Source organism: Phyllostomus discolor, chromosome 12 (genome assembly GCF_004126475.2).
Source record: "Phyllostomus discolor isolate MPI-MPIP mPhyDis1 chromosome 12, mPhyDis1.pri.v3, whole genome shotgun sequence".
In the NCBI taxonomy this organism is placed as follows: Eukaryota; Metazoa; Chordata; class Mammalia; order Chiroptera; family Phyllostomidae; genus Phyllostomus; species Phyllostomus discolor.
The window spans coordinates 25,987,607-26,215,490 of NC_040914.2; the positions used below are offsets into that span (position 1 = coordinate 25,987,607).

At 53.9% G+C, this 227,884-nt stretch overlaps 17 protein-coding genes, 4 long non-coding RNA genes and 2 pseudogenes across 48 annotated transcripts; 8 read left to right on the forward strand and 15 right to left on the reverse strand.

The window, feature by feature from the left end:
• Positions 1–6,914: 6,914 nt before the first annotated feature.
• Positions 6,915–11,566, reverse strand: SBK2 (SH3 domain binding kinase family member 2). Of its 2 annotated transcripts, XM_036012720.1 has the most exons (4): positions 11,487–11,566; positions 10,419–10,673; positions 8,629–8,831; positions 6,915–8,234 (listed from the first exon to the last, which is right to left on the reverse strand). In XM_036012720.1, the coding sequence occupies exons 2-4, from the start codon at positions 10,669–10,671 to the stop codon at positions 7,644–7,646; spliced, it is 1,047 nt and encodes a 348-aa protein (XP_035868613.1). In that variant the 5' UTR covers positions 10,672–10,673; positions 11,487–11,566; the 3' UTR covers positions 6,915–7,643. The 2 variants fall into 2 exon arrangements, with proteins under 2 accessions (XP_035868613.1, XP_028385036.1); XM_028529235.2 differs by lacking the exon at positions 11,487–11,566 and having other exon boundaries at positions 10,419–11,137.
• A 674-nt stretch (positions 11,567–12,240) lies between these two features.
• On the reverse strand, positions 12,241–17,735 carry SBK3 (SH3 domain binding kinase family member 3). 2 transcript variants are annotated; one of them, XM_036012721.1, is made up of 4 exons: positions 17,602–17,735; positions 16,026–16,176; positions 15,573–15,775; positions 12,241–14,087 (listed from the first exon to the last, which is right to left on the reverse strand). In XM_036012721.1, the coding sequence occupies exons 1-4, from the start codon at positions 17,629–17,631 to the stop codon at positions 13,389–13,391; spliced, it is 1,083 nt and encodes a 360-aa protein (XP_035868614.1). In that variant the 5' UTR covers positions 17,632–17,735; the 3' UTR covers positions 12,241–13,388. The 2 variants fall into 2 exon arrangements, with proteins under 2 accessions (XP_035868614.1, XP_028385037.1); XM_028529236.2 differs by lacking the exon at positions 17,602–17,735 and adding an exon at positions 16,739–17,037.
• A 16,176-nt stretch (positions 17,736–33,911) lies between these two features.
• Positions 33,912–37,163, reverse strand: ZNF579 (zinc finger protein 579). Its single transcript, XM_028530523.2, has 2 exons — positions 37,032–37,163; positions 33,912–35,999 (listed from the first exon to the last, which is right to left on the reverse strand). Exon 2 carries the CDS (start codon positions 35,995–35,997, stop codon positions 34,318–34,320), a length of 1,680 nt encoding a protein of 559 aa, XP_028386324.1. The 5' UTR covers positions 35,998–35,999; positions 37,032–37,163; the 3' UTR covers positions 33,912–34,317.
• Positions 37,164–45,098: 7,935 nt separating this feature from the next.
• FIZ1 (FLT3 interacting zinc finger 1) lies at positions 45,099–51,813 on the reverse strand. 2 transcript variants are annotated; one of them, XM_036012723.1, is made up of 3 exons: positions 51,680–51,813; positions 49,407–49,757; positions 45,099–47,320 (listed from the first exon to the last, which is right to left on the reverse strand). In XM_036012723.1, exons 2-3 carry the CDS (start codon positions 49,716–49,718, stop codon positions 46,130–46,132), a joined length of 1,503 nt encoding a protein of 500 aa, XP_035868616.1. In that variant the 5' UTR covers positions 49,719–49,757; positions 51,680–51,813; the 3' UTR covers positions 45,099–46,129. The 2 variants fall into 2 exon arrangements, with proteins under 2 accessions (XP_035868616.1, XP_028385638.1); XM_028529837.2 differs by lacking the exon at positions 51,680–51,813 and adding an exon at positions 51,082–51,183.
• On the forward strand, positions 51,203–54,537 carry ZNF524 (zinc finger protein 524). Of its 5 annotated transcripts, none has more exons than XM_036012726.1 (3): positions 51,881–51,974; positions 52,561–53,357; positions 53,476–54,537. In XM_036012726.1, exon 3 carries the CDS (start codon positions 53,515–53,517, stop codon positions 54,304–54,306), a length of 792 nt encoding a protein of 263 aa, XP_035868619.1. In that variant the 5' UTR covers positions 51,881–51,974; positions 52,561–53,357; positions 53,476–53,514; the 3' UTR covers positions 54,307–54,537. The 5 variants fall into 5 exon arrangements, with proteins under 5 accessions (XP_028385640.1, XP_035868620.1, XP_028385639.1 ...); XM_036012725.1 differs by having other exon boundaries at positions 51,916–51,974; positions 52,465–53,357; XM_028529839.2 differs by lacking the exons at positions 51,881–51,974; positions 52,561–53,357 and adding an exon at positions 51,203–51,289.
• Positions 54,538–56,249: 1,712 nt separating this feature from the next.
• On the forward strand, positions 56,250–66,106 carry ZNF865 (zinc finger protein 865). 2 transcript variants are annotated; one of them, XM_036012722.1, is made up of 2 exons: positions 56,250–56,486; positions 62,445–66,106. In XM_036012722.1, exon 2 carries the CDS (start codon positions 62,466–62,468, stop codon positions 65,631–65,633), a length of 3,168 nt encoding a protein of 1,055 aa, XP_035868615.1. In that variant the 5' UTR covers positions 56,250–56,486; positions 62,445–62,465; the 3' UTR covers positions 65,634–66,106. The 2 variants fall into 2 exon arrangements, with proteins under 2 accessions (XP_035868615.1, XP_028386127.1); XM_028530326.2 differs by having other exon boundaries at positions 56,250–56,484; positions 62,442–66,106.
• A 2,011-nt stretch (positions 66,107–68,117) lies between these two features.
• On the reverse strand, positions 68,118–71,310 carry ZNF784 (zinc finger protein 784). 2 transcript variants are annotated; one of them, XM_028529747.2, is made up of 2 exons: positions 71,184–71,310; positions 68,118–69,971 (listed from the first exon to the last, which is right to left on the reverse strand). In XM_028529747.2, the coding sequence occupies exons 1-2, from the start codon at positions 71,259–71,261 to the stop codon at positions 69,078–69,080; spliced, it is 972 nt and encodes a 323-aa protein (XP_028385548.1). In that variant the 5' UTR covers positions 71,262–71,310; the 3' UTR covers positions 68,118–69,077. The 2 variants fall into 2 exon arrangements, with proteins under 2 accessions (XP_028385548.1, XP_035868617.1); XM_036012724.1 differs by lacking the exon at positions 71,184–71,310 and adding an exon at positions 70,280–70,926.
• A 2,002-nt stretch (positions 71,311–73,312) lies between these two features.
• On the reverse strand, positions 73,313–90,535 carry LOC118497781. The gene is made up of 3 exons (XR_004900314.1): positions 90,522–90,535; positions 76,238–76,239; positions 73,313–74,187 (listed from the first exon to the last, which is right to left on the reverse strand). It is a non-coding gene; the product is annotated as an uncharacterized LOC118497781 (long non-coding RNA).
• LOC118497783 lies at positions 75,560–78,431 on the forward strand. The gene is made up of 2 exons (XR_004900316.1): positions 75,560–77,533; positions 77,786–78,431. It is a non-coding gene; the product is annotated as an uncharacterized LOC118497783 (long non-coding RNA).
• On the forward strand, positions 83,336–85,483 carry ZNF580 (zinc finger protein 580). The gene is made up of 2 exons (XM_028529528.2): positions 83,336–83,487; positions 84,541–85,483. The coding sequence occupies exon 2, from the start codon at positions 84,553–84,555 to the stop codon at positions 85,072–85,074; it is 522 nt and encodes a 173-aa protein (XP_028385329.1). The 5' UTR covers positions 83,336–83,487; positions 84,541–84,552; the 3' UTR covers positions 85,075–85,483.
• ZNF581 (zinc finger protein 581) lies at positions 85,558–87,562 on the forward strand. 5 transcript variants are annotated; one of them, XM_036013359.1, is made up of 2 exons: positions 85,558–85,805; positions 86,478–87,562. In XM_036013359.1, exon 2 carries the CDS (start codon positions 86,496–86,498, stop codon positions 87,087–87,089), a length of 594 nt encoding a protein of 197 aa, XP_035869252.1. In that variant the 5' UTR covers positions 85,558–85,805; positions 86,478–86,495; the 3' UTR covers positions 87,090–87,562. The 5 variants fall into 5 exon arrangements, with proteins under 5 accessions (XP_035869252.1, XP_035869253.1, XP_035869254.1 ...); XM_036013360.1 differs by lacking the exon at positions 85,558–85,805 and adding an exon at positions 85,887–86,043; XM_036013361.1 differs by lacking the exon at positions 85,558–85,805 and adding an exon at positions 85,887–86,033.
• LOC118497782 lies at positions 87,824–88,702 on the reverse strand. The gene is made up of 2 exons (XR_004900315.1): positions 88,630–88,702; positions 87,824–87,984 (listed from the first exon to the last, which is right to left on the reverse strand). It is a non-coding gene; the product is annotated as an uncharacterized LOC118497782 (long non-coding RNA).
• CCDC106 (coiled-coil domain containing 106) lies at positions 88,558–92,271 on the forward strand. Of its 6 annotated transcripts, XM_036013355.1 has the most exons (7): positions 88,656–88,832; positions 89,172–89,236; positions 89,397–89,472; positions 89,592–89,699; positions 89,788–89,964; positions 90,739–90,951; positions 91,457–92,271. In XM_036013355.1, exons 3-7 carry the CDS (start codon positions 89,442–89,444, stop codon positions 91,771–91,773), a joined length of 846 nt encoding a protein of 281 aa, XP_035869248.1. In that variant the 5' UTR covers positions 88,656–88,832; positions 89,172–89,236; positions 89,397–89,441; the 3' UTR covers positions 91,774–92,271. The 6 variants fall into 6 exon arrangements, with proteins under 6 accessions (XP_028385350.1, XP_028385351.1, XP_035869249.1 ...); XM_028529549.2 differs by lacking the exon at positions 89,172–89,236 and having other exon boundaries at positions 88,558–88,836; XM_028529550.2 differs by lacking the exon at positions 89,172–89,236 and having other exon boundaries at positions 88,567–88,832.
• Positions 92,272–93,711: 1,440 nt separating this feature from the next.
• Positions 93,712–109,464, forward strand: U2AF2 (U2 small nuclear RNA auxiliary factor 2). Of its 5 annotated transcripts, XM_036013339.1 has the most exons (13): positions 93,712–93,926; positions 97,194–97,313; positions 97,549–97,684; positions 98,319–98,363; positions 98,625–98,728; positions 98,989–99,140; positions 100,309–100,425; positions 100,583–100,721; positions 106,110–106,213; positions 106,304–106,426; positions 106,686–106,784; positions 106,955–107,203; positions 108,754–109,464. In XM_036013339.1, the coding sequence occupies exons 5-13, from the start codon at positions 98,707–98,709 to the stop codon at positions 108,886–108,888; spliced, it is 1,140 nt and encodes a 379-aa protein (XP_035869232.1). In that variant the 5' UTR covers positions 93,712–93,926; positions 97,194–97,313; positions 97,549–97,684; positions 98,319–98,363; positions 98,625–98,706; the 3' UTR covers positions 108,889–109,464. The 5 variants fall into 5 exon arrangements, with proteins under 5 accessions (XP_035869232.1, XP_028385250.1, XP_035869230.1 ...); XM_028529449.2 differs by lacking the exon at positions 97,194–97,313 and having other exon boundaries at positions 93,770–93,926; positions 106,134–106,213; positions 106,686–106,772; positions 108,754–108,925; XM_036013337.1 differs by lacking the exon at positions 97,194–97,313 and having other exon boundaries at positions 93,878–93,926.
• Positions 109,465–109,840: 376 nt separating this feature from the next.
• On the forward strand, positions 109,841–123,042 carry EPN1 (epsin 1). Of its 2 annotated transcripts, XM_036013336.1 has the most exons (11): positions 109,842–110,094; positions 112,772–113,098; positions 116,380–116,629; positions 118,104–118,228; positions 118,609–118,683; positions 119,154–119,237; positions 120,041–120,344; positions 120,623–120,733; positions 120,866–120,952; positions 122,119–122,376; positions 122,487–123,042. In XM_036013336.1, the coding sequence occupies exons 2-11, from the start codon at positions 112,871–112,873 to the stop codon at positions 122,693–122,695; spliced, it is 1,731 nt and encodes a 576-aa protein (XP_035869229.1). In that variant the 5' UTR covers positions 109,842–110,094; positions 112,772–112,870; the 3' UTR covers positions 122,696–123,042. The 2 variants fall into 2 exon arrangements, with proteins under 2 accessions (XP_028385915.1, XP_035869229.1); XM_028530114.2 differs by lacking the exon at positions 118,609–118,683 and having other exon boundaries at positions 109,841–110,094.
• A 3,528-nt stretch (positions 123,043–126,570) lies between these two features.
• On the reverse strand, positions 126,571–143,385 carry LOC114510923 (patr class I histocompatibility antigen, A-2 alpha chain-like). Of its 4 annotated transcripts, none has more exons than XM_036013346.1 (7): positions 143,221–143,385; positions 142,677–142,955; positions 142,257–142,523; positions 141,446–141,721; positions 141,244–141,348; positions 138,912–138,944; positions 126,571–126,625 (listed from the first exon to the last, which is right to left on the reverse strand). In XM_036013346.1, the coding sequence occupies exons 1-7, from the start codon at positions 143,363–143,365 to the stop codon at positions 126,582–126,584; spliced, it is 1,149 nt and encodes a 382-aa protein (XP_035869239.1). In that variant the 5' UTR covers positions 143,366–143,385; the 3' UTR covers positions 126,571–126,581. The 4 variants fall into 4 exon arrangements, with proteins under 4 accessions (XP_035869239.1, XP_035869238.1, XP_035869236.1 ...); XM_036013344.1 differs by lacking the exon at positions 126,571–126,625 and adding an exon at positions 138,066–138,700 and having other exon boundaries at positions 143,221–143,382; XM_036013345.1 differs by lacking the exons at positions 126,571–126,625; positions 138,912–138,944; positions 141,244–141,348; ... (2 more) ...; positions 142,677–142,955; positions 143,221–143,385 and adding exons at positions 127,060–127,307; positions 127,405–127,680; positions 128,243–128,509; positions 128,649–128,993; positions 129,328–129,559.
• Positions 143,386–150,086: 6,701 nt separating this feature from the next.
• Positions 150,087–153,184, reverse strand: LOC114510722 (class I histocompatibility antigen, Gogo-B*0102 alpha chain-like). Its single transcript, XM_036013342.1, has 7 exons — positions 153,060–153,184; positions 152,526–152,849; positions 152,098–152,370; positions 151,257–151,532; positions 151,055–151,159; positions 150,437–150,627; positions 150,087–150,276 (listed from the first exon to the last, which is right to left on the reverse strand). The coding sequence occupies exons 1-6, from the start codon at positions 153,121–153,123 to the stop codon at positions 150,530–150,532; spliced, it is 1,140 nt and encodes a 379-aa protein (XP_035869235.1). The 5' UTR covers positions 153,124–153,184; the 3' UTR covers positions 150,087–150,276; positions 150,437–150,529.
• Positions 153,185–154,015: 831 nt separating this feature from the next.
• LOC114510723 lies at positions 154,016–156,752 on the reverse strand (annotated as a pseudogene).
• A 3,970-nt stretch (positions 156,753–160,722) lies between these two features.
• LOC114510724 (class I histocompatibility antigen, Gogo-C*0202 alpha chain-like) lies at positions 160,723–163,838 on the reverse strand. Its single transcript, XM_028529239.2, has 7 exons — positions 163,696–163,838; positions 163,191–163,475; positions 162,505–162,768; positions 161,672–161,947; positions 161,470–161,574; positions 160,998–161,030; positions 160,723–160,885 (listed from the first exon to the last, which is right to left on the reverse strand). Exons 1-7 carry the CDS (start codon positions 163,757–163,759, stop codon positions 160,752–160,754), a joined length of 1,161 nt encoding a protein of 386 aa, XP_028385040.1. The 5' UTR covers positions 163,760–163,838; the 3' UTR covers positions 160,723–160,751.
• Positions 163,839–167,859: 4,021 nt separating this feature from the next.
• LOC114510850 (patr class I histocompatibility antigen, A-2 alpha chain-like) lies at positions 167,860–194,471 on the reverse strand. 2 transcript variants are annotated; one of them, XM_036013351.1, is made up of 9 exons: positions 194,308–194,464; positions 193,786–194,070; positions 193,260–193,535; positions 177,032–177,046; positions 169,357–169,617; positions 169,155–169,259; positions 168,695–168,727; positions 168,543–168,590; positions 167,860–168,381 (listed from the first exon to the last, which is right to left on the reverse strand). In XM_036013351.1, the coding sequence occupies exons 1-9, from the start codon at positions 194,369–194,371 to the stop codon at positions 168,377–168,379; spliced, it is 1,092 nt and encodes a 363-aa protein (XP_035869244.1). In that variant the 5' UTR covers positions 194,372–194,464; the 3' UTR covers positions 167,860–168,376. The 2 variants fall into 2 exon arrangements, with proteins under 2 accessions (XP_035869244.1, XP_035869245.1); XM_036013352.1 differs by lacking the exons at positions 168,695–168,727; positions 169,155–169,259; positions 169,357–169,617; positions 177,032–177,046 and adding exons at positions 191,758–191,790; positions 192,221–192,325; positions 192,423–192,698 and having other exon boundaries at positions 194,308–194,471.
• Positions 194,472–202,028: 7,557 nt separating this feature from the next.
• LOC118497776 lies at positions 202,029–202,879 on the reverse strand. Its single transcript, XR_004900307.1, has 2 exons — positions 202,273–202,879; positions 202,029–202,112 (listed from the first exon to the last, which is right to left on the reverse strand). It is a non-coding gene; the product is annotated as an uncharacterized LOC118497776 (long non-coding RNA).
• A 164-nt stretch (positions 202,880–203,043) lies between these two features.
• LOC118497823 lies at positions 203,044–207,334 on the reverse strand (annotated as a pseudogene).
• Positions 207,335–221,366: 14,032 nt separating this feature from the next.
• Positions 221,367–224,654, reverse strand: LOC118497774 (ret finger protein-like 4A). The gene is made up of 2 exons (XM_036013353.1): positions 224,364–224,654; positions 221,367–222,148 (listed from the first exon to the last, which is right to left on the reverse strand). Exons 1-2 carry the CDS (start codon positions 224,647–224,649, stop codon positions 221,493–221,495), a joined length of 942 nt encoding a protein of 313 aa, XP_035869246.1. The 5' UTR covers positions 224,650–224,654; the 3' UTR covers positions 221,367–221,492.
• Positions 224,655–227,884: the final 3,230 nt, after the last annotated feature.

A 227,884-nucleotide genomic window follows, 5' to 3' on the forward strand; every position in this document is an offset into this window, starting at 1 on the left:
ATGATGGAGATGGTGATGAAGATCATGGTGGTGATGGTGACAATAATGGAGGTGATTGTGACAGTAATGGTAAAGATGAGGATGGTAATAGTGGTGATGACGAAGATAGTGACAATGGTGGAGGTGATGGTGATGATTAGTGATGAACATGGTGATGGTAGTGATGATGATGGCAATGGTGATGGAGATCATGGTGGTGATGATGGTAATGGTGATGATGGTGATGGTGGCAATGATGGATATGAAGATGATCATAGTGATGAAGGTCATGGTGGCAATGACAGAGATGGTGACAATGATGGAGGTGATTAGTGATGATGGTAGTGATGATGATGGAGATGGTGATGAAGATCATGGTGATGGTGGTGACAGTGATGGAGATGATTGCGGTGGAGATAGTGGTGATGGAGATGATCGTGGTGGCAATGACGGAGACGATGGTTGCGATAATTGGTGAGGAGGATGGTGATGGTGGCGATGATGGTGATGATGATGATCGTGGTGGTGATGGCTGTGATGGTAACAGTGACGCTGATGGACATGGTCAAGATGGCGGTGACAACAGAGGTGAGGAAAGCCCCAGGAGGGCAGGAATCTTCATCCCGTCCACAGATGTAAACGAGAAGAGCGCCTCACCCCGCAGGCATGCCCAGGGGATCCGTGGAACGCCTGAGTGCATAAGAATAACAGCCATGCCTGACCTTCCTTGGACACTTCCCACAGGTCCGGCTCTGCTTTCGGGGCCCTGCCCGTGTGAAGTCATCTTCTCTCCACAAACACCTGCTGAGGAGGGGACTGTTCCCGCAGCTCAGCTCCGCAGAGAGGTGTGAAGCCTGGGTGCCTGTGTTAGAGTCCTTGTGGGTGTGAACCTGAGCCAGTTACTTAACTTCTTGGTCTGAGTTTCCCCGACTCCAAAGGAGGATAACATGGGGTTTACTGGGATGAGGCACTGCTGGTGAATCAGTACGTGTGCGTGTGTGTGCGAGTGCCCAGCACGGCGCTGGCTCATACGGCGTGCCCATCGTGTGAGGGTGTTATTGTACCATCCCTGCCTGTCAGCTCAGGTTGCACCAGGAACGTTGATTCTCCAGCCGGTCTGACCCGTGGACCTTGCTCCTCAGAGACTTGATGCCCAAGTCCAACTCTCCCGGATTCAAGGCCATGTCCTGGCTGTGGGACTCTGGCAGCTCCTGTACTTTCTCTGAGACCTCTTCTCTTCTCTTCTTTCTCTTCTCTTCTCTTCTCTTCTCTTCTCTTCTCTTCTCTTCTCTTCTCTTCTCTCTCTCCTCTCCTCTCCTCTCCTCTCCTCTCCTCTCCTCTCCTCTCCTCTCCTCTCTCTTCTTCCTTCCTTTCTTTTCTTTCTTTTCTTTCTTTCTGTTTTTCCTCCCTGTACTAGTCCCAGCATCCTGAGGTGACGGGGTGGGTTGGAAGAGTGAGTGCGGGGAAGGACAGGGCTCAGCATGCGGTGTATGCTCGGTGAACCAGCATGACCGTGATCATGCCTGGCTGTGCCTCTCTGCACCTGATGCATCGTGGGTCCTTAAAAGCCATCCTCCCCACAGCCCTTCCGCAGAAGCAGGGACTTGGTCCCCACTTGGGAAGGAAACAGAGGGCCAGCTCCTTGCCTCAGGCCACACAGCAGAGTGGGAACTCTGCTCCAGAATAACACATGCAGATTCCCGCCTTCGACCTTGGCCTGGGACCCCAGGCCAAGGAGTTGGAGTTCTGTGACAATTTATCTCTGGGCGGGCCCCTTCCCCTCTCTGGACATCAGGGACTGCTTTGGGAGACCCCCTCACCCTGCTCCCGGCTCCCACGGCCTCAGGCAGGGCAGGGATCTGTTCCGTCTTTCTGCAGTCTCCAGTCCGCGCCTGGCTCACAGGTCTTGGAAGGTCAGGTTGCTGGCGCCCCCGCCGTCCTGTAAAGGCCAGCAGGGTCCAGTTACTCGCTGTGGGGGGGGGGGGATAATGACCGGGGGTCCTGATAGATGGACCATGGGCCCCGCCAACAGGCGTAGCAGCACGCAGAGGATTGCTGTTCCCTCGGCCTCATTAAGCCCTGAGACTGAAATAACTGCTGACTGGGAAGGCTGAGGGGACAGCCTCCGCCTGCATTCCCCTTGCCCTCCTGGGTCCTCGGGGCTTGGGGACGGCGCCTGGCCGGCAAGCAAAAGGTCTGCTTTACACAGCGGAGCAGGTGAACCCTGGCTCAGGGTCACCCTGGGGGGCCAGGTGAGGTGTCACTCTCCTGGCCCCTCTCCACAAGCCAAGGTTGGGGGGGCAGGGCACAGGGCACTATGGCCCAAGGTCCCTCCACCCCTTGCCAGCTCTGAAGAAGCGGGTGCTTAATTATCTGGTCACTCTATCCCTGTTTGGACAGGCAGCTAAGCCCAAACATCTGGCCCCTGGGCCCAAGGCCAGGATGGGCGGCCAGCCCCGACCTACTACTGGCCCTGACGCCGGACACCTCCCACGGGGCAGCTGAGCCAGGTGCTGTGCCCGCCAGCTCAAAACAAACTGAGAACAGTGCCTGCAGGGGCCTAGCGGGCTCGGCCAGGCAGGAGCCACGTTCCCAGGTGACAACCACACACACACACTCTCTCTCAGCAACATGAGAGCAGAGGGCGGCCCCTTCCTCAGAGACAGGGTGGAAAGGATGGCCCGGATGCGTCACTTCGCCTGGGTAGTATGGCTGTCCCTGCAGAAAACTCCAAAGAATCAGTGGCCCCTGGCCCGGCGGTTCGGCTAGGGAATAGGATCGGTGCCCTGGAAATGCGTCCTCCCAGCTCCCTGCACCTGCAATGCAAGCCATCACCGGAACCGGTCCAAACAGCAGATTTTGGGGCACCCCCCAGCCCCGCCCCCCGGATCAGGCGCTGCATGGGACCAGCCTAGGTGGGCAGTCCGTGGGCTGCCACTGATGTCCCTGTCAAGTCTGTGTGCCAGCACTGAGCACAAGTGAGCTGCCGAACCAGACAGTGTTTACAGAGGCCTCGAGAGGCCGGTGGTGCTCCAGGGTCTCTGGCAAATGCCGACCCGCAAGCAGGCCCTGGTGCGGTGCTCAAGGCTCCGCTCTCTGCTCTGTGGTCACGGCCCTGACGTCTTCCAGATTTTTGACTTTGTGGTTTGTGAGTGAGGTTGGTGGAACAATGCAGTGTGCTCTGGATGTCTGGAGCCTGGGCTTCTGCAAAGTCCCAGGTTCCTGGCCTTCCTTCTGCCCTCTGGCAGGTGCCTCGATCCCCCACCCCTCAAGGGTCTGCCAGAGAGAGCCATACTCAACAACAAATAGAGAGAGACAGACAGACAAGGATGGGGTAGAGAGAGAGGGGGGAGAAGGAAAAAGCTTTTTTTCCATTGTTCTTTGTTAAAATAAAAATCCCCTTCCCTGGCTGGTGTGGCTCAGTGGATTGAGTGCCGGCCTGCAAACCAAAGGGTCACTGGTTCAGTTCCTGGTCAGGGCACATGCCTGGGTTGTGCACCAGGTCCCCAGTAGGGGGTGCGTGAGAGGCAACCATGCATTGATGTTTCTCTCCCTCTTTCTCCCTCCCTTCTCCTCTAAAACTAAGTAAATAAGAGCTTTAAAATAAAAAAAAAAAAAAAAAAAACACCACATTTCCACTGGGCACTGGACACCCATGAGTGTAATAACTGGTCCTGTGTGCAAGTGTGGGTGGGGTTCCCCAAATGGGGGAACCCCAGCACTGCCTTGGCAATCACCAGCCCAGGTGCATTTTAGGGGTGACATGTAGGGAGGAGTGTTGGGGATCAGGCCAGAGCTGGGGTTGGACCCAGAATGACATCATTGTTTGGCTTTAGGATCTTTGGAGAGTAGGTTTCCTGTGGGGGTCTCTTCTGCAAGTAAGGAGGAGTTGGGTCTGCGGTTCACAGGGAATGAGAGAGCTTTTCTTTTTCTTTTTAAAGATTTTATTGATTTATTTATAGAGAGAGGGGAAGAGAGGGAAAGATCAATGTGTGGTTGCCTCTCACGTGCCCCCTACTGGGGACCTGGCCCACAACCAAGGCATGTGCCCTGACTGGGAATCGAACCATCAACCCTTTGGTTCCTAGGCCAGTGCACAATCTACTGAGCCACACCAGCCAGGGCAGGTTTTTCTTTTCAACAGCAATTACAAACTCAGTGAGGGGGAAAAGCAGCAGGAGAAGCTTAGAAATGCCTATTTATTTATTTTTCTGCTTTAAGAAGGCTCATTGAAGTAAAATTTACATGCCATAAAGTTCACCCTTTTTACATGTCCAATTCAGTGGTTTTTAACATTTTCTGAGAACTGCAGGACACTCACCATAATCTAATTTTATAACTTTTCCACCATCACCACCACCCACAAAGAGAAAACCTGTACCCATTAGCAGTCACCCCCATCTCCTCCCCAGCACCCCCACCCCTGACTAATCTTTGGATTTGCCTGTTCTGGACCTTTCATATAAATAGAATCCTGCATCAGATCGTCTCCTGCGATGGCTTCTTTCCCTTCAAGATGGTTCCAAGGTCCATCCCTGACTCAGCACATATCAGGGCTTTTTTATGGATGAGTAATATTCCATTGAGTGGATGGACCACATTTCATGTATCCATTCATTTGTTGATGGACCTCCAGGGTGTTTCCATTGTTGGCTACTGTGGAGAATGTTGCCATGAATCATGTTCCATTCACGGGGATGGATGTTTTCATTTCTGTGGGTGGAGGGCCGGGGGCGAAATTGCTGGGCCTCGAGGTAACTCTGTGTCTAACGTGAGGAGGAACTGCATGCCGTCTCCCTGCATGCATGGCTGCCCCCTTCACCCCACTCCACCGGCGCTGTGGAGGGTCCCCCTTGTCCTCATCCTCATCAGCATGCACCTTCGCCTGCCTTTTGATGAAGGCCTTCCCGTGGGTCCGAGGGCTTTTGCAGCCCCCACTTTCTGTCTTCCTTTGGGTGCCCCCACTCCAGTCTCCTGCAAGGGAGACATGGCCACCGCACCAACGCACAGATGCATGCTCACACCACCTCACACCGTCCCAGGTATGCAGTCTCACACATGTACTCGTATACCCACACACACTTCCATCCATCCAGTGCTCACACACTTACTCTAACATTCTTACACACAAATGTACACTCACTGTCTCACTCATGCTCACTCACACACTCCTTCACATGCACAATTGTACTCATATTCATACACGCTCACACTCATGTGCACACACGGTCACACATACACACTCTTACATTCTCAGCCACATTCATGCTTGTACACTCACTTTTACACTCTTACAGCAGACTCGCTGTCACACGCAGAGACACACACTCATGGTGATGCACACTCATACACTCGTGCGCACACCCTGAGCCCCCCACACAGGGCCCCTTCACCTGCTGGTGACAATGGGGATGACTCTGCCATTTAAGAGCTGAGCCCTGGACAGGAGCCGGCCTGGGCTCGAGTCCCACCTCTGCCCTGACCTGCTGGCACCTTGGCTGTGCTGGACTGTCACTGCTCACCTGTGACATGGGCAGCTCTGAGGGACCGAGCAAATGTGCCTGCCTGGAAGCTACTTGAGGAGGAGCTGCTTCATTAGTACTAAGTATTATAACTCGTATTAGGTATCCATTAACTAAGAGTTAATTAGTATTGCCCCACCCCCTCCAGGCCCTTCCTGGGAGTTTCTGTCCTCCCCTGCCCTGTCCTGGTCATTGTCACCTCCCAGTTAATCCTCAGCTGCTGTCACTAATTAACACCATCTGCAGCCACCCCCTGCCCTCTGCTCATCGCCACTCACTCTCCCCCAGCACCACCCTTTCCTGGCGCCTCCAGCTTTTTGGGGACACATTCTTGGCCTAATTGCCAGGACTATTTCAGATTCATGGATAAGGTGGCAGGAGGTCCTAATCGTGCTCTCCCACAATGCACCCCCCAACCCCTACTCCAGGAAGCTCACCTGGATTGCTCAGGACGGGCCTGTGTCCCTGGTTCTCTGAATTGAACCTCAATTCAAAGGGCCCTTGGGGTCACTCTGCACATGCTGTCACACACTACCCCCCAGGCAACACCTCGTGGCCACAGCAGGGGCGGGCAACGGTGTGTGTACGGAGGCCAGGCAGAGAGTGACACTTGATCCAGCTCTAGTTGTAGCGTTGTGCTGGGCTGGCGGCCAAGGAGGGCACGGAGAGGAAGACAGAGTGTTTGCAAACAGGGCAGCTGCCAGGAGGGGCCGGGAGAGAGGGGGAGGTGTGAAGGGGCAGGGGCCCAGCTGGTGACTGGCAGCGGCGCCAGCCCGGGTGCCTCTCCTCCCCCTGCCACACACGCACTCATGGCCTCATGTACACACAGGGGTGGATCTGGTGTCCGCACTCCAGCTTCCATTCTGTCCCCACTCACACATTCACGCCATGGCCACACACACACACACACATGCACGTGCGCGCACATACACGCAGGCTCAGACACCCGTGCACTTGCAGATACACAGAAATGCATGCTCCAGCCCAGCACTGGTGCCTGGCCACCCACCACTGGGCACCTTTGGGCTCCCTTTAATCCGTCTCCTCCTCCCACACTCGGATGTGCAGAAATAGACTCCGACCACCCCATGACCCCGACGACCCCAATGCAGCATCTTGCCCACACACACACACACAGCATACCCAGAGCCTCCTGCAGCAGCACACGGAGGAGGGGTGGTTCTGCCCTTCTTTTTGTCTCTGTCTCTCCTCCTGTCATTTTTCTCTTTCTGCCTCTGTCTCTCTCTGTCTCTGTCTCTGTCCATTTGTCTGTCTGGCTCTTTCTCTTGCTCCCTCTCCGTCTGCGTCTCTCTGGTCCCCCCCCTTTGCACACAATGCTCTCGCTGATACACACACACATACACAACGTCCTTCCTTTTCTCAAGCGGACAGACCAATACGTGTAAAGAGACCTGAGTGCAAGGTGGACTTTATTTGCAGGCAGTGGCTGGGCTGAGAGAATAAAATAGCTTGTCGAGAGGGCATTGCCCAGCCTGTGGGAGGAGGGGGACGTGCTGGGGAGCGAGGGAGGCCTGGGGAGAGGAGACAGGTGAGGGAGGACGGGGTGCTGCAAAGCCACCGGGGTCTGTCTATCCAACAAGCCTTCGCTGCCTGCCCACCATGGCCAGGACAGCCCAGGGTGCATGAGTCACATCAGAGGACAGGACAGGCTGGGCCCCCCGCTGCCCAGGAGCTCAGGCTCCACAGGACACAGGCTAACCTCACGAGGACATGCTGCAGTGCGAGGGGACTGGGTATCACAGAGGAGATTTGGTGGGAGCACCGAGTCGGGGGAGCGGCCCGGATGAGGGGTGTGGCCCCAGGAGAATGAAGGGACAAGCAATACAGGTTTGCAAGTGGTGAGGACGTGAGCCCCAGGCACAACAGGTAAAGGATGGAAGCAAGTACAAAGGCTCTGGGGCTGATGGAGACAGGTGGGCGCAGACAGGTGGGGACCTCAGAGACCCCGCAGGCCCAGGCAGGGAGATGGGGAGGAGGGAAAGGGGAAAGCAAGCAGACAGAGACAAAACCAGGCAGGAGAGAAGGCCACCACACGACCTCCCAGGACACCTCAGGACGTGGGACCTGGTTTCCCTTCCAAGCTTCCCCGGCAAGTGTGGGCCCCGGCCGCCCCGGCCCTTCTCATTCCCCATCCTTTCCGACCTGGTCTTCCACCTCTTCAGCTTCCCCCTCCCGCTGCCTCCAGGGTCGTCCCAGGTAGCCCTCGATGGAGCTCACAGGGCTCCTCTTGCGGGGGTGGGGATCCAGCAGCCCCCACAGGAGGGCGTCGGCCACAGGCGTCAGGCCGACCCAGGGCTGGGGCCGGTCCTCCGGCCGGCAGGAGGCCTGCCAGATGAGGAAGTCCTCATAGAAGGGGTCGGCCTCGGCCACGGGCTGGTCCCAGGGGAAGTAGCCGGTGAGAAGGCAGAACAGCAGCACCCCCAGTGCCCAAGCGTCCAGAGCAGGCTGGATGGGCAGGCCCTCGGGGAGGGGTGGGGGCGCGCAGAGCTCAGGGGCCGTGTAGGGGATGGGCGGCCCGGTCAGGCGCAGCAGGGTCCCGCGGGGCCGCGTGTGGCCGAAGTCTGAGAGCTTCACCCGCCGGCAGTCCGGGTCACACACCAGCACGTTCTCAGGCTTGATGTCGCGGTACACCAGGCCGTGGGAGTGAATGTACTCCAGGGCGGAGGCCAGCTGGGCCGCGCAGCGCTGGGCCGCGGGATGCGGGAGGCCCACCTGCAGGGCAGGTGCATCAGGGCCACTGTCCAGCCCACCCCGGATACAGCTTCTCCCCAGCCCCAGGAGCAGGCTCTGGAGCACAAAGTTCCTCTAATAGTGTCGGCCCGGTGAGGCCTGGTGTGGCCCCGTGAAGCCCGGCGAGGTGTGGTGGGCACTAGTGTGACCTCAGGAGGGCTGGTGGATCCAGGGGTCATAGTGTGGACTCTGTGGCATGAGCGAACCCCAGAGGGGACTGGCAAGACCTGGGGACCCAGTGAGGGGCGTGGGAGGCCGGAAGTCCTGCTAAGGCCCAATGCAGTGAGCGTGCTTCCTGAATCCAGGCAGTTCAGGGGCATTTCCAAGAGACCTAGGGAGACCCGTGGGGGACCCGCTGGGGCTCTGTGTACCGCACCTTGGGCTGGATGAGGGTGATGAGGTCCCCATGCAGGACGGGCTCCGTCAGGAAGCTGTAGGAGTCAGTGGACTCGATGGCAATGCCGTAGGCCGCCACCACGGCCGGGTGCGTGCCAAGCGAGAGGCCCACGCAGAACTCGTACAGGAAGCCGCGGAGGGAAGTGGAGGCCTTCGGGAGCTGCTTCAGCGCCAGGGGCGTGCCTGGGGCAGCAGGGACAGGGGTGGGGACAGCGGGAGCTGGGGGTCACCCTTGCTGGCTCCCCAGGAAGGGTCTTCTCCATCTCCCATCTCCACCTCCTCCAGTTCCTGCCTCCCTACCAAGCCGATCCTAAATACTAATAACAGCATTTAGTGAGTTTCTTCTTCTCTGCTCTCCTCAAGTTGTCTGACTTGGAGCTGATGAAGAAATAGTGTGGAAACTGAGCTTAGAACTTCCAGGGACCCACCTCAGCCCCTGGGTCCAGCACCCTCTGGCCGCAAAGCCGTGTCTGAGGCAATGGGGGGGAGGATGCCTAGCACTGGTATTAGATCCCCTTAAGGAATTTTTGGGGATTCCGTCACCTGTGGAAACAACTTTCTGGAATCTGAGCTCTCGAAGACAGGAACTCCGCTCTGCGTGCAATTTTACCGCCGCACCTGCCAGGGCGCAGCCCCGCCCACCCAGAGGCCGAGTGGGATGGGGGGAAGGTCACTTTCTCCCCTGAAATGTTGACCATCCCCCTCCCACTCTCTCCACAGCTGGACGCAGCAGCTGGAGGTGCCTGCCTCACCCGTGGCCCCTTCTGTTCTGCTGAGCTCTGCCCACCTGGGCTGCCTGCTGTCCAGGAGGGTGACACTCTCATCCTTAGCACGGCCCAGCCTGCAGGGCGGTGCCCGGATGAAGCCCCAGGGCATGAGGTGCCCTTTACACTCCTTTGTGCCCTGTCATTGCTCCCACCTCCGAGTTCTACGATGACCTGGGTTTGTGTCTGTTTTTCCCTTTGTTCTGGGCTGAATCATGTCCCCCCAAATTCCTATGTTGAAGGCCTCACCCCTGACACTGCAGAATGGGGCTGAAAGAGGTAAAATGAAGCCATAGGGTGGTCCCTAGTCCGATCTGAGGATGTTAGGGCACAGGCACACACAGAGAGACGACCACGTGAGGACCTGGGTAGGACACAGCCATCTACAAGCCAAGGGGAGAGGCCTCAGGAGGAACTGACCCTGCTCACACCTCGACCTCGGACTTGTAGCCTCTAGGACCAGGAGGAAATAGATTTCTGCTTTTCCGGCTGCCCTGGCTCTGGCCCTGTGGCAGCCCCAGGGGCTCCAGGCAGGCTTACAGACCCCCGTCTGGGTCCCCAGCACCACCCAGGGTGGGCTGAGCCCACATGGCAATGCAGAGGGTGAGGCTGGACTGACAGTGATTCCAGGTGCCACCCACAGGGTCTCAGTGTCATGGGGGGTGGGGGGATGGCATGGGAGATGTGTGCACGCCAGGCAGAAAGACCTCAGGTTAGGGCCAGGTGTCCAGCCTTGCTAGGTGCCCAACCCACAGCCTGGCTTGGGACCACCCTTCCAGTGACCGCTGAGCCAGCCACATGTGAGGTGCACCGGGTGGGGGACCTCTGCTCCCCATGGCCCCGGCAATGACAAGCATGTTTGTGTTTGGAGAGCGAGTCCTGAGACCGCACAGCTTGGAGGGCAGGGGCGAGATGGAGTGAGCTCTGCAGGCTCCACCGGGGCCCATGCTACCACCCCCCTGCAACACCACTGCCCTGGCCCCACCTCCATCCCCAGGCCCGGTACCTTTCTGACGGTGAGTGACCAGCAGGACCCGGCCGAAGCGACCCTGGCCCAGGGGACGCACTTGCTGGTAGAGCTCGTCCACCTCAGCCTGGACCAGGGTCTGGGCGCTCAGTGCCAGCATGTCCTCCAGGGCCAGTGCCGCCTCCTGGCCCTGCCGCAGCTCCTCCGCCGTGAGGCCCCCCAGGTCCTCTTCCGCTCCGTTCTCAGCAGCCCCCTCCTCCACCTGCTGCCCCTCGGGCTGTTTGCCCTGCATGTCTGCAGGGCAGAGTGCAGGGGGTGACCCAGGGCCCAGCCACTGGGGGCCTGGACTCCCGGGTCTGAGGGAGGAGGGGCTGGGGCTTCGGGAGTTGGACCCCAGGCCTCTCAGGGGCTTGGGGACCAGCTCTCAGATGCTTGCTGCTATCTGGGACCCAGGCGTCCCCCAGGCCCTGGTGTGTGCAGCCCTGCCCTCCGCAGCCCCTGGAGGCCAGAGAGCACCTGTTTGTGTGCTTAGGAGACAGAGGTTGCTCATCCACCCCCTGGGCCCAAGTCTGTTTGCTTTGGAAACAAGATGGGGGTGTCTCGAGTTATCTGGTTCATCTTTCAGCCTTGGGCCATCGGGTGGCTGTGGGGGCAGGGGCGAGGGACATCTGCAGTCTCAGGCTTGACCTCACCCCGACTCGCAACTGGTTTCCCGCCCCTCAGACACCTCCGATGAAGAGGGAGACTGAGTCTCAACAGAAAGTGACAAAGAACCCCAGGCCCTCCTCCCTCACACCCAGGAGTTCAGGTCCCTGGTTCCTCCTCCCTCAGACCCAGGAGCCCAGTCCCCCAGCCCCCACCCCCTCAGACCCCGGAGTCTGGGCACCTGGTCCCTTCTCTCCTGTAACCTATACAACTCACACATCTCGGGACCCCCAGACTCTGCGTCCCTCACGCTCAACCACGCCCCAACATCCAGCTCCTGCCCCCCTGAAGGACCCAGGACTCTGACCACCTGCCTTCCCGGCTTCACTCTCAGGTGCCGCCCACTTCAGCCCCGTTAACCCTTGCCCCCTCCTGACCTGGACTCGGACCTCCAGACCTCACCTTCTCCAAGGCTTGCCTGACCCTTCGGCTGCCCGCTGTGGTCAGTGTCCAGCACTTAGAGCCCATGCCAGCAGAGGCCTGCCCAGGAGCAAGACCCCGCCCCCACCTAGGGGTCTTAAGCCCGCCCCTGGCCCCGCCCCCTCCATCCCACTCGGGACAGAGCGACACCGTGTGTTGACTCCCAGAAATGGCTGTGGCTGGACGAATGTCCCAGACCTAGGAGCTCAGTGTCTCATCCATCAAACCCAGGGGATCTCCGGCCCCCTCCTCCCTCAGACCCAGGAGTCCAGGCCCTCTGCCCCTCCCCCACCTTGGACCCAGGAGGCAGGACCGACCACCTGTAGAGAATGAAGTCATTTCTCTGTGGAGCCCCTGCCTTGACCTCCCCCTCACCCCCAGCAGCCCATCAGTGCCCCAGTGACGGGTCAGACACAAGTGTTGCTGACGGATGTCCTGGGGACGGGACACTGGGGTCCCTTTGGGGAAAGGATGAGGCAACGGGATTCCAGAACGATGCAGTGAGAGATGACCTCAGACTTGGGGCCGAGGAGAAGCAGGTGCTGGACAACTGGGCAGAGAGGGGCCTGAGGGGAGGGCGACAGGAGGGTCCGAAGCTGAGCCCGCAGACCTCATGGTTGGCGGGGGGAAGCTGCACCCGGACCGGTGTCTGAGCGAGGAGGCTGCACACCTGCGCAGTTGCACCCACCACTCAGGTTTATAGCGAGATGACAGAGGCGAACTCAATTCTTTTAAAATCAGCTTTTACTTTGGAATAACTTTAGATTTTTAGAACAGTTGCAACCTTGGTGCTGCGCACTCCCGTGTCCCCTTGCCCACGCCACCGCTGGGCCAGGGACTGTCAGCCAAGGGCACGTTTGTCCAAGCTCAGAACTTCACGATCAAACACGTCTTATCTCCCTGGTGTTTCTGCCAACAGCCTCTTTCCGCCCCAGGGTTCAACCCAGGACACGGCATTGTGTTGAGTGAACCCACATTTTTTTTTTTTTTTTTTTTGCAAAAGCATGCAGGACAGCATTGCAGGAGGAAGCACAGTCCCTGCCAGGGTCCCTAGCATGGGGCAGGGCTGCTCCGTTGGGTGCTGCGGGTGTCTGGAGATCCATCCAAGCTAGGGTGGCCCTGAGCCGGGGCGGCCACCCACCATGTGCTCTGTGGGTGCGAGCAGGCGTGGGGCCCCTCTAGGGACAGGAGACCAAGGCCAGGCTGGAGCACCAGAGAGGAGCCGGGAGAACAGGGAGGCCGGACCCGCGCTCGGGTGCAGTTCCCGGCGGGGCCGGAGAGGGCGCAGGAGGGCGCTCCCGGAGGGAGGAACCGAGGACCCGCGAAGCTGAGCGTCTGCGTTCACGCGTGTGCGTGCAGGTTCGGGCCCACAAAGGATGCGGGGCTTCCCCAGGGTCATCCGGAGCCCAGGGACTCGGGACAGGCGGGCGGAGGCTGAAGTTTTCTCGGCGCCAGGTCCTGCAAGCCCAGATTTGGCGCTGCGCACAGTGGGAGTCATGCAAGGTCTTAGAGGTGAGGAGGGACTTCGTCAGAACTCTGACGTTCCCACATTCCACTCGTCCCCACAGCGCAGAAATGCGTCTACAGGGGAGACAGCGCCTTTGTTCAAGCAGACACATTCAGGACCGAAGGAAAAGGGAGGGTGCTTGAGGGAGGAGGGGCTGGGGGCCAGGACCCCTGGGTCTGAGGGAGGAGGGGACGAGGATCCTGGGCTCCCAGTTCCCTAGTGGGGAGGGTGCACCCAAGTCTGGCCTCCAGCAGAGAGAGAGAGAGAGAGAGATGCAATGTATTCCTGCTCTGTCCTCGCCCAAGCAGCTGTCTCTCCATCCAGGTGGTGGTGGAGGCTGGGGGAGGGGACTTTGGCTGGCGCTCTGGCCACCTGTCTCAGTCACCTGGTCCGGGAGTTCCCCCATCTGTCCCCATCCTCCCGCCACCTTGGTCACCCTCATCCTCCTCCTCTGTCCACTCCTCCAGGCTCGATCCCCCCTCCTCCTCCTCCCCATCCTCACCAGACACGCTCCCCAAGTCCCCAGGTGCCCCTCTGTTCCCCTGCAGCCCCCAGTCATCCCCCAGGAAGTTCAGGACAGCCAGTGGGGAGCTCCTGGTCTCCGGATCCAGGTCCAGGAGCCCCTGGAGCAGGGCCAGGGCCGGGGGCGCAAACTGGTCCCAGGGGGGTGGCGGTTGCGGTGGCTGGGGCCTGGTGGTCATCCAACCAGCAAAGGCCTCGAACTCGGGATCAGGGGCCAGGGCCACGTCCCAAGGGAAACAGGCCGTGGCAGCACAGAAGAGCAGCACCCCCAGACCCCAGGAGTCCAAGGATGGTCGGAGAGGCAGCGTATCGGGGGGCAGCAGGAGACAGAGTTCGGGTGGGGCGGAGGGCAGTGGCCCTGGTGGGGGAGGGGTGGGACTGCCCTCTGGCCGGGTCAGCCCTAGGTCTCCTAGGGCCACACGGCTGCAGTCGGGGTCAAAGACCAGCACGTTGTCTGGCTTCACATCCGCGTGGACCAGCCCCCGGCTGTGGAGGAAGTCCAGGGCTCCGGCTAGCTGGGCCATCACCCGCTTCACCAGCCGCTCCGGGAGACCCTGGGGTCGAGGAGAGAAGGTGGAGGTCAGGGCACCTCAGTTCCTTCCTTATTTTGCTTCTCGAGGTTCAAGAATCCAGAACCCCAGACCGCTGGCTACCTCATGTTCCTGTAACGTTCCCCCCAACACCTTCTCCAGATCATCCTCAAGTGCAATGGGACCCTCAACTGCACTGCCCTGGACCAAACTCCAGCTCTAACCAGAAGCTCTTTTAGCTTGCATCAAACTTGCTCCTGACCCTAACACTCAAAACCAATTCTTGCATTTCTTAGGCACTGCCTCTAAACTGACTACTCCGATCCTCTCCAATGAGAACACAACCCCCTACTTCATTTTTTATTGCATTTATCTTTTGGAGAGAGGGTGCAGGAGGAGAAAGAGAGAGAGAGAAACATGGATGTGTGAGAGAAGCATCTGGGTTGCCTCTCGTACATCCCCAATTGGGAGCCCCGCCCACATCCCAGGCATGTGCCCTGACTGGGAATCAAACCAGTGACCTTTCAGTTCACAGGCCAGCGCTCAATCCACTGAGCCACACCAGCCAGGGCAAACCCCATAGTTTCTACTTAACCCCATACTAATTTAGATCCCATCTCCAGCTCAGACCTTGCTCCAACTTCCATAGTTCACTCCATTGATTGATCAACAAATCGATCCACCCAGGCAGCCAGCCAGCGCCCCGTCCATCAAACCAGCTGTCCACCCAACAGTCTATTCTGCAGTGTTTCCACCCGACATCCATCCCACCGCCACTCAGCAATCCCATAATTTATTCAGTTATTTAATATCCAAAATCTATATCAATATCCATTCATCCTTCCCTACCTCCCTCCCTTCCTCCCTGGCTTTCTTCCATCCTCATCCATCCATCCTTCCTTCCTTTTTTCCTTCCTTCTTCCCTCCTTCCCTCCCTCCCTTCCATTTATTCCCAACCCTACCTCAAACCCAAAGCCTGTTCCCAAAGATGGTCCCACCCTAATCTTCATACTCAAGTGCTCCTAGAATCTCATGGATTTAGCTGACCTGGTCTCCTTCCTAGAGGAGACCTGGTTACAGCCCATCTCCAGCTCGATCTGTAGACATATCCTCAGCTCTCTCTTCCTCGCTCTACGCCCCATCCACACTCTTCTCCAGCCCATTCTCAGTCTGTCATTAACCCTAAACTCAGCCCATCTGCCCCCACTCCCACTCCCAGCACTAACGAGAACCCCAACTCCGTCTTCGTCCCCACCCCTTCATCAGACCTAATCCGCCCTCAATCCCGACCCCCAAACCCTGCCCCTCCAAGCTTGTGTTTGGATGAATTAGGGTTAGGGTCAGACACGAAAGTACACTGAGAATTACAAATAAGGAGGTCATTTGGGGGTATAGGGCGGAGCTAAGTGGGGCACTGATCTGAGGGTCAGGGTTGGGGATAGCAGTGGGGTTTGGGACAAAGCCACACTTGGGATGAGCGGTCCCAACTTTGTCCCCTGCCTGCCTCACCTGCTCCTGCAGCATCCCGCTGAGATCCCCGTAGGGCGCGTACTCCTGGGCAAAGGCGAAGTGCCGGGGGGTCTGCAGGGGCCCTGCCAGGGTCTGGAGCAGGCCCGGGTGTGAGGAGACGCAGCGGCCCACGCAGAACTCCCTCAGGAAAGTGGTTCTCAGGACGGAGTCCCGGCGTAGGAGCTTCAGAGCCACGGCCGGACCTGCATCAGGGAGACGGGGAAGGGTGGGGACTCAGGACGCGCTGACCTTGCTGTGTGATGTCAGGCGAGTCTCGTACCCTCTCTGGGCAGGGGCTCTGTTTCTCAGAAGATCCCAGGGCTCTTAACTTCCTGAGAGCTCCAATCGAGAAGGGCCCCCATCCGCTCTGCCCCGGATGCTCCATCCCTGGGCAGCTCCTGAGAGCCCTCCTATGGGGAGTCCTGGAGTCTGCCTTTTAGTGGCCAAACTCACCCCCCTGGCGAGGCTGGGCAAGGAGAACTCGGCCGTAGGAGCCCGAGCCGAGCTTTCGGATGAGGCGGTACCGGGCTCGCAGGTTCCTCTCTGTGATCACTCTGGGCGCTGTCAGCTCCACGAGCCGCTGGAGGGCCGTGTCTGTGTCCTCCTGAGGGGGCGGGACAGAGGTAGGGAAGGGCTGAGTCTGGGGCCCATTGAGAGCAGAGGAGCAGATTGGAGGCCAAAACTGCAGGCCTGATGTGGGGGGTCAGAGGGTGGGGTCACTGTCCCCAGAGAGGAGGATGAGTCACAGTGACTCACCCAGGCTTGGGCCACCTGCTATTGTGTCCTGGCAGGGTGAGGGGCGATTGCCTCAGGGACCCCACCCACTGCCATCTGGGGGGGCCCACAGACCCCCAGCTTCAGCTGCAACTGCCTCCTCCCTGACGCAGCCCCCCGCTCCACCCGCCTGCCTCCATCTTCCTCGCTCGCTTTGCTTCCCGCTCCCGGTTCCCGAGCCCATTTCCCAGGGGCCTCGGTCTTGCTGCGCGCCTTCGGGTTCGTCTGATTCTGGATCTCTGACGTTTCTCCGTTTCCCCGTCTCTTCTGTTTCTTTCCCGGTCCCCCTGTGTCTGCTCCCTGTCCCCGGATCCCTCTCTTTCTGTGTCTCCTTTTCTCTCTGAGCCTGTCTCTTCATCTCTCTGTCTCCTCCCTCATGTCCCATCTCTCACCTCCAGGTCTGGGTCCCCATCCTCGTGGTTCTCGGGGTCCCTGAGCTCCATCTCAGGGTTGCCTGGTGTTGGCCCTTGGGCTCCCCCTGGTCTGGGCTCCCCAGCAGGTGACTGGCCCACTCAAGCCTACTGCATCCCACAGGTCCACGGTCTGGGAGCTGCTCTGAACAGGTCTGCCTCGGTCTCCCTCCGGGTCTGTGGGAGTCTCCCTCACTCCCCTCTCCTCTCTTTCACCCTCTGGTGTCTGTGGGTCCAGCTCCGTATTACCCTGTGGATGTCTTTCACTCCCTCTCACCCCTTCTTCCTCCCCTGACTTCCCCCCGCCCCCCAGCCTCCCTGTCTTCGCCTGGCCCTGGCCCTAGCTCTCGGGTTTCTAGGGTGGGCCTCCCTGCTGTGTCTCCGTTGGCCCCTGGCTCCTCTCTCCTGTCACCACGTTGTCTTCACTGGTGTTGCTGCAGTCTGTGGTCCGGGATGTCCCCACTCTGTTGTCCCCTCCCCTCCTCTGCTTCTCTGTTTTCCCCTCACTCTGGCTTCTCTATGTCCTCCTCTCCCCAGCGTCTCTCTCTCTTTCTGTCTCTCCTCCTGTCTTTGTTCCCGACTCTCGCTCAGAGCCTTTTGTCCCTCCCTTTTTCTGGGTCTGGGACAGGGGTGTGTGTGACAGCTCAGAGACATCCCGTCCCCCCACACAGCCCTCCCTCACCCCCTCTGACCTGCTGCTCCCCTCCTCCCCCGTCCAAACTTAGACCGGCCTGGAGTCTGGGCTCTAGTCCCAGGACAGAGGGGACAAAACATATTGTGAACCCCCAGGGACCAGGCCTGAGTGCTGCGGGAAAAGGGGAGACAGGCCCCTTCGCCAGCCTTACCTGGAGTGGGTGACGTGCAGCTCTGCGCATGCTGGTTCTTCCTCGGGCAGGGAGTGCTGGGGCGAGGGGCCAGGGAGGCCATTCCCAAAGTGCCACACCGTAACACCAGGGGTGCAGGCCCTCAGCCCCTCCTCCCTCAGGCCCTGGAGTCCAAGCCCCCAGCCCCTCTTCCCCAGACCCAGGAGTCCAGACCCTCAGCCCCTCCTCCCCCAGACCCAGGGATCCAGACCCCCAGTCCCTCCTCCCCCAGACCCAGGGGTGCAGGCCCCCAGCACCTCCACCTTCAGACCCTGGAGTCCAGGCCCCTAGCCCCTCCTCCCTCAGACCCAGGGATCCAGACCCACAGCCCCTCCTCCCTCAGACCCAGGGATGCAGGCCCCTAGCCCCTCCCCTCAGACCCTGGAGTCCAGGCCCCTAGCCCCTCCTCCCTCAGACCCAGGGATCCAGACCCACAGCCCCTCCTCCCTCAGACCCAGGGATCCAGACCCCCAGCCCCCCCTCCCTCAGACCCAGGGGTCCAGACCCTCAGCCCCTCCTCCCTCAGACCCAGGGGTCCAGGCCCCCAGACCCAGGGATCCAGATCCCCAGTCCCTCCTCCCCCAGACCCAGGGGTGCAGGCCCCCAGCCCCTCCTCCCCAGACTCAGGGGTCCAGGCCCCCAGCACCTCCACCTTCAGACCCTGGAGTCCAGGCCCCTAGCCCCTCCACCCTCAGACCCAGGGGTCCAGGCCCACAGCCCCTCCTCCCTCAGACCCAGGAGCTCAGAAATGTGTGTGGAAAGTGCTTCTCCCATGTCCTCAGCACTAGCTCTGAGCCAGGCTTTGAAAGGGACTGTCCTTTTCACAGGACCCTCCCAGCCACCCAACAAAGATGGGGATTTGTCCCCAGTTTACAGAGCAGGAAACTGAGGTTCCGAGAGTCAGATCGCCTTACACGGGCTGGAGGTGTCGGCAGGACCTGGGCCAGGCTGAGTCAGGGCCCTGAGGTCGGGCCGGCTCAGCTTTCGCCACTACTACAGCCTGCTATTAATACAGACAGCAACGCCCGTCACTGACACTCTGGAAGGATCCCCGGAAACTGGCTTCAGTGTTGCCCCTGGGGCCCTGGGCAGCGGGTGGAATGGCGGGGAGGGGGGGGGGGCAGGTGACGGGGAGGACAGGGGAGCGGGCAGAGGGAAAATTTCCTCTGCTCTTTGAGGTTTGATTGTGCAAAACTGCCAATATACAGAAAAGCGAGAAGAGTCACAATGAACAGTCTTCAGCCACCCTCTGACCTCACCCCCGAGAACTGCATACCACCCTCGCCTTATCTATTTTCTTGGGAAGGGGGGGCACGGGTGGGGAGGAATCAACTATTTTAAAGCAAATTACAGCCAATGGAAAAACTTCAGGGTAAAACGACACGCTGCCTGATGTTTGCTTTCAAAGACTCCCGCCAAAGAAACGCAAGCTTGCACAGGCAGGCGGTGGGAGCAGTGACAGGCCCACCGGCTTGTTGATACTTGAGAACAAAGGGCTCCCTTTTCCTTTTTCTTTTCGGGTCTGCTGAACACGTTTCCCTCACCAGAAAGCTCAGAGTGATCCAAGAAGCTACAGGCATCGTGCTACATTGTTGCCCCAGCACTGAGGGTTTACGGTTCTGTAGAAAGTTAGGGTGTCCTGGCCGGGTGGCTCAGTTGGTGGGAGTGTCATCCTGTGCACCAAAAGTTTTCGGATTCTGCCCCTGCCCTCCCCCGTGGGGCCGTGGGGGGCATATGGGAGGCAACCAATTAGTGTTTCTCTTTCACCACAATGTTCCTCTCTCTCTGTCTCTCCCTTCCTCTGCTCTCTCTCAAATCAGTAAACATATCCTCGGATTAGGATTCAATCTGAAAAATGAGGGTAATTCTCAGTATCCAGCTCGACTTGGATACTGAGAATCTCAACGTGGAGCCTTAACTGTTCCTTAAAGTCAGCTGCTTCCTGGTCCGAATCCAATTTTCCTGAATTTTCCCGAACTGAGTGGAGTCAGTGATCACACACGGTGTCGGGGGACCTTTCATCACGCTGCCTTCTGGGTTACTCGAGTTTTCCTCCCAGCATCTGTTACCTGTTCAGACATAAAAGCAATGAAATAATGCAAAATATGACTAGTCCCTGCTGTCAGGTGCCAGGCCCTGGCGCTCGCTCTTTCTCTCTCTCTCAGTTCATTCATGACCTTGTGGAGTGCCCCTTGCAAGCTTTGCCCTGGGAGAACGGCGGTTTCCAGTTTACTGGTGGGGACAGTGAGGCGCGGACAGACAGAGGCGTTTGGGTGGCGGCCCCTGGGAGGCGGAGCCGGGATGCCAGGCCCCGGTGACCGGGACCTGCTGGGGTGGAGCGCCTCCCTCCGGACTCGCCGGGAGTCCGCACAGCAGTTGTGCCTCACCAGCCAGCGTGACCAAAAGGTCAGAATGCCGCGCGGCCACCTGGGACCCCAGGAGCCGGGGTGACCGCACGGGGCGCGGGCCTGGGCCCTCCTGAGCCCGCCCAGCACACACACACCCGCGGAGAGGCTCACCGATGATCCCCGGAGCTTTGCACCTCCCCATTTAGCAACGGCCACTCGGCGGGGTCACCCGGAGTGACCTGGAGAGGCAGGTGTGGGCGGGCGCGGCTCCAGTCCGGCCGCCGCACGCACACACCCCTCTCCGCAGCTGGGCCTTCTGCCACTAGCCCCCAGCCAAGGGCTCCTTCCGTTGACCCCTCCTGGCTGTCCGGCCCGCCCGGGGCCAAGCGTCCCCCCGCCCACCCCGCCCGCGGGCCTCAGTTTCCTCCCATTGCAATGCCTACCCAGAGTATTACTCTTAAAGGAACATCAGCACCTACAATGCATTATATACCTCGTTTCCTTGTGCGTCACACGTGTGGCATTTCTTACGAATCGAAGGCAAGACCTTCTGGCAGCAAAAAGTACAATTCCCTTTATTGCTGTGATCTGGATATATCCCAGTATCTCCGAGGTGTCCCTGTGTGTACGATATTGCATATAATGTGATAATATATGTGATCTGCATTACCCTGTATGTAATTATGCATTTTGTGTTATATATGGTACAGCATATGCAGGGTGGGACAAAAGTAGGTGTACAGTTGTTCCTATGGAAAATAATGTCATAATTAATAAATAATAACACAAGAATAAACTGTGTTCTGCATAATCACAACTGTAAACCTACTTTTGCCCCACCCGGTATTCTGTATGTTATTCATATATATTTCATATATTTTTTTCAAATAAATGTAATGAATAACATATATACTGGAAGATCACCTAAAAATTTAACTCACACATCAAGCCCTGGCTGGTGTTGCTCAGTGGATTGAGCATGGGCTGTGAACCAAAAGGTCACAGGTTCGATTCCCAGTCAGGGCACATGCCTGGGTTGTGGGCCAGGTCCGCAGTGGGGCCACATGAGAGGCAACCACACATTGATGTTTCTCTCCCTCTCTTTCTCACTCCCTTCCCCTCTTTCTAAAAATAAATAAAATATTTAAGATAAAATAAAAATTTAACTCACACATCAAGACTGTGCCCTTTTCAACTTAACCCACCAACTCACCCACACCATCCTTGGGCCAAAAAAGAGATTTGAAAAAAGAAAAAGAAACAGAAAAAAGCATGGGGATGTAAAGTACATCACAGGGAATATAGTCAATGAAGTTGTCATAAGTACGTACGTGTTAGGTGGGGACTTTACTGATGGGGGGACCACTTCACAAACTGTATACATACCTAGCCACTATGCTGTGTACCCGAAACTAATATAATATTGAATGTCGACTGTAATTGGAAACAATATTTTTGAACATTCGTGAAAAGGGGGGAAAAAGCAGTAACATTAAATTGATTTCTTTTGTCTGCAAAGACGAAGATTTTCGACGAGCTCACGAGACTGTAGGGTGAAGGGCGCCCTCCCTCCCACCTTTGCGGGTCCGATTCTTCTCTCTGTGTCACTCTGAGGTGTGCCTTGGTTCATTCATATTTACGTCGAATACGTGCTGTTAAATCGGGTCATCGAAGAAGGGTGTAAACCCAGCACCTGGAAGAGAGGGAGGGTGCTTCATGGCATTACTGTTATTAACGAATACTCCTCCGGCAGTGCCGACGGCGCAGGCGCACCTGGGCAGGAGGCACGTTTCATCCTCCCCATCTACCTGCGACGGGGGCGACTGTTATTTTCCAAGGCACAGACAGGCCACAGGTCCCGCCCCCCTCAGTGTCTCCGACCAGGTCACACAAAGCCTTGCTGTGGCTCCCCGCAGAGTGGACTACTCCAGGCACACACCCGCCCAAAATATCCCGCATAGTATAACGAGTCCCGACCTAGCTGCCACCATCCAGCAGAAAAAAGATAACTTTTTCCAATATAATCGGAACCCCCCTCTAAATCCCTTTCCCTTCCAGAAGTCACCACGGTCCTTAAGGAGGTGTCTGCATTTTTTTTAAGGTGCTCTTGCTACATATGCATAAACCCATAACCGCTATAGAGTATCGCCTTGCATGTTGTTAAATGTTGTATAAATAGTATCACGCCCGTGACCTTCTGCAGCTGCCTTTGTCCCCATTAGCGCAGCGCTGTGTTGGTGAGCGTCTTCCGCGTTGCGACAGGAAGCTCAGGTTCTCTCCTTTGCAAAGACGTGGACACGCTGTATTTCACAGGGTCCACCCTTCCGAGGACAGACAGTTTGTTTTTCTCCAACATGATGCTCCACCAAGCAGGGGTGTGAAGACTATTCTTACACGTGTTGACTTGCGCTAAGTGCACGCTATCTCCGGGGCGTTGGCCTCGCTTTGGAATTCCTGGGTCGGAAGAGAGAGAGTGCTCGCGCCTTCCTTGGCCACTGCCGCACAGCGCTCCACAGTGGTTCTCTCTGGCAGGGAAGTTTTAATTTTTGTTTTTGAAGTTCACAGGCCCCTTTGAGGATCTGAAGAAGGCTAGAGGCAGGCAGATGCAGAAGCCACTTGCCAGGCGTGGCGGCAGCCCTGTGGACATGTGGCTGGTTCTAATTGAGATGTGAGCATAAAATACACTGGGGGATTTCCACAACTTAGCACGAAAAACAGAATGCCAGCTGTCTCCCTGGCGGTTCTTATAGTAATCACGCGATGGCTCGATGCTTCGCAGACACAGTCTGTCTCCGCATTCACGGATTCCCTATTCGCAAACTCGTCTACCCACAAAAATTTACGGGGACCCCCAAATGCGCAGTCACAGCGCGTCTGAAAATTTGAGTCGCTGACACACATTCCCAGCCCAGCAGGAACAAGAGGGCACCCTGCCCTGTTTCCTCCATCACCCCCTGAACAACTGTCCCTACGCACTCTGGGCGGTGCGCCATGCTGTCATTTGCACTCTTGTGGTTTCCAACGGCCCCCGGGACTGAAGTGCCATGTACGTCCTGTTCCGTGCCCCGCGGAGAAAATCTGTGTGTTGGATGAGCTTCCTTCGGGCCTGAGTGACGGCGCCCTTGGCCCTGAGCTCCACATCAGGGAGCAACCACAGGTGCTAAGTAAGGGGTCTTTGAGCAGAGACACAGGACAAGGCTGTGCATTTACTGGTTAGTGAAAGTGGGGTGACCAAGAGCTTGAGAGCACCTGACCCTGTGTTGACCCCGGGGCGGCGGTTCAGTGTCAGTGATTCTGTGTTCTCTGGGACTCTGCCGACCAGAACTCCCGTGAGTGAGGAGACTCGACCGGACTGAGGGACACTGACAGTTCAGTGAGAAGAATGTGCTGTGCTGAGTGACATGAGACATGTTATCAAAATTATCTTCACCTTGTTACTGTTTTAAAATCCTCACCGGAGGATGGATACACACACACACACACACACACACACACACACATTGATTTGAGAGAGAGAGAGAGAGAGGGAAACATTGATGTGAAAGAGAAACACCGATCAACCAGTTGCCTCCTGAATTCGCCCCAACGGGGATCGAACCCACAACCTAGGCATGTATCCTGACCAGGAATTGAACCCACAACCTTTTGGTGTATGGGATGACGCTCCCACCAACTGAGCCACCTGGCCAGGGCCACCTTGTTACTTTGGGACATTTCAGAGTCACCTCTGGGCCCCACTTTGTCACCTTGTTTAGAACAGGTAACACCCAGCATTCTATTAAAATGGAAACATAGCCCTGCCTGGTGTGGCTCAATGGATTGAGTGCTGACCTGAGAACCAAAGGGTAGCCAGTTCAATTCCCGGTCAGGGCACATGCCTGGGTTGTGGGCCAGATCCCCAATAGGGGGAGCGTGAGAAGAAACCACACATTGATGTTTCTCTCCTTCTCTTTCTCCTCCCCTTCCCCTCTGTCTAAAAATAAGTAAATAAAATCTTTAAAAAATGGAAATATAACTTGACAGAGACAGCATCCCAGGATTACAGAGCAGACCCTGATGGATCTTTCTAGAAGTCTGGAGACCTGGGCTCAGAATCACTGCATTTTCCACATGCACCGGGCTGCAGGCCAAGGTGCCCGTCCCACCTTCCTGTAGGTGGATGGTCCAGACACCCAGCCTCCTCCCGGCCTGCAGCCCCCCTCTCCTGCAGTGCCTGCCCCCCAGCCCCAGTTCTAACACTCAGAAAGGCTGGTCCCTCGCCTTCTCAGGAGCCTCTCAGGCTACCCCCGCCCTGGGAAAGAGGCCAGGCTGCGGAGCTGACACCTGCACCGCCGCCTCACCCTGCTCTGAACGCTCGCGGAGGGACTCGCAGCTGGGGCACCCGCCGGCTGGCTCCCTGTCCTTCGGAGCTGCGTGCGCCACCGGGAACCTGACTGATGGCCCAGTGAAGCACATTTGTAACGGGCTCCTAAATCCGAGTGATTAGCAATCGTACTAGTGAGCATTTACTGAACTTGGTGTATTCCAGCGCTGGGCTATTCCTCACGGCAGCCCTATTATTAGCTCCATTTCATAGTTGAGGAAAGGGGCAGTCACGGAGATTACACCTCTTGCCCAGTTTCCAGTAGAGGTGGGACTCTTCGCTTCACACCCTCAGGGCCTCTCTGTGTAGATGTTTGCAGGACCTGGGACAAACAGGTCTGTCCAGTTGCGGATGGACCTGATATCTGGTCAAATTCAACACACAATTCCTGAGGCCTGGGCTGGGACAGAGATGAACAGAGAGATTCCGCCCCCACCCCCCACCCCCCGGGGTGGGGGATCTGGGCAGGGCCATGGACAAGAACAGGCCATCATTGCAGGGTGTTGCCTGTTCTAATGCAGGTGACAAAGTGGAGCCCAGAGGGGACTCTGGAACGTCCTGATGGGACAGTGGCCACGGAGGAAGAGGGAGGAACATCATCTTCTTCTTCCACTTTTTCCATGCTTTCAGTGGTTGTTTCTTGGATGTGCCCTGACTGGGGATTGAACCTGCGATGCTTTGGTTCGCAGCCCATGCTCAATCCACTGAGCTACACCAGCCAGGAGCACATTTCACTTTTTAGAGCAGTTTTAGGGTCACAGCAAGATTGAGTGGAAGGCAGAGAGATTTCCTATGCATCCCTTGCCCCCCTGCAACATGTACAATCCTCCTCGGTATCAACACCTCCCACCAGACACTGTGTTTGTTACCATGGATGAGCGCCCACAGGCATGTTACTGTGACCCAAAGTCCATAGTGGGCCTTCGGTTCACCCTCAGTGTGGGGACATTCACTGGGATGGGACAGATGTATAACGACATGTTTCTATCTTTACAGCATCACACAGAGTGTTTTCACTGTCCTAGGATTCTCTGTGCTCCACCTGCTCATCCCTGCCCCACCCCAACCCCTGGCAACCACCACCGTGGCAGCTGAAGATGGCTCCCCCCCTTCATTAGCTCATGGTTTCTGTGAGTCAGGAGCCCAGGAGGGCACAACCGGGGTCTCCACTTGGGAGAAACTGCGAGGCTCTGGTTTCCTTGCTGGCTGTCAGCCCCGATGTGCTCAGCATTCAGAGGTCGTCTGCATTTCTCACCCCCCCCGGGTGTCCCCCCCATCTGCCCTTGCCCCACTCCAAAGCCAACGAAGGATACTCTCCCTCCTCTTGACTCCTCCGCCCACTTCCAGGGTCTCTCCAGGAGTCTCTGGTTAAAGGAGTCGCCTGATTAGGCCAGGCCCACCCAAAGAGCACCTCCGTTTGCAAGAGCCAACTGATTGGGCACCTCCATTCCATCTGCAACATCCCCTTGGAGCAGTGCCTAGGCAACCATCAGTCGGGAGAACCTGGGGATGACCTGTGCGCGGGGCGGGGGGCAGAGGGGTCTTAGGACCAACTTGGAATTTGGCCTATCACAGGGGATGGATCGAGATAACATGGAAAGGAGACAGGGAGGGCCTCCTGAGAGGCTTCTAAGGGGAGGTCTGAAGGGAACCGTGGGGGCTCATTCCAGGGAAAGACAATTGTGCCCGTCCAAGGCCACCTGCCCTAGGGACCCACAGTTGCAGTGCAGATGGAACCACCTAATGCAGGTGACCGTGCCTTCCTTGCTCAGGAGAGTGGGTGTGAGATGAATAGTGGCCACAGGTATCGCCCTGTCAAAGGGGTCTGGAAACATCCCAGTGCTCTCTCTCTCTTTCTCTCTGCCCTCTCTCTCCCGGTGACCTTGGGTGGGTCACTTCCTTCTTTCTGGTTCCCTCAACACCCCCTTCCCCCAATTTCTCCTTGAGAAATCCCCTCTTCCCCTCTTTCTAAAAGCAAATAAGAGCTGATTGAGAGGTGGCACTGCTTGGGCCCAGGCCCGGAGAGGTGGGAAAGGGGGCGGAGCATGGGCAGCTGGCTGAGTGGCAGCAAATATTTATGGAGCTGGAATCGGTGCCAGGCGCAGTGCTGGGTGTGGTGAGATAGGGAGGCCTCTGAGGCTGAATTCTAAACCAGGAGGCTGGGAGAAGGGGTGGATAATGCTGTGGGGCCTGGACTGGGGGGCAGGGGTTGCAGCTCTGTATGGTAAGATGTCCGAGGGCAGTTGGCCATTCCCTGGGAGCCTCAGAGCCCCTCTCAAAAACTAGTCCAGCATGCTCTCCCTCTCAGGAGCCTGCTGCACCTTTCTCCCCCCACAGGTGTGCATCTCCTGAACTCCAAGCGTCCCCACCTGGCTTGCAACCAGTAGAGCAGTGGGGCAGTGGCAGCTTGTTCTGGGCTAAGCCCCTGATCCTGTCTCCAGGGCCCCCTTTTTCCTGGCTCCTCAGGGATTTAATAGCAGGCTCACTTCTGTCACTGTCATTTTTATTTCTCAGTGAGCTGACAGCGGGCCCACCCAGACTCCCTCTGGTTGCTTCTCCTGTGCTAAGCCCTTCCTTGTTAGACTGTCCCCGGATTTAATAAACACGTCCTCTAAAAAAGAAAAAAGGAGTCTGTCCCAGCTCCCAATTCGAGCTCAGCTCCCTAGCTCATTTGATTTGGGTCTCAAATTACTCCTCCTCCAGGAAGCCCTCCTTGGTGCTGGGCTGAAGTCCCATCTCCCATCACACAGCATCCAGAAGCTCCTGCTCCACCTTCAGTGACCAGGTGGGTGTTAAAAGCAGGCAGACTTCAAGCAAATAAATAACATTGAATCAGATGATAAGACATATTTGTATAAAATAAATAACATTTTATCAAGCAACAATATATTTATTTGAAATAAATAATGTCATATCAGGCTATCATAGATATTTATATAAAATTAATCACTTCAGCCCTGGCTGATGTGAATTAGAGGACTGAGCTCTGGCCTGTGAACTGAAGGGTTGCCAGTTCGATTCCCAGTCACAGTACATGCCTTAGTTGACGACAAGGTCCCCAGTTGGGGGCATGTGAGAGGCAATCAATCTGTGTTTCTCACATTGATGTTTCTCTTCCTTTCTTTCTCCCTGCCTTCCCCTCTTTCTAAAAGTAAATAAATAAAATCTTTTAAAAAATGTACATAGTTTTACATGATTAAAAAATAAAATTAATAAAATTAATAACATCATATTGCATTATAATATGCTTAGATGAAATTAATAATGCCATATTGGATTACATATTTATATAAAATAAATAATATATTGAACTAATGCATATTTATGTGAAATTAATAACCTTGCATTGAACTATAATATATAATTATGTGAAATAACATCATATTTGACTGTAACCTGAAGTATAAAATAAATACCCATGAGTCCATACAAATACAAATCAACAATTGAATAAACAAATAGACAGGCAGAAGGAAAAGGGACAGAAGAATTTTTAAAAACATATCTTCAGGAGACTTCCCCCCCAGGAGATGGAGCTCAGTCCCGCTCCCTGCCGCATGGGCGACATTTAGGGACTTATTTCCAGAGTGGAGCTTGGAAGGGGAGGGGCCCCTTTCCAGGGGAGAAACCTGCAAACCTCACGTCATTGTCCGCCAGGTGATTGAGGTTTAACCAGAGTGATGAGTCACGAGGATGCCGTGCACCCCTGGGGGCAGGTGCTGAGCAGTGTGCTTCTCCGCAGTTGTCTTACTCCCCAGGACTCCTCAAATGGCCAGGGTCCTCAAGAACCAAGGCAAGTCTGAGAAACGATCCCAGAGCTCACACTCTGGAGCTGTGTTGTAAAGACTTTATGGGATCCTGGGCAGGATCCGGGGGCAGAAAACAGACCGGGCAGTGGTGGGGGGGTGGGGGATGCATGAAATCCGAGTAGAGGGTAGCATTTGGCGGGTAGTTGTCTGCCTGTGTTTCTTGGTTTTGCCAGACGGACCACGTTTACGGGGGATGATAACGTTAGGGGGCCTGGGTGAGGGGTTCAGGGGAAGGCTGCATTATCATGGGAATTTCTCTGTAAATCCCAACGATTCTAAAAGGAAGAGGTTACTTAAGATAAAAAGCCAGGTGGCGCCCTGGCTGGTGTGCCTCAGTGGATTGAGCATGGGCTGGAGAACTAAAGAGTTGCTGGTTCAATTTCCAGTCAGGGCACATGCCTGGGTTGTAGGCCAGGTCTCCAGCAGGAGGCGCTCGAGAGGCAACCACACATCAATATTTCTCTCCCTTTCACTCTCCCTCCCCCTCTCTCTCAAAATAAATAAGTAAAACCTTAAAAAAAATCTCAAAAAAAGTCCTTAAGAGGACTTTTGCCCAGGAGAGAAATTCCTATGACTCAGGTGTAGGTCTTCTCAAAATGTGTCAGATGGTAACCTGTGAAACCTATGCATCTCAGTGTATTTAAATGTTACCAAGGACAAGAAGCCTAAATAAACACTTGACAGCTTGTGATATGCATGCTTAGTGTTTACAGGTGCCATGCACAGGGTGTTTGCAAATTGCTTCAAAATGAATTTTTAGGTGTATAGGTGTAAAAGATAGGTGTATAGGAGCCATCTGTAATTTCCACTCAGTTTTTCTGTGAACCCAAAATTGCTCTAACTCATAATATTTGTGATTAAAAATATTTTATTTATTTATATTTAGAGAGAAGGGGAGAGAGAGAAAAACACTGATGGTACCAAATCCCCAACCCAGGCACGTGCCCCAACCGGGAACCACACCAGCGACCCTTTGCCCTGTGGGGTGACACCCAACCAATGGAGTCATTACTGGTCAGGAACATTTATGAATTTTGAAAGAGAGAGATAGAAGGGTGGTTGGATGGACAGGCTCATTATGAAACAAACAGAGCCAAAAGCTAATTGTAGAGTCTAGGTGGGTGAGCATATAGGGAGTCACTCTACAATTCTTTCCATTTGTATATGTTTTTAAATTTTCATAATAAAATGGCTGTGGCTGGTGTGGCTCAGTGGATTGAGTGCTGGCCTGTGAACCAAAGGGTTGCTAGTTCAATTCCCAGTCAGGGCATATGCCTGGGTTGCAGGCCAGGTCACCAGTAGGGGACACATGAGAGGCAACCACACATTGATGCTTCTCTCCCTTCCTAGCTCCCTCCCTTCTTCTCTGTCTAAAAAATAAATAGAATCTTTTTAAAAATATATACTTTCATGATAAAATGTTAAAAGGAAAAAGGGAGGGGAAATTCTGTTGGCCTCAGCATGAGTCCCTCTGGAACTGTCTCCCCATCTCACTTGGAGCAGAAACCAGAGTCCTCATGAGTCTCTGCAGGTCAGGACCCCCATCCCCCTCCTCATCCCCTCCTCTTACTCCCTCCTTCCCTCTCACACGCCCTCCAGTCCCGCTGGCCTCTCTGATCCCCGACCACACCAGTCTCATTCCCACCCCAGGACCTTTGCAGCAGCGGTGTCCTCCCCTGAGACATATCCCGTTCATTTCTCTCCCTAGCACACATCCCCTCCAGAGCTGCGTGATCGATCACTGGCTACCTGTGCTTCCCTGTCTCCTCCTCCCTAGAACGGGAGGCGTCTATGTCTGTTTCATTCACACGCAGCTGTTCAGCACCTGGACAGCGCCCAGCACACAGTGGGGCCTGAATCTTTATTGGTCCAATCCATGTCCTGAATCTGCTTGTCCATCCGTGTCTCCCACTGGACTATAACCTCGTCTATTCATCCACTGAGGTTGCTCCCACCTCTAAGCAGAGCCCTTTGCACTTAGTAGGTCCTCAATAAAGAGTTTTAGGTTGGATGGATGAATGAATGAATGAATGTAAAAATGAATCTTAGTAAAAGGGTTTAACAGCACAGGTTTTGAATTGCACATCTGCATCACGTCCGGATGGGCTACTTCCTAACCATGTGACCTTGGGCAGGTCAGTTGTCATTGCAATACCTGAGTTTCCTTCCCAAGAAAACAGAGCCCCTTTGGTGATGTACGGGGGACTCCTCATCCATTGCTGGTGGGGCTGGAAGTGTCACACGCACCCTGGAAAGTTGGAAATTTCTTTAACAGTTCATTATGAACCTCCCACATAGCCTAGCAATTCTGCTCCTGGGAACTGCCCAAGAGAAATGGCATCATAGGCCCGCAGGAAGACGTAGATGTGCACGTTCATAGCAGTGCTACCTACCACAGCCGAAGGATGGGCACAACCCAAATGTCCATCGACGGATGGATGGATCAACAAGATCACATCCATCCACACAGTGGAATATTGTCCATCCATAAAAAAAGGAATGAAGTACCGATACAACTCACAACACAGATGGACCTTTAAGACATTATGCTCGGTGAAGGATGCCAGACACGAAAGGCCATATGGAGTGGGGACACATTTCTATGATGTCCAGAAAAGGGAAATCTAGAGAGACAGAAAGTAGCTCAGTGGTTGCCCAAACCCAGGGCTGGGAACAGGAAGTGAGTATGAATGTGCACAAGGTCTTTTAGGGGTGATGAAAATGTTCTAAAATTGGTCCTGGCTGGGGTGGCTCAGTGGATTGAGCGCTGGCCTGGGAACCAAAGGGTCGCTGGTTCGATTCCCAGTCAGGGCACAAGCCTGGATTACATGCTAGGTCCCCAGTAGGGGGCGCACAAGAGGCAACCACACATTGGTGCTTCTCTGCCTCTCTTTCTCCCTTCCTTCTCCTCTCTCTAAAAATAAATAAATAGAATCTTTAAAAAAATAAAGAAAAGAAAGTGTTCTAAAATTGGATTGTGGCGATAGTCCCACAATCCTGTAAATTGACTAAAAACCATTGAATGGCCATTGAATTAATTGCACACTTACAGCAAGTGAATTTTGTGGTGTGTAAATAAATACCTCGATGAAGGAGTTTAAGAAAAATAGGATCCCATAGTAGTCTCTATCTGATGGGGAAGGTTACATAAACTAATCCATGGAATCCCCTTAGAAAGAAACACAAGATAAATACTCAAACAGTCTGTTTGCTATTATCATTAACAAATGTGATTGAGATCACATATGTACGACTTTGTAATAATCATCACCGTTCGGTTACTTTAAGGATTCCTGAGTCTGTCCCACATCTCTGGGCCCTGGTTTTCTCATCTGAAGTTCTGTTTTGTTCTAGGGATGTTTCTCCCGGGAGGTAGCAGATCCTTAAGTAAGCATGGGGGTGGGGGATGGGAGTGGGCAAACCTGTGGTGGGGGTATGGTACCTTGGGTCTGGGAGACCAGAACGGGTGCAGGGAAGGGCCTGGAGAGGGGGGTTGTATGGCTGAGAGTGGATCACGAGAGTTATATCAGCCTGGTGAAGGGTTCAGGGCATGGAGCTGGTCCAGCCTGGGTTCAAATCCCACGTCCTCCATGTACTCACTACAAGACCCTGGACAAGGGACTCCCTCTCTGAGGCCATGATGAGGATGTGCCTTAGTTCCCAGCAGGGTGCTGAGGACCACCAGAGGTCCAGGCCATGCCATCCTGGGACCATCGCAAGAACAAAGCCATAATGTCCTCCCAGGGGTTTGCTGCTCTCTCCATGAAGTAATTCGTGGAGCACGGAGGGCTCAGTTCACAGCAGTGACTCCAGGGTGGGAAGAGTGACTTCTCCTGAATCCTCCATTTGCTCCTTGTTTAAATGGGGCTGTGATTGCATCCCCTCCCTCAATGGGTTCTGTCCTGCAGATTGGGTTAAACGGGTGTCTGGCCATGGGGGGGTGCTCACTAAATAGAGGCCCACATTCCAACGTGGCACTGGGGAGCCCCTGAGGGTTCCTGGGGAGGGAGGTGTGGCTTTGATGTAATGAAAGCATAGCCCAGTGTCCCATCTCCCCAGCACCCGAGGCTGTGGGGTCTCGTATGTGGGAGACCTGGTTTTGTTTGGCAACCCTCATTTCTTTGGGTCAGTACTTTATGATGTTCCAATCCCTCTGCCGGTCTATAATCCCAGTGAGGACAGGTGGCTAGCTGGTCTCACTATCATTCTGTCCCTAGCACCCATCCCCGGGTGGCAGGGAGCACAGAGACCATCACACAGGCTAACACAGATGGAGCGCTCACTACATGCCAGGCACCGTCCCAAGGGCTCAGCCACAATGAGGGTCGTCTTGGACACGGGGCTCTGTGGAGCTGTCCTCTCCCTGACTCCCAGCCACCACTGGCCCACTTCCCTCCCCTCTCCTGTAGCCTGCTGTTTTCATCACCCCAGGGAAAACCTGCTCCCTCCTAAGGCCTGCAAACCAGGGAAGATGCCACCCTTCTCTTGCCTAGCCTCACAGGTGTGGAGATACCCAAGTGGTCAGTGCAAGAGAGAGCCATCAGAAGCATTGGGGGGAGGCGGGGTGTCCATAGAAAAAATGAGAAGGGGTTTCGGGAAGATGGGCTTGGACACAACATTCTTCCCTCCAGTCCTGGGACCCAAACATTTGTATAAAAGACAAGCAGCCCTGGCTGGTGTGGCTTAGTGGATTGAGTGCTGGGCCTACAAACCAGGGAGTCACTGGTTCAATTCCCAGTCAGGGCACATGCCTGGGTTGCGGGCCAGATCCCCAGTAGGGGCACTTGAGAGACAACCACACATTGATGTTTCTCTCTGTCTCCTTCTCCTTCTAAATAAATAAAAGTCTATAAAAACAAAAAACACCCAGAGGATTTATAGAAAGTGACACTTCCCATCCCCAGGTCCTCCCTGTCTCTCTAGCGTCCAGAGCCCGCCCACTGCATGGCCTTCGCCAGACCTGTCCCCCCACCTGGTCCTCCCCTCTGGTCCAAAGTTACCTCACCACAGCCTCGCCCTCCCAGTCACAGCCGTCATTACAGTGCCCTGCAGCTTCCTCGGGAGCCCTTCTCAACGCCTCATGTTAATCCTTTATGATCTCAGGGGGTGCCGTCGGCCATGACAGAATGTTCTAGATCTACAGTGTCCAACACAGGAGGTCCCAGCCACAAGGGGGTCGCTGGGACTGGGGAACTGAACTTGGAATCTTGTTCAATGTAGTTTTAAATGTATTAAGTGTGAATGGTGGTAGCTGTGTGGGGCTCCTGGCTAAACCATCTTGGACCGAGATCTAGAATTCCAGCTCTCCCCTGGCTGGTGGAGCTCAGCTGGTTAGAACATCGTCCTGTACGCCCAGGTTGTGGTTCGATCCCCGGTCAGGGCACATATGGGAACCAACCAATGACTGCATCGATAAGTGGAACAACAGATTGATATTTCTCATTATCTCTCTCAAATCAATAAATAAAAATTTTAAGAGACTTCCAGTTCCTCTTAGGGGGAGACAGTAGCTTCACCTTCAGCATCCTCAGAGCTCAGGTATAGGTCTGGTGAGTGTTTGCTGACTGAGTGCACACTAAGGATTCCAGGGGGGTCTTGGGCTCCCCAAAGTCTCCCAGGCAGGTGGTGACCTGTCTTCTCCCACTCCCATGCACCTTGTGTGGCTGAGCTCCGCATCCCTCCTGCCCTGAACCCCAGCTCAGGGCCTGTCAGACAGAGCCCGGCTCACCTGGACCCCTCTGCCAGCTCCCGCCTCCACAGAGAGCCCCACTCTTGGGTCACGAACTCACATTTATTCACAGACAGACAAAGGGACCGGGACAGGTCTTTGCTCACTGGGGATCCCCCAGGGTCTGGCAGTTCCAGAGAGGTGACGGTGTCCAGTGTGTACCAAGAGGGCAGCCAGCAGGGGGTCCCCCAGTCTCCTTCTTTCTGGCCAGTGTCCTGCCCCTCCTTTCTCCAAGTGGTCCTGCCTCAGACATGGCTGGGTGAGCGGTTCTTAACCAGCATCAGGGGACCTGGGGGTGGGCAAAGGGAAGGGGGGCAGTCCAGGCCCCCCTCCTTAGTGTCAGGGCTCAGAGGGGTGGGGTGGGCAGGTGGAGGGGGGCCTCTCCTTCAGCTTCTTTCCTCCATATTGCAAACCGGGGGCCAACGGGAGGGGCGTGGGTGCGTGTGAGGGTCAGGAGGCCAGGCCGTCCAATCCTCGCAGGTGAGCTTTGCTGTCAATCTCGTCTTCCTCCATCTCGAAGGCTGAGTGGTCTTGGCTGTCAAAGCAGGAGGCGCTAAGGAAGACAGGGGGAGCCGGCGGTGACCGGGGTGGGGTCCCCGGGGAGGGCGGCTCTTCCTTGATGTGTGCGATGGGCAGGGGCAGCCCTTCCTCGTCTTGCCCCGAAGGAGGGGGCAGCGAGGGCGGCAGGGGCGACGGTGGGGCCTGCGCCTGCAGTGCCTGCAGCGCGGCCGCCCTCTCCAGCTCCGCGCGGTGGCAGCGTTGGTGGCGCAGGAGGCTGTAGGCACGCGAGAAGCGTCGCGGGCAGTGCGGACACGGGTGCGGGGCTGGGCCACCCGCGTGCACCTGCGCATGGCGCGCCAGGTCGGCCAGCCTCTTGAACTCCCGCTGACAGCGCACGCACTGGAAGGGGCGCGCCCCCGAGTGGGTCACCCCGTGCTGCCGCAGGTGCGCCCGGCGCCGGAATCCTTTGCCGCACTCCGGGCACCAGAAGCGGGGCTCCCCGGCAGGGGGGCGGGCCGGGGCAGCATCGTCTCCGTTCTGCCCACCTTCTGCCCCCTCCCCACACTCAGCCCCGTCGCCGCCCTCCGGCCCCTTCCCTGAGTTCCGTGCGCCCGAGGCCTTGTCGTCCTTCTTGCCCGTCGAGGGCAGCGGGGCCAGCAGGCTGAGCGCGCCGTGCACGCGGCGGTGCTGGCGGAGGTAGGAGGCGAGGCGGAAGGCCAGGCCGCAGTCCGGGCACACGAACGGGCGGTCGGTGGAGTGGACCAGCCGGTGGCGGGACAGCGACCAGGGCCTGGCGAAGGCCTTGAGGCAGATGGGGCACTGGTGGCGCTTGGGGCGCGGAGGAGGACCCCCCTCGCCCTCCTGCTCGCCCTCGGGGCGCAGGCACGGGTGTGCCTTCAGCTCGCCCTTGGTGGCAAAGGCCTCGCGGCAGCGGAGGCACAGCAGCGTCCAGTCGGCCTGGAGCAGGACCTGCTTCTCCTCCTGTCGACCGGCTGCCAGCGCCAGCTCAGCCCTCAGCTCCGCAGCCCCGGCCTCGGCCTCCTGGGTCTCCGACTCCTGGGGCTCAGCGCTTGTGGGGGCCACTGGTGCTGCAGGTTCCCCTGCGGGCCACGCCTCGGGCCACGCCGTCTCTTCCACGGCGCTCGCAGCGGCTGTGCTGGGCTGCTCGGCATCATCGTCGCCCTGCGGGCCCCAGCTGGGCTCGGCCACCTCCTTGGCCGCCCTGTCGATGGCCAGCTCGACCTCACCGCCCGCGTGTTCCTGGGCCAGGTGGCGGCGCAGCTGGGCGGGCTCCGGGAAGGTGCGAGGGCAGGCGGCGCAGCGCAGCGGGGGCTGGGGCCCGTGGCCGCGTAGGTGGCGAGACAGGTGGGCAGGCCGGCGGAAGGCTTTGGGGCACAGAGGGCAGGCGTGGGGCCGGAGGCCGGAGTGGCTCAGCCAGTGCCTTGAGAGGTAGTAGGGGAAGCGGAAGAGGCGGCCACAGGTGGGGCAGGGCAGGGGTGCCCGAGGGGCTCCAGCAGCCCCCCTGCCCCGGCCTCGGCCTCGACCTCGGCCACGGCCCCGGCCCCGGCCTCGGCCCCGGCCACGGTGAGGCGGGCTGCCCTGGGCAGGTGGAGGGGGCTGTGGATCCATGCCTGTGAGGGGGAAGGGAAGAGATAGAGAGATGATGGGGGGAGGAGGAGCACAGAGAGAAACGGAGACAGAGATAAAAGTGCAGAAGGTCAGATATTTGGCCAGAGGAGGGAGGGAGAGAGCCACAGAGACAGGAGACAGAGACAGAGAGACAGAGGGACAGGGCCACAGAGACAGGAGACAGGCAGAGGGACAGAGACAGAGAGACAGAGACCAGGAGAAACAGAAGGACAGGATGGTGAGCCCCGGAGAGCAGGACACCCGGCAGAGGCAGAGGTGAGGAGAAAACAAAGAGGTTTAGACAGAGACGGTGTGAACACGGAGTTCAGAGCCGTGGCAGGAGGGGTGGGGAGAGACAGGGAGACAGACGGACAGACGGACAGACAGCCAGGCAGAGATTCAGACATGAGGGGAAGCGGAGGGAGACAGAGTAAGCCACTGCTATGTGTCCAGGGACCCAGCTCAGGGAGGGGCTGGGGTCGCGCCCCCGTGCTGGAGAGGCGCGGGTGGGAGTCGGAGTCCTGAGGCCCTGGAAACAGGGTGTGGGTGCCCAGGCGCTGGGGCAGGGAGAGGCCAGGAGTAGGAGGGCTCAGACTTGGGTCTGAGCCCAGCGGGGGTTGGGGGCCAGGACTTGTGGGATCGAGGGAGGTGGGGGGCTGGGGACTGGGACCTGGGCTCCCGGAGATGATGGGGTGCGGAATCCAGACCCTCCTGTCTGTGAAGGGTGCGAGTCCCTGGGTCGCAGTGGTGGGAGGGCGAGGGGAGGGGGCTGGGCTCCTCTGACAAGGGACAGGAGGGCGCTGCAGACCCAGTTGCCCGAATTCTCCAGGGAGGAGAAGGCTGAGGACCAGGCCCCTGGACCCCCGAGGAAGGCTGCTGGGGGTCACTGGGTCCCCCGGGGGGCCCATCTCCCGGCTGGGCCCAGCCTGCTGGTCCCAGGCATGGTCTGCAGCTTTGGGGCCTGGGTGGAGGCCATGCAAGGCTCCTGAGCCCGGCCCGGACTGGGCCCCAATCGCTGGACTCCCGGTGCTTACCTCGGCCTCCTCTGCGCCTTTCTTCCTTCCCCGCGGCCGCCGAGTGGACGGTGGTGGCGGGGAGGGAGGGAGGGCCGAGCGTAGCGTGGTGGGAGGGGGGCTGGAGGAGGCTGGGCTCGGTGTCACTGCCTAAGCCTTCCCCCCGGAAACCCGCCTCTCCTCCCAGCCTGAGAGAGGAAAGACGGGCTGGGAAGCCGGAAGCAGGAGGGTGAGGGGACAGAGGCGGGGAGTGAGGCAGGAGGACAGCCGGGACTCTGGGGTCCTGTAATGGGAAGAGGAGCTGGGGGGCCTGCCCCCTGGGCTCCCAGAGGGAGGAGGGGTTTGGGGGCCTGGGAGCCTGGGTCCAGCTCCTCTCCCCTCAAAACAGACACACATATTCATCCCTTCCTCCAACAAACACACATTTATCAGGTCCTGTCTGTGCCAGGCACTGTGTTGGAGGAGTGGGTGGCCTGAGGGAAGGGGATGAATGAAGCAATGACAGAGGTTTCCGGGAAAATACCGACCCTTCGGGTTGGAACCTGACTCCAGCCTTCACTTGGCCATCTGGCTGAGTGCCTGCCTCTCCCTTCTCCCAGCCTCAGTCCCTCCCCACTCCACCCCCATGATAAGCTCTGTATGTGATCATTCGAGCCTTAATGATCAGTGTTAGCTGAGCATGTACTGTCAGCTGACTTGGCATATATTTTGTTACCTATATTCACGCGACCCTAAGCCACTAATATTTGCTAAGCACCTACTGTGGGCTGGATCTGTCCTCGGTGCTAGAGCGACAGAGGGAAGGACAGGGGCGCTCTGTCCCTGTCTGCAGGGAGTTCACGCAGATCCAGTCACCCACCTGGAGAGTGGACCCGAATGCAGCCAACAATGTCCATTGGGAATACAGAGAACAGGGAAAGCACTAAGCTGAGCTCCCATTTGGAGAGTGATCCCTGAGGGCTTCCTGGAGGCAACCATGATTCAGCTGAAATCTGCAGGATAAAAAAAGCCAAGGGTTAGCAATGGGAAAAGGAACAAATGGAAATGTGCCAACAAGGGCCACATCTCACACACCTAACATTGAGCAGAAAAGGCACGTGACACACCAAGCATGATGCCATTTGTTCAAGGTGAACCACACACGCAACGTGGCTGCAGGAGTGTGAGGGAAAAGGACTTGGGCAAATAAAATTTGGAACAGCCGTAACTAGTGTGCAACTGCAGGGACTTACCCATCAGGTAGGTGAACTCAGAAACAGGCAAATCGTTGCCTATGCCAGGATTTAGTCCATGCAGTATTGGGAATCACTGCAAAAGAACTGAAACTAGATACACGCCCATCAGTGGGGCTTTGGGCAAAAAAAGAAATGTGATTGATCCACTCAGTGGAATGCTATGTGTCCATTAAAAAAAGATGAGGAAGTCTTGGTCCCTGTGGCTCAGTTGGTTGGAGCGTCGTCCCACACACCAAAAGGTTGTGGGTTTGACCCTCAGGTGGGACTCTTACAGGAGGCAAACCGATCAATGTTTCTCTGTCTCTCTGTCTCTCTCTCTCTAAAAGAAAATCAATGAACATATCCTTGGTGAGGATTACAGAAAGAGGGTGAGGAAGCCCTTTGTGCAAACACAGGGAAAAGCTCCAAACGATAACTTGAAGGGAGAAAGAATGGAAGGTGCAGAACAGCCCACCGCCTGTTTGTTCTCTCTGTGCGTATCTGAGCGCTGGGTCTGCGAGACCTGGAGGGAGAGAGAGGGAACTGGCAACATTGTCTGAAGCCCAGGACCCAAACTTCCTACACTCTATCCTTTGGAGCTGCCCGAACTTGAAACCATGTGACTATGTTCCACATTCCACAGAGTGAAAGGAACAAGAAACTGAGGGTGATAAAAATAAGAGTCAAGTCACAGCTGACTCTGTCCGTGCCTGACAAAGACAAGCCCGTCTGTTCCTCCCTGTTTTATGTGAATGAAAAGGGGCCAAGCACTAAAACCCGACAAGCTCAGGGGAGGCTTGCGTGATGGCCTTACAAACACAGAGACCTAAAGTGACCGCATAGGATTGTCCGAAATGAAAAACTTTCTAGTTCAGGCCCATCCAAATGAGCAAGTTCAATGCCTCCAGCAGCCAGATTTTGGAAAGAGCATGGATGGCTCTCTTTCTTCTGGTGGCAATGGGCTGGATGCTGGGATAACATCCTGCCCAGGTACGCCCCCCAGCTCTAGACCTTGGCCTTTAGCTTAGTTGCCTGAAACAAGGATCAAGTGGAGGAAGACTCAGAAAGAGAGAGGCAACTATGGTGCGGTAAGGAGCATGGCTGCTGAGCCTGGAGCTGTGCTTCCTTCTCCCGCCTTCCCTCCCCATCTCCGGAACTCTGCCAGGGGCAGAGTCGAACCTCTCCATAGGGTAGGGGGTGGAGCAGAAGGGATGGCCAATAAATAGCAGGGATTCTAAAAAAACAAACAAAAAAAAAACTTTCTAACTAAAAGTAGGCTATGGAGGGCAGTCACATCCTAGGCTAGACTCTTCCTCTGACAGAAGCCCATCTCTACCTTCATGGAGCCCGTCTGCTGTCTTTTTGCTTTTACGGAGCATGCCTTTGGAATGTCCAATTTCCTTTCACTGGAAAGCACTGGCACCACATTGGGGGAAGACCTCAAATCCCCTTGTTGTTGCTGTTATCTCGCTAATTGTTGACTGTTGACTATCCCCCACCCACCAACGTAAAAGAAGTACGTGTCTATCATTTTACTTTTTACCCAATCCCAGAGATTCCCTCTGACCCGGCTTTGCTTTTGTCCTCCCTAATCTGTCACCAGTGGACTTCTTGTAACCCACCTATGCCTCCTTTTTTGGTTATAATGTATGAACTAAGGTACAAAATGGCCACTCTCTGGGACATTTTCTCAACCCATTGAGGTTTTTGCTTCCTGGCAAGTGTTGCCAGTTTGGCTCAAATAAACTCATAAAAATTCTCATAGGTTTGGATTCTCCTTCTTCTTTTTCTCCTCCTCCTTCTTCTTGGTATCCACACATGAGGACATGCATATTGATCTTAGAGAGAGGGGAAGGGAGGGAGAGACAGAGAGGAAGAGAAACATCAGTCAGTTGCCTGCATGCACCCTAATCAGGAGACTGACCTACAACCTAGGCAGGTCCCCTGACTGGGAATCGAACCCACTGCCCTTCGGTTTATAGGACAACGCTCCACCCAACTGAGCCACACCAGCCAGGGCTGGATGCTTCTTACATTGACACTTATGAGGTGGGTGCATGACTCTCCCATTTTAGAGACCAGTAAAGTGAGGTGCTAAAGTTCTCCAAGCAAGTGAGTCTCAGTCTTTGCATTTCCCAAAGAGATGGGAGAAAGGACAGTGGCCAGGAGGATGACATTTAAAAGCTTGCTAATGCAATTTTTGAAAACGGACACATATGTATGGAGTAAAATTCTAAACACATCTGTGGAAACAATAACTCCAAATTCAGAATAGGGCTTACCTTGGAGAAGGAAGCCATCGGATCTAGGAGCCATGAAAGTTGAGGCATATTTATAATGTTTTAAAGCTGCGAGCCAGCATTTGGGTACATGTAGTGTGTGTGTGTGTGTGTGTGTGTGTGTGTGTGTGTGTTTTATTGAGTAAAACACTTGCAGTATTAGATTTACTGCTTTAAAGTGTACAATTCAGTGGCGTCCAGTATATGTGTCATGTTGGGTAACAACACCCACTATCTAGTTGCAGAAATTTTTCATCACCCCCAAGCGGTCACTCTCCATTCCCTTCCTCCTTCCAGCACCTGGCAACCAACAATCCGCTTTCTGTCTCCACAGGTTTGCCAGCTGTGGACATGTCTTATCAGTGGAGTCAGAGATATGGGGTCTTTTACAGCTGGCTTTTCACTTAGCACAGCGGTTGTTGTCTGGTTGTTGTCGAGATTCACCCACCCTTGCAGCCTGTGTCACTCAGTCCTTTTTTTTAATCGGCTGAACAATATCCCATTGTTTGGACAGACTGCACTTTATCTCTCCATTGGTTGGTGGACATTTGGGTGGTTTCTACCCTTTGGCCTTTGTGAATAGTCCTGTCGTGACATCTGGGCTTAACGTCTTTTGTTTGGAAGGCCGTTTTCAATTCTCTTGAATATCTATATCTATATCTATATCTATATATCTGTATCTATATCTATATCTATCTCTGGGAGGTATGCGTGTTATTTTATCATCCAGATTTTAAAGGCTTGCTTTTTGTTTGTTTGTTTGCTTGTTTTGAAACAAATTCAGGAATGGACAGGAAAAGGTGTCAGAGAGAACAGCAAGGTGTGCACGTGTTGGGGGAAGCCAGAGGTTTTGGATTGGGGAGGCAAAGGCTGCGCCAGCGACTGTGTCCGGCCTCCCGGTACAGGCTGAAGGCTGGGCGCATTCCTGGTGGACTGAGAAGCCATTGAAAAGGTTTGAAGCAGGAGAGTCACATGATCCGATTAGTGTTCGAGAGAAATTCCTGTGGGACCCACGTGGAGGCCTGGCCGGATGCGGGGGAGATCGAGGCTGGAGCAGGGAGGGGGCGGGGCGCGCGTCCAGGTGAGAGGGAAGCCAGCCTGGGCTGGGAACCGGGCTCTCCACCAGGGGGCGAGACCTAGCGCTGATTGGCTCAGACCTGCACTGTTTGGATGCCTGTCTCACCGCAACTGCCTCCTCATTGGCTCTCCTTCCCTGGCAGTTCCATCACCTGGAGAACACATCGTGTCACTCTTGGATGGACACCCTCACCCGGCTCCCACTCTTCCCCCGCCCCCTCCTGGCTCGCTCCCTGGAAGGCTCTGCAGCTCCGGCCCCTGGGGCCTCCCTCACCTGATGTGCCTCTTTCTGCTTCACTCTGCTCCAGCCAGCACACCGCCCCGGGCAAACTTTCTGGATTCAGGGCGTTTGCACGGGCCATTCCCCCTGCCTGGGAATGTCCCTCTCCTATATTTCTCTTACTCCCATCTGGCTAAAATAGGCCCCCTGTCACAGGCTAGCTCGTACTCTGCTTTTATTTTCAACAGTGTACTTCTGGCCAAGAAGGATTAGGCTACTTGTCACTGTCCACTAACTGCCTATCTCCCCTCCTATTGAAGTATAAACTCCTGGGGGTGGGGGGAATGTCGCTGGGCCTCCTGACGCCATAGCATATCCATGACAACGCTGGCCCTCTTCCAGGGGCTCGATTCTCCAGGTTAAGCAGGTACCTGAGTGGGCGGGGCTTGTCCATGGGGCGGTGCCCGTATCTAAGAGGGCTGGTCTTGTTTCTCCAAGGCAGGTGGGTTTTTGTATTGTATTTTCTTTTTAACCCCAAGGGGATGAGTCTGAATCCTGGATCCTGGGTGTTGGTGGCAGAGTGGAGAGGACCTAGGGGCTTGACCTGGGTCCTTTTTAAATGGGTAGTTGCAAATTTCCATAAACTCTTCCTTGAAGACCAACTTAGTACTTGTTTTCTCCCCCCCCAAATACATACATATCCCCTCCTTTAAAATGTTTTTCCTTGTGAAATATATACACATAGATTAAAAGTTACCGTACAAATGCAGAATTGAACAAATAATTATAAAATGATCCCCAGGTTAAGAAATGGAATGTTGGCAGTCATTCTAGAGCCCATAGAAGGTTCCGGCATGTTCCATTCCCAGCTTAACCTGTGCACTCCCACTATGCTGAGTTTTGTGGGAGGAAAGTGTTTTCCTTGTTTTCTTGAATGGTTCAGTGCTCACAATGCATCTTAAGCAATATATACTACAGTTTAGTCTTGCTTGTTTTTTTTAAAGACTTTATTTATTTTTAGAGAGGGGAAGGGAAGTAGAAAGAGAGGGAGAGAAACATCAATGTGTGGTTGCCTCTCTCACACACCCCCTACTGGGGACCTGGCCCACAACCCAGGCATGTTCCCTGACTGGGAATCAGATTGGTGACCTTTTGGTTCACAAGCCTGCACTCACTCCACTGAGCTACACCAGCCAGGGCTAGTCTTGCTTGTTTTTAAATGTTACAGAAATGCATCTGGCTTCTTGTGTCCAACATCTTTGTGACTCTCATTTTTGCAGTTATGTTTATCTGTACATATTCAATACACCATCATTTATTTACCCACTGTATTGTTGCTGAATGTCTTAGTCTGCTTGGGCAGCTGTAACAAAATACTACCAACTGGGTGGCTTGTAAACAACAGAGGTGTATGGCTCACAGTTCTGGAGGCTGGAAGTACAGGATCAAGGCTCCACCAAGGTCACCTTCTGGTGAAGGCCCCCTTCCTGGTTCATGGCTGGTGTCTTCTGGCTGTGTCCTCACCTGGGGCAAGGGGTGAGGGCTCTCTCTGAAGCCACTTCTATAAGGGCACTAATCCCATTTACAGGGGCTCCACCCTGCTGACCTGAGCAACTCCCAGAGGCTCTACCTCCAAATCCCATCACATAGGCATTAAGATTTCAACTTATGAATCTGAGGGGATGCAAACATTCAGACCGTAGCAATGGGCTTTGCAGTTCAGAGTTTGGGGCTGACCATTTCACTGCTGTGGAGGTTGTGAGATGTGTCTCCTAGGGCTGGGGAACACGAGTTTCTCTAGAGTCCATGCCTAGCAGTGGGATTACTGCATCACAGGCTATACACACCTTCAGCCTTATGAGATTGTGCCAGCCTCCCAGGCATCTCACACCTGAGAAGCTCAGGATGGAACTTTCTTTAAAAAAAAGATTTCACTTATTTATTTTTAGAGAGAGCAGAAGGGAGAGAGAAAGAGAGAGAAACATCGATGTGCAAGAGAAATGTTGGTTGGTTGCCTCTTGTATGTGCCCCAACTGAGGACCAAACCAGAAACCTAGGCATGTGCCCTGACCGGGAATCAAACCTGGTGGCTTTTCACTTTGTAGGATGACACCCAACTGAGCCACATGGTCAGGGCAGAATGGAACTCTTGATCCCCATTGCCTCTGCCCAAGCTTGTCCTCCTCTAGTTTTCTGGTCTTAATACACGCCCCCCCCAACCAATTTCTCCCAATTCCCCCCTTCCCATCACACACGTTCTACCTCCAGAACTCATCTCGAATCCACCCATTTGTCTCTGTCACTCTGGTGCAGGCCCTCCTGCCTCTCTACTGGCAGACCAAGGTGGTCTTCTGCTGCCACTCCTCTGCCTCCCTCAAGTTCACCCTCCACTCAGCAGCCAGAGGGGTCTTTGTAAAGTCACGTTTAGCACCTTGCTCACCCAGGAAGTACAATCATGTGCCTACTTGGGCCCACCAGGTTCCATGGGACCTGACCCCGACTTCCCTCCCCACCTGTCTCACCCCTCCCTCCTCTAGGCCCATAGCCCTCCTGGGCCCAACCAGGCTCCACTTGGCCCCTCCTTCCTCACCCCCCCCCCCCGCAGTCTTGGGTCAAATGCCACCTCCACGGGAACCCAACCCAGACCACCCTGCCGAAGGTAGCGGAATTCAGCCACTCCCTTCCCTGACACCCTACCTCGTTCCCTTCAGAGTGCTCACCACTCTCTGAAACTGCCTTCTTCGTTTATTACTCTTTCCATACCTTGTGGTCCCCACACCAGGCTACCAGCAACTCCACAAGTGGCTTTGTTCACTGTTGGGTCCCCAGAGGGGTTACAATGCCTGGCATGCAATAGGCACTCAGTACAGGAATGTATTTTCACTCCCAGGAGGCGATCTGAAGGCCCGCCCATTCTCTGACCAGTGGACCCTAGTCTGGGGTTGGAGGTACCTTGAAGAAACTAACCCAGGAAGCAGAGTCTAAGGTAGGAACTTGTCTGAAAGGAGACAGTTGGGTTTTTAGAGGGCGTGGCCCACAGGACTGATGGTCTCAGAAGGACCCGTCTGGTTCTGGGGTGGGGGACACGTTCATCTTTGGAGGTGGGTCTTGTGTTTAAGGGGCAGGGTTCCACTTAGATGACATGTAAACTATTTCAGATTTTAGGGGGTGGGCACTCTCTCAAGGACTTGAAGTTCCTCGGAGGGCTCTGTCTCCATTTAGGGGGTGTGTCCTAAGTCAGGGAGGGAGAAGTCCCCACCCCCTGGAGCCCGAGTTCAGATGAGGAGGCAGCGCTGACTGACTGACAGGACGAGGTTTATTGGGAGCCCTGGAGACACTGGGGACTGGGAAGAGGGGGTGAGGTCGAGGCTCATGGGGAGGTCCCCCTAGCCAAACCCTCCTTTCCCTTGGTGTTGGGAGGAACACAGAGACAGACAAACTGACAGGAATGGAAAGACGGACACATTCTACAGCAGAGCAGGAGGGAGACTCCAGTGTCCGCCACCTCCTGCTCAGATGGGTTCACAGGACGGGGAATGCATCAGGAGAGGGGTGGTGTGTCTGCCCTACTCACTGCGGGGCGGGGGCGGGGCAGGCCACAGCCTGGGCCAGCCCTTGCCACTGGACAGGAGGGTGTATACCTGCATCAGTCCATCCTACTGGGTGCGGGGGTTTCCAACTGGCCTATTCTAGTGCTTGGGGATGGGGAAAGTCATTAGGGTTGATCCATTCTGCAGTAGGGGGGGCCTACTTGGGGAGTGGGTTGAGGGCAGGGGGCGTCTGCCCTGGTCCTCTCTCAGCATAGGGAATGAGACAGGGGAAGGCAGATTCCGGTGCTACCCGTTCCCTAAGGGCACCAGTGACAGGTGGGTAGCATTCGGAGGGGACCCGGGGAAACATAGGGACGTGGTTGCCCTACGTTCTCCAGATCAAGATCCTTGGGAATGATGGCTCTCAGGGAGAGGCAGACTCCCCTTGGGGGAGGGGTGCTCATCTTTCATGAGGGCCCTTAAGGTGAAAATTACCTGCGGAGACCCATTTCTCACCCCTGGGCCCCCCGGCCTAGAGGCCCTTTAATTAGGGGGCACCCAGCACAGGTTCCAGGGAGGCCTCAAGCTCCAGTCTTCATAGACCCCGGACCCCCAGCAGAGGGCCCCACCTCTCCAGCCAGGACTCCTGAACTCAGGGTGCATGTCTGGATTTGGACGGTCCCCTGGGGGCCCTGAGTCCCATCTCGCCAGCCCCAGGGCCCTTCAACTTAGGGCCCGTGTGGGGATTTGGGCAGTCTCCCGGGGGCCGTGAGTCCAGTCCCGGGCCAGCCAGCAGCAGTCAGTCCATGCCCCGGTGCAGCTTCAGGTGCCTGGAGAGGTTGCTGAGGGTGATGAAGCCCTTGCCGCAGATGTGGCAGGGGAAGGGCCGCTCGGTGCCGTGCAGCAGCCGGTGGCGCTTGAGGTAGCACTCGTGGCGGAAGAACTTGCCGCACTCGAGGCACGGGAACGGCTTCTCACCCGTGTGCACCAGCACGTGCCTCTCCAGGTCCCGCGGTGAGCGGAACAGCTTCTCGCACTCGGAGCAGCCAAAGATCTTCTTGCCGCGGCCGGAGGTGGACGCCGGCTCCCCTGATGCGGGCTCCCCCTCAGGGGCCACGGGGGACGCCTCCGCCCCGCCGCCTTCCCCGTGGCTGGCTCGCCTGTGCTCCTCCAGAGCCGCCAGGGCTGCGTACAGCGCTCCACAGTGGCCGCAGCCGTAGGTGGCCGGCCCCGAATGCGCCTCCAGGTGGCTGGCCAGTGCTGCCGCCGAAGCGAAGAAGGTCCCGCAATCGCACTGGTACAGTGTGTCTTCCGATGGCTCCGCTGCGGCCGCAGGAGCAGGGGCCTCCCCACCACCCTCGGGAAGCAGTGTCCCCAGCTCAGGCACACCACCCCCTACGCGGCCAAGGAGCAGCCCACCGTCCCAGGCTGGCCTGGCATCACCTGCTTCCGCAGCGCCACCCTCTGCAGGGGTCTCAGGCCCTGCAACAGCCCCGGCGGCCCAGGCCTGCGCTGGGGGTGCTCCCGGGCCCTGCAGGTCGTGGGTTAGCTTGTGCCGCTCCAGCAGCGCAGGCGCATTGAAGTCGCGCTCGCAGCGCGGGCACTTGAAGGGCTTTACGTCGGTGTGTGCGGCCCAATGGGCCGCCAGCTCACGGCCATGGTCAAAGCGCCGTGCGCAGGCACCACATGCGAATGGGGGCAGCGAAGCAGCGGCAGCAGCAGCGGCCTCTGCCAGCCCCCAGCTGCCAGGGCCCGCCCCCTCTGGGCCCTCTCCACTGCCAGCACCCGCGCCCCCGCACACGGAGCAGGGCCCCACGTTGCAGCAGACAGAGCAGGGCGCGCCCAGGGCTGGCAGCCCAGGGCCCGGCTGCAGGGGCGACGGGAGCACGCCGCGGTGCTGGCGCTTGAGGTGGCGGCCCAGACTGGAGCGCGAGGAAAAGCGGAGCTCGCAGACCAGGCAGCAGTAGGGCTTCTCGCCAGTGTGGACGACCTGGGGGACGGGAGGGAGAGGAGAGGATCAGGGCTGAGGGTCTAGCCGGCAAGACAGACTTCTGGACTCTTGGAGGGAGGTAGCCCAAGCTCCCTGCCAGGTCTACAAGGCCGTGATCCAGCCCCCATACCCTCCCTCTCTTCCTCTGCTTTGGGCTAGGCTGGCATGCCCTTAGTCCCTCCGGCCTCAGCACCTTGGCACGCACTATTCCTGAGGAAGAGAGGTACTCTTCCTCCCATTGCTCCTGACTAACTCTTACTCAAGTCCAACAAGCCTACCTAGGAGACTGGGACTTCCTGGGAGAGCGGCTAAGCACTGAGGATCTGAGCACTGGTGGGCCTGGATTCAAATTGCAGCTCTGCCTTCCACCTTCCACTTTCTGTGAAAACCTGGACAACTATTGGCCTCTCTCAACAAACTTTCCTATGTGCTACGTATCTCCCCCAACCCAGTGGAGGGGCTTTGGTAATCACCTGGGGTAGGAGGTGGGGTTCTCCCTGCAAATGCTGTGGCAACTTTGACAGCTGAACCATCGAATAGAAGCCTCTGCATTTTCCATTTGATGGGAACAGTCCATTTCTGTACTTGCTAATTGGTGACCACTAGCCACACATGTGTGGATCACCTGAAACATGGTCAGGTGGCAGAATGAGACCACCTGACCTTGCACAGGCCTCTACTGATGTTGGCCCAGACACGGCTTTTGAGTGTACAGTTCTGTTGATGGTAGTGTCTTCCCAGAGAGCTGTAGTGTCTCTCGTATTAGCCTCAGAATACGGTGACCCTCTGTCCCCCTGTCTCAATTTGACATTTATTAACCTGGCTGTTCAGTGACTATCGCCCCCACTAGACTCAGGGCTCTGGGAGGCCACGGAAGGAGTGGACTGTGTCTGTTTTGTCTCTGTCCTTCCCGCCCCAACCCCGCCCCCAGGACCCTGCAGACCTTAGATACCCATTAAATTCTCAGTTGAATTATAAACTACTACTGGCTTGCAGTGAGACCTCAGAGGGCTGTGAATGTCACATGAAGTTAAGGACCAGGGGTTTCAGTGGGAGGGAGAGGGTTCCAGGCCACAGAGGCTAGATATGATGACGAGAGACAAGAGGTAGTAAGACTGCTTAGAAAGTTGGGGGCCAACATCCAGGCTGTGAGGTCCTGAACCAAGGCAGATGCCATGAGACAGAAGAGGGGACAAGTATGAAAGGCCAGGAGGCATCTGGTTTTGCTTAACCTTGTCGCAGGAATGCCTGGCCCATGGAATAAGATCCCACTCCTCACAGCAGCAAGGAGGTGTACGTGACTCAGCCCCTGCCCGCCTTCTGCGTCAACTCCTTCTGCTCTTCCCCAGGCTCGCTGCACCCCAACCACAGGGCCTCCCACCCCCTTCTCATACACACCACACCCCTCCCATCTCAGGGCCTTTGCACTTACTGTTCCCTCTGCCGGAAATGCTGTTCCCGCAGCGGATGCCTGCTCCTACTTCAGGTCTCAGCTCAGATAGCACCCTGCCCTGGCCTTCCCCACCTTGTCTGGTGGCCCTTGGCTCTCCCAACTTCACTCCTGCACATCAGCTTGTTGTTGTTTAACTTCCTTCCTAACACTGCTCCCTTTCCAGAACATTCTTGCTTGCGTATTTGCTGTCTCGTTGATTGTCTACCTTTGGTGGAATGTAAGTTTCTCCAAACACTAGGACTTGACTGATTTCCCTTTGGAGACCCCAGTGTCAGGAGCAGGGAAAGCTCTCAACAGACCATCACTGAATAAAAGAATTAAGTATATACGTGGTAAATCTGTTTTTAAAAATGCACGGAAACAATGAACACGAAACTTCAGAGGCTGGTGTGCAGGGGCACGGGGTGTAGGGGTAGGGGGTGGGATAGGAGAGGAGCCTACAGGTGGGACACATGTACTGATCCCTATATAGTTGGAGACTGAGAGAGAAAGCCCCGGTGCTTTGACTGGTCAGGGCACTTGGGCTGGGAGTGAGGAAGAGGAAAAAAGTTTTCTCTGTTGCCCAGAGTGGGGCTGGGGCTCTAAGGGCACGTCCAGCCCAGGGGGGCAGCTGGATGGGCCTGCAGGACTCACCTGGTGGTGCAATAGGCCAGTGGAGTCTCGGAACCCCTTGGGGCAGGCGGAGCAGCGGTAGGGCCGCTCACCCGTGTGCGAGCGCAGGTGGTTGGCCAGGTTGAAGCTGTGCTTGAAACCCTTGCCACAGCGTGGACACGCGTGGGGCTTGAGAGCAGTGTGACGCGCGAAGTGGCGCCGCAGGTCCGAGCGGTAGCGGAAGCTCTTGCCACACTCACTGCAGTGAAACGGGACGCGGGGGGCGGCGGCGGGCGGTGCTGGGGCCGGGGCCGGGGCAGGGACAGGGGGTGCTGCCAGTGGGGCGTCATCCATGGTGGCGTGGCGTGAGGGCAGTTGTGAGTGGGGGGCTCTCTGGAGCAAGGGAGACAGTGAGGGAAGGTGAGGGAGTCACCTCCCCTTAGTCCTCCGAGGTCACACTCTAGGGACTCAGACCCCCCACCTATCCCCTTGAAGCCCTGACCACTAACCTTTAAGCCACTCCCACCAGGATCACGCCCACTGTCTTTAAGCCCATTCCCCTACAAACCCTTCCCCCACTCATCTGCTAATCTACCTAATCACACCCAGTCGCCTTTACCCCAATGATTTGTCTCACCCACTCTTTGAGATCAGATTCCTGCTCCCTAAGCCCCGCCCACTCTTGCTCGAGTCCTGCCTACTCTGTCCCAAGTCCCTCAACACAGTTCCAGGAGCCTCTTCTATTCCTTGACAAGCCCCTCCCATTCCACTGTAAGCTCTTTCCACTCTTTGAAGATTCAAGTCTTGGAACCTCGGATAAAACCCACTGAAACTCTTTTCACTTGCAAAATACGGATGATAAGAGGACCTAGCTCTCTAGTGGCGGTTATTACTACCTACTAAGTTCCTCCAAATATCCTCTTTAAGTCCTACGTCTTTTCCCCACTAAGACCTACAGCCAAACCCCACTCAAGTTGTCTTTAAACCCAGCCTTAAAGTCAGTCCTGTCCTTTCCAAGACCCGGACTACCCAACACTTCCCACTTTCTCAACCCTTCTGAGTCTCACCCCAGGCCTCCTAAGTCAATTCACCTGTATTATAAAGACTTGCTATTTCCACTAAGACTCCCCAAATTATACACCTAAACCGCACCCCCTCACTATGTCCACGTTTCTCTAAGCCACGCCTCGGTACAAACTCCACCCCTTCTACTCTAAGCTCCTCCTGCCTTTACACTAAGCCCCATTTCCCCCCACTCAGCTCTAATTAGGACCCTGCGGCCTCGAGTTCTTCTACCACATTGAGCCACGCCCCCTTATCAACCCCACCCCTTTGCTTAAGCTCCTCCCACTTCCACCCACGGACCTGCTCCCTCCAAGCCCCACCCATCCTACCCACAAACCACGCCCACCGACTCCTCCCAATCATTGCTCCGCCCCCAGCTTCCACTAGGCCCCGCCGTCTACTGGGTGGGGAGGAGGCGGGGCCTGCCCCCTCCCCAGTTCGCTCCAGGACCCAGGCGCTCAGAGCTGGCCTTTTGTGCCCCCCCCCCCCCCGTTCCTAAAAGGTGCGGCCCCGGGCGCCCGGTGTGGGGGCGGGCTAAGCGGGACCGCGGCCAGGCGAGTCCACCTCGCTCGTACTGCGCTGGGGTTCTGGAGCCCTAGGGCGGCCGCGGGAGGCCAGGAAAGTCAGTCGGCTTTCCTCTTTAATTACTTACACCTCCCTCTGGGCGCCGACATTTTGGGCAGCGGGGGTAGCGTCACTTCCACCCGGGGGGCCCCTCGACTTCCGCCTCAGCTACCTTTCCCCCGTACTCCCCCTTTCTCCCGCCTTCTTGGCCTCCCTCCTCCCAGCCACCCGCCCTTCTCCCTCTTTCCCGTCTCTTTCCCAGCACTGTGAGAGAAGCTAGATCAGCGCCATCTTAGGTAAGGGCAGGGAGAGGGGCGGGGCTCAGGGTGACCCTGGCGCCATATAGACTAAGGGCACCAAATTCAGTGTACCGCCTTCCCCCAGCGGTGTCGACGCTGGCGGGTGAGGGCAGATCTGAGTCCATTTTCGCAGCCTCAGGCTCCTTCTGAATAGGATGTTAGAGTTGCATCAGGAGAAAAGAGAAACCAAAGTCCTCCTATTGCGATAGAGATAGGAGGAAACAGCAGGCTCCATCTTGTCCTCAGCCCTCCAGGAGGCATTGAAGCTTATGAGGCGCCATGTTAACTACGGGAAGAAGCAGCCATTTTCCCATTTCTCATCCTTTAGGTACCTGTGTTTGATTGGGTCTCCGACTGGGTACTTTGTGGAAGGAAAGGCATTTCTACCTGGTTGGGATGTGTCGGTGGGTTACTTCCCGCTTGGGGCGAGCTAGTGCGCCGTGAGCGCAGGTGCTGATGTTAGTGGCCCTTAGGGCCCAGCGCGTCCCTTTGTTCCCAGCGGGCGCGGGTCCAACGGGGTGGGGTAATGGGTGGGGCCTCCGGCAGCCGCTCTGAGGGGCGGGGCTGTCCGTCGTGCGCGCCACCGCGGGGCTGGGCCCCTTCTCCCCCGCCCCTTCCCAAGCGTCGGCCCCGTAGCCCCCCGCGCGCGCACACTCTCGAGCCCTGGCGACATGCAAATGAGGTACCCGAGAGGAGGGGGTCCGGGCGGGGGAAGGGGAGCGGAGGGGGGGAAGGCTTGGAGCCGCGCGCTCCCGGAGCGCGCCCCCCAACACCTGCTCCTGCTCCCGCGCTCGCAGCGGCGTGCGCTCGCCGACCTCGCGCCCTGCGGAGCCGGCCCGGGCGCGCGCTCTCGCGCAGACCCCCTTCCTGGCGGCCCCCGCCGTCCGCGGCCCGGCGCCGCTCATTGGCCGCCACCCCCAAAGGGCCCGCCTTACGCGCTCGGGGGCCGCCGGGCGCGCGTCTGCTAGTGTTCGGGCAGAGGGCGAGGGTCGAGCACAGCTCCGGAGGCATTGGTTGTAGTCCAGGTACCCCCACCGGAGTGAACCTTGCAGTCCTGGAAAAGTGTCTTGTCCCGCCTCTGGGCTTCCGCTTGTGCGCCTGTTCCAAGGGGGCGCAGTGGCACCTGTGGCCTCTGCGCCTGGCTACACCTGTGCTAACTCCCTCTCCCCTAGTTCCTTGGTCGGAGCTCTGATGATGATGGCGGTGGTGGTAGTTTGTCGAGTACGTACTGTGAGCCAACGGTCAACTCTGGCATTTCCATTTCACAGAGCTGCATTCAAACACAGGACCAACGGACCCCATGATGTCCTCTTGTCCCGAGTCCCTTTCTCCTCATTCCCTGGGCTATTGTGTCTGCGTGAGATCTGGTTTGAATCTTAGCCCTGCCACTTCCTGACACAGGGAGCTTGGGCAACTGACTTGACTTTCTTGTACCTCAGTTTTCCTATTTGGAAAATGAGGGTGATTGCGATCTTACTCAGGGCTAATGTCTCCTAAGTGCTCTGTGTACTGAGCACTTTATGTGTATTGTCCTCATGGCATGTTCCTGCAAGTTGGTGGGACTATTCATCCAGTTTTACAGAAGGCTTAACTGAAGCTTAGGAAAGTGAGCACCTTACTCAAAGCCACAGAGAGAGTGACAGACTGAGGAATCGAACCCAGAACATCTGACTCTGGAGACCAGACTCCAATATATTTCCTCACCGACCCTGGATCAAACATCACCTGGGACCAGTCCCTTTCTTCTGGTCCTGAACCCCTCGCCCTCCCGCTTCTGCCAATCAAGAGAGCGGACAAAAACATTTCTCAGGCCTCTATGGCTCTGGGGTTTGATGGACTGTCTGCTTTAAGGATCACAATACTGGCCTGTACCCTCAGTTGGACTCTGTACTCCCTTCAGGATTTTTCTTTATTTTGGCTCAAATTGACCTTGAACTTCGAGATCCATGGCAGGGGTCTGGGAGGCCTGGGGAACACCTGTGAGGCTCAGGGCAGTATGTTAACCAACTGGCACAGAATTCTCTTGCTCTTTTCCTCACCAGCATCGCTATAATTGTGGATCCAGGTAAATGTCAGCCATGCCCAGCTTGTGAGACCCAGACAAAGGAATAGGTGAGGTCTTGGGGGACAATGGGTTCTCCAGACCCTCCCTGCGCTGACAGCTGCTCTTTCTCTCCTCTTAGCCCGGCTCTGGTGCCCAGACCCAAGGCCCCCACTGCTCAATGGACACCCCTAGCCCAGACCCGTTGCCTTCGTCTTTGCCTGAGGAAGAAGAGAAACCTCTGGCCTTACCTCCTTCTGTTTCCCGGAGCCGCCGAGGCGGACGTGCTGGGAGGGCCACCTCCTCCAATCAGACACTCAAGGCCTGCCTCCCTCGAAAGCGGGGCCGCCCCCCCAAGTCAGGGCAGGAGTCCCCACTGGTGCAAGGGGTGACGGTCCCTGTGGGCAGTGACAGTGGCAATGACCTCCTGCTGATCGATGATCAGGGAGTGCCCTATACGGTCTCTGAAGGGTCAGTAGCCGGTGGGCCTGAGGGGCCCGGCCCTAAGAAGGCTCCACACTTCTGCCCAGTGTGCCTGCGGGCCTTCCCCTACCTCTCGGACCTGGAGCGCCACAGCATCTCTCATTCTGAGCTGAAGCCACATGAGTGCAAGGACTGCGGCAAGACGTTCAAGCGGTCCAGCCACCTGCGGCGGCATTGCAACATCCACGCCGGCCTGCGGCCCTTCCGCTGCCCACTCTGTCCCCGCCGCTTCCGTGAGGCGGGTGAGCTGGCCCACCACCACCGTGTCCACTCCGGCGAGCGCCCGTATCAGTGCCCTATCTGCCGGCTACGCTTCACAGAGGCCAACTCGCTCCGGCGCCATGCCAAACGCAAGCACCCCGAGGCCGTGGGGGCACCCGTGTGTCCCCTGGACACAGAGTCTGAGCCACCATGGGATGATGAGGGCATCCCAGCCACAGCAGGGGCTGAGGAAGAGGAGGAGGAGCTGGAAGGGAAAGAGCCGGCCTGACCCACACCCCCAGCCACCCTTCCCCAGGTCAGGTTTAGAGCTGGGGGTTCAGCTGGTGCTGCACCTGGGCAGGGAGCCTGGGACACCCTCAGGTCTGGTGGTCTCCCTGTTGTGGGAGGGGGTTGCAGGTAAGGACCTAAACTTCTGGGCCCTGCTGCCTTCTGCCACCCACTCCTGGACTGACAGGCCCTTGGAGGCAAGAGCCATGGAAATAAATCACTGCCTTCTGGCTTCCTGTGTGGATTCAGTGATGGTACCAGGGCTGGCCCTTCTCTATTCCTTTCAGGTACCCTTCTGCCACTATACCACCCACGGGGGTGCATGGAGTTTGGGAGGGCCCCATGTCATGTGCCTCATTAACTTGGTGCTATAGAAGTGGCTTGTGGGGAGCCTTTGTCTCCTCTTCCACCTCTAGAAGACCCCAAAGCACTCTCCTAAATATCCACTCTAAGTAAAATATTGAGCGTTCTGTGTAGATGTAACTCGAGGCGTCCATCCCCACTCCAGCCAGATTCCTGGAAATTCTGCAGCCACCACTTTGCCCCATCTCTTTGTCCTGACCCTGTTTGGAAGGAAAAACTTAAGTTGGTAGTCCCTGGCAGAACTGACAACTTTGCCTTAGGTAGGTAGGGGGTGTGGACTGTAGGGACCTGCAAAGGAAGTAGGAAGTGGGGGCTGGGACTGAGGCTTATTGGGCAGGTAGGTGAGAACTGTGGGCGGGGCTTAGGGGAAGGGCTGTATGAGCTGGGGTGGCACTCAAATTGTTTTAGGGACTGGCAGCAGAAAGTGAACGATTTAGAGGAATGGATAGGGTTTATCTGAGGGGAGGGGCTTCAAGGGGAAACTAGGAGAGCAAGGTGTCAGGAGGGGTGGGAATGAACTGTTAAGATGCTGAGAGGTGGGCATGACTGCTATTCAGGCCAAAGGAAGGGGTACCTAAGAGAGGAGTGGCTAAGGGAATCCCTGAAAGAAGGGGAGCTTAGCAGGATGGGCTAAATAGAACTGGGCTTAGCTGCTTTGGGTGGGGCTGAGTTAGGGGCGAGGTTTGCAGAGATATACGAGAGGTGCAGTGACAAGTGTGTGGTGAAGCTGTGATTCTCACTTCATCCTGCATGAGAATCACCTGAAGGGTATTATTATTTATTTTTAGTGGACGTATTAGTCAGGGCTGCAACATAGTGACTTGGTATTTCTGTACACTACAAAATAATCACAGTCTAGTTACCATCTGTCACCATACAGTTATTACATTATTGAGTATATTCGCTATGCTGCACATGACGTCTCTGTGACTTCTACATTTTATAACTAAAGTTTGTACCTGAATCCAGGGTTTCTGATTCAGAACGTCTGGAACAGGGGACCTGAGAATTTCCATTTCTAACAGTTTCTGGGGTGATGCCTCTGCTGCTGGTGTTTGGACCATAGTGTGAAAACCACTGTTTTCAGAGAATGCTTTAGGAAGTTCACAGGTTCGAGACACAAAGATCACATTAAAATTGTGACAGGGGGAGTTTAAAAGCTGGGGGGGCGTGGGGCGGAGCTTAATTAAGGGGGCGTGGTTCGACCAAACCGCTTGAGGGGCGGAGTCTAGGGGAAAGGGGCGTGGGTGAGGTCGGGGCTTAGGTGGAAGAGGTCAGGTTCTAGAGTGAGGTCTTGTAGGTGGGAATATATACGAGAAAAGTTGTGGGCCCAAGGCGAGGAGGTCGTATTTTGAGACGTCGGGCGGGGTTTGTGATAAACCGAAATAAAAATGATTCAGGCCGGGGGCGGGGCTTAGGCGTGAGATTTGTGCGAGGGGCGTGGCCTAGCTGGACGAGCAGAGCGGTGCCCTAAGAAGCGGGTGCTCAGAGCGCAGGCGCAGTTGCTCAGCACGCCCACCGGAAGTCGCCTAGGCTTTCCTCGCCTGCTCCCTCCCCCCCCCAGCCAGCGCGCAGGCGCACTTCCTTCTCCCGGTCGCTGCCGCCGCCGCCGCCGTAGCCTCCTTTTTCCGCTTCTCCACGCCGGCGCCCCGGAGACGAGCGCAACTTCCGCTTCCGGGCAGGCGGGCAGGCGGGAGGTGCGGGGCGGCCGGGGAGGGGGAGGGGGCGGCACTTCCGGTCAGGCCCTCGGGTCTCCCCTGAGCGGCGGCGCCTCCTCCGCCTCCTCGGCCTCCTCCCGGCGGAGACCCCGGCGCCGGTGAGTGACGGGGCGCGTGGCCCGGGGGCCTGGGGGCGGTGGGGGCGGGGGGTCCCGCCCAGGCCCGCTCTGGTCCTCAGAGCGTCCTCATCAGTGCTATTCGCGCCGGGCCCTCGTCAGGGGCCCCCATCACTGTTCCCCCATAAAAGCACCCAGATGTCTGCCCCATTAACGCCCCCACGGAGGACGGCGGCCAAAGCGCTCTCTTTCGTGGAGCTTCTCTATACTGCTGCTTTCTGGTAGGCTCTCTTCTACGTAGCCCCCTGTTATTGCTTTCTACAGGACAGCCCCCCAAATGCCACCAGCATTGCCCATCCCCATGCAGAGCGGCTACTCCCGAACCCTCCCTTAGTTGCGCCGATAGGTTGCCACCAAAGAGTGTTGCATTTGTGCTTTACAGCGGAATGCCTCCCATTACCTCTGTCCACACACAGACACACAACCCCCAAAACTCCTAACCACTCCCTCCCCAACGCCCCCTTCCTTGGTGTAAAAATACTTACACTTCTGGTCAGCAGCGAAGAATACCTTTTCTTCCTTTTGCACCGCCCTCCTCCCTAGTAATTACCGTTGAAAATACCCCCTTTCCACCTCGCTGACCCTCCCCGCATAGAACAGCTCCCTCTAGAGGTGTGTTCTCACACACACATCCTCTCCCTTTTCAGGTAGGAGTAGCTGCCAGTGTAGCTTCGGCTCCCACCCCGTCCTCCTCTGGGTGGGGTCCTGTCCTTGGTCCTTGCCCCACAGGACAGCGCCCATCCATGAGGCCTTCACCCTCAGAATGCGCCTCTTCCCCGGGCACTAGGGACTCATCCGAGCCTGCCCCTGCTCGCCCAGTTCTCACTCCATCCTCCTGGACTCCCTGCAGAAGACCGCTAGCTTCACTGTGGCAGGAGCATTTTCTGCCGGGACATCCATTCCTGCGATCTTCACTGAACGGATATGCATTCTTCTAGGTCCAGGGCATATAGCTGTGAAGGAGAGATAGGCACACAGTCTTTCTTTCTGTGGCTTCAGCAGTCTACTTGAGCAGACAGATCAAAAACGAGTAATCAAATATGATCAGTGCTGTTTTCTGAGAGCCTGGTAGCTACTCCAGAGGTATAGCCTGAATTAGCAGAGCTTACTTAGCCACACAGAGATCTGGGGAGACTGCTGCAGGCAGAGGGAACAGCAGTGCAAATGTCCTGAGGTGAGCATGAGCGTGGGCGTGGTGAGGGCAGGAGCGACCTGGGAGGCCCAAGAGGTTGGAGTGAGGGGAGAGAAGTGTGATCTTAGAGTGCCCTGGAGGTTGGGACATCACGATCAGTTATTGGGCCTTTGTCCACTCTGCCAAGCCCAGGATGTACTTCCATTTGTTCATTCATTTGTTCAACAGCTGTCTAATGAGCCTCTACTACACACTGGGCGTGCGGCAGGGAACAAAATAGACAGAACCCCTGGTCTTTGCAGGGTGCATGTGCTAGCTTATGGGGTAGACAGTTAAAAAAGAAAATACGCGTGTGTGAAGAAAATACACCAGGATAAGGGTATAGTGTTACAAAGGCTGCAGTGTAAGAGGGTGGCAGGAAGCCTCTGTCAAGAATTTCCTGTTGTCATCTTGTCCTTCCAAAAAACCATGCACCAAAAAGTTACCCGCTCCTCAGGGACAGCTATGGCCCATTCAGGGGGTGGCTCTCAGCTCCCCTCCCCTGAGAATGAAATGGTTAAGAGGGTGAACCTCGGATGCCACTGGTGTTCATCTTGCCGAGCAAACCACTCCGTCTTTTCCTAGCCTCATTCTCACTCATTTAACAAGTATTTTTGGAGGCAGGCACCGTGCTGGGTCCCGGGGACAGGCAGTGGTCAAAACAAGTGAAGATGCTAGCATGCATGGAGCCCAGCTCCTAGAGGGAGAGGCCACCAGCAGCGAGACAGACAGGTGGAGTGTGTGTAGTTTATGAGGGGATGCTGACTGGCTAGGAGAGAAACGAAGCCATCTGGGGAGTGCCGGAGTGTTGGTCTGAGGGACAGGTTACAGGGGGCATGAGAGCCTTGCTGAGAAGAGGACTTGGAGCAAAGAAGTGAAGGAGGTTGGGGAATGAGGCAGAGCATTTGGGCAGAAGCAACAGCCAGTGCAAAGGCCCAGGGCTGGAATGCAGCTGGCACATTGGAGGGGCAGCCAGGGGGTGGCCGTGGGGACTGCGTGGGTCACCAAAAGGACTTTGAGTGAGGTGGGGTCACTGCATGGTTTGGTCTTAGTGTTCCTGCCTATAAGTTACCTCATGAGTCTTGTTTTGAGGTTTGATGGAGACGTGCCACGTAACAGACCTAGTACGGTGGTGGTTGCATTCAGTAAAGGCCCCTCCTAGCTAGGGGCGGCAGGGCAATGTGTGAGACCAAGTGTATTTGCAGTGTAGGGTGGGGTGGGGACCTTCCTTTATTTTGAAGAAATACTGAAAAGCAGCAAGGAGGGGGTCTGAGTGTGCACGCTGGAGCCCCACAGCCTGGCCTCAGCCCCTGGCCCTGCCGCTTGTGATGGTGTGACTTGCAGAGATTAATTTACCACTCTGGCCCTCAGGCTCTTCCTCTGTGAAACAGCTAACAGTTTTAACCATCTTCTAGGATTGTTAGGAAAGCTCACTGAGCGGACACTGTAAAGGAGGCAGACGTGTGCCTGGTCTGTAGATGTCATACCATCGTTCAGTGTTACATGCTATTAGATGTTACTGTTATTGGTATGAACAGGCTGGGATTTTACCACAAGGCAGCTTGATGCAGGAGAATGGCCCACAGGTCCTGGCATCAAAGAAACCTGGGATCTGCCCTGGTTGGTGTGGCTCAGTGGCTTGAGTGCCAGCCTGTGAACCAAAGGGTTGCTGGTTTGATTCCTGGTCAGGGCACATGCCTGGGTTCTGGGCCAGGTCCCCAGTAGGAGGCGCATGAGAGGCAACCACACATTGATGTTTCTCTCCCTCTTTCTCCTTACCTTCCCCTCTGTCTAAAATAGATAAGTAAAATCTTTAAAAAAAAGAGAGAGAGAGAGAGAGAGATCTGGAATCCAATACCTGCTTTCCCCTATATTGACTCTGTAACCTTGGGGAAACAATCCCCACCCCTCTCCTCAGTTTCCACGCTTACAATATAGGACCAATGACAGCACAGGCTCTTGTAAGGTATCAGGGTGATGAATCCTGTTGATCCGCTCCAACAATAAACAGGAGCTGCTCTGACTGGCTGTGGTTGCCGTGGCACTTCTGCCCCTGGAGACCATTCTGCTGTCCCACTCTGCAGGAAACCCTCCCGCGGCCATCTCCCCTTAGAGAGACACCAGTGGAAGGCTCATTCCCCTGAAAGTGGAAATGTCTCTGATTTCTCAGTGGAATAAGCATGAGCCTGAGCAGTCCTGACCCCCAGGAACACCCCCTGCTCCCAGCACGCAGCCCTGCAGCCTCTGTCCACCTGCCGTTGTAACATCAGCATCCCCTGATTCCTTCTGCCGGGCACCCCCCTCAGTGTCAGCTCAGACACTGCTCCATTTCCCCCTCCCTTCCCCCTGGGGTATTCCAGTCACCTGTCTTACCCTTTTACTCATTCGACGAGTATTTAACAGTATAGGCATTTACAGCTATAAATTTACCTCCGAGCACTGCTTTGGCTGCACCTCCCAACTAGGCTGCATTTGCATTTCCATGCCGCTGACTTCCCCGGTGCTTTCTTTGTGCACCCCCTGGTGATGGAGGAGGGTGCCACTGCATTCCCACGCAGCAGCAGGAATTTATAGAGCACGCACACTCTGCCAGGCCCTGTGTAGGGGCCAGGCACAGAGGCCAACAGGGCAGGTGAGCCCTTGCTGTGAGGTGTGGAGGCCAGACGGGAAACCCACAGCCAATGAAATGGAACTACCACAGTAAATTGGTGGCAGTGACCATGATGAAAAAAATGCAGCAGGACAAGGGGCTAGGAAGTAATGAGGTAAGGGGTGTCCCCTCTCTTGGAGGCGACGTCAGAGCAGAGGCCTGAAGGAGGCAGGAGAGAGCCTGGAGGTACAGGGAGGAATATGCCAGGCAGAGGGCGCAGCCTCACCACATTACTCTTTTGTCTGCTCAGGACACGGACCACCTTCCTCTTCCCCGGGCCCCTCAAAATCCAGGGAGCACCCCCAAGTAAGGGCCCAACTCCTCGGTTCTACCCCTACCTGCCCCCATCTCAGGAAACAAGCCTATGGGGAGAGGGTGTGGGTTGCGTCCAGACTGACTCTGTGACCTTGGACAAGTCGTTGACTGCTCTGTGCCTTCTTGTTCGTTTGTCAGGTGGGCACAACCATTGTCCCTCTGTCACAGTCTCGAGGAGTTGTGCTGGGGGCTCCATGAGTTACCAGACACGATGCACTCAGACTGGCAGCCCATAGGCCATGCCTGGTCGGGGCAGCTATCAGCCCTGCACACCGATGGCGGGGAGCCTGGCGGTGGCTTCTCCCTGAGACACCTGCCCGCCCCGCCTCCCCGCACCCCTCTGCCACCTGCGTCCTCCGTGCCCACCTGCCCCTCCAGCCCTGGCTCCTCACTGAGGCTCCATTCCAGCTTCTGCTCCCATGCCAGACACGCCTTTGCTCCTTCTGGAGACAAGATGAGCCAGAGGACACGAAGGACATGGGATGCTGGGTCTCCTCCAAGGACAGCCAGAGCGGGCAGCTAAAAATACCACCTCCGGGCAGGGGTGGAGGAGACACTCACCTTTCACCTGAGGGGAGGGAGCCAGCCAGATGATGGAGGGCTGATGGGCCCTGGCCTTGGTGTGCCCCCCGACTCCTGCTGTGTGTGGGGTGTAGATGCAGAGCCAGGCCCCCAGGGGCAGGAACAGTGCTGAGAAGCACGCCAGACCTTCGGGGGCTTTCTCCCTCTGTCACCCATGATGCAGTAGAAGCGTTTTCCAAGGCCCTGGGGTGGGTCCAAGGCCCAGGGGTCATATGCAGGAGTGGGCAGGGTGAGGTGGGCAGCTGCAGTCAGGAAGGAAAAGTCTTTTAAACAAGGCACCGGGAGAATGACCGCCATCTTGGAGGGGACAGGAAAAGGCTCCTGAGCAGCTGCCATCAGGCTCTTCCCAGGCAAGTGATGTCACTGACTGTCCAGAGAGCTCTGGGGACCTCATGAGCTCTGCCAGCCAGTGCGTCTCCTTACATCCTGTGCAGCCCCCTTAACCCCCTTGCTGTCTAGTGGTGACCGCCCCTTTAGAAACGGAGACTGGGAAGGAGGTGGGGCCCGAACCCAGGTGTGCCCTGGAGCTCCTGCGGCAGCCTGTTTGTCCCAGGCCAGCACTGCTCCCCACCCCTCCCTACACTGTCTCCACTCCGGTCCCTCTCTGTGCTGTCCCTCTGTTCCTGCCAGCAGTGACAGCGGTAACATTACACCTTCCAGTGACCGAGCGCTCGCAGAGTGCCAGGGACTAGCCTCCTCCGAGGGCCTTAGGGATCTGTTAGCTTGGACCCTGTCAGCCGTGAAGTAGGGATGTACTTTGTCACCTTTATTTGGGGACTAGGAAATCCAGGCACAGAGAGGTTCAGGAACTCACTGGTGGTCACACAGCTTAGATTCCCTTCTGGCATTCTGGCTCCAGAGGCCACCCTTTTAACCACTCTGATAGAAACAATTATTGTGATTGGACAGAACCAGAGGGGACAGAGGGCTGATGTGGGGGGCAGGGGTTGGGGGGGAGAGGCATGGAGCAGATGCCTGGGTGTTTGCCAAGGAGATTGAGATCAGAGGTCGGGGTGCTGGAAGAACTGGGGTCTGAGAGGGAGAGAGTATATAGAGGCCGGCAGGGACACAGTGTCGGGGGGTGGAGAGAGATGTGTAAGCACTGGAGAATATGGGTGGGGGACGGATGTGCATCTCTAGCGTACACATCCCCCTTTGTTCCCCAGGGAGATCCAGCGCCCCTCCTAGGGGCTTGCTCAGCTGCATCCTTTTCTCCGAAAGGTCTCACAACCCCACCTGGCTGAGATGGAGGCAAACGCAGCAGGTGGCGCGGGGGGCGGCGGGGGCGGCGGCCTCGGGGGCGAGGACGGGGTGCACTTCCAGAGCTACCCCTTCGACTTCCTGGAGTTCCTCAACCATCAGCGCTTCGAGCCCATGGAGCTGTACGGGGAGCATGCCAAGGCAGTGGCGGCCCTGCCCTGCACCCCCGGGCCCCCGCCGCAGCCGCCGCCGCAGCCCCCGCCACCGCAGTATGACTACCCGCCCCAGGCCACCTTCAAGCCTAAGGCCGAGACACCCTCCTCGTCATCCTCCTCCGCATCGTCCACCTCATCATCGTCGTCATCCTCGTCGTCCTCCCAAGCCAAGAAGCCCGACCCACCCCTGCCGCCCGCCTTCGGGGCGCCCCCGCCCCCCCTCTTTGATGCTGCCTTCCCTGCCCCACAGTGGGGCATTGTGGACCTCTCAGGACACCAGCACCTGTTTGGGAACCTGAAACGTGGAGGGCCCGCCTCCGGGCCAGGGGTGACCCCAGGGCTGGCCACTGCTGCTGGGACACCTGGGCCACTCCCTGCCCCCTCGCAGACCCCACCAGGACCCGCTGCAGGGGCGGCCTGTGACCCCACCAAGGACGACAAGGGCTACTTCCGTAGGCTGAAGTACCTGATGGAGCGGCGCTTCCCGTGTGGCGTATGCCAGAAATCCTTCAAGCAGTCCTCGCACCTGGTCCAGCACATGCTGGTGCACTCGGGGGAGAGGCCCTATGAGTGCGGTGTCTGTGGCCGCACCTACAACCACGTCTCCAGCCTCATCCGCCACCGCCGCTGCCACAAGGATGCTCCTCCTGCCACAGGGGTCCTACCGCAACCTGGTGCAACCCTCCCACCGTTGGGCCTGCCTGCTCTCCCCACCGCTGGTGCCCCCACCCCTGGTGTGCCCACGCCGGTCCCTGCTGGTCCACCATCCACGCCTGCCGCCCCTGCCGCCTCCGCAGAAGGGAACACGGCCCCGAGCACACCGGCAAGTGTGGGGGTGCCTCCTCCGGCAGCAGGCAGTGGTGGCGGTGAGGGCCCATTTGCTTGTCCACTCTGCTGGAAGGTCTTCAAGAAGCCCAGCCACCTGCATCAGCACCAGATCATCCACACAGGCGAGAAGCCCTTCTCATGCTCCGTGTGCAGCAAGAGCTTCAACCGCAGGGAGAGCCTCAAGCGCCACGTGAAGACTCACTCGGCCGACCTATTGCGCCTGCCGTGTGGGGTCTGCGGCAAGGCATTCCGCGACGCTGCCTACCTGCTCAAGCATCAAGCGGCGCACGCAGGCGCAGCGGGGCCCCGGCCCATGTACCCCTGCGATCTGTGCGGCAAGTCCTATTCAGCCCCTCAGAGCCTGCTCCGCCACAAGGCCGCGCACGCACCGCCCACCGCCCCTGATGCACCCAAGGATACGGTGGCCGCTGTTCCACAGCCCGCGCCAACCTTTCCTCCCGGTCCCTACTTGCTGCCACCCGACGCCCCTGCCACCGACAGTGAGAAGGCGGCGGCGGCTGCAGCGGCCGTGGTGTATGGGGCCATGCCTGTGCCGCTCCTGGGTGCACACCCTCTGTTGCTCGGTGCAGGGACTAGTGGGACAGGCAGCGTGGGTTCCAGCGGCCCTGGAAAGACATTCTGCTGTGGCATCTGTGGACGCGGCTTTGGGCGCCGTGAGACCCTGAAGCGCCACGAGCGCATCCACACAGGCGAGAAGCCACACCAGTGTCCGGTGTGTGGGAAGCGCTTTCGCGAGTCCTTCCACCTGAGCAAGCATCACGTGGTGCATACTCGAGAGCGCCCCTACAAGTGCGAGCTTTGTGGCAAGGTCTTCGGCTACCCACAGAGCCTGACGCGCCACCGCCAGGTGCACCGGCTGCAGCTACCCTGCGCCCTGGCCGGGGCTGCTGGCCTCCCCACCACCCAGGGCACGCCTGGAGCTTGTGGTTCAGGTACCTCAGCCACGGCTGCAGGGGCCACTGAGGGCCTGAGCTACCCCTGCTCCGACTGCGGTGAACACTTTCCGGATCTTTTCCACGTCATGAGCCACAAAGAGGCCCACATGTCGGAGAAGCCCTATGGTTGCGATGCCTGTGGCAAGACCTTTGGCTTCATCGAGAACCTCATGTGGCACAAGCTGGTCCACCAGGCTGCCCCTGAGCGCCTGCTCCCACCTGCACCCAGTGGACAGCAGCCCGCAGATGCCTCTGGCGGTGCCGAGGCAACCAGCGTGCTGGACAATGGGCTGGCAGGCGAGGTGGGGGCGGCCGTGGCAGCGCTGGCTGGGGTGTCTGGGGGTGACGATGCTGGCAGTGTTGCAGGGGCTGGGAGCGGTGGGGGCGCCAGTGCAGGCCCAGAGCGATTCAGCTGTGCCACTTGCGGCCAGAGCTTTAAGCACTTCCTGGGCCTGGTCACTCACAAGTATGTGCACCTGGTGCGGCGGACCATGGGCTGCGGCCTTTGCGGCCAGAGCTTCGCTGGCGCTTACGACCTGCTTCTGCACCGGCGCAGTCACCGGCAGAAGCGGGGCTTCCGCTGCCCGGTGTGCGGGAAGCGCTTCTGGGAGGCAGCCCTGCTGATGCGCCACCAGCGCTGCCACACGGAGCAGCGGCCCTACCGGTGTGGCGTGTGTGGCCGAGGCTTCCTGCGCTCCTGGTACTTGCGGCAGCACCGCGTGGTGCACACAGGCGAGCGCGCCTTCAAGTGTGGCGTGTGTGCCAAGCGCTTCGCACAGTCGTCCAGCCTGGCGGAGCACCGGCGGCTACACGCAGTGGCCCGGCCCCAGCGCTGCGGCGCCTGTGGTAAGACCTTCCGCTACCGCTCCAACCTGTTGGAGCACCAGCGGCTGCACCTGGGCGAGCGTGCGTACCGCTGCGAGCACTGCGGCAAGGGCTTCTTCTACCTGAGCTCTGTGCTGCGCCACCAGCGTGCCCACGAGCCGCCGCGGCCGGAGCTCCGCTGCCCAGCCTGCCTCAAGGCTTTCAAGGATCCCGGCTACTTCCGAAAGCACCTGGCGGCCCACCAGGGTGGGCGGCCCTTCCGCTGCTCCTCCTGCGGCGAGGGTTTTGCCAACACCTACGGCCTCAAGAAACACCGCCTGGCGCACAAGGCCGAGGGCCTGGGGGGCCCTGGGGCTGGGGCCAGCACGTTGGCTGGAAAGGAGGCCTGACGGGGGGTCTTCCCCTGCACTACTCCACTGAGCTGTCCCCTTCCAGACTCGCCCCTCCCCGGCTGCAGGTCAGGCTCCGCCCCTCCTCACCTACCGCCCCCTCCGCTCTTCGGAACTTCAGGCAGACTAGCCTCCTTTGAGGCCCACACTGTACAAAACGCAAGGCTGAGTCACTCCCAAACTGGACTTCTGTGGCCCTCCTCTCATCCCGTCTGACACTGAACTTGATCCTCCATTCAACCCTTTTTTGTAACCCCCGTCAGCCCCCCGCCCCAGCAGCATTCTTTCCCGACAAGCTTTGGTGGATATGGGCGTGAACTGCCCTTTCCCTGTGGGATCCGGCGGGACAGTGGGATGCGACTGGAGTTGGGAGGGCACAAGGGGGCCTGGGTGCTCTTTTGGATTGTGGGGGTGGGGGGGCGGGTGGCAGACGCGGCTTGTACAGAGCAGAGATAATAAACCTATCACCAGGGCAACGGGGTCCTTTCTCACATCCCAGGGGGAGGGGATTAAGTGCTGGCAATCGGAAGGATGAGAATACTTGTTTCCTTGGGATTTCAGTTTCTCCACATTCTCTGCCTTTCCTCATCCCCGCACCACTCAACCTGGGTTTTTACTGAGTAATCATTGCATCCGAGATCAGACAGGTAAGTCTCCTCTTGGGAGCAGACAACGTGCCCAGACTCCCCCCTTGGAGGTGCCACCTGCATCTGTTCACAGCCAACATTTCCCCCAGCTCCGTCTGCCAGCCCCTTTGCTGGGCTCTGGGAAATGTGAAGTGGACTCGCTCCTGGACCCTAAGTGAGATGCAAGAGGAGTCCTGGTCAGCCACTGTGCATTCTGGCTCCGTGCGGACTTGTGGTTCTGGTATAGATTGCTCATAGTGCCTGTTATTTTAGGATAACTCGGGGGCATTCCAGGAGCCCATCCACAGCCCTCGCTTGTGTTCTCAGAACAGTGAGATGCATGCCCTGTAACCTGTGGTATTATCCCATTTGTCGAAGCAGCGGCCGAGGTCCTGGAGGACACAGTCTCCAAGGCCCTCTGGAGGGTCCAGGCTAGAGCTGGGGCTGCATTCCCACGAGCCTGTGTGAAGCTTGAACACCAGCTAGGTCAGGGCACTGCCTGGGCGGGTCCAGTTTGACTCCCCACACGAAGGTGGCCCCCAGTGCAGCCCCCATGCTCTAATGCTGAAGACCTTGGGTGCCAGTGTCCTGGGGCTCGAAAGCCACATGGGTGTGGAGCACCACACTGCCAACAACACAGGCTGAGGGAGTACAGAGGAGTTGCCTTATTATCAGATGGGGGCCCCACCAACTTCCTGGAGGAGAAAGCGATTCCTGAGTGGTGACTAAGGCCAGGTGAAGTGGACACAGGGTTCCAGGTGGAGGGTTCAGTGTGTCTGGCTAAACCTAGCAACTCCAAAGAGTGTAGAGCTTGGGGTGTGGATGGCTGGATCTTTAGGGGCTTTAAATTGCAAGCAGTGGAGCCTGGATGACCCCAGAGGCTGGAAGCTGGATCCACACCCCTGACACAGTTGGAGTAGCCCCCCCCCTTTTTTTTTTTAAAGTTTGACACAGATGCCAACGTTTGGAAATTAAAACATTTCGCATAATACAAAACTATTGCAATTTCAATAATTTGGACACTTTAGCAACCCTGTCTCCTCCTGAGCTCAGTAGCCATTCAGATGGGGCACACATTCTCAGGTCTGTCCCAGTCCCCACAGCACCCCAAATCCCAACTCGGAGCCCAAGTGTCAGCCTCCATCTTTCACTGTGAATGTGCATTTCCCTTTCAACCTGCTACCTTCCTCATTTAGTTCACAATGTCACCCAGCTCCAACCTACAGGCATTCACATTTGTGATTCCTCAGAGCCACAGAGTGGTGGGTTGGCGTGAGGCTGGGACCTGTTTCTGACGGAGGATGCACGCAGCTGTGGGATGGGGCATGAAGGCAGGCCCTGGAGGCTGGGCTGCTGTATGGTTATCTTGGTGTGAGGCCCTGTGGGCTCAGTCTGCAAGTGGTTAGGCGTGTTCAGGTTCCAAAGACATTTCACTCAGTCTTGGGGAGTTGACAAGTGACTAGATTAAGTGGATGAGGATTCACTTAGCTCAGGTAACCAGGAGATAAGGAAGCAGGGTAATTTCTTTGGGGGAAGAGTTCTGTCCACAGTGTGACCTGCCTCTGGGCTATCTCCTGGGGAGTGTTGGGTGAGCACCCATGTGTGCATGTCTGGGTTCTCCCTCCCCAGTAAGCATGCTGACCACAGGAGTCCCTTCACTTTGCCAGCCATTCCTGGTCCCCACTCCCGCAACTGAGCCATGTGCCACCTGTGGACACCCAGCTGCTGCCCACCTCCATTCTAATGAGGTCCGGGGAAAGGTGTGCTGCAAGGCAGTGTTGGTGGCAACACTCTTGTGTGGACCCTCAGCCCCCGCCCCGCAGGGCAGACCACCCAAACACCAGGCTGACATAGAGACACCCTTCAGAAAGTCCTTTAATAGGAACGGAGCTGAAGGCTTCCCACCTCCAGCTCCCAAGTCCTCCCCTCGCCCCCACTCGCCAGGTACACTCCCCATATCTGGCCATCCACCGACCCTTCCTTGGGGCAATCTGGGGCCAGGCAGTAAACTGCTTGCTTTAGGTTGGGAGTGGAGGAGATTAGAGAAACCTGAGGCTATTTTTGTAGGTGTGGGGTGTGGGCTGTGAGACTAAACCTTGAGGACAGGATGTTAGGTGGCTATTTTCGGTCTGCATTTTCAGTTGCCTTGGAAAGAGGAGGCAGGTCTGGTGGGTTAAGGAGGAATCACTATGGGAGCAGGGGTAGCAGCTCTTGCAGTCACAATCCTTACGGCCAGTCAGGCTCACATGGCGGAGACCCAAGTGCTCTGGGCTGTGAGCTGGGGGATCTATGGCTTTGAGGTGGTGGGACTCCAGTCTCTGTGGAGGGCCTGGCTGGTGTCTTCTACCTGAGGGTGGGCGGCTAGGTCTCCCAAGTTCAGTGCAACCCAGTGAGGTAGGCAGAAGATGTCACCCCAGTCCACCCTAGGCCCCAAGACACTTCAGGGTTCAGCAGATAAAGAGCTGCCCAGGGACAATGTGGTGTACCCTGGATCTGCCCTGTGTGGGCCACCGGCTCTGTTGTTACAAGCTGTGTCTTGCACAAGGATGACCCAGGGCAGGCAGACAGGGAAAGGACACCCAGCCCATGTTCCTCCCATTTAGCTGGACATCCACTGGACTGTGTCCGTGCCTTTCTCCCAGTCCCTGAGCTGCCGTGTGAGGGTTTGTGGGAGCCATGACCCTGGCTGTCCGGCTGCTCTCCCACTAGCTGCTCACGATGTCACCTCTCACCCAGCCTTCCCTCTTGGGTCACCTGCCTCCTTGTCCCACCCAACCCCTCCCCTGAAACCTGCTGCTTACCACCCCTGTTAACCAGCCTACTGATCCACCTCCCCCTTCACAGTTGCTGCGTCCCCACACCCCTCTTCTCGAGTGTTTCCTGCCCCACACCTACTCCCTGGCCCCTCTGTCTCCGCCACCTGCTGGCTCCCAGAGTCCCTGAGCCCAGGCCCTGGGCCATGGAAGTGGGTGCGCTGGTGCTTGCGGAAGTTGGAGGAGTTGTTGAAAGTGCGGTCACAGAGCGCGCAGCGGAAGGGGCGCTCGCCGGTGTGGATGCGGGCGTGGCCGCTCAGCACCGAGGACTGCGTGAAGCCCTTGCCGCAGACGCCGCAGTGGTAGGGCCGCTCGCCCGTGTGCACTCGCTCGTGGTCGCGCATGTCCGAGGAGCGGCGGAATGGCTTGGCGCAGAACCTGCAGGCGAAGGGCTTCCCCACAGCCGCGCCCGCTGCCGCCGCTGCTATCACCACCTCTGACCGCTCGGGGGGCACCCCAGGCTCCTGTCCCCGAACCGCGGCCGCCACCTCTGAGGGCCTCTGAGAGGCCCCCGGCTCCTCCCCGTGCCGGTGCTGGTGCCGCAGCAGGGGCGCCAGAGCCTTGAAGGCCCGGGGGCAGAGGGGGCAGCGGTAGGGGCGCTCTCCAGTGTGCAGGCTGTAGTGGGCACGCAGGCTGGCAGGGCCCGGGCAGCTGTGGCCACACACGTGGCACCGGCTTGGGTCTGCACCCTGCCCACTGCCCTCGGCCCCCGCCAGGTGGCCATGTTCGTGGAACAGCAGCTCCGAGACCAGCCGGAAGGCAGCCGGGCACAAGGCACAATGAAAAGAACCTGGCTCCGGGGGCTCGGGCACCAGCGTGGTGTCTGTCACCTTCACCACCTGGATCTCAATGAGGTCGGTCGGGGGTGTGGCGGGGCTGCTGTCATCAGGCACCAGCACCTGGGGAAGGGGGCGGGGGAGAAAAGATGAACCTGTGGACCCTGCCTCAAGGCCTCCCCAACACACTCCCACTGATTTAAAACCTCCATCCTTTTGTAGCATCCCAGGCCCCCTCGATTCCAGGACCTGCTCTACCCCAATGAAGACTTCCCTTCAGGTGCAGAACACATCACGATCCAGCCCTATCTCCTCCATTCCAGTTAAAAGACAGTCATTTCTTGCCTTGACAACGGAAAAAGCCTCCTGAAAGGAGCCTCTGTTCTTAGCCCGGTCCTTATAACCCACCTCACCAAAGCAGCCCAAACGGCCTTTTGAAAATGGAAACCCGAGCAAGTCATTTTCCCACTCAAAACGCTTCTGTGGCTCCAACGGCACTTAAAAATCCAAAGCCGTCATAGTAATATCCCTCGTGACTGGCTCCTGCTTATCTCCCTGACCCCAGTGTAAATATAAGCCACTCCACAGCTGACCGCTCTCGTCTAAATTTAGGTCCCCCACCCCCACTCCAGCACTCCATCTTTATCTCCTTTCCAGAACACAACACAATAAATCTCTTTAATGCCTTTCTCCCCTGCTAGACGCAAGCGTCAGGGGAGCACAGTCCTTGTCTATCTGCCTAGTTCACCTACTCATCTACTTAGCACAGGCAAACAGGACTCGGTAAATGTTTGTTGAATGAATGAATGTCCTCACTCCCCAGTCCCGAGTTCCTGGGGAACCTGGGAGTGGTCCCAAAGTCACCTGGAGTAGTTGTTTCTCCCCCCAAAACCCTCCCTTGGGTATTCCAGACTCTTTGCTCTGACTCTTGCGGAATCATATCCCCCCCACCCCAACGTGGGTGCCTCATAACTCGCCCTAACTCTTTGTCTTTCAAGACCACCCTCCCATCCTTCCAGCCAATTTCACGAGCCCCAGCGTCTCTCGGAGGCTCCGCCCCCTAATTAGACAAACTCAGTCCAGGACCCAACCGTGGCCCAAGCGGTCCTCACAATCGCTTCTTACGCCCCGCCCCACTAAGCCCCGCCCTTCAACCCCGTAGGCTCCCTCTCAGAGCACGCCCCCCGTTCACCCTCCCCAGGAACCCCGCCTCCAGGCCGGAGCTCTAAGTGCCTCCCCCTCCCAAACTTCATAGGCCACGGCCCTGCCCCGCCACCTGCCCTGCAGCCCCCTCCCGCCTCAGGTCCCCGGCCTAGGCCCCTTCCTTGTTCGCACCAGGTCCGGCGGCTCTGGGGAGTGCGGCTCTGAGGCCGTTGAACTCGGACTCCGGGGCTCCAGGCGCTCAGCTGCCATCTTGTGCCCAGGCCCCGCCCCCAAGGCCCGCGGTTGCCTGGGAGAGGCGGGGCTAGAGCGCATCAGGACCACTGCGCAGGCGCACTGGTCAGTGGGCGGGGCTTCCAGGTAGCTCGAGCTGTCCCACCCCCGGAGTCAGTGCCTTTCGTTCCAAATCATCTGTCACCTAGCCTCCCTTCCAAGGAGACAGCCTGCATGGGGCGCTGGGGGGGCTGCGAACTAACTCGAATGTCTCTTTTTCACCCACATTAATAGGCTCTAGGTGTCAGTTGACACTCGCCAGAATTTAATAACCTTTGTTTTGTGTTCACACTGCATGTTTTTGTCGTCACCTGCTCTGTGTGGCTCTGGATAACGCAGTAAAGCAAAGTTTACGAACGGGAGGATTTTTAAATCTGATTACAGAAAGATGTTCTGCAAACAGCAACGCTGGCGGTGGTGGGATGTAGCTCAAATCCGCAGGGTGGTGTGACGTTTGGGAAAAGACAGGCGTTTTCGGCAGCACAAAGTACTGGGCTGGGTTCTTTCTAGTTATCCACCCATTCCTTCCATGGCCTGGCTGTGTGAAGTCACCACACTCCTCTGGGTGACGTATACATTTTTGCATGTGTAAAACTGTAGAGGTGCTGTGGAAACCCAGTGGGAAAAGAGGCTCGGAAGACCTTTGGAGGTCTAGTTTTGCTGGAAGGGCGGCATAGGGCATGGCCCCAAATTATGATCATTCCTAAATTCCCTGTTTCTCCTCCTGGGAACACGGAAAGATTGCACTTTCCTTTGCAGCCAGACATGGTCATTTGTTTTTTGCTTTCCAGTGCACAACCAGTGAAAGCGATGTGTGTTAACTACAGCCTGCAGTGAAAGCCAGGCTGAAGCAGTCGCCACGTTCTTTTCCTCCTACCACTGTATGCTTGGGTGGAGGAGGGGATCTGTTGGTTGAAGTTACGTTTCCACTCAGCCTGAGGTCCAGACTGTCTGCAGTGAACACAACCTGGTGGTGGTCTTCCTTGGAGAGGTAGCATTTAAAATACACATTTGTTCTGTCAAGCCTCTGAGTTTGGGGGCTTCTTGTTTGCAGCATAATCTATTCTATCCCAACTAATACTCGGAAAGATCTTTTATTTATATTTATCATATTATGAACTATTTTTGCATATGAAAAGGATTCAGAATAATATAAATGACTCCACCTACTCACTAAGAAACTTAGAATATACAGCATTGCTGATGCAATCTAAGTCCTCTGGGTACCTCCCCGCCCCATTCCCCTTCTTTCACCTGAGGCTGAGTTTGCATTTTCTGTTTCTCTTTCTCATGAATGTCTTTCTTTTTCCCTCTTTCTAAAATAAGATTTTATTTATTTATTTTTGGAGAGGGGAAGGGAGGGAAAGAGGGAAATATCAATGTGTGGTTGCCTCTTGCACGCCCCCTACTGGGGACCTGGCCTACAACCCAGGCATGTGCCCTGACTGGGAATTGAACCCCTGACCCTTTGGTTCACATCCGGCACTCAATCCACTGAGCTATGCCAGCCAGGGCACTTTTTTTCCCCTTTTTAAATCGAATTATTGCTGTGGCATTGGTTAGTACAATTATATAGGTTTCAGATGTACAATTTTATAATACATCATCTGTATATTGTCTTGTGTGTTCACCAACCCAAGTCAAGTCTCCCTCCTCCCCTGTATATCTTTATTTTGCTACATATATGAAATGATATAACATTGGCCACTGTCTCCACTGCTTTCACAGGCCCTGGCAGTTCTGCTTTCGTGGGCCTCTTATTTCCAAAAGATATTTTTAAAATAATATTTTAGCCCTGGCTGGCGTAGCTCAGTGTATTGAGCGTGGGCTGCGAACGAACCAAAGTGTCGCAGGATCGATTCCCAGTTAGGGCACATGCCTGGGTTGCAGGCCAGGGCCCGCAGCAACTGCACATTGATGTTTCTCTTTCTTTCTCCCTCCCTTCCTTCTCTAAAAATAAATAAAATCTTTTTAAAAATGTAAAAAAAAAAAGCACAGCCTAAAAAATTTAAAAAATAATATTTCATGGCTGAGTTGGTATAATGATGAACCTAAGCTAGGCTGGATTACATTCTTTTTTCCTTCTGAATTCAAAAATAATTTTTTTCGAGGACCCCTAAAAGTGTCATTGGCCCTGTATGTTTCTGATGTGGGCATTGCAATTTTGTGTGTGTGTGGAGCAACTGCTAACCTTAACTGCTCCGAATTGTCCACACTCATCACCCAGGGAATGACTTGTGCAAGTCAGGAACGTCAGAAGCTTAAGCTTCATTAGCTTCTTGGACCTCAGTTGAATTTGTGACACTAATAGGACCTTCTCCTTCGAAATCTAGTTTCGGTCAACACAACATCCTTTAGTGAGGCTAAAGGTGTTCTGCCTGCATCTAAATTTCAGTCTTGTAATTAAGTGTGTTATCCCTATCTTCTTCCCCCAGGTGCTCCAGCGGTTGAGGCATTTTCATACATATTTTGGTCTTTGTCGCCCTCACGGGGTCTAGGAGAGTTCTCCTTGCAACACGTATCCAATAAAAATACGACTTATCTGTCGCCTCTAAGGGGAAGGAAGGCAGGGACGACTTCAATCCCATTCGCTTCCCCTGTTGCAGCCCCGGAAGCTGGCATAGAGGAGACACTTAACGAGTATTTGTTAGGTTCAGAATGACTGAGATTCAGGTCAGAAGAACTAAATGCTCTTGGAACCGTTCCTTCGAGAGTGTGTTTCCGGCCGACCAGCTTTCACATGAACACCATCCATCGCCTTGGGGGATCGGAGTCCCACATCCCAGAAGGTGCGGTCTCAGCGCCTCGCGTCTTTTAAAATGAAGAGTCTGCGTAGTATAGTAATGACACTGGTCTTGTAAACCAGAAAAGGGAGAAAATTTCCCCATAGACTCAAGGAGAAGGCCTGAGGCGCACCGTCAACGCCCAAAGCTGAAATTCTGTTTAAACTACTCCTTGATTCGCCTCCTCGGCAGCAGAATCTGGGCGGCCGCCCCGCATTGCGCGCGGACGGAAAGGGTCGTGCCCGGGACAGGGGTCGCAGAGCGTGAGATGAAAGGTCTCCCGGAGAGTTTGGGGCATCCTGCGGGTGGGGCGGGAAAAGACTGGAGCCGACTGACCCGGCGGAGGGGGCGGGGGCCGTGGGGAGGACCGGGGAGGTTCGTGTCGGAGGAGCCCTCGGGAACACAGCACGGGCTAAACCGGGGAAGCCTTGGTGGGTCCTAGAGGGGCACGGTGGGAGGCAGGAGGTGTTGGAGTGCGTCGAATACAGGCTCTCCGAGGTGACTGACATCGGGAGGGCGAAAACACTTGGTTGGTGTCCCAGGACAAGCCTGAAAGGAAGAGATCTTGGTGTTGGGGAGATGAAGACACTCAGGGACTCTGGGGAGATCTTAGAAAAGAGGAGGGTCACCGTGATGGGATGGAACAGAGATGCAGGGAAGAGAAAACGCGCCAGGGGTCTGAAGGAGGAGATGGAGGGCAGTATAGTAAAAAAATGTATGTGTCTCACAGAGGCTGGGGGTGTGTAGGAAGACCCTCAGCTCACCCCATAAGAATTGGTTGATGGATGCAAGATGCCTGGGCAAATCCTTGGGAGCACGGGGCAGTAGTGAATGAGAAGGTCTAGAATCTGGGCACAGACAGGGCCAGAGGAAAATCCCCCAGCTGCTGGGAGGGATGAGGAGTTTGAGGAGTAGAGGGTTGAGGATGACATAGCTAAGCAAAGATGGGGCCGGCGTGGGGGGGGGGGCGCGGTGCAGGCAGGTCCTGTGGTCACCTCAACCCTTAGCTTTCCTCTTCCCACCTTCAGTCAGTGCAATCTTCCTTTCCTTAGTTCCTGCTCTGGTTTCAGGAATAACCATGAGTTCATCCTCAGGAACTGCAGATTTTCCTATTCCCAGCAACTACCCTCTCCTGAGTTAGCCTTTCCTCCTCCTCCTTCTAGGCCTTCGGCTCATCTCCTGCCCACAGGGAAGGCCAATACCTGCCCGTTGACCTCAAGAGCATATGGTATAGGTATGGCGTGGAGAGGGGGACCAGGATTTCAGTGGTGCTGGCTCCACCGGTTTATATTGCCCTGAGTGCTTGCAGGTCTTCCAGAATGCCTTTTAAAAAAAAAAAAGATTTTATTTATTTATTTTTAGACAGAGGATAGAGAGGGAGAGAAATGTCAATATGTGACTGCCTCTTGTGCACCCACCACTGGGGACCTGGCCTTCAACCCAGGCATGTGCCCTGACTGGGAATTGAACCCGCAGCCTTTTGGTTTGCAGGCCGGCGCTCAGTCCACTGAGCCACACCAGCCAGAACCCAGAAAGGGCCATTGTCTTAAAGCCCATGGCCCTTTCATGCAGACGTCTGGCACACCACCTGTGATAAGGCCTTCAAGCAGTTCAGCAGTTTTTTCCAGCACGGGTTCACTCACCGGGCTTCCTGTACCTGGTCCTCCGCCCTGGCATTCTGGGATTACAGGGGAGTCAGCTCAGCACGTCCTGGTGCTCAGGACAGTGGAGACTGAGTCTGTTGCTGAGATGGGCACAAAACGGATGGCTTTAGCCAGCGATCTGGGAATTTTCCCCAGGTCTTCACCGTCCAGCTAGGGAGATGTCAGTTGCAGAACTGGACTCTGGTTCTCTAATGGACAAGGCTGTTCTCATTTCTGGGCTGTGCTACCCAAGACGGAGTGATCTCCAATAATAGGGCGTGCTGGAAGTCTACAGGTGGCAGGGGAGCAGGAGAAAGATGGTCTCACTTCCTAGAATGATTAACCGTCTCCATATTCCCTTTAGTCTCACCCAAGAGGCAAGGGCCCCAGGTTTTAACTCTGCACTGGGTACCCTTTGAGACCAGGGTGTTCACTGTCTGGCCTCAGTGACCTGTCAGTGGACCAGGAATGGATGATCTCCCCGCTGTGAGCAGCCAGATGGTAGTGTGACTTGCCAAATTGTGATGACATCTATGTTCTTGCCTGCTCTTCCTTTCTCCCAGGTCACCCATTTTGTTCTCCCTGTGCCTCCAAGTTCAAGTGGTCACTTACATACTGACCACCATGAGGTGCTCTCCACAGATCCTGTGGCTGGAGAAGCAGTTCAGGATGGTGCAAGGGCAGGTGGACCAGCTTCCACCAGGCCTTCTTACAAATCTGCAAGAGCCTCACACAGTCAGCATTGCATCTCACACTCGGAACTCTGGACCTGAGTGTGTGGCTCCTATGGAAAGCCAGTAAGGTGCTGCAGCAATTACTGCCATCTCCACCCACTCCTGACCTTCCTAGGAGTTGGCCCACGTACCCGGGTATATCCATGGGGACGGAGGGGAGGATGCTTCCTGGCTGGCTATGGAGGCCCAGGCCAGAAGTTCTTGTGCACCCTTGACCTGATTATCATTTTCCTCTTGCACTCCAGCCCTGAGGATGGATCGGCATCATACTAGTTGGCCCTGACTAGCTGTGTGACCCAGGGCTGGTGAATACCCCTCTCTGGGCTTGGTGTATGGGAATGATACTTGATTCTTGTTTTCTTGTCCCGTAATGCATTACGTCTCAAGGTCTGGGTTTCCTCAGTTGTACCACGGACTTCATAATTCTAGCTCTATGTTTTTGCTCTGTGGCAACAAACAACTCACTAGCCCTTAATGGTTTTGGTTCCCACTTGAAGCTACCTTATTTTCTTTTTGTAAAAAGTCTTCCTTGTGCGTAGTCTTACTTATGATAGAAAGACTGGCTCTTAGAGCTCGGAAGAATAAAATGTCACTTTTCGGAGAAAAGCCAACCCTTTTGTCTTCTTTTCGGCGTCTATCACGTTGTCGGTGACTTTATAGACTGGGGTTGCTTTGGTTTTTCCCGTTGCAGCCCGGAACCACTGTTTTCTGTGTTTGTTTCCCGCCGGGGCGGATTTCCGGGACTCCCCATCTGGCCTCAATGGCGACGGGAGTGGGAGATGGGATTTGAGCTGTCCGGCTACATCACCAACGCGCGGGGCCGCCCCCTGAGTTGTTTCCCAGCGCGTTCGGACCTAAGAGGTCACCGCACCGCGAATCACTGCCGAGGGGTCGGGGTTGGGGTGAACCAGCGAGCGCTGTGCAATGTCGGGAGTGCTATGCTGAAACCATAGAGACGCGGGGTAGAGGAGCCGGTGCAGTAGAGACGTCTCTGGGCAGGTAGAGAAGCCCTAAGCCCTGGGCCGAGGTCCCAGGATTTGACAACTGGGGCGCACGTGTCTCCGGATGTGGGATGGAGAAGGCCTGAGCTGGTGAATTTGGGGAAGAATTTCACTTACCCCCTGCCGTCCTCCAGGCTCAGGGTCCCAGAGTTGACCTTGCCCCTGATTCTTTTGGAGGTCATGGCCCCCCCGCCCTCCTTGGGGTGTTTACTCCTGACGGGCTCCCACCTCTTCCTCCACCTCTGCCTACGGACCTGGTGTTCTCTGTCTGTGCACATGGAGGAGGCACCCCGGCCGGAGCCCGAGCCCCCCAGGGCCCTCACTTGTCCCCAGTGTCTGCAGGACTTCAAGAGCTTCCTGGCCCCGGGGAGCCCTGCATCTCCCACTCAGAACTGCGCACCGACTGCGCTCAAGCCTTTGAGCGCCCCAGCCGTCTACAGGTATCGCTTCCTACACCAGCCCGGCTGGAGCCGGCTCACGCCTGCCCACTGTGCCCTGGCGTTTGCTGAGGCACGGAGCTCGCCTCACACATCCCGGACCGCTAGGCTGGAAGGGCTTTTCTGGGTGTTGGGGGAGTCACAGGGCTCCACAGAATCTTGTTTCTTGCTCCGAGAGTAGAGGCCGGGGCCTCACTGCTTACTGGCTGTGGAATCTGAGCCAAGGGCCTGCCTCTCTGGGCCTCAGGTTCCTCATTCCCAAAATAGGGGATGTCTTGTTCCCAGCTATCTTGGCCAGGGTGAGAGGCAGGACAGACCCCTTTGACTGCCACAGCCCCTGTTTTTGGCCTGGGGTCAGTCACTGTACAATTGTGGCACACAGTTCCCCAGCCTGTCGGTGGGATGAGCTCCCATTACCCATGCACGAATGAATGGAGACATGGGTATTCCCGGTGAGCTACACATGTCTGACTCTGTATTGCTCCATCGCTTCCTTGTAGCAGCTCATGGTGCTTGCTGAGAAGGGCTCGAATAAACATTTGTTAGTCTTGGTTCTTTTTAAATTGCTGGGGTAGGGGCTGGAACCCAAACAACGTAGGACCCTCTATTTTGTGGGTGGGAGTTCTTGACCAAAGTGCTTTCCTAGGGGCACCTTCCTTTGCTCGGGAGGTCAGAGCCATCTGGAATCTCATCCCTGCAACCACTTCCAGACCAAAAAGTTGGCAGCATCCAGGTCTGCAGGTGGAGCCAGGGCTCAGGGGAATGGGTTGGTGCAGCACAGATGGCATTTTTAAAGAATTTTTAAAATTTGCCTGTCTGGTGTAGCTCAGTGGACTGAGCGTGGGCTATGAACCAAAATGCCACAGGTTCGATTCCCACTCAGGGCACATGCCTGGGTTGCAGGTCAAGGCCCCCAGCAACCACACATTGATGTTTCTTTGTCTCTTTCTTTTTCCCTCCCTTCCCTCTCTAAACATAAATAAATAAAATTTTTAAAAAATTTGCCCTGGTTGCTGTGGCGCAGTGGACTGAGTACTGGCCTTCGAACCAAAGGGTCGCTGGTTCGATTCCCAGTCAGTGCACATGCCTGGGTTGCAGGCCAGGTCCCCAATGGGGGGGGGGGCGTGCAAGGGGCAACCACACATTGATGTTTCTTTCCCTCTCTTTCTCCTTCCCTTCCCCTCTCTAAAAATAAATAAATAAAATCTTTTTTTAAAAAGAACTTTTAAAATTTATTTTTAGGCACTTAAAAAGATATTATTTGTTTATTTTTAGACAGAGGGCAAAGGAGAGAGACGGGGGAGAGAAGCATCAATGTATGGTTGCCCACTGGGGACCTGACCAACATCCCAGGCATGTGCTCTGACTGGGAATCAAACCGGTGACCCTTTGGTTCACAGGCCAGTACTCAATCCACTGAGCCACACCAGCCAGAGCAACAGGTGGCATTTTTAGGGTCTTGCCTAGCCGAGCAGTGAGGACTGGGTTTGAGGTGAGGGATGTACTGGTCTCAGGGGCAGTGGGCCTTGCAGACTGAGAAGCTCAGTGAGGGAGGGTTGAGGAGACCCGGGCTGGGTGTAGAGAGGAGGGTGGGAAGCCTGGCAGGTGGATTACTTGGACCCAAACTGACCCAAAGGCACAGGGATTATTGGATGGTAAGATGCGTTAGTGTGGGATGAACGGTGGTCATTGAGAAGAGGGTGGTCCAGGAAAGGTGCCCGAAGGGGGAAGGGCTCAGACTGCAGGCTGGGGAGGGCTGGGAAGTGAGGGGGCTGGAGTGGGGGGCACCAGGCTTGAGCACCATCCCTGCTGAACCTCTCTTGCTCCCTGAGGCTCATCACCGTGTCCACCCTCCTGGATGTGAACTCGCTGTCTGCACTGACTGACCTTCGGGGGACTTGATAACCATTCAGTCTCAGGGGAGTCTGGAAAGAGACTGCAGGAGGCCACGGCGTTTATTCAACAGTGAAGAAGTCCCCGGATGGGAGTCCTGAGAGCAAGCAGAGGCACTGTCCCCAAATCTGGGGCCTGAACCAAGAAGTCAGAATGGCTCACCGTGGCTGACTGGTCAGGGTGGGTGAGGCAAGGGGCAAGAAAGGTGGCTGGGACCGATGGGGAGAGGTCTCGGAGAGCTGTGGGCGTATCCTAAGCAGGGGAGGTGTTAGATCCTTCCTGAGCTGGTGGGTTGGTGTGGCAGAGAGGAGACGCCTAGCCAGTCTGGGCATCAGGACACACAGGCTTCCGGAAGGCTGAGGAGCCGCCTGTCCACAGAGCAAGGGGAAGGGGTTCCAGGCAGAGGAAAACACATGAGCCTTTGCACCTAAGAGCCCAAGTTCAAGGTCTAGTCCAGGCTTTGAGATTCTGGCTGTAGGTGGTGCACAGGAGTGAGAGGTAAGGTAAAGAGGCCGGGCCACCTCATCCCAGGTGAAAGAACTTCGGAACTTGGTCCCTGAGGGCACCAGGGGCTGTGACAAGGTTTCGAATGGTGCAGAAGGTCCATTTGACACAGCTGTGAGGAGGGTGTCGGGTCAGCGTGGGAGGGGAACTGGGGGCCAGAGGCCAGAGCTGGGGCTTGGGGCTGAAGCATACAGCTCAGAACATTTCAGGATGAGGAAGTGGACGGAACCTGGTGCCTGTTTGGCTGTGGGGAGGGGGAGTGTGTGTGCATGGGGTGTGTGAGGACATTTGAGATTCCAGACTTGTGTGGATGGTGGGGCCCCATCACGATCATGTCCTGGGGAAGAACATGTTTTTTTTTTCCTGTGGGGTGGTGGTTATAGATAATGCTATACTTTTGGAGGGAGTGGTTGCACTCATTCATTCATCATGCAGTCAGAGCCCCTCCCCTCTCCCTAGGCCTTTGTTGGGTCCTGAGGATACAATGTTAACTGGGACAGGGCCAGGCCCTCCCTTGGTGGAGAGCTCGGAACCCAGGCAGCGAAACTGCAAGTCCTTAAATGGGCAAGAGCACCATGGATGGCTACTTGGGATGCAGAGGAACTAAAACAATGTGGCAGAATGTCACCTCCTTGACCTCTGACATGACCTGTGAGGCTTCTGTGAGGAAGTGGCACTTGAGAATGAGTGGCCAGGAAGGACCTGTCCTTGTGAAGGGAACAGCACACACACAGGCTGTGGAGGTGGCAGAGGTTTTGGGGGTAGCAAGGTGGAGACAGGGAGGACCCAGCCCACACAGGGCCTGAGGGCTTCTGGGGTTTACTCTGAATGCAGGGAGGAGGGTTTTAAATCAGGAAACAACAGCTTAAAAAAAAAATGCTGGGACATTGCCATAGAGAAAGAGGTGGGAGGAGGCAGAGAGATGGGTAGGCGGCTGTTGCTGTAAATTGGGGTTTGCTCTGGGGTGACAGCAGCCGTGGCTTGGGGAGAAGTGTGGGGAAGCTTGGAAATAGTGGTCACATGACCTCTCCAAGCTTCCTGCTCACCTAGAAGCACCTACCTCATGGATCTGCTCTGAGGACATGGTGCATCCAACAATAGTCAGGGCTCAGTAAGTGGGTCATTGTCATGATCTCTGGGGATGGGGTGAGCAGGAGGCTAAGATTGGGTGGTGGTCTACACCTGTGCACTGGGAGCAAAGTGAAGCCCTGGGGCACATTTGACACCCTGTGTTGTGTTGTCACAAGGGGAAGGGGGTCTGGGAGGGTGCCCGCCAGGGATGCTGCTCAACCTCCTACATTGCACACGACATAAAGAATGTCAGTAGTGCCAAAGCTGAGAAGCCCAGGTGTGGACGGAAGGCAGTGTTGCCCCTTTAAATCAGACGTGTCCCCCTCAGTCTCCCCGTCCCCAGCTCTACCAGGCTGCTGTCCAGCAGAAATAGAAGGTGAGCCACACTAAAACCAGTGGAAAGGAACAGGTGACATTGATTTTGATAACATTCTGTACTTAATCCAATGTGTCCAAAATCCTATTGTTTTAAAGATTTTATTTATTTATTTTGAGGGAGAAGAGAAGGAAGGGAGGAGAGGGAAAGAAACATTGACATGAGAGAGATACATTGATCGGTTGGCTCTCGCATGCCCCTAACCAGGGACCTGGCCTGCAACCCTGGCGTGTAGCTGACTGGGAATCCAACTGGTGACCTTTCGGTTTTCAGGCCCGCACTCCATCCACTGAGCCACTGAGCCACCCCAGCCAGTGCCAAAGCCCTATTGTTTTAATAGTAAGTCAATATAAAAGTCATTCATGAAATTGGTCATTCACTACAAAGGCTTGGGAATCTTTTGGATGCCCTTTTTGGCCCTCAGAAGTGAATCGCTGCAGTCCCAAAAGGTAGGTAGTCATGAGCCACTTGTGTCTTTTTAGATTTAAATTAAGATAAATTTAAAATCCTTATCCTCAGCTTACTAGCCACCATGGAATGCCAAAAAAAACACCAAAAACAAAAAAACCCCATACCAACCCCCCTAAAAAACAACCCCAAAAACCCCCAAACAAAAAACAAAGCCACGTGGCTAGTGGCTGCCCCATTGGACAGCGTGCAGATCCCAGACCATTTCCATCATCGCATAAAGTATTTTGACAACTCTCCAGGATGCAGTTCTGGCCACGTTTTGGGGGTCCGGAACTGGATCTGACAATAAGGCTTCCATTCCCCTCGGCGTTCCTAGCCCCAGATACTACTGCAGCGCTGTCCCTCCCGCCCTGCCTTGGGACGGTGGTCCCCGGCGGTCTCCCTACCGTCTGCAGTGCGCTCCGGTTGGCGTCACTATCGGCTCCGGGATGTGTACTTCAAGTTCACGGCCCAGCTGGAGAATGAACTGGGGGCACCCCGAGTGCTCGCTTGCACCTACTGCGCCACCGGGATCGCATTCCACACTGAAGTCCTTCGCGGGCGCCGCTTCTCTGCCTCAATTTCCCCCTCAACCAACTGCGTTTTGGCCGGTACCAGCAAGACAAGGGCAGCTGCTGCTCCTTGGGCCTCAAGCTTCCTTGCCCAGTAGGATGTGCTACCCGTCCCCCTCCTGTCTACCCGGCTTTGTCTGACCTTCTCTGGGCCTTGGTTTCTCCATTTGCCTGGCTGGAGAATCCTGGCTGTGCCACATCAGAATCAACGGCCGGCCTCTGGACCTCGGTCTCGCCATTTGCCCCGCCGACAGACACATCCCTCCAGCCCTGGGCACTGTGGGGCAGCGAATGCAGGCGGGACCTCCAGTGGACACATAACAAGCTGGGCGTGCCTATTCCTTGGGGGACTTCGGGCAGACTTACCGCGCCTAACCCCAATTTATAAATTGGTCCCTCACTGTGACGGTACTGTTCCTGTCGGGCTGAGCGGGGGGCGGGCTCTGTGGTTCCCGCGCACTCCTACCCTCGGTGCTCAATGTAGGCCGGCAGTTAGAGCCGTTCGTCCAGGGACGGCGGAACCTTCGTGGCAGCGCGCGCGTTTCTGGCCGGCGCCCTTTCCCAGGGACGCAGCCGTCCTTCGCGCCCCCGCGCCCGCACCCCCCGCGCTCGCGTCCGGGGCGCCGCCGGCCCGGAGGTCCCGGAAGTCTCGTTCCTGCTGCTGCCGGCATTCGCGAGGGGAAACCCGGGCCGCCCGGGACCTCGGCCCGCTCCTCCGGACCCGAGAGGCCGCCGCACCGGGTAGGGGGCCGGCACAGAGGGAGGAGGGGGCCGCGGGGCCGGGCAGGGCGGGGGAGGGGTCGGCCCTCCTGGGTGGGGGTGGGGCTGGGAGGGGGTGAGGGGCAATGGGACCCCAGGGTGCAGCGGGGAAGGGGTTGGAAGGCCCTGCTGTGTATAGCGGGACGAGGAGCGGAGAAATAAAGATGTCAGCTGCACACAGAGGGGCGGGCCAAGGGGTCTTGGGAAAGATAGTTTGGGAAAGGGACTCCGGAGGCCCTGGTGTGTGCGACCGGGAGGGGGAGGGGAAAAGATGAAGATGGTAGTGGCTTATGTGTGAGGTACTCTTAAGTGGCGGATGGGAGATTCAGGAGCCGCAGGGTACTTAGAAAGCAGGCAGCTTTCTGAGGCTCCTGGGGACGTAGATATAAAGTGCAGACGGTGGGTGGGGGAGTGGGGTGAGGACGTGGGGACCACGAAGTGCTAAGGGTAGGAACAGGCTAGAGGAGCTGGACTGAAAAGTCGGGATTTGGGTTAGTGAGGCTCCGGGGATGTACCTAGAGAGGTAATTGAGAAGACTCGGATGTCCCTATGTATGGGGAGGACTTACAGCGCACCTGCTGGGGATATAGATCCAGGAGGGCCTGGGAAGCAGAGAAAGGGTCGCTGCGTGTCCTGGGGAAGGATGCAACCTGAAGTGGGGCTGGGAAGCAGAGGAAGCAAACGACCCTTCCCCAAACTTCCGAAGGGCCCGGGGCCTAGCTAAAAGCCTAAAAGATGTAAAGATGGGGAAATAGACGTGGATGTTGATTGGCTCTTGTGAGGAAGTGGCAGGATGATGCTGTCTGGTGGGGTCTGGGGCTGGGAGGAGGATGCAGCAGGAAAGGCAGGTTGAGGCCCAGGTATGCTCAGTTGGAGGTGACCCAAAGTCTCTTGGAACCTAAGCTATCTGTCCTGGAGTCAGAGGTTCTTTTTTGTAGGGAGATAGGTTAGTGGTGCAGAGGAGCAGCATTGAGAAGGGGCACACTTTCCCCAGTAGTGGCGATGTTAACTTCTTTCCCTCCTCGCCTCTCCCAGTTGCCGCTCCAGATGCTGCTGCTGCCCCCGCGGCCACCCCACCCTCCGTCCTCCTCTCCGGAGCCCATGGACCCACCGTCCCCCAAGGCTCCCCCTTTCCCCAAGACGGAAGGGCCTTCCTCCACTCCTTCCTCAGTGGCGGGGCCCCGACCCCCACTGCTGGACCGACACCTGCTCATCGACGCCAACGGGGTCCCTTACACATACACAGTGCCGCCGCCTGAGGAGGAGCCCCGGCCCCCGCCCCCGCGAGTGTCACCCCCACCAGAGCCCAGCCCTCGAAAGGGCTACAGTTGCCCGGAGTGCGCTCGTGTCTTTGCCAGCCCTCTGCGGCTGCAGAGCCACCGCGTGTCGCACTCGGACCTCAAGCCCTTCACTTGTGGTGCCTGCGGCAAGGCCTTCAAGCGCTCCAGCCACCTGTCCCGGCACCGCGCCACGCACCGTGCCCGGGCGGGCCCGCCGCACACCTGCCCACTCTGCCCACGCCGCTTCCAGGACGCGGCGGAGCTGGCGCAGCACATGCGCCTCCACTAAGTCCAGACCTGCCCTGGGCCTCGGCGTCCGACCCACACAGCGACACAACCACACACACTCCCCGGCCCTGCTGAGGCTACTGCCTTACCCCAGGCCTCAGTTTTCCTATCTAACCAAAGGGAGAACCGTCATTCCTTCATCCATTCCCTCCCTTTCTCCCTAGTTGTGTGATGTAGATCAAGTCGTTGACCCTCTCTGGGCCGGGGAACCAATCGCAGCTGGGTTCCAGCCCAGCTGTGCTGTGTGAGCATTTGCAAATGACTTAACCTCTGTGAGCCCCGGCTTTCTGCTCTGAAGTGGTGAAAGGTTGTCCGCATAGATTTGACAAAAGCACGGGCACAGCTCCTGTCTGTATCTTCCCCTTCCGCCCATGCCCCTCACCCTTTGCTCAATAAACATTCCACACTTCACTTCGGGGGCTTTTTTTCTTCCGACTGCAGCGGGAGGTAGCGGGGTTGAGGGTGGAACCCGGGCTTAAGCACCGGGGAACCTTTCTGTTGGTGTGTGTTTCTGGCCGGAGCCGTTTCCCAGAGGACCCAAGCGCCCCTCTCCTTTTCCTCCCCTGTACCCTCTTCAGTGTCTACCCTTCACCCCTGCTCCCATAGCCTCCTCAGCGGTGTCGCTGGCTTTGGGGGCACCAGCAGAGGCCCCCTACCCGACGCCGCCTGCCACTACAGGGTTAGCTCGGGGCCGGTCTGGAGTCGCCCGGACCTGAGAGGCTGCTGCACCAGGTACGGGGGCCGGGAGGCGGCAGGCGGGCTGGGATCGCGGAGGGACGGGATCCAACTAGCGGGGACCTGCGCGTGGGGCGGGTTGCTCCGCGGGCTCCGGGCGGGCGCTGCCCACAACTCGCGGAGAGGCCAGAGGCCGGGCGCGGGTGGACCTCGGGAGAGCTAGGACCTAGCAAGATCTGGGCTGGATGGGCGTGCACTGGAGAGCCTGGAGGTAGCCGTCCAGGGGTGGCCAGAGGTGTGCAGGGAGGTGGTCAGCGCGGCATGGGACGGGGTCCTGCGGTGGCAGCCCGCATGAGGCTGGGGTGTGTAGAGAGGGGTAGACAGGGTTTGTGGGTGGAGTGTGTAGGGTCAGTGGGCAGTAGAGAAGGGACAGAGAGGCTTGGAAGTATTTTGGATGGGGTAGCCAGAGTAGAGGGGGCAACCAGTGGCCTGCGGAGGGCAAGGGGGTGGGAAACAGAGCGCCCCAGGTTGGGCCTACAGTGGGCGGTGGGGCCAAGGACAGGAGGGGTTCTTAAGGAGGGAGACTGTAGGAGGCTTGCAGAGGGTCACAGACTGGAGGAGAGATGGAGAATGCAGTAGTGCTGGGCAGGCCCACAGAGAGGGGAGAATGGAGCCGTGGGTCTAAGCTTCCCTCCTCTGTGTAACCTGCCCCTCTCTCCCACCAACCAGGCCTCAGCCACCCTCCGGATGCTGGTGCTGCTGGGCCCCTGGCCCCAGTCCCCAGCGCTGCCCTCCGCTGAGGCCATGGAGGACCCTCCCCCTCGGACAGGCCGGTCCCCCGAACCTGGACCTTCCTCCTCCACAGGATCTACCCAGACCTCCTCCCCTCCGAGGCCCAACCACTACCTGCTCATTGACACCCAGGGCGTCCCGTACACGGTGCTGGTGGAGGAGGAGGCTCAGAGGCAGCCCGGGACCAATGGGGCTTCAGCTCAGAAAAAGTGCTACAGCTGCCCGGTGTGTTCCCGGGTCTTTGAGTACATGTCTTACCTGCAGCGACACAGTATCACCCACTCGGAGGTGAAGCCCTTTGAGTGCGACACCTGCGGGAAGGCATTCAAGCGGGCCAGCCATTTGGCACGGCACCACTCCATTCACCGGGCTGGTGGTGGGCGGCCCCACGGCTGCCCGCTCTGCCCTCGCCGATTCCGAGAGGCCGGGGAGCTGGCCCAGCACAGCCGGGTTCACTCCGGGGAGCGCCCCTTTCAGTGCCCTCACTGCCCACGCAGATTTATGGAGCAGAACACACTGCAGAAGCACACCCGGTGGAAGCATCCGTGAGCTGGGGGTGCGGGGGTACCCCTGGTACCATGGATCTAGGGGAGCTTGGACTCCTGTCGTTCTCAGACAGCCAGAGAGCACCCCAGGCTGAGGCTGGGTAGCTGGGTCCTGGACACAAACATAAACCCACCTATTCTGGGGACTGAGCCCTGTGCAAGGAAGAGCACAGGGGTAATCTTCAGGTCCGTGTTTTGGAGACAAGATGGGAACAAGACCTCACATTCACAGAGTGGAGTCTTCTAGCCTCAGTGGTATCAGAATTATTCCAGGCTGAGCCCTGGCCGGGAGGTGTTGGGGAGACTGCTGGGTGTGGAAATCCTCTGGCTTGGAAAGGGGGTTGGGGGCCATCAGGAGCCTGCACCATCTTCCTGAGGCCTCCTTGCTGATGTTGGGGGTCAGGGGCTCCAGACCTGCCTCCCAGCTCCAGCCAGGGGCCCAGAGTAGACACCCAATAAACCCGTTTTCCACTTCGAGCGCCTGAGGCATTTTTTGGGAACAAGGCTCAGCTCACCAGCTGGCTGCCCAGCAGGGAGACTCGGTAAGTGCCTGGCGGGCCTCTGCGTGCCCAGCTAGGGAAGGGGTTAGTCCTTGCTTGGTTCCTCAGGACCTGTGTCCTCTAGGTAGTGTGTTTCTAAACTTATTTTTTAAAAACATTCTCCACTGTAAGAAACACATTTTATATGGCAACCCAGTGTATGGATGTACCAAGTGTGTGTGGAATAACAAATCACCTCTTCCATGGGCAGGTCACTCTGATATATTTATCTATGATTTTCTTATATTGCTGATCCCAGTCTATTACATTGAATTCTCTGCCCATGAACCTGTAGTGTGAAAAACACCTATTTAGGGCTGGTGCCTCCCAGTGGGCGTTTTGACTGATGCTGCCGTTCATCTGTAACGGGAGCGGGTGGGAGTGTGGCCCCAGCTCTCAGCGTTGCAGACACCTAGGCCCTGGCACAGCAGGGTTCAAGATGTGCTTGCAGGAGCGCTGGCAAAAGTCCCAGAGCTTGCGGCTTCCCTGTCAGGCCTCCAATGACACGAACTTGAACTCTGACTATGGCCTGGCGCTGGGCTGGGCATTGGTGTGTGTCACGTCACTGCATCCTCCCCACTTTACAGGTGAGTATACAGAGGCCAGGGAGAAGCAGCGGCTAGGACCGGGGTCGAGGTCTGAACGTGGCAAAACCAGTCCTTAAACACCCACATAGGCTGATGGTGGGGGATGGGCCCCTATTTTCAGGGAGTGGGTAACTCACTCCCTCAAGATCCTGGGAACCGTAGATCATTTAAGGGGCCCCTCCTCGTGCTTTAACTTTCCTAGTTATCCTCTACATGTCCCCAAATCGCCCCGGCCTCTTCCAGGCCCGACTCGGTGCACACACAGCCACCCGGGGAAAACCCGGAGCCACCGGCTCCCCAGGAATTGGGAATTTCATGACGTTCCCTGCGAGGCCCGAGCCGGGCGGGGGAAGGGAGGGCTGCCAGGGGCCATCGCGCAAGTGCGGCCCCGGCCTCCGCCGCACACAACAGGCCTCACCAGGGGCCGGGGCTACGAAAGGAGGCGCGCCTACCGGAGGACCGGGAGAGCATCCCTGTCCGCTCCGAGAATCGCCGTCCCTGACGGCCTGCCCGCCGGTGGGTGGGCACTTCCCTCTGCTTCCCGCTACACTCTGCAGACACTCCCCGGAGCCGGGCATGGGCACCGCAGCAGTCGGTTCCCGGGCCGGATTCCGCTCGTCGGTGGGTGAGCACGGGATCCCGACTCGGAGCACCGGAGGGTGGCCGCGCCTACACTCACAGCCTGGCGCACACCCCGCTAGAAACCGTTGCCACCTTCACTCCCCCTCCCATCCCTGGGACAAAGGGCGGGGGCGGACCCCACGCGTGACCTTCCCCTGCATTGCGCACGCGCCTAGCCTCCCACCACGGGGAAGGGGCTATGCTTGCTTACGCGAGTGCGGGGGAGGCTCGTGGGTTCCCATGGGTGGGAGAGGCGCTGCGCTTGGGCTGGACCCCCACCCCATGCCTGGAAGTTAAGGGCAGGCTCCCCATGCACCTCTCGCACCTTTTGGCCCCGAGGTGACTCGTTCTGGCCAGGATATCCCATCTGTGGACCCCACAGGACTCCGCTTCTTCTTCCCTGGGTACTTGTGCAGCTGCCCAAGAGTTTGGGCCCCCAAGGTGTCCTCCTATCAGACCCAGAGGCCCTGGTACTCAGCACTTCCCCACCCTACCCCCCAGCCCTGAGAAGTGTGTCCCACCTCCTGAGATGTCCCTCCATCTGTGGCTGCTCTTTCTGTCCAGTGCTTCTGAGGCGCCCAGCTGCTGGGGTCCGTGGGAGGCTGCACCATGAGTGACCGAAACAGCCGGAGGAGGACACGTGAGGAAGCTGGGACCCTGCCCCACCCTTGGTCCCACCACCACTCTGCCATGCCTGCCCCCTCCTTCCCAGGGTTGAGGGGACTTCCCTGGGCTGACCCCTCTGCCTCTTCTCTCTAGTGAAGAAGGACGACGAGGCCTTCGAGGTCTCTATTCCCTTTGAGGAGACGCCCCACCTAGATCCACAGCTCTTTTACAGTCTGAGTCCCTCTCAGGGAAACTTCGATGGTGAGCTGGGGTTGGGGGGTGGGGGGGAGTGGGCAGGGCAGGGAGGCCCTGGAAGCCTGGGTACGACCACGGTCCTTGGCTGCCCTAGAGCCTCCGGAGGCTGCGTCCCCAACCATGGCCCTGATGAATGGTGTCAGGGCCCAGCTGCACATGGCCCTGGAGAGGAACTCATGGCTGCAGAAGCGCATCGAGGACCTGGAGGAGGAGAGGGACTTCCTGCGGTGCCAGCTGGACAAGTTCATCTCTGCTGCGCGCACGGATGCTGGTGAGGTGCCCCGTGAGCCAATCACCTCCATGACCCCTCCTGGGCCCCAGCACCATCCCTTCTCACGCGCATACTCCTGCTCTGGGGGCCCAGTGGGGGCCGGACAGCTGTGCCTTCTGCATAGTCCTCTGGCGTCTCCGGGACCCCAAACCCAGCTTCCCTCCTGCCTCTGCTGACCAGCAGGATCCTGTTCCCCATTCCTTTCCCAGTTAGTCAGGGCGTTCCTCTGACAGGTATTTAGCTGTGCTTTGGTGAACCCCACCCACACACTCCACCCCTCGGCGCTCAGCCCCCTGGCTGGCTCCCTTTCAAGGTCCCATGTTCCTCTCTGTGAATTCCACCAAAAGGCTGGGCAAGGATGTTGGGGACCCCTGTGCTCCAGAACCCCTTCTAGATGTCCAGAGTGCACTATCCTGCAGGTCCAACGAGGTCCCCAGGAAAATCCTCCTCCACTGTGGGAACCCCAGTTACAGGCTTCTCCAAGGTCCCCAGTCCAAGTGTAGGATGTGCCCCAGACCTCTTGCCACCAAACTTTGGTGTCAGATGAATGTCCTCACCCAAGCCCCACCCTTCTTCACTTTGACTCCCAAATCCCAGCTGACTGTGGTGTATTCAGCCATCTGTGCAGGGACCTCAGCATTATACAGCACTTCTGGTCCTTCACGGGGACCTGTGTAATGTCACAGCCATCCCCACTTTGTGGACAGGTCTCTTGCCTTCTCGCCCCTCATGTTCCCACAGTTCATGTGTATCTCTCCCCCCATCTCTCTCCAGAGGACCACTGCAGGGTGAAGCCTGGGCCCCGGCGAGCTGAGGGCGATGGCCGGGGTGGGGCTGCGGGTGAGGCCTCCGACCCTGAGTCCGCTGCCTCCTCACTCAGCGGGGTGTCTGAAGAAGGCAGCAACATGGACAGGAAGAGGCAGAAGCAAAAGGGAGGCGCTGGCAGAAGGCGTTTTGGGAAGCCCAAGGCCCGGGAGAGGCAGCGGGGTGAGGGGAAGGCTCGAGGAGAGGGGTCTGAGTGGGTACCTGCTGTGTCACCTCCCCTCCCCACCTGTAACTGATCGGACCTACCAGTGGCTCCCAGCCTCCATGTGTGGTCTCCATTTAGTATTCACACTTTGGTCCACCTTCCCTAGGCTGCCCTAACCTCAGTAACAGAGGGCGGTGGCTCAGGCCTGCTGGGAACCCATCCCTCTGAGCTGCTGTAGGGTTCCTTTTCCCTGCTCATTTTTCCTCTGGCCTTCCTACGATTTTCCCCCTCCTCCAAGTTCGCTCTCTTTCTCCCGCCCGAGCTCTTCTCACCTGCTTTTCCTTCTTTTTCCCATTTTGTTGGCTGTTCCTGTATCGGGCTCCTCACTTACATCTTTCCCTTCTCCATTCCTTTGCTCAGTGGGCCCTTGACCCCATATGTCTCTTGTCCCACTTATCCCCCATTTCTCTCTGCCTTCTGCTTCATGTCTGTCTCTCTATTCTCCCCTTCTTGGCCCTGCAGTGAAGGATGCTGACGGTGTCCTCTGCCGCTACAAGAAGATCCTGGGCACCTTCCAAAAGCTGAAGAGCATGTCGCGGGCCTTCGAGCACCACCGCGTGGACCGCAACACGGTGGCACTGACCACGCCCATCGCGGAGCTGCTCATCGTGGCCCCCGAGAAGCTGGCGGAGGTGGGCGAGTTCGACCCCTCCAAGGAGCGTCTGCTTGAGTACTCCCGCCGCTGCTTCCTGGCCCTGGACGACGAGACCCTCAAGAAGGTGCAAGCCCTCAAGAAGAGCAAGTTGCTGCTTCCCATCACCTACCGCTTCAAGCGGTGATACCGCTCCACCTGGCCCGGGCCATGCCCTCCAGCCCCAGCTCCACTTCCCTCCCATCCCCTGCCTGGCACACAGAGAGCGTGTGCATTAGTGGGGTGCCCCTCGCCAGGGCCTGACAGTGGGCAGCGTGCTTCTGTGTGTGCCTCTCTCCTCCCCCTCCTGCAGACGCCCACTCCCGCCCCAGGTCCCTTGTATATACAATAGATCTGCTCTCCTTTCACTCCACTTTCCCAGCATCCTTCCCATTCCCACGGTTGGGAAGGTCTCACTTAACCCAGTTCCCAGGGACCTGGTAAACACTGGCACCCCTCCTGCTCTCGCTGGGCCCTTCCTCCTGGGAAAAGGGCGGGACTCTGAGGGGCGGGGACACTGTACATACCCGGCCTCTGCCCACAGCCCCGAGGACCTGCATTCTGGACCTTCCCCAACTCCGCGTGAGACAGAGAATTATTCAGAGAATTTAAATTAAAAAAGATGATAAAATTTGGAATAACCTAGGCTTCGGCCTCTTCCTGGGAAGGGGGTGGCCGTTGCCACAGCGACGGTGGCGGGACCTTGAAGGGCTCCAGGGAGCTGGCGGTCAGGCGGGAAACGGGGAGGTTGGGGAGACAGGGTGTAATTAGCCCCCGGAGGCGGCGGAGGGAGGCAGAGAAGCAGCTGTATCTCGGGAGCTCGCAGGGGCAGAGCTCTGGAAGAGGCGTGAACACTACCCGCTGGGCCATTTGGACAAGAGGCGCGGTGGCAGCAGGGTGGATTCGGTGACCTACAGAGGCGGGGGCCACTGGGGAAACAGGCAGTAATGGGGAGGCTTCCGCCAGCCCGCCAGGAGGCGGTAATGCGAAATTCTCGGTCTCCTGGAAACGACCTGTACCTTGCCTGCTGCGCTTGCGCGGCGGGAGGAAAAGAGCGCTTATGCGGTTGCTACGGCAACCAGGAGACGGCGGCTTTGCTTAACCATCGGTAAATTCAGAACTTTGGCTGGAGGAAAGGAAAAAGGTCTCGCGCTAACGCACGCGCACTGGGGTCTCTAGAACCCGTCCCCTTCCCGGAGCAGTGAGAAACCTCGACACAAGACCGACCTCTACGCAGGCGCAAAAAGCTGTCTCGCGTCCCAACGCTTCCACCCTGCGCAGGCGCACGTAGCCGCGCTGCCAACCTCCGCAGCGGCCGCGCGCACCCTTCATCCCGCTGGCTGCTTTTGTCTCGCGCAACCTTTTTAGGCCTTCCACGAGATCGGTCCTTTTCCTACACTCTCCCCACCGGGAGAGCCAGGTGTGAACCGGGACCCCCGCCCCTCCCTGTATCCCTTCCTTTGACCCACCTCGTCTCTGTCCTCCCTCCCTTTTCGGTTCCGGACGCCGGAAGGAGCCGAAGCCCCGACGGAAAAAGCCGAAGCCTTCTCCGTGACCGAGGCCTGCCCGAAGCGGTGGCGGAAGGAGCCGAAGTTGCGAGAGGGGAGGAGAGAGCGAGGGGAATCTCCGGAAATAACCGAAGCTTGGAATCGAGCTTAATCTTTGGCTGATTTCGAGGGCGAGCTCCAGAAACCTTCGGGAAGTGCTTGAATCCCGGGACGGTTAGCCTTGTCGGAAGTAGCGGATTTTTCGGACAGGGCCGGCGGAGTACAGTGGGGAACCCCGGAGGAGCGGCCCAAGAGGGACCATTTGAATCGTCGGAAGAAGCCGAACCTTTGGCGGGGTTGCCGCTGGACGCAGTGGAAGGCGAGGATCTACGGGAACACCCGAACGTTGAAGAGCTCATTTTCGAAAAGTTACAACAACCTGGGAACCTGGCAAAACCCTCCCTTCGGGTGTTTTCGGAATAAGCCAAAGCCGCCGCGCCCAACTCCATACTCTACTGTCCGGAAATTGCTGACGGGCTTCGGGACCAGGCTCTGGGAAAGGGGCACCTCGCGGGAGGGCGGGCGGGGAGAGGGGCGGAACCGGGGCGGGGCGGGCGGCCCGTGCTCTATTAGACAGGGGGCGGTGGCGCGCCGGAGGCGGCCGGAAGTAGCCGAAGCAAGCGGCGGAAGTAGCCGAAGCGGCCGGAGCGGGCGGGCGGCAAGGCGAGGTGAGAGCTGCACAGGGCCCTACGCGGCCGCTTCAGCATGTCGGACTTCGACGAGTTCGAGCGGCAGCTCAACGAGAACAAACAAGGTGAGGACGCCGGGGGCTCGGGGCGGCGAGCAGGGCGGCTCCTGGCTTTCCTCCGTGGCCCCCCGCCATTTTCCCCCTCGCTTCCCCTCCTGTCGGGGCCGCGCGGCCGCCCTCCCCCACCGTCTCGCGGCGCGCGCCTCGCTCACGTGACTGCCCGGCGTGCCTCCGCGCGCGGGAGGGGAGGGGGCGGCAGGCGCGGGCCGGCACGCATGCGCGCCGCGCTTCGTTCTGTTCACCCACCAGTTTGTCCCTGGCGGAGGTGGCGCTACAATAAAGGCCCGGGAGCGCCTGCCGCGTGTCACCTCGCGCATTCTAATTTTTACTAACCGAAGGAGAATATATACATATATTTATGTATAGGCATATATCCGATCCGGCCATTCCCCCCTTTTTTCCCGCTGCCTTGGTACTTCCGTTTCCGGCCGTGTCGGCCGCCCGGGTCTCCACGCCCCCTTTGTTCCAAAATGGCGGTTGCGAGCTCCCCCCCCCCCTTCACGTGGGCAAGGCTGTGGCTTGGCCCGACTATCCCCGCGCGGCCGCCACGTGCATCGTGTCCTGCGGCCTCGCCGCGTGTGACGTGGGGTCATTCATGAAAGCGGGGCGCGCTGTGCGTTCTTTGCATGAACCTAGCTCTAGGCCTACGTTATGCGTATTAGAGGCGGTGGCGGGAGCGGCGGTGATGGCAGTGGGTAGTCTTTGCCCCCCAGCTGCCCCCTGCTAGAGACAAACCTCACGTCTTCTCCGGTCCCAAAGTTGGGGCTCCTTGACTCGTAAATCACCTCGGCGTAGAGATGGGGAGACTGAGGTCCTGAAAGACTAGGGGCTTTGGTCCAGCCAGGTACCCCAGAGAAGGGTAGGCAGTGAGGGCTTTCCGCAGGGGCTATGCGGGTGCCCATCAATTTAGAGAGTCCAAGAATTTTGGAAATGGGGGAACCGATAGACGTTTAAAAAGTTCTTTTTTCTCGCTATTTCGGTTTGGATGTGGAGAAATTTGGAAGTAGGGAAGGTGGGGGACTTGAGGCCTCCATTGACCCTGTGTTTGAAGGGCTGAATGAGGGGCGCCCGAGTTCTCCTTTGAACACAGCTCGGAGTTGAGGATGGGGTGGCTGCGTGAGGAGACAGTGCGTGGGGAAGAAGGCCTGTTGCTCAGTGCCCAAGGCTGTCTTTTTTGCGCATGAAATAGAGATACCTGAGTTCAGAGAGCTGCTTTGTTGCTTACCTGTGCTAATTCAATATCTTCGTGCCTGTTTGTTTTCATGCGGGGAATTGGCCATTCTGGTCGGCGGAGGAGGGGGGGATTCTGGAATTAATAAGGCTGGTACTAACGACAGTTATATTAGACTGAATGCCTGCCCGTGCTAGGCACCGTGCCAATAAGCTCGTTGCACAACTTTTCTAAGTGGACCCTTAAAACTGACCTGTGGGGCTGAGATGACTTTCTTCTCTTTGTAGAGGAGGAAACAGGCTCAGAAAGTTTAAAATTTTTCCCAGGCCTGATCAGAGGCAGAGCTGAGATTAGAATGGGGTAATGTAGGCAAAGTGTGTGGCTTGTGAGTTGGCACACATTAAGTACCCAGTAAGTGGTATTTTTTACTGTGAAATTGCCCTCATCCTAATGTCATGCTGAAGGGAATAGAGGTAGGTCTTTAGCTCACTCACTCGGAGGTGGTGTCACAGTCAGGGAAGGTGCTTTATGAACATCCTCCTGCCAAGTTCTCGAACCCTACACTGTGGGTGGGGCTGGAAGTGGCCCTCATTTGGAGGAGAGAATACCGAGTTTTTAAGGTTTAGTTTTTCATGCTGGTTTCATGTGGTTGGTAAGCAGGAGAGGTGACACCACCCAGCTCTGGCTGGCTGCAAGGCCCACTCCACTGTGCTGACCGCCTGCAGAGCTGGGTGAGCCCTTCCTGGAGGCTCTTGTCCACGAACTGCCTTGATTTGCGGCCTTCAATTCCCCCGCGTCCCCTGGAGTTGGTGCTCTTCCCACAGTGTGCCTGGCCACAACATTTTGAACACCCGAAGCTCCCTCTGTGCCCAGGATGGGTGTGGGGGGGGGCGTGGAGAGGACTCTCCAATAGGGGAAGCCGCCCACGTGTTGTGTTGCCTGTCAGACAGCCTGTGGGTCTTTGTCTCCGAGCCAGCCTCTTCCCGACTTCACCCCTGCTGGGTCCGCCTGTGTCTCCAGAGAACTGAGTTCCTGGTGTGCGTCCCAGACACCCAGCGGGCACCGCCACTTCCTCTGTGTGTTTGAGAGCCTCAGTGGCAGGAAACACCCGAGGAGCGCTCACACTCCTGCAGACTTACCTGGCTGACCCTCTGATACTCCCCTGGCAGTTTCCTGTCTCTTTTATTCTCTTGCCTTAAAGGGCATAATCCCCTTGCCGTTAGAGGCTCCACCCAGACGCTGGAGTGGGGGGTGTGGGCCGCTGTTTAACTGAGCCTGCGGACACCACAGGGTTCACATTCAGGAGTTGTCACTTCATGCTTTTTAGGCCTTTGGGCCAGACATGTGAGTGCTCAGTTTCTCTGTTATTTGGGCTCCCAGCAGGGTTTCCCCGAAGCAGTAGTAAGGATTAAGTGCACGTGAGATACATACATAGCACAGATTCCGGATTTAGGAGGCATCCTGCTGTTTGCTGCTGTGTCTTTTCCCTGTCTCAGGGGCACATTTTTCTGAGTTTTGGTGACTCTGGGGTTCAGGTGTGTTTATAGTTACCGTGATTATGCCAGAAAAAATAAAGACAGAACAATGTGGATGAGGCTAATGTCCACTTTGAGGTCCTCTCCTTACTGCCTCTTCTGCTCTCCTGCCCCCAGGAGCATGGTGAAGCTCACCCATACACCGACAGGGGCCTGATGGGTAGTTGAGGAATCGGGGTCTTGGAGCCCAGGAACTCAGCTGGAGTGCTGTGCTCACGCTCCCCGTGCTCCCAGCTCAGCCTGCACCTTCTCCAAGGCAGTGAGGCCTGCAGGGAGCGGCTTCTGTGGCTTTGCTGGGAGGGCAGAGCTTTGTGCCATCTCCGGGGTCTTCAGAGAAAGTGGCCCAGCCCCTCGAGCGCTGTGGACTTGGCTTTGAGGCAGGATGGGGTGGTCTGGGATTCAGGTCTGCGTGGGGCAGAAGGAGGGGCCTCGGGGAGGGCGTCCTGGTTGGGGCCTCACCCTGGGCCCGATGGTGGGGCTGTGGGTGCATCTGGTGATTGAGGACGTCTTTCCTGAGGGGCCGCAGGTCCCTTCAGGAAAACATCATTGGGTCTCTTGGTTCCCCAGCCTCTAGCCCTGCCCCTCTCAGGGACGACCCTGGGGTCAGGCCCCTCAGCCCTGGAGGGGGACCAGGAGCCAGCCTCCTCTGTCTTCTCTGGCTCCCCAGCTCCTCCTGAGCAGCCTCAGGTATCTTACACCCCGGGGGCATCTCCAGGCCCTCTCCCCTCAGGTAACCAGCTCCCGTCCCCAGGGTCCCCCAGGGTCCCTGGACTGGCTTGTGGACCCAGGCAGCCTGCTATCTCCCCTCCTCCATCGGATCCTGTCCCCTTGGGGGTGGCCTTCCTGGGGCTGGGGCATGGCCCCCAGTGTGTGGGTGGGATGGGCCGTCCTACCTCAGCTCATCCTCCCTCACCTTGCCCAGAGCGAGACAAGGAGAACCGTCACAGGAAGCGCAGCCACAGCCGCTCTCGCAGCCGGGACCGCAAGCGCCGGAGCCGGAGCCGGGACAGGCGCAACCGGGACCAGCGGAGTGCCTCGAGAGACAGGCGGCGAAGAAGGTACCAGCCTGGGGACCCCCCCCGCTGGGTGATGGGGTGGGCCGGCCTCTGGCTCCTCTCTGTTGGGGCAGGATCTGTGGTGTGTGTGTCTGGAATTCAGTTTTTCTTGTTTGGGGGTTTCCTATAGTTCCTGGGGGGTTGTAGGGGCAGCAGGGTCTTAATCTCAGAGGCAAGGGTGGAGACAAGCTCTGACTTTCCTTTGTGAGGGGCCGCCCCCGTGTCTTCCCTGACTCGAGGGCCCATCTCTCGTCCACTCTCTTTTTGACCTCCTGGCGGGCAGTCGGGGGCGGGGCTGTGCTCTGCCTCCTGGGGAGGGGGAGATCTCAGGTCCTACACCTCATGGGCCATCTTCTGGGTTGGGACTTGTTTGTTGGCTTTCTCATGCCTCTTCCCTCCCCAGGTGCACTTGTGTTCTCTCTGCTCCCTTAGGTGAGGGGGAGCGGGGTAGGTGAAGTCCAGCCTTCTGTCCTCATTTTCTATTTCCTGGTGTGGGGGTTGGGGGGCATGGCAGGGCCGAGGGGGCCTGCTTGTGCTTGTTCACCTCGGCCCGGCTCCGTGCCCTGGGGCGGTGTGATGTATGGGGGAGACAAGGGTCCCCAGTCACCCCTCCCCATACCTTTCCCTCCGCCCCCAGCAAACCTTTGACCAGAGGCGCTAAAGAGGAGCACGGTGGATTGATGTGAGCTTCTCTTCCTGCCCCTTCCACCCCGGTGTCCGCCCCTTCCCCTCCTACCCTGTGCACCTGCCTGGTCCTGTCCAGCCCTGGCCCAAGCCACCTGCCTGGAAACCAGCCCGTCCCTGGGCGCAGCCCAACCCAGATCCTCTCCCTACCGGAGAGAGTGGAGCTACTGGGGGAGGGGACCAGGGGAGCCTGGGGGGTGGGCAGGCCTGCCTAGGGCTGCACTGAGACGGCCCCGCCCGCTCTCCCCTCCGCCCCCAGCCGCTCCCCCCGCCACGAGAAGAAGAAGAAGGTCCGCAAATACTGGGACGTGCCACCGCCTGGCTTTGAGCACATCACCCCCATGCAGTACAAGGCCATGCAAGGTGGGCCCTGGGGCTCGAGGGCTGGGTGCGCAGGAGATGGACCCCCGTTTTCAGGGAGGGGGGTAAGGTCTGTGCCCTGGGAGTTCTGGCTTCCGCCCTTCGGCAGCCCCGTGGTGGAGCGGGGACAAGGCCTCCGGAGGGCCACCGTCAGCAGCAGGTCCGTCAGTCCTCCCCAGGACGGGGGCTGGGGGGCAGGCGGTTGAGGAGCAGAGGTCCAGGGGTGTCCTGACACCTGCTGACCCTTTCTGCGTTTCTTGAAGCTGCGGGTCAGATTCCAGCCACCGCCCTCCTTCCCACCATGACCCCGGATGGTCTGGCTGTGACCCCCACGCCGGTGCCCGTGGTCGGGAGCCAGATGACTAGACAGGCCCGGCGCCTCTACGTGGGCAACATCCCTTTTGGCATCACTGAGGTACTGCCCTCCCCCTTGCCCTGCCCCTCCCCTCCCCCTGTTCCTCCCCTTCCCTTCGTTCCCTCCCCCACCTGCACGGGTCAGACTCTGCTCCTGCAAGACCCCCCGGCCCCCTCCCAGACGGACGATGGAGTTGAGCCAGCCAGGGGCCGGGCTGGGGGTGGCCCTCCCTCCCTCCTCTATCCTCTCCCATCTCCCCTCCCCAACCTCCTCCAAACCCAGGGATCGAGCACACACACCACTTACCTACGAAGCACGAGTGCACGCATCCGAATCCATGTGGAGAGAGACAGAGAGGGAGACTCGACATACACACACACAGACGCACGCCCCGCGGCCTCTGACATGCCTCTGCTCTCTGCCGCCTGTCCCCATCCTCTCCCGCAGCCTCCCGTTGCTGCTCTGTTGTTTTGATGGCCCCGACCTGCCCCTTCCCCACGCTCCTCTCCCCCCTCCCCACCCCTTCCCGTGCCACCCCTGAGAATCCCGAGATCAAAGAGTTGTTTCCATTTCTCTTTAAAGTGAAATATTGTGGGGCTGAGATCCCTCGTAGCAACAAAAAGTTTGCTACCGTCGGCGAAGGCAAGTAAGGTCCATTCTGACTTTCTCAACCTGCACTTTGCTACATTTGATGAACCAGCCCCCGACTCCAGGGCCAGATCCCTCCACATCACTCTTCTCTCCTCCCCTCCCCTGCCCTCCCCCTCCCCCTCCATCCCTCCGCTCCTCTCTGTCCACTCTCTCCCCACTCCGTCCCTCTGTCCTGTGTGCTGCTGCTCTCCCGCCCTCCCTCGGTCCCCCTGGGCCCGCCGGCTGCTGCCTTTTCCCGCGTGGCCTGTCTCCGCGCGCTCTCTGTCCCCTGCTCTTTCTCCTGTCCCCGTGCTCGTCCTCTCCTGCATCTCTCCTGGAACTGTCTTCTCCCCCTGGGTCCCTGGGGCTTGCCCCACAATCCTGTGGCTGTCTTTGCTGCCCCCTCCCCATTCTCTCACTTTCCTTCTGCTTTTTCTGCTATTGATCTCCACCCCCACCCTATTCCACTACTCCCTCCCCCACTTCCTCCCTCCCTGACCCTCCCCCTCGCCCCCAAACCCTCCGTGTCTCCCTCTCTCACCCTTCCCCTCCTCTCTCCACCCCTCCCCGCCCTCCCCGTCTCCTGTTCCCTCTGCAGGAGGCCATGATGGACTTCTTCAATGCCCAGATGCGCCTCGGGGGGCTGACGCAGGCCCCTGGCAACCCCGTCCTGGCTGTGCAGATTAACCAGGACAAGAACTTTGCCTTCTTGGAGGTGCGCGGGCACTTGGTGGGTCGGGTGGTGTGTGGCTCTGGCTTTAGCAGCCTGGCAGCAGCCTTGTTGCCATGGGGCCCTACTGCCATCCCAGAGTCCCCTGGGGCTGGACTGGCCGTGCACCTGTGCCCCTCATCGCCTGTCCTCTTTCTTTTAGTTCCGCTCAGTGGACGAGACCACCCAGGCCATGGCCTTCGATGGCATCATCTTCCAGGGCCAGTCACTGAAGATCCGCAGGCCCCACGACTACCAGCCCCTGCCTGGCATGTCAGAGAACCCGTCAGTCTACGTGCCTGGTGAGTGGGGTCCTGTCCTGCCTGGGGGGGCAGTGTGAGTGCTGTGGACTTGTCTCCTGTTCTGGTTTCCCAAAGCTTGCTTCACAAGAGGTGGCATCTGGGCCATGGAGGGTGAACAGCCTGTAAGTGGCAGAGCCAGGACCAGAGCACAGGTGTTGTGGGAAGTCGGGGGCCAGGGGACCATGTGAGTGTGTGTGTGGGTCAGCAGTCTGCCTTTGGGTGCAGGGGCTCACTGCCCGCGTGCACAGTTCCATGGCCCTGGCTTTTGAGAGAAGAACAGGACTTACCACGAGGTCCACCGGCTCCAGGACAGGAGTGGAGGCTCAGACCCACCTCCCTGTGAGGGTGCGGGTGGGTCAAGTGGCGAGGCAGGAGGGCGGGCTGTGGTGGGAGGGCCTCTGCGCCTGGCCTCGTGCAGACCCTGTGCTTTGGAGAGGGTTTGTGGTGACTAAGTTCTTTCGTATCCTGTCCCTGGTTCCGGGTGTCATGGAGGTCAGAGTTCTCTCTGCATGGGCTTTGGCTGTGTGACGGAAAAAACCGGGTGCCTTGTTATAAACAAGATCAGGCTAGTTTGAGCTGGTTCCTCGCTTTCAGGTGAAGCTCCTGGGGGTGGGTCCTGGGGCCCAGTACCCAGCGTTCCCTCATTTTTGTCTCTGTGGCCTCAGGTGTGCTGACCCTGTTGTCCCCCAGGGTGTCCTGTCACCTGCCCCTGGCTGGTAAAGAACAGCAGGCTGGGGGTCAGCACCCTGTTGTTTGCTAGGTAGTAAATGTGGGCTCTGCTGGCCACACGGCCTCTGTGGAAACGGCCCTGCGGCTGCCGTGAGAAAGCAGCCGCCAGCGCCACCTCGGTGAGCGGCCGTGGCTGTGTCCTGTCTGTTTAACATTCATGCACGTGGACATTTGGGTTTCTGTGCAGTGTTTACGTGTCATAAGGGACCTTTTGGAGACGTTTATGTGTTGTGAGTGACCTTCAGAGAGAGTGCAGGCTGTGTGGAGCCAGGCAGTGGGCTGGACTTGAGCCTGTGGGAGGCCCTGTGCAGGGAGCCCGGGTGGGAGAGCATGAGTGTGCTCCAGGTGTGGGGCAGCCGGGCCCTGAGGCTGTGGGGGCGCGGGGTTCTGCGGGCTCAGGCTGCACCTTGGGGGACGCTTTTTGGAAGCCGAGTCAGCTCTTCACTCTATGAAGCAGTGGGGACGAAGGGGTCCAGAGAGGGCGGCGATCAGGACCGGGCCTGGCACCAGCTCGTCTCTGGTGCTGTCCCCACAGCAATGTGGGCAAATCTGTGCCCCTCTTGGCTTTGTGAGAAACCAGGTGTCGTGCACTCTGACCTTCTCTGAGTGTGCAGCCCCAGGAGTTGCTACGTGCTGCATGTCTGTGGTGCCAGCTCCTTAGGTCAAGGGTCAAACTGCTGCAAGGATCCTCTCTGCTCTTCTCAGGAAGTCCCGTCTTCACTTGTTTTCAATTACTACAGAGTCCCCCTCTCCCTAGGCTGCTGTGTCAGGCAGGCACTGCCATAGGTGTGCTTGGGGCCCTTTGTGTTTGTTTTCTTTTTAAGGTTTTATTTATTTATTTTTAGAGGGAAGGGAAGGGAGGGAGAAAGGGAGAGAGAGAATCATCAATGTGTGGTTGACTCTCACGTGGCCCCCACTGGGGACCTGACTTGCAACCCAGGCATGTGCTCTGACTGGGAATCGAACCTGCGATGCTTTGGTTCACAGCCTGTGCTCAATCCACTAAGCCACACCAGCCAGGGCGCTTGGGGTCCTTTGTTGATCTTTGTGGCAAGGGTTGGTGAGTGAGAACCTTGTGCCAGATTGAACCCCACTTGCTTTTTAAATCTTTTTTCAAGATTTTATTTATTTTTATTTTATTTTTCTAAATTTAATTTTTTTCTATAATTTCTTTTTTTCCTTCTCTCCCTTCTTTCTGCCTTTATTTCTTTTATCACTGTTTGGTTGCCTCTCACACGCCCCCTACTGGGGACCTGGCCTGCAACTCAGGCATGTGCACTGACTGGGAAATGAACTGGCGACCCTTTGGTTCACAGGCTGGCACCCAATCCACTGAGCCACACCAGCCAGGGTTATTTTATTTTATTTTTAAAAGACTTTATTTTTAGAGGGGGGGGGAGAGAAACATCAGCGTGTTGTTGCCTCTCTCATGCCCACCTCCACTGGGGACCTGGCCCACAACCCAGGCATGTGACCTGACTGGGAATCAAGCCAGTGGCCTTTTGGTTCACAGGCCGGCGCTCAATCCACTGAGCCACTAGCCAAGGCTAAATTTCTTTTTTTTTTTTTTTTTAATCCTTATCTGAGGACATGCTGGGAGAGGGGGAGAGAAACATCAGTGTGAGAGAGAAACGTTGATTGGTTGCCTTGCATATGGGAGATCATAATGTTCTCGACCAGGGATGGAACCTGCAACCCGGGAGTTGAACCTATGGCCTTTTGGTTCACGGGATGACACACCAACTGATTGAGCCACACTAGCCAGAGCAAGATCTCTGCCTGATTCTTGACTGTTTACTGACACCCAGCTGGGCCCACTCATCGCCCATGGTGTATGTTGCCCTGCTGCAGCGGCCAAGCTGAGCAGTGGCAGGGCCCTGGGCCCACAAACTGGAAACACTTACCACCTGGCTCTCACGGTGGGTGTGCCAGGGTCCCATGTCACGGGGAAAGCAAGGCTTGGGCGCTACTGACTTGCTCTAGGGCAAGGCCCCGCGGGTTCCCTGCACCACTGTCCCTGCCCGTGCAGGGACGGAAACATCGTGGTGTGGGACGGCTGGCGTAGTTTGTCTTCCCTTAGCCCCAAGCCCTTGCCGAGAAGGGGCTGTCACCAAGCTTGAGCAGTGCAATCGATGCTCATCGTTGATCCTCTCTGTCTGGGCAGCTTGGGCATTCACGCCACGGTCCCTTCCATTCTGGGAACTGCTGGGGGGCAGCAAGAATCAGGGTTCCATCTGCAGGTCAAGCATCTTCTGTAATGATCCAAGCACTTAGAAAGTCAGTCAATTTTCTCACTAAAGGGAGAAAGTGTTCCATTAAACTTAGCAGTTCTTTTTTTTTTTTAACATTGTGCCAATTTATGTTTTTGTTTTTTTTAAAGATTTTATTTATTTTTAGAGAAGGGAGGGAGGGGGAGAGAGAGACACACACACACAGAGAAACTTCAATGTGCGGTTGCTGGGGATCGAACCTGGAACACTTTGGTTCCCAGCCCGTGCTCAATCCACTGAGCTACACCAGCCAGGCGCCAACTTAGCAGTTCTTGATTGGAACGAATTCAGGAACCTGGGAGTTGGCTTCTTTAACCTGGGCAAAGGGTACAGACCTGAACCTAGAAGCACCTGGAAGTCCTTGGGGTAGTGATGCCGTGACGGGTCCCCACTGAGGCCGGCTCCCCTGTCCAGTGCTGCTGTGGGTCCGCGTGGGGTCCATGAGACAAGATGGAGACCGGGGGCAGGGAGAGCCAGAGCTGGGTGTGGGCGCCGGGAGCCACGGTGACCTTTGAGCTGGCGAATGTAGCTCAGCAGTTGGTACATTCACCCGCCTGCTGCCAGGCTCTCCCCGAGGTTCAGGGCTGAGCCTGACGCTGCCTCCAGGAGTCTCCGGCCTGCAGGCTCCAGCCAGTCCGCCCCTCGACAGGGTTTTCTGTGCCAGGGGGTCCAGCGGTGCACAGAGGTTACACTGCGGGCACAGACGACAAGGTTGCTTGGTTGCCAGGGCCCAGGCCGGTCTTCGGGTGGGGGCGGTGGTTAGCAGCAGACGTCTGGAACAGGGAGCCAGCCCCCAGCCAGCACAGTTGGGGCCTGTCCCTCGTGTTGGTGTCGGAGACTCCAGGGCCCAGTGTCCACGAAGGGCGTGTGGTGGCTGCAGTACCACTTGCTCCCAGGGCCAGTCCCCTGGGCCTGCCTTCAGGCCCTATGTGAAGGACACACTTTGTGCAAACGGTCTCACCTATGAGTCCTCTGTGGTTGGCGCCAGCATGCTCTCCACAGGGCGTGGTGAACCCTCTTGTGGGGCCGTACCCATGACCTGAACCCAGGGAGCCTGTCTCGGGCACCCTCAGCCTCCGGGCTTCCCTGAGGTGTGTGGTACAGCGGGTCCCAGTCTGAGCCTGGCAGCTGGGGTTCACCTGGCCCTGTTTCTCACCTGCCGGAGTGACCTCACCTCTGCCCTTGTCTGCTATTGGGAAGGTGATGGTCCCCTGGAGAGCCCCTAGTTTGCTGTGGGTTCTGATGAGTGGGTCCTGGAGACTCCGTCCTGCTTGTATGACCTCAGGCTAGCACTGCCTCTGGGTGCCTCTGTGTAGCCCTGTGACTGCAGGTAGGGCTTTGGAGGGCATTGAGTGTAGACTGAGTGTGACCCAGGGGCCTGCCCTGTGGGGACTGTCCAGTCCGAGGCCCTTGTTCCCAGGGTGCTTCTGCTCCTCCCCTCGGATCGCTGGGCCTCATGGTTGGTGGGGCTCGGTTGTGGTGCTCACAGTGGCAAGGTTGGCACCAGCCCTTCTGCAGGGCGATGTGCGTGTGCCAGGGGACTGGGTGGGAGGAGCACACCCTCCCAGGGGTGCGGTGACCTTGTGTCCGGGCAAGGTCCCACCTGAGGCTCGTCTCCCTGGGGTCAGCAGGAGGTAGAGTGGCCGGTTGGTGCGGGACTACGGAAGAGGGCAAGGGTAGGAGCAGCAGGTCAGGAGGGGTAGGTGGTGGGTCTGTCCAGACAGAGTGTGGGGGCTGCTTGTGCTTCACAGGAGCAGAGTGGCACGCTGGCAGAGAAGCCTGTGGAACGTGGGGCCAGCCGCCTGCTGGTGCTTGTCTTTGAGCCCAGAGTTCTGTGCACAGGGCAGGATTGGGGCAGGCACACAGTGGTCACCACACCCATTCAGCCAACATGACCTTGCTGTGTCAGCCCTTATTGCGCGCCAGGGACGCTGCTGAGCGAGCCAGCCACCTCAGGGACGTGGCAGACCCCTCCAGTGTCACACTTGTTTGACGCCAGAGAGTGACGGGAGGTGGTGTGGCAGTATGGGGTGGAGCCCTGAGAACAGGCTGTGGGGTCACCAGCCTGGAGGTCCCATTAAGCAGCGGGTGACCAGGAAGGGGCTGAAGGACGAGGAAGGGGTTGTGTGTCCTTGAAGCCCCTCCCCAGCAGGCTGAGGTTGCACAGCTGCAGGCAGCGGGTTGGGGTGTGGGTGTGGATCCTGTGGCCCTGGGCAGGGCTGTGCTTCGCAGGTGTCTGCCACTGTGAGGCCCAGGCAACTTCGGAGGCTGGGCAGATGGGGGAGACGTGGTGTTTCCTCTGTCAGTCGTCACCGGACCGGGAGGAACGCGGGCCTCTCCCTGCACACTCCCCCAGGGTTCGGTGACAACCTCTTGGTGGGCATCCAAGTCCGTCCCTTTCTTCTCCCTTCAGGAGTCGTGTCCACTGTGGTCCCAGACTCTGCCCACAAGCTGTTCATTGGGGGTTTGCCCAACTACCTGAACGATGACCAGGTAGGCCCCTTGCCACCCCACCCTGCACCCACCACCTCATCCCTGCCTTTGACTGAGTAAACCTTGATAGCATGGTGGCTGGCCCTGCAGGTAAAAGAGCTGCTGACATCATTTGGGCCTCTCAAGGCCTTCAACCTGGTCAAGGACAGTGCCACCGGGCTCTCCAAGGGCTACGCCTTCTGTGAGTACGTGGACATCAACGTCACGGATCAGGTGAGCCCCGGGCCCCTGCTGAACCTACCCTTGCTCTCACCCCCTGCTCTGTTCTCGCTGAGGTCCCCCCCTTCTTGGGATGGGCGGGAGGAGGCTGGCCTGCCTCAGGGGCCCTGCCTGGGGCTTTCCAAGTTCTCAGCCCTTTGCTGTCCCTTCCCACCAATGCCTGGCTCTGTGGTATTGGGGGGAGGTGGTGGGCTCCTGGCACCTGACCCTGCACCTCTTCCGTGCACCCCCACCCCTCGTCCTCCAAACACAGGCCATTGCGGGGCTGAATGGGATGCAGCTGGGGGACAAGAAACTGCTGGTGCAGAGGGCGAGTGTGGGAGCCAAGAATGCCACGCTGGTGAGCCCCCCGGCACGTCATCTTCCATTGGCTAGGGGGGCTTGGGGGTGGGAGAGGGTGGGGTGGGGCAGGCCCTCCTCAGCTCCGTCTGCAGAGGTGGGGCGTCCAGGGCAGGGCGCGGTGCTCCTGGGACGGTATCCAGGGAGGGCGGCCCTGTGACGGCCCTGCCGCTTGCCCTACAGAGCACCATAAACCAGACCCCTGTGACCCTGCAAGTGCCGGGCCTGATGAGCTCCCAGGTGCAAATGGGCGGCCACCCGACGGAGGTCCTGTGTCTTATGAACATGGTGCTGCCCGAGGAGCTGCTGGACGACGAGGAGTACGAGGAGATCGTGGAGGATGTGCGGGACGAGTGCAGCAAGTATGGGCTAGTGAAGTCCATCGAGATCCCCCGGCCCGTGGACGGCGTCGAGGTGCCTGGCTGTGGAAAGGTGTGTATGCGGGTGTCTCTCCCTTGCCCTCCCCCGCCTCTCCTATACACATCACACCCACTACTACAGCCCCCCCCAGGGACCCAGGCCTGCGGTGAGGCCGCAGGCCCAGAACTTTTGTTCAGGAATTGGCTGTTCTGTGTCCAAGTGGTTTGGCCTTGTCTTTGGAGTGGGGAAGTTCTAAAAATAGTTAAAACCACAAACCCACTTAACCTTTCCAGTACCAGGTGCCCTGCTAAACATCCCTGCTAAAGCTCACCTGTGTCACTCCTGAACTGTCCAAGCAGCTTCTTAGGCCTCTTTTCAGAGGACATGGGCCACGTGGTCAGGTTTCAGGTTCTTGGCAGCCTAACTTCCAAGCCACTGAGTCACGCTGCATCTGGCACTGTGCCTCACAAGGCAGGGTGCTCCGTGACTTGGTTCATCGTTCCACGCAGCATGGTGGCAGCCTGTATGGGGAACGGAGTGGGCCCTGGGCACTGTTTTCAGATGGGAGGGTCAAGGTCAAGGGGTGGCAGTAAGCACCCAGCAGGCAGTGGAGTCCTGGGTTTGGGGCAGTGAGGAGATGAGTGGTTTTGTTCAATGTTTGGTTTTTAAACCTGATTTCCATTCTTTTCAAACAACACAGAAGTAGAGAGGACTGTCAGTGGTATAGAGTGGCATGTTACTGAGGCGTGGTACACCACACAAGCAGTACTCGAGAGCTTAGCTTCACACTGCCAATACTTGTCACTGGTAAATTCTGTATTCAGCTTCCCATCCCAACCCCCTTTTCTGCTGAAATAATTTAAAGCAGGTGTGTTTCACCTGAGACACTTCGGTGTGTTTGTCTGCAGTAGTATCTGAGCTACTGCTGTTTTGGGTCTGGTAGCTCTTGTTTTGGGGTCTGTGCTGTACATAGATGGTTAGCCCCGTCCCCAGCCCCACTCAGTATAAACGCCCACAGCAGTACACCCCCCTTTGTGACAGCCCAAACTGTCTGTAGACACTGTCATGTGTAACCTGGGGGTGCACTTGACTTGGTTGAGAACTGCTTGAAACATAACTTTTAAAAAATTTTATTTTAACAAAACTACCATGCCACTTAAAATTATCCTTAGTACTTACCCAGTCCGAATTTCGGTTTCCTTTATTGTCTCAAAAATGACTTCTACAGTTGGTTGGTCTAAGGGCCCAAACCAGGAATCATGCAGCTTGGTTTTAAACTAGCTTACGGACTTACTGGTTCTACATCAGCCCTGCCACACTTTCTTGCAGGCTGTTGTAGTTGTTGAAGCAATAGCGGCATTCTGGGGTTGCCACGTATGTGCCCCCTCCCCAGGAGAGCTGCTTTTCTGCTCTTCTGTTCTTTGGTCCTGGGGCTCTGGAGGACATTGGGTAGATGTCTGCAGACCTGCAGTGACCGCACCTCCCTCCCCCTCACTCCTGGGAGTTCAGGGGGTGGGTGCATGCTGGCTGGCAGCTGTGAACGAGCAGACGGCTCCTCTGGGGGCAGAGGGGCCGCTCGGCCTTAACAGCCTCCTCTCGTCTCGTCTCGTCCCGCCCCACAGATCTTCGTGGAGTTCACCTCTGTGTTTGACTGCCAGAAAGCCATGCAAGGCCTGACAGGTCGCAAGTTCGCCAACAGAGTGGTTGTCACAAAGTACTGTGACCCCGACTCTTACCACCGCCGGGACTTCTGGTAGAGGTGGCGGGGGCAGGCGGGGGCTGGGCTGGGGTCTTCTCCCCCTCCCACCCCCCTCTATTCCCCCTCCGAAGACGATGGGCAGAGGAGTGACAGCCGAATGACAGCCGGCAGCAACTGGAATGGCAGCAATTAAGGGGTGGGGTGGGGTTGGGCGGGAAGGGGATTGGGGAAGTGTGCACACAGCCCACACAAACACACCCGCAGACACAGAGGGAAGGGGTTGGGGTGGGAGGGGTGCACAGCAGGGTGGGGTGGGACCCGACCCCACAGCCCCTCTCCCAAAACAGCCTCTCCTTCCTGATACCCATTTCTCTTCCCTACCGTAGAAACATAGCGTGTTTATATTTTATGGCCAAACTATTTTGAATTTTGTTGTCCGGCCCTTTGCCCTGCCCTTTCCCTTTCCAGGACCGCAGCTCCTGCCCTTTGACCTCTAGCCCTTGGTTTCTTAACGTAGTTGGTTCTCCTCTCTAGTCGCCCCCCCGGACCCCATGGCCCCTGCCCTTTTCCTCCTCTGTGGCGGTTTCATATTTGCTAAGACGAATTTGCTCATTAAACATTTTGTTGTATTATACTTGATGGAGCTGCTTCTGTCTGGTGTGTGAGAAGCCCGACTGGTCTCGGCAATGCCCTTTAGCCGCTTCAGGGGCGCGTCCCGCCTTCTCAGCGTGAAAACTGAGGGGCGTGGCCGTGGGGAGGAGGGGTCGACAGCTCGACTCCGACTGGGGCTCCACGCCCGCGCGGGGACTGCGTGGGGAGAACGTGGCGGGTCTTCCGCCTCGGGGCACATCCTCCGTACCTGGAGGCAGTGGGAGGAAGTGAGGCAGCAGACACCGGTGGGTCGGGTCTCGCGCGCCGGAAGTGACGCTCGCCCGGAGGCCACGGAAGCGGCTGCTGCGCAGGCTCCTCGCGGTTGGGGTTGGGCGGGGCGCGCGCAGCTACTTCCGGTTCCGGTCCGTCGCCTCTTTCGGTTGTTTCCCGTCCGCTCGGCGGCTCCCCTTCCCCGCCCGGCTCTCTGCGCCCCTCCCGGGCGCCGGGGCGGCGGGGCCGTCGTCGTGCTGCCCTCCGTGCGTCCGCGCCTGCGCCCGAGAGCGTCTCCACGTCCGCCGCCCGCGGCTCGGCGCGCGACCCGCGACTCCGAGGCCGAGCGGGGACAGGGGGCTGCCCGCCATGACCCCCCGGAGCCCGGCGTAAGGGGGCTGAGGTGAGCGCGGGCCGGGGTTCCGGCGTCTGTCGGCTCCCCGGCCGCTTTCTCGGCTTTCGGATCTCCGCGCCGGGTGGGCCTGCATCACCCGCGTCTCCGTCTCCAGCGTCTCTGTCAGTGCCTCTCTCTGTCAGCGCTTCGGCCTTGCTCATGCCATGTCGCTGTTTTTACAAAGCACTGTCCCCGTGCGTCTCTTTTTGCCTGGTGGTCACGATTCACGTTTGCGTCTCGCTCTGGGCGTGCGTGTCCTCAGTTCGCCAGGTGTCTCCCTACCTGTGCCCTCTTTCGCACCGCGGGCCTGTGGCTGGGGCTCAGAGGCGCCCCTCCCCCAGACTCCTGAGTCTGGGGCTGAAGATCCGGGCTCTGGAATCAGGCCCGCTGCCTGCTCGCTTGGGATGTCTGCGGTGATTCCTCTTATCTCCAAGTCGCGGTGTCCGAGCCTGTTACACGGGGGCGTCGTCGTTGCTCCGCGTAGGGCCGCTGTGCGTTTTGACGGGAGGGGATGCTGGTGATGGAGGGGGTGCTGTCCGTTTGGGGGACAGCATGTGATTTACCGCCGGTAGCCTTCGTTTCCCACTGTTACAGATTCTCTCTCCCGTGGTGTTTGATGTCGGTCATTTGAGTGCCCCCTGAAGAACTTTGCATTGCCTTCTGGCTGCTGTGTAATCTTATTTATTTTGAAAACTTCATTCTTACGCTACGCGTCGTCTGTGGGATTTCAGCCACCGTGATGAGCTAGTTGTGTATTTTTGTAACGCACTTCGATGTAAACACACCGGGATCGAGGTGGTGTGTCTTCTGGTGCCACTCTTGTGGAAGTGTTGGGGGTGTTCTCTGATAACAGCAGCAGCCAACGATACCGAGTGCCTACTATCTGTGGGGCCTGGTGTCCAACACTCTGTGTGCCTGTTTCATTTCATCAGCAAGCCTGCCAGGTAGGGGGATTCTCCTCCTTCGTTTCCCAGCAGGTTGCTGGGAGCAGATGGCCAGGATAGGGACCCAGATTCTCCCTTCTTGCTGTTAAATCCCATTTTCTTCATCTCGAGCTTCTCAGCCCCAGACTACTGCCTCTGTTTGTGTTTTTTTTTTTTTTTTTTTTTAGCTTTTCTGCCCCTGCCTCCCTGTTTCTCTCTCCACGGCTTTGTACTGGTGTCTGGTGGTGTCACCGCATCTCTTAGTCTCTGTCTGCTTCCTCTGTGCCTCTCTCTCCCTGTCTCTCCCCTTCCCTTTCCTCTCAGTCCTTTCACATCATCTCTTGTCCGAGTGTGACTGGCCGTGGTGCTGGGGCCACCTCTCTCCAACTGTTCCCATCTGTCCCTAAGTACCTGGGACCTGACTCAGGTCTCGGGGGCCCTTGCAGGTAGCGGGTTGGTGAGGCTGTGGACCACAGTGGTCAGAGCCTGCTCTGGGGTCAGGCCGCTCCTGGCTGAGGCCTGTGTCCCTCTCTGTGCCTTAGTTTCCTCTCCGGTGAGGTGCCTGGGAATCATGGACTTTTGAGGATTAGATGAATTACAGTGTGCCCAGCACACAGGAGCCCCGAGCGTAGGGGTCAGGGCTTGGGAGTGCTTGCCGGGATAGTCACTGTTTGCCTGATTCTCACCCTCTGGTTGACACCTCCTCCCATGTCACCCTCATCTCAACGTAAAAGTACAAGTTTCGGAGCCCAGGCTGGCTTGGGGTCAAGTCTGTGCTGCCAAGCCTAGCTGGTGACCTTCGCTGAAGTATTTAACCTCCGTGGGCCCCAGGCATTTGTGAGAACACGGAGGCCCAGAGGCCCAGCGGTGTTAAATGAGATAATGGGTGCCTGGCACAGAGGGAGGACACAGCCCGGGGCTGTGCTGTTCCTTATCTCTCCTCCCCGCGCCTCCCTGCCCCCATCTCTTCACTCCCTCCTTGCCTGCTCTGTGTGTGTGTCCTTGCTTCTGCCTGGATTCAGCCCCTCCACCCTGCCCCCAGGTGTTTCCTGCTCCCCCGCCCCTTCCCTTCCTTCCGGTTCATTGAATGGCTTTTCCGGGTCAGCTCTCCGATGGGGAAAAGCCATGTCCAGACTGATGTGCTCTCAGCCACCACGGGGTTGGTGGGTCGGCCTTAGCCACAGGATCAGACAAATGAGTAGAGAACCACCTGACTGAAGGTACACCCAGGAGGCCTCCACCCCCAAAGGAAATCTTGGTGCTTGGCTGTTTTGGATCTGGAAAGCTTAAGTGACTCCCTTGGGGCGAGTGGGAGTAACCTGGTGACTGGGGAGAGGGAGAGCAGGGTGACCAGCTTGTGACACCACCCACATGGGTAGCCTGCTTCCTGCTCCCCGCCCCCTGGGTTGCGCAGTGGAGTCCCATCTTACAGAGGAGAAAACTGAGGTGCAGGGGCTGTTGGCCCACTCAAGTGACTAGGCCAGGAAGTGCTGAGCTGGGCTGTGTCCCCTGGGGCCACAATGTCACTGCTTGCTCTGCCTGGCTGAGCAGGGGCCTTGAGCAGGAAGGAGCTGGGCATATTTGAGGAACTGAAATGGGCAGGGTGACTAAGATGGAGAGTGACAGGAGTCAGAGCCTCCTAGGTCACTGTTAGGGCCATGTCCTTTACCTGACTGATGGGGGGGTGGCACCCACAAGGGCAGGGGTTCAGGCTGGCAGCCCCAGGTCCTTCTTGTGTTTCCAAGGTCCTTTCTTCTCCTCAGATGCGTTGACCTGCTAGCCCCTGCCCCGGCCTCCCTCCTTGAGTCACTCCCTCCGTCCACGCCCTGGGGGACCCATCCCCCGCACCACCACCAGCCACCATGTCGACCTCGTCGCTCCGGCGCCAGATGAAGAACATCGTCCACAACTACTCGGAGGCTGAGATCAAGGTCCGGGAGGCCACAAGCAACGACCCCTGGGGCCCGTCCAGCTCGCTCATGTCCGAGATCGCCGACCTCACCTACAACGTCGTGGCCTTCTCGGAGATCATGAGCATGATCTGGAAGCGGCTCAATGACCACGGCAAGAACTGGCGGCACGTCTACAAGGTTGGTTGGTGCCTGTGGGCAGGCCGTTGCACGCAGGGCCCTGCGGGTGGGAGTGGGGCCCAGGGCGGGCACTGCAGACGGGCCGTGGCAGGCCTCCCTGGGTTGCCAGCAGAGCCAGGGTTTTGCATCTTTGCGCAGCATCTCTCGATTGGTGGAGGCAGCAAGCGCACATTGCAGGGTTTGACCCAGACACTGGTGCTCCCTTTGGAGGGGCAGCACATTAGCAGGTGTCCGTGCTGGACAGCCTGCAAGTAGGTGTACAGTGTCCGTCCCTCTGTGCAGAGGTCAGTCCCTGCCACTGGGGGTTGCTGTGTCTGCTGCCTCTGGCTTCCGTCGGGGCCATTGGTCTGCAGATGTCCAGGTGGACGGGTGGCAGGGTGGCTCCGTGGTCCTGTGCCGCTGTCGGAGCCCAGAGCTGGGTGTTTGGCAGAGGGGATTTCTCTGCTGCACGGGCTGGTCGTAATTATTATGACTGGCTGTCACAAATGTGACTATCACGCATATCCTTGTGTTTGCCATTTTGGAATTGGGATTCTGGGTCCAAGGACATGTGCGAGTGTCATTTTGATGAATGTGGCCAAAGTGCTGCCGGCAGAAGGGCCCGTTTATTCGCCCTGGTGGTACTCGCACGCACGCTCACCCAGTGGCCAGACAGACAGTGCAGGCTTCGGGTTCAGGGAGCCCGTCTGCAGGCAGCGCTCAGTGGCCGGGCTTCCGTCTGACTGCTGCTCTGGGGGTCTGGTGTACCCCCACTTCCCACCCTGGTAAAGAAGCGGCCAAGGGCCAGGGTGGGTGGCCAGGCCTCACTCCCAGTAGAGTGGTTTCAGGCCAGTCCTGGGACCTCCCTCTAAGTGAAGGTCTTACCCTGGACCCAGGGCCATGGCCAGCGAGTCTGGCCCAGGACTGTTGGTAGGGCCTGCTGTCACTGTTTCTTCAGTGACCATCACTTGCAGTCCTGCCCCACAGGTGGCGGTGGGTAGGATGGGGGAGCCCTGGCCTTGCAGACATGGCCGGGGGCGTGGGCTGGCTGGCCTCCATGTCCTGTGGAGGCAGGGCTGGCCCCTTGTTTCTGAGAAGAGAGTGAGGCCTGAGGGGTCACACGGCTCACAGTCAGAGCAGGGACCTGAGTCTTGTGCTGTGACCCCATTCCTTGCCCATCTTGAAAAACCAAGATTGGGCTAACAGTCTGATCGAGTCACTGTTGAGTCAGTTGTTCGGTCATTGGCAGGCGAGCTTTTGCATGCAGGTGACGGAAAGGGACAGGGCCTGGGCGTCTGGAGGGGCGGGGGTGTGCAGGGCGGGGTGTCCTGAGGAACCCTGGTCAGCAGGTTCTTCCTGACCAGCGTCTGGGGAGATGGTGACGTGGGTGGGGGAGTGGAGGCATGTTTCCCATCTCCGTTTCCCATCTCTGTTTCCTGGGTGAGGACACGCAGGCACAGAGTCTCGGGGCCCCTGGGCCGCCGTGGCGCTGTACAGGGAACCCCAGAGCCAGAGCCCTCTCGGCTGGGCAGCAAACTGTGGCCCAAAGGCCAAGTCCAGCCCCCTGCTGCCTCTGAGAATAGAGCTTTGTGGGTGGCACCTGTGGGCGTCAGGTCTGTGGGGCAGAGCTGAGGGGTTGGGACAGGTCGCATGGCCTGGGAGGCAGGCTTGTTTAGTGCCTGGCCCTCACAGAAGATGCTTCAAACTCACCGTCACATTCTGGGGACCTGGGCGCCCTTGACAGGGCGTGTTCAGAGTGGACAGGGACTGTTGGGCTTTCTAACTGCCCACTTTCAAAACACGTTTTTCATTTGTTGTTTGATTCTGCAGGTGTGTGCACCTGTGGTGGCCTCCGCCACCACCCCTGAGGCGCTCCCCACCCCAGAGGCACCAGGCCCTGCCTTCTGTGTGCTGAGATTGTCCTAGAACTTCCTTAGAGGGGACTCATGTAGCCTGGGGTCCCTTGCGTTGCCCCGGTGCCCCTGTCCTGTCTGGGGGGTTGGATATGCAGCCACTCCTGTGACCACGCGGAGTGGTCTCTCTCACCCTCAGTGGGCGTGTGGCTCATTTCCGGGTTCACCATCTTCGTTATCGCGGTTCCAAAGTCTACAAGCTCTGAACGTGAAGTTTTTCGGGATTTGTCTGGCACAAGGCCCGATATGAGCCAAGGCGAGGCTGCTTATCTGGCGTTTGTGCCCCGTGATGTGGTGGGCACGCCCTCCCCCCAGGAGCAGTGTTGCATGGCGTGGGGCAGGGCTGGCTGGGGGGTCTGCAGCCGGCCTCCCTGTGGGTGTGGCTATTCCCCTCCTTTCTCCTTGAACGTGCAAACACTTTGAGGGCCAGTTACAGGCTAATCTCCAGTCACAGAGGTAAATACTGTGGACACACCTTTGGGAAGCTGTGCCAGGTCCAGGTCTGGCTGCCTGAAGGCTGGGGACATGGCAGAGGCCCAGAGCAGGACTCTCTGGCAGATGTCCCAGCGGTCCAGAGGGCTTGCCCCATGTGCTGGCCCCTCCCTCTACTGTTACCTGGCAGGTTTTGGGGGGCCTCCAGGAAGTCCCTGGAATCACCTGTGAATTCTAAGGCATGCCCTTTCCAAGACTAGAGGCCCTGGCCTCTTGGTCCGAAAGGGGCTGCCACCCGGGCCTTGCTCCCCAGACCTGCAGGCCTCAGGATCAGGGACTACAAAGGCCTTGTCCACCCCCTGCCCCCTAAATTTTAACTTGTTGTAGACAGTCTGTTGTTAAGTCACGAGACGCAGAAGGCACTGGAGGCTCTCCTCCTCCCTGTCCTTTCGCTCCCTCTCCCTGTGCCCAGCTCGTCAGCGTGCAGGTGTGCAGTGCGCTCCACGCACCAGGAGAGAACGCGGAGCCCGCACCACGGAGTGGGCAGTCTGGTATGGGCTGGGCCGAGGTCTGTTACGCTGGCTCCTTTAGGTTTGCATCGTGCAGAAGCAGCTGGGTCCGAGCTGTTGCCCGGGGTTGGGTGACTGCAGCTGCCCGGCCCCCTCAGATCCTGCTGGGGAGATGCACGGGGGTCATGGGCCACGCCATTGACCCTTTTGAAGTCTGCGGTTTGGGGCATTAAGCTCTTCGGCTGTCCCCACTGACTAGTTGTGGAAAGTTTTCATCTCCCCAAGCGGAAGCCCCATGTCCATGGAGTCACCCTCAAGACCCCAGGTGCTGGCCACCACAGCTGCTGCTCTGCGAAGCTGCCTGTCCTGCGCTGTGCTGCTCGCCACCGCTCTCCCTGGGCCAGTGCTGCGTGGGTGGGTGGGAGTGACTGCTGCGCTCCTCCCCCAGGCCATGACGCTGATGGAGTACCTCATCAAGACGGGCTCAGAGCGCGTGTCGCAGCAGTGCAAGGAGAACATGTACGCCGTGCAGACGCTGAAGGACTTCCAGTACGTGGACCGAGACGGCAAGGACCAGGGCGTGAATGTGCGTGAGAAGGCCAAGCAGCTGGTGGCCCTACTGCGGGACGAGGACCGGCTGCGGGAGGAGCGTGCCCACGCGCTCAAGACCAAGGAGAAGCTGGCGCAGACTGCTACCGGTGAGGCCCCGGGGCTGCGTGTCCCCTCCTCCCACTGCCTCCCTGCCCTCCTCACCTGGACGTAGGCTCCTCCGGCTTACCCGCAAAGGCTTCTGAGTGTCCCCAGAGGCCCAGGGTGCCCTGCCCTTGGCCTGAGCCTGGAGTGGCTGGATGGGGGGCTGGAGGTCCTGTTCGAGAGCCATCAGTGTCCAGGAGAGAACAGATGCCACCAGAGGGCGCTCCCTGAGCCCCAGGGTTAGGGAGGGAGAAGGCCCCAGGGGGCTGCTGCACGAGGTTCACAGGGGCCCTGGTGGGTGGGGGAGTGGCTGGAGTCTGCGGAGCCTGCGTGAAGTGTCCAGAGCTCAGATGGGGGTGGCGACCAGCATTTGGAACGGGCTCTAGGAAGTCCTCGTGCGTCACCCATCGCAGGGCCACTGGCTGTCTTGGGACCAGGGGCTGCAGGGCCTGTTGGAGTGCTGGGCGCTCTGCTCAGATCTGCCCCCTGTCTGGCATGCCCTGGCCCAGGCAACGGTGGTCCAGGCAGAGGGGCAGGGTGTGGAGAGACATGTGTGAGGCGTCCTCTCCGGGGCAGGACAGACGGGGCAGAGTTTCCGCTCCGTCCTCAGGGGCCGCTCCTCCTGCCGCCACAGGCCCTGGTGTGAGGTAGGCTCTGTGTCCTCAGGCCTTCGCCTTTGGTCCTGAAGTTTCAGTTTTGTGTTTTGTTCTCACGTCTCAAGATATTCAAACATCTTTTGATTTTTTTTCCCTAACCACTTAAAAAGTTGAATGCTTTTCTTGGCTCGTGGGCTGAGCGGGGTCTAGTGAGTGTGGCTGCTGCCTGGTGTGCTGGCCCCAGCCCTGGGGTGCTGTGTGGGGAGGCTGGGGGTGGTCTCTGACCCCGGCTGACAGATGCGGAGCTCTGAGGTGGGGCGCTCCTGCCTGGTGCGTCTGCTCCTCCACGGGCAGAGGCTCGGCCTTGGGCTCGGCTGGGGAGGAGCAGGTTGGGTCCAGTCAGGTCAGCCCCTTCTGCCCCCAACTCTCCATCCTTCCTTTGTTCACGACCCAGGCTGGTCACCCAGGACGGGTTTGGGGCACCCCAGGAAGGGGTGCCTCCCCTAATGCCCACAGTCCTGCCAGAGCTGCAGGTGTCGACCAGCCCCGGACACTGGCCTCCCCACGGCCACCGCCCCCAGGGGCGTGCTGGGAGCTGTCCCTGCCGAGGCCTGGGAGGAAACCCTGCGACAGGCCCCACGTGGTTTGGGATCCCCCACCGAGGCTCAGAGGCTCCCCAAGTGCCCTCCCTTGTCTGCAAGGCTGTCCTTCCCTGACCTGTCCCTCCCAGTAGGGCTGGACAGGCTCGGGCACAGTCCCCTCCCCCACACCTTCGGAACCTGGTGTCTGGATCCCAGACACAGGGGTCTTGCTGGAAGCAGGCAGGTCAGGCTCCGAGCTCCGCTGTCTTCTCTGCATCTCACTGCCCCTCCCTCCCTCCCAGCCTCTTCGGCAGCGGTGGGCTCGGGGGCCCCCCCTGAGGCTGAACAGGCGTGGCCGCAGAGCAGCGGGGAGGAGGAGCTGCAGCTCCAGCTGGCCTTGGCCATGAGCAAGGAGGAGGCCGACCAGGTACTAGGGCCTGGCAGGTTGGGGCGGGTGCAGCAGGGTTCAACTTTCGTTCTGCCATCCCATCTCCATGCCTCGTCCTCTGCCCAGCGCCTGCCGCCTCTCTCAGAGGCCTGCCCGTCCCCCGGTCTGTCTCTGCTTGCTCCCGGCCCTGTCGTCTGCCTCTGTGCTGCGCTGTCCTGGGATTCCACCCCCACCCGCCCCCCATGCTGGTCCTGTCTGTCTCTGTCCACCCCTCTCCAGTCTGGGGACCGTTCCTCTGTCTTTGCCCCTGTCTGACCCTGGCTGTCTGTCTGTCTGTTTTTCTGTGTCTCTGCCCACCTCTTTCTCTCCCCTTTGGCCTGCCACCCCTACCCTGTCCCCTCACATGCTCTCTCCCCCAGCCCCCGTCCTGTGGCCCTGAGGACGACGTCCAGCTCCAGCTGGCCCTTAGTTTGAGCCGCGAGGAGCATGACAAGGTCAGAGCAGACTCCCCACCCTGCAGGCTCCCCGGGACTTTTCCCCAGGTCCCGCCTCCTTGAATCTTCAGAAGGGCCCCCACCCCACTGTCCCTGTCCCAGTTGATACGTTTACCCCGCAGTGTTTGCACCTGCAGACCTTGTGTCAGCCAGATGCTGGACCCCAGGAGACAGCCGTGGCATGAAGCAGCTGCCCGCCGGCTGCTCCTGCAGGAGCAAGGGACTCCCATCCCCCTACCGCAGCCTGGGCTTCCTTAGTTCCCCCAGTGCAGACCTGTGCTTCCCGGCCTGTTCCAGCAGTGTCCTCGTGCCCCAGCCTATGACCCTGTGTCCCACCCCACCCCACACATTGTCTGCATCCCATTTTAATTTTCAGCCGCCTTTGTTGGTGGGGGGTGGGGGTGGTCTCGGGCTGTCCTCTCGCTTCTACTCTGACGCCCCTCCACTGCCTGTCTTTGTGGCCCAAACAGGAGGAGCGGATCCGCCGCGGGGATGACCTGAGGTTGCAGATGGCCATAGAGGAGAGCAAGCGGGAGACTGCTGGCCAGGAGGAGGTGAGTGTGGGGGAGGAGGTGAGTGTGGGGGCAGGTGAGCGTGGGCTCCCTCTGAGCTCCTGTCCTAGGGGCAGGCGTCCAAGCTGGCCTTGCCCTCCAGCCTCCCTCCCTGCAGCCTTGCACTGGTCACTGTTGGGGTCCGAAGTGTCTCCACAGCAGGGCCGTCCCCCCGCACGCAGCTGCAGGTCACAAGGCCGGGCCACATGCCCAGGGTGGGGACTGGACCCCATCTCAGTGGGCAGTAACACGTAGCTCATAGCCGGTGTGGCCAAACGGTGCCGCATGTGGCTCAGCAGGACCCCGGGGGAAGATGGCCCCTGGTCCCCCCACTGCTCTCCTTTATCCTAAGGAGGACGGGGGGCTCACTTCCACATGCACAGAGATAGGGTTCTGATCAGCTGGGTTCATCCAGGATGCAGGGAAGTGGTGTGCCTGGGTGTGCCTGGGTGCGCGTGCAGCACTGGGGAGCCTGGGGTGTGCAGCTATGTGGGCCATGTGCTGAGCTCCGGGCCAGGCATACTCAGGGTGACCTGGGCCCCCAAGCCGACTTGGGTGCCCCTCAGTGGGGCTTCCTGGAGGGCGTGGGGATGGCCCTGCATGGGCGTCTTTGGCCCTCCTCCTCTGTTCAGGGGCTGTGGTGGGCATGGAGGATGGTGGAGGGGTGAGGGTGCAGATAGGGTGGGGGGCTGGACTCTGGGGTGCCAGGAACGAACCTTCTGGTCGAGCCCCGCTTCCCCTTCCTGCACTGTGCCCCCGTCCAGCTGTCCTCGCTGGCCGGCTCACCCCATGCCCTTTCTCTGCAGTCGTCCCTGATGGACCTTGCTGACGTCTTCACGGCCCCTGCTCCTCCAGCAGCCTCGGACCCGTGGGGGGGGCCAGCACCTGTGGCTGCTGCCATCCCTGCGGCTACCTCCACCTCGGACCCCTGGGGGGGACCCCCTGCGCCTCCAGCTGCTGATCCGTGGGGTGGTCCAGCCCCGACGCCGGCCTCCGGGGACCCTTGGAGGCCTGCAGCTCCAGCAGGGCCTTCTGTGGACCCGTGGGGGGGGACCCAGGCCCCTGCGGCCGGAGAGGGGCCTACCCCTGACCCGTGGGGGAGCTCGGACGGTGAGTGCGGCCCCGTGTCCAGGGACAGTCCAGATGCGACAGTGCAGCGGGGGGAGCCTGGGGTGGGGGCTGGACGCCAGTGGATGACAGATCTGGTGACCTTGTGGGAGGCGCTTGCCCTGGCGGGACAGTGCGAACTTGATGAGGTTGGGGGGCAGGGCCTGGGGCGTAGAGGGGTAATAAGGGGCACAGACCTGGAGGGGGCTTGTTCAGAGGCGGCAGAGCCCCATCTGCCAGGGGTGGGCCCTAGCTCCTCACGTGCCTTCTTTCTTACCCAGGTGGGGTCCTGGTCGGTGGACCCCCAGCCTCTGATCCCTGGGCCCCGGCCCCAGCCTTCTCGGACCCCTGGGGGGGGTCACCTGCCAAGCCCAGCACTAATGGCACTGCAGGTACTGGGTGGGTGCTGGGTGAGGGGCAGAGTTGCCAGTGAGGACTCAGATCCCCTGATTCCTGAGGAGGGCAGGGCAGGAGGCTGGCCCTGGGGGAGCTGAGTGTACATCCTGACCCCGTGCCCCCCACAGTGGTCGGGGGGTTTGACGTGGAGCCTGACGAGTTCTCTGACTTTGACCGACTGCGCACCGCCCTGCCGACCTCGGGGAGCAGCACAGGTGAGCGCCGCCCCGTGCCTCCCCCCCCCCCCCCCCCCCCCCAGTGCCCATTGCGCACTGCACCTGCCTCCTAGAGAGCTGCAGTGTGAGCAAGTGCGCCCTGGGTCAGGCCCAGCGCTTGGTTTCTTCAAAAGTAGCTTTATCGAGGCGTAACTGGTCATTGCCCCATCTTCAAAAAGAGATTTCAACTTCGTTTTGAAATAATTTCAGATTTAGAGAAGAATCACAAATATGGCATAAGTAAGTTCCTTCCTCGAACTTTCCCAAATGCTGACCTCTGATCTCCCTGGCCCTTGGACCCCCCTGGCCCCCCCCCCCCCCCCCCAGAGGCTTCCGTATGGAGCCAGCTGCTGTGGTGACTGCAGGGACAGTGCTGTCTTTCCTGACCTGCACACGTCCCCTCCTGGGGCCCTAGCACCTGCCTGCCTGGCAGAGGCAGCCTGGCTTTCTGGGGACGGTCCCCCCTTGTTTGGGTTTGTCTCTGGCATGGCAGGGGCTCTTATCGGAGCCTCTTACCAGGAGACTCGGGTGTCAGTTTTCCCGAGATGTCCCCTTTGGTCTCTGTCATTGTCCTCTCTCCCAGGGAATCAGACTTTTATGTGAGCAGACACCTGGGGCCCACGGGCCTCTTGCAGGCAGGGGTGGCTCCCGAGTCCAGGGCGCCCTCAGAGCCCTGTGCAGCCTGCAGTCTGCACGCCCCCAGGCCTTCTGTTTGTGCCGACGTGTGCACTTTCAAGCATTACACGGGATTTTTAAAGACTTTTGCTTATTTATTTTCAGAGAGGGGACAGGGAAAAAGAGGGAGAGAAACATCAGTGTGTGGTTGCCTCTCACACACCCCCTACTGGTTACCTTGCACCCCAGGCATGTGCCCTGCCTGACAGGGGATGGAACCTGCGACTCTTTGGTTTGCAGGCCGGTGCTCAATCCACTGAGCAACACCAGTCAGGTCCCTTAAATCAACTTTTTACAAAAAATAACTCGGACCTCAAACTGACATGTTATCTGCAGTTTTCCCCACTTTGCACTTTTGTGTGGGTGTGGGCAAGGAGGTGGCTGTGGAGGCGTCTCCTGGTGTCCTTCTGCCTTTACTCTCGGGCCCCGCCCCTCCGCCGTGGACCCCCTTGGGCTCTGCCCCTCTGCCATGGGCCCCTCTGTCCTTCTAGGGGAGCTGCAGCTGCTGGCCGGGGAGGTGCCTGCCCGAAGCCCTGGGGCCTTCGACATGAGCGGGGTCGGGGGCTCTCTGGCCGAGGCCGTGGTGAGCCCCCCGCCCGCAGCTGCCCCGACCCCCACGCCACCCACACGGAAGACACCGGAGTCATTCCTGGGGCCCAACGCAGCCCTAGTTGACTTGGACTCGCTGGTGACCCGGCCGGGCCCCACGTTGCCGGGAGCCAAGGCCTCCAACCCCTTCCTGCCAAGCGGTGAGTGTGGCCTCCGGGGCAGAGCAGGGCCGCTGCCCCCACCACTGGGCTCCCACCCGGGCAGACCCTTGACTTTGCACCGTGCGCCTGTGTTCTCTTCTTTCCTGCAGGAGCCCCGGCCACCGGCCCCTCCGTCACCAACCCCTTCCAGCCAGCACCTCCTGCGACGCTCACCCTGAACCAGCTCCGGCTCAGCCCGGGGCCCCCAGGACCAGGGGCCCCGCCGACGTACATCTCTCCTCTGGGTGGAGGTCCGGGCCTGCCCCCCATGATGCCCCCGGGACCACCAGCCCCCAACACTAACCCCTTCCTCCTATAAGCCGGTGCGGGAGGGGGCTGGCCCGCCCAGCTCCCGCTGCCTGGGACACCAGTGTTGTGAGTGCATGTGAAGCGGCACCCGCGCCCTCCCTCCCGGGGCCACTCACACTACACCTCTTCCCGCCTCCCCACCGCCTCACCTCCCCGAGAAACTGGACTTGGGGGTGGGGAGCGTGCCCGTCAGGGGAGGACCTCTTCCCGTGGCATTAGAAAGGGAGGGACAGCTGCACCCCGCCCCCTCCCATTCCCGACTGGCCCTCAATCAGTGTTTGAGCCTCCTCCCCTCACTCCCTCGGTGAGTCCTTAGTGATTTTGGCAACTTCGGGAATAAATGGCAATTCTCATGGGTGTGGCTCCCGGAGTGCCCCTCTGTGACTCTGGTGACCCTTCACATTAGGGACCCAGGGTGTGGGGCAGCACCCCTTTCTCAGAATCCCTGATTTCCCAACGCTTCTACAGCCGGACTGGGGGTGAGCTGTGTGGGGTGAGGGGCACCCCAGCCCTGCCCGGGTGGCTGCCAGTCCAGGCACCCGGTGGTCAGCCAGCCTTTGTTCTTGCCCAGGAGACACTCTAGGCACAGGTGAGGAGGCGACAGGCAGGTACAGACCAAGTGAGTTGCAGTCCAGAGGGAGCAGCTGAGCTGTCTGGGGGGCCTGTGCTGACCATCCTCCATGCTGAACACCATGAGGGAGTGCATGTCACCCTCAGAGCAGCTCTTGGGTCCTGGCCCCTGAGGGGTGGCAGCAAGAGGGCTGCCTCCTAGGCCAGGGTGGTCGGAAGGTGGTTCCGGCTGGCTGGACGGAGTCGGCTGGTGGGCTGCACCGGGCCAGGGATGTGGAGCCACGGGGGTCAGCTGGTCCAGGGCTCAGGTGCTGGGACAGTCTCCTGGGCCTGCCCGGGGGGTGGGGTCTCTGGGGAGGGGGTAGGTTAGGAGGTGCTTAGCGTGGGCAGGAGGCAGGGAGAGGGGCCTCCACACCAACAGAGCTCATGCCTCCAACCTAGCTTGGCTGGAGCATCCTCTCGTGCCCCAGGGGTTCAGTTCTGTCTCTAAAGTCAATGGAAAAAGGCACTGAAGGCAGTAAAAACGTGTGGTGCTTTACTCTAGCAGAAGGTCTGGGTCCCAGACTTCCCTCAGCATCCGCCTTTGTCACATATCCGTCAGGGTGGGGAAGGGGACAAGAAGGACCCCAGTGGCAGGGTGTGTATGTTGGGCTTGATTGGCATCCTGTCCTGGGCTTCTCGGCTCCAAAAGTCTCGTGTCTCCTGCAGTCATTGCGGAACGTTCTAGCTACCACTTCTCCCCGGGAGCCGTCATTTAAGAGTTCCCTCACCTGTGAGCCGAACACCCAGGATGTAGGGGCCCGCCTGCCCCTGGATGTGGGTGGGGGGGCACCTCTCACTTCTGGTCACTCCTATTTATTACATGTGCCTCCTGTTTTCCTTCCAAGCAGTCTTCGTGCCCCCACGGGTCAGATGGTAGGGCTTGGGCCCTTCGTGGGTGTTGGGGAGGGTCGTGTGGGTGTGTTTCTGACCAGGGTCTCTGTGTCCAGATGGCTGGAGTAGACAGGCGCTAGCCCAGGGAGGGCCTCCCTGCGTGTGGGCCCAGCTGCAGGGCTCCGGTTCCCTCCGGAGTTTGGGGTCTGGGGCTGGGAGGCAGGTGCAGTTGACGGCCAGCAGGGGTCAGCAGAGGCCGGGGCTCGGGCGAGTCTCCCCGGCTGTGGACGCCACACACCAGCTCACACGTGCTCTAGGGTGGCCTCGCCCATGTGTGTTTTCTCAGTGATGCCCAGCTGCAGGTTCTTGTCACAAATCCACTCCGACACGCACCACACCCCTCTCAGCCAGCTTTGGCCTCACGCCTCTCACCAGAAACGCTGGTTTCTCTCCAGGCTTGCTGCGCTCTGCAGAGGACCATCCGTCCCTGGTTGGTCCCTTAGTGTTGCTGCCTGTCCCACGGAGTGGGACTGGCACGCATTTCATGCTTCCAGTCTGCAACTCATCCTTCCTGTGCCGAGGACAAACCACTGCACTGCAGGTCCTGGAATGGACGTCCCCACCCGAGTCAGCACAGCAGCCGGTGGGCTGGCTGCTCAATTCCCCAAACAAAGCTGATGGGGACGCAGCCACACCTGTGGCTACAGAGGCAGCCCTAAGCAGGTGGCAGAGACGGTGTGGCCCCGAGCGCCTGGCACGTGTACTGTCTGGCTCGTGAAGACAGTTTGATACCACCAGGTCCCCAGCCTGAGTGTGTGGCAGGGGACACACACACAAAAACCCTGTCCCCCCCCCCCCCACACACATACACACACCCTTAGAATTCCTACTATGAGAATGTTTTGCCCTTGTCAGGTAGCTGAGCTGGTTAGAGCATCATCCTGATAGGCCAAGGTTGCGGGTTCAAGTGCTGATTGGGACACTTGCCCGAGGTAACTGGTCTCTCACATGGACATTTCTCTTTTCCTTCCTCCGTCTCTATAAACAGTGGGAGAAAAACAACCCTCAGATGAAGATTTAAGAAAATTAAATGGAAAAAGGAGCAAGTAGAAATACATCTTTTAGCAATATGTTTGAAGTAACAGCAGTGTGTTTATATACATATTTTTGTGCAAGTATGTATATGTGCCCCAGCAGGGACGGAGCCGAGGCTGAAGTGCACAGTGGGTAACTCCTCACAGGTGCCCCCAGCTGCTGGGCTGTCGTTCCCACCTCCCAGGAGGACCGCATGGTCTCACTGGCTGAGCTGGTCCTGTGTGGAGGAACACGGGAGTGGGGAAAGGGCCCTGGACAGGGGAGCATGGGTGGGGGACAGAGGCCTCCCATGGGGGAAGGGTCAGAGCACTCTGCAGCCGTTTCCCAGCCTGCTCACCACAGCCCTGCCCTCCTGGTCTGAGCACCTGCCAGGGCCCCACCTCTGACTCCCGTCCTGTGTGGGGCTACAGTTTTTTTTTCAAAAAGCAATTTGTTTTCAGAGAGTCGGAGGGAGACGTCGGTTGGTTGTCCCACTTATCATACAGTCATTGGTTGACTTTGTATGGCTCCTGACAAGGGGTCAAACCTGCAGTCTTGGAATATTGGGATGAGCCTCCAACTGCAATAAACTCAATAAAAAAATCGCACTGTAATAACTTAGAAGGTATGGGTGGAACAGGGGAGAGCAATGGGGAAAACTGGGAAGCCAGTAATTGAACAACAGTAAAAAAAACCACTAATAATTTAATAAAAAAACACCCGAATAATGATTTAAAAAAAACAAGGATAGGTACAGTACCTACAAAAACAACAAATATACAAAAGGTAGGGGCTGAGGGCCAGACCCAGCCAGAGCCCAAGCTGACGCAGCCACAGGAATCCCTCACTGAGCACAGTCCTGGAGCCAGGACAAGAACTGGGTGACACTTGAGTCCCTGGGATCCCAGGTCCTGGTGGGACAAGGTTCTCCTGAAGCAGCAAGGACAAAAGAGCAACAAAGATGACCCAGCCGAGGAATGACCATGGTGGGGATGGTCTCACCCCATCTCAGCTAGGATAGGACAGTCCCTAGGGGAGATGATGCAGGTCCCTGTGGGGAGAGTGGCCTGGTGACCAGCTCCTCACTGATGCTGATAAGGATGCAGACGGCATTCCAATGCTGGTGCAGAAACAGCAGTCAGGGATCCTTAAAGTCCCAAGAGGAGGCTGCAGTGACTGTTACAGCACCAAGTCCCCTAGAAAGCTGTCATGCTGGGAAAGAAAGTTGTCATGAACAAACACAGGTCACTCTCAGAAGTGGCACATTCTCCCCTGGCCCACCACATGCTCAGAGTGTCCCACTCTGAGAGTTCTGAAAACGCAACTGTGCTCCTTGGTCTCAATGCCCCCCACTCCCTGCCTCAGGGTCTCACTCAGCATCAGGAGCTGTGACACACATCAGAGCCCTGGGCACTGTCGCTGCCTGAGGAAGACAAAACAGCAGAGCTACAGGGTCAGGGGTGCCACCCTCACAGACTCCAGCCCACACTCTCCCAAGGGTCCCAGATGTCACCTCCCCAACACCCAGACTTACAGGCAGCCTGAGTGTATCTCTCCCTGCTTCTGTCTGTGGGAAGAAAACATTCTGTGAGAAGTCAGGGGAAAGGCTGGGTCCTGTGTTCCTAAAGGAACCCCACACTCTTGAGGCACAGGGAAGATTTTAGAACTGTGATTGAACACCCAGGGTAGAATCAGGAAGCACAGAGAAAGTGTGTGTTCTGGGACTGGATGTAATACCCCTCTGGATGTCTGTCCGAAGGTTCGGAAGGACCTTCCCCTCTGACTTCTGACAGCTGGGATTAGTCCCCATCACTAGAACCATCAGGTGATAAATGTGTCCCTCACTTTCCCAAGGGCCTCAAAGACTCAGTGCTAGGAAACAGGTCCCAGATGGACAAGCTCCCGTGTGGGGACATGATGTCCATTAATCAGCCAGAATACACTTCCACCTGGGCTTGACCCCCAGGGGGACAGGGAACTCAGCCCCATCCCTTGCCCACCTGAGCACTTCCTCCTCCACAGCACAGCTCCAGTGGCCACAGCTCCAAGGAGACCCAGGGCAGCAGCGATGACCATGATGGTGATGGTGGTCTGAGGAGGGGGGTCTGTGAGGGGAAGGTGAGAGGTCAACCTCAGGCCTGAGTCCTGACCCTGCTCAGGGACACCCTGAGGAGAGGCTCTGTGCCCACGCCCCCTCCTCACCCCATCTCAGCGTCAGGGGCTCAGGCAGCCCCTGGTGCTGCACATGGCACGTGTATCTCTGCTCCTGTCCAGGGGGCACGACCACAGCTGCCCACTTCTGGAAGGTCCCGTCCCCTGCAGGCCTGGTCTCCACAAGCTCCATGTCTTGGGCCAGGTCCTTCCCTTCACGCTGCCAGGTCAGGGTGATGTCCGCAGGATAGAAGCCCAGGGCCCAGCACCTCAGAGTGACCTCATGGTCAGAGATGGGGTGGTGGGTCACGAGTGTTTTTGGAGGGTCTGAGGGGACAGTGAGAAAATTCAGGAACTTTTGCATGGTCATGGGACACTCCAGCAGTGCTCATGTGACCACCCTGGCAGTGGACAGGACAGTGGGGGTGGGGAAGGAAGAGCAACACCCAGACACCAGCCTGGACAGAGGCATCTGGGATAATGTCCTATTTCTTGGAAAGTTCCAGAATCAGGGTGAGAACCTAGGGTAGGAGTATATGGTTCTCTAGGGGGAGACACAGACTCAGGTGGAGGCTGATGACTCAGAAAGGCCGGAATTAGGCCTGCAGAGATGGTCTCAGTGGGAGAACCAGGGAGAGTGTCCTGGTGCACCAGGTGCTGTAGGGTGTGAGGGAACCGCTGTAGGGTGTTTCAGGGAGAGACTGGGTCCCTTCGTGTCCTTTAGAGAAAGCTGGGCCCACTGGTGAGTCACAGAACAAGGACACCTGGGAGACTCTCCCCTCTCCCGAGCAGGAGGAACATTCTGACACTGTCCCATTTTCCTCCTCTCCTTGTAGGAAGCCACCCAAGCCCACAGATCCCCTCTTGGGTGAGGCCCGCGCCCTGGTACCTGCTCTGAGCAGCGTGTCCTTCCCCTTCTCCAGGAGCAGGTAGAGCCGGTCCACGCACGTGTCCTCCAGGAAGACCGTTTGGACGTCTGCGTCAGGGATCCGCACAACGTTGCTCCAGTTGATCCCTGCAGCAGCAATCCACGATCGTTGGTTTGGGTTCAGGGCGACATAGTCGGTGCCGTCGTAGGCGAACTGACTGTACCCACCAAAGAAGCGCCTGTCGGACCCCGCTACGCAGCCAGTCATTTCCTGGAAGGTGTGTGACACTGACCCCGCCCCTATGTCAGCACCGGCCCACTAGCAGCTTCCCGCCAGCCGCCTCCGAGTAAGGCTCTACCCAAAAACTCACAGCAGCCTGTGCGTGGCTGTGGGGGTGATGCCCTGACACAGGCACACGTGGCTCACCGTCCTCGCTCTGGTTGTAGTGGGCGCGCAGTTTGTTCAAGTTCGCTCTGCTCCACTGTTCCTTGTGCTTGATTTCCCACGTCTGCTCCTCCCAAAATTTTGCGCCCTCTTGCTCCACCCACGGCTGCTCCATCCAGGGCACCCTCGGCTCGAGCCTGGGACTCATGGCGTTGCTGTCGAACCGCAAGATCCCCGTGTCGTCCACGTAGATGACGACGATGTACTGGTTCTTCCAGCGGCTCGGTCCAGACATGTAGGTGATGGAATACCTCAGGCTGTGGGAGTCTGGGGACCTAGAGGAGGTGTTTCCTGGGACTGCAGGCGGGCTGGTCCGGGCAGGGGGACCTAAAAGGGGATGGTGGTTGAGAGGAGGGGGTGGGGCCGAGGTGGGAGTCTGGGGTCTGGTTTCAAGCCCAGGGGGTTGCAAACGGGCGGTTCCGAGTCATGCCCCCCCCCCCCCCCGCCCCGCACCGTCCCTTCGTTCCTGCCCCGCAGAGGCTGTTCCTTGCGGACCCTGCACTCACCAGCCCAGGTCTCGGTCAGGGCCCCAAGCAACAGGAGCAGGGGTCCGGGTCCCATGAGATCCCTGAGCGTTGGCGGATGATGAGTTCCTCTAGTGGAGAGTATTTTCAAATTTACCCGCGGTGAACGCTGAGTAGCCGATCTAGACTTCAGACACCCAATGGGAGTGAGAACTGGAGAAGCGTCATTAGTATCCAGATCTGGGGACACGGGGCTTTGTACTGAGCCCTCCTCCTGCAGCCAGAACTCTCCACCCCTCCTTCATGAGAAGGAGGCTGTGTGAATAGGAAGAAGAGATCGTTATGGGCGCTCCTCTAAATGTGTTCCTCATTCCGCTGACTCTTAACTGACCTCTCATCGCACTCAACACGTTTCTATCAGTCCATTGCCTTCTTAGGAAGTGTCCTGCTTTCTGTACCTGATGTCACTTTAACTCGGTGTGATCACTTTAGCCCTGAACCTGTCACCCCCTTTACACTATTAGCACAGTTGTGTTGTGCTGACTGACCACCTACTGGTTCCCAGGAGTGATTTACAGGAAACTCCTACTGATGCTGCTTTAACTTGGTTACAGAGGAATCTTATCTGAGAGATGAACAGGGACATTACTGAGAGGGACATGCAGTAACTTCCAGGGTGGACATAATCGAGAGCTCTCACCTACTAGAAGTAAAATCTGCCCAGCACACTGAACTCACTGCTCTAACTCGGGCTTGTTAACTGGACAAAGATGTAGTAGCCAATAGTTACACTGATATTGTTACAGAAACAAGCCCCCTCCCCAGAGGTCTTTTTTCCTTATGGTTCCTCTTAGGCCACACCCCTACCCCCACCTAGAGAAATTTTGGCTCTCAAGTTCCTGCTCATCTCCCTAGCTAGCCTGCTGTTACTGATAGGCAAAATAACCCTCAGCTTCTGTCCTGCTGCTTTTCCCAGCTCCCCAGCTAGACTTGTGGGGGAGGGGGGAGAGGTGGGCCTGGGGCCTCTCAGCCTACACCTTGTAACGATTTTCGATTTTCGCTTTTCGCTGTGCACTTGGTGTAGCTCATGACTGTGGGATGATGAGGAAGGGGTGAGGCCTCCTCACTTCCTCAGGGCAGCCCCCAAAGAAATGCAAAACTGGTTGCAGAATCATTAGACTCCATAAAGGACCCAAGACAATGGGCAATTATCAGTATTCCAGGGCATTCTAAAGCTACCACCATGGAAGGGAAAAGAAGTCATTTTGCCGACACTGCAGCTGGCTGGGCACTCGGCATTGGACAAATTACCCAGATCCAAGAATGTTCCTTGAATTCTATTAAATCAATAAAAATTTATCTTTTATAGTTTCAATAGATAGCTAAGGAGGGAGAAAAGAGAATATGCAAGAAAATGGGGGAAACTTTGATCCAGACAGAGAGATGTGGGTTGGACTCAATCAGAACCCATCTTACCTGCAGGGGCCCGACTCCCTGCACTTGAACCTGTACATGAGCCACCACACTGGGGTCCTGGGAAGGTGGTTTCATGGGGGGAACAATGTCACTGGAGACCTTCTCCTGCTGTAGCTCATGAGGAGGACAGCAGATGTCCTATCTGTCCAAAGTGCAGCCCAGGGAACCCACTCCCTGGATCCCAAGGACATTTCCTACTCCTGTGGGTACACATGAGGTATGGCATTTGCATTTCATACAAATGCCACTGTGTCAGGGACAGAAATGTGCATGAGTGATGACTTCCTCACTGGGTTGAGTCATTGCTTTATGGGAAAATCACTGGCAATTCTTATAAGAAACTAACCCCCCATTCGGGAATTCCCTCTGAGTGACATCATGACTGAGGACTCATTTCACTGGGCAAGTCACAAGATCCATGTGGAGCCTCTGGCCCCTTTTGCAGCACTTTCACTGTGCCCCTCACCCCCGCCCTCTGGACTAGGGGACACACCAATGGGACATCAAAATTCAACTGGACAGAACTTCAGAAGCCTTCACTCTGCCCTGGACAGAAGCTCTCCCTAGAGTGCAACTCAACCCGAGAGCCACACCCTTTGGTGAACATGAACCTTCTCCTTCGGGATTGGTCTCTGGCTGCCCTGTGCATCTGGATGAAGAGGCACATGGACCAATTTTCCTGAAAGGAGACCTTCTACATCGCTGTCAGGGGCTTATTAACCAGCTTAAAAAACATATAAATAAGCCCTGGCTGGTGTAGCTCAGTGGATTGAGAACTGGCTGTGAATGAAAGTATCACTGGTTCTATTCCCAGTTAGGGCACATGCCTGGGTTGCAGGCCAGGTCCCCAGTAGGGGGTGCATAAGAGGCAACCACACATTGATGTTTCTCTCCTTCTCTTCTCCTCTGAAATCTTTAAAAAAAGAAGAAGGTCATTCATTACAAAAAGACTGTTTACCTAAAATGGGTCCTGTAGAGGGAGCGCTGTTCCAGAATCAGGAAAGGGTGGGAAGCAACACAAAAGGACAGTGAGGCCTGAGCTCCATAAATGAACAGACCTGACAAACTGTGGAAACTCAGGCCCAGACCCAGCAGTGGGACCTGCCTGCACCCGAACTCCACAGGCCTGTTGTCAGAGCTGATGCAGACACAGTCGGAAGTAGTTACAAAACTGTGGCCCCTGGAATTGGTGCAGGAGCCCAGGCCAGACAGTCATGGGACTCATGTGGTCCCCCTGGATTTTGGAAAATCTTGGATAAAAAAATTTTGCCTGGGAAAAAATACAACCGAAGAGTTAGGGGGTGTGGGAGGTCCCTTCCTAGACTCCAGTCTACACTCTCCTGAGGGTCACAGATGTCACCTTCACAACACCCAGACTTACAGGCAGCCCGAGTTGCCTGTGGGAACACACAGGAAAGGATCCCCATAGTTCTGAAGCATAGAGAGGTTCTGAGAACTCTGACTGAACACTAGGGTAGGATCAGGAAACACGGGAAAAGTACGTGTGTGGGGACTGGACCAACTGCCTGTGTGGACGTCTATCCTCAGCAGGGACCTTCCCCTCTGACCTGTGACAGCTGGGAACCAGTCCCCATCGCTAGAACCATCAGGTGATTAATGTGTCCTGCAGTTTCCCACGGGCCTCACTAAAGAGTCAGTGCTAGGAAATAGGCCCCAGATGGACAAGCACTTGTGTGGGGATAGGATGCCCATTAAGGAGGCAGAGCACACTTCCACATGGGCTTGACCCCCAGGGGGACAGGGAACTCAGCCCCATCCCTTGCCCACCTGAGCACTTCCTCCTCCACAGCACAGCTCCAGTGGCCACAGCTCCAAGAAGACCCAGGGCAGCAGTGATGCCCACAATGATGATGGTGGTGTGAGGAGGGGGGTCTGCAAGGGGAAGGTGAGAGGTCAACCTCAGGCCTGAGTCCTGAACCTGCTCAGGGTCGCCCTGAGGAGAGTCTCCAGGCCTCTAAGGGGAGACACAGACTCAGGCAGAGCCTGATGACTCAGAAGACCCTGAGTCAGGTCTCCAGAGAGGGTCTCAGCCTGAGAATCAGGGAGAGGGTCCTGGTGCAGCAGGTGCTGCAGGGTGTGAGGGAACCGCTGTGGGGTGTTTCAGGGAGAGGCTGGGTCCCTTATTGTCCTTTGGAGAAAGCTGGGCCCGCAGGTGAGTCACAAAATGAGGAAACCTGGGGGACTCTTCCTTCTCCCAAGCATGAGCTGGATCTGACACTGCCCCAGTTCCCTCCTCTCCTTGTAGGAAGCCGCTCCAGCCCACAGATCCCCTCTTCGCGGAGGCCCGCGCCCTGGGGGCAGTCCCCTTCGGTTCCTGCTCGGAGCAGCGTCTCCTTCCCCATTTCCAGGAGCAGGTGGAGCCGGCGCACGCAAGTGTCCTTCAGGTAGACCCTCCTGACGTCGGCGTCAGGGACCTGCATCAACTTGCGCCAGGTGACCTGGGCTGCCGTGTGGGCCGCGGTCTAGGAGAGCGGGTCCCCCGATCAGGGCCATCTAGACGGTGCGTCGTAGGAGAACTGAATTGTTTCCACGGAGGAACCTCTGTTGTACCCCACGCTACAGCCACTCATTTCCTCGTGGGTTGGGACACTGACTCCGCCCCGAGGACAGGTCGGCCCCTTGCTAGACCCGCGATTATTAAAACGTAACCTGGAATGAAACGGGGTCAAGTCCCCTCGGGGTCCTATCCAGATGGGCGCAGGGCGGGTCTCGCAACCTTGGGGTGAAGCTCGAATCACAGATTCGGGGCGACCCCCGCCCGTCCGTGGTGATGTGCATGGTGCCGAGACCGGGTGCGGGTGGCTCACGGTCCTCGCTGTAGTTGTAGTGCGTGTGCAGCTTGTTGAGGCTCACTGGCTTGGTCTGTTTGCTGGGCTTGATTTCCCGTATCTGCTTGTCCTCAAAATCTGGACCCTCCTGCTTCTGTCATAGAGGCTCCATCCACGGTACCCGCGGCTCCAGCCTGGGCCTCGCGGCGTCGCTGTTGAGCCGCAAGATCCCGGCGTCGTCCACGTAACCGCCGACGACGGTGCACCGGTTCTTCAAATGCAGGTCGGCCTGGACACGGAGGTGCTGAACATTCTCAGGTTGTGAGGGCCTGGGGGTGGAGAGGGGGAGCGGCGAGAGCCCGCGGTCAGGCGGACTGGAACTGATCGAAGTGGGAACAGCAAAGGGGGCGGGGCCGAGGAGAGAGTTTGGGGTTGGGATTGGGCTGCGGTTGCTGCCGACGCGCCTTTCCTGGGTCCTGCGCCCCCGCCGGGTCCCCTAGCTCCTGCCCCGCACAGGCCGTTCCCTCCCGACCCCGCACTCAGCGGCCCAGGTCTCTGTCAGGCCCAGGGCCCCCAAGAGCAGCAGGAGCAGGTGTCGGGGACCCTGTCCAACCTTAGGGTTGGGGGAGGAATAGGTGGGTAACTCGAGTCCATGATGATGCTGATTGGTTTTTCTAGAGTTCTGACCTCCAATCATAATGAGACAGGAGGTTGTGTCCTAAGTATGCTGGCAAGGACCCGTCAGAGGTTGTGAGAAAGGAAAATGAAACCCCAGGGAGAAGGGAAAGCCCGGAACCGAAGGGGACTGTCCCCAACACTGAGGGTCCCCGCCTCAAACTCAGGCCTCAGACCTTGGAATCAGGCCTGGTGACCCGGGATTCGGTCCCAAGTCTTTCTCTTGCATGGGGAATTTTGTCCCGCTGTCTCTTTGAGTCCTGGCCCCCGGGCTGTTTATTCAGCGACTCTCAAACATTTTGGTCTCAGAATATCTACACAGTCTCACATAATAGCGACTACCCCCAAATCATTTTGTTTGTGTGGGTTACTGCTACCAATATTTACCATACAAGGAATAAAAGTTGAAAAATTCTTAAATTCATTTAGAATAATCATAGTAGCCTATGACATGTTAATGGAAATGTTTTTTTTTTAATGAAAAATAACTATTTCCCAAACAAACAAGGTAGTGAGAAGAGTGGATCTGCTTACATTTTATATTTTTGTAAGTTGCAGTTTTTGTCTGTAAAATTAAAAGTCCGCTAGATTTTCATATTTGTTCTGCATTCAATTTATTTTTAGTTGCAGTATATGAAGAAATATACAGCCTCACACAAATATGGAGGAGGAACATTTTAAAAAACGATTTTATTTTTAGAGAGAGGGCAACATTAATGTGTGGTTGCCTCTGGCACGCCCCCTAGTGGGAACCTGGCCTGCAACCCAGGCAAGTGTCCCAGACTGGGAATCCAATGTCCCTTTGGTTCTCTGGATGGTACTCAATCCACGGAGCAACACCAGCTAAGGCAGGAGCATTTAAAACATATATATTTTATTTATTCTTTAGAGGGAGGGGAAGGGAAGGAGAGAGGGAGATAAACTTTAATGTGTGGTTGCCTCTTGCACGCCCCCTACTGGGGACCTGGTCTGCAACCCAGGAAAGTGTCCGAGACTGGGAATCCAATGGCTATCCTTGGGTTTGCAGGCCAGCCCTAAGTCCACTGAGCCACACCAGCCAGGACAAAGTGTTTTTAATTCTTTTAAAAAATTTTTATTTATTTTTAGAGAGGGAAGGGAGGGAGAGAGAGAAACATCAATGTGCGGTTGCTGGGGGCCATGGCCTGCAACCCAGGCATGTGCCCGGACTGGCAATCGAACCTGCAATGCTTTCGTTTGCAGCCCGCACTCAATCCGCTGAGCCACACCAGCCAGGGCTAATTCTTTTATTTATTTATTTATTTATTTATATTTAAAAAATATATTTTATTGATTATGCTATTACAGTCGTCCCATTTCCCCCTTCCCTCCACCCTGTACCCCCTCTCCCACCCACGTTCCCCCCTTTAGTTCATGTCCTTGTGTCATACTTGTGAGTTCTTTAGCTTCTACATTTCCTGTACTATTCTTGCCCTCCCCCTATCTATTTTTAACCTACATTCTATGCTTATTCTCTATACCCCCCCCCCCCCCACTGCTAGCCCTCCATTTCTGTGGTTCTGTTCCTGTTCTAGTTGTTTACTTAGTTTCTTTTGGTTTTGCTTTAGGTGTGGTTGTTAATAATTGTGAGTTTGCTGTCCTTTTACTATACATGTCTTTTCTTTATCTTCTTTTCTTAGATAAGTCCCTTTAGCATTTCATAAAATAAGGGCTTGGTGATGATGAATGCCTTTAACTTGACCTTATCTGAAAAGCACTTTATCTGCCCTTCCATTCTAAATGAGAGCTTTGCTGGATGGAGCAGTCTGGGATGTAGGTCCTTGTCTTTCATGACTTGGAATATTTCTTTCCAGCCCCTTCTTGCCTGTAAGGTCTCTTTGGAGAAATCAGCTGACAGTCTGATGGGAACTCCTTTGTAGGTTATTGTCCCCTTATCTCTTGCTGCTTCTAGGATTCTCTCCTTCGTTTTTACCTTGGCTAATGTAATTATGATGTGCCTTGGTGTGTTTCTTCTTGGGTCCAACTTCTTTGGGGCTCTCTGAGCTTCTTGGATTTCTTGGAAGACTGTTCCCTTTGCCAGTTTGGGGAAGTTCTCCTTTATTATTTGTCCAAATAACTTTTCCACTTGTTGCTCCTCCCCTTCTGGTACCCCTATAATTCGGATGTTGGAACGTTTAAAGGTGTCCTGGATGCTCTTAACCTTTTCTTCGATTTTTTGAATTCTTATTTCATCATGCTTTCCTGCTTGGTTGATTCTATCTTCCTTCTGGTCCACTGTATTGTTTTGAGACTCAGACTCCTTCCTTTCACTATTGGCTCTCCTCTGTATATCTTCCTGCATCTCTTTTATGGTAACCTGCATCCTTTCATCTAAATTGCACCCAAAGTCCAATTCCGTGAGCTTTCTGATTACCAGTGTTTTGAACTGTGCATCTGATAGACTGGCTATTTCTTGGTCGCTCAAAAGGATGAGTCCTGGGGGACTGATCTGTTCTGCTAGAAACATGTCTTATGTCTTTCCCTATCTCTCCTATTATTATTTTCTTTTCCGGTCTGGTCGCTCTTGTTATGGTGGGGGGGTGAGGGGCGGAGCCTTAGGTGTTCACCAGGGCTGGGTGCCCCAGTTGCTAGACTGTGACGTTATATGTGGGGGCGGGGGTGGGAGTGGGGACGGGAGGGAACAATGGCAACAGTTCCGTTCTCCTGGACTCAGACACTTCCCTGGTCTCCTGGGCTGCGAGCTCTGCCCTGGTCCATAATCGCTGCCCCACCGATTCCCCCAGCCGCTGCTTGTGTACTCAGGGATCACCGCTGCGTTCTTGTGCCCCAGATGGCTGTCGTGCTGATTTTGCGCCAAATTTCCCCCGACCTCCATGCGCTGCCGACCCATGCCAGCCCCACGCCTGCTCGGATGGGCGGGCTCGTCATCCCCTACCAGTCTGGATGTACGGGTGTACTTCAACTTCTTGGCTGTCCGACTTCCATTAAGATAAATCCTCTGACAGTTCTGAGTGATATTATGACTGTAAATTATCATTGTTCCATTCTTGGTTGTGCGAGGAGGTACGGTGCGTCCACCTATTCCTCCATCTTGCTGGAAGTCATCATTAATTCTTTTATTTATGCGAGTGTGTTAAAAGTGTAACTCTGGAAAGCAATAGCGATATCCATATGCAATATAATACCATATGACCAAAACAATGCTCAAATTCCTTTATCATACAAAAAAACAAACAAGCACCTAAATATAAATAAATAATTGTATTAAAAATTAAAATGAACATTTATTTCCTAAATGTTTGGGCCAAAAATGTTGGTGCATGTTATACATGGCAAAATACTGTAATTATCAGCTGATTCTCTGGAATGTATTTTTTATTTAAATTCTCACTAGAGGACATTTTTTTCCCTTGATTTCAGAGAGAGAGAGAAGAAGCGAGTGACAGAGAAAGACTGATATTGGAGAGAAACGTCGCTCAGTTGCCTCCCAAGGTGCCCTGACCTGCGGTTGCTACTCCATCCTTGGTAAGTGTCCTGACGGGGATCTGCACGCACAGCCTGTTGACATAGGGGATGACACTCCAATGAAGCGACTAAGCCGGGAGGATACTGCGTTGTTTTTTTTTGTTTGTTTGTTTTTAATGGAAGGTGACTGGTAGAGCTAAGTGGGATGGGTATTGTCCCACAAACTGAAAAGGCTCCAGTTCAGTTCCCGGTGAGGGCACAGGCCTGGGTTTCGGGCCTCGTCCCGATTGGCGGCATGCCTGAGGCAACCTATCTTGATGTTTATCTTGCACATCCATGTTTCTCTCCTTCTCTTTCTCCCTGGCTTCCCTGCTCTTTAAAAATAAATAAATACAATCTGAAAAAAAAAAAAAGAAATGATAAGAACTATTAGCATTTCACCCACATGTGGGACATAAAACTGAAACTCATGGACACAGACAGCAGTGTGCTGGTTCCCAGAGGGGAGGGGGTTGGGGGAGGAGGGACCTCATACCTGGTGAGGGAAGATGGTTTGACTCTGGGTGGTGGGCACACAGTGCAATGTACAGATCCTGTATTGTAGAAATGTGCACCTGAAACCTACATGATCCTCTTAACCAATGCACCCCAATACATTTAATAAAAAGATACATCCCTATCATTTAATGTAAATACCCAAATAACTTGATTTTTAAATAGTTAGAAAAGGCACAAACAATATCTACAAAGACAAAGAAACCACAGGTACTCAAAAGATGGGGGCTGCAGGACAGACCCAGGCCTGAGCCCAGGCTGACGCGGCCCCATGAGGCACTCACTGAGCACAGTCCTGGAGCTACCACAAGGCTCAGGTGATGCTGAAGTCCCAGGATCTCAGGTCCTGGTGGGACAAGGTTCTCCTTGGACAAAATAGCAACACAGATAATCCAGATGAGGAATGACCAGGATGGGGTGGCCTCACCCCAACTTGCCTATGACACAACAGTCCCCAGGGGAGAGGACACAGGTCCCTGTGGGGAGGGTGGCCTGGTGACCCACTCCTCACTGGTGCTGATAAGGATGCAGACAGGTTCTGATGCTGGTTGCAGAAACAGCAGTCAGGGATCCTTAAAGTCTCAAGGGGAGGCTGCAATGATGGATTTACACCAACTTCCGTGGAAAGCATCTCTGATATGCTAGGAAAGAAAGTTGTCAACAACAAACTCAGGTCAGTCTCACAAGTGTCACATTCTCCCACAGCCACCCCGTGCTCCCAATGTCCCACTCTGAGAATCCCCAAAACCTGTCATGCCCTTGGTCCCAAATGCCCCCGCCTTCTGCACTCAGTCCACACTCCCCTAAGGGTCCCACATCACCTGCCCAACACTCAGACTTACAGGCAGCCTGAGTGTAGCTCTCCCTGCCTCTGCCTGTGGGAAGGAAATGTTCTGTGAGAAGTCAGGGGGAAGGCTGGGCCCCGTGCCCCTAAAGGAGCCCCATACTCATGAAGCACAGGGAAGTTTCCAGAACTGTGACTGAACACCCAGGGTAGGATCAGGAAATATGGGGAAAGTATATATGTGGGAACTGGACCAAATGCCTGTCTGGACATCTGTCCTCAGCAGGGACCTTCCCCTCTGATCTGTGACAGCTGGGAATCAGTCCCTATCACTAGAATCATCGGTGATAAATGTGTCCCAAACTTTCCCATGGCCTCACTAAAGAGTCAGTGTTAGGAGGGGGACTTCTGGCAAGATGGAGGAATAGGTGGATGCACCGTGCCTCCTCGCACAACCAAGATTAGAACAACAATGATTTGCAGACAGAATATCACTCAGAACTGACAGAGGATTTATCTGAATGGAAGTTGGACAGCCAAGAAGTTGAAGTGGACCCAAACATCCAGGCTGGTAGGAGATGACGAGCCGAGCGGGCACGGGGCTGGCGCGGGTCGGCGGCGTGCGGAGGTTGGGGAAAATTTGGCTTGAAATTGGCGCGACAGCCATCCGGGGAGCAAGAACGCAGCGGTGATCCCTGAGTACGCAAGCTGAGATAGGCGGACCCAGTGGGGCAGCGATTGTGGAACAGGGCAGAACTTGCGGCCCAGGATACCAAGCAAGGAAGGGTCTGAGCCCAGGAGAACGGAACTACCGCCATTGTTCCCTCCCACCCCCGCCCCCACATATAACGTCACAATCTAGCAACTGGGGCGCCCAGCCCCGGTGAACACCCAAGGCTCCACCCCTCACCCCCCCGCCCCCCACTGTAACAAGAGCGACCAGACCAAAAAAAAAAAAAAAAAAAGAAAAAGAAAAGGAGGAGAGACAGGGAAAGACGTAAGATATGTTTCCAGCAGAACAGATCAGTCCCCCAGGACTCATCCTTTTGAGCGACCAAGAAATAGCCAATCTATCAGATGCACAGTTCAAACACACTGGTAATCAGAAAGCTCACGGAATTGGTGGACTTTGGGTGCAATTTAGATGAAAGGATGCAGGTTACCATAAAAAGAGATGCAGGAAGATATACAGAGGAGAGCCAATAGTGAAAGGAAGGAATCTGAGTCTCAAAACAATACAGTGGACCAGAAGGAAGATAGAATCAACCAAGCAGGAAAGCATGATGAAATAAGAATTCAAAAAATCGAAGAAAAGGTTAAGAGCATCCAGGACACCTTTAAACGTTCCAACATCCGAATTATAGGGGTACCAGAAGGGGAAGGAGAAAAGCAACAGATTGAGCACGTATTTGGACAAATAATAAAGGAGAACTTCCCCAAACTGGCAAAGGGAACAGTCTTCCAAGAAATCCGAGAAGCTCAGAGAGCCCCAAAGAAGTTGGACCCAAGAAGAAACACACCAAGGCACATCATAATTACATTAGCCAAGGTAAAAACGAAGGAGAGAATCCTAGAAGCAGCAAGAGATAAGGGGACAATAACCTACAAAGGAGTTCCCATCAGACTGTCAGCTGATTTCTCCAAAGAGACCTTACAGGCAAGAAGGGGCTGGAAAGAAATATTCCAAGTCATGAAAGACAAGGACCTACATCCCAGACTGCTCCATCCAGCAAAGCTCTCATTTAGAATGGAAGGGCAGATAAAGTGCTTTTCAGATAAGGTCAAGTTAAAGGCATTCATCATCACCAAGCCCTTATTTTATGAAATGCTAAAGGGACTTATCTAAGAAAAGAAGATAAAGAAAAGACATGTATAGTAAAAGGACAGCAAACTCACAATTGTTAACAACCACACCTAAAGCAAAACCAAAAGAAACTAAGTAAACAACTAGAACAGGAACAGAACCACAGAAACGGAGGGCACATGGAGGGCTAGCAGCAGCGGGGTGGGAGGAGGAGAGAGGGGGAAAAGGTATAGAGAATAAGTAGCATAGAATGTAGACTGAAAATAGATAGGGGAGGGCAAGAATAGTACAGGAAATGTAGAAGCTAAAGAACTCATAAGTATGACACAAGGACATGAACTAAAGGGGGGGAATGTGGGTGGGAGAGGGGGTACAGGGTGGAGGGGAGAGAAGGGGGGAAATGGGACAACTGTAATAGCATAATCAATAAAATACATTAAAAAGAAAAGAGTCAGTGTTAGGAAACAGGACCCCAGATGGACAAGCACCTGTGTGGGGATATAATGCCCATTAAGGAGGCAGAGCACACTTCCAGCTGGGCTTGACCCCCAGAGGGACAGGAAACTCAGCCCCACCCCTTGCCCACCTGAGCACTTCCTCCTCCACAGCACAGCTCCAGTGACCACAGCTCCAAGGAGACCCAGGGCAACAGTGATGCCCACAATGGTGATGGTGGTCTGAGGAGGGGGGTCTGCAAGGGGAGGGTGAGAGGTCAGCCTCAGGCCTGAGTCCTGACCCTGCTCAGGGACACCCTGAGGGGAGGCTCTGTGCCCACATCCCCTCCTCACCCCATCTCACGGTCAGGGGCTCAGGCAGCCCCTGGTGCTGCACATGGCATGTGTATCTCTGCTCCTCTCCAGGGGGCATGACCACAGCTGCCCACTTTTGGAAGGTCCCGTCCCCTGCAGGCCTGGTCTCCACCAGCTCCATGTCCTGGGTCACGTTCTTCCTGTCACGCTGCCAGGTCAGGGTGATGTCAGCAGGGTAGAAGCCCAGGGCCCAGCACTTCAGGGTGACCTCATGGTCAGAGATGGTGTGGTGGGTCACGTGTGTCTTTGGAGGGTCTGTGGGAAGGGTGAGAAAATTCAGGAACTCTGCATGGTCATGGGACAGTCCAGCATGGTACCACCCTGACACCAGCCTAGACAGAGACATTTGAGATAATCTCCTATTTCCTGGAAAGTTCTAGAATCAGACAGAGAACCTAAAATAGGAGTGTCCAGGTCTCTAAGTTGAGAATCATACTCAGGTGGAGGTGCAATGACCAACAAAAGCTGGAGTCAAGCTTCCAGAGAGGATCTCAGCCCCAGAACCAGGGAGAGCTCCTGGTGCACCAGGTGCTGCAGGGGTGTCAAACTCATTTTCACGGGGGTCACATCAGCCTCTCAGTTGCCTTCAAAGGGCGGAATGTAATTTCAACTCTCTAACAGTTAAAGAGTCGTTACATTTACACAGTCCTAAAATGAGGAAGCCTGAGGGGACTCTTCTCTCTCCTGACCAGGACGAGGATTCTGATACTGATCCATTTTCCTCCTCTCCTTGTAGGAAAGTTTCCCCGGCCGACGGATTCCCTCTTTGGGGAGGCCAGCGCCCTGGTACCTGCTCGGAGAAGCTTCTCCTTCCCCTTCTCCAGGAGCAGCTGGAGCCGGCGCACGCAAGTGTCCTGCAGGAAGTATCTTCTGACATCCGCATCAGGGACCAGCACCAACTCACGCAAGGTGACCTGGGGCGCCGTGGTCCAGGAGCGCATGTCCTGGTTCAGGGTGATGCACTCGATGCCGTCGTAGGCGAACTGACTGAACCCTCGGAGTAAGTTACCCTGGGACCCCACTACACAGCCAGTCATTTCCTGGAAGGTGTGAGACACTGACACCGCCCAAGGTCAGTCCCACCCACTTAGTCCCGCCCCGCCCCACCCCGCAGCAGCCTCAGGGTAACTGGGACCCCGGGACTCCTGCGATCCCAGCCCATCTGTGAGGATGGGGTTCGTCCGCGAGCCCCGGGCGCCGCGTGGCTCACCGTCCTCGCTCTGGTTGTAGTGGGCGCGCAGCTTGTTCAGGTTCGCTCTGCTCCGCTGTTCGTTGTGCTTCATCTCCCGCATCTGCTCCTCCCAAAATTTTGCGCCCTCCTGCTCCACCCACGGCTGCTCCATCCACTGCACCCTCGGCTCCAGCCTCTGCCTCTCGCTGTCGAACTGCAAGACCTCCGTGTCGTCCAGGTAGATGATGACGACGTACTGGTTCTTCCCGTGGCCCGGTCCGGACGTGGAGGTGCAGAAATATCCCAGGGTGTGGGGGCCTGGGGGCGGGGAGGACGCAGGTCCCGGGTTCGCGGTGGGGCCGGTGAGGGCTGGGCGCCTGGGGAACTGAAACTTGGGCGGTGGTTGAGAGGATTGGGCAGGAAATGGGGAGGAGCGTGGGCGAGGCGGGAGTCCAGGGTCTGGGGCCGGGGGCCTGGGGCCTGGGCCCGCGGTGCTGCAGACGCACCATCCCCGCATCCTGCGCCTCCGGGATCCCCTCGCTCCTGCCCCGCAGAGGCCGTTCCCTCCCAACCCCGCACTCACGGGTCCAGTTCTGGGTCAGCGCCAGGGTTCCGGACAGCAGCAGGAGAAGGAGGGCTCCGGGCCCCATGACGCAGATCAACGGTCTGGAAGGGTCCTGGTCATCGGACCCGCTCTGGCGCTGATTGGCTTGTCTGGGTTTGGACATCCAATGGGAGTGAGAACTCGGGCTGCTCCGGGGAGGGTCCACGCCGGGCTTGGTTCTGCGCTTTGGGTAAACAAGGAGAAGTGCCTCCAGCTGCAGGTCCCCTGGGCGGTCTGCTGTAGCGGGGTTGCGTAAACAGAATAAAGATAAGTTAAAGGCCCCTCTTTAACTATTTTTATTTTTATTTTTTTTACTAATTCCGTTGACTGTTCACTGACCTCTCATCCCACTCAACACGTTTGTGTTGTCCATTTGGCTTCTTAGGAAGTGTCCCGCTCTCTGCACCTGATACCACTTTAACTCGGTGTGATCACCTTAACCCTGCACGTGTTACCCTCTTTGCAGCATGAAGACAGTTGTGTTGTGCTGACTGACCAGGTACTGGTTTCTAGGAGTGATGTACAGGAATCTCCTATTAATACTGCTGCTTTAACTTGGTTACAGAGGGATCTTATCTGAGAGATGAGCAGGGACATTACTGAGAGGGACATGCAGTAACTTCCCTGGTGGACATAATTGAGAGCTCTCACTGACTGGAAATGAAATCTGCCCAGCATGCTGAACTCACTGCTCTAACTCAGGCTTGTCACCTGGACGAAGATCCAGTAGCCAAGGTTTACCCTGAGAGTCGTGTGCACCTGGTGTATATGTGACTGTGGATGATGGGGAAGTGGGGAGGCCTCCTCACTTCCTCAGGGCAGCCCACAAACAAATGGAAAACTGGTTGTAGAATTATTAGGCGCCACACAGGACCCAAAACAATGGGCCATTGTCAAAATTCTGGGGCATTCCACTGCCACCATGGAAGGGAAAGGAAGTCATTTTGCTGATACTGTAGCTGGGCAGGTGACTTTGCACAGACAAATGCAGGCCCAAAAATGTTCCCTGAATTCTATTAAGTCAATAAGGAATTATCTTTTACAGTTTCAATAGATAGCTAAGGAGAGAGAAAGGAGAATATGCAACAAAAAGAGGGAAACGTTGACCCAGAGAAATGTGGGTTGGACCCAGTCACAACCTATCTTACCTGTAGGGGCCTGACTCCCTGCACTTGAACCTGTACATGAGCCACCACACTGGGGTCCTGGGAAGGTGGTTTCATGGGGGGAACAATGTCACTGGAGACCTTCTGCTGTAGCTCATGAGGAGGACAGCAGATGTCCTATCTGTCCAAAGTACAGCCCGGGAACCCACTCCCTGGGTCCCAAAGACATTTCCCACTCCTGTGGGTCCACGTGATGTTTGGTATTTCATCCATATTGCCACCGTGTCAGGGACACAAATGTACATGAGTGATGACTTGTATGTTTTCTCACTGGGTTGAGGTGTTGCCTTGCAGGAGAGTGGCAGCCTTAACAATTGGCAATTCTTGTTAGAAACAATAACTTTCATTGGGGAACTCCCTCTGAGTTACATCATGACTGAGGACTCATTTCACTGGGCAAGTCACAAAATCTGCCTGCAAACCTTTGGCCCCTTCTGCAGCACTTTCATGGTGCCCCTCACCCCCACCCTCTGGACTGGGGGACACACCAATGGGACATCAAAATTCAACTGGACAGAACTTCAGAAGCTTTTACTCTGCCCTGGACAGAAGCTCTCCCTAGAGGTCACCTCAGCCTGAGAGTCATGCCCTTTGGGGAACAGGAACTTTCTCTTTCAGGATTGGTCTCTGGCCTCCTTGTGCATCTGGATGAAGAGGCACAGAGAACAATTTTGCTGAAAGGAGACCTTCTACACCACTGTCAGGGGATTATTAACCAGCTTAAAAACACTGATAAATTATTAACCAATTCATTTCACGCTGTCCTCCCAGGAGACACAGATTTCAAAGATCATGGCTTACAACCTGGAGATTCGGTCTGTTGGAAGAGACATCAAATAAAGAACTCTCTCCAGCCTCATTGGAGGGACCTTACTGGGTACTACTAACTAACCCACGTGCAGCCCAACTCAAAGGAGTTAACTCCTGGGTTCACATTTCTCATTTTAAAAAGGCGCCTAACAGTGCATGGAGATCTGCCCCTTCCCTGACACTCGCCTCCACCTATCCTGGAGATCAAGGACTTTTCAAGGGCAAGAAGCCACCGACCAGGCAAGCAGACAGCTGTCCCAGCACAGCAATGGGGCCTGTAGGCTCACAAATTGATGCTGCTGTTGACGGAATGCACATAAGATGAATTTGTATTGTTATTATCCTCCTCATGGCTTCCTCATGGAAACAGTGCCGTCTATCCAGACCCGCTTCCTTCTTAGACACGGAAAACTTAATTTGGGTACCTGCTCATCTTTTCCACCTACTAGACAATGGTATTGTAATTATTCATTATGATAATGAAGTTAATGCTTTGTTGCCCACACATTGGGCTTCTCCTTCTATCATTATAAGCTTTGGTACATTTTTCCTGGATATGTCTTTCATCAAGGACCCATCTAGGGGAAATTCCTCCAAGAACACGTCCCTGATAATTCCCCTGCTGGAATCACATATGGACCCACCTAGGTGAGTGTTGTGTAGCTACAGCAATGGACAATGAAGAGCTAACAGAAACACCTGCATGTGGTGGGAAAGGCTGGCAGTGACCAACTCTCTCTGTCACAGTGTGTCTGGTCCTTGGACTCACTAGCCTTGTGCCTGTGGCTGCATGTCTATGAAACAAGAAAAAAATCAATGGCTCCCCATTTCAAAAATTATTGTTATGACTTGTTGGGCAGCTATATCTGTAAATACCCCCACTCTCCTGAGTCCTGGACACTTGTGGGAAGCTTTATGGAACACTCAAACTCTAGTTCATTTTGGGGTTACCTCTATCCATTTAACTGTGGGTGGGAAACTCAACAGTTCTGGGTGTATTCAGTGCACCCCAGCTGCTCCCAGGCCATGGCTGCCCAATGGCAACAACATCCCTGGTGGATCCAACCCCACCCACCCTCTAAAGGAAATAAAAGAGGGTACTTGGAGGATGAGGGGCTGGTCTTGGTGTTCTGGGAGAAGCTGAACTTGAAGTCAATGAAGAACATCATTCGTTAGAAAAAGACCCTTTACCTAAAGTGTGTCCTGTAGAGGGAGTGCTGTTCCTGAAGCAGGAAAAGGGTGGGAAGCAGCACAGAAGGACAATGAGGCCTGAGCTCCATGGACAGACTGGACAGACTGTAGAAACTCAGGCCCAGACCCAGCAGTGGGACCTGCCTGCACCCGAACTCCATAGGCCTGTTGTCCGAGCTGAGGCAGACACAGTTTGAAGTGGCTAGGAAACCGTGGCCACTGGAATGGGTGCAAGAGTCCAGGCCAGACAGTCATGGGACTCATATGGTCCCCTTGGATTTTGGAAAATTTGGATGGGAAAGGCAAGCTACCATGTAGTGAGTTAAAAGCCCAGGCACGTCGGTGAGATCCTCAGCTCAGGTCCTTAGTATTCCACAGCTGGCCTAGGGACCATCCTCGCCAACACGGGATACTTCCTGCAGGATGTAACGTACCACGTTTATTAAAATAAATAATGAGGACTCATCTCACTGTCTAATTGTAAACATTGAGAAGGTAATGGTCACGCTCCAATTTATAGGGAATGCTGAATTTACCCAGTCTGGGCCTGTTGTTTCTTCCCCAACAAATACTAGTATCTGGTATATGGAAAAGGGTTGTTTTTGTTGGGAGGGATATAGGATTCTGTTATACTAAGTGATTTTTATTGTAATAACACCCTCTTTATGTTAAATACTACTGGAATGTGGTATAACACTGAAAGTATAGGCAAAATAACTTTGCCTGAGGTTAATAAAATCTATGAAATTATTGATACTGGATATACAATATATTGGGGAATTGAACCTAATCCTTCCCATGAGGTCATTTCTATGGAAACTATGCCAGAAGGAAAATTATGACTTCTGAATCATGAAATAGTAACAGTCTTCATTCATCCAGACAACCATAACACGCAAGGTAGAAAGGACAGTGGACCAGGGAGGAAGACATATTATTAAATTAATAAAACTTCAGATGATACATGCACAGGATTTTGGTGTCTGGGATGCCTGTTCCCCTCAGACACTTCCTTGTCTAATATTAGATGTTTTCTGTTCCTAATCGGTGTTGTGGGTTTAGTACAGTTACTGCTGTCCCTGGTGTGTAAATGTTACACTAGAGGCAGAAAACCAGAACTTACGACCAGCTGCAAAAAGACTAAGGTCATGGCAGCTCGAAAACTGGAAATGATCCAGAACATTCACAAACAAGGGCATGGAGGCTCTGACTGCCTCCCATTTCCCTGCCTTCTCTGAATAATAACAGTTGGACCTTCATTTTCATCTGGGGTTACAGTCTGGCCCTGTTCCCATTGGTCCGCCCTGTTCAGCCAGACAGACCTGACTCTGAGACGGCCCAGGAGTGAGCCTTCCCAGCACCGTGGGGCCTCCTACCCATCCTAAGGCTTGGTCAGCAATGCGTGCTTTGGTTGGTTTATGACCAAAAGGGGGACATGTGGAAGGAAAGGGGCCACAGAAGCTCAGGGGAGGCCTGTGTGGCAGCCTTACACTCAGAGACCTAAGGGAACCTCACTGCTCATCCCGAGTGACCCGGGAATGGTCTCCCTGAGGGTTCTAGTCCCACAGCTCTCCCTGCTCACACCTCAGGTCTGTTAAGTGGCTTTTCCTGAACGAAAGTGAGACTCCAATAATCTGCATATAAGTCCTTTTATGTTTAAATTACAAAATGTTGGTCCCATTATTTGTTCCAGGAATCACTCAGGGGAATCATGCCAGAGAGCGAGCATTCCAAGGTTTTCATGATGTTGAGCTGAGAGCCACTTCATTTCCCGCTTGACTTTCCCCCACGGTAGAGAAAACGCTGCACCTTTCATATCATATGACGACACATAAACCACCTTTCCTTCCCCAGAAGAAGAAAACATTTAAATGTGGATTGAAGTCCTTTCTCCAATCGCGGCCCTAGCGCATCACTGATTTGTGTGGATCCAAATTTGGCTGAGACAAGGATGGCTTGTGGGCTTGTTACCAAATACACAAATTTCTCCCCATTGCTGCTGTCAAAATGTTGGGCATGAAGTCCAAATTATGACTTTTTTCAACTCACAAATATTTTTTTTATTTGTTTTTTCCACCAGCCTTTATCCCCCAAACCGTGAATACAAACCCCCACCCCAATTACCACACTGTTGTCCGTGTCCATGAGATTTTTTATTTTTTAACTACAGTCGCGATACAATGTTATATTACTTTCCACCATGAAACTCCATGATTACACATTTACATAGCTTTTTAAGCAATCTCCCCAAAAAGCCTAGTACCCATTGGACACCAAACAAAGTCAGAACAATATTACTTCCTACTTTCCATGTGCTGTACTTCACACCCTACTCATAAGTGTCCAGGGCTGATACAGGACAACCACCACATTTTCGCTGACTTGGGTGGAAGGTATGAGAGGGGCTAAGGAGGGGGAGTGTAGAAGTGGTGAAGAGCACAGCAGGACAATCTCAGAGTATCTCCCTGTAAATTACTGATGAATGACACACACCAAATCATGAATGTGTAATGGGGGGACCTGGCCACCACCAACCTGGGGAGTCACCAGGATGAACGTCCCCACGGTGAGGACAGGTGGGTGCAGTGTCTGGTCCTTGTTCATTCCTCTACAGTCCTGGCTCCCTTGGTGGCCTCAACCACACTCACAGATTTAAATGTCATTCTCGTAGCATCACCTCCACATCTGTGTCTCCAGCCCAGGCATTTCTCCTCAAGGTCCCCACACTCATCTGACCAACCTGACACCTCACTGGTGTGCCTATCACACATCTCACCTTGTCCTTCTCTACAGCTGAACATTTGATATACCCCTCTGTCCCCACACATGCTCCTACAGAGTCTTCCCCATCTCTGCTGATATAACCCTATCTTTCTGCTGGCAGAATACAAATGTGGGGTACCATCCTTGACTCCTTTCTCACACCCCAGTTTTAATCATTAGGAAATGCTGTGAAATCTATCTTCCAAATGCCTTCAGTGTCCAGTCCCTTCCCACTGTTTCCACCACTCACAGCCCCGTCAGAACACCCAGCTCCTGCAGCCTGGAACCATGGGAGCTTCCCCACACCTTTCCCTCCTGCCTCGCTGGTCCCTTGTGTCCTGATTCTGTTCTCAGTTGAGTAGCCAGACTGACCCTGTGGCCCGAGGGCTCTCTGTTGGGGAGGAACTCTCAGAGGAAACCACTAAGGACTTTGTCTCCTTGGTCATGACCTTCCAGGACTCAGCATCCGCAGAATGAGAGCAGTGTCTGCAGTGGATTAAGGACAGTGGACAATGGAACAATTCCTGCCTTAAGCAGGTGTTCCTCACTTTCTGATTGGTCAGCTCTCTGATGCTCACAGGGACACCCCTGAGGTCTATACCAGGGGGGCCTGGAAGCGTGGCAGAACTCCTAGGCTACAAAGCAGCACTCATTTAGAATCAGGGGACTAAACCAGCCACAGCCAGGGTCCAGAAAATACATTTGGATGTGCGGGAAGAAACCCTGAATAGTGCATGGAGCACAGGTGGTCACAGGGAACATCACTGGGGAGCCGTGATGTCCCCTTGTCACGTGTCACACAGTCTGTCCCTCCTGGCTTATCTCCACACCTCATGGTAAAGTTTATGAATTTAAAGTGACTTAGAACAGCTTAACAAACAGGGTAAAGGTTTAGATGGAAGAACACCTACCAGAAACAATGCACTTTGGAGCTTTTAATCTAAATCACTTCTGTTTAATTCATATATGTATATATATAAATTTAATATAATACAGACATGTTCAGATACTTGTTGCAGAAACAGCAGACAGGGATCCTTAAAGTCCCAAGGGGAGGCTGCAATGGCTATTTAGCACCAAACCTGGACAAGGCAGCTCTGTCACGCTGGGAAAGAAAGTTGTTATGAACAAATTCAGGTCAGTGTCAGAAGTGTCACATTCTCCCCCAGCCCACCTCATGCTCAGAATGTCCCACTCTCAGAGTCCCCAAAACAAATACCCTCCTCTGTCCAAATACCCCCCCCTTCCTGCCCTCAGGGTCTCACCCTTAGGAGCTGTAGGAGACACATCAGAACCCTGGGCCCTGTTGCTGTCTGGGGAAGACACAACAGCAGAGTTATGGGGTGGGGGAGCCCCCTTCACAGACTCCAGCCCACACTCCCCCAAGGATCCCAGATGTCACCTCCCCTACACCCACACTTACAGGCAGCCTGAGCGTAGCTCTTCCTGCCTCTGCCTGTGGGAAGAAAATATTCTGTGAGAAGTCAGGGGGAAGGCTGGGTCCTGTGACCCTAAAGGAGCCCCACACTCCTGAAGCACAGGGGAAGGATCCAGAACTCAACACCCAGGGTACGATCAGGAAATACATGGGAAGTACATGTGCAGGGACTGGACCAACTGCCCATCAGGATGTCTGTCCTCAGCAGGGACCTTCCCCTCTGACCTGTGACAGTTGGGAATTAGTCCCTATTGCTAGAATCATCAGGTGATAAATGTGTCCCTCCCTTTCCCATGGGCCTCACTAAAGAGTCAGTGTTAGGAAATAGGCCCCAGATGGGCAAGCACCTGTGTGGGGATATAATGACCATTAAGGAGGCAGAGCACACTTCCAGCTGGGCTTGACCCCCAGAGGGACAGGAAACTCAGCCCCACCCCTTGCCCACCTGAGCACTTCCTCCTCCACAGCACAGCTCCAGTGACCACAGCTCCAAGGAGACCCAGGGCAACAGTGATGCCCACAATGGTGATGGTGCTCTGAGGAGGGGGGTCTGCAAGGGGAGGGTGAGAGGTCAGCCTCAGGCCTGAGTCCTGACCCTGCTCAGGGACACCCTGAGGAGAGGCTCTGTGCCCACATCCCCTCCTCACCCCATCTCAGGGTCAGGGGCTCAGGCAGCCCCTGGTGCTGCACATGGCATGTGTATCTCTGCTCCTCTCCAGGGGGCATGACCACAGCTGCCCACTTCTGGAAGGTCCCGTCCCCTGCAGGCCTGGTCTCCACAAGCTCCATGTCCTGGGTCACGTTCTTCCTGTCACGCTGCCAGGTCAGGGTGATGTCAGCAGGGTAGAAGCCCAGGGCCCAGCACTTCAGGGTGACCTCATGGTCAGAGATGGTGTGGTGGGTCACGTGTGTCTTTGGAGGGTCTGAGGGGAGGTTGGGAAAATTCAGGAACTTTGCATGGTCATGGGACACTCCAGCAGTGCTCATGTGACTACCCTGAGAGTGGATAAGGACAGTGGGGGTGGGGGAAGGGAGAGCAACACTCAGACTGGACAGAAGCACATGGGATAATCACCTATTCCTTAGAAACTTCCAGAATCCTGGTGGGAACCTGGAGTAGGAGTGTCCAGGTGTCTAAGGGGAGACACAGACTCAGGTGGAGGCTGATGACTCAGAAACCTGTAGTCAGTCAGGCCTGCAGAGAAGGTCTCAGCCCCAGAATCAGGGAGAGTGTCCTGGTGCACCAGGTGAGGGAACCGCTGTGGGTGTGTTTCAGGGAGAAGCTGGGTCTCTTATTGTCCTTAGAGAAAGTTGGGCCTGCCAGTGAGTCACAGAATAAGGCGATCTGGGGGACTTTTTCCTCTCCTGTGCAGGGAGCGGGGAGGGGGCAGTTGCTTGGTTCTGACACTGCCCCATTTTCCTCCTCTCCTTGTAGGAAGCCGCCTCAGCCCACAGATCCTTTCCTTGGGGAGGCTCGCGCCCTGGTACCTGCTCGGAGCAGGGTCTCCTCCTTCTCCAGGAACAGGCGGAGCCAGCGCACGCACTTGCTCTCCAGGAAGGTCCTCACGCTGTCCGCATCAGGGACTCGCAGCAATCTGTTCCTATCGATCCAGGGGGCCGTGTCGGCGGTGGTCCAGGAACTCAGGTTCTCGTTCAGGGCGTTGTAGTCGGTGCCCTCGTAGGCGAACTGACTGTACCCTCGGAGGAAGCGTCCGTCGGACCCCAGGACGCAGCCAGTGTTTTCCTGCCAGGTGTAGAGCTCTGACCCCACCCGGAAGTCAGCCCCGCTCACTTAACCCCGCCTGGCCCCCACAGGACCGCAGCCTCCAGGTGAGGCTCGGAGCGGAGACTGAGGGCCACCTGGGCATGTCCGTGGGAATGGGACTCATGACCCGACCCGGGCGCGCCTGGCTCACCGAGATCGCTGATGAAGGCGGAGCCACGCAGGTCTAGCTTCTCTTTCCGTACGTCTTCATAGTGCTTGAAGACCTGCGTCTGTTCCTCCCAAAAATCTGGATTCTCTTGTTCCACCCACGGCTGCTGCATCCACGTCACCCGCGGCTCCAGCCTTGGGTTCTGGGCATCGCTGTCGAGCCCCATGATCTCCGTGTCGTCCACGTAGCCGACGACGGTGTACCGGTACTGCCACACGTTCGGTCCGTACATGGCGGTGCTGCAATATCTCAGGGTATGGGGCACTGGGCGCGGGGAGGACGCGTGTCCTGGGATCTTGGTCAGGCCTGTATGGGCAGGTGCCCGGAGGAAGGATATGGGGGTGGTGGTTAAGAGGTGGGCGCTGGAGAGGCAGAGGGGCGGGACCGAGGTGGGAGTGGGGGGTCTGGGGTCTGGGCTGTGGGTGCGGGAGACGCGCCTTCCCCGAGTCTTGCGCCCCCACCGGGTCCCCTGGTTCCTGCCCCGCAGAGGCCATTCCCCCCGGATCCCGCACTCACCGGCCCAGATCTCGGTCAGGGTCAGGGCCCCTGAGAGCAGCAGGAGCAGGAGTTCAGGCCACATGTGCTACGTCGGTGCAGGAGTTAGGATTGTCAGTGAGGACTTGATACCCTTCACGTGACAACGAATGGCGGCTCTAGTCCACGGTGACATTGATTGGCTCCTCTAGTGTTCAACATCCAATGAGAGTGAGAACTGGGGCAGCGTCATGAGTATCCAGGCCTGGGAACACCGGGTCTTTGCCTTGAGTCCTCCTCCTCCTGGACCGAGAATTCTCTGTCCCACAGTTACCTGGAGTCCTGGCCCACGGGCTGTTTTTTTTTTTTTTTCAGCGACTCTGCAATATTTTGGCTTCAGGACACCTGTAGTCTTATAAATAGGGAGGACAGCCAAAATAATTTTGCTTATGTGGGTTATAGCTATGAATATTTGCCATACAAGGAAAAAACAATTGGAAAAACTATTAATTTATTTAGAATAATATTAATAACCTAACATATCTTATCAGAAATGATGTTTTTGTGAAAAATAAGTATTTCCCAAATAAACAACGTAGTGAGAAGAGTGGCTCTGCTTACATTTTACATTTTTGCAAGTCTCAGTTCTTGTCTGTAGCATTAGAAGACCGCTGGAATTTCTTTTTTATTTTTAGATGAAACAATTTTATTTCATAGTTGTCTTTAAAGCCACAAAGACACTATGTTTTTCATATAAAAGCATTAGTACAGATAACTAGACCTTCTAGAAAATGATTATATAGACCTTCTCAAAGAAAAATGCATCCAAAACCAGGTTTCAGTGAAATCGCTTGGGAAAGACTCCCTGCTGGACCCATTCCTAAAACGTATCCTTCCACCACTGCATCTTTTGGGTCAGAGCACAGATATTGTCATCAGGGCATATTCCTGCATCCTTACACATTTGTTAGTACACATATAGACCAGGGGATTGTCACTTAAAGCTCCATGGGTTCATCGGCCTTTTCTGCAGGTTCATCAGAGCTGGCTGAGCAGACTGTGCCTTTCTCAGTGGCTTTTCTTCAAGATCTTCCAGGAGTGGGGACACATCATCATCACCATCATCATAAATTGTAAACCCCAATTCTTTACCAACAATTCCAATGGAAACATTGGTTGGAGTTAGGCCCTGCGCTGCAGGAAGTGTCTCTCCTAAAGCACACAGGCTGTGCTTAACCAATTCATTGAAATTGGACTCCATAAATTCAGACATGTGTTTCTCTGAGTAAGTGCGAGCTGATTGAGAATGGGCTCCACGGAACGTGGCTCTGCAGTCAAAGGGGTTAGCAGATGGATGGGTTTGGAAACTGTGAGGGCCGGTATCATCATAACCAGCGATAGGCAGCCCAACACCATATGGCCTTCAGCCATATCTTTGCATTGGTATCTGGATCTTACTTCTGATTAGAGTGACAAGACGAGACACAGGAAGAGGTCTGTCCAATACAAATCCGGAATCCACACACTCTCGGCGCATACAATCACATGACAGTCTAGCCTCAGCTCTGAGTCCTGCCGTTGAGATACTGATGTGGTTGTCAACATGGAGAATTTTTTTCTGATGAGCTGCAAGCTCTGACTGCGCTCCCTTTGATGCAACCAACACTTCGTGGGTTTTCGATTTTAGACCAACTGTGGCTGGACCTTGTTTGACAGCTCCCATGGCGTATTTCATTCCATGAATCCTGCCCCGGGGACTCCAAACAGTGACATCATTGTCATAGACCAGGTAGTCACCTTCTGCAAAGCGGCAGATCAAGCAGCACAGTTGAAACTACTGCTTGGCCTGGGTTTTCATATTTGCTTCTGTGTTTAATCTGTTACTTTGGTGGCAGTATATGAAGGCATATACAGCCTCACACAAATATGGAGGAGGAACATTTTTAATAACATTTTCAGCTAAGCGTGGATATTCATCTTTGATTGTTCACTAAAGCTACACAAGTGGTAGTTCCTGAAAAGCTCTTTGCAAAGTGGAACCTGAAACTACACCATTGAGTATTTTCTATTCTGTTGTGTTGCTTGAGTGGCTCTTGTACTGATGGAGGATTATGTGAAAGTTATGCATCGTTTCACTAAGTGATAGAGATCTCCCAGTGTTGGGGCATTTGATGACACATCATCAAAAGTCACAACTGTTTTTTTTTTTAAAGATTTTATTTATTTATTTTTAGGGAGGGAAGGGAGGGGGAGGGAGAGAGAGAGAGAGAGAGGGAGAGAGAGAGAGAGAAACATCAATGTGCGGTTGCTGGGGGTTATGGCCTGCAACCCAGGAATGTACCCTGGCTGGGAATCGAACCTGGGACACTAAAAGTCACAACTGTTAACGTTACCACAGAACCCACTGGAAATGGTTGTCAGCTCTGGGAAGCTGTCTGGCTGCTGTGGTGAGACATACATTTGCCAGAATGCTGGTTTTCTCCTGAGAGCTTCCATTCCATCCAGACAAGTGCTGTCAGATGTCAACTGCCTGTTGACTCTCCTTGAGGGAGAAGCTCACATTCATTTGAGAGTGTTCGCCAGTTCACCACACCTCAGTCATCACAGCTTCTGTGTCTCTCATTCTCTTAAGTGAGCTTGCTGTTCTGTGAAGAAGAGGCTGACTCAGCCCTCACAGGTCACTTTCCTGGGCTCATGACACTTGGGAATGAATGTAGCAGAAGTGTGTTTGTGCACTTTCCTGGTCATCATAGGAGATATTTTAGTTTTTGTTCCCCATTTTCATTAAAGACCATTAAGAAATGAATCCATTTGGCCTTTTGGTCCTACATCTTCTTAGGAAGCAGTGAGAATAGGTGCTCCTTGATTTCTGCTACACCGCTGAAGGATGACACAAAGAAGAAAGATGCTGGAAAGTCAGCCAAGAAAGGCAAAGACCCAGTGAACAAATCTAGGGGCAAGGCCAAAAAGGAGAAGTACTTCAAAGGCAAATCTGGATGTAGGGGTCTGTACGCGTCGGGGACTTGATTTTTTACCAAAAAATGAAACAAACAAACAAAAAAACCCTGCAGGAGATGTGATGCATGAAGGGGGCATTGTCGTGATGAAGCTGTCAATCATCAGTTGCCCACGGCTGCAGCCCATTTTGACATATTGTCACTCTCAACTCAGGAAGAACATTATTGTGGTACTTTAAAAAAAAAAATATATATATATATATATTTATTTATTTATTTTTAGAGAGGGGGAAAGGAAGGTGAAAGAGAGGGAGAGAAACATCAATGTGTGGTTGCCTCCCATGCACCCGCTACTGGGGACCTGGCCCACAACCTAGGCATATTCCCTGACTGGGATTTGAACCGGTAACCCTGTGGTTAGCAGGCCCATACTCAATCTACTGAGCTACACCAGCCAGGGCTGATGTGGTACTTTTTAATTGTGTGGCTTGGGGAGGCGTACTCATGATGGACAACATTTTCCCATTCAAAAAACACAGTTGACACAGTCTTGATGTGACTTTGCTGTGCTGACCATCTTTGAAGTGTTTGTGCCACACTTTTATTTGTGCTGCACTCATTGCATCGTTGCATTATCCATGAAAGCCTTCTGAATCCTCTGAATAGTTTCCATGGAGGAATGTTTAAGCTTAATGCAAAGTTTGACTCATTGCTCTACTAGCTCAGTCATTTCAAACATGATGGCCATACCATAGTACACATACTCACTCAACGGCATCTACCGCCCCCACTGACTAGCACCGTGAGGTCATCCTTGTTCATGCATGCACATTCCAGTCCACTCTCCTTGGCTACCAGGTTGTGTTGATGCTGGTGCCAACCATTCTCGATATATTAACAATGGCTGCACTTTTTTGGGACAGGCCTCGTATAGCCTTTGTCTTACATTCTATTTTGTCTGGTATAAGTATTGCTATCCCAGCCTTTTTGGTTGTTGTTTATTTGTTTTCAGTTACATGAAATATCTTTTCCATCCCTCCACTTTGCGTCTGTGTGTGTCTTCTGATCTGAATGGAGTCTCCTGTAGGCAGCATGTGTAAGGGTCTTGTTCTCTTATCTCTTCAGCAACCACATGTCTTTTGACTAGAGCTATGAATTCACCTGCATTTAAAGTAGTTTTTGATAGATATGTATTTATTGGCATGTTATTACTCCTATTTTTAATTTTCTCCTTTTTAAGGAAGACACTTTAACGTTTTAATGTAGTACTTGTTTGGTGGTGATGAACTCCTGCTTTTTCTCATCTGGGAAGCTCTTTCTCTGACCTTCAATTCTAAATGACAGCTTTTCTGGGTGGAGTAATCTTGGTTGTATGTTCTTGCTATTCATCACTTTGAATATTACTTGCCAGTCTTTCCTTTGGCTTGAGGAGTTTTTATTGAGAAATCAGCTGACAGCCTTATGGGAGCTCCATTGTAGGTAGCTAACTGCTTGTATCTTGGTGCTTTTAAATTCTTTGTCTTTACCCTTTGCCATTTCATTCATGACGTGTCTTGGTGCGGGCCTTTTTGGGTTCATCTTGTTTGGACTCTGCACTTCCTGGACTTGTATGTGTATTTCCTTTGCTAAATTAGGGAAGTTTTAAGTCATTGTTTTTTCAAATTGGACTTCCCTTCCTTGCTCTTTTTCCTTTTTTGGGCACTACCATGATGCTAATCTTGGTGGGTGGAAGTTGTCCAGAGGCTCCTTACGGTATCCTCATTTTCTTGGATTCTTTTTTTTTTTTGGTGTTCTGATGGGGTGTTTTCTGGTTTCATATGTCCCACATTGCTGATGGGATCCCCTGCTTCATCTACTCTTCCATTTAAACTCTGCAAAGCATATTTTTTAATCCTCACCCGAGGAAATTTTTTTCATTGCTTTTAGAGAGGGAGGGAGAGAGAGAAACATGGATTGAGAGAGAAACATCAATTAGTTGCCTTCTGTACGTGTTCTGACCAGGTTTCAAACCTGTAACTGAGGTTTGTGCTCTGACTGGGAATTGAACTTGCAACCTTCTAATGTATGGGATGGCATTCTAATTTTCAGCAAGAGGGTACGGGAAAAAGAGAGGGAGAGAAACATCAATGTGCAGTTGCCTCTCCAGTGCCCCATGGAGACCTGGCCCACAACCCACACATGTGCCCTAACTGGGAATCAAACCAGCAACCCTTTGGTTCACAGGCCCATGCTTAATCCACTGAGCCACACCAGCCAGGGCTATTGGTTTCTTTTTTAATCAAAGGTGCCCTGACTGGTGTGGCTTAGTGTGTTGGTCCGTGTCCTGCAAACCGAAAGTTGCCTGTTCGATTCTTGGTCACGGCCCTTGTGTGGGTTGTTGGCCATGTCCCTGTTTGGGTGCACGCAAGAGACAATTATTTGGCGTTTTTCTCTCACATAGATATTTCTTCCCTCTCTCTCCCCCTCTTCCATGCCCTCTATAAAAATAAATAAATAAATAAAAATTAAAAAAAGTAATTGAAGGTAACGCTTTCCACCAGCAAAAATGTTTTGAATTACTAAAGGTTCAGATAATACCTTAGCATTTTTTTAAACAATAAAGTATATATATATATATATATATATATTTTTTAAAGATTTTATTTATTTATTTTTAGAGAGGGAAGGGAGTGGGGGAGAGAGAGAGAGAGAGAGAGGGAGAGAGAGAGAGAGAAACATCAATGTGCGGTTGCTGGGGGTTATGGCCTGCAACCCAGGAATGTACCCTGGCTGGGAATCAAACCTGGGACACTTTGGTTCCCAGCCCGAGCTCAATCCACTGAGCTACGCCAGCCAGGGTAAACAATAAAGTATATTTTAATGAAGGTATGTGTATTAATTTTCAGACATAACACTGTTACCACTTGAAAGACTATTGTAGCCTAGCTGTTATATGCATGGCGGAACCAAAAGTTTGTATGACTCAGGTTATTGCAGTATATGCTTTATTCAGTGGTCTGGACCCAGACCGGAAATATCTCCCACGTATATCTGTATTCTAGATGTAAAAATGGTGTGTCATCTACCCTGCACTCAAAAAACACTGGTTGAGTGACTCATCATTGAAGGACACCTCCCTGTTCTAGTGACAGTGTCTTTATTGATGTGGCCCCCGCTACCATCTGTGCTGTGGTAACACTACAACCTGCACTCATGCTGCCATCGAGGCCCTCCACATCCCCATGGTGCTGCCCCCCTAAACCTGCAGGGGCCTCTGCTGTCTGAATCCCCGAGTTTGCACTGGGGTCCCCACTAGGTTGAAGGGCCTGGGAGATGGTGGCTGAGCAGAGCAGAATCGCAGCAGGAACGTGTCTGAGATGAGACATTACAAGCCCCCTGCTCTCTGCTAATTCCAGAACCCGGTTCCCTGGAGGAGGCTGGGAAAAGGTGGGAGAACTATCACGCCCAGGGAGGTAAGAGCAGGATGAGTCTGAAACTTCCTCTTCTGACACCACAGATTCCTGAGTGCAGGGGCCACCCTGGTCATGTGGGGACAATGACAGGCAAAATGCCTCCTGTCACTGTCAGATGAGGATACCCAAAGAGAATGAGATGAAAACTCATACACAAAATCTACTCAACCATAAGAAATGATAGAGCCCTGGCTGTTGTGGCTCAGTGGATTGAGCACTGACCTCTGAACCAACGGGCTGCTGGTTTGATTCCCAGTCAGGGTACATGACTGGGTTGCAGGCCAGGTCCCCAGCAGGGGGCGCTTGAGGGGCAACCACACATTGATGTTTCCCTCTGTTTCTCCCTCCATTCTCCACTCTAAAAATAAAAATAAAACAAAAACGTTAAAGAAAAAAATTAAAGATGGAATACTGCCATCTGTGACAACATGGATGGACCCTGAGAATACCATGCAAAGCCAAATCAGCCAGAGAGAAACAATTAAGAATCATATGATATCACTCACAAGTGGGACATAAACCTGAAACTCATGGACACAGACAGCAGTGTGGTGGTTCCCAGAGGGAAGAGGTTGGGGAGGAGGGGCCTAGTACCTGGTGAGGGAAGATGGTTTGACTTCAGGTGGTGGGCAATGCAGGGATCCTGTATCATAGATGTGTACACCTGAAACCTACATGATCTTCTTAATCAATGTACCCGCAATAAATTTATAAGAGCACACCCCAATAATTTAATAAAAATACTCTAATAATTTAATTAGAAAACAAGAGTAGACATAATAGCTACAAAAACAAAGAAACCACAAATACCCAAAAGATGGGGGCTGAGGACCAGACCCAGGCCTGAGCCCAGGCTGACGTGGCCACAGGAAGCCCTCACTGAGCACAGCCCTGGAGTCACCACGACAAGGCCCAGGTGATGCTCAAGTACCTGGGACCCCAGGTCATGATGGGACAAGGTTCTCCTGAAGTGGCGAGGACAAAGGAGCAACAAAGATGACCCAGACGAGGAATTACCAGGATGGGGATGGTCTCATCCCACTGCAGCTAGGACAGGACGGTCCCCAGGGGAGAGGATGCAGGTCCCTATGGGGAGAGTGGCCAGGTGACCAGCTCCTCACTGGTGCTGATAAGGATGCAGACGGCATTCCAATGCTGGTGCAGAAACAGCAGTCAGAGATCCTTAGAGTCCCAAAGGACGCTGCAGTGACTGTTTTAGTAACAAGTCCTGGACAAGGCAGCTCTGTCACACTGGAAAGAAAGTTGTCGCAAACAAATTCAGGTAAGTTTCAGAAGTGTCACATTCTCCCACAGCCACATCATGCTCAGAATGTGCCACTGTGGTAATCCCCAAAACCCAGCTGTGCCCCTCGGTCCCAATGTCCCCCACTTCCTGCCCTCAGGGTCTCACCATCAGGAGCTGTGAGAGACACCTCAGAGCCCTGGGCACTGTCGCTGCCTGGGGGAGACACAATAGCAGAGTTAGGGGTAGGGGAGCCCCCCTCACAGACTCCAGCCCACACTCTCCCAAGGGTCCCAGATGTCACTTCCCCAACACCCTGCAGACTTACAGGCAGCCTGAGCACAACTCTTCCTGCCTCTGCCTGTGGGAAGAAAACATTCTGTGAGAAGCCAGGGGGAAGGCTGGGTCCTGTGACCCTAAAGGAGCCCCACACTCCTGAGGCACAGGGAAGTTTCCAGAACTGTGACTGAAGAGCAAAGGTAGTATCAGGAAATACAGGGACAGTACATAGGCTGGGACTGGACCTATATCCTTGTGGACATCTGGACATCTGTCCTCAGCAGGGACCTTCCCCTCTGATCTGTGAGACCTGGGAATCGGTCCCGATCACTAAAACCATCAGGTAATAAGTGTGTCCTTCACTTTCCCATGGGCCTCACTAAGGAGTCTGTGTTAGGAAATAGGCCCCAGATGGACAAGCACCCGTGTGATGATATGATGCCCATTAATCAGGCAGAGCACACTTCCAGCTGGGCTTGACCCCCAGGGGAACAGGAAACTCAGCCCCACCCCTTGCCCACCTGAGCACTTCCTCCAACATAGCACAGCTCCAGTGACCACAGCTCCAAGGAGACTCAGAAAAGCAGCGATGCCCACAATGGTGATGGTGGTCTGAGGAGGGGGCTCTGTGAGGGGAAGGTGAGAGGTCAACCTCAGGCCTGACTCCTGACCCTGTTCAGGGATGCCCTGAGGAGAGGCTCTGTGTCCATGCCCCCTCCTCACCCCATCTCAGGGTCAGGGGCTCAGGTATTGTCTGGTGCTGTGCATGGCATGTGTATCTCTGCTCCTCTCCAGGGGGCACAGTCAGAGCTGCCCACTTCTGGAAGGTCCCATCCCCTGCAGGCCTGGTCTCCACAAGCTCCACATCCTGGGTCAGGTCCTCTCCATCACGCTGCCAGGTCAGGGTGATGTCCGCAGGATAGAAGCCCAGGGCCCAGCACTTCAGGGTGACCTCATGGTCAGAGATGGGGTGGTGGGTCATGTGTGTCTTTGGAGGATCTGAGGGGAGGGTGAGAAAAATCAGGAACTCTGCATGGTCATGGGACACTCCAGCAGTGCTCATGTGACCACCCTGAGAGTGGACAGGACAGCTGGGGTGGGGGAAGGGACAGCAACACTCAGACACCAGCCTGGACAGAGGCATCTGGGATAATGTCCTATTTCTTGGAAATTTCCAGAATCAGGGTGAGAACCTAGAGTAGGAGTGTCCAGGTCTTTAAAGGGAGACACAGACTCAGGTGGAGGCTGAATGGCTCAGAAAAGCGGGAGTTAGGCCTCCAGAGAAAGTCTCAGTGGGGAACCAGAGAGAGCGTCCTGGTGCACCAGGTGCTGCAGGATGTAAGGGAACTGCTGTGGGGTGTTTCAGGGAGAGACTGCATCCCTTACTGTCCTTTAGAAAAAGCTGACCCCCTGGGTGAGTCACAGAAGAAAGAAACTTTGGGACCTTCCCTCTCTTGAGCTGGAGGGCCGTTCTGACACTGTCCCATTTTCCTCCTCCTTGCAGGAAGCCGCCCCAGCCCACAGATCCCCTCCCCGGGCTGCCTGCGCCCTGGTACCTGCTCGTAGGAGCATCTTCTTCCCCTTCTCCAAGAACAGTTGGAGCCGGCGCACGCATGTATCCTCCAGGAAGAACCTCCTGACGTCCGCATCAGGGACCTGCACCAACTTGCGCCAGGTGTTCTGGGCCGCGGTCCAGGAGCGCAGGTCCTCGTTCAGGCCGATGAAGTCCGTGCCGTCATAGGCGAACTGCGTGTACCCGCGAAGGAAACTCCCGTCTGGCCCCAGGGTGCAGCCACTCATTGCCTGGAAGGTGTGAGACACTAACCCCTCTCTGAGGTCAGTCCTGCCCACTTAACCTCTCCTCACTTGTCCAGCTCCGACCCACGGTGATTATTGAAAATCAGCTCCGGCTGGTGTGGCTCAGTGGATTGAGTGCGGGTCTGCGAATCAAAGGGTCTCTGGTTGATTTTCAGTCAGGGCACATGCCTGGGTTGCAAGCCAGGTCCCCAGTAGGGGGCGCGCGTGAGACAACCACACTTTCGTGTTTCTCTCCCTCTCTTTCTGCCTCCCTTCCTCTCTCTAAAAACAAATAAATCTTTCAAAAACCTCCCGGGGCTCCTCCGGGGTTGGGGCAGGACGAACCCCACAGCCGCGGGTGATGCCAGGACGGGCGGCCTCCCTGCGACGGTGGCCCGACCTTGGGGATGGGGTTCAGGCCGGGATCCGGGCGGGCGTGGCTCACCATCGTCGCTCTGGTTGAAGTAGGCTCGCAGCTTGTTCAGGTTCCCTTCGTTGATCTGTGCGTTGTGCGCGCAAAACCTTGACCGATGGTACCAATAGTACGGCTTTTCCTGCTCCGACCAGGGCCGCTCGGAACACGGTGCTGGCTCCTCCAGCCTGGTACTCGCAGCGTCGCTGTCGAACCGCACGATCTCCGTGTCGTCCACATAGCCGACGACGACGTACCGGGACTTTCCACGGCCCGGTCCGGACACAGCGGTGCTGATATATCTCAGGGTGTGAGTGTCTGCCGGGCAGGGAGGACGCGCGCCCTGGGTCATCCCGTAGGGGCAGGGGGTGCGGGAGACAGTAAAGGGTCCAGAAGCGGAAGGTGGGGTGGAAAGGGGAGGAGCGGGATGGGGGTCTGGGCCCCAGCACTGGAGTCACGCAGTGCTGGGCTCCTATGCCCTTGCCGGCCCCCTCGTTCCTGCCCAGCAGAGGCTGTTCCCTCCGGACCCCACACTCACCCGCCCAGGTCTCGGTCAGGGCCAGGGCCCCCAAGAGCAGCAGCAGCAGGGCTCGAGGTCCCATGACCCAGACCCTGAGGGTTTGGGGAGAACGCGTTCTGGTAGCCAGTGAGCACTGTCTACCAGGGCACGGTGACGCTGATTGGCTATTCTAGATTCCTGAAACAACCCAATGGGAGTGAGAACTGGGGAAGCGTCATGAGTATCCAGGAAGTAGGACCTGACGCAGGTTGTGAGAAGGTGAAAAAGCAAAACAAAACAAAAAACACCTCGTGCAGAGGGGCTCTTCAATAGTGAGCTTTAACTGCCTCAGACTCTATCCTCAGACTGAAGTCCTGAGAGCCATGCCTGTTACATTACTTGAGTAACTCTTGTACTGATGCAGGATTATTTGAAAGTTTGAAAGTGATGGATTGTTTCACTAGGTCATGGACATCTCCCAGTGTTGATGCATTTAATTACACATACCAAAAAATCACATTTGTTAACGTTACCACAGACCCCACTAGAAACGGTTGTCAGCTCTGGGAAGCTGCCTGGCTGCCGTGGGGAGACACACGTTTGCCAGAATCCTGGTTTTCCCCTGAGAGCTTCCATTCCATCCAGACAAGTGCTGTCAGGGATCAACTGCTCGTTGACTCTCCATGAGGGAGAAGCTCACGTTCATTTGAGAGAGTGTTCGCCAGTTCACCACACCTCAGTCATCTGCTTCTGTGTCTCTCATTCTCTTAAGTGAACTTGCTGTTCTGTGAGGAAGAGGCTGACTCAGCCCTCACAGGTCACTTTCCTGGGCTCATGGCATTTGGGAATGAATGTAGCAGAAGTGTGTTTGTGCACTTTCCCAGTCATCATGGGAAATATTTTATGTTTTATTCTCCATTTTCATTAAGGACAGTTAAGAAATTAATCCATTTGTATAATGAACTCAAGACATACTTATCTTCTTTTTAAACTTTTTAATTGTTCAATTACAGTTGATGTACAATGTTGGGTTCATGTGTGCAACTCTGTGATTAGACGTTTATATATCTTACAAAGTGATTGCCCCCAATAAACCCAGTACCCACCTGACACCATATGTACTTATTACAATATTAATGACTGTATTCCCTGTGCTGCACTTTACTTCCCTGTGACTGTTCTGTAATGACCAGTGTGTCCTTCTTACTCCCTTCACCTTTTTCTCCTAGTCCCTCCAGTCCCATACCATCTGGCAACTATCACTCTGTTTTCTGTATCTGTGAGTCCGTGTCTGTTCGGCTTGATGGCTTTGTTTTTCATATTCCACATAGAAGTGCAATCACCTGGTGTTTGTCTTTCTCTGTCTGACATATGTCACTCAGCACCATATCCTCCATCATGTTGTTGCCAATGGTGAGATTTCATTCTTTTTTTTAATGACCGAGTCATATTCCATTGTATATATGCAGCTACTCTTCTTTATCCACTCACATATTGAAGGACATTTAGGTTGTTTCCATATCTTGGCTTTTGTAAATGATGCTGCAATGAACATATGGATGTGTATGTCTTTTTGATGTTGTGTTTTGGGTTTTCTTAAATACCGAGAAGTGGACTGGCTGGGTCCTTCACATCTCTTGTTATATAGCCTTGGTTTTAAAGTCTATTTTGCCCGGTATAGGTTTTGCTACCCCAGCTGTTTTTGTTTGTGTGTTTCCATTGCTATGAAGTATGTCTTTCCATCCCTGCACTTCCAGTCTGTGTCTGTGTCTCGATCCAAGTGGAGTCTCTTGCAGGCAGCATGAGCGAGGGTCTTGTTTTCCTATCTCTTCATCCACCACACGTCTTTCGACTAGAGCAAATCTTTCACTGCATTTAAAGTAATTGTTGATAGATGTGTATTTATGGTCATTTTACTATTCATATTTATATTTTTTTTCTTAAAGAAGACCATTTAACACTTCTTGTAATACTGGTTTGGGAGTGAGGAACTCTTTTAGTTTTCTCATCAGGGAAGCTCTTTATCTGACCTTTGATTCCAAATAGTAGCCTTGCTGGGTGGAATTTTTCTGGTTGTAGGTCCTTGCTCTTCACCACTTTGATGATCATTTGCCAATCTCAAGTGGCCTGAAAAGTGTTTGTTATAAAGTCAGTTGGCAGTCTTATGGGAGCTCCATTGTAGGTAGCTAACCGATTTTATGTCGATGCTTTTAAGATTCACCCTTTGGCTTTAACCTTTGCCATTTTATGATGTGTCTCAGTGTGGGCCTCTTTGGGTTCATCTTGTTTGGGGCTCTGCACTTTCTGGACTTGCATGTCTATTTCCTTCACTAAATAGGGAACTTCTAAGTCATCATGTTTTGAAATCGGGTTTCAGTTCCTTGCTCTCTTTTCTTTCTGGCACCCCAACGTTGGTGTGCTTGAAGTTGTCCCAGAGGCTCCTTATGCTATCCTCCCTTTTTGGATTTTTTTTTGTGTGTGATCTGATTTTGTATCTTCCAAATTGCTGATTTGATCCTGTGCTTCATCTAATCTTCAGTGTTTCCCTGTAATGTCATAGTTTTTTTTCTAATACTCACCCAGTGAATTTTCTCATTGTTTTTAGAGCGAGAGGAAGGGAGGGAGAAATGTTCATGTGTGAGAGAAAAAGTGATCAGTTGCCTCCCATTGTGCCCTGAACAGGGGTTGAATACCACTCTTAGGTATGTGTCCTGAGCAGGAATTGCCCTCACAAACTTTTCATGGATGGGACGTTATTACAACACAGCTACCTGGGCTGGACCATCTTGTTTACTTCTTGAAATTGAAGGTGCCCTGAGCAGTGTGGCTCAGTGGGTTGCATGTGTCCCAGAAACAGCAATGTCACTGGGTTGTTTCCCTGTCAGGGCACACGCCTGGGCCCCCAGAGGCAGCCTATCTCCATGTGTGTCTTGCACATCTTTGTTTCTCTCCCCTCCCATTCCCCATCTCTAAAAATAAATAAATAAGATCTTAAAAAATATATATTGCTGGCAAGCCATTCCACCTACAAAAACATTATGACTCCTTAAAGTCTCAAATGATAGTTAATTTTTTAAATTTACAATGAAGTATATTTTCATTAAGGCATGTACATCATTTTTAAAACATAACACTATTAACACTTAAGAGACTACAGTCCAGCATAAGCCTAACTTTTAGCCAAAAACTTTGTGTGACTCCCTTTATTGTGATATTTGCTTTATTTAGCGGTCTGGACCTGGACCCGAAATATCTCCCATGTATGTCTGTATTCCAGATGTAAAAATGGTGTGTCATCTATCCAGTATTCAAAAAGCACTGGTTGAATGACTCATCACTCTAGGACACCTCCCTATTGTAGTGACAGTGTCTTTATTGATGTGGCCCCAGCTACCAGCTGTGCTGTGGTAACACTACAACCTGCACTCATGCTGCCATTGATGTCCCCACACATCCCCACAGTGCTGCCCCTCTAAACCTGCAGGGGCCTCTGCTCTGTGAATCCCTGAGTTTGCACTAGGGCCCTCACTAGAGCGAAGGGCTGGGGGAGACAGCAGCTGAGCAGAGCAGAATCACAGCAGGAACATGTCTGAGATGAGACATTACAGGCCCCCTGCTCTCTGCTGATTCCAGAACCCGGTTCCCTGGAGGAGGCTGGGAAAAGGTGGGAGAACTATCACGCCCAGGGAGGTAAGAGCAGGATGAGTCTGAAATTTCACCTCTCGGCACCACAGATTCCTGAGTGCAGGGGCCACCCTGGTCATGTGGGGACGATGACAGGCAAAATGTCTCCTGTTGCTGTCAGTTGGGGACACCCAGAGGAGGATGAGATGAAAACTCATACACAAAATCTACTCAGCCATAGGAAAAGAGAGAATACTTCCCTTTGCAACAATGTGGATGGACCATGAGAATATCATGCTAAGTGAAATATGTCAGAAACAATTAAGAACCATATGATTTCACTCACACAAGGGACATAAACCTGAAACTCATGGACACAGACAGCAGTGTGGTGGTTCCCAGAGGGAAGGGGGTTGGTGAGGAGGGGCCTAGTACCCGGTGAGGAAAGATGGTTTGACTTTGGGTGGTGGGCACACAGTGCAATGTACAGATCCTATATTGTAGAAATGTGCACCTGAAATCTATGTGACCTATTACACAATGCAAACACAATACATTTAACAAGACACACCCCAATAATTTAATAGAAACACTACAATGCTTTTATTTTTAAAAAGCCAGAATAGTTACAGTATCTATAATAACAAAGAAACAGCAAATAACCAAAAGATACAGGCTGAGGACAGACCCAGGCCTGAGCTCAGGCTGATGTGGCCACAGGAAGCCCTCACTGAGCACAGTCCTGGAGTTATCACAAGCCCTGGGTGACCCTCAAGTCCCTAGGATCCCAGGTCCTGGTGGCACAAGGTTCTCCTGAAGCAGCAAGGACAAAGGAGCAATAGAGATAACCCAGCCGAGGAATGAGCAGGATGGGGATGGTCTCACCCCAGCTCTGCTAGGACAGGACAGGACCCAGGGGAGAGGACACAGGTCCCTGTGGGGTGAGTGGTCTGGTGACCACCTCCTCACATGATGCTGATAAGAACACAGACACATTCTGATGCTGGTTGCAGAAACAGCAGTCAGGGATCCTTAAAGTCCCAAGGGGAGGCTGCAATGACTGTTTTAGCACCAAGTCCCCTACAAGGCAGCTCTGTCACACTGGGAAAGAAAGTTGTCATGAACAAACTTAGGTCATTCTCAGGAGTGTCACATTCTCCCACAGCCCACCGCATCCTCAGAATGTCCCACTCTGAGAGTCCCCAAAACCCAATTGTGCCCCTTGGTCCCAAGACCCCCACTTCCTGCCCTCAGGGTCTCACCCTTAGGAGCTGTGAGAGACACATCAGAGGCCTGGGCACTGTCGCTGCCTGGGGAAGACACAACAGCAGAGTTACAGGGAGCCCCCCTCACAGACTCCAGCCCACACTCTCCCAAGGCTCCTAGACGTCACCTCCACAACACCCAGACTTACAGGCAGCCTGAATGTAGCTCTTCCTGCCTCTGCCTGAGGGAAGAAAACGTTCTGTGAGAAGTCAGGGGTAAAGCTGGGTTATATGATCCTAAAGGAGCCCCATACTTCTGAATCACAGGGAAGTTTCCACAACTGACTAAACCCCCAGGTTAGGATCAGGAATACAGGGAGAGTATGTGTGCTGGAACTGGACCAACCACCATCTGCATGGCTGTCCTCAGCAGAGACCTTCCCCTCTGACCTGGGACAGCTGGAAATCAGTCCCCATAGCTAGAATCATCAGCTCATAAATTTAACCTCCTGTTCCCATTGGCTTCACTAAAGAGTCAGTGTTAGGAAATAGGCCCCAGATGGACAAGCACCCATGTGGGGACATGATGCCCATTAAGGAGGCAGAGCACACTTCCACATGGGCTTGACCCCCAGGGGGACAGGCAACTGAGCCCCATCCCTTGCCCACCTGAGCACTTCCTCCTGCACAGCACAGCTCCAGTGACCACAGCTCCAAGGAGACCCAGGGCAGCATCGATGCCCATGATGGTGATGGTAGTCTGAGGAGGGGGTTCTGTGAGGGGAAGGTGAGAGGCCAACCTCAGGCCTGAGTCCTGACCCTGCTCAGGGACACCCTGAGGAGAGGCTCTGTGCCCACGTCCCCTCCTTACCCCATCTCAGGGTCAGGGGCCCAGGCAACCCCTGGTGCTGCACATGGCACATGTATCTCTGCTCCTCTCCAAGGGGCACGACCACAGCTGCCCACTTCTGGAAGGTCCCATCCCCTGCAGGCCTGGTCTCCACAAGCTCCATGTCCTGGGTCAGGTCCTTCCTGTCATGCTGCCAGGTCAGGGTGATGTCCGCAGGGTAGAAGCCCAGGGCCCAGCACTTCAGGGTGACCTCATGGTCAGAGATGGGGTGGTGGGTCATGTGTGTTTGGAGGGTAAGGGGAGGGTGAGAAAATTCAGGAACTTTGCCTGTTAATGGGACACTCCAGCAGTGCTCATGTGAGCACCCTGAGAGTGGACAGTACAGCAGGGGTCAGGGAAGGGAGACCAACACCCAGACACTAGCCTGGACAGATATTCTCTTGTGTCCTGAAAAGTTCCAGAGTCAGGGCAAGAACCCAGGGTAGGAGTGCCCGGGCCTTTAAGTGGTGACACAGCCTTAGGTGGAGGCAGAGTGAGTCTCCAGTGCTGGAGTCAGGCCCCCAGAGAAGGTCTCAGCCTCAGAACCAGGGAGAGGGTCCTGGTGCACCAGGTGCTGCAGGGTGTGAGGGAACAACTGTGGGGTGTTTTAGGAACAGGCTGGGTCCCTTACTGTCCTATAGAGAAAGCTGGGACCACGGTGAGTCACAGAATAACAAACCTGGGGGATTCTTCCCTCTCTGGAGACTGAGGGACATTCTGACACTGTCCCATTTTCCTCCTGTCCTTGTAGGAAGCCGCCCCAGCCCACAGATCCCCTCCTCGGGGATCTGGTACCTGCTCATAGCAGTGTCTCCTTCCCCTTTTCTAGGAACAGGCGGAGCCAACGCAAGCACAGGTCCCCTAGGACTCCCCGCCGTCGCTCTGCTGCAGGGGGCTCCACCAACTTGAGCCAGGTGATCCAGGCTGTCGTGTTGGTTGCGGTCCAAGAACACAGGTCCTCGTTCAGGGCGATGTAGTGTGTGCCGTCGTAGGCGAGCTGAGTGTACCCACGGAGGAAGTGCCCGTCCAATCTCACCACGCAGCCCCTCATTTCCTGGAGGGTGTGAGCCCCTGACCCCCGCCCCGGCGTCAGGTACCTCCACTAATTCCCACCGCAACCAGGAGTCTGCCCGGGACCAGACTAGTGAGGACCCGACTCGCGGTGTTGAACCCAAACTGAGATTTCAAACTGGTAAAGTCCCCATGGATTCCTTCTGGGTTGGATGTCCCGCGCCCCCTGCAGCCACTGAGTGACGCTCGGACCTGGATAGTCGGGCGACCCCGGCCTTTTGGTGGGGATGAGGGTCGGTGTGTATTTGCGCGCACGTGGCTCGCCGTCCTCGCTCTGGTTGTAGTAGGCGCGCAGATTGTTCACGTTCCCTCCGTACATCTTTTCGTAGTTTTTGGTGTCCGGTGTGTAGTCGTCCCAAAATTGTGGATGCTCCTGCTCCACCCACGGCTGCTCCATCCTCGGCACCCGCGGCTCCAGCCTCTGCCTCGCGGTGTCGCTGTCGAATCGCACAATTTCCGTGTCGTCCACGTAGCCCAAGACGATGTACTGGGACTTCCCGCTGCCGGGTCCGGACCCTGCGGTGCTGAAGACTGTCAGTGCCCTGGGGGCGGGAAGGACACTGGTCCTGGGTCCTTGGCTGTGGGGCGGTTAAGGGCACGAATCTGGGGAAAGGAAAGTGGGTGGGTGGTGAGAGGAGAGGGAAGGGGGCGGAGACTGGAGTTGGGAGTCCACGGGTCTGAGTCGCGGGTGCTGGAGGCGCGCTTTCCCCGGGTCCTGCGTCGTCAGCGCCTTGTCCCCTTGTTCCAGCCCTGGCACAGGCCGTCCCTCCTGACCCCGCACTCACCGGCCTAAGTCTCGGTAAGGGCCAGGGCACCCGAGAGCAGCAGCAGCAGCAGCGCTGGAGGCCCCTTGCCCCTCCCTGAGCGTCTAGGGAGACTGAGCTCTGTTTGTCCCTGAGACTCTATACCCAGAGCCTCGGTGACGCTGATTGGCTGCTCTAATGTTCGGACATCCAATGGGAGCGAGGACTGCGGAAGCCTTATGTGTATCCGGGAAGTAGCACCTGACTTAGGTTGTAAGAGGGAGAAGTGAAACCCGGAGGATAAGGGGACTCCTCAAACCTGTGAGTACCCCCCTCACCCCATCTCGGTCCTCCAGGTCTCATGCTAAGACCCTGCAGCCAGGTCTGGGGAGCCGGGACTTTGCACTGAGCCCCCTCCTACACGGAGAAATCTCTGTCCCTCTGTCTCCTTGAGTCCCGGACCACGGGCTGTTTTATTCATCGGGTCTCCCACGTTTTGGTTTCAGAACATCGATACTGCCTTACAAAATAGGGAGGACGGCCAGAATAATTATGTTTGTGTGCGTTATAGCTGTCAGTATTACCATAAGGAAAAAATAGTTTGAAAAATTATTTAGAATAACTTTAACAATCGATGACATGATCTTAACAGAAATAATAGTTTTATAAAAAGTAACTATTCCCCAAATAAAAAGTAGTGAGAAGAGTGGGTCTTCTTACATGTTACATTTTTTGGAAGTCTCAGAGCATGTCTCTATCACTAGAAGACAATTTTCATATTTACCGCTGGATTTTCATATTTGCTGCTGTGTTTCATTTACTATTTTGTTTTTTTGTATATGAAAAATACACAACTTCATACAAATATGCAGGAGGAGCATTTTAATAACCTTTTTAGATAAGTGTGGATATTCATCTTTGATGGTTCACTGAAGCTACACAAGTGGTAGTTCCTGAAAAGCTCTTGGGAAAGTGGAATCTGAAACAAATCCAATGAGTATTTCCTATTCTCTTACATTACTTGAGTGGCTCTTGTACTGATGCAGGATTATTTAAAGTAATGCATCGTTTCACTAATAATAGAGATCTTCCAGTGTTGCTGCATTTAATTGCACATCATCAAAAATCACAATTGTTAACATTACCACAGATCCCACTGGAAACAGTTGTCAGCTCTGGGAAGCTGTCTAGCTTACATGGTGACACATAAGTTTTCCAAAATTCTGTTTTTTTCTGCTCAGAGCTTGCATTTAGTCCAAACAAGTTCTGTCAGTTTTCAATTGCCAGTTGACATTTCTTGAGGGAGAAGCTCACGTTCATTTGAGAGAGTGTTTGCCAGTTCATCAAATCTCAGTGAGCACATTTTCTGTGTCTCTCATTCTCTTAAGTGAACTTGCTGTTCCATAAACAAGAAGCTGGCTCAGCCCTCACAGGTCACTTTCCTGGGCTTATGGCACTTGGGAATGAATGTAGCAGAAGTGTGTTTGTGTACTTTCCCAGTCATCATAGGAGATATTTTATTTTTTTATTCTTCACTTTTATTAAGGACAGTTAAAAAGTTAATCCAGCCCTGGCTGGCGTAGCTCAGTGGATTGAGCGCGGGCTGGGAACCAAAGTGTCCCAGGTTCGATTCCCAGCCAGGGTACATGCCTGGGTTGCAGGCCATAACCCCCAGCAACCGCACATTGATGTCTCTCTCTCTCTCTCTATCTCCCTCCCTTCCCTCTCTAAAAATAAATATAAATAAATAAAATATTTAAAAAAAGTTAATCCATTTCTAAATATATTCCAGGCATATTTATCTTCTTTTAATTATTTTATTTCTTTTTAAAAATACATTTTATTGATGATGTTATTACAGTTGTCTCATTTCCCCCCTTTCACTCCCCTCCACCCTGCACATCTTCTCCCATCCACATTCCCCCCTTTAGTTCATGTCCATGTGTCATAAGTTCTTTATCTTCTACATTCTACATTGCCCATACTATTCTTGCCCTCCCCCTGTATATTTTCTACCTACCATCTATGCTACTTGTTCTTTGTACCTTTCCCCCCTCTTGAGTGTCTTTTGAGTACTCCTATATGTGCATGAAGAATGTTTTCAAAGAACAAGTTACATAAAATCCCTTCACTTATGAAACTCCTGACAGATCATCCTCACATCACGACTTAAGATTCAGATTCTGACTCTCTTCACTGGGACCAACCATTTGCCTTAGAAATTCCTTTCTTGACAAGGGGAGCTGGAGTGTGTGGGCAAATCCTCCCACTGAAAAGGGGTAAAAACAGAATGTGCAATAAAAAAGTCACTTCTGAAAAGCAACAGAGAGTTGATGAGATACGAATGACTACACCCCAGAAGAAAGGAAAGACCCACTTGCCCTCCACAGAGGGCAGTGCCCTGAGTGGGGAGTGGGGGAAGGTGTGCAAGTTCATTGCCCAGAGCCCAGACATGGAGCCCAGCACTGTCAGCCCTGAGCTGAGCTTTTCACTTTCCTCCCCATCTGCCTTCACTTTTACACATGTCAGTAAAGTCTTTTAAATTAATTATGTACATAGATAATAGGCAATTTATATGATGAATGCATATTCCATGTAAAAATTATAAAATGTTAAAACCTATAAATGAGAAATAGTCACTAAAGTAAAGGAGTTTGTTCACCTGTGCACACGAAAGTCCGATATGATGCTGATAGGAGTTTTCATAAAAAAGAGTAAAGGCTCCAGGTCTGTTTCTCTCTCTCAGTCTCTCCCACTCTCATACCAATAACCACACCCTCAGTCTGACTCAAAAGAAAAGGCTTTGGGGTAGAAAAGTTTGCTCTGTTTGAACCAAATCCTACACTTCTTATTTACCGGGTCTCTTGAAGGTTTCATTTTCTGCTGTGTGGATTTATTGTACAAGTTTCTCTGTACAACAACGTGCTGTGCAGACTTGCAGCCCAGAAGCAACAGGCTGAGCCCTGCAGTCCAGATGAGTAGTAGGGAGACCATCCAGGTGTGAGAGCCTCTGTGCTGTTCACACAACGACAACATCACACAACCACATGTTTCTCAGGGTGGATCACCACCATTTGGGGGCACATGAATGAATGTAAGTGCATCAGATAAACATGGTGGACATCTTACACTTACACAATGTTGTGTGTGAATTCTATTTTAGCTTAACAGTAAAGTTCATGGTGGATGTTAAGTACAACATTGGCGTTCAGTGAAGGATCACTAAACAGTGTAATTAAGAATATTATAAACACTGACACCCACAGATTAGATTGTCAAGAGTCACTTCCAACAGCTCATGACCCCAGGAGCTATAGGATCCCTGAGCATCCTCAGTAAGGGGCAAAGAGCAAGAAAACCAGAAGTCAACCAGGGGAGGTCTGCACCCACCAGAGATGGGGGCCCACTCACACAGTGATGGAAAAAGTAAAAATGGAATTCAGCACATAGGAGCTGATACAGGTGACCACCAGCGCAGGACAGTGTGGGTGGCTCTGGTCACTGGAGGGCATTGGTGGCGGCTGTGGGATGTCAATATGCTGCAGCCTCTGGTGGTGTCTGTGCAGGTGAAGCTCCATGGAGATGCTCGACCAGACCATGAGGACAATGAACGTGACACAGGACATGACCCCCTGATAGCAGACACACTCAGACAGGTCTGGACAGTAGGGACAGAGATGGTCATTACTGAGATATCCCTCAAAAGCAGTGGGCAGGAGACAGGGAAAATGTCCCAGGTTCCCTGGGAAGGAGGTACTCAGCCCTAAGAAATGACAAAATACTGCCCTTTGCAACACATGGATGGACTTCGATAATATCATGCTGAGTGAAATAACTCAGTGAGAAAAAGCTAAGAACCCTATGATTTCTCTCACACATGAGACATAAACCTGAAACTCATGGACACAGACAGCAGAGTGGTGGTTCCCAGAGGGAAGGGGCTTGGGGGAGGAGGGGCCTCATACCTAGTGAGGGAAGATGGTTTGACTTTGGGTGGGGGCACCAAGTGCAATGTGCAGATCCTGTATTGTAGAAATGTGCACCTAAAACCTACATGATCCTCTGAACCAGTGTACCCCAATACATTTAATAAGAACACATCACAATACATTTAATAAAATACTCTAATAAGTTAATTAAGAAAACAAAAGTACATATAACATGCAGAAAAGAAAGAAACAATAAAATACCCAAAACAGGGGCTGAGGCCCAGACCCGGGGTGAGCCCAGGTTGATGTGGCCACCTGTGGCCCTCACTGAGCACAGTCCTGGAGCCACCACAAGGTCAGTGTGACATTCAAGTCCCTGAGATCCCAGGTATTGGTGGGACAAGGTTCTCCTCCAGTGGGAAGTACAAAATCACAAAGATGACCCAGCTGAGGAATGACCAGGATGGGGATGGCTTCACCCCATCTCTGCTAGGACAGGACTGTCCCCAAGGGAGAGGATGCAGTTGCTTGTGGGGAGGGTGGCCTGGGGACCTGCTCCTCCCATGCACTGATAAGGGTGCAGACAGGTTCACATGCTGGTTGCAGAAACAGCAGTTGTGGATCCTTAACATGTCAAGGTGAGTCTACAATGATCGCTTTAGCACCAACTCCATGGAAAAAAGTGTCACAAGGGGAAAGAGAGTTGTCATGAACAAACTCAAGTCAGTCTCAGAAGTGTCACTTTCCCTTATAGCCCACTCTGAGAATCCCCAAAACCCAGCTGTGCCCCTTGATCCCAATGACCACCACTTCATGCCCTCAGGGTCTCACCATTAAAAACTGTGAGAGACATTTCAGGGCTCTGGGCACTGTTGCTGCCTGGGGAAGACACAATAGCAGAGTTACGGGGTGAGAAAGCCCCCTCACAGATCTAGCCCACACTCTCCCAAGGGTCCCAGATGTCACCTCCCCAACACCCAGACTTACAGGTAGCCTTAGTGTAGCTCTCCCTGCCTCTGCCTGTGGGAAGAAAACATTCTGTGAGAAGTCAGGGGGAAGGCTGGGTCCCATGACCCTAATAGATCTCCATACTCCTGAAGCACAGGGAAGTTTCCAGAACTGTGACTGAACACCCAGGGTAGGATCAGGAAATACAGAGAAAGTACATGTTCAGGGATTAGACGAACTGCCCACTGTATGTCTGTCCTCAACAAGGACTTCCTGCTATGATCTGTGACAGCTAGGAATCAACCCCATCACTAGAACCATCAGGTGAGAAATGTGTCCTTCAGTATCCCATGGGCCTCATGGGAGAGTCCGTGTTAGGAAACAGACTCCAGATGCATAAGCACCCGTGTGGGGATATGATACCCATTAAGGAGGCAGAGCACACTTCCACATGGGCTTGACCCCCAGGGGGACAGGAAACTCAGCCCCCACCCCTTGCCCTCCTGAGCACTTCCTCCTCCACAGCACAGCTCCAGTGACCACAGCTCCAAGGAGACCCATGGCAGCAGTGATGCCAATGATGGTGATGGTGGTCTGAGGAGGGGGTTCTGTGATGGGAGGGGAAGAGGTCAATCTCAGGCCTGAGTCCTGACCCTGCTCAGGGACACCCTGAGGAGAGGCTCTGTGCCCACAACCCCTCCTCACCCCATCTCAGGGTCAAGGGCTCAGGCAGCCCCTGGTGCTGCACATGGCACGTGTATCTCTGCTTCTCTCCAGGGGGCATGACCACAGCTGCCCACTTCTGGAAGGTCCCGTCTCCTGCAGGCCTGGTGTCCACTAGCTCCATGTCCTCGGTCAGGTCCTCCCCTTCACGCTGCCAGGTCAGGGAGATGTCCTCAGGGTAGAAGCCCAGGGCCCAGCACCTCAGGGTGATCTCAAGGTCAGAGGTGGGGTGGTGGGTCACATGTGTCTTTGGAGGGTCTGAGAGGAGGGGTGAGAAAATTCAGGGACTTTGCATGGTCGTGAGACACTCCAGGAGTGCTCCTGTGATCACTGAGAGAGTGGACAGGACAGTGGGGGTGGGGAAAGGGAGTGCACAACCCAGACACTATTCTGGTCAGAGGCACATGGGATATTCTCCTATTTCCTGGAAAGTTCCAGAATCAGAGTGAGAACCTGGGGTAAGAGTGTCCAGGTGTCTGAGGGGAGACACAGACTCAGGTGGAGGCTGAATGACTCAGAAAAGCCAGAGTCAGGCCTCCAGAGAGGATCTCAACTAGTGAACCAGGGAGAGCGTCCTGGTGCACCAGGTGCTGCAGGGTGTGAGGGAACCGCTATGGGGTGTTTCAGGGAGAGACTGGGTCCCTTCGTGTCCTTTAGAGAAAGCTGGGACCGCGGTGAGTCACAGAGTAAGGACACCTGGGGGACTCTTCCCTCTCCAGAGCAGGAGGGACATTCTGACACTGCCCCATTTCCCTCCTCTCCTTGTAGGAAACCGCCCCAGCCCACAGATCCCCTCCTCAGGGGGGCTTGCGCCCTGGCACCTGTTCTTTGCAGCGTTTCCTTCCCCTTCTCCAGGAACAAGAGGAGCCGGCGCACGCATGTGTCCTCCAGGAAGAACCTCCTGACCTCTGCCTCAGGGACTTGCTTCAAGTTGCGCCCAGTGATCCGGTCCACTATGTCGACACGAGGACCTGCGCCCCGTGTTCCAGGAGCGCAGGTCCTCGTTCAGGTAGGCGTAGTCGTCGCCGTCATAGGCGAACTGGCTGTACCCGCGGAGGAAGCTCCCGTCAGACCCCACCACACAGCCAGTCATTTCCTGGAGGGTGTGAGACCCTGACCCCGCCCGCTCCTATGGTCATCAACGCACCACTGACCCCCACCATTTCCACGGCGCAGCCTGGGGGTGTTGTACAGACACAGAGACCCGGGGTGACCCCAGCCGGTCTCTGGGGATGGGGCTTGTACCAGGACCCGGTTGCGTGTGGCTCACCGTCCTCGCTCTGGTTGTAGTGGGCGCGCAGCTGGTTCAGGTCCGCTCTGCTCATCTCCAGACCTTGCTTGATTTCCCGCGTCTGGGCCTCCCCAAAATATGGATCCTTCTGCTCCAGCCACGGTACCCGGGACTCCCACTTCGGGTTTGCGGTGTCGCTGTCGAACCGCATGATCTCCGTGTGGTCCACGTAGCCGACCACTAAGTACCGGTTCTTCCCGCGGCCCGGTTCGTACACAGTGGTGTGGAAATAGCTCAGGCTGTGGTGGCCTGGGAGTGGGGAGGACGCGAGTCCGGGGTTTACTGTGCGCCGGGTGCTGGCGGGGGCCCGGGGTGGGGGAGGGGCAGGAGGGGGGGTTGGGGTCTGGGTGGAGGGTGCTGGGTTATCTCGGTCATGAGTCTTGGGCGTCCGGGGGTTCCGCTCGCTCCCGCCCCGCAGAGGCTGTTCCCTCCTGACCCGGCTCTCACCCGCCCAGGTCTTGGTCAGGGTCCAGGTTCCCGAGAGCAGCAGGAGAATTATCTGCGCCATCAGCAGACGTGGAGAGTCATTGAAGACTGACTTCCAAGAATCAGGGAGGCTTCCCACTGGTTCTCTGAGATAGAGAACTTCCCGCCCCTCCCTGAACGGGGGCGGGGGGCAGCTCTGCTTCCTCTGTAATTCTTAGAAAGGAAGGGGTTCGGGTCTCACTTTTACTATTTATGTCCCTCATTCCACTCTTTCCTGTCCTTTCATCACACTCAACAGGTCTCTGACAGTTGTTTGGCTTCTCAGGAAGTATCCCGCTCTCCTCACCTGATGTCACTTTAACTCTGTTACCCCCTTTACACCATGGAGACAGTTGTGTTGTGCTGACAGACCACCTACTGGTTCCTAGGAATGATTTACAGGAAACTCCTATTGATGGTGGTGCTTTAACTTGGTTACAGAGGGATGTTATCTGAAGGATGAACAGGGACATCACTGAGAGGGACATGCAGTAACTTCCATGGTGGACACAATCGAGAGCTCTCATCCACTGGAAATGAAATCTGGCCAGCACGCTGAACTCACTGCTCTAACTCAGGCTTGTCACCTGGGGAAGATCCTGTAGCCAATGTTTATCCTGAGAGTCGTGTGCACCTGGTGTATCTGTGACTGTGGGATGATGGGGAAGTGGGGAGGCCTCCTCACTTCCTCAGGGCAGCCAGCAAAGAAATGGAAAACTAGTTGCAGATTTATTCGATGCTACACAGGACCCCAAACAATGGGCCATTATCAAAATTCTGGGGCATTCTAAAGCTGCCACCATGGAAGGGAAAGGAAGTCATTTTGCTGATACTGAAGCTAAGCAGGCAGCATTGGACAGACACATTATCCAGACCCAAGAATGTGCTATTCATTCAGTAGAAGATGATCGTTTACAGTCTTAACAGACAGCTATGGAGGGAGAAAAGAGAGTCAGCAGCCGTGGTCTTGTGGCTGCATGTCTGTAAAACAGGAGAAATATTAATGGGTCCCCATTTCAAAAGTTGTTGTTATTACTGTTGGCAGAGGGACCATCCTCAACACCACTGGGCACATATGTCTGTAAATACTGCAGCCTCACTGCATCCTGGATGCTTGTGGGAAGCCCTATGGAATAGCCAACCCCTAGCTCATTTGGGGGTTACCATGGCCCATTTAACTGTGGGTGGGAAACTCAACAGTTGTGGGTGCATTCAGTGCACCCCAGCTGTTCCCTGGCCATGGCTGCCCAATGGCAACAATATTCCTGGTAGATCCAACCCCACTGGCCCTCTAAAAGAAATAAAATGTGGGTTCTACAAGGGTTAGGGGCTGGCCTTGGTGTTCTGGGACAAGCTCAACTTGCAGTTAATGAAGAACGTCATTCATTAGAAAAGACCCTTTACCTTAAATGGGTCCTGTAGAGGGAGTGCTGTTCCAGAAGCAGGAAAAGGATGGGAAGCGGCACAGAAGGACAATGAGGCCTGAGCTCCATGGACAAACAGACTGGACAGACTATAGAAACTCAGGCCCAGACCCAGCAGTGGGACCTACCTGCACCTGAGCTCCACAGGCCTGTTGTTAGAGCTGAGGCAGACACAGTCGGAAGCAGCTACAAAACCGTGGCCCCTGGAATGGGAGCAGGAGCCCAGACCAGACAGTCATGGGACTCATGTGGTCTCCCGGTTTGAAAAATCTTGGATGAAAAAATTTTGCACTGAGAAGAATACAACACAAGAGTTAGGGTGTGGGGGAGCTCCCCTCCTAGACTCCAGTCTACACTCTCCTGAGGGTCACAAATATCATCCCTTACCCCCAACACCCAGACTTACAGGCAGCCTGAGTTGCCTGTGGGAACACACTGGAAAGGAGCCCCATAGTTCTGAAGCACAGAGAAGTTCTGAGAACTCTGATTGAGCACCCAGGGTAGGATCAGGAAACATGGGGAAAGTTCATGTGCAGGGACTGGACCAACCGCCCTCAGCAGGGACCTTCCTATCTGGTGTGTGACAGACAGCTGGGAATCAGTCCTCATTGCTAGAACCATCAGGTGATAAATGTGTCCCTCACTTTCCCATGGGCCTCACTGAAGAGTTGGTGTTAGCAAATAGGTCCCAGATGGACAAGCACCCATGTGGAGATACGATGCCCATTAATGAGGCAGAACACATTTCTACCTGGGCTGACCCCCAGGGGGACAGGAAACTCAGCCCCACCTTTTGCACACCTGAACACTTCCTCCTCTACAGCACAGCTCCAGCCACCACAGCTCCCACGAGACCCAGGACAGCAGCGAAGCCCACAATGGTGACAGTGGTCTGAGGGAAGGGGGTTCTGGGAGGGGAACGTGAGAGTACAACCACAGGCCTGAGCCCTGACCCTGCTCAGAGATGCCCTGAGCCTCTAAGGCCTCTAAGCAAAGAGAGATTTAGGTGGAGGCTGATGACTCAGAAAATCCTGAGTCAGGCCTCCAGAGAGGGTCTCAGCCCCAGAACCAGGGACAATGTCCTGGTGCACCAGGTGCTGCAGGGTGTGAGAGAACCGCTGTGGGTGTTTCAGGGACAGGCTGGGTCCCTTATTGTCCTGTAGAAAAAGCTGGGCCCGCGGGTGAGTCACAGAATAAGGACACCTGGGGGACTCTTCCCTCTCTCGAGCAGGAATGGGATTCTGATGCTGCCCCATTCCCCTCTTCTCCCCGTAGGAAGCCGCCCAGGCCCACAGATCCCCTCCTCCGAGAGGCCTGCGCCCTGGTACCTGCTCGCAGCAGCGTCTCCTTTCCCTTTTCTAGGAAAAGGCGGAGCAACACAGGCACAGGTCCCCTAGGAGTCCCCGCCGTGGCTCTGCTGCGTGGAGCTCCGCCAACTTGTGCCAGGGGATCCTGGCCACTGTGTCGTTTGCGGTCCAGGAGCCCAGGTCCTCGTTCAGGGTGAGTAGTTGATGCCGTCGTAGGCGAACTGAGTGTATCCACAGAGGAAGCGCCCGTCCGAGCTCACCACGCAGCCCCTCATTTCCTGGAACGTGTGAGTCCCTGACCCCCGCCCCGGCGTCAGATCCCGTCACTTATTCCCACCGGGAGCAGGAGTCTGCCCGGGACCAGACTAGTGAGGACCCGACTCGCGATGTTGAAACCAAACTAATAATTCAAACAAGTTAAAGTCCCCTTGGATTCTTTCTGGGTTGCACGTCGCGCGCACCCCGCAGCCACTGAGTGACGCTCGGACCTGGATAGTCAGGGCAACCCGGCCTTTCTGTGGGGATGAGAGTTGGGTGGGTAACCAGGCCCACGTGGCTCACCGTCCTCGCTCTGGTTGTAGTAGGCGCGCAGATTGTTCACGTTCCCTCCATACACATTTTCGTAGTTTTTGGTGTCCCTTTTGTAGTCATCCCAAAATTGTGGATGCTCCTGCTCCACCCACAGCTGCTGCATCCTCGGCACCCGCAGCTCCATCCTCTGCCTCGCGGTGTCGCTGTCGAACCTCGCGATCTCCGTATAGCCGATGACTTTGAACTGCAACTTTCCGTGGCACGGTCTGCACAGCGCGGTGCTGAAGACTGTCAGCGTGTGGAGCCCTGGGGGCGGGAAGGACGCTCGTCCTGGGTTAGGCAGTGGGGAGGTTAAGGGCACGAATCCGGAAAAGGAAAGAGGGTGGGTGGTGAGAGGAGGGGGAAGGGGAAGGGGGGGCAGAGACTGGAGTTGGGAGTCTGTGGTCTATGAGTCACGGCTACTGGAGGCGCGCTTTCCTCGGGTCCTGCATCTGTGTCTGGTCCCCTGGCTCCTGCCCCGCGCAGGCCACAGGCTGTCCCTCCCTACCCCACACTCACTGGCCCAGGTCTGGGTCAGGGCCAGGGCACCCGAGAGCAGCAGCAGCAGGACACGGGGCCCCATAACAACCCAGACCCTGAGCGTCTGGGGAGAATTGAGTTCTGGTGGTTGGTGTTGACTTTATATCCAGAAGCACCGTGATGCTGATTGGCTGCTGTGATGTTCAGTGGGAGCGAGAACTGAGGAAGCATCATGTGTTTCCGGAAGTAGGACCTGACCTATGTTGTAAGAGGGAGAAGTGAAACCCGGAGGATAAGGGGACTCCTCAAACCTGTGAGTACCCCCCTCACCCCATCTCAGCCCTCCAGGTCTCATGCTAAGACCCTGCAGCCAGGTCTGGGGACCCGGGACTTTGCGCTGAGCCCCCTCCTACACGAAGTCTCTGTTCCTCTGTCTTCTCTTTGAGTCCGGGCCCACGGGCTGTTTTATTCATCCTGTCTCAAACATTTGGTTTCACAATGTCTATACTGCCTTACAAACTAGGGAGGAGGGTCAAAATAATTGTGTTTGTGTGCGTTATAGCTATCAGTATTACCATAAGGAAAAAAAGTTTAAAAAATATTTAGAATAACTTTAATAGCCTATGACATGTTAACAGAAATAATATTTTTATAAATCATAACTATTCCCCGAATAAAAAGTAGTGAGAAGAGTGGGTCTGCCTACATGTTACATTTTTATTGCAAGTGTCAGAGCTTGTCTGTATCATTAGAAGACTGCTGGATTTTCATATTTGCTGCTGTGTTTCATATACTATTTTGGTTTTTGTATATGAAAAATATAGAGCTTCATACAAATATGTAAGAGGACCATTTAAGTAATCTTTTTAGATAAGTGTGGATATTCATCTTTGTACACTAAAGCTACACAAGTGGTAGTTTCTGAAAAGCTCTTTGCAAAGTGGAACTTGAAACACCATCATTGAGCATTTCCAATTCTGTTACATTACTTCAGTGGCTCTTGTAGTGATGCAGGGTTATTTGAAAGTGATGCATTGTTTCACTAAATGATAAAGATCTCCTAGTGTTGGTGCATTAAATGACACATCATCAAAAATCACGTTTGTTAACGTTACTGCCGACCCCACTGGAAATGGTTGTCAGCTCTGGGAAGCTGTCTGGCTGCCATGGGGAGACACACATTTGCCAGAATCCTGGTTTTCCCCTGAGAGCTTCCATTCCATCCAGACAACAAGTGCTGTTCAGGTGTCAACTGCCTGTTGACTCTCCTTGAGGGAGAAGCTCACGTTCATTTGAGAGAGTGTTCACCAGTTCACCACACCTCAGTGATCACAGGTTCTGTGTGTCTCATTCTCTTAAGTGAACTTGCTGTTCCGTGAAGAAGAGGCTGACTCAGCCCTCACAGGTCACTTTCCTGCATTATGGTACTTGGGGATGAATGGAGCAGAAGTGTGTTTGTGCACTTTCCTGGTCATCATAGGAGATGCTGTATTTTTTTATTCTTCATTTCAGTTAAGGACAGTTAAGAAGTTAATCCATTTCTAAATGTATTCCAGATATATTTATCTTCTTTTAAAATAATTTTATTTCTCTTTTTAAAATATATTTTATTGATTATGCTATTACAGTCATCCCATTCCCCTCCCTTCACTCCCCTGTACCCTGCATACCCCTCCCACCCACATTCCCCCCTTTAGTTCATGTCCATATGTCATACATACAAGTTCTGTAGCTTCTACATTTCCTATACTATTCTTACCCTCCCCCTGTCTATGTTCTACCTACCATCTATGCTACTTAGTCTCTGTACCTTTTCCCCCTCTCTCCCCCTCCCACTCCCCTGTTCATAACCCTCGATATGATCTCCATTTCTGTGGTTCTGTTCCTGTTCTAGTTGTTTGCTTAGTTTGTTTTTGTTTTTGTTTTAGGTGTGGGTGTTAGTCATTGTCAGTTTGCTGTCATTTTACTGTACATGTTTTTGATCTTTTTTTTCTTAGATAAGTCCCTTTAACATTTCATATAATAAGGGCTTGGTGATGATGAACTCCTTTAACTTGACGTTATCTGAGAAGAATTTTATCTGCCCTTTCATTCTAAATGAAAGCTTTGCCAGATAGAGCAATCTTGGATGTAGGTCCTTGCCTTTCATCACTTGGAATACTTCTTTCCAGCCCCTTCTTGGCTGCAAGGTCTCTTTTGAGAATTCAGCTGACAGTCTGATAGGAACTCCTTTGTAGGTAACTGTCTCCTTATTTCTTGCTGCGTCTAGGATTCTCTCCATTTTAATCCTGGGTAATGTAATTATGATGGGCCTTGGTCCAATCACTTTCAAAAAACACTGCATTCCTCCTTGGGTCCAACTTCTTTGGGACTCTCTGAGCTTCCTGGACTTCCTGAAAGTCTATTTCCTTTGCCAGATTGGGGAAGTTCTCCTTTATTATTTGTTCAAATAACTTTTCCACTTGTTGCTGTTTCTCTTCTCCTTCTGGTGCCCCTGTAATTTGGATGTTGGAATGTTTAAAAATGTTCTGGAGGTTCTTAGGCCTCTCTTCATTTTTTTAAAATTCATTTTTCTTCCTTGTTTTCTGATTGGATGTTTCTTTGTTCCTTGTGGTCCACACCATTGATCCGAGTCCCAGTTTCCTGTCCATCACTATTGGTTTCCTGTATATTTTCCTTTATTTCACTTAGCATAGCCTTCATTTTTTTCATATAATTTGCGACCAAATTCAACCAATTTGGTGAGCATACTGATTACCAGTGTTTTGAACTGTGCATCTAATGGGTTGGCTATCTCTTTGTTGCTTAGTTGTATTTTTTCTGGCGCTTTGATCTGTTCTTTCATTTGGGCCATTTTGTCTTCTCTTGCTGTGCCTGTTATGTATGAGGGGCAGAGCCAAGTGTTTACCAGGGCAGGGCAACCCACCTTGCTGGGTTGTGACACTGTATGTGGGGCAGGTCTGAGAGGGAACAATGACGCTTGCTCTGCTGTCTGACAGATTTCAGTCACTTCCCCACTTCCCAGAAGCAAATTGGGCCCTTCTGGTGCTGATTCCTATGTGGGTGGGTTTCTGATCATTCTAGGTCCCTGTGGATCTCTCCAGAAAACTCTCCTGTGAGGCTGGGAGTTTCTCCTGCTGCTTCCTCAACCCCCACAGGTGTTTTCGGTCAGAGATTTGGGGCTTTATTTCCCTGCGCTGGAGTCCTGGGTTGTGCGGTTGGTCCTGTTCCCCAGGTTTGCCTGGTTCATCTGCAGTCAAATGTGTGACCTCTAGGTCAGCTAGTCACCTTGTCTGCCACTCCCCTTCATGCCCCTTCACCGTAGACCGCCTTGCTGGGTCCGCCAGCCACCCCCTTGCCAGAAGTCCTCTCTGCTGGGCTTCTGGTCTCTGCTCCTCCTACAGGTCTGTATGAGTGTTTCTTCTTTAATTCCTTGGTTGTCAGAATGCCATGCAGTTCCATTTTCTGTCAGTTCTGGTTGTTTTTCCTTTTTAAGTCGTTGTCCTTCTTTTGGTTGTGTGAGGAGGCACAGTGTGTCTACCTACACCTCCATCTTGGCCAGAAGTCCTTCTTTCTCATGTGCAGTTGATGTACAATATTATATTAGTTTCTGTACAACTCTGTGATTAGACATGTATATAAATTACAAACTGATATCCCCGATAAATCTAGTACCCATCTGGCACCATTTGTAGTTATTAAAATATTAATGACTATATTCCCTGTGCTGCACTTTACATCCCCCTGATTATCCTGTAATGACCAATTTGTACTGCTTAACCCCTTCACCACTTTCACCTGGCCCACTCACCCCCTCCCATCTGGTAAACATCAGTCTGTTCCCTGTATCTATGAGTCTCTTTCTGTTCTGCTCAATGACTTAATTGATAGATTCCACATGGAAGTGCAATCACCTGGCATTTGTCTTTCTCTGTGTGATGTATTTCACTCAGCACAACATCGTCCATGCATGTTGTTGCCAATGGAGAGATTTCATGCATGTTTGTGGCTGAGTCATACTTCGTGGTGTAGATGCACCACTTGTGTGTTTTCCATTCATCTATTGAAAAATGCTTAGGTTGCTTCCATATCTTGGCTATGGTAAATAAGGCTGCAGTGAACATATGGATGTGTATGTCTTTTCCGTGTAATGATTTGGGTTTCTTCAGATAAATACCCAGAAGTGGAAATGCTGGGTCCTTCCTTCTCTGTGTCTCCTTATGTCACCTTTGTTTTCAAGTCTGTGTTGTCTGGTGTACTCATTGCTACCCTAGCTTTGTTTATTTGCTGGTTCCATGTTCCTGAAATGTACTTTACATTCCTCCTCTTCCAGTCTGTGTGTGTGTCCTTCAGACTGAGTCTCCTGAAGACAGCACAGGTGAGGGTCTTGTTTTCCTATTTAGAGCAATTAATCCATTTTTATTTACAATAAATTTTGATAGACATGTATTTTTTGCCATTTCATTATGGGTATTTTTATTTTTTTCTTCTTGTTGTTCTAAAAGAAGACCCTTTGACATTTCTTGTGATACTGGTTTGGTGGAGATAAAGTCCTTTGTCTTATTCTGGTCTGGGAAGTGCTTTATTACTCTGGCATTTTATTTGCCCATCTTCAATTCAATATCTAAAATATTTACAACTCAGCCCAGGCTGGTGAGGCTTAGTGGATTAAGTGCTGGGCTGATAAGCAAAGGGTGGCCAATTTAGTACCAGTCAGGGCACATGCCTGCCTTGCTGGCCGGGTCCCTAATAGGGGGTGCACAAGAAGCAATTACACATTGATGTTTCTCTCCCTCTCTCCCTCCCTTCTCCTCTCTAAAAATTAAAAAAAAAAATGACAGCTGAGTGAAAACATAAAGAATATTAAGAAACAATTTGAAAAAGAATAAATGTCTATGGTAAACAATTATATTTGTAATAAATGTATGTAAGCAAAACCGAGGATGCAGAATAAGAAAAATAGGAAGAAAATAAAAATCTATCAGTTTGGCAAAGATGAAAGCAAATGGTGAGCGTATCAGCCCGGGAGTGGGAAACACATTATGTTATAAAGTTTGAAGGTATTGAAAAGTGGGACAAAACCCCTGAAGGATGCTTTTGTAAAAGGTCTCAGGAATTTAAATGTGCTTACATTTTGACACAGAAATTCCTCCTTTAGGAATTTGTCCAAAGAAGATAATCACATATGTGTGTGTGTGTATGTATATATATATGTATATGTATATATATATATATATATATATATATATATATATATGGATATTTGTTGTGTGGTGGTTTTATGGAGGCAAAAGGGTGGAATGTCACCAAATGATACAGTCAACAGAATGACGGTAACTGTGTACACAGGATGCTCACGGTGTCTCAGGCAGCACCCTGGGATCTGCACAGAGACTGTTAGAAATGTCCAACAATCTAAAAATTGTTAGAGTAGAGGTGGGAGGAGCTGGATGATCTAATCCAAGTGCCCTTATTTGATGCTGCATTTTACAGGGGGCTGAGTTGGACCAGACTGCAGCCTGGGCAGGGGAGCGGGAGGCAAGAATGGGGTTTTTAAAAGAGAAAGCACAGGGATTGTAGGGGGGTAGGGGAGGGTTTCTTGTCATGTACTTCTGGGCTGTTTTCTCAGGGTTGCAGGATGTGAACCAGGGCAGTAGGGAAGCTAAAGAGCCAGGCTGTTCCCAGGTACAGGAAGGTCAGTGTGAGCACTGGCCATTAGAGCTGGCATCAGATATGTATTGGGGGAGGTGGGAGGGAGTTTCTATTAAGTCTCAGGCTACCAGGTGAGTTGGGACCACTGAGTCATGAGCAGTTTGGTGGGTCAGAGAACTGAGCTGAGAGAGAAACAGTGATGTGAGGGGGAAACACAATAGTTGTGTTTCTCCCTTGGGCACCTGGACTGGGGATTGTACACTAAACCTACCTATGGGCCCTGACCAGGGAGGGGTCAAACCCACAACCTATGGTTGCATAGGACAATACTCCAACTCACTGAGCCACCCACCCAGGGCTGACATAGATTCTTTGGTGAAGTGTCTGTCTAGAGTACTGATCACTTTGTATTGAGTTGTTGTTTTCTTCTTGTTGAGTGTCAGGATTCTTATGTATATTCTAAAACAATGATTTGCAAATATTTTCTCCCAGCCTGGGGCCTGAGCTGTTTGTACACACATAACAGCAACATTAATGCACAGATGGATTTTCCCGGCAGGAGGAAGCAGAAGTGACTCACTGAGATGGTTTCCAGGTAGAGGACTGAGGTGACTGAAGGGGCAGGGGGACAATGTAACTCATTCAATTTTGTATATTCTTGAGAGTCTTTTTTAAAAATATATTTTATTGGTTTTGCTATTACACTTGTCCCATTTTCCCCACTTCCCTCCCCTCCACCCTGCACACCCTCTCCCACCCACATTCCCCCCTTCAGTTCATGTCCATGTGTCATAAGCTCTTTATCTTCTACATTTCCCATAGTACTCATGCCCTCCCCCTGTCTATTTTCTACCTACCGTCCATGCTACTTATTCTCCGTACCTCCTCCCCCTCTTGAGAGTCTTTTGAGTACTCCTATATATGCATGAAGAATGTTCTCAAAGAACAAGTTACAAAAAATCCCTTCACTTATGAAACTCCTGAGAGATCATCCTCGTATCACAACTTAAAATTCAGATTCTGACCCTCTTCACTGGGGCCAAGTGTTGGCCTTAGAAATTCCTTTCCTCACAACAAGGGCTAGAGGGTGTGCCCAAATCCTCTCACTGAAAAAGGGTAAAAATGCCATGTGTAATAAAAAAAGTCACCTCTTAAAAGCAACAGATCATTGAGGAGATGAGAATGACCATGGCCCAGAAGAAGGAAATGACCCAGCTTGGCCTCCACAGAGGGCAGCATCCTGAGTGAGGAGTGGGGGAAGGTGTGTAAGTACATTGTCCAGAGCCCAGATATGGAGCCCAGCACTGTCAGCCCTTAGCTGACCTCTCCACTTTCCTCCCTGTCTGCCTTCCCTTCTGTACATGTAAACAACACTTTTTAAATTAATTATGTGCATATAGATAATAGGCAATTTATATGATGAATGCATATTCCATGTAAAAATTATAAAATGTTAAAACCTATAAATGAGAAATTACAACTAAAGTAAAGGAGTTTGTTCACCTGTGCACACGAAACCCCATATGATGCTAAAGAAGTTTTCATCAAAAAGAGTAAAGGCTCCTGGTCTGTTTCTCTTTGTCAGTCTCTCCTACTCTCATACCAATAACCACACCTTCAGGGTAAGGTTAAAAAAGGAAAACCTTTGAGGTAGGAAAGTTTGCTCAAAGTTTGAACCAAATCCTACACTTTGTCTTTACAGAGTCTCTTGAAGTTTTCATTTTCTGCTGTGTGGATTATTGTACAAGTCGCTCTGTAGAACAACGTGCTGTGCAGACTTGCAGCCCAGAAGCAACAGGCTGAGCCCTGCAGTCCAGGTGAGCAGCAGGGAGACCATCCAGGTGTGAGAGCCTCTGTGCTGTTCACACAACCACAGCATCGCACAACCACACATTTCTCAGGGTGCATCACCACCTTTAGGGGGCACATGAGTGATGTAAGTGCATGAAATAAACACACTGGGCACCTTACACTTATACAGGTTGTGTGTCAGTTATATTTTAACTTAACAATCAAGTTCTAATGGGTTTTATGTACAACTTTGGCATTCTGTGAAGGATCACTGAACAATGTAATTAAGAATATTGTAAACACTGACACCCACAGATGAGATTGTCAACAGCCACTTCCAACAGTTCATGACCCCAGGAGCTCTAGGATCCCTGAGCATCTGCCACGAGGGGCGAGGAGCAGGAGAACAGGAAGCCAGCTAGGGTAGGTCTGCACCCACCAGAGATGGGGGCCCTCTCACACAGTGATGGAAAAATTGGAAATGGAATTTAGTGCATAGGAGGTGACACAGGTGACCACCAGCATGAGCACAATGTGGGTGGCTCTGGTCACTGGAGGGCATTGGTGGCTGCAGGGGTATGAATGTGCTGCAGCCTCTGGAGGTGTCTGTGCGGGGAAACACCATGGAGACGCTGGACCAGACTGTGAGGACAGTGAACGTGACACAGGACATGACCCCATGAGGGCAGGCACAGTCAGGCAGGTCTCCATAGTAGGGACTGAGATGGTCATTACTGAGATGTCCCTCAGGAGCAGTGGGCAGGAGACAGGGAAAATGTTCTAAGTTCCCTGGGGAGGAGGTACTCAGCCCTAAGAAATGACAAAATACTGCCCTTTCCAACAACATGGATGGACCTCAAGAATATCATGCTAAGTGAAATAAGTCAGTGAGAAAAAGCTAAGAACCCTATGATTTCTCTCACACATGGGACATAAACTTGAAACTCATGGACACAGACAGCAGTGTGGTGGCCCCCAGAGGGAAGGGGGTTGGGGGAGGAGGGGCCTCATACCTGGTGAGGGAAGATGGTTTGACTTGGGAGGTGGGCACACAGTGCAATGTACAGATCCTGTATCGTAGAAATGTGCACCTGAAACCTACATGATCCTCTTAACCAAGGTACCCCAATACATATAATAAAAACACACCCCAATAACCTAATAAAAATGTGCCATTAATTTAATAAGAAAATAAGAATACATACAACATGTACAAAAAGAAAGAAACAATAAAATACTGAAAACAGAGGCTGAGGGCCAGACCCAGGCCTGAGCTCAGGCTGACACGGCCATAGGAAGCCCTCACTGAGCACAGTCCTAGAGTGAGGACGAGGCCTGGGTGACATTGAAGTACCTGAGATCCCAGGTCCTAGTGGGACAAGGTTATCCTGAAATGGCAAAGACAAAGGAGCAACAAAAATGATCCAGATGAGAAATGACCAAGATGGGATGGTCTCACTCCAGCTCTGCTAGGACAGGACAGGACCCAGGGGAGAGGACACAGGTCCCTGTGGGGAGAGTGGTCTGGTGACCTGCTCCTCACATAATACTGATGAAAACGCAGACCCATTCTGATGTTGGTTGCAGAAACTCAGTCAGGGATCCTGAAAGTCCCAAGGGGAGGCTGCAGTGGCTGTTTTAGCACCAAACCAGGACAAGGCAGCTCTGTCACGCTGGGAAAGAAAGTTGTGATGAACAAACTCAGGTCAGTCTCAGAAGTGTCACATTCTCCCACAGCCACCACAGCTCAATTGTCCCACTGTGGGGATCCCCAAAATCCAGTTGTGCCCCTCAGTCCAAATACGCACCCACTTCCTGCCCTCAGGGTCTCACTGTCAGGAGCTGTGAGAGACACATCAGAGCCCTGGGCACTGTCACTGCCTGGGGAAGACACAACAGCAGAGTTATGGGTGGGGGAGCCCCCCTCACAGATCCAGCCCACACTCTCCCAAGGGTCCCAGACGTCACCTCCCCAACACCCAGACTTACAGGCAGCCTGAGCATAGCTCTTCCTGCCTCTGCCTGTGGGAAGAAAATGTTCTTTGAGAAGTCAGGAGAAAGGCTGGGTCCTCTGACCCTAAAGGAGCCCCACTCCTGAACCATGAGGAAGGTTTCAGAACAGTGATTCAACAGCAAGAGTAGGATCAGGAAATACGGGGAAAGTACATGTGCTGGGATTGAACATAACACCCCTCTGGACATCTGTCCTCAGCAGGGACCTTTCCCTCTGACCTGGGACAGCTGCGTATCAGTCCCCATTGCTAGAATCATCAGGTGATAAATGTGTCTGTCACTTTCCCACGGGCCTCACTAAAGAGTCAGTGTTAGGAAACAGGCCCCATATGGACAAGCACCAGTGTGAGGACACAATGCCCTTTAATGAGGCAGAACTCACTTCCACCTGGGCTTGACCCCCAGGGGGACAGGGAACTCAGCCCCACCCCTTGCCCACCTGAGCTCTTCCTCCTCCACAGTACAGCTCCAGTGGCCACAGCTCCAAGGAGACCCAGGACAGCAGCAATGCCCATGATGGTGATGGTGGTCTGAGGAGAGGGGTCTACAAGGGGAAGGTGAGAGCTCAACTTCAGGCCTGAGTCCTGACCCTGCTCAGGGACACCCTGAGGAGAGGCTCTGTGCCCATATCCCCTCCTCACCCCATCTCAGGGTCAGGGGCTCAGGCAGCCCCTGGTGCTGCACATGGCACGTGTATCTCTGCTCCTCTCCAGGGGGCACAGCCACAGCTGCCCACTTCTGGAAGTTCCCGTCCCCTGCAGGCCTGGTGTCCACCAGCTCCATGTCCTGGGTCAGGTCCTCCCCATCACGCTGCCAGGTCAGGGTGATGTCCGCAGGGTAGAAGCCCAGGGCCCAGCACTTCAGGGTGACCTCATGGTCAGAGATGGGGTGGTGGGTCAGGAGTGTTTTTGGAGGGTCTGAGGGGACAGTAAGAAAATTCAGGGACTTTGCATGGTCATGGGACACTCCAGCAGTGCTCATGTGACCATCCTGAGAGTGGACAGGACAGCGGGGTGGGGGAAGGGAGTGCACCATTCAGACACTAGCAGGGACAGAGGCATTGGAGATAATCTCCTATTTCTTGGAAAGTTCCAGAAAAAAAGTGAGAACATAGGGTAGGAGTACCTAGGTCTCTAAGGGGAGACACAGACTCAGGTGCTAGTTGATGAGTCAGAAAAGCCCAAATCAGGCCTCCAGAGAGGGTCTCAGCCTGAGAACCAGGGAGAGTGTCCTGGTGCACCAGGTGCTGCAGGGTGTGAGGGAACGGCTGTGGGGTGTTTCAGGGAGAGGCTGGGTTCCTTATTGTCCTGTAGGGAAAGCTGGGCCGCCGGGGGAGTCAGAAAATAAGGAAATCCGGGGGACTCTTTCCTCTCCCGAGGAGGAAGGACATTCTGACACTGCCCCAGTTCCCTCCTCTCCTTGTAGGAAGCCACCCCAGCCCACAGATCCCCTCCTCGGGGAGGCCCACACCCTGGTACCTGCTCGGAGCAGGGTCTCCTTCCCCTTTTCCAGGAGCAGGCGGAGCCGGTGCACACACGTGTCCTCCAGGAAGACCCTCCGAACGTCTGCGTCAGGGACCCGCACAATGTTGCTCCAGCTGATCCCCGCGGCTGCATCTGCATTCCAGGCGCGCAGGTCCTGGTTCAGGGCGACGTAGTCGGCGCCGTTGTAGGCGAACTGACTGAATCCGTGGAGGAAGCGCTGGTCCTCCGACTCCACAACGCAGCCTGTCACTTCCTGCCAAGCAGAGGACACTGACCCCGCCCCGAGGTCAGCAGCGACCAATGAAACAGGCGCCTAGGAAAGTTCCGCGCGACCCAGTGCCCCCGGCAGTAATCCTAAACTGAAAGTGATACAGACTGAAAATCCCCGCGTGGTGTTCGGGGTTGGGACACCTGCGGGTCCCACCTGGTCGGGGTGACTCTGAGACTCTCAGATTCGGGGTGAAGGCGGCCCGTCCATGGGGATGGGGGTATCGCCAGGACCCGGGCGCGCGTGGCTCACCGTCCTCGCTCTGGTTGTAGTGGGCGCTCAGCTTGTTCAGGTTCGCTCTGCTCCACTGTTCGTTGTGCTTGATCTCCCGCGTCTGCTCCTCCCAAAACTGTGCGCCTTCCTGCTCCACCCACAGCTGCTCCATCCACAGCACCCGAGGCTGCAGCCTGGGACTCGCGGCGTCGCTGTCGAACCGCAGGATCTCCGAGTCGTCCACGTAGATGTCGACGATGTACCGGTGCTGTCCGCGGCCGGGTCCGTACAAGGCGGTGTGGAAGTATCTTAGGCTGTGGGGGTCTGGGGGCGGGTAGGACGTTTGTCCTGGGTCCCCGGTGGGGCCGGCAGCGGCAGGGGCCCCATGGGTTCAGGGGCAGAACGAAAGGGGGGCTGCGGTTGGAAGGAGGGGCGGGGGAAGGGGACAGGCCTGGGGCAGAAGTCGGAACTCTGGGGTCTGGGTCCGGGGAGCTGTGTTCCTTCCGAATCCCCACGCTCCTGCCCCGCACCCTGGCCATTCCCTCCCGACCCCGCACTCACCAGCCCAGGTCTCAGTCAGCGCCAGGACCCCCAGGAGCAGCAGGAGCAGGGGTCTGGGTCTCATGACCCATATCACCCGGGTCTGGGAGACAGAGAACAGTTATCTTGAGGAGTTGATACTGAAACCACAGTGACGAGAATTGGTTGCTCTATAATTCAGGTGCCCACGGGGGTGGGAACTGAGTCAGCCTCATGAAACCCCCCGGGGCTGGGGAACCCAGAACTGTGCCCTGAGCCCTTCTCGTGAACTCTTTCCACCTCCCTGTGGGGCGGGTGCGGGGGTGGGGGGAGACCCAGGTCTGCTACCTCTAAGCTCCATAACCAGACACATGTGACAGTTGTGGCGTTCTCTTAAGTATTTGTGTTCCTCATTCTGCTGACTCTTCACTGATCTCTCACCCCACTCGCCACGTCTCCGCCTGTCCTTTGGCTTCTCAGGAAGTGTCCTGCTCTCTGCACCTGATGTGACTTTAACTCGGTGTGATCACCTTAACCCTGCACCTGTTACCCCCTTTACACCATGGAGACAGTTGTGTTGTGCTGACTGACCACCTACTGGTTCCTAGGAATGATTTACAGGAAACTCCTACTGATGCTGCTGCTTTAACTTGGTTACAGAGGGATGTTATCTGAGAGATGACCAGGGACATTAGCGAGCATGACATCCAGTAACTTCCATGGTGGACATAATGGAGAGCTCTCATCAACTGGAGGTAAAATCTGCCCAGCATGCTGAACTCAGTGCTCTAACCCGGGCTTGTCACCTGGACGAAGATCATGGTTCTGAATGATGGTTGTTTGCAGTGCAGTTGTGATTCTGATGTAGCTGTAGGGTCATGAAAGCACTCCATTTATCTTCATAGCCATCTTGACTGGAAACCAAGAGTTTTAAAACTGTTGATTCAAGGAAGATGATTTAGTAAAGGTAATATTTTTCAATCCTTCAACCATGTCGTTCTAAAGTGACACTGGTTTTGTTGTCTAGTCTGTGAGGGGGGGTGGTGAGGAATGCCTGCTAATGCAGCTGGGTGTCCCAGTCTCTGTTCTTGCTAAGTTTACCTCTGTGCACATGTGGGCACAGTGACAAAGCAAGGATGTCCTTAACCTATGAAAATAGTTTTGACCTTATAGATCCCGTGAAAGGGTCTGAGAAACTTCAAGAGTTCCAGGGAGCACACTTTGAGAATGGTTGTTCTGGGTAAACCATGGGGAGTCTCGCCGCTGTCCTCCTCACTTCCTAAAGTCCCTCTCCTTGAGGTGGCATCCGTGCATCACCACACTCTGCTGAAAACATTGCCCCTGGGTTCTTCTAGAAGAAAGCTCACCCCCTGGAAATGAGATTTCAGAGAGTGTCCTCAGTCTGGGAAGGCAGGTGGGGGGACAGGTGTTTCCTGTTTGGAACTGATTATAGCCTGTGCTCGAAGTCACGAGACCCACAGAAACCTAGTTTTGTTTGTTATACAGCAGCTTCATGTGTATTTCTGTCCCAGACAGAAGATGACTGGATGAGGAAGATGGGAGCGAGGGTGAGGGGTGATAGGAAAGACGCTGCCTTCCCTTCTGTTCACCAGCCTGGGAGCTGCTTGGAAGTGTGTGAGCTGCACCGTTGTCTCCTTTCTGTCTGTGCTGAGACCACACACAGTGTGGTGTTGATTTGTCTCCTGTTGCTGTGGTCTCGGGATGTCCTTGTCTGATGCTGATGTTCTGTGAGACCACGTACAGTCCAACCCGGGAATAACCCGGCCTAGCAGTGAGCACCAGGCCGGCTCCTGGCAACACTGGGCCTCCCTCTAAGTGCCAGACAAATTCTAATGTTTGGGGGTGCTTTTCCTTTCTTCTTAAATTCAACATTTAAATATATCTACAACCCACTCAAAAATAAAGAATATCAGAAAACAGTTTGGAAAGGGAGAAATGGAAATGTCAAACAACTATATTTGTAATAAATACATATAAATAAACATGAGAATGTGTGTTAAGAAAAGTAGGAGCTAAAATAAAAATCTATCATTTTGGCAAAGATGAAAGCAAATGATGAGCGTTTCAGCCCGAGGGTGGGGAACACATTCTGTTGTGAAGGTTGAAGGGGTTGAAAACCGGGACAAAACTCCTGAAAGATGCTTTTGCAAAAGGTCTCAGCAATTTAAATGTGTTTGCATTTGACACAGAAGTTCCTATTTTGGGAATTTATCCTAAGAAGATAATCATACATTCTCTTCATCTATATACAGATAGAGGAATGTTTCTTGTATTACGGTTTTATAAAAACAAAAGGATTGCATGTATCTAAATGCTCTAATCGCTAGAGTGATGGTAACTATGGACAGAGGAATGCTCAAGGTGTCTCAGGCAGTGTTACCATGAGATCTCCATAGAGGGTCAAGTGTAATCTTCAGAGCAAACCTGTTGGGACCATCACAACAGAATTTCAGAAACAGGGTGGGAGAGATTTTGAAAACTTCAAGAGGCAGCAAATGTGTGCTTGGAGACTAGGAGACATTGAAGCAATTCCTTCCAGTTTCTGAAGAAAAACATATTTCCAACGCAGAGTTCTGTATCAAGTGAAGATGAGAATAAGGGTTAAAGTGACTTAAGTTTCCTCATGTGTTTAGAGTTTTAATGGTTAAGTTTCCATGTTCTCTTTTGGAAAATACTATCAGGTGAACTGGAAAAAATGAGGAAGCAAAGCCAGAAAAAACAAAAAAAAGAACACGTGGGATCCAGGTGATGAGGGAGCCAGAGCAGGACAGGCCAGGGCTGTCTCGGGTGTGGTGAAGACATCCAGGGTGTCTCCTGGCTCCAGGTGTGTGGGAGCCAGTGCACCTGTGGGAACACTGAGGGCTGTGACAGGTGTCTGCAGAGATGGAGGTGGTTGAATAACCGATGTGTTCAAATACGTGCTCATGAAGATTTAGACTCTGGGGAGAGTAGTAGAATGAACTTGTAAAACCAGACAGAATGGCCACATTGGTGACATAGGACCAGATGCAATGATACCCACCCCTCCCTGGAGTTCTGACCAATCAGTGGAGACCTCGGCCCTAAGTTCCTCAGTCCCCTAGAAGCCATTAGGGAGCCAGGTCTTAAGAGCAACAACTCTCCTGTGACTCTGGGTTTGGTGCCACTTCCTTGAATAAAACTTTACTTCCTTATTTTCTTTTTTGTCCTCTTTTTTATTCTCACTGAAGGACATTTTTTTTTCCCACCGGCATGGACTTTTTTTCTATTGCCTTCAGAGGAAAAGGGAGAGACATAGATGTGAGAGAGAAACATCGATAGGTTGCTTCCCATGAGCACCTGGATGGGGGTCGGGCACTACACCCAGGAATGTGCCCTGAGCAGGCAGTGAAGCCACAACCCTTTGCCACATGGGACAACACTCCAACCAAACGAGCCACCCACCCAGGGCTGATGTAATTTCTTGGTGAAGTGTCTGTTAAGAATTTTCATCAATTTTCATTGAGTTATTGTTACCTTATTGTTGAGTTTGAGAATTCTTATGTGTAGTCTAAAACAAGTGGTTTGTAAACATTTTCTCCCAGTCTGTGGCCTGAGCTATTTTCACAGGCATAACAGCAAAATCAGTTCATGGATGTATTTTCCTGGGAGGAGAAATCAGAAGTGACTCACTGTGATTATTTGTAGGTAGAAAAGTTCAGTGACTGAGGGAGCAGGGGGACATGTGACTTATTTAATTTTTATATTCCTGAGTGTCTTTTGAAAACTCTTTATGCACATGAATAATGTATTAAAGAACAAATTACATCAAATTCCTGCACTTATAAATTTCCTGAGAGATCATCCTCAGATTGCAATTTCAGATCAGATTCTGACCGTGTCCACTAGGACCAACTATTTGCCTTAGAAATCCCATTCCTGAACAAGGGAACTAGATGGCATGGGCAAATCCTCCTCCTGAAACTAGCTAAAAATGCCACGTGTAAGACCAACTTCCTAAAAGCAACAAAGAGTTGATGAGATACTAATGACCATGCCTCAAAAGAAGGGAAAGACCCAGCTGTCCTCCACAGAGGGCAGTGCCCTGAGTGAGCAGTGGGGGAAGGTGTGCAGGTTCATTGCCCAGAGCCCAGACATAGAGCCCAGCACTGTCAGCCCTGGGTTGAGCTCTTGACTTTCCTCCCCATCTGCCTTCCCTTTTGTGCATGTCAACAATGCTTTTTAAATTAATTATGTGGGCATAGATAATATACAATTCATGTGATAAATGTATATTCACTGTAAAAATTTAAAATGTTAACCTTATAAATGAGAAATTCTTACTAAAGGGATTCGTTCATCTGTGTATGTTAAAGCCAACTCACATGCAAACAGGAGTTGGCCGCAAAGGAAGTAAAGGCAACTGATCTATGTTTCTCTCTCTCTCTCTCTCTCCCTGTCTCTCATCAATAAACAGCTCCTTGGTTGAAGATTTAAAAAACGTTTTGCAGTAAACAGTGTGCTTTTTATGGCTGCCACAGTCTCATGCATGTGTTTACTGAGTCTCCTGAGGGTGTCATTTTCCCATGTTGATTTAATCTTGTGTTGTTTTGTGCAGTAAAGTGCTGTGCAGTCTTGCAGCCCAGGAGCAATAGGCTGAGCCCTGCAGTCCAGGTGAGCAGTAGGGAGACCATCCAGGTGTGAGAGCCTCTGTGCTGTTCGCACAACCATAACATCACACAACCACATGCTTCTCAGGGTGGATCACCACCATTAGGTGGCACATGAGTGAATGTAAGTGCATCACATAAACACACTGGGCACCTTACACTTACACTAGGTTGTATGTCAGTTATATTTTAAGTTACAAATAAACTTCACGGGGGATTTTATGTACAACATTGGCATTCAGTGAAGGATCATTAAACAGTGTAATTAAGAATATTATTTCTTGAACAACAATTAAAACAAAAATAAGACAGAAAAAATAGTGAAATGAAGTACTGCAAAATGATAAAAAAAAGGATATTATAAACAGACACCCACAGATTAGATTGTCAACAGTCCCTTTCAACAGTTCATGACCCCAGGAGCTCTAGGATCCCTGAGCAGTCACAGTGAGGGGCGAAGAGCAGGAGAACAGGAAGCCAACTAAGGGAGGTCTGCACCCACCAGAGATGGGGACCCACTCACACAGGGATGTAAAAAGTGAAAATGGGTTCCAGTATGTAGGATGTGACAGAGGTGACCACCAGCATCAGGATGGTGTAGATGGCTCTGGTCTCTGGAAGGCATTGGTGGCTGCTGTGGAGTGTGAATGTGCTATAGCCTCTGGTGGTGTCTGTGCAGGTGAAGCACCATGGAGATGCTGAGCAAGACCTTGAGGACAGTGCATGTGACACAGGACATGACCACAGGATGGCACCCTCAGGCAGGTCTGGTGACCATGGATAGAGATGGCAATGACTGAGATGCCCTCAGGAGCAGTGGGCAGGAGACACAAAGTATCCCCTGTCCCCTGGGTGGAGCTTAAGCTTAGATCACATGTCATTGGGGTGCAGGGACATCTGTGCCTGCAGCTCCCATCATGGTGTTTCCTGCTGGGCCCTTTCCTTCAGCTCCTTCTCTTGTCAGAGCTTGTCTCCAAGTCCCTCACACCATCAACCCTGTGACTCAGACTGGTCTTTCTGTGGGTTCTAGTCCCACAGCTCTGGCTGCCTACAGCCCCAGGTCTGTCTGTGGCTTTTTCTGAAGTAAAATGAGCTCCCAATATCCCACATAGAAATCCTTTTATGTTTAATGTAGACATTTTTGGATTCCATTATTTCTTCCAAAACATCAGTCAGAGGGTTAATCGCAGAGAGCGAGCATTTGGAGATTTTCATTATGTTGAACTGAGAGCCACTTTCTAAATCCTCTGCTTGACTTTACCCCACAGGTAGAGCACGTATCTTCCATCCTTCATATGACAAATTATGAGCTGCTCTTCCTTCCCGAGGGTGGGAAGAACATTGAAATGTGGATTCAAGGCCTCTCCCCAACATGGGTCTTACCGCATCACAGAATTGTGTGCATCCAAGTCTACTCAAGACCAGGGTGGCTCGTGGGCTTGTCACAAAATACTCAAATTTCTCCCCAAAACCATTCTCAGAATATTGGGCATGAAGTCCAAGTTATAATTTTTTTTAACTTTGAATATTTTTTTACTTTTCAATTACTGTTCACATACAATATTATACTAGTTTCAGCTGGAAAGCACAAAGGTTAAACATTTACATAGCTTATTGAATAATCTGCGTGATAAATCTAGGACCCATCTGACACCATAAATATTCACAACAATATTATTGACTGTATTCCCTGTGCTGTACATCTGAGTGAAAAATACTCAGGGCTGGTACAGGACAAACATCATATTTTCGCTGACTTGGGTGGAAGGTATGAGAGGGGCTAAGGAGGGTGAGTGTAGAAGTGGTGAAGAGCACAGCAGGACAATCTCAGAATATCTCCCTATAAATTACTGATGAATGACACACACCAAATGGTGACTGTATGATGGGAAGACCTAACTGTCACCAACCTGGGTGGGTCACCAGGATGAACGTCCCCACTGCTGGGACAGGGAGGTACAGTGTCCAGTCCTTGTTCTTTCCTCTTCCTCTTCCACAGCCCTGGCTCCCTTGGTGGCCTCATCCACATTCATGGCTTTAATGTCATCATCACCTCCACACCTATGTCTGCAGCCCATACATTTCTCCTCAAGGTCCCCACACTCATCTGTCCAACCTGACACCTCACTGGTGTGTCTATCAGATATCTCACCTTGACCTTCTCTTCAGCTGAAAGCTTGAAATGCCCACCCCTCCCCCCCACAATTTTCTGCCAGAGTCCTCCCCATCTCTGCTGATATAACCCCATCTTTCTGCTGGCACAGTACAAACGTGGGGTGTCCACCTTGACTCCTTTCCCACACCCCAATTTTAATCACTAGGAAATGCTGTGAACTCCATCTTCCAAATGCCTTCAGGGTCCAGTCCCTTCTCACTGTGTCCACCACTCACAGCCTCGTAAGAACACCCAGCACCTGTAGCCTGGAACCCTGGGAGCTTCCTCACACCTTTCCCTCCTGCCTTGCTGGTCCCTCGTCTCCTGATTCTGTTCTTGGTCCAGCAGCCAGACTGACCCTGTGGCCCGAGGGCTCTCTGTTGGGGAAGAACTCTCAGAGGAAGCCACTAAGGACATGGGCTCCTTGTCCATGACCTTCCAGGACTCAGCATCTGCAGAATGAGAGCAGTGTCTGCAGTGGATGCTGGAACACTTCCTGCTGTTCTCACCTTCTGTTGGTCAGCTCTCTGCACCCCACACAGATACCCCTCAAGTCTACAATAGGGGGCCCTGAAAGCTTGGGGGAGACTCCTAGTCTACAAAATGGCACTCATTTAGAATCAGGGGACTCAACCAGCTATGGCTATTGGCACAAAAGGTCACATTCGGATGTGGGGGAAGAAACCCTGAATTGTGCATGGAGCACAGGAGGTCACAGGGAACATCAGTGGGGAGATGTGAGGTCCCCTTTCCTGTGTCACACAATCTTTCCCTCCTGGGTTATCTTCATACCTCATGGTAAGTTTATGAATGTAAAGTGACTTAGAACAGGTTAAGAAACAGGGTGAAGGTGTAGACAGAATAACGCCTACCAGAAACAATACACCTTGGAGTGTTTAATGTCCATCTATTATGTTTACATATACATATATATATATACACACGCACACTAATGTACAATCAGCAGTCAGGGATTCATAATCCCAAAGGGAAGCTGGACTGACTATTTAGCACCAAGTCCTGCAGAAAGCAGCTCTGTCACACTGGGAAGAAAGTTGTCATGAAGAAGTTCAGGTCAGTCTCAGAAGTGTCACATTTCACCACAGCCCACCCCATCCTCAGAATGTCCCATTCTGAGAGTCCCCAAAACCTAATTGTGCCCCTCAGTCCCAAGACCCCCACTTCCTGCCCTCAGGGTCTCACCATCAGGAGCTGTGAGAGACACATCAGAGCCCTGGGCACTGTTGCTGCCTGGGGAAGACACAACAGCAGAGTTACAGGGTGGGGGAGCCCCCCTCAAAGACTCCAGCCCACACTCTCCCAAGGGTCCCAGATGTCACTTCTCTGACACCCAGACTTACAGACAGCCTGATCATAGCTCTCCTTGCCTCTGCCTGTGGGAAGAAAATGTTCTGTGAGAAGTCAGGGGGAAGGCTGCGTCCTGTGATCCTAAAGGAGCCCCACATTCCTGAAACCCAGGGAAGGTTCCAGAACTGTGACTGAACACTAGGGTAGGATCAGGAAATACAGGGAAAGTACACATGTGGGAAGTAGATCAACTGCCCATCTGGATGTCTGTCCTCAGAAGGGACCTTCCCCACTGATGTGTGACATCTGGGAATCTCCCCATCACTAGAATCATCAGGTGATAAATTTGTCCTTCACTTTCCCATGAACCTCACTAAAGAGTCAGTGTTAGGAAATAGGCCCCAGATGGACAAGCACCCATGTGGAGACATGATGCCCATTAAGCAGACAGAGCACACTTCCATCTGGTCTTGACCCCCAGGGGACAGGAAACTCAGCCCCACCCCTTGCCAACCTGAATCCTTCCTCCTCCACAGCACAGCTTCAGCAGCCACAGCTGCAGCAGCAGCACCCAGGGCAGCAGGGATGCCCTAGATGGTGATGGAGTTCTAAGGAGGGGTGTCTTTGAGGGGAAGGTGAGAGGTTACTCTCAGATGTGAGTCCTGACCCTGCTCAGGGACGCCCTGAGGAGAGGCTCTGTGCCCACACCCTCTCCTCCTCCCATCTCAGGGTCAGGGGCTCAGGCAGCCCCTGGTGCTGCACATGGCACGTGTATCTCTGCTCCTCTCCAGGGGGCACAGCCACAGGTGCCCACTTCTGGAAGGTCCTGTCCCCCGCAAGTCTGGTGTGCACAAGCTCTATATCCTGGGTCAGGTCCTCCCCATCCCGTTGCCAGGTCAGGGTGATGTCTGCAGGGTAGAAGCCCAGGGCCCAGCACCTCAGGGTGACCTCATGGTCAGAGATGGGGTGGTGGGTCACGTGTGTCTTTGGAGGGTCTGAGGGGATGGTGAGAAAATTCAGGGACTTTGTATGGTCATGGGACACTCCAGCAGTGCTCATGTGACCACCCTGAGAGTGGACAGGTAAGTAGGGGTGGGGGAAGGGAGTGCACCATTCAGACACTAGCAGGGACAGAGGCATTGGGGATAATCTCCTATGTCTTGGAAAGTTCCAGGAAAAAGGTGAGAACATAGGGTGGGAGGACCTAGGTCTCTAAGGGAATACACAGAGTCAGGTGCTAGTTGATGACTCAGAAAAGTCAGAGTCAGGCCTGCAGAGGTCTCAGCCCCAGAACCAGGGGGAGCGTCCTTGTGCACCAGGTGCTGCAGGTGTGAGGGAACCGCTGTGGATGTTTCAGGGAGAGGATGGGCCCCTTTTGGTTTTTAGAGCGGGGATCCCCAACCAGGCAGCTACAAACCGGTACTAGTGGGTGGCCTGTTAGGAACTGGGGGGCACAGGAGAAAGCGAGCAGTTGAGTGCTGTCTCCTGTCTACCAGCCGACTTCTCCCTCTGGTCCGTGGAAAACTTGTCTTCCACGGAACTGTGAGTCACAGAATAAGGAAACTGTGAGTCACAGAATTAGGAACGAAACTGTGAGTCACAGAATAAGGAAAGCCCGGGGGACTTTTCCCTCTGCCGAGCAGGAGGGGGATTCTGACACTGCCCCATTTCCTCCTCTCCTTGGAGGAAGCTGCCGCAGCCCACAGATGCCTCCTCAGCGAGGCCCGCGCCCTGCTACCTGCTGGGAGCAGCGACTCCTTCCCCTTCTCCAGGAGCTGGGTAAGCCAGTGCACGCAAAGTCTCCCCAGAAATAACCTCTTCTCTTCCACATCAGTGAGATCCACCAACTTAGGCCAGGTTTTCGGGGCCGCCGTGTTGACCACGGTCCAGGAGCGCTGGTCCTTGTTCAGGGCGAAGTAGGCGGTGTGGTCGTAGGCGAACCGAGTGAACCCTCGGAGGAAGCGTCCATCAGATCCCAGGACGCAGCCCCTCATTTCCTGGAAGGTGTGCGACCCCGACCCCGCCCCGGGGTCAGCGCTGCCCACTTAGCCCGGTCCCCCCTCCATTTGTCCGGACCTGACCCGAGGTGATTACATCTAAAATGAAAACCAAACGGATCAAAATTCCCACGCGCTCCTCCCAGAAAGGGGGCAGGCGGGTTCCAAAGCCTCAAGATGACGCTCGGACAGAGAGACTCAGGGGGACAACGACCCGTCCGTGGGGTGGGGGTCCTGACCGGGCCCCGGGCGCCCGTGGCTCACGGTCCTCGCTCTGGTTGGAGTGGGCGCGCAGCTTGTTCAGGTTCGCTTCGTTAATCTGTGCCTGGTTCTGGCAAACCTCTGTCCGCTAGTTCCAATAGTTCGTCCTGTCCTTCTCCACCCACAGCTGCTCCATCCACAGCACCCGCGGCTCCAGCCTCGGGTTCGGGGCGTCGCTGTCGAACCGCAGGAACTCCGTGTTGTCCATGTAGCTGACTCCGATGAACCGGGACTTCCTGCGGCCCGGTCCGTACACGGAGGTGCTGAAAATTTGCAGGGTGTGCGTACCGGGGGGCGGGGAGCATGCGTGTCCTGATGTCCGTGGTCAGCCAGATGTGGGCAGGGGCCGTGGGGACGGAAAAAGGGACGGTGGTTGACAGGAGGGGGGAGGGTAGAGTCGGGGCGAAGGAGGGACTCGGGGGTCTGGGGTCTGGGCCACGGGTGCTGGAGCCGTGCTGTACCGGAGTCTTGCGCCCCTCCGGGTCCCCTCGCTCCTGCCTCGCAGAGACTGTTCCCTCCCGACCCCGCACTCACCCGCCCAGGTCTCGGTCAGCGCCAGGGTTTCTGAGAGCAGCAGGAGCAGAGCTCGGGGTCCCAAGACCCAGACCCTGACAGTTTGGAGAAAATGAGTTCTACTTCTCGGAGTGGTCAGTATATCCGGAACCACGTTGATGCTGATTGGCCTCTCTAGAGCCCACCACCCAATTGGAGTGAGAACTGCTTTAGTGTTATGAGTATCCAGGCAGAAGAAGCCGCCAGAGGAAGAAGGGAAATCCCTGGGGAGAGGACCCTGGAGCCTTCAGCGTCCCGCCGCAGGCTCAGTCTTCGGGATGAGACCCTGGCAGCCAGGTTTGGGGACCCGGGACTTTGCTCTGTGCCCTCCCGGTGCACGGAGGACTCTTCCGCTGTCTCCCAGAGTCCTGGCTCACATGCTGTTTTATTCAGCGACTGTCAAAACATTTTGGTGTAAGAATATCTAGAGTCTTACAAATTAGGGAGAATCCCAAAAGTGATTTTGTTTGTGTGCGTTATAGCTATCAATATTTACCATACAAGGAATAAAACAGTTTGACAAAGTTTTTAATTCATTTAGAATAGTATTAATAAACTATGTTAACAGAAATAATATTCTTGTGAAAAGTAGCCATTTCACAACAAACAAAACAAAACAAAACAATGTAGTGAGAAGAGTGGATCTGCTTATATTTTATATTTTGCAAGGCTCACTTCTTGTCTGTATCCTTAGAAGTCTGCTGGATTTTCATATTTGTTTCTGCATTAAATCTCTTTTTTTGTTGCAGTATATAATAAAATATTCAGCCTCACACAAATATGGAGAAGGAACATTTTAAAAACCTTTCATGATAAGTGTGGGTATCCAGCTTTCATCATACCCTAAAGTCTCACAAGTGGTAGTTCCTCAAAAGCTCTTTGCAAAATGGAACCTGAAACAAATCCATTGAGTATCTCCTATTCTGTTATATTACTTGAGTGGCTCTTGTACTGATGCAGGGTTATTTGAAAGTAATGCCTCATTTCACTAAGTGATAGAGATCTCCCAGTGTTGATGCATTTAATGACACACCATGAAAAATCAAATTTGTTAATGTTACTGCAGATCCCTGTAGAAACGGCTGTCAGCTCTGGGAAGCTGTCTGGCTGCCATGGGGAGACACACATTTGCCAGAACCCTGGTTTTCCCCTGACAGCTTCCATTCCATCCAGACAACAAGTGCTGTCAGGTGTCAACTGCCCATTGACATTTCTTGAGGGACAAGCTCATGTTCATTTGAGAGAGTGTTCGCCAGTTCACCACACCTCAGTCATCACAGGTTCTGTGTCTCTCATTCTCTTAAGAGAACTTGCTGTTCCATAAACAAGAGGCTGGCTTAGTCCTCACAGGTCACTTTCCTGGGCTCATGACACTTGGGAATGAATGTAGCAGAAGTGTGTTTGTGCATTTTTATTCTCCATTTTCATTAAGGAGAGGTAAGAAATTAATTCATTTGTGAATGAATTCAAGATATATTTATCTTTTTTAAAAATAGTTTTTATTTTTCGCCCTGGCTGATGTAGCTCAGTGGACTGAGTACGGGCTGCGAACCAAAGCATCTCAGGTTCGATTCCCAGTCAGGGCACATGCCTGGGGTGCAGGCCATGGCCCCCAACAACCGCACATTGATGTTTCTCTCTCTCTCTCTTTCTCCCTCCCTTCCCTCTCTAAAAATAAATAAATAAAATCTTAAAAAAAACCACACCGAACTTAGCCAGTAGATGCTAAATGTTTAAAAAATATATATTTTTTACTTTTCAATTACAGTTGATCTACATTATTATATTAGTTTCTGGTGTGTAACTCTGTGATTAGAGATTTATACATTTTACAAAGGGATCAACCTGATAAATGCAGTACCCAGCTGACACCATATGTAGTTATTACAATATTATTGACTCTATTCCCTGTGCTGCACTTTACATCCCCATGACTGTTCTGTAACCACTAATGTGTGCTTCTTAATCCTTTCTCTTTTCTCACCCAGCCTCCAAACCCCCATTCTATCTGGCAACTGTCAGTCTGTTTTCTGAATCTATGAGTTTGTTTCTGTTCTGCTTGAATACTTCGTTCTTTAGATTCTGCATGTAAATGCAGTCACCTGGTATTTGTCCTTCTCTGTCTGATGTATTTCACTCAGCACCATACCCTCCACCGTGTTGTCGCCAATGCAGAGATTTCATTCTTTGTGTGTGTGTGGCTGAGTCAGATTTTGCTGTGCATGTGCACCACTTCTTTATCTCACCATGTGTGGATGGACACTTAGGCTGCTTCCCTATCTGGCTTTTGTAAATAATGTTGCAGTGAACATATGAATGTGTCTTGTCTCTTTTATTTAGTGTTTTGGGTTTCTTCAGATAAGTACCCAGAAGTGCAATGGCTGGGTCCTTCTTTCTCTCTTGTCATATAGCCTCTGTTCTAAAGTCTGTTTTGTCTAGGATAAGTATTTTTACCACAGCTCTTTTTGTTTATTTTTTCCATTTTGATGAAATATCTTTTTCATCTCTTTACATCCAGTCAGTGTGTCTTTGGATCTGAACTGAGTCTCTTGTAGACAGCACATGTGAGGGTCTCGTTCTGTCATCTATTCAGCTACCACATGTCTTTCGATTGGAGTAATAATTAATTTTTATTTAAAGTAATTTTTAAAAAAGATTTTATTTTTATTTATTTTTAGAGAGGGAATGGAGGGAGATAGAGAGAGAGATAGAAACATCAATGTGCGGTTGCTGGGGGTCATGGCCTGCAACCCAGGCATGTACCCTGATTGGGAATCGAACCTGCGACACTTTGGTTTGCAGCCCGCGCTCAAGCCACTGAGCTACGCCAGCCAGGTAAAGTAATTTTTGATAGATATGCATTTATTGTCCTTTTAGTTTTCATATTATTTCTTTTTTTCTTACCCTTTAACATTTCCTGTAATACCAGTTAGGTGGTGATAAACTCCTTTAGCTTTTTCTTGTATGAGAAGTTCTTTGTCTGAATTCTGATTCTAAATGCTAGTTTTGCTGGGTGGAGTAATCTTGGCATGGCTCCTTGCTTTTCATCACTTTGAATATTACTTGCCAAAAGAAATAAAAAAAAAATAAGACTTGCCAATCTCCTTTGGCCTGAAAAGTTCACCTGGAGAAATCAGCTGACAGTCTTATGGTAACTCCCTTGGAGGTAACTAACTGCTTTTATCTTGATGCTTTTAAAATGCTCTCTTTTTCTTTAATCTTTGGCATTTTAATTATGTCTTGCATGTGGGCCTTTTTGGGTTCATTGGGTTTGTACTCTGCACTTTCTGGACTCTTGTATCTACTACCTGCACTAGCTTAGGGACATTTTCCATAATTATTTATTTATTTTTAAAATTTTACATATATATTTTTAAAGATTTTTATTTATTTATAGAGAGGGAAGGGAGGGAGATAGAGAGAGAGAAACATCAATGTGCGGTTGCTGGGGGTCATGGCCTGCAACCCATGCATGTACCCTGACTGGGAATCGAACCTGCAACGCTTTGGTTCGCAGCCCTCAGAATAGCTCAATCCACTGAGCTATGCCAGCCAGGGCTCCATAATTATTCTTTTTTAAATAGGGTTTCAATTACTTACTCTCTCTTTTCTCTTTCTGGCATCCCCATGATGCAAATGTTGGTACACTAGAAATCCCTGATGTTCCTTATACTATGCTCATTTTTTAGGACTCCTTTTTCCCCCTGCTGTTCTGATCAGTTGTTTTCTGCCTTTTTATCTCCTGATCTCTGATCCGATCCTGTGCTTCATCTACTCCACTATCGATTCCCTATAATGTATCTTCATTTCAGTTATTGTGTCCTTCATTTATGACTGTTTTCTTTATGCCTTATTTCTCCATTTTTATGTTTCTTATACCTTTGCTGACATTCACACTAAGTTCTTCTGCTCGTCTCCTTAGCTCATTGAGCATTTTTATAATGTGTTTTGAACTCTGCATCTATTAGATTGCTGGTTTACATTTTGTTTACTTCTTTTTCTGAAGTCTTGTTCTGCTCTTTCACTTTGGTGTCTCCTCATTTCGGTGGCCTTCCTGTGATTGTTTCTGTGTGTTAGGTAGAGCTGCTGTCTCCTGTCCTGGTAGAGTGTCCCTGTGTAGTGGGTGTCGTGTAGGGCCCAGTGGTGCGGTTTCCCTGAAGTCCCAACCTGGGCACTCTTGTGTGCTCCCCTTGTGGGCCATGTGCACTTTGCTGTTGTGGTTGAGTCAGGATTGCTGTTGGCAATGGAAGGGATTTATCCCCTGGCTGATCAGCTCTGAGGTCTGGCTGTAGCCACTGTGGAGGCTCTGGTGCCTGCTGAGTCTGCCCCATGAGTGTGTTGCTGTGGAGGTGGTGGGGTGGTGTTTTGTTGTGATCAGAAGCTGTCTACAGGAGTGCTGGCTGTGGGGCCTCTTGGGAGGTGCAGGCCAATTTCAGCCACCACCTGTGTCCTATGCAGAACCACCTGGCATGAGCTACAAATCAATCTACACATGGCCGCTTCTTGTGCTGGGCTTGGAGGTACCTGGGAGAGGCCAAGCTGTGAACCAAGGCCAACTTCCCCTAGTCCTGGGCCTGGGGCCACTTAGCAGTAGAAATGGAGTGTGCCTCAGCCAGATGAGTCTTGTTTCAGATATTTTAGGAAAGTCCACGGCTTGAGTCAAGAGAGGTTGTTTACATGGAAAGTCGCTGGAAACAGCTTGAGTGGGCCTGCAAGGTGGGTGGGGCTGGGCTTCAGAGAATCACAAGGGCGGGGTGGACAGGGTGAACCAGGGGGATGGAGACAGAGACACGTACACACCTGGCAGTTCTGTGGGGGGAGGGCTCATCAAAGGAACAATGGCCTCTGTCAGCCGTTCTGTCTGAGAGAAAGCAGCCCCCCTCCCAGCTCTTGCCCTGATGCCAGACAATTCAATTTCTCTCTACATGTTCCTCATGCCTTTTGAGTTGCTGTCCCAGGGCTGGAGCTCAGAAGAATGTGTCTGAGTAAGTCCATGCACTGACACTTTAAAAGGAATGCCTGGGACTCTGGAAGCACTTTGCATCACTAGCCTCGGTTCCTGCTAGTTTCTATAACCCAAGTTGTGGAGACCTGTCTTCCTGGTGCTGAAAGCATGGTCTGGGGGTCTTAGTATCAGGCTGGGACACCTTCCTCCTAGGGCAGAACCCCCACAGCTGACATATCTCTCTAAATTTTTATCTATCACACATGATTGTGGGACCAGTCTGTTCAGCATCTCCACCCCTCCTACCAGTCTCAGTGGGGCTTCTTTCACTTTGTAGTTGTAGGACTTCCGCTTAGCTAGATTTTAAGTGGTTCTGAATGATGGGTGTTTGTGATGTAGTTGTAATTTTGATGAGGTCATGGTGTGAAGACATTACTGAATTTACCTACACAAACATCTTGACTGGAAGGTAAGATATTTTTTAAATGTTGATTTAAATATGCTGATTTAGTAACAACACTAATTTTCAATCCTTTAAACATGCTGTTAAAGTGGCACTGGTTGTGTTTTCTAGCCTGTGAGGGAGTCGTAGTGAAGAATGCCTGCTGTAGCAGTTGGGTGTCCCAGCCTCCGTTCTTGCTGAGTTTACCTCCATGCAAATGCGGGCACAGTGAAAAGGCAAAGGATGTCCTTAACCTAAGAAAATAGTTTTGACCTCATAGATCCAGTGAAAGGCTCTTATAAACTTCAAAGGTTCCACAGGCCACACTTTGAGAATGGTTGTTCTGGATAAACCAGGGGGAGGCTCCCCACTGGCCCAATCCTTTGCACCCTCCACACTTCCTAGAACCCCTCTCCCTGAGGTGGGATCCCTGCCTCCCCACACTTGGCTGAAAGCATTGCCCTGGGTTCTTATAGAAGAAAGCTCACCCCTGGAAATGAGATTTCAGAGAGTGTCATCAGTCTGGGAAGACAGGTGGGAGGAAAGGTGTTTCTCCTTTGAAACTGGGAACAGAGTGTGCTTGAAGGCACCAGTCCCACAGGTGACCTAGTTTTGTTTGTTATACACGAGCTTAATATATACTCATGTCCCAGACAAATATCTGGTGTCATCTGTCAGAGAGATGATGTTGTCCCTTTCATTTTTCATGGGTCTAGTGCTGTGACTAGAGGCCCAGACAACATGAAGCTCAGTTCTGTGTGATAGAATGTTCTGGAAGAAGGGATTGTTCTGTGTCTGCACATCCAACATGACGTCCACTGGCTGCAGGTGGCTGTTGAGCGCATGAAGTACAACCTGTGTGCAGATCAGTTGAACTTTTACTTTTATTTCTTTTAGTTTAAAAGCCATAATCATCTGTAGCTGCCACATGAGACAATGCCTATGCGGAATATTTTAGTTTGCAGTATATGCCTAACCCTCAAAGACACTGTGTGACTCATAGATTGATGTACATTAAAGTTATCTTCGTATGGAATGATGGGTCTTCCTTTGTCTGGAGGGTCTTAGATGCACCCTCAGGATAGAGCTTGTCCAAGAAAGTTTACTTCTTATGTAGTTAACAACTAGAGTGTGCAGACATTAACCAAAATGTGATGCAACACCCTAAGGTTGTGAATGATCAAAAACGCTCCTCACTGGAATTGGTCCTTGTGCACATCACTTTGGGACCCTTGGTGTTGTTTTTGTGAACCTGGAGAGCATAAGCAGGCACATAAATCTTTACTTCAAGAGAAAATATTTATTGAACACAATATATATCAAATACATGCAGGCCCCCTACATACTCATAAAATTGTAAGGCAGAAGAGGTAAACACTGGAATTCCACCTTGGAATTCCTTACATGTTACTCTTCCCAATATTTCCTCCGGAATTCAAACAATTCTGTTTCCCTTCACCCTTGGCCCTCTCTCCTCTAGTTGAAAATATATCTGGAATTTTTACAATTGTGCAATAAAAGTTTTTCTAAGCAAGACCGAAAGATGAAAAACCATGAAGGAAAACATAAAACTTTTCTATGTCAACCACACGCTCCAGAGATACAAACTCATGCCCATAACCAAACTCAAAGACACATAAAAATGTTGGCAGGAAAGATAATGGGTGCCAGTGTCCTTCCGCTAAAGACCCTGAGGAGCGCCGGGGACCTTGGTCCTGCAAGGGGGAGCGCACCCTTGGGGGCGTGGGCAGCTGGGAGGGAGGGGGTGAGACAGGACGTGCCCAAGACATTGGATCTGGACGGCGATCTCGGGAGGGTCTGTGGGCGCAGGGGCCCCTCTAGATTGGCGTGGTCAGGACATGGGGCAAGTCTGTGACTGGGCATCTCAGGAAATACCTCGGGAAGCTGCAGACTGGAGCGAGGGTGAGGGGTGATAGGAAAGACATTGCTTTCCTTTCTGTTTACCGGCCCCCCGAGCTGCTTGGTAGTGTGTGAGCCGCACTGTGTCTCCTTTCTGTCTGTGCTGAGACAACACGCAGTGTGGTGTGGATTTGTCTCACGTCTCATGTCGCCGTGGTCTCGGGATGCTCCTGTCTGATTCTGATCTTCTGTGAAAGCACGAATGTCCAACCGGAGTGGAACCCGGCCTAGCAGTGAGTGCGCCAGGCTGGCTCTCGGCAACACTGGGCCTCAGTCTAAGCGCCAGACCCGTTCTCATGTTGGGGCTGCTTTTCCTTCCTTCTTAAATTCAATATATAAAAATATTTACAACTCAGTCAAGTGTAAAGAATATTAAGAAACAGTTTGCAAAAGAAGAAATACCAGTGTTAATTATATTTGTAATAAATACTTGTAAACAAAAATGAGAATGTAGAATAAGGAAAATAGGAATTAAAATTTTTAAATCTATCAGTTCGGCAAAGATGAAAGAAAATGGAGAGCATATCAGCCTGAGGGTGGGGAACACATTCTGTAGACGTTGAAGGGATTGAAAAATGGGACCAAACTCCTGAAGGATGCTTTTGTAAAAGGTCTCAGGAATTTAAATGTGCTTACATTTTGACACAGAAATTCCTCTCTTAGGAATGTATCCTAAGAAGATAATCACACGTGTGTGTATATATGGATGTTTCTTCTATTCTGGTTTTATAAAAGCAAAAGGACTGGATGCACCTAAATGCTCTAATCACTGGAATGATGGTAACGATGGACAGAGCATCGCTTAACGTGTCTTAGGCAGCGACACCCTGGGATCTAGAGAGGGTCAAGTGTAACCTTCAGAGCCAACCCACGAGATACTTGATTGGGATCCTTGTGGGGGACAGGAGACTCAGAGACGATGGGGGTGGTGGGGCTGCGGTGAACACAGGGTGTTTTCTCTGGGGGCCTCGATGACTCGCTTTCACTGGGTCCCTTGCAGCTGTTGTCCCCAGAAGGACCCAGGCCTGAGCGTTTCTGCCTCAGGCCTCTCTGTGCTGAGTGGTGTGTGGGGTGTGTGGGTGCTTGATTTCTCGGGATAAGATTCCACAGCCCAAGTCAGGGGATATTAAAAGTACGTTTATTAAAGCTGGGGACAGTGGCACTAAGGAAGGACTTAGGGTAGAAGAAGTAACTGGAAAGAGCCTAGGTGGGGCTGCTCTGGTTCCTGGGAATGTTACAGGAAAGGAGTGAGTCAAGGTCAGGCTGCAGTCAGCTCACTGGGAAGTCAAACTCCCAGAGACAGAAGTGAGCCAAGGTGGGGTTCCTGTCAGCTCACTGGAGAGTCAGGGGAAAAGGGGGCCTTGGCGACAGGATGGGAAAAAGCCCAAAATAAGCTGCTGCAGCTCACTGCTCCCTTGGTTGAAAATCTCAGGTGGACCCTTAGAGCTCAGAAGGAGAGAAAACAGTTCATGTCTGAAAGCAGGCCGTGGGTGCGCACTAGAGGGAGCTGCCCCAGGTCTCTGTCTGGAGGGTTTCTATCTCTTGTCTCTGTGTGAGAATCTAAGGGGAGGGTTTCAGCAGAACCTTCACCAGGTTTCCAGGGGCGTTTTTAATACGCTGATGCATCAACATGAGGACAAGGGAGGTCTGGGATTATTCTTTGGTCAGCTCCACTGTTTTACTTCTAAGGTCTGTCTGGCTCTAATGTTTTCTTTTCTCTATTTGTCCTCCTAACTTCCTCTGTCCTAGGGCTCATCTGGCACAAACGGACTCAATTGGGTCTCTGTTGTATATTCCCCCCCGATCAGGGTGATTTAACCTACCTATTCTGTGGTGAGGGAGAGGTACAAACCTTTTGTTCTGGAGTGTCCTTGGTTAGGGGAGATGAGGTCTTGCAATTCACGACTTGGCTGTAAGTTCTTCACACTGTTTGACCTGCCTTAATTTTCTTGCTTCCATTTCCTCATTCCTTTTGCCCAGGCATTTTCCTTACTTCTTACTATCCTGCCTCTCTGTGACTCTGCACTCTATGCAAGTGAACTGTTGCAATGTTCCAGAATGTTCTGTGACAGGAGGCTGCTCGGCTCAGAGCTCTGGAGGACATCAAGGGGCTGTGTACCTTAGCCAACCAGACCACACTCAATTTTATCACCCAGCATGTGTTTCAAGGCCTCCACTATGTCAGGATTAGTTAGAGTCTAGAGAGAGAATTCACAGCCAGAGTAGGACCCTAGCTCTCTGACTCTGACACTGTCATGGGGGAGATGGGCCATTAGCAGAAATGACACAGAAAAGTGTAATCATGACCCAATGCTCTGAGGGAAAGTGTCCTGATATCATGGAAGGAGATGACCAGGAGACCTACGGGTTCTATTCCTGTGGTCTTAGTATTAACTGAAAGATGTAAAAGATACTGGCATCTGAAACAGAACCATTATACACAATCACAGAACAGGAAAGATCACTTGGAAATCAAAAATATCATCATAGAAATGAATAATTCAATAGGTGAACTGGAAGATTGAAGGTGTACTCCTACTGAGTGGTAAATAATGAAAAGTTATGGGCAAGCTGGAGAAAAGACCTATTAATCTGTCAGTCAAGAGATTCCAACAAGTTAATAATGACAGTTCAAAAAGAGTATGTGAAAATAAAAATAAAACATGCTGAGTAGTAAACGATTTTAGAATTTTCCAAGAATATTTCTTGAAGTGTACAGATAACAATTTACATTTTGAGTGGTTTAACCATATTCTCACTACAGCAGATAAAAACGGACCCACACCCGGACACATCATGATGGAATTGCAGAAAGGGGATGGAAGAGCCCTTGAAAACCTCAAGAGACAGCAGACTAGAGACTAGAAGACATGGAAACAATGTTTGCCAGTTTCTGGAGAGAAAAATACTTCCAAACCAGATTTCTATATCAAGTCAAGGTGTGAATAAGGGCTAAGAAAGCCTAAAGTTTCCTCATGTGTTTAGAGTTTTCATAGTTAAGTTTGCACATTCTCTTTTGGAAAATACTACCGGGAAAAGTGGGGAAAATCAGGAAGTAAACCAAACAAGGGGACCACGTGGGATCTAGGTGACAGGGGAGCCAGAACAAGAGAGGCCAGGGCTGCCCGAGCTGAAGTGAAGGACACCCAGCTCCTAGTCTGCAAAGACCCAATACACCTGTGGCCAGAGCTAGGGCTCTGGACAGGTATCTGCAGAGGTGAAAGTGATTGAATATCTGATGTGTTCAAAAACATGCTCATGAAGATTTAGACTGTGGGGAAAGTAGAGGCATGAACGTATGAAATCAGACAGAACGGCCCTATGACTGACATAGTAACAAGCAGTGATCAACCACCCTGTACCCTAGTGCTGACCAATCAATGGAGACCCTGACCCTAAGTCCCTCAGTCCCCTATGCAACCCGTCCCCTAGAAGCCATCAGGAAGCCATGTCTTAGAGGAACAACTCACCTGTGACTCTGGGTTTGGTGCCACTTCCTTAAAGAAATCATTAATTTCTTTTTTTTTACTTACCTGAAGATTTTTTGTCCCATTGCTTTCCGAGAGAGAGGAAATGAGAGAGGGACAAACATTAATATGAGAGAGAAACATCAACTGATTTCCTTCCACAGGCACTCGGACCAGGGATCATTCTCACAACCTAGGTGTGTGCTCTGAGCAGGAATCAGTTTGCAACCTTTCAGTCATGGGATGATTCTCCAACCCACTGAGCCACACTTACCAGGGCTAACCCTTTACTTTCCTTGCTGCAAACTGCTGTTTGCATTGGATCAGGCTTTAATGTGCACGGGTCAATGAACTTTAGTGAGAATTTGTCATTTACAACTTTTAACATTTTATGATTTTTACAGTAAGTATGCATTCATCATATAAATCTCAGATTACCTATATACACAAAATTAAGTTAAAAAGTGTTGATGACATGTATAAAAGAAAAGGCAGATGGGGAGGAAAGTGAAGAGGTGAGCTCAGGGCTGACAGTGCTGGGCTCCATGTCTGGACTCTGGGCAATGAACTTGCACACCTTCCCCCACTCCTCACTCAGGGCGCTGCTCTCTGTGGAGGGCAAGCTGGGTGTTTCCCTTCTTCTGGGGCATGGTGGTTAGTATCTAGTCAACTCCTTGTTGCTTTTCAGAAGTCTGTTTTTGTATTACACACATCATTTTAAGCTATTTTCAGTGGGAGGATTTGTCCATAGAGTCCATCCAAGTTTGTCAGGAACGGAACATCTAAGGCAAATGGCTGGTCCTAGAGAAGAGGATCAGAGTGTGAATCTTAAATCGTGATGTGAGGATGGCCTGCCAGGAGTTTTACAATGGTAGGGATTTACTGTAACTTCTTTTTAGAAAAGGTTATTCATGCACATACAACAAAATTCAAAAGGCACTCAAGAACACACAAAAGAAGTAAGTCACACTGTCCCCCTGTCCCCTCAGTCACCTAAGTCCTCTCCCAGGAAACCATCTCAGTGAGTCACTTCTGCTTCCTCCTACCAGGAAAACCTATCAGGACATTAATGTTGCTGTTATCTGTAAAAAGAGCTCAGGCCATAGACTAGGAGAATTATTTTGCAATTCCATTCTTTTAGAATATCGATAAGAACGCTGAAGCTCAAGAATAAGATACCAATGACTCAATAAAAAAGGATCACAATTCTAAGCAGACCCTCACCAAATAATCTGTGCCTGCCTTGTCCAGGTGGTTCCATTAGAGTGTCATCATGAGTACCAAAATGTTTTAGGTTTGATCCCTGGTCAGAGTGCCTGGGGGCAGAATATTGACTCTCTCTCTGACACACACACACACTTTCTCTCAAATAGGTTAACATGGCCTTGGGTGACAGGTTTTTTTTAAAGGCTTACAGTAGAAAAGTATGCTTTGTTATGGCTGCAGCAGCCTCATATCTGTGTTTATCGGGTCTCGTGATGGCATCATTGTCTCTTGTGTCGATTTATTGTACAAGTTGTTTTGTACAACAATGGGCTGTGGAGGCTTGTAGCCCAGAAGCAACGGGCTGAGCCCTGCAGTCCAGGTGAGCAGTAGGGAGACCATCCAGGTGTGAGTGCCAATGGGCTGTTTTCATAACCACAGCATCACACAACCACATGTTTCTCAGGGTGGATCACCACCATTAGACGGCATATGAGTGATGTAAGTGCATCAAATAAACACACTGGATACCTTATACTTACACAAGGTTGTATATCAATTCTATTGTAACTTAAAATAAAGTTCATGGTAGATATTATGTACATTGGCATGTGGTGAAGGATTAGTAAACAGTATAATTAGGAATATTGTCAACACTGAAATCCACAGATTAGATTGTCAAGAGTCACTTCCAACAGTTAATGACCCCAGGAGCTCTAGGATCTCTCAGCATCCTCAGTGAGGGGCAAAGAACAAGAAAACCAGAAGCCAACCAGGGGCGGTCTGCACTCACCAGAGATGGGGACCCACTCACACAATGACTTTAAAGTGAACATAGAAATCAGCACATAGGAGCTGACACAGGTGTACACCAGCATCAGGATGGTGTGGGTGGCTCTGGTCTCTGGAGGGCACTGGTGGGGACTGTGGGGCGAGAATGTGCTGCAGCCTCTGGTGGTGTCTGTGCAGGAGAAGCACCATGGAGAGGCTGGGCCAGATCAAGAGGACAAAGAACCTGACATCAGGATATGACCACAAGATGGCAGCCTCAGGCAGGTGTAGAGACTGGGGACAGTGATGGCCAATACTGAGGTGGCTCTCTGGAGCAGCCAGCAGGAGGCAGAAAAGGTGTCCCATGTTCCTTGGAGAGAATCTGAGCTAGAGTCACGTTGTCATTGGAGTGCAGGGTCACTTTGCAGCAGGAGCTCCAGTCACAGCATTTCCCACTGGGCCCTTGCCTTCAGCTTCTTCTTCTTCTGTCCCCAGGCCCCTCACAGTGGTCATCCTGTGTGACCCCTGGCTGGTCTTCCTATGCATTCAAGTTCCACAGGGCTTGCTGTTCCCAGCCTGAGGTGCGTTGAGTCTGGAAAATACCTGCACTTGAGGCCACTGTGTCCTTGCTCAGGGTCTGGGGTCTCCCTCTGTCCATGGGACCTGAAGGACACTGTAATACCTCTCTATCATTCGTAGAGCTCATACTGGAGTCTCCCATTGCACCAGACTGTCCCCATGTTCTGGATGCTGACTGTGGGGAGAAGCTTTCCTGGCTGTACACATTGGGAGTAGGGCAAAGCAATGATGGGGAAATACAGGGAGATAACATAAAAATTGACCACTGCAATATTCGATTGACAGTAAGAAATGCCAGTTGAAAATCACATCTTAGAAACCAGCTTCACCTGCCAGCACACTGGCCCAAAGTCTTCCTTCTGAGACACCACGGGGGGCAAGGGGCACAGTCCACTGTTTCTTCCAGTCCTTCTGCCAAGGTCAGCCCACTGGACACATGGACCTGTCACTTTATGTGCAGGGGTCGTTCAAGCTGAGACAGGCAGGTGGGACATCTAGGGCTTCTATGCAGTATCCAGCTGTAGCCCCTCGAGGGGAAATAAAATGCTCTGCACGTGACCTCTGGTCTCCTTCTGTCCCCACACATGTGACTCCCTCTCCTCTCTTCTCCCCCCACCACTTCCTTCCCTTCTGGTGACCATGACAGCGCTGGCTGTGACTGTGAGTTCCTTCTCATTTGCTCTGTCAATTTATTTGTTGCTTTTTGTTTTATGCTCCATGTATGAGTGAAATCACATGATTTTTATCTCTGCCTGTCAGACTTATTCCCCTCAGCGTGATACTCTCTAGGTCCATCCATGCCATAGCAAATGGCAAGATTTCATTCTCTTTTCTGCCTTGTAGTGTTCCATGGTGTGAATGCACCACAGCTTGTTTATCCACTCACCCACTGATGGGCACCTGGGCTGCTTCCAGTGCTTGGCTGCTGTAAATCATGCTGTGATGGACAGAGGGGTGAGTATATTCTTTCAACTAAGTGTTTGGATTTCTTCAGGTAAATACCCAGAAGTAGGATCTCTGGGTCCACAGGCAGTTCCATACTTATTATTTTTAGGGAACTCCACACTGTTTTCCAGGGGGTTGCACCAGTCTGCATTCCCACCTACAGTGCGAGAGGGTTCCCTTTTCCCCACATCCTGGCCAGCACCGATCTGTTGCTTTAATGAAGGTAGAGTTTCCAGCAGACAGGACCTGATACCTCATTGTGATTTTAGTTTGCATGTCTCTTAGAGACACATTGAGCACTTTTTCAGGACTATTAGCCATCTGTAAGCCATCTGTAAGTCCTCTATTAGCTGTCTGTAAGTGTCTGTTCCGGTCTTCTGCCTATTGCTTTTCAATCCTCACCGGAGGACACGTTTGTTGATTTTAGAGAGATAGAAGAAGGGAGAAAATGAAAGAGAGAGAGAGAGAGAGAGAGAGAGACATGGACGTGAGAGAAATACATGAATCTGTTGCCTCTCATCCAAGCCCCCAGGAGGAATAGAACCCTAGCCCTTTGGTGGACTGCAGGAGGCTCCAACCCACTGAGCCTCTGGGCCAGGGCTGCCCATTTTAAAGGGAGATTGTTTCGTCTGCCCCTTCATTGTGCACGTCTGTGTGTCTTTGGATGTGAGTTGGATCTCCTATAGGCAGCGTCATTGGGTTCTACTCTGACCTACTCATCTTGGCTGTGCCTTTTGGTTGGTGAGTTCAGCCCATGAACATTCAGGTGATTATTGACCTACGAGGACTCTCTCCACTCGTATCACCTATGGTTTCTCATCGCATTGTGTCTCCAGTGTTTACTTTCCCTGAGTTCCCCGCCTGTCAGTTCATTGTGGTGGCTCTCTGTGCCTCTTGTACCCGTGGTTGCCCGCTGCGCTGTGCTGCCTGGGTGTCCTTGTACCTGTCCAAGATTTTAGCCACTCCATGGCCTGAAGGTCCCATCTACCCTCGCACCCTCTGCTGGCCTGAAGGGGTCTTACAGCCAGGTTGGGCAGGGACCTTTGGGACTTCTCTGGGACACCCTCCCCCTAGGTCTTCCAGACAGACTTATGTGGGGAGTGTCTCAGTGTCTGACTTGTCTCTTTAAGAGGGTCCTCACTCCACCACCATGCTGGTGTCCCACCCTGTGTCCGCCACTGGCCACATCAGCCCATGCGCTGCACCTGAAGCCCCATCCAACCCTCCCTCTCAAGAATCTGCCACTTTTACTCCAAGGACAACCTGTCTGGTGGTAGCTAAGCAACACAACCCTGCTGTGATGAAGGGGAAGGAACCAGGGGCAATGGCCCAGGGGGGACTGTGGCAGAGTCACCTCTGTGGCATCTGAGACACTTTCTCCTTGACTGTTCAGTTCTCATCACTCGAAGCTGGAAGCTAATGAAGCCTCACTAACTCCAATCATTATAAATGAACATAAGGATTCTTTTTGAGCCAGTGAACCTCCTGTATCCAGCTGCTCCTGAAGTCCTCCTGCTTTCCTCTAGGGTGTGGGAACATTCTGTATGCACTTGACACAAATGTGTTTTTCTGTTGCTGAGAGAAATGGCACACACACACATGTCCTGTTGTTGAGAGAGAGAAAGCTCAGTCAGGTTGCCTTCCTTATGTTCCTTAGGCACAAGACCTGACTGGGAATCGAACCTGTGGTATTTTGGTGCATGGGCGGACATTCCAATCAACCCAGCCACCCTGGCCAGGGCACATCCCTGTTTGAACTGTTTCCGTAGGTCTGGTTTCTGATCTCAGAGGAAATCATTCAGTCTGTTGGCTCACATTTTCATTTTTATTTTGTCTACAACTTCCCTGATACATGCAGTTGATCTTTAAGAAAATGAAAAGGGAAACATTTGGCAATTGATGCGAATTCTCAAAACATATTTATTGGACAATTATACAAGGAAATCCCCCCAAAACAAACATAACAGGACTTAATACGGGAAGTGACAGTTCCCCATAATTTGTGTTTGTGATTCACAGCTGTCCCATGTTTTTCAGGGTGCTGGGTCACCAGTGGAGGGGCTGGTGTCCATGGCTGTGCGCACCCAGGGTGCGTGTGTATCTGCTGTGCTCAGAGTCCCGTGGCCTTGCCCAGCTGCACTGGCCACGCTGGGGCTGAACCCGGGACAGAGTGTCATGAAGCTCCCACTGTCCTTTGCCTGAGTCCCAGGAGCAAAAAACGGACGGAGGGGCTCTGCCACAGAAATCGGGGGGAACGTAAAAATGTGGGAGCCATCGCCCACGTCATAAAAGGAAACGGTCCCCATTTCAAAGTCCAGGAAAATGCCAATGCGGTGTAAGCCGGGACTGACCATGAGCTCTGTCACCGGCCTGGTGCTGGCCAGGAAGGTGATGTGCTCCTTGCAGCTCACCGTCCAAAAGCCACTTTCGGCAGAGAGGTCCACCTTCTCCTGCCGAGGAACAGACTCCTTGCAGACGCCGAGGTTCCACTCTGCGCTGGTACCCAAGTCCACCTCCCAGTAGTGCCGGCCAGACGTGAGCCGCAGGGAGCCCAGCACACAGAGGGAGGCGCTGAACCTCTCAGGACAGACCCTGCGCTTCTGCTCCACGTACACGCAGTGGACTCGCCGCCGGTCCTCGGAGATGTAGAGGTGGTTGTTGGCCGTGTCCACATCCAAGGTCATGTCCACTGTGGAAAGAGAGATCATCCATTAGATCTTTCCCGACCTCTCCGGGACACCTCAGGGGCCACTTGAATCATTCACTTTCTCCTCTTCAACTCCACACCTCGGGTTTTCCTGGGGGAACTTCCCGGGTCCCTGATTACATCAGATTTCATGGACACAAGGAACTGTCATCATTGGAACTGGCCCTTGGTCATGAGAGGCGTTCTCTCTACATTATGCTCTTTGCTAAGTTGATGAAGGAGGTTTCTTCTCTTTAGTGTGGACTCCGTATGGAAAAAGAGACCATGACTGCTGCATGTTCAAAATTAGCATACAATTATCACAGATTCTGTGCACACATACACCTGAACTAGGCATTTCAAAGGACGGAGAATATTCTACGTATTGCAGAGTAAAATTGACTCAACGCTTTCAGTTTCCTCTCTCTCTCTCTCTCTCATTTATATTAAAATTATACATACACACACTATATTTATATGTAAAAAATATATATATAAATATATAAATCTGTACATATATTTATAAATATATGTGTATATATGTGTTGTTTTCTAAGAGTCCTGACCTTAGGACGCGCTGACACCTTAGCAGGAACCGGGACCGCAGCTCAACGGGGCAGCGCCCAGAGGGGCCCAAACGCGCAGCAGTGGACCCTGCGCTGCGCTACCGACTCCCTGCGACTCTGATTCAGATTCCCGCACAGCCAAGCGGTGCTTGTAGGTGACCCCTGGATGGGGTTGGTGCAGCCTCAGAAAGAAACTTTCTGGAATAAAGACTCCTTGCTCTGTGTGTTTTTTGCTTTATCTCCTTTTCCCGTTTTTAATTTAATTTTTATTCTTTATCCTTCCCTGAGGATATGTTTTTAGTGATTTTGCAGGAAGAGTAAAGGAGGTGTTGGGAAGGAAACATCCCTTGATTGCCTCACGGGCGGCCCCTGGCGGGAACCGAACCTGCACATTTGTGGTGTATAGGAATCCCTCCAACCAACTGAGTCACCTCCAGGGCTCTTTAATTTTTAAAACAATTTTTTAAGTTTCAGTTACAGTTGATATACAATAAAAATAATATTGAATGCAACTAGAGTTGAAAACATTAAAAAATCATTGATGTTTGCCAGACTGGAGGGGTTTGAGGCATAAGGTAAAACAGGGGAAGGGATTGGGAAGTACAGATGGGCAGTGACAGAACAGGCCCAGGGTGGTAGTGGGAAGCACAGGGAATACAGTCAGTAATACTGGGGTGATGTGCATGGTGCCAGGTGGGGACTAGGCTGATTAAGGGGAAACACTTCTGGAGGTTTATGAGTATCTAATTACTATGCTGTAGTTTTAAACTCCTGTAATGTTGTGTGGCAACTGTAAGTCAAAGATCAACTTCAAACATATTTAAAACTGAAAATGGTTTACAAACACATTAAAAACAGTTAAGAATCAGGAAGAATGGATTTTAGGCATACAGGCTATGGAACACCCAGTCTTGGATTTCTACTCGATCAATCAAATTTCTACTCTATCAACTTCCAGTTCCAAGTGACCACCAGCTACCTGTGTGGCTACCGAAAATACTGGATAGTACAGGTCAAGTGCATGACTATGTACTTTTTCTTCTCCTTTTTAAAGATTTTAGAGAGAGGAGAAGGGATTGAGAAAGAGAGGGAGAGAAATATCAATGTGTGGTTGCCTCTCAGGGGCCCCCTACTGGGAACCTGGCCCACACCCCAGGAATGTGCCCTGACTGAGAATAGAACTGGCTACCCTTTGGTTCCTAAGGCTGGCACTGAGTCCACTGAGTCACACCAGGCAGGGCTAAGTCTTATATTTTCCTGGATACCGACAGATGGCTCTGACCTGTGTGGCTTGGTTGAGAGACCTTCTGCCAAGCAACAGGATGCTGGTTTTATTCCTGGTCAGGGCACGGGGGCGATTGTGGATTGGGTTCTGAGTCGGGGCCCTTACCAGAAACAATCCATCTATGTTTCTCTCTTGTATCAATGTTTGTGATCATCTCTCACTTCCTTTCCCCCTCTCTTCAAATAAATAAAGAAAATCTTTTAAAAAGAAAGAAAACCTATAGACGGTTTTAATGCAGATTTCCGGGTTGGCACATTGGGAAAGAACAAGCATTTCAGGTGCCAGAACCCAGGTAAAGCACCTTGACTAGAGGGTTTTGACAAGTGGCTGTTTCCCTCAGGGTGGGGGCTGGTGGCCCCGACCTCACCTTGGAACCTGCGCATCCTCGGGTTCATCCTCAGGATGGCTCTCAGCTGGGGCTCCAGTGCCCTGACCTCTGACACAAGCCTGGCCAGCTGGTGTTTGGGCCTGATGTCACTCTTCTGAGAAACCTCAGGGCAGATGAAGCACACAATCCCTTGTCCCCCTGGGCCCCTCGACAGTGAGTCGACACACTTGAGGCAGCAGATGAACCCACATTTCAGGCTCACGGGGTCTTCCAGGTAGGACAGGCAGACGTAGCAACGGCTTGTGTCTTTAAAGTGCTGGGCCATGGCCGCTGTCTGGGGGAAGGGACAGGCCATTAGAACATCGTAAGTGACAAGGACTGATGGGTCCTGGGACTCCACCCTGTTTCTGTGAATAGCGACCTGTAGTCCCTGCTCCCAGGCAATCAAGATGCAATCCAAGTACAAACATCAATAGCTCATGGCCCGGAAGTTCTGATTTTGAAATGCTAGTTAGTATGAGGACAAACTTCATCCTGGGGCTGTAAGTTAGGGGGTGAGATGGTCTCTACTCTACTTGTGAATTTTTTTTTCAATCCTCCCCCAAGGACAGGTTTTTATTGGTTTTAGAGACAGAGAGGAAGTGGAGGGAGGGAGAGAGGGAGATACAGAGAGAGAGAGAGAGAGTGAGAAAGAGAGAGAGATCTGTTGCTTTTGTACACCCTGAGTGGAGCATAACCCTCAACCTTCAGTAATATGGGATGACAATCAAGCCAACTGAGCCACCTGGCCAGGGCTACCTGAATGTCTCCTGTGGCAGGCTCTAGCTTGGAGTGGCTATTGAGCCGGTGGGATGGAGCTTATCGACCTTCAAAGGTGTTGAGCCTAAGATATACCCCGGAATTTGAAGACATCACAGGACAGGAGAATATAAGCCACTTCCCAAAGGACTTCTGAAATTGATGAGATGTTGAAATCACTGCCTTCTGCCAGTGATAATGAAAGGCTTGTTTTTTGTTAGTTAGTTTGTTTGTTTTTACTTTGTATATGTGTTTTGTAGAAAATGAGGTTAGCCCTGACTGGGGAGCTCACTTAGTTAGAGTATCATCCTGATACCTCAAGGTAGCAGGTTCAATCCCTGGTCAGGACTCAGACAAGATGTAACCAGGGAATTCATCAATGAGTTCACAACAAATCCATGCTTCTTTCTCCCTCACATCAGGAAGTTAAAAAAAAAAGCTTAAAACCCCCCCACTAGTTTATGATGACGTCTCTGTGTGACTTTATATATCCAGTGGACAGTGGTGGTTGAGACCCAGAAATCTTACCACTGCCCCAGCTCAGTGTGGCTGAGACCCATAGCAGAACCTGAGAGGTGGAAGAAATCAGTGGGTGAAACTCTACTCACCACCTGGTAGGGTCCACTCATCTCAGATCTGACTCAGCATAAAAATGATCATGTCATTTCTGCCACCTGGTGTTACACATCTAAGTTCTGCCCACTGCTCCCATCAAAGGCATTCATCCCTAGATGTCCCTAGATGTCCCTAGGGACATCCCTAGGTGTCAACCCCTCCCCCCCATGCCTGGGGCTGAGCTGGCCTCAGTCAGCACTTGCTGAACTTTTTGTAGAAACAGGAAAATCAAAACCATGGACTCACCTCTGGTGCACTAGGTCCTTTTCTGGTTTCCAGCTGCTTCCCCTGCTGGCTCAGCTCTGGAGTGAGGGCGACCAGCAAGCACCTTTTATCAGGCTGGGCCCTCCTCCCACCTCACCCACTTTCTGTTTGTCCCACTCATTCCAATCAGGTTTCCACCCAGCTAATGAGATTTTCTCACCCCACAGAGAGAAGTTACCAGGAACAAAGGACATAGTTGTGTATGAAAGTTATTTTTAAACGAATGTGAACAAAATACTGCCATGTAATGATTGTAGATCAGATCCTGAATATCATTTCTGGTCCTCTCTTGGGAAATGAATATCAAAATTGACAACATTTTCTCTCTCAATCCTAAAATCTGATCCTTTGGAATGTTGGTGACTGATCTGCCTAAACATGTTTGGAATCACTGGATTGTGGATCGTAGTTGCATCATCTGAGAAACACCAGGCCTCATACTACCTTTTTTTTTTTAATTTTTAATTTTTTAACTATTTTTATTGTTGACATTATTACCAGTGTCCCATTTCCCCCTTTTGGGCACTTTGCCCCTGCCCTCACCTCCCTGCCCTCTGGGCATCAGCAGGCTGTTGTCCTTGTCTCTGGGCTAATCCCTTTACCTTGTTCTATCCCCTCCCCTCCTCCCCTCCTCCCCTCTTCCAGCTGTCAGTCTGTTCCGTGTGTCCATGCCTCTGTCCATTTCAGGGGTGTCAAACTCATTTCACTGGGGCCAGCTCAGCATTGTGGTTTCCTACACAGAGCCGATAATGATTTCAGGACTGTACAGATGTAACTACTCCTTAACTAGGGGCAAGGACCTCAGCGCTGCCGCCAGGTAGAAACAAGGTGCCGGGCCACATAAAAGAAGGTGGAGCGCCAGATTTGGCCCCAGAGCCTTGCATTGGCCGCCTGTGGTCTATTTTGTTTATTAGATTCCACAGATAAGTGAGATTAGATGGTGTTTGTAGTCCTGAACTGGCCCTTTAAACCTCTTTTGTGTCCTGACTGGTGAGGCTGTGTTGGTTTGGTGTCATCCCTCAAAGGAAAAGGATGCCGGTTGGATCCCTGGTCACAGAGAGAGAGGCAACTGATGGACGTGTCTCTCTCACATCGATGTTTCTCTCCCTTTCTCCCTCCCTTCCCCTCTGTCTGAAAAATAAAAACAGAAACATAAATGACCCCTCTTTTGTTATGTACATATTATTTTAAGAGTGCTACGTTTATTTTATTTTGTTAATTTTTTAAAATATATTTTATTGAATATGCTATTAGAGTTTTCCCAGTTTTTCTCCCCTTTATTCCCCTTCACCCTGTACCTGCCCCACCATCATTCCCCTACCTTAGTTCATGTCCATGGGTCACATATAGAAATTCTTTGGCTTCTCCATTTCCTGTACTATTCTTAACCTCCCCCTGTCTATTTTGTACCTACCATTTATGCTTCTTATTCCCTGTACCTTTTCCCCCATTGTCCCCCCTTCTTCCTCCCCACCCATAATCCTCCCCACCCATAACCCTCAACGTAATCTCCATTTCTGGGATTCTGTTCCTGTTCTAGTTGTTTGCTTAGTTTGTTTTTGTTTTTGTTTTTAGGTTCAGTTGTTGATAGTTGTGAATTTGTTATCATTTTACTATTTATGATAGGGGACTTAAGACTTGGAAAATTTTAGCTTAAGGTAAATAGCCATAAATCTAGCAGGTAATGTGTATGTTAAGCTTTGGTTTCAGAAACTACAGATAAGGCCCATCCTGGCACCTGGGAAAAGCAACCGACCTCCTGGGGCATTGGCTAGAGATTACCACCTGGAGACATCCTACCAGGAAGAAGCAGGCAACTACCCCTCCCTCTTGGAGACAGCTAATGGCCCAGGACAGGAATGTGGCAGCTGCTAAATTTCAAA

Coding starts and splice junctions, on each gene's coding strand:
- SBK2 (XM_036012720.1), bottom strand. CDS start 10,671: ATGCAGGGCAAACAGCCCGAGGGGCAGCAGGTGGAGGAGGGGGCTGCT. Junction 8,832..10,418: donor GGTCACTCACCGTCAGAAAG/GTACCGGGCCTG, acceptor CTGCTGCCCCAG/GCACGCCCCTGGCGCTGAAG. Junction 8,235..8,628: donor TCACCCTCATCCAGCCCAAG/GTGCGGTACACA, acceptor CCTGCCCTGCAG/GTGGGCCTCCCGCATCCCGC.
- SBK3 (XM_028529236.2), bottom strand. CDS start 16,789: ATGGAGCTCAGGGACCCCGAGAACCACGAGGATGGGGACCCAGACCTG. Junction 16,177..16,738: donor ATGGGGACCCAGACCTGGAG/GTGAGAGATGGG, acceptor CCGCCCCCTCAG/GAGGACACAGACACGGCCCT. Junction 15,776..16,025: donor TGCCCAGCCTCGCCAGGGGG/GTGAGTTTGGCC, acceptor TCCCTGATGCAG/GTCCGGCCGTGGCTCTGAAG.
- ZNF579 (XM_028530523.2), bottom strand. CDS start 35,997: ATGGATCCACAGCCCCCTCCACCTGCCCAGGGCAGCCCGCCTCACCGT.
- FIZ1 (XM_036012723.1), bottom strand. CDS start 49,718: ATGGATGACGCCCCACTGGCAGCACCCCCTGTCCCTGCCCCGGCCCCG. Junction 47,321..49,406: donor CTGGCCTATTGCACCACCAG/GTGAGTCCTGCA, acceptor CCCGTCCCCCAG/GTCGTCCACACTGGCGAGAA.
- ZNF524 (XM_028529839.2), top strand. CDS start 53,515: ATGGACACCCCTAGCCCAGACCCGTTGCCTTCGTCTTTGCCTGAGGAA.
- ZNF865 (XM_036012722.1), top strand. CDS start 62,466: ATGGAGGCAAACGCAGCAGGTGGCGCGGGGGGCGGCGGGGGCGGCGGC.
- ZNF784 (XM_028529747.2), bottom strand. CDS start 71,261: ATGGCAGCTGAGCGCCTGGAGCCCCGGAGTCCGAGTTCAACGGCCTCA. Junction 69,972..71,183: donor CCCCAGAGCCGCCGGACCTG/GTGCGAACAAGG, acceptor CCCCTTCCCCAG/GTGCTGGTGCCTGATGACAG.
- ZNF580 (XM_028529528.2), top strand. CDS start 84,553: ATGCTGCTGCTGCCCCCGCGGCCACCCCACCCTCCGTCCTCCTCTCCG.
- ZNF581 (XM_036013359.1), top strand. CDS start 86,496: ATGCTGGTGCTGCTGGGCCCCTGGCCCCAGTCCCCAGCGCTGCCCTCC.
- CCDC106 (XM_028529549.2), top strand. CDS start 89,442: ATGAGTGACCGAAACAGCCGGAGGAGGACAC. Junction 89,965..90,738: donor TGCTGCGCGCACGGATGCTG/GTGAGGTGCCCC, acceptor ATCTCTCTCCAG/AGGACCACTGCAGGGTGAAG. Junction 90,952..91,456: donor GGCCCGGGAGAGGCAGCGGG/GTGAGGGGAAGG, acceptor TTGGCCCTGCAG/TGAAGGATGCTGACGGTGTC.
- U2AF2 (XM_036013337.1), top strand. CDS start 93,878: ATGTCGGACTTCGACGAGTTCGAGCGGCAGCTCAACGAGAACAAACAA. Junction 99,141..100,308: donor TCCCTTTTGGCATCACTGAG/GTACTGCCCTCC, acceptor TTCCCTCTGCAG/GAGGCCATGATGGACTTCTT. Junction 107,204..108,753: donor AGGTGCCTGGCTGTGGAAAG/GTGTGTATGCGG, acceptor CCCGCCCCACAG/ATCTTCGTGGAGTTCACCTC.
- EPN1 (XM_036013336.1), top strand. CDS start 112,871: ATGTCGACCTCGTCGCTCCGGCGCCAGATGAAGAACATCGTCCACAAC. Junction 113,099..116,379: donor ACTGGCGGCACGTCTACAAG/GTTGGTTGGTGC, acceptor CTCCTCCCCCAG/GCCATGACGCTGATGGAGTA. Junction 116,630..118,103: donor GCTGGCGCAGACTGCTACCG/GTGAGGCCCCGG, acceptor CCTCCCTCCCAG/CCTCTTCGGCAGCGGTGGGC.
- LOC114510923 (XM_036013343.1), bottom strand. CDS start 129,227: ATGGGACCCGGACCCCTGCTCCTGTTGCTTGGGGCCCTGACCGAGACC. Junction 128,994..129,172: donor CCTGACCGAGACCTGGGCTG/GTGAGTGCAGGG, acceptor ATCCCCTTTTAG/GTCCCCCTGCCCGGACCAGC. Junction 127,681..128,242: donor GGACACGCTGCTCAGAGCAG/GTACCAGGGCGC, acceptor CTGTCCCCTCAG/ACCCTCCAAAAACACTCGTG.
- LOC114510722 (XM_036013342.1), bottom strand. CDS start 153,123: ATGTGGCCTGAACTCCTGCTCCTGCTGCTCTCAGGGGCCCTGACCCTG. Junction 152,371..152,525: donor CGCCTTCATCAGCGATCTCG/GTGAGCCAGGCG, acceptor GGGTGGGGTCAG/AGCTCTACACCTGGCAGGAA. Junction 151,533..152,097: donor GGAGACCCTGCTCCGAGCAG/GTACCAGGGCGC, acceptor ACCTCCCCTCAG/ACCCTCCAAAGACACACGTG.
- LOC114510724 (XM_028529239.2), bottom strand. CDS start 163,759: ATGGGACCTCGAGCCCTGCTGCTGCTGCTCTTGGGGGCCCTGGCCCTG. Junction 163,476..163,695: donor CCTGACCGAGACCTGGGCGG/GTGAGTGTGGGG, acceptor CCTGCCCGGCAG/ACACTCACACCCTGAGATAT. Junction 160,886..160,997: donor GAGTTGTGCTCAGGCTGCCT/GTAAGTCTGCAG, acceptor TGTCTCCCCCAG/GCAGCGACAGTGCCCAGGGC.
- LOC114510850 (XM_036013352.1), bottom strand. CDS start 194,371: ATGAGACCCAGACCCCTGCTCCTGCTGCTCCTGGGGGTCCTGGCGCTG. Junction 194,071..194,307: donor GCTGACTGAGACCTGGGCTG/GTGAGTGCGGGG, acceptor ACCCGCCCCCAG/ACCCCCACAGCCTAAGATAC. Junction 192,326..192,422: donor GCCCCTGACCCTGAGATGGG/GTGAGGAGGGGA, acceptor TTCCCCTTGTAG/ACCCCTCTCCTCAGACCACC.
- LOC118497774 (XM_036013353.1), bottom strand. CDS start 224,649: ATGGCCCAGCACTTTAAAGACACAAGCCGTTGCTACGTCTGCCTGTCC. Junction 222,149..224,363: donor GAGGATGCGCAGGTTCCAAG/GTGAGGTCGGGG, acceptor CTCTTTCCACAG/TGGACATGACCTTGGATGTG.